General features: G+C 42.0%; 5 protein-coding genes and 2 pseudogenes across 7 annotated transcripts; 4 read left to right on the forward strand and 3 right to left on the reverse strand.

Annotated features, from left to right (window-relative positions):
- Window positions 1-68525: 68525 nt before the first annotated feature.
- On the forward strand, window positions 68526-69644 carry GPR45 (G protein-coupled receptor 45). Its single transcript, XM_037807540.1, has one exon. The coding sequence runs from the start codon at window positions 68526-68528 to the stop codon at window positions 69642-69644; it is 1119 nt and encodes a 372-aa protein (XP_037663468.1).
- A 13005-nt stretch (window positions 69645-82649) lies between these two features.
- TGFBRAP1 (transforming growth factor beta receptor associated protein 1) lies at window positions 82650-146901 on the reverse strand. 2 transcript variants are annotated; one of them, XM_037806823.1, is made up of 12 exons: window positions 146876-146901; window positions 127903-128604; window positions 117761-117955; window positions 115004-115158; window positions 100249-100331; window positions 96549-96890; window positions 94855-94912; window positions 92848-92991; window positions 91001-91147; window positions 90281-90440; window positions 86867-87297; window positions 82650-85389 (listed from the first exon to the last, which is right to left on the reverse strand). In XM_037806823.1, exons 2-12 carry the CDS (start codon window positions 128588-128590, stop codon window positions 85213-85215), a joined length of 2580 nt encoding a protein of 859 aa, XP_037662751.1. In that variant the 5' UTR covers window positions 128591-128604; window positions 146876-146901; the 3' UTR covers window positions 82650-85212. The 2 variants fall into 2 exon arrangements, with proteins under 2 accessions (XP_037662751.1, XP_037662752.1); XM_037806824.1 differs by lacking the exon at window positions 146876-146901 and adding an exon at window positions 145265-145607.
- LOC119512248 (ATP-dependent RNA helicase DDX18-like) lies at window positions 108845-111575 on the forward strand. The gene has a single exon (XM_037806825.1). The coding sequence runs from the start codon at window positions 108928-108930 to the stop codon at window positions 110941-110943; it is 2016 nt and encodes a 671-aa protein (XP_037662753.1). The 5' UTR covers window positions 108845-108927; the 3' UTR covers window positions 110944-111575.
- LOC119512140 lies at window positions 136258-136979 on the forward strand (annotated as a pseudogene).
- A 4440-nt stretch (window positions 146902-151341) lies between the features above and the next one.
- On the forward strand, window positions 151342-166640 carry C17H2orf49 (chromosome 17 C2orf49 homolog). 2 transcript variants are annotated; one of them, XM_037806779.1, is made up of 6 exons: window positions 151342-151449; window positions 155892-156167; window positions 158138-158301; window positions 161438-161564; window positions 161691-161813; window positions 163533-166640. In XM_037806779.1, exons 2-6 carry the CDS (start codon window positions 156069-156071, stop codon window positions 163587-163589), a joined length of 570 nt encoding a protein of 189 aa, XP_037662707.1. In that variant the 5' UTR covers window positions 151342-151449; window positions 155892-156068; the 3' UTR covers window positions 163590-166640. The 2 variants fall into 2 exon arrangements, with proteins under 2 accessions (XP_037662707.1, XP_037662706.1); XM_037806778.1 differs by lacking the exon at window positions 151342-151449 and adding an exon at window positions 156593-156729 and having other exon boundaries at window positions 156069-156167; window positions 161438-161813.
- A 7873-nt stretch (window positions 166641-174513) lies between these two features.
- FHL2 (four and a half LIM domains 2) lies at window positions 174514-212952 on the reverse strand. Its single transcript, XM_037806777.1, has 6 exons — window positions 212691-212952; window positions 203564-203743; window positions 190968-191142; window positions 186275-186444; window positions 184048-184234; window positions 174514-175138 (listed from the first exon to the last, which is right to left on the reverse strand). Exons 2-6 carry the CDS (start codon window positions 203717-203719, stop codon window positions 174987-174989), a joined length of 840 nt encoding a protein of 279 aa, XP_037662705.1. The 5' UTR covers window positions 203720-203743; window positions 212691-212952; the 3' UTR covers window positions 174514-174986.
- LOC119512222 lies at window positions 195767-197228 on the reverse strand (annotated as a pseudogene).
- Window positions 212953-288358: the final 75406 nt, after the last annotated feature.

Here is a 288358-nt window from a genome sequence, read left to right on the forward strand (position 1 = left end):
AATTGCTGTGTTTCAAGGCTGGCATTGTACCCCACGTGCAACCAACTTCTGACCATCAGAACAGATACATATCCTTAGAGAGGACAGGACTGGTGGGAACCCCAAAGTAAGAGGGGACGGGGGACCTTCTTAGGAAAAGTAAAAGCTACAGAAAGCAAGCTTCTAAGCCCTCTCTGCCTTTTTGCCTACTGGTTAGAAAATGAATCTTAAATTTCCATGTTTAACATTCTACTCTAAAGAAAATAACTAGACAATCCTAAATTTCTTGACATGCTTAGAAAACTTTCCTAATAGTAGGGCAACTTTTAAGTAGGGGCTGTGAAGAAAGAGTACCCCCCTTCCACACACACATGCATACATCCTATCTCTACAGTGAGAAAGTGAAAAGTGAGAATATTAAAAAGAATATGGACTCAGCTATGTAGCAGTTGTCATTACTATAGATATGTTGAAAGATGGGTATCCTTCCTTAACACGAACCTTTCTAATTTGTGAAATGGGTTTGAAGATAGTGTATGTGATTCTGTGGAGAATGACTTTGAAATGATTTCTTTCCCTAAAAATATTTCAGAGCCTCAAATTTAAGTAAGCCATAGTCGACCTAAAACAATCACAGTTTCAGAACAAAGACTTAAAGGATTACTTCACCATGTTTTTAATATTGGATCTTTGGGGAAAATTAGCATCTTAAGGAACTTTTATGCCCTTGGTGGTTATTGAGTTCTATTGTTATATGCCACTCAAATTGTTTTAGCCCACATGAATTTTTGTAACCCCATGTGAATTATACTATAATTTAAAAATAATTCATTTCTTTTTATTAGGTCTATTCTGCATATGTAACATGCACACATCTTAAAGATACAGCTTGATGACTTTACCTATGTGTACCCCCATCTAACCTCCACCCATTTCAAGATCCAGAACAAGTTCATTATTCCAGAAAGTTCCCTCGTGCCCCTTCCCAGCACCACTCCCTTGGATGTAACCACTATGACTTCCAGCAACATAGAAAAATCACTTCTTTTAAGATCACTTCTTTAAAATTTCCCCCCATTAAATCAGGTTGGCATATTCCTTCAGCAGACGGGGCGGGTGCCGGCCCTGGGTCTGTGCTGCATAGATATGAGCCCGGCCTCTGGAGAGGCAACGGTGCCGTGGAGGAGACGAAGACCCCACAGCAGGGGCAGTGCAGCGTGTGTATCGGATGGAAGGTTAGAGGAACCCAATGGAAGGGGTCCCTCACCCAGCTTTTTCTGAAAGAGGGACAGTCAAGGCTTCTTGGAGGATGTGAATTTTTAGGTTGTGAACTGAAAAATGAGTAGAAGTTAGCCAGATGAAACACGAGGTGGGAGAAAAAGGGGAAAGTATTCCAGGTGGAAGAAACATCAAAAAATAAGTGGTGGATGACTGGAGGTTAGGGCTGGGGGTGACGAGTGTGAAATGCAGCTGGAGAAGCAGTACGGGCACAATCAAAAGGACTCTGCACCGTGGTGAGGGGTGGGAGCTCGACCCAAGAGCTGGAGATCCCACAGACATGGGTGTGGTGAGATCACAGCTGAGGACTTGGCTCCTAAGGTGTGAAGAGATGACAGGAAGGCCAGGGTGAGCGAAGGGGGCAGTTGGGAAGCTGTCATCGTCATGTGTGTGAGATGGGGACCATCCAGAGCAGGCAGTGGCCATGGGAATGAGGAGGAATGGACGGACCTGAAGGAGGTTTGGAAGGTGAAATCGACACAACTTGGAATTGGGCAGGCAAGGATTCAAGGAAGACCTTTAGATTTCTGCCTCATGAAATGGGTGGATGATGGTTCTATTCAAAATACGGAAGACTCTGGTTTGTGCAGTATCCTTCTTTGATGTGTTTCTTTCTGAATAGGACTCGTTTTCCATGTCCTGGAACATTTAGGAAGGAAATACCTACTAGGAACTAATAGCAGCTATTTCTTGAGAATATTCTGTATGCCAAGCATTCTGTGGTCGCTTGCTATGCATCAGTGAACCAGACAACGAACCCTGACTTGTGGAGCTCGCATTTTTTCAGGCAGCCGCTGCAGCCTGGAGAGCCAGCCAAGTATTAATGGTGCCGGAAGGCTTAAGAGTAAATATATTCTAGAGGATGTCAGTGGAAGGGCAGAAGCCTAGGATCAAATCCTGGAGAACACGAGGGGACTAAGGGGAACAGAGGAGAGATGGCAGAGAAAGCAAGGGAAATGTGAGTTTCAAGGACTAGGGTGTGTTCCTGATGTCACACCCAGCTGAGAAGTGATTAAGAGGAGGCCTAGAGATTGTCCGTTGCAGGTGCTTTTCCGAATGTGGCCCCTTGATCACCAGCTATAACACCGCCTGTGAATTTATTAGAAATGCAAATTCAGACCCACTAAATCAGAAACCCTGAGAGTGGAGCCCAAAAATCTGTTTTAGCAAGTCTTCCAGGTGATTCTGATGCACTCTGAAGTTTGAGAACCATTGCTCTATTGCCTGCATTGATAAGAAATTTGTTGGTGATTGGGAAACTTGGTGAAAGTAATTTCATTGGAGTGGTGGCCTAAAATTTTAACTGGACTGTTAAAGTTTTGGTTTATCTTGAATTTAGAAATCTCAAATGCTTTATTTTCTTTTGTATGTTTGGGATTTTTCCACTCTTTTATTTACTGATTGATAATTGATTCGTATTTGCTTTTCACTTTGTTCTGCATGGTCCTTAAAGTTTTGTTTTTATCTACTTTAAAACACTGCTTTTTATCAGGTCTCAATATATTAGGACATCTGCGTCGTTGATATTTGTTCACTGTCCTTGACTCTGAAATTGAGGGATTAAAATACGAAAACAGAGGGCAATCATAAAGGTAAGGGAATCTGAATGGCCTCCAGAGAAAACACCTAGATGGATAAATTAGTTCTTCTTAAAATGTTCCGAGACTTTTTTAGGGATATATTTCGAGTTATTTGAACTTGTTACTCGTGAAGTAATTGGAAAATTGCCCTTTTTGTCTAAAGTGATCAAATCACAAAACCATAATTATTGTACTTGTAGTGCACTTAGGAAGGAGAGGACTCTTATTAACTAGGTCATTTTCCGATTCTTTTGTTGTCGGCCTCCCATGTATTTTGTTTCATTTGGCAGGAAGAATTAGAGTATATTACTATGTTTTCTGTCATGTTTTGCTGTCACCGGGGAAAATCGAAAGCAAATAAGAAGAAACTGATGCAGATATTATTCTTAATGTTATTCCTGTTGAAAAGGAAGTCTTCGCCATTTATAGGAATGAAAACTGGTCAGTAGTTACCATGCTCTGTTGAGTGATGAGCACAAAGAATGTTTTCAGATGTTGAGTAGATGGATGGGTGAGGGGTGGATGGGTGAGTTGATGAGTGGATAGACAGATCAACAGATGATGGGTAGATGCATGAATGGATGGATAGGTAAGTAAATGGATAGATAAATGGATGAATGTGGATAAATATGGATGGGTGGATAAAAGAGTGAATGGATAGGTGAGTAAATGGATAGATCAAAGGATAGATTGGTGGATTGGTGGATGAATGAATGGATGATGGGTGAGTGGATAATGGATGGTTGGAGAGTTGGATGAATAGATAATGGATTAGTACATAAATGAATAGATGGATGGATGGATTGATGAGTGGATAGATAAATGGAGGAGTAGATGGACAGATAAATAGATTGTTGAGTGGATGAGCGAATAGATGGAAAGATGGCATGAGAAAGTTGTTCTGCCTAAGGAGGGAAAAGCAGTCTTTTAAAAATGCTTTTCCCCTATGAGACTGCAGCAAAGTGAGAAAACTGAGCTAAAGAATTAGAGGTTTTAATGATACTGCCCCTTATTTCTGTGAGATTTAGCTATCTATGCCAATAATCTTGAATATGGCAAGCAGATGAATGGCTAAAGTTTGGGTAACTCTAGCTTAAAGTTTCCAAGAGTGGGGTGCATAAAAGCAATCTGAAGTTACTCACTATTAAAAATATATACGAGCTGTTCTTGTTTCAAAGCCAAGGGCAAGTCAGTGAGCACAAAATGAGCTCTTTCTCCTGCCCCTCTGCTGGTGCTAATGATGCTTTGTTTATGGACTGCATTTACATTTTCTGTGCACGTGGATTCTGTTAAATAGGTGTTGCCACTGCCAGTTATATATGTGTAGGCAGGAGAAAAGTTCCCCAATGAGACCACAGAGCCAAGACTCCAACCCAGGAATTCTGACAAGTCCGGTTCTCTTTCATCTGAGAACTTCTCAGTAAGGAGTCTCCAAGCAAGGCGAGTGTCACATCTCAGTAGTATCTGTTGGTCTTGTTTACATGTCATTTCTTCTGAAGAACCTTCAAATGGCGGGAAATAAGATCAGAACTGGCAAGTCTCCAGCAAATGGCACATAGTGAATGCAACACCCAAAGGAAAATGAGTCTCCCTGCATATACTGTTGATCCTAGCAAAGGGGTGGGGGCCTCCTACTCAAGCTGAAGATGAATGCTTGCAAAGCAGGTGTGCACTCTGTCTGTGCCCCTACAGCCCGTGAGTCTGTGGACCTCGCTCTTGAGAGTCAGCCTTGCATCAGGGTTATTGAAAATGTACAGACAGGGTTTTGTTTTCTGTTTTTTTGTTTTTGTTTTTAGCAAGCACTACTAGATATTTGTGACTTCCCAGGGATGCAGTTTATAGTTAGTCCCTATAAAACTGGCTCTTTAAACAAATTTACATGAGGAAAATGGATGCATTCATTCATAATCAACTATTAATATATCCTACAAGTACTTATGGAAGGCCTACTATCTACAAGGAGTCATAGAAGTAGAGAAGGCTTTCTCCAATTATCTATTTTGTTTGTGTCCACTTAACCTTTTACAAAAAAAGAACAGAGATGGAAATTATGTCATAAAGAAAAGGGATTTTTGAAACTGTAGGAACGCTGATGAGAACATCCTCTTGACTTTCATGTGAATTATCTACCCCAAACAACTTAGCTTCAGAATTGCTTAACAGCTCTGGGGACTTTATGGGAGGGTCTTTGTTAATGTCTTAGAAGCTTCGTGAGATGTGGCGTTTGGATTGTTGTTTACAAGATGACAAATAGTGTGCATTTTCTGAGACAGAAGGCTTTGCAATTGCTCTTCAGTCAGGTCACATCAGTGTTTGTAGGAGGCTGTCTCCAGTCAGAATGAGTGGGTCAAGGAAAGTGCACAGAACTTGGGAACAGGCAACCTGAGTTCTAGAAAAATGATGCTCTTGAGTAGAAGGTTTTGGAGTTAAACAGATCTGTGTTTGAGGCCTGACTAAGCCGTTTACCATCTTGGGTGACTCTGGATGAGACATTATCCCTCTCTGTGCCTCAGTCTCCTTATCTGTAGAATGGAGATAATAAGAAGCAGTGGCAGGGATATTTAAACTGAGAATTTCCCGTGCATCTTTCACCATGCGAAACACTTCTGCATTATTTCATTTCATCTCAATAACACCCTACGAGGAGGTGCCATTAGCCCCATTTTACAGATGAAGAAACTAAGTAGGTAGAGTGCCTTCAAGTGTCTGGAACAGAGTAGACCCTCAATAAATTCAGCATCTATTAGACTAGTCTCCTCTTTTTAATTAGCCAACTGTGTGCTTAGCCTGCCTGGGCTTCGGAGTCCTCCTAAGTCAAATGAAGATAATGGTACTTGCCCGGCCTACCTCATGTTTGTCATCACGTCATGGGGCAGCCGGTTGCACCCTCCTCCCACTTGGGGCTTGGCTGGGGGCCACTGCCACTGATGTCCCCAACGAAAGGCAGCGGTGCCCACGAGGAGAGTGCATTCCTGTGTTTACATCACTCGCCATGGCTGCAGTCTCTACATCATCCTAATTCTGTCTTTAAATCTGACTTTTACTGACTCTGTTAGCAAGACGTTTGAGCCAAGGCTGCATTTCAGGGGTGGGAGAGGGTTGGAATTGAGGCAACAGATAATTTTATCATTCATGAGAAATGTGCTTATTAGGGGTCTCTTTATCTCTCTTTGAGTGCTATGGTGTGGGCCTTACTTCTTTAGAAAATATTTCCAATTGCACTGTTGCTTCCTGCCAAGTAATCACCTGGTTTGGCTCTTTTCCATTGGCTTTCCAGAATGGCACACGTGCTCATCATTGGCAAAGTGAGATTTCCACGTCCACCTCATTTCCGTTTGGGTTTTGTTCCCAGTGGTTGCAGATGTGTGTTACTGAACAAGTTAAGAAGGAAAAAGAAACCTTACTTTAGCCCCTAAGTCTGGCTTTCTGGGATGGAGGCGCAGATGACAGAGTCAGAGAGGATGTGGAGAGTAGAATAGCTCACTCTGTAGCCCCCAGTATCATCAGCAGCTCCAGTTCGACAGACTGGAGAAGACTAGAGGGAGGGAGTCTGTGACCCGGGACGTGATTGTGTTTATGTTAGACACATTGAAAAAAATGCGGGTTTAATCTCAATCTGAACCCGGGTTACATGTCCAGGGTGTGGTTTCCAGTTGTACTGAGAGGATTCTTAGCTTCTTTCCTTAGCAAAGCCCCCGGGCACTGATTACAAAAGGCACTGCTGCTGACTGGGCTGCTTCCATGTGGTGCAGGACTAAGACATGCAAACCTTCTTGTGAGAAATTTTAATTATTTACCTGATGCTCTCAATAAAATCTAACTGAAAATAATTAGATTCACCAAAAGAAAGTTAAACAAATGCTTAATTTGTTTGCCTGCTCCTTTTTCCTCTCTGCTACATCGAAGGAACAAAATGGGCATAACCCTAAGCATTTCAAGTGTTTGCTGCTCATTGCTGTTGACATTAAAATGGCCATGGCTTTTGGAGTCCACAGGCAATGAAAAGGACATTAAGAGAAAAAGCTCAAACTCACAGAAACTTTGCTTTCTACCTAAGTGGGTTTTGTCTGACAAAGAATACTTGCTAAGTGGAGAAGTTTCTAGAATATTGCCATGTGCAGTTTCTCTTGACAAGTCATGGTGGGTTGAAAAGAACATTGGACGGGAGAGAGAACACCTGGGCTTCGGTTCTGACTCCGCCTCTACCTAAATGCCCGAGATCTGCAGGTCACTTCCCCCGAGTCTTGACTCCCGCTTTTCTGAAGTGAGACTGTGGATTGTCAAGACTCCTTCAGGGCTGCGATGCCAATAATTTTGTGGTTCTCATCCTTGGTGTACCATTTCCCATCCCTTTTCTCTTAAATTCTGAACTCACCATCCATTAGCTGTATGCTGTTACCATAATTACCCAATCACTGAACACCACATGGTGGAGAAAAAAGTCACTGCTATTTATGTTAAATTACTTCATTATTTTGGAGGGAAGGCAGGAGAGCACTGCACGCATGAAGCGCTAATTACAGTAATATAGAGCATTAGATTACAGCTCTCTTTTGCCCTATTTTATTGATGATCATAGCCCAGAAAATCCAAGTCAAATTTTTATTTCCTTGCATATATTGCCATATTCCACACTCCAACAAGAAGTCAGTTCCCCCAAGTGAGAAAAAATGGACTCCATGGGCTGGTTGTGTACCTCAGATTATGGTGGTCGGCTAATGGGAGGGTGGGGGTGGCGCCAGCACCACATGGCACTCGTCAGGGAGGAACGTGCTTTCTGGTGCTGGCTTGGGCCCAGGGCCTCTGCTTCTTTGGCTCCAGACCCTCTGGGGCCCCTCAAACTGTAGCATGCCCCTGGGAGGCTCCACCCTGTGCTAACATGGAGGCAGCTTCCTGGCGTACATATTTTTCTTAAAGATTTTTGCAGAGACACATTATCTGGATATTAAAACAAAGTCAAATTTATTATGGAGTAGGATGCAAAACTTGCATAAGTTTTTAACATGAAACAGAATGCTTAAAAGAAATTTCAAGTAATTGCAGTGATTTGGGGTACTCCCCCCAGGTCTTCTACGGTGCAGGGTGCCTTGTTGAAGAATATGGGAAAATAGTAATTGCTAAGATTTGTTGAATTCTAGAAGCTGCTGCAAGCATTCTTGTGTGATTCTCTATAAGTTCTATTATTAGCTTCATTTTACAGACAAGGAAGCGGAGGTACAAAGAGGTTAAATAACTTACAAAGAGTTTATATGGCTATTAATGGCAGAGCTAAAATTTGAACCCAGGTAGCTTCTCCCCGCCCTGACTTCACCCACCCTGACTGTCATCCACCCCCCTTACAGAGGAAGCACCTGCACCCACCAAGGGTGAACTGTCCATATTACAGAATAACAGGTACATCTAATGAAGGACAGGGGAGCTTTGCTCAGGAGGGGCTTTAACATTGATCCCAAGACAAGTATAGTGGACTTATCGCCAAAGGTTCCTTTGTTGGACCTACAAAGAAGCCCAGGGCAGAACAGAATCTTCCGGAACTGGTGCACCTTCTAGAAACTTGCAAATGCTTCACTGCCATACCTCCTGCTTCCTGATGAAGCCATATTTAGCCTTGCCTGTCATTGCCTCTCCTTCTTGGACTGCTGAATGGAGAAGGCCTGATTCTGTGCAAGGAGAGAGACCCTCTGGGAACTCTACAATCTGTTTTGTAAAAACAAAATGGACTGGAAATAGGAAAGGACTAGGGTTGTGACAAGGTGAAAGCATCAGATCTGACCTGGGTAATCAAGGAAGGTTTCCTCAAGATATTGGGCACTGATCCAAGCAGGTGAAGAGGGAAAAGCATAAATGAAGACCCAGGATAAAAATGCACAGCATGTGTCTGGAGATCTGGAAGTGGTTCATTTTGGCTGCAGCATCAGATTGTTTGCAAGAGCAGGGGAAGATATGGCTGTAAATGAGAAGGCGAACCATTATATTGATGGCCTTGAACTCCAAGCTAAGTAGTTTGAGTTTTACGAAATGGCCAATGATGAGCTGTCAAAAGTTATAAGGAAGGAAAGGCTAAGAATTCTGCTTTAGGAAATAAACCCGGCCACAATCTGCGGGATACTGATTACGTGCTTCAACCTGGCGGGCCTGGGCCGGGGGACCAGATCCACCCCTGGGGAGGGTAGTGGGTACGGGTGACAGCGCCCTCCACAGCCCCCCGGGCCTGAGAAGGTGAGGCCGAAGGCAGGCCCCAATTCCTCACCCAAAACCAACCGTTGGAGGAAGCTTGCCGGGTAAGACCGCCTCCCTCGTCTAACCACTCAACCCCTCCGTTACAATGCAACGTCCCCTACTGCCAGTGCGCATGCACCAATCATTGTGCAACACCCAACAACCAAAGACAACCTCCGCGCCCTCTCAGAACCAATCCAAGCCTTTAACCTCTACAGCTACCCCGCCCTCTAGACCGCCCGATATAAGCTTATACTCTCCCCTAATAAACTCTCTTGGCTTCTTCACCCTAAAAGAACCGTGTCCCGCTTGTTCCTTTCTCGCCGCCCTCCATACTTTGCACGCCTACGCCGGGGACCGGGCCCAGTCCCCCGCCTCGCCCTCGCCTCCGGGAAAGAGCCCCCGCCGCCGGTACCCTCCGAGCAATCCTGAGAGCCTAGGATTTAGCGACCGGCCGCCACCCCCCCCCCCCAGACGAATCAATTGAGACCGCAACAATCTGTAGGACAGAGGAGAAAATGAAGGAAAGGGAGAAGGCAGTGGTTTAGAGAGTGATTAGGAAGCCATTTCCATAATTCAAGCAAGAGAATAGTGCTTTTCTGAACTCAGACATTGGACACGGAAAGGAGCATACTTCTGACTTGAGAAGTATTGAGGAGGTGAAATTATCAAATATTGTCTCAACATTGGAGATGAGGGGAGATGAAAGAGCCAGGTATGACTCTTAAAGCAAGGAGAAATGTGGTTGAATTAAAAGAAACAGGAATTTCGGTTTCCAGAAAGATGGAGAAGTACTATTCCTTTTCTCTCCTCTTAAGTACAGCTAAAAGCCCGGACGTTATCTATAAAACAAGCATAAGAAGATTCTGAAAGGTGGAGAGAAGGTGGCAGATTGGCTAGGGACCTCAGAACCCTGAATTTTCCTTTGCCTCACTTATTAGTCAGGGTTCTCCAGGGAAACAGACAAATAGGAGGATATTTTAAGGAATTGGATCATGAGATTGTGGAGGTCGGCAAGTCTGGAACTTCTGGTCTTGAGGCAGAATGTCTTCTTCTCTAGGAAACTTCAATTTTTGCTCTGAAGGCCTTCAAATGACTGGAGGCCACTGGCTTGGTATATGAAAAGTAGTCAGTTTTTAATCCACCATATTAACAGGCTAAAGGAGAGAAATTACATGATCCTGTCAATTGACGCAGAAAAAGCATTTGACAAAATCCAATACCCATTCATCGTCAGACCTCTCAGAAACAAAGAATCGAGGGGAACTTCCTAAACTTGATAAAGAACATCCATAAAAAACCTGTAGCTGACATCATACTGCAGGTGGAACACCGATTTTTTTATCCCTATGATCAGTAACCCTACAAGGCTGTCTGCTCTCACCACTCCTATTCAACAGGTTTTCCTTTCTTTCTTTTCAACGGAAAGGAAGAAATAGAATTGTCCCTATTTGCAGATGACCATGATTGTTTATGTAGAAAATCTCAAAGAATCTACAAAAAGTTTCTTAGGACTAATAAAGTAAGTCACAGGATACGAGTTTATAAGCAAAAATCAGTTGTATTTCTATATACTAGCAACAAACACTTGAACATGGAAATTAAAATACAATATCATTTACAGTCACTCAAAAAATTAAATGAAACATGTAAAATACTTATATGCCAAAAGCTGCAAAACACTGATGAAAGAAATCAAAGAAAATCCAAATAAATGGAGAGACACACTGTGTTCATGGATTGGAAGATTCAAACCACTTAGCAAACGTGCCAGTTCTCCCAAATTGATATGCATGTTTAATGCAATTCCCAGAAAGATTTTTTGTAGATATAAACCAGATGATTTTAAAAGTCATACTGAATGACAAAGGAACTAGAATAGCTAAAACAATTTTGAAAAAGAAGAACAAAATGGGAGGAATTAGTCTATCTGATTTCAAGGCTTACATGGCTGCAGTATTCAAGCCTGTGTGATATTGGTGGAGAGATAGACACATCACATCAATGGAACAGAGAGCAGCCCGCACAAGTATGGCCAGTTAATTTTTTATGCAGTTTTATTGAGATATAATCACATAACATAGAATCATCCAAAATGTACAATCAGTTGTTCACAGTATCATCATATAGTTGTGCTTTCATCACCACAATCAAACTTGAACATTTTCATTACTCCAAAAAATAAAATAAAAATTAGCATAAAAAAGAACATCCAAAACATCTCATTCCCCCCTCCTCCATTGTTCATTTACTTTTTAAATACAGTTTGAGATATGTTCACACAGCCTACAGACATCCACAGTGTACAGTTATTCACAGCGCCATCATACAGTTGTGCGTTCATCACCAGAATCAATTTTTGAACCTTTTCCTTACTCCAAAATAAAAATAAAAACAAACAAAAGAACACCTAAATATTTCCATCCCCTCCATCCCACCCTATTCTTCATCTAATTTTTGTCCCCATTTTTCCACTCATCCATCCGTACACTGGATAAAGGGAGTGTGAGCCACAAGGTTTTCACAGTCACACAGTCACATTTTGCAATCTATATAGCTACACAATCGTCTTCAACAATCAAGGCCACTGGGTTGCAGTTTGACAGCTTCAGGTATTTCCTTCCAGCCATTCCAACACACTAAAGACTAAAAGGTGATATCTATGTAGCACATAAGATTGCTCTCCAGAGTGACCGCTCAACTTCTTTTGAAATCTCTCAGCCACTGGAAACTTTTGTTTCATCTCTCTTCCTCCTTTTGGTCAAGAAGATCCTCTCAATTCCACAGTGCTGGGTCCAGGCTCATCTTCAGGAGTTATTTCCCGCAGTGCCAGGGGGATCCTGGGTGTCATGTCCCACATGGGGGGAGGGTAGTGGGTTCACCTGCTGAGTGAGAGAGAGAGGGCAGAAGGGCACCAACTAATTTTTGACAAAAAAGCAAAAGCAATTCAATAGAAGGATAGACTTTTCAACAAATTATGCTGGAGCAATTGTAAATCCACAGACCAAAAAAAAAGAAAAAACAAAAAAACTTAAAACTTAAACCTCACACCTTATACAACAATTAAATCAAAGTGGATCATATATTTAAATGTAAAACATAAACTTATAAAAGTTTTAGAAGAATACATAGGAGGTCTTGGTGAAGATTTCTTAGATATGACAATAAAAGCACAATCCATTTAAAAAAATCATAAATTGGGCTTCAACTATATTAAAAATGTTTGCTCAGAGCAGGACATTGTTAAAAGGATGAAAAGAAAAGCTATGGACTGGGAGAAAACCTTGGCAATTCATACGTCCGACAAGGGACTCTAACCTAGAATATATAAGAAAACGTTCAAAAGTCAATAGTAAAAAACCAAATAATCCAATTAGAAAATGGTCTAAGTACATGAAGAGACATTTCACGGAAGAGGCTGAATAAGCAAATAAGCATATGAAAAGATGTTCAACATCACTAACCATCAGGGAAGTGCAAATTAAGACCATGGTGAGATATTGCTACATGCCTATCAGAACAGATAAATAAAATATAGTGACAATACCAAATCCTGGTCAGCATGTAGAGAAACTGGATCTCTCACACATTGCTGGTGGGAATGTCAAATGATACAGTCACTCTGGAAAATGGTTTGGCAGTTTCTTAAATAAAAACTAAGCATATACTCACCATACTATCCAGAAACCTCATTCCTGAACATTTATCCCAGAGTAATGAAAATGTACATCCACACAAAAATTTGTACACTATTGTTCATAGTAGCTTCATTGGTAGCAGCCAAAACCTGGAAACAGCCCAAATGTCTTATGATTGGTGAATGGTTGAAGAGACTGTGGTTCAACCATTGAACAACCATGTACATGTCATGGAATACTACTCGGCAATAACAAGGATGCAGACATGACCTGGATGGATCTCAGGGGCATTGTGTTAAGTGACATATGCTGGAAACATAAGGTCATATATTCTGTGATTCCATTCGAACTATATTCTTGACAAAATTATAGAGCAGCAGAACGCATTAGTGGTGGCCAGTTTAGGGATGATGCAAGGGAGAAGGTGGGAGGGTGTGATTATAAAAGGGTAGCACGAGGGAGAGCTTTGTGGCATTGGAATAGTTCTGTATCTCGATTGTGGCAGCAGTTACACAAATCTACAAGTGATCAAATAACGCAGAGCTCTACCCATATGTTATACCAATGTTGCTATCCTGGTTTTGCTACTGTTCCAGTTATGTAAGAGGTAAACATTAGGGGGAAACTAAGTGAAGGGTATGAGGGACACTTCTGTACTGTCTTTGTCATTTCTTGTGAATCTGTGATTATTTCAAAATTAATAGTGTAAAAAATATTCTTTAAGAAACTTGGAGATCCGGAGAACTGTTTTGGGGAAGAAGATAGATAATCTGACCGGGGACCCTCTGAATTGGAGGACCTGACCTGATGTCTGATGGAAATGTGAACAGACATTTTACAATGTCAATTTGAATTTTGAGAGCATCTGAACTTGAGAGGAGCTCATTGAAGCTGCAGGCCCTGAGTGGCTGTTAAGGGAGAGCATGTAGAAAAAGGAGAAAATAAGGATATTTATGAGGCAGGGAGAGGAGGAAGACATAAACAAAATTCCCAGGAGCTCCAGGCAGGAGCTGGGAAGAGTGGACTGTGGGCCTGTGCTAGGGCAGAATTGGTATTAACACAGGCTGAGCTATCCTGGAATCCTTTTTATCTCACCACAGAAAGCAACAGTTTTAAAAAATACTGGATTGTGCGTCAGAGAAACTCAGTCCTGGGACCAGATCTGCAATTAATTAGATGTGTCACCTTGAGTACTTTACAGGATTTCTGAGTCTCATTTCCTTAGCAGAACAGCATGAAATCAATTCTGTGAACCTTCCTTCCAACTCTAAATTTCTATATGGGAGAGAACCAATAACTAAGATAACAAGTCCAGGGTGGGGTTCCAGGGTGTTTCAAAAGGGAGGGAGTAACAGAATCAGAGTTTTCAGGGAAGGGGAGTGAAGTGTGTTCCTAGGAGCTTTTATTTCTGTAAACCTTGCTCTAAGTGTGCGTTGATTTTTGTCTGTAGTATTTTAGGTGTGTGCTGATGAGTATTATACCCCACTCTTTTAATTTAGAGATCATTTTTACAGAAAATCACCATCAAATGGAAAAACATTGCTTCCTCTTTGACTAAATTTGTCTATTTAAGGAAAATCAAACTAATTGGTTAATAAAATATTAGCTCATGCATTAACAATCACCTGGTGGCAACTTACACAAACTCCAGGCATAATTAGTCAGAGGCAAGGCAGCTGCTGCTATGAGCTTGCCTTGAGACTGCAGCCTGGAATAAGAAGTGATGTTTATTGAGCAATTGTTATGCCAGGCGCTGAGGGCGTTGCACATACTGTTCTTACAATTATCCCAGGAGGGATGTACAATTATTTACATTTTACAGATGAGGAAACAAAGGCACAGAGAGGTTTAGAAACCAGAGTTATAAACACTGGGGATCCGGCTGCAGAATCTGGGCTCTTAACCACAAGCTTGTATTATTTGCAAAGTGCAGAGCTTGGGAGGACGAGAGGATAGCTCCTTCCTCTTCCTTTCTGCCTCCATCCTCTTCCTCCACCTCCTCCTCCTCCTCCACGCTTCTGTTTCTCTCTCTCCCTCCCTCTCTCTCAGGCCTGGGAATTTGATTCTTGCTAATAGCTATGGAGAGAGGAGAACTAAAGCTTGGTCCTGTTTCTATTTTTTACTACCTCAGGAGGGCAGTTGAAGTGAAGTCTAAATCTACTGGCAGTACAGTGTCCTTTTTATTCTCTGTGCAACCAAGGGGGCTTTGGAGTGAAATATTCAGCAGGTGGTTTTTGAGGACCAACTTTAAGCCAGCTCCCGTTCCAGTCACACTGAGTCTCAACATACCTCTTTCTGGGACTGGGGTAAAGATGAAAGCGATATAAAGTACCCCAACCCTGTGAGGTACACCCAGTTAAATCTGAACTTCAGATAAACATTGAGTAATTTTTTACTATAAATGTATCCCAAATACTGCATGAGACATACTTACACTAGAAAATTATTTTTTCATCTTAAATACAGATTTAGCTGGGTGTTCCTCTTCTTTAGTTGTTAGATCCAGCTATTCCCGTGTTTGCTCATCTGGGCTAACTTAGGCCCCCCTTTCTCATCCCTGGGCATCCAGGTACGCTGAGGCAGCCCAGGTGGAGAGGCCCAGAGGTAGGTGCTACAGCAGCACGGAGCTAAAGCAACTGGTCACAGGTCCTGCCGGCTCTTCAGCTGTGTGATTGAGGAAAATCACCCAAGACCTCTAGGCCTCAGTTTCCTCATCTGTGAAATGGGGAGAAGATGTGAGGTTAAATGAGCCCTTATACATGAAAGCACACTGTAACCGTAGAGCGCAGTACACACACAAGTCACTCTGTAAGATTAGCCGCCGATGTGGGCACAATAGAAAGGGGCTCTTGGATTTTGCCACAGCCTGAGGTAGGCCTGGAATGTCTGAATTGGCTTCCAGCTCTTCTCAGTCGAGAGAACTCCCAAGAGTCTGTTACTGTATTATTAGTATCCGTCAGCTCTGGCCACAATAATGCTGTGTAACAAACCATCCCAGAGCGTGTTTGCTTACAATGGCAGCATTTATTCTCATGCTCCAGATCTGCAGGTCCCCTCAGATGGGATCTCCTTCTTTAGGCTGTGGTTCAGGTCACTCCTCCACCCAAGCAGACGTTCTCACAAGTTTCTCCTCTTGAGTCCTGGTTTCACTCCTTTCCTCGTCCACTTAGGCCTGCCGGTGGGAACAGCTCTGCCATTATAGCCCACATTCCTGAACTATCCCTTGTGGTTTCTCTACAACCTGTCCACGTCTTTGTACAAAGTCCCTTTTTTAAACCCTCCTCTGATGACCCTAATTTGAGAGTGCCATCTCTTTTGTGACTGATACAACCTTAGATTTTAAATTGGCTGACAGAAAATAAAGGGACCCCTGATATACAGGCATTTTATGACCAACAATATTCCAACTATATATAATTGTTGTTGTGGCCAGTTTCCCCTTGCAAGAGAACTCCACAAAGCAGGAGTGGGGGGTTTTTGTTTGTTTTTGTTCCTGTTCATTGCTCTAAGCTCAGGGCCTAGAACAGACCCAGCACATAGGAGATAAATATTTCTTGGATGGATGAAGAATAAATGAGCACTTAGTTGCTTCCCACAGAGAATTTATTTGTTTGTCTTTGAATTAGATAAGAATATTCATCTCTTATTGTGAGAAAGGGGAAAACAACTAAAAGGGGCACTCTGTCTGACTTGAAGATTTTGGGGGGTATCATTACACTTTGGAAATACATCCTATCTTTCCGGATGTCCTCCCTCCTCTTTGCCCCCGCACCCCACACCCTTGGCTGCCTAGCAGGGCCTGTTTTGTGTACAGTATTGTATAAATTTTATTTACCACTCCGTCTCTCTCACCAGGCCGTGAAATTCCTGATGACAATGAGCTTACTCCTCTTTCCATCCTCGGGGCCTAGCAGGGTGGGTGGTGACTAAATGTTGGATAAGTAAATGAGTGGATAAAATGGCTCAAGGAAGGAAGAAATTGGCCCCTCAGCAGGATGGCAGAGCTACACACATGATGGTTTTCTAAGATCTTTCTTTCTCTTTTTTGTGTCCTGGGGATTGCTTCCCGGTGAGACCTGGCTTTTATATAATTGTTCGTAGCATAACAAAACTGTGCTTTCGCTCTAAGGCAGGGGCCTCAATTCCCTCCTCCCTTAATGAAAGGGACATGTCTTCTGTGGGAAATCAGTCATTTAGTGAGAGACCGAGAACGGTTTCTGTCCCTAATAGAAACCAGTTTAGACAAGCTGCTTGCTGAAGGAGAAAAAGGATCATAACCAGCTACTTCCGAATAGAAAATTAATTTCACTGCCTCTGGTGTGTCCTTGCTAATTTGGAGCTGGGTTTATCACCCTGGTCTCCCTCGGAAGGACGGCCCTCCTCAGCACATCCAGTCCAAAAACCTTGTCAATGAACTTTGTGTATTTTACTCCCCTGCTAGCTCTCGGGGCTCCTGGAAAGCAAATTCAATATAAATTCAAAATTGGGAGTATTCATTCCACAGTTAAAGGAAATTTATTGGAAGGAGAATGAATAGTTGTTAATTATCCTTTCCTAATTTTTCATTCCTTTTAGGACCAGTGGTGTTCACAATTAGATAAGGAGTGGCCGGCACCAAGGCTTAGAGAAAAATAGTAGAAGAATCTGAAATTTAAAAAATTCTCTCACTTAACTTTTGTGCAAATTGGAAAAAAAAAAAAAAGGTCATCATTATTTCATTTCAGCAGTGGAACATCCTTGTCAAGTTTGTAAGTCATCCACTCCCTGCTGGAGCAAATTTGAAAAGCCATGAATTCTAGAAAGAGCAGAGGCTTTGAACTCAGACAATGCTGGATTTAAATCCTGGCTGTGCCCCTCCCCTTCTCTCTGGATGATCTTGTGCAAGTTACTTTACCAGTGTTAACCTCCACTTGCTCATCTGTGAAATAGGGATAGTGAAAAATACCTCACAGAGGCTACTGTCTCAGCTGCTTGCAGCTGCTGTAACAAAGTTCCACAAACTGGATGGCTGAAAACAGCAGAAATTTGTTGAATCACAGTTTTTTGAAGCTAAAAGTCTAAAAATGTTTTGAAGCTGAAAGTCTAGCTTCTGGTGGTTTGCCGGCAATCCTTCGGCTTCAGTCTTGTGCTTCAGTTGTCACACAGTGTCCTCCCCTTCTTCTCCGTATCCATTCCTCCCCTTTATGTTAGGACACTGGTCTACTTAGGGCCCACCCTAATCCAGCTTGACCTCATCTTAGCTACTAACATCTTCAAAGACCCTGTTTCCAAATAAGGACACACTTACTGGACTGGGGGTTAGGATTCGAACATGCCTTTTTAGGGCACACAATTCAACCCATAACTATAAGAGTAAATGAAACATTGCAAGCATACAGTATATCCTCAATAAATATTAGCATCTTACTTCCCCCTCTTACTGTATGTGGCATTTGTCTTGGATACAGTAGTTTAGGGTTAGAATTACTTGTTAGGAGATTACCAATTTAAATAACAGACTGGGGTAGACCAGATGGCCAGGATGCTGTGGGCATAAATGTGGCCTTCTTACAAGATGTCATTTCTTTCATCTATTTATTCACTTATCAAACATTCATTGTGTGCATTTAAGAAGGGAGCTGGTGGTAGTGAAGGATTAAAAATCAGATTCATCACTGATTTTTTTTTTCAATAATATATTTCCAGAGAGTCCCCTGTTGGCACACTGCTCACTATGACAAGCTGTTTGTCCAAAAGACACCAGTTACCAACCCCAAGGAAAGAGTCTCAACATGGAGAATGGCAAGAGCATCCCATCGCCTGCCACCGGAACAGCTCTCATCCTAACATCCCAACCCAGTCCGTGGTTTTCAGGTGTCAGGGTCACCAGCAGAGCCCGAGTCACACAGGCTCTGGATGGAACAACTTTTACTACCATAGAGAAAAGACAGAGCAAGGTCAGCTTTACGAGTGGGTGTCCGTCCCCCATGGCCAGTAGGTCTCAACCTGCGGCCAACATAGGGAGATGATCTACACACGTCCCTCTTGTGCTGTGCCATGAGGGACAGATAAACCAGCAGGGGTGAGCTGGGTGTCATCAAGCTTTACACACTTTAGCCAGGCAGTCTCCAATATGTTCACACATGCTGGGGCACAAGGAGAGGGAATGTGCCACCAGCCACCATCTGCTAGGGGATGAGTTTTACCTCAAGGCAGGAGAAGGGAGTTGGCCCACACTCCTCATCCAGTCCAAGAAGCCAGGCTAATCCATCCAGAATGAGCCCAGGGTTTATTTGTGGGTCACAGGTAAAGGTGGCAGGCTGTGCTCAGACCTTCCCCTACTGCACCCCCCAGTTCAGGTTGCTTTGGGTGAGCCGTGGGGACTTGATGTCTGGCTTCCCCACATCACTGTAAGCTCCAGTGGGCGCCTCCCAGCACCCCACACACCACCAGAGGGCGCCACAGTCACCACCGACCTGTGTCCGGTCAGTAGCATTTTGGCATCATTTAATCGGATATAATTTCTTCTTTCTTATGGCCCAGGTCAGAGAAGAGACTGAGGCAGGAGCATTGGGGCATTTGGTAGGTTGGAGGCTTTTTCTTTTATTTCACTGAGGCAGGAAATGAATGCAGAGGCTTCTGCCAGGTGCTATTTCTACCCTCATGAAAGAGCAAATAGCAACACATTTGGTGAGAACTTTGCAGACTTAAAGGATTTATAACAAATCAAAAACAGACTGCACGGTAGAGCGCAGAGGCGACCGAGGATAATTGGAATCCTGTTCACTGAAGAGCTAAGAGGCATGCTCTTATTTTTTATCACAAATTTCTCTGTTTTTGTTCTGCATGGAGAGATATGTGTCTACAGATATTTATAGTTCTGACTCCCAGAGGGCAGGCGCCTCGTGTCCTGGTTGCTCAGCTTTTCTGCTGACGGAGCTCAGTGGGGGCGCCGAGCGCATGGGGACAGCGGGAAGGCCGCGTGCTTGTCGCCGGGTTAGCACGTGGCGCCAGGGCTGCCTCGCATGGAGGGAGAAGCGGGGGGCTTCTAATCCTCCTTTGGGAGAAACAAATTCTCAGCAGAAATGTTTTCATTGCTGTTCTGGTCACATTGACAGACGTGCAGCACCCGGGATTATTGATAGTGTGGTTTTGTGGGTTTTTTGTTGTTTTTTTTCTCTTATATGTTGTCCCCGGATTGGAGCCCCATCCCCATTTGGGATCACCACAGGCAATTTTCTCACCATCAGGAAGCCCTCCTCCGACTGTGTTGCTTATGTTGCTTCACAGAATGAGCGGCTGTGTCCCATCTGTGGTAGAGGTGACTGCTCTTTCAGCCTCGCCGTCTCCTTAGCATTCAGTGCACGTGTGCCATTGGGAGGGGCTGTCTCTGGTAGGGTGACATGAAAGGTGGAGGGGCTCAGGTGGAGAGAAGGAAGATGACCTTGCTTTTCAATATATTAAACATGAAGTGTCAAGAGGCATCCAGGTGGCAGCGGTAGGGGGTGGTGGTGCAGGGCCGGTGCTCCACTGCCCGGCTCTGTGAACTTGAGCACGTCTTTCACCCTCATGTCCTTGTTTCCTCACGTAAAAAAGAAGAACAGGACTGCTAAGAAGGATTGAGTAAATATGTGTAAAACACGTAACATAAAGCCTGGCACAGTTCATGCTTGATATAAGTGTGCTGTTTTTATTACCAGTAAGAATATTAAGCTGTGTAATTGGCAGTTGGAAATGTGAGCCCGATGCCCTGGGAGGGTTAGAGGTGAAACTCTGGGAGTTGCTACCACAAAGTGGGGTGTGTGCGATCACCAGTGGAGAAGCTGGAAAGTGTGAACACGCACATGTGGGGAGCCTTCCCTCATCCCACCGGCCCCTCCTGAGGTTGTGCTCTCTGCACCAGGTCTTTGGCTCTCACAGCTCTGCCAGCCTGCTAATATCCCATTATTACAGTGATCCTTCCATTAGGAGTCTGTTTCCCACTAGAGTGCATGAGGACAGCTTACAGGAATGCAGGGGACCCCAGCTCAGAGTAGGTGTTCCGAACCGTTTGTTGTTGGAGGGAATTGGGTGGGGGAGGAAAATCTGCACGGAGAGGAATCTGCAAATATTTTCTTCCCACCGAGAAGAGCATTTGATGGAGAAGAAAATGGTTAACCCAATTAAGTGCTACAAAGAGGCCGAAGGGCAGAGGGAGGGTCGGCCTTGACCTGCCCCCTCCTGATTTACTGCAGCCGCGCTCTGCCCTTCGGCTCACTAAATGGCAAATGGTTTTACTGAGAAGGGAGCCTGGAAATGCAGTCAGCCAAGCAGATCTGATCACCTAAGAAAGTGAAAAGTAAACAGCCAATGCCCGGAATGGCTAATCAGAAGCCGAAAAGATAAATATATGTGGCTTTCCTAGATCTCAGCCACTCACCTTCCAGATGCATATTCATGAAGCCTCGTGGGGACGTTCAATAACTCCAGGTGCTTATTTATCTGCAAGAGACTTCCCAGGGTTTTATGAACCTAATAAATGACTTTTAGGGCAGAGAAATGGCCCTACTTTTCTTCCAAGAAAGGAGAGCTGGACACTCCGTGTCCTCTTTCAATGAAACCATCATTTTCCAAGCGAATGCAGAAGCTCCAGTGCCAGGTTGTATAACTGAGATTGTCTAAAATTCTTTAAGTCTGTTGCACAATGAAAGAAGGAAGGGATGTTAGAGATCATTCATTCCAACCTAACACTCTCATTTAATGATGAGGAAACAGATTTTGAAGGGCACCAGTGGGTCAGAGAATGAACTTTGACTGAATACCAGGTAGCCATGCTAGCTGCTCCCCATGTGTCCTTCATTTAAGCCTCATATTTTCTGTAGCTTGTTGGAAGCATTCATTCATATGAACATCATATTGAGGAGGAATATGAGTCTCAGTGAGGCACTGACTCACCCAAACATCCACAGCCAGTCATTGGTAGAGCCCTGACCCAAACCCAAAGTCCACGCATGCTGTATCAGCCAGGACGAGCTGAGTTATGCTGTAGATCAACAGAGGTTTACTTACTGCTCAGGCTTCACGTTCACCATGGATCAGCTGGGGGACTCTTCTTTTTAGCATCTTCATGCAGCAAAGAGTGAGGGCCCCAGAAGAGGGAGGCTCCATCTACAAGCGCCAAGAGTGGAAAAAGGGATGTAGTGACTCACAGTGGCTCTTAAACACCAGCCCAAAGTGCACACATCACATTCCATTGGCCAAAGCAAGTCACTTGCCACATCCAACCTGAAGGGATTAGGGGAGGTAAGCCTTACCGTGAGACCTGCAGGAAGTATGTGGGGGGCATTGCTCCTGAGCACCACACGTCCTCTGCCCCTCCCGGAGCCCAGAGGGGTGCTGAGGCTTCCCTGGCTGCCCGGGCCTGTTCACGCAGAGCCTCCTGCTTCCCACTCTCCCTCCACATCACTCTTTCTGCTTTCCCAGGACACCTCCCTCCGCCTGGCTAAAAGAGAGCAAAGTTTTTTCCAAAATCTATTCTTTCTTGTATGACAAGCGCATATATATGTCAGCAAACATTCACAGACCCCAGCCCTGAAATTTGGTATGCAAAGAGGACTAAAATTACAGGCCATAAGGCCTAATAAATGAATATTCGGATTTCCCTAGATTCCTCATATTAATGTTAATCTTCTGCATGTTATGATGCTGGATGGATGTTTTTTCCTCTAGTCTATTTTTTCTTTTCTTTCTTTCTTTCTTTTGCCTCCAAACTGCATGCAACATTTTTACATTACTTTAATTTGAAAATAATTTAGGAAAGTAGAGGACTTCCCAAATAGCATTTTATAAATATGTGTGTGTATTATTATGGAAAAATGTTTAAACATATACAAAATAGAATAGGACTGTGGTTGTTTAAAAACATGCCTGCAAGTGCTTTGACATACCTGCTACCAGCTATCAAAAGGTAGAGACTATGTCTTCTCCGTTGTACCTGAGCGGGCCTTTGTGACTGCCTCAACCAAAAAATAGGGCAGAAATGACTCTGTGATTTCTGCGGCTAGGTCAGAGAGCGTGGTACAGAATTTCCTGGCTCGCTCTCTTGGGTCATGCACCTTGGGAGTCATATAACGAAGCTGGTTACCCTGAAGGGTTTCCACACTGAAGAGACGAGAGGGAAGGAGAAAGGGGGAGAGAGAGAGAGAGAGAGAGAGAGAGAGTGAAAGAGAGTGAAAGAGAGAAGAGACAAGGAGCCCCAGCTGTTTGAGTCTTCCCAGCTCAGGGCCCAGACATGTGGATGAGTTGATTCCAGCCCATCATCTGACAACTGTAACTGCATAAGAGACCCAAAGCAAGAGCATCCAGCTGAGCTCAGTCAACCCCTAGAAACTTAAGAAATAATATAATGATTAATAATAAAATGATTATTAATAATAAAATGATGATTGTTGTTTTAAGCCTTTATGGTGTGGGGTGATTTGTTACCGAGCAGTAGCTAACCAGAACAATGTATGATGAACACCATGAACCCATGTACCCATCACCCAGCTCCAACAATTACCAACTCTGGCCAATCTTGTTACATCTAAATCCCTACCTAATCACCCCACTTCAAATTATTTTGAAGCAAATTCCATATATCATATCATTTCATCTGTAAATATTCCAGCATTTACCTAAAAGGATAAAGACATATATATATATATATATGTATATATATGTGTATATATATATGTATATATATGTGTATATATATGTATACCACAGCACCATCCAAGAATCATTCTTTTTTAAGTTGAAAATCATGTATATTCTCTTCCTCTCATGTTTTACTTCTACCCTTCCCAAGACTTTTAAATCTTCCAGTCATACCTGGAATTATTAGTTTATACTTAATAAATATAGAGAACCATGGATAGTACCAGGTCTGTCACTCTAGGTTCCCTTTTACCTTAAGGTCTTACAGCCCTATATAAGCAATTATTGCCGGGCCCAGATGAGAACTCAGGTGCCAATGGATGTCACAGAGCAGGATGTTTTAGTAGAGAAAGAGCACATGAGCTTTGGCCTCAGACAGACAAGGATTTGATCCCAAGATCCACCATTTTAGCCAGTATGTGACATTAAGATTCCTTCTCCTCCCTGAGCCTGGTTTCTTGGTTGCAAAAGTAGGTTAACCCTGTATATTCCAAGGGATCATTGTGGGAGTAAATTAGATAGTTTATGAAGACAACTGGCCCCACCCATGGCACATAGAAGCATTGATTTCCCTTCGAGTAACCAAAGTGGGAAGGCTGCATGGCTTGCTGGCCTCTCACAGTCTCCTCAATAAGTGTTGAAACAGCTGCTGAGTCTGTGCTTTGAAAGCGTAAGGTGGTCATGTCTTATCCAAGCCCAAGGGGAAAATGACCTGGCTTAGGAAGTTTCCTCTTGATGGGTCTAGGGCAGGGGCCCATATCATGGTATTTAAGGAGTATTAGGAAGGGATAATAAAGAACGGGCCTGATATTCTGTCATAGGAAAGTCATTCCTTTCATCCTGAGCTTTGCCTTTACATTTCCCAAACGTAAGTGGTCACCCTGTAAGTCCCCACCACTCTAGTGAGAATTAGTTTATTAGACTATTGGAGTGCTCTCCTCCAGTTGGAGGGCCCAGGATGGTGTAAGGGCACTAAAGGGGCCTGGAAGGAGGGGCCAGTGCAGGCAGGCATGTCCTCAGAGACTTCCTTACCCTTGGAAGCCAACTGGATGGACTCAATGGCTGGATTTGGTTTGTCCCTGTACTCCAAATATTCAAAGTTTAGTTCTTACACCTGTCTCTTCTATTAATCAGATAGATGATCTTGGGCAAGGCCTTCTTCCTCCGTGAACCTCAGTTTCCTCACAAGTATAGGAGAGGTGTTTGGGTAGACAAACTAAAGATCATTTCAAGCTCTAACATCCGGAGACACCATAACCAGAGCAGCAGAACCCAACGCCGATGATGGCTCTGTCTTTGCATCTATGACTGGGTGTTGTTTTTTGCTTCAAGGAATAGAAAGCTGAGCCAAAGGTGGATGTAGCTATAAAAACATTTTGTGGACTTGGGTCACAGTCCAAGGCCACTGTGGCAGCTCATGGATGTCTGCCAGGACAGTACCTCCTTCTGCCCCACGGGACTCATGGGTCTGGATTTTCAACTGGTGTTGTCTCCTGAGCACAAAATGGCCATGCTTTTCCCCAGTCCACTCATGTCCCCTATAAATGGGAACAAAAATCTTTCCCACAAGCACCTTAGCTAACTACCCATTACATTGCCCTGGTCGGATGGTCCCCCAACTAAGGCCTGCCCGCTTTCCCAGATGTCGAGGTATATCTGGACCAAATCTGGGTTCTCTTGGCAGGAGGGAGGAGAGATGCCTGCTGACAAGCTCCCAGCATGCTCGCCCGAGTTGGTCATATCTACGGCTTATCTGACATAAGAACCCCAAGTTGTCTCAGTCTGCTAGTGCTACCCTAACTAAGCACCCAAATTAGGTGGCTTAAAGCAACAGCTCTGGAGGCCGACAGTCTGAAATCAAGGTGTCATCAGGACCTTATCCCTCTGAGCGATCCTTGGGGCTCCTTGGCTTGCAGCTGCAGCACGTCAACCTCTGCCACCGTCATCACATGGGGTTCTCTGAGGCTTTGGTCAGAATCACAGCATTAGTGCATTTTTTCTGTGGAAAACAAAATTGGTTTTTGGATAACCTGCTTTACAAAGCCACTTCCATGAAAACGACATTGGCAAGATGTGGGAGTTGCCTGTTTCACTCCCTCCCCGAACAAGGAGCACCTGACTACATGGCCCGAGCCCAGGGTTTGCTCGCAACAGTAGTTTTCTACTGTGACCTGAGGGAGAAGAGAGCCACCAGCTCCCCTCCCTTTTATTTGGAGACTTTGCCAGATTTAGAGCTGGTGTCCTGAAAGAGAGATGAGAGAGCCAGAGAAAGCAGCAGAGGGGACTTCCGAGAAACCCCGAGGGACTCCGAGCTCTGGCCGCCCCCACGGGGAAGCGTCCACTCTGCCCTCTCCAGCCAGGGTCTGGATGCTGACAGAGAGCTACTTCCCGTTTCCACCTGCGTTTCCTCAAGGGTTGGAGGTCCTTTTTTATTTCCTTATCAAAACAAGTTCCCCATCGCAAGCCCAAAGGTGACTGCAGAACATTGGCAAATGGGGGGAACGGTAAAGGTGAGAAAGAGGAGGGACATGTCTATTAGAGAGAAGAAATATGAATACTGAAATATGAAGCAAGACAGAGAGATTAAAATATTTATTAAAAATAAATTATCGAGTTAGAAATCTGCCCAAAGGCCTCCTGCTGTGTGGGCAAAACATGGGATTCAGAGACCAAGAACCTTGGCTCTGACACTTAATAGCTGTGTGCTTTTGGGCAAGTCTCCCAATTTCTCTGAGCCTCAGTTTCCTCATCAGTAAAATGGAAATAATAATATCTTTCATGTGGGGCTACTGTGAGGATTACAGATAATGTTGGTAAAGCATTGGGCACATAATATACTGAAAAAAATGAAAACATTTTATATCTTGAGCATCAGTATAATGTAACAGAAGGAGCACAAGCTTTAGGGTAAGAGAGATCTGAGTTGAATCCTGTTTTACTACTTCCTCTCTGTGTAGCCTGTGGCAGGTCACCTAAACCTTTCTGAGAATCTGTAGAATGGGAGACTGTGAACTATCCAGTAAAGATTAGATAAAAGTTTTTAAAGTATCTAGCCTGGACCCTGGTACATAATAAATTCTTGATAAGTGGATGTTGTTCTATTATCATTATCATTATTGTAACTGGCTTAAAACAACACACATTTATAATCCTATAATTCTGGAGGTCAGAGGTCCCAAATGGTCTCACTAGGCTGAAATCAAGGTGTCAGCAGGTCTTTGTTTCTTTCTGGAGTCTTTAGGAGCGAATCTGATTTCTTGCCTTTTCCAGCTTCTGGAAGCCACTGCATTTCTTGGCTCATGGCCCCTTCCTCCATCTTCAAAGCCATCACGGGCGGTTGTGTCTCTCTCATTCTCTATCACTCTGGCATTGACTCTTCTGCCCCCCTCTTCCACATTGGGCCCACCTGGATAATCCAGGGTAATCTCCCTATTTTAAGGTCAACTGATTCACAACCTTAATTCCCCTTTGCCATGTAAGATAACATGGTGACAGGTTCTGGGGATTGGGTTGGGGGTGTTACTCTGCCAACCACAGACCAGGTATCTGCCTTTCATATCCACTGACGGTGCCTTCTAGAAGGTTTCCATGAAGACTAGCAACTTCATACATTCTGGTACTTGGAATTTTCTTAGCTATATTTCTTTTGTTCTTTGATGTGAGTCATAAAATTCATCCTGCTGGCCTACAGGTTCTGGAAACGTTCAAGAGAAAGTTCTATTATTAGCATTCAGCAATTGGTTCAGAGAAAGTTTTATTATTAACATTCAGCAATTGGTTCATTCACTCACTAATTTATGCAATCATTTATTTATTCCACAAATATTTAGTAGTCGCCCACAAAGAGCCAGGCTCTGTTTAAGCCGTGGAGATATAGCGGTGAACCAGACAGATGATGCCCCGTTTCCATGGAGCCTATGTTCTAGTGGAGATAAAGAAAACGATAGACAAACAAAAAATTAGCACACTACAATAATTTAGGAGAGACTAGTGTTACAAGGAAAGGAAACACAGGGATGGAACAGTGAGTGACAAGTGGGGTCATCAGGTACATCCTTTCTAATGAAATGGCATTTCAACAGATCTAAATGTTGGGAGCCATTGGGGAAGTTTTGGGAGCAAGAACTTTCCAGAGGAGAGAACGGCAAGTACAAAGGTTTTGACGCAGAAGCAAGCTTGGCTTGCTGAAGAAACAGAAAGAGGACTGGTGTAGCTGAAAACAGTGAATAAGGAGGAGAGTGGAGTAAGACAAGATCAGATAGCTAGAGAGGGGTTGGACTGGGTACAGTTTCAAGGGCCAAGCTAAAGAGTGTCTCCATTTGTTGTTCATTTATTTTTTTTTGACAAACACTCTCCCTTTTCCCCTTCATCCTCTCCCCCTCCCCTCAATCTCCAATCTACTTTCTATCTCTGCAAATTTGCGATTTCTAATCATCTCTTATAAGTGATATATACAACTTTTGTCCTTATGTATTTTGCTTATTTCACTGAGCATAATGTTTTCAAGGTTCTTCCATGTTGCCTCAGCTCTCATGACTTCATTTTTTCTTATGGCTGAATAATATTCCATTGGAAGTACACACCACAATTTTTTATCCATTCCTTTTTTGATGGACACTTGAGTTGTTTCCAGCTTTTGGCAATTGTGAAAAATGCTGCTATGAGAACTGGTGCACAAGGATCTGTTTGTGACCCTGTTTTCACTCTCTTTGGGTATGTACCAAAAAGTGGGATTGCTGGGTCAAATGGTAGGAAGTTGTTTCATTCATTTTGTTTTATTTTGTTTTAACAGAAAGGTTTTAAACAGAATTACATGAACAGACTAATGTTTAGAACGATCACTTTGGCTGAAGGGTGGAGGGTTGGAAAGGACTGGGAATGGAAGCCTGAGTTCAGTTAGGAGACTGTTCAGCATCGAGGTGTGGACCTGAGGGGTAGCAGGGAAGGAGGAGGGAAGGGTTTCTGGTGTGTTTTGGAGGCAGAGCTGACAAGATTGCTGATGGATTGGACATGAGGTGGGGGGCAGAAGAAAGAGTGACCCAGAGATTGAGCAGCCAACATGGTGGGAAGTGGTTCCATTTGTCCCGAGATGGGGAAGGCTGGGGGGAAGCAAGATTTGGTGTGATTGTTGCTTTGCTCTTTGAACAACTCTGTGATGCTATCTGGTGCCCCCTTGGAGCTACCCAGCAGGAAGTTGGATCCATGAGGTTGGAGCTTGAAGGTCTTGATGTGGCCTGGAGGTGCCATTGCACTAAGATGGTGTTCAGAGCTGTGGGTGTGGGAATCTACAGGGAGCCTCTTGTGATGGAATCAGATGCCTTCCAGCTCCTTTCAGTCCTTCATTTCCTGCCCACAAACACCCAGAGATAGGAAAGATTTACCTCTCCTCTCCTTCCTCATCCCATACCGTCACAGACACATCCCCATCCTGAAAACAGTGGAAGGTTCTCAGGGCCACGGTGTCCCTCCCATGGCTGTACCCAGGGCGGGGAGAGAGAGGCACTTGCTTCAGGTGCAAAATTCAACGTGGTGCCAAAAAATACAACCATCAAAATAAATATTTTTAATGCACTATTTAAAAAAAAATCAAAATGCAAACGATCCATGATGAACAAAAGAGCAAATCAAGAATACTGACCGTGTCGTGGAAAGCGAGTCCTGGCCCTCCATGCTCTTCCACCTCTTCCTGGGTTCTCGTGCATTTCAGTCCTGCACATCAGAATCCATTGTTGAGCTTTTTAAAAATGCAGTTGCCTGGGCCCCACCCCAGGCCAATGTAAACAGAGCGTCAGGAGGTGGGGCCTAAGCATCTGTATTTTTTCAAGTTCCACAGATGATTCCATTGCACAACCAGGGTTAAAGATCGCTGAGTCAAATGCCACCTTAATTGGCTTAATCACAGCAGTGGCCAGAGGCTGGTGGGTCCCCCGGAAAGCAGGTGGCCCCTCCTCCTGGGGTTTCTCCTCGTGGAGAAAGGAGGAAGCAAGTAATTCTAGTTTTAATGTTTCTGAGCAGAAACTGGAGAATAGCCAAAATGCCAAGAATTTTCCTGCCAATCCCAGATTTCTCAGTTCCTGAAGAGTCTCCCTGCAGGTTGAGGCCGCCTGGGGCCACACTCCCAGCTCACTCTCCACCTGCCTGTTCAGCTGAGTCACCACCTCCTAAGGGCAGGGTCCCCAAGCACCTGCCTTGTAAGGGGTTCGTGAGAAACAAATTCAATGAACATGCCATTCGCAGTGCCCGGGACATTCCAAGGGATCAACAAGTGTTGGCTATTGTTACGGCTGTTATTCTCTAACTAGCAGTAGCTTTTAAACAGCGGCATTGAGGATGAAATATGTGTGTTCCCCTAGCTCAAACAACAAATTTTGAGGCATTTGTTAAATGCCTTTGGGTAGATGAGCTGACTCTGTCCTCTGGGAAGATAGCTTCCTTCAGTCAGGCGCCCAAAATCCAGGCCAGGGGCTACTTTAGGCACTGGGGATGCAATGGAGGAGAGAAAACAAAGTCCCTGCCCTTGTGTTGCATCTGGAGAGACAGAGTAAGTCAGAGAACAAACAAATATGCAACATGATATTAAGTAGAGGTATGTGCTTTGGAGAAGAGTGAAGCCGGGGGGAAGGAGAGAGAGAGCAGGAAGGGTGGCTTGGAACAATCTCACAGGAGCCGGGCCATGCAGTCAACAGATATGCACTGAGCCCCTATTTTGTGCCAAAGACTATTCTAGGTGCTTGGGGTACAGAGTGAACAAATCAGGCAGAAATCCCCACCTTCGGGGTGCTTATGTGCCAGGGGTAGGCTGCTCCCCAAGCTGAGCCCCTGCGACTTCCCGTCCAAGGTTCTGTCGTGTTCAGAGATCAGGGGTCAGAGATTCTCTGCCCAAGGCCTCAGTTGCAGCCCTGCCCCACGTCTCTTCTCTCCACGCTGTTTTCATTGCGGTCCGGCCTTGACAAAGCCAGTTCAAAGGCAACACGGTGCTTAGGAAATCCCTCCTCGGCAGTCATTCCACAAACGTGCATCGTGTGCCTGGGTGTACTGGGAAATGTGAGGGGCAGAAAGTTCTTGGAGGTCAATTTGATTTTAAAAAATGTTATAATTTAGCCTATATATAATTTGTATTTTTGCTTAGTTCTTTGGCTAAGAGCTTCAAGCACGAATAGTATACACTAACATCCATAGTTGTATAGATTTAAATAAGGTTATAGTTAAAGTAACTTAGGTCGAGGGGGCTCTGTACATAACTTGAGTTGAGCACTGTTTTGATCGGAAGGAAGAGCTAGACTGAAATGGTGGCCCGAGGGCCGAAGTCTTCCACTGGGTACCCCTTTGATTTATGACCCTTTGATCACATCTTGCTGTGAACTCCTGACTCAGCAAAAGCAGAGGCACCCCTGAATCCCAAGGGATACAAAGACAACTTTGAGACTTGGCTCTTTGTCGGACTTCCCATGTATCATTGATAAGGCTCTTCCCCTAAAGGTCTTAAGTTTTCCAGTGAACGGACCATGTTCTTACAGCTTCAACACGTTCCTCTCCCAAAGAGCCCCTAACATTGGGCTTTGTGCACAGTAAGTACTTAATAGAGGCATGTAAAATGGATTTTACACATTTTTGTTCATTTGTCCTTACAATCTTAAGAGGACTCAGAGCACTTGGGGAGCACTCTCTAAGATGCACAATTTGCTCTTCATAAATGCGGTCATCCTCACTGCCCTGTATCTGTAGCATCTTGGTCCCCTTTTCTTCCAGCCCCACTTTCTCTTCTTAGTGGGGAAATCAGTTGGAGGTTGCTTTTTATAACCTTTCTCTTCCTGGCTGATTTAGCTATTATTGGACCATTTTTATTTCTTCCTAAACCATTCAGATTTTAATTACATGTTTTTCTTCTGCCGTTGGTTCAAGTGTGCTGATTATGTGGTATTTAGTCTGTCTCACGTTTATTATTAGGCTTTTCATTGTCCTTCCATTTGCTCAATTGCAGAGAATTTGTATTTTTAGGGCTCTTTCCATTCATGGTATCATTACTTGAGGAAACCCAGAAGGAAAAAAAAGTAGGCTTAACTCAGGATTTCCAACTCCAGGTGTAGAATTCTACCCACCGAACTGCAGCTGGTTGATTCTGCTGTCAGCCAGGATGTGAACATGGCTTTAATAAACTTGGGTCAGCACTAGAGCTTTTCCTTACAATGAATGGTTGAAAAACCGGAAAAACTGAGACACTGAAAAATTGTTTCATCGGTGGCTTTTGACACTTTAGTTCTTGCTCCTGCTTTAGAATCTTGCCTTGAAGATAAATATGAAAGTCTCCAAATGGATAAAAAATGACTTAATTCAGAGCCTGTGACTCCACTCTCTCTCTTCGTGGGTTTCTGGTGTGAGAAGGTCATTAGCTGCCAGCTACAGATGTGACCCTTCCTTTCAGTATCAAGGGAGCCCCCTGGCTGCCCTCTCTTCTGTTTGGCCATTTTGGTTAGGGATGTGACTACTCTCACTGCTACTCATACTTCACTCATTTATTCTTTCATACACTCAATCAGCAGATACTTGCTAAGGGACTACACTGGTTTAGGAGCTGAGGATTGAACCGTGTACAACCAATGTCCCCACGCTCATGGGGCTTACATTACAGTGACAAGAAATGTACCCTAAATAAGAACAAATGGAAATATAGTATGTCAAGGGGTATGGTAGATTGGAGCATCGTTCCCCACTTCTTCATGCCCTGCTTGAATTAGAATTAAGTGTCTGCTTGCCAGCTCTTCCCCAAGGAGGTAGAGTTCATTTCCCAGTCCTCCCCAGTGGGCTGGCTCATGGGACTCGCTTTGGACAACGGGGTAGTGGTGGACATGATGCAAGCAGAGGCCTGACATGTGCTTGTGAGGCTGCTTCTTACACTTCTGCCATTGCGTGAGAACATGCCCTGCGTAGACTCTGGTCCCAGAATAATGAGACACCTGTGGAACAGACTTGACCCCAACCCATGGCCTGGAGACAAGCCCAGCACAACTGGAGGCCCTCAGCTGAGCCCAGTCTGGATCAGCAAATCCAGTAACCTACAGACCTGTGAACTTGAGGGTAAATACCTGCCTCTGTAAACCACCGAGTTCGAGGGGATGATTCGTTTCAAAGCATTATTGTAGGAAGAGCTGATAAATAGAGGCGGTGGTAAGGGTTAAAGAAAAGTAAAGCAGTGTAAGGTTCAGAAAGTTCCATGGCAAGGAAAGAGTAATTATATTTATTTAGGGGAGCAGTGTAGGCTCTTTGGTTATGGTAACATTTGAGCAGAGGCTTATAGGGCTCAGATTTATTGAGCAGTTACTTTGTGTCAGGCACTGAGAGAGCACATTTATTTTCCCTACATTGTATACGGTAGGTAATGCTAATAATATCATTTTTAGGATGAGGAAACTGAGGCACAAGAGCTTTCATGACTTGCCTGGAGTGTCACATACAGTAAGTGGAAAGGTTAGAGTTCAAACCAGCTCTTTCTGACTCTGGAAGCTATACTCATAGCCACTACCCTGCGAGAATTCAACCCCAGGTTGCTCCATTTGACTCCTAGGCAGTTTGAATAAGTCATTAGGACTTTTTGTATTGCAAGGAACAGAAAACCTAACTCAGACGGGCTTAATCTAATTGAAGCAGTATTGGCTTATATAACTGACAGTTTCAAGAGTCATTCTAGCTTCAGGCATGGTTAAATTTAGGCCTTATACAATTTCCCACCGTGCTTATGAGTTTCTCTTTCTCTTTGTGGTTCTGATCACTTTTGTTTTATGTATTTTGAGGTCATTTAAAAAAAATTATTGTGGTAACATATATACAACATAAAATTTCCCATTCCAAACACTTTCAAGTATACAATTCATTAGTTAATTACATGCATAATGCTGTGCTACCAACACTACCATCCATTGCCAAATTTTTTCCATCACCCCAAGCAGAAATTCTGTAGCCATTAAGCATTAACTTCCCATTCCCCACCCCTTCCCCAGGTACTCTGTAATCTACTGTCTCTCTGAATTTGCATATTCTAGTTGTTTCATATAAATGAGATCACACAATATTTGTCCTTTTGTGTCTAGCTTATTTCACTCAACCTGACATCTTCAAGGATCATCCATGTTACAGCATATATCAGATCTTCATTTCTTTTTAAATGGCAGAATAATATTCCAGCATATATATATACACACACACACACACACAACCATTTTGTTTATCCAGTCAACTGTTGATGGACACTTGGGTTGCTGCCACCTTTTGATTATGGTGAATAATGTTGCCATGAACATCAGTGTACAAATATCTGTTTGAATCCCTGTGTGCCAGTTTGAATGTATTATGTCCCCCCAAATGCCATTATCTTTGATGTAATCTTGTGTGGGCAGACCTATCAGTGTTGGTTAGATTGTAATTCTTTGCACCCCACCCAACTGTGGGTGATGACTCTGATTGGATAATTTCCATGGAGGTGTTGGCCCCGCCCATTCAGGGTGGGTCTGAATTAAATTACTGGCACACTGTATAAGATCAGACAGAAGGAGCAAGCTGCTACAGCCAAGAGGGACACTGAAGAAAGCACAGGAGCTGCAGATGAGAGACAGTTTGAAGACAGCTGTTGAAAGCAGACTCTTGCTCCGGAGAAGCTAAGAGAGGACAAATACCCCAAGTGCAACTAAGAGTGACGTTTTTGAGGAACTGAAGCCTAGAAAGGAACGTCCTGGGAGAAAGCCATTTTGAAACCAGAACTTTGGAGCAGATGCCAGCCACGTGCCTTCCCAGCTAACAGAGGTTTTCTGGACACCATTGGCCATTCTCCAGTGAAGTTACCCGATTTCTGATGTGTTACATTGGATACTTTATGGCCTTAAGACTGTAACTGTGTAACCAAATAAACCTCTTTTTATAAAAGCCAATCTGTCTCTGGTGTTTTGCATTCCAGCAGCATTAGCAAACTAGAACACCCTGCTTTCAATTTTGGGGGGTATATACCAAGAATTGGGATTGCTGGGTCATATGGTAATTCTATACTTAAGTTTCTGAGGAACATCATTGTTAGTCACAGTGGCTGTGGATTTTACATTCCCATCAAAAATGTACACACGTACCTATTTCTCCACATCCTCACCACACTTGTTATTTTCTGTTTTTAAAATAATAACCATTCTACTGGATATTAGACAGTATCTCATGGTGGCTTCAATTTGAATTTCCCTAATGGCTAATGATGTGGAGCACTTTTTCACATGCTTATTGGCCATTTGTGTATCTTCTTTGGAGAAATGTCTTTTCAAGTCCTTGGCCCATTTTTTAAAAATTGGGTTGTATATCTTTTTGTTGTTGAGTTGTAGGAGTTCTTTATATACTCTGGATATTAAATCCTTATCAGATCAGATATTTGGATTCCAAATATTTTTTCCTATTCTGTAGGTTGTTTTTTCACTTTCTTGATAATGTCCTTTGATGCACAGAAGTTTTTAATTTTGATAAAGTTCAGTTTATTGTAATGTCTAAGAATCCATTGCCTAATAAAAGATCCTGAAGATATTTCCTTATGTTTTGATCTAGGAATTTTATAGTTTTAGTTCTTATATTTAGTTCTTTGATCGATTTTGAATTAGTTTTTGTATATGGAGTGAGTTAGGGGTCTACATTCATTCTTTTGCATAGGATATTCAGTTTTCCCAGCATCATTTGTTGAAGACACTATTCTTTCCCCATTGAGAGGACTTTGCACCCTTGTAAAAAATCAAATAACCACCATTGTAAGGATTTATTGCTAAACTCTTAATTCTATTCCATTAGTCTATATGTCTGTCTTGTGCCAGTACTATACTGTTTTGATTTCTGTAGCTTTGTAATAAATTGGGAAGTGTTAGTTCTCCAATTCTGTTCTTTTTCAAGACATTTTTGGCTATTCAAGGCCTTTGCCCTTCTGTGTGTATTGTATGATCGGCTCTTCAATTTCTGCAAAGAAGTTTGTTGGCGTTTTTATTGGGATTGCATTGAATCTGTAAATCACTTTGGATGAGGCCATATTATTAAATGCACACCAGTGTTAAATTATTATACCTTTCTGAAGAATTGAACACTTAAAATCAGTATTTTGAGGCCTTCTTTATATCTAGTAATGCTCTTTGCCTTAAAGTTTATTTTGTCTGATATTAGTATAGATAGCAGCTTTTTGTTAGTTTTTACATTCTAGATCTCTTCATATACTTATACTTTCAATCTTTCTGCAACCTCATTTTCAGAAACATCTACTGGAAATTGCATGTGGGTAGATTTTTAAAAATCCAATCTGATGACATGTAACTTTTAACTGGGCCTGTAGTACTGATATATATAGGTTTAAATCTCTCCCCTTCTTATTTTGTGCTTTCTATTTGTCTCATCTAATACTCTTCTCTTTGCCTATTGAAGATAAGTTATATTTATCTTAGAAAATTTATTTCCATTTACTGTCTCTAACTTATATTCCATTGCTATTGTGTATTTTAATTATATAAAATACTAAGTCCCACAATACATTGTTATTCTTTTAGGTAACCTATGTTTAAGATCTGTCTACATATTTATCACTTTCTTGGCTCTTCTTTTTCTACATTTCAGACTTTCTATATTGGATCACTGATGTCTAATGTCTACATTCATTAATTAATTAGGGGGTGCAAAATGGAGGTTTTCTAATTCTATCATTCTTTCATCATTTATTAGCTGGAATATTTCTATAAAGAGAACTCCCATCCCCCCATCAACTATTTGGTTACCCAGTGGTACAGTTGATAAATAAAACACCAGATACATGTTTCACTCACTCTCTCTCTCTGTTTTTTTTTAATTCCTTCACCTGCAGGCAATAGTTGTTTTTTAGACTGTGTATGAGAATTCCAATATTTGAAGTTTGTATGGGTCTTCTGCTGTATTGTTTTTGCTGGTTTTTTCTCATGAAGTCTGGTTTCCTTGTGTGCTGGTATGACACTGATGTGTGCTGGTCATTGTATTTGAAAAACTATTTGTAAGAATGTTTTGAGAACTTGGATTCCTCAGTGATTAGTGTTTTCTTCTGTCAGACACCTCAACTGTCTTGCAGATACCACCAGCAAGGCTTGCAGTTTCCTGGATGACCCAGGCAATTTTAGCCTGAGCACTAATTCTGTGCAAGTGCTGATCCACTTTCTGGTCATCTCTACCAACAGTTCTCTTGTTGGACTCCCCACATTTGTGGGTCCTGGACTTTGATCTTTGTCCCTCTTGTCTTATGATGTTGTCAAAAATGATGGTTCCGAGTTTTCCCAGGCAGATGCCCTCAGGACAAAAGTGACTCCCAAATTCATTCGCTTCTCTGGGTTCCAATTTTCTTTCCAAGTTTGGCCTGGCAATTTCATACTTTCTTATTAGCTCTTCTATGCTTTAACAATATTTTAAGACTATTTGATCCATCTTGTTAAATTATTTATAGCAAGAGGGTTGATTCAAATAACCTGCCCACCATTTTAGGACACAGACAGTCCTGGACTCCAGCAGTGTCAACAGGACTTGGTTTCTCTCCTTTCCTTCTCTCTTCTTCAGCCTTCCTGTCTTCAGCTCCAGGTTATGTGGTAGGCCCAGTCCTAACCTTGTAGTGGAAGATTTTAATAAGGATGCAGTGGAACGTCTAGAAATGAAAACTGTGATAATTGAAACTCCATAAATAGATTGCATAGCACAATAGACTCAGCCAAAGAAAGACTTTGTAAACTGGAAGAAAAACTTGAAGAACTCACCCGTAATTCATACATAACAGATGACGAAATGGAAAATAAGATTAGGAGACGCAGAGAATAAAGTGGGACCACTTTAAAGGAAGAAAAAGAAAGAGTAAAAGAGAAGCAACATTTGATGACATAATCATTATGAAGTCCAGGAATGACAAAAATGCTTTAGCTTTCTCAGTTTCAGGAAGCCAAACCAATGCCAAAGAGGATAATTAAAAAGGCATCTGTATCTGGACATAACAGAGAAATTGTAGAATAACAAAGATGAACAATCTTAAAATTAGACAGAGAGAAAAGCCCAAAACAAAACAAAACAAAAAACAGATAACCCACAAAGGAATTATAAGTAGACTTATTGTTGATTTCTCAACTGCTCTAATAAAGCAGAGAGACAGTGGAATGATATTTCCAAAGTGTTGAGAAATAAAATGAAATTGTTAACCTAGAAAAGATTAGAGTGGTGGAAAGAATGGAGATTGAGACGATTAAAATTAAGTGGCAATGGTGATAAGAACTGGGATTGCTTCAAGAAACATATGTGGACTGTTGGTTGGATTTGTGATTTAAAGAGTAGGGAACCTTCAATCACAGCTCTAAGCTTTTCATGTCAATTACATGGGATTATGATGTTGCCCTTGTCAGAAACTGGAAGTCAGGAAGGACTGGTTTGGAGGGGAAGATGATAAATTTAGAGTTTTGTTGTTGTCATTACTATTGTTGTTTCTGATTATAAAAGTAAAACAAGATCTGAATAATGTTCATGAATGTTCATTTTAATAAGCTCTGTACTTTTTTGGAGGTTGAAATATTTCATAACATCAAATAAATAAATAAATAAATAAATAAAGTTACAAATGCCCATGGAAGAAAATTAAGAAATTGGTGAAATGCACCAAAGTAAAATTTAGCCAATCATGACTTAAGGGGTGACTAGTGTTGAAATTTTGTGATTTGGGATTTTAAGTGCCTCAGTGTTTTGATAATAAGTAGAACACCCAGGTAGGGATTTAGAAGTATAGAACAAGTGTAGATGCTGATTAATTTTTGATGATTGGCTGAGCATTTGTTTAATCTTTGATGAGGCTTTTGCACTTCATCTAAGAAGAAAAACATGCATGAAACGACATTCTCAGTACCTTTCCCCCATGCTATATGCCCACTGCAGTGAACTGGGATTCACAAGGCAAATGTTAGTCATGAATGTATTAACTAGGTTTTCCTGGGAACCACTGAGGGGAGGGGAGAATGCCGCTCACATCCAGCAGCCTGCTACACATAAGGCAATTAGTTCCAGGATCCGTCAGATGACAGTTCTATTTTTGAGCATTTTCTTATCAATTAAGAGAAAACTATCTGACATGCAGAGAATTCTCAGCAGTTTGGGTTGCAAGTCAGTTTATAAGCAACAGGAAGGCCAGTTCAGACTGCCTGGTACAAAGATCACTGTAACTTGTTCCTCTCAGTAGAGGGTCTTGATGGAACGACTCAGGGCCAGAGTCCAAGCAAGGAGTGAAGAAGCTGATGTTTAACTTGTACTTCTCAGAAGAAAAACAGATTGTTGCAGACGCATGCATAACCTTCAACAGCAGTACTCGCCGTTCTTCAGCATTTCACTGTGAAAATTAATAGTGGGGTTGATTATGTTAATCATATGGGTTTTTTATGTTAATCATACGGGCTCGGGAAAGTTTTGAGGAAGAATAATAAGAATAATCATGACAACTGGATGTAGAGTCAGAGGATGGCAATCATTTGACTTCCAGTGTGAGTACAATCAAAGGGAGCTATGATAGTTGTAAAGGCACAAAACCTAAGTTTTCATTTGTTGAGCATTGATCATAAACCAGGAAATGAATATTTCAAATGCACCACAAATTTACAATGTAATTATGACCATTTTGGGTTAGGCAAGCCTGGTGGCAATGCAGAATCTCATTCTCCACCCCAGACCTATTGGATCCCCAGCGATCCTGAGGGAAGGGAAGGTGGAGAAGCACTGCCCTAGCCATGCAGCCAAGGGCACCGAAGATGGAAACACAGACCAAGGGATTCTTTGGAGTGGTATAAACAGAGTGCCAAAGAGTGGTTAGACAGGGAGGTCTTGGGATTTTAGAGAAGGAAGCTGCAAAGCAACATTGTCTTCTTGGAGTTTACCGTTTTGCCCATGATCTGACAACTGCCTTTATTGGAAAGCAGCTCCAGATTTGGGGGCAGCTCAGGTGCAGTGAGACAGAACGTTTCCCACCATAACCGAGCAGGACGTCTGCACTGCAGCCTCAAATCCTGTTTGGAAGTAGGTGTGGTGAGAATATTCGTTCACGTATTCATTTCTGTGTCTCTCACCAGGCAGTCTTGTAGACAGGATTGGAAAGAGTCCGTCTCCAAGGAGCGCTTTCAATATTTAAATTTAAACATGAAATATACATTTAAAGAAAACAAACACTTGTTTAGGCACAGACCATAATTTAAGTTTACTAAGACAGGGAATTTTTTTAAAGCGTGTGATGCTTTCTCTATATACATAGAAGAATCTGCATTTGCTCATATGCCTATTTATGGAAGAGACAGAAGATGCCATTACTCATGCCAACTGAGCACCGAAAGGTCAACTCTAAGACCCTGGCCCCATCCGGCCCACAGTGGCCCCCCCATTCCTCATCTCATGGCTGTCTTGCCCCCCCACCACCACCACTGCCACCCCCACCACGGCACCCACAGCCTTTCCAGGTTTGTTAAAAAGAGCCAGGCCCCCTGCATCACCCCCAAGCTCTTGCTTTATTTTTATTCATAGCACATGCACCACCTGACTGCAGTTTTCATATTGATTTATTTTTTATTTCTCCATATATCATCTATTTCCCTCCTGGTTTTGTAAAGGCAGGGATTTTGACTATTTTCTTCACCACCATATGCCCAGAATCTAAAAGAGTGTCTAGCACAGTAATAGATGTTTATATAAATAAATAGAACCCTAAATGAACATTAGAAATAAATAGACTATTAAATAAATGAATATTAAAACAAATAAATGAATATAAAAGGAAATAAATGAATATAATTTATATGTGATATAAATAAGTAAATGAATATTAAAAATAAACAGAAACATAAATGAATATTAAAATAATGAATATAATTTATAGTATATAATAAATATAGTGTAGTAAATAATAAACATATAGTGTAAAATAAATACATGAATATAAAAATAAATGAATATTAAAAATAAATAGAAATCTAAATGAATATTAGAAATAGACTATTAAGTAAATGAATAGAAAAAAGAAATAAATGAATATAATTTATAATATGTAATATAAAATAAATAAGTAAATATTTTAAAAAATAGAAGCATCAATGATATTAAAATATTATATTTTAATTTAATATAATTTAATATTAAATTAAATTTAATTTAATATAATTTAATATTAAAATAAACTAATATTTTATAGTGAAATATATAGTGAATAATACACACAAATAAGAAATAAATGAATTCTTAAAATAAATGGAAACCTAAATGAACATGCTAAATGGAATTCCCGAAGGAGCATAGTTTAGAGACTGGAACAGCGAGGCTCACACAGTTTGGGAAAGAGTGTGGACACTTGGAGATTTGCGTGTCTTAATCAATGTTCTCCTCAGAGGAAAAAAATATATATGTTGGTCAGAGCCACCAGCGTGAACAGCTACACAGACGTGTGATGAAGCCTGGAATAGTTGTGTGCGTCCCCTTTTGGGCTGCACGTTACCATATGTTCTGTCCCAGAAAAAGAAACAGAGCTGCCCTGCTTTTCTCCGGGGCTGGAGAGAACTTCCGGTGTCACTGCCAAAAAAAAAAAAAAAAAAAATTAATTAAAAACAACAAAAAGCTCCTAAACACTTGATTTTTGCTCACAATCATTATGGAAAGTAGCCCAGGAATGTGCCCCGTCAGATCTAACTGATGACATAGGTTGAATGAGTTCCTTTCCCTTCTACGAGAGAGGGGAAGTGGAGGAGAAAAGATGACCCTGCTTGGCATCGTCCATGGTTGCGGCCCCGCTGTATCTCCCCTGAGTTGTTTTGATAAAGAAAGCCTCTGTCAACCCATCTCCTCTCCTCACCCCAGGAGCTGAGACCCCAACATGCATTTCTCCATGTCACAGGTGGGTCCCGCCTCTGAACCCCAGGGTACGGCACTGCAAGTTGAAGGAACCCACACCCACTTTGCCAACCCGTGAAGCAACTCTGATCAGCACAGGCTGAAATGTCACAGACACCTCCAAAAGAGACGTCGCTTCTGTGGCACAGTAGTCTTCAGAGATGTATCGGGGGAGGAGTTCCTGGTCAAATATAATTTGGAAACCCTGAGATGACACAGTTAAAAGGGTTTGTTTGGGGTGTGTGTGTATTTACTGCGGGACTTCTCAGAGCCTTTAATATGTTATTTCAGACTGTAAACTGCTCTATCGTTGTGACCTGGAGAGAAATGGACAGCAGAAGAGAGAGAGGGTGGGAGGACCAACAGGTAATGGCAATGAATTAGAATTGAGTACGGTGTTGACCTGTATCCTGGTTTCAGGTCAGGCGGTGGACAGATTGTGTGCCATCTGCTGAGATGAATTCTTAGGGAGAGGAGATCCCTGTTTAGAGGGGAAGAGAATGAGCTTGGTTTGGGCATCGTTTTAGCTTCCTGGCTTCTAAATCAAATACCATGCCCTGTGTTGGCTTAAACAACGGGAATTTATTTGCTCACGGTTTTGAGACTAGAAGTCCAAAATCAAGATGCCTTCAGGGCCACGCTCTCTCCCTGAAGACTGCGGCGTTCTGGGGCTGGCTGTTGGCAATCCTCGGTCCTTGGCTTTTCCTTCACATGGTCCTGGCTTCTCTGGGTTCCACTGACTTCCAGCTTCTTCCTGTGCGTTCTCTCTCTCTCTCTCTCTCTCTCTCTCTCTCTCTCTCTCTCTCTCTCTCTCTTTCTCTCTTTCTGTTTGAATTTCATTCTGCTTATAAAGGATTCCAATAACAGGATTAAGACCCATCCTGACTGAGGTAGGCCACACCCCATCAAAAGGTCCTACTTATATGGTGGGTTCACACCCACAGGAAAGGAAGACGCTTAAGAACGTGCTTTTCTGGGGTGCACAGCTCCAAACCTCTGCGGGCAGGGTGAGTAAGGGAAGCCTTTGAGAGATGAAAGAGGCAATGACAATTAGAGCAGGGGAGATTTTGAACTCAGGGAGGGTATTATTCTGCAGAACACCTGATAGAAAGTGCTGAGCCAGGGAGAAGAGAAGTGGGATATTTTCTGGCCTCTGAATTTTCAGAGCATTAGGGATGACCAGGGCACACTCCCCTTCTCAGAGGCTTCAGGCTGCTCTGTGGCCCCTGGGGGATCCCAGTGCTGTAAGTCATCTCTGCAGCAGGCAGTTCAGGGCTCTGTTACCCCAGCCCCTCTTAGCCTCGTAATAACCTGAGAAAAGGGCTGGATCCATCCATCCCCACCACAACACCCTCCTTCAAGCTGCTGAATTCAGCATGCGAGCAAAACCTACACCATGAATCATTCCTAAACTAAGGAGGGCAAATAAATGCCCATCTCCATGCTAACTGCTCTCAATCGATAATAGCTGCCTGCTAAACCGGGAAGACTTTGAGACCACACTCAGGTCCACGACTGATTAGTAATATCTCCTGAAATCTCAGAAGGGGAGAGTGGAAACACGCAGCCTCAAATTTGCCATCCTTTGCCTAAGCCTTGCCAGAGGTCTTCTGTCAAGCAATCAGGCACATTTGTGGGCAGCTTTACATGTTGAAAGTGAGCAAAATCTAGTGCCTGTGTTTGGGAGCTTCTTGTTGCTTTTAATTAGCATTTTTTCTCAGCAGTGGCACCAGGGACGTCCTCCCTGAGCTGAGGGAGTGGCAGGGCAGATCTGTGCACTTTTCCAGGGCAGCATAAATAAGGAACAAAACGGAGTCCCTCTTCTCATGGAGCTTACATTCTAATTGGTGAAGATAAACATTTGAATAAACCATGGATATCTAAAATGTCACATTGCAGTGGGTATGAAGAAGAAAAATAAAAGTGGGTAAGGGGATAGAGAATGACAGAGCAGATGCTGGTCCAGAAAGGCTTTTTTTCTTTGATATTTAAGGAGAATGAAAGAAGTGGGGGGACAAGCCTTGCAGATAGCTGGGGGGAGAGTATTGCAAGCAGCAGGAGCAGCTGGTGCAAAGGCCCTGAGGTACGACTGTAATTGGGGTGTTTTGAGGCAGTGTGGCTGCAGATAAGTGCATGAGTTGTCAAATAGTAGATGAGATTAAATCGTTTGGGGGTTGGTGGGTGGGTAAATTGTGCTGGACCCTATTGGACCTTGGTAAAGATTTTGTGATTTGTCCCGAGTGAAATGGAAAGCCACTCAAGAGGGTTTGGAGCAAAGGAATGAATAATCCCCTTTTCATTTTAAAAATACCACTTGGGCTACTGCAATAGTCCCAGCAAGGCAGGGCAGCAGCTTGAAAGAGAGTGGTGTGGTGGGGATGGTGAGATGTGGCTATATTTGGTGAGATTCTGGATCTATTTCAAAGGTATAGGGGACAGGATTTGCAAATGGGTGGGTTAGGGGGAGTGAGAAGAAGAGGAGAAAAGGTTGGCTGCAAAGACTTTGTTCTAAGCCACTGGGAAGCGACAGTTGCCATCTGCTGAGAGAAGAGTGGGATCGAGGCAGGGCAGCATTTAGCTGGGGCGAGGAGTAGGTTTGAGATGTCAATGAAACATCCAAGGGAAGGTGTCGACGTATTTGTTAAATAAAATACCTGGAGTGCAGGGAAGGCGTCTCATCTGGAGATATTGATTTGGGAGCTGTTAGCACAAAGATGGTCCATAAAATCATGAGATGTAAGGAGATCCACCAGGGCCTGAGGGCTGAGCCTTGTTCCTTCGATTGTTAGAGCTTTTTCATGCCTTTTTTTGTCTGCTTGGATCTCCATCGCCTCCCGCCCCCTCTCTGGGCTGGGCATCCTTCTTTCTGTCAAGGGAATCACTAGAAGCAATGGGACTAGACCTTCCCTGGGCTGCCCCCAAACCAAACAAGCAAACCTCATGTGCGTGGACGCTGCCTCTCCATTACCTTCCCTCAAACCCTCAGATTTGACTTAGAAATTTGTACTCCCAGTGTTCCAAAATAACTAGCCTTATAGAGGGACCAGGCCTGCCCCTCTAGCCTGGCACCCTTCTGGGCTGTGTGGCCAGGGAGAAAAGGGGTGTTAGCACCCCTCCCCACACTTGAACCAGAAAATGTAACCCCAGCCCGGCTCCTTGTGGCAGTTAGGAGCATGGGCTCTGGAATGAGCTCTGAGCCCAGCTTCGTCTTTTATCAGCTGTATAATTCAGAGCACATTACTCAGCCTCTCTGAGTTTCAGTTACTCACCAGCTGGCTGACCCAGGGTACATGACTCATCCTCTAGCTTTTGTTACTTCCTCTGCAAGATGGAGTTAAATAATAACCCCTCTCTCAGTGGGATGAAATAACATACATAAAGAGCTTAGTCCAGTCCTGGCACATAGTGATCAGCAGATGGTAGTAATCATTACTAATATTATTATTACTCCTTATTATTACCCAAAGGTTCCTGCCCTCAATGTGGAAAATGAAGAGCTCACCACAGTGCATTTTATTCTAATAAATGCTGATTGAGTTCACTTACATATAAATCTCTCTACTAACCTCGGTGGCAGGAATATAAAAGGAGAAAGACACAGCCCCTTCTCTGGATCCATGGGAAAATATATTAGGCTTCCGTGTTCAAAATTCTTTACTCACTCACAGGCTCTGCTCTTGCCGGAGTGTTGCCGTTAATTCCATCTGCGGTTGTTACTTTGCCTGCTTTCAGCTGGGCCACTGTCACCATCATTTTGTGCGAAATGCAGAGGTGCCTTATTACCTCCGTAGCTCTAGCAATTAAGAGGACATTTCCATCAGGCACTTGAGCAAAAAGAAAGCACTCTGAAGACACACAAATGGCAAACTTTACTAATGGCAGAGTCAGGCCTCACCTTTCGGGAACCAGTTAATAATGACACAGAGGAGTCAGGAGCCCTCGCAGGGCATGTGCCATCTTCATCTCCATCGAGTCACTAGTGAGGGAAAGCACTGAGTTTTCAGCTCCAAACACCCCCTACCACAAAGCCAGGCCCCGGAACTTCCTCCTGGAGCTGCAGAGCCTCCGAGAGAACACAACAGGTTGACAAGTTGGTCTCTGCAGGTGGAAAGATGTCCTGTTTTTAACTCCTGGCCTTACCCACAGTTCTGGATTCTTCCTCATCTCCACTCCCTTAATCGACATGGGCTTTTTGATCTGGGGTCAAGAGGCTCATTATGTCCTGGACTTGAAACAATGCAGACACTTGTGAATCAAAATCAAGGAAGGAGACCTCCTGCTGTGTGCTCACGGCAACAGGAAAAGGATGAAGGTGGAATCCACAAGTGAAGACAGCTGCCTGCCGAGCTCTCCCGGGAAGGCTTTACAGTGGCACAATTCGGCTCCTTTGCTTTCCTAAAGGGAAGGCCTGAGGAGGGTGACAGCTGCTGGGAACCTGGAGGACCCTTTCTTCAGGACCAATTCCTAAGACCCTAAGAGCTCTGGTGGTCCCTTAGGATGCTGTGCATCCCCTGTACAGAGCTTAGGTTTTCACTGCCCGTCAACTAGTTGACCTTCCCTAGCAAACTGTAACGTCCCTGAAGACAGACGCTGTGTTTTTGTTCTAGCACAGTATCTGGGACATAGATGACCCTCGAGATAAGCAGTCCCTCCTGCTCCCTCCTCTTCCTCTGCTTTACTTGCCTCGGATACTTACTTGTTAGCCTGCTTCCTGGCCCTGGAACGGAAGCTCTAGGAAAGCAGGGCCTGCTTTGCCCACTTTTGAATCCAGTGCCTTGTCCTCGTGATGGTTGATTGGTTAGATGATGAGTGGGTCAATGGAAAGAGCCTGAACTGTTCAGAACCAACTTACTGTCTCCTAACTTGATGGGGACGAGAGACCCTTTCTGACCGTCACTATCTGGCTGTCAGCCTGCCTCCACCACCCCATCAACCAAGGGCTCCCTCGCTGTCATCCAGAGCTGCTCAGACCACCCCTGGCCTGGCTCCTGAGGGCTGCAGGCGCCGGGCCATCAGTAACCATCAGACTCGCCCCTCCCTGGCCTCTTCCTCCCCTTGGCCATCGTCTTGGTGGTGGGGGTGGTGTGGGGGATGTTCACCCACCCTAGTGACCATGGTGGGGAGACACTTCCACCCGTTCTACTTCCTCCAAGGAAGGAGACACGTGGGCCTTCCAGCTATCTCCACTTCCCTCACGGTTGCAAATACCTCATGGAAAGTCCCTGAAAATCTGACCTCTAGCCTTTCTCGGGGGAAAACAAACCACCTTTCTTTCAAAGCCCGGTGACTGTTTTGGGTATGGTTTATATTACATCTTTGGAGAGATGCAAAGGCTCCCTTGCCTGGTTTGTATTAGCTCGTTCAAAGGTATCGGTTCAAGTTATTCTGAACAAAGCCAGTGGGAATCCGATCTGCTGTGTCCAGCTGGCCTGGCCTTCCGGTCTCAGATCCGCCAGCACGTCGGGTAATGCAGAACACGCTGTCCTGAGACATTCCCGAGGCTTCCTTACATCAGATAAGCAGGAGGATTTGAAAGCGGACAGGAATTATAAAGCAGGAGTTATGCACTCCCTTAATTATTTCCTCAAACTGACGTGTTTGGGGAGGAAAGCTTTCCCTTGCTGAGGGAGGGGTATTGGCCAGACACGGGGGGCTCACAATGTGTAGAAACAGAAAATAAAATTAAACGGATGCAAAAAGTGCATCTTATGGTTTTTTGGTTTTAAAAAGTCCCTCTTTGTCTCCTTACTTACGGGAAGTCTAATTTTTCATCATCTGACCCATACTATGACTGGCTAAGGACTCTGCCTCGGGAACTGGAAGGACGGCGGTGCCGGGTGTTGTGAGCACTGGGGAGGCCCCGTTTGGGGGTGGAGGCTCCATTCTGGGCCTGGTGGGTGTGAGATACCCAAGAGATGACGTTCCATGGGTGATGGCACTTAAGAAACAGGGCTGGATTGTGTTTGTGGGACTGGGAATGAACAGAATTTCAAGGGTTTTAAAACTATGGAATAGAAGAGATATCCTAGAGAAAATATGTAAGAAAAAGCAGCAACTGATCCTGGGACATCTGTAACTCCTTCTCTAGAATGTTCTTTGTCTCCAAGTAAAAATCAAGTCATCATCTTCTGCTCCAGACCCCCAGATAATATTACCCAGAGGAGGTTAACACAGGACAGGTTTGTGTGTTTGACCTGGTTGTTAAGCATTATCCCAAGAAACCTGAACTGAGCCTCTATTATAGCAAATGAGCCCTTTCTCCTGGTTGAATATGGGGGCAGCCACATGGAAACGGCTGACCTGGGGCTGCTGCACCGCCGTGGCTCTGCCGTGTATTTCAAATGTTTTCCTTCTTGACTGTTTTTGAACTAAATGTGTTCCTCATGCTGGAGAAGACATGTGATTGATGTTAGCTGAACCCTGAACAATAGAAATATGTTGGAAATTATTAGAAATTGGAGCAGCTGGCATTCGAATCTTATGGCCCTAGGTTTAAATTAGTGATTTTGGTTTCTTGATAAGGAGGATTACATTCCAGCCCCTTGATTTAGCTGTGGACTTGGCTGATGTCCAGGACATGGTCTGAAACTGAAGATTCTCCCTGTCCCTTCATCTCATTGTCCCCGTGTTTCCATCCCTGCCCGCCACATCCAAGTATCCTGATTTCAAACCAGAAATGGTATAAAATTGAGACATACAGATAAAATCCTACTGATTTTAAAAATTCACCTGTTTCTTATTAGAAAAGTAAGGTCTATTAACTGAGAAAGCTTAGAACAAATAGATAAGCAATGGAAGAAATGTAAATTAATTCATCCATTCGATGGAAGTTTAATGAGCAGCTACTAAGTTCCAGAAACTGTAACAGGTGCTGGAGATACAATAGTGAATAAAACCAATAGGATTCCCTGCTTCCTGTATGTTGATGATAAGTGATGAGAAGAGGGGAAGGGAGGGCTATGAACTCTTTAGTGGGATGGTTATTAACATTTTGGACAGGAAAGGACCCACTGAGAAGGTGGCTTCTCGGACTCAAAGGTAGTGAGGTTATAAGGCTTGTGTATAGCCAGGGAAAAGCATTCCAGGCAGAGGGAATGGCAAGTGCAAAGGTCCTGAGGCAGAAGCACACCCGATTTCTTTGAGGCCCAGCAAAGACATTGTTGTGACAAGAGCAGAGTGAGTGAGAAGGGGACTAGGGTCTGGGGTCTGGAAAGGAAGATGGGAGTGGCGGCAAATCATGTAGGGCTTTCTAGATTGAGTAAGAGTTTTGGCTTTCTCTCCCATTTCCAATGGAGAGGTGTTAAGCACTATTCTTCTATGATCTGACTTCTGCCCTCTGGCTGCTGTGCTGAAGAGGATGGCAGGAGATGGAGGTTGTAGACAGGGACATGAGCAGGGTGACCTCCAAAAGGGATTATTGCAAACATGTGTTCACTTCCAATCTTTGTTTTTAATGCATAAATTTACAAATAAATGGTCAAACTGTTCTTTGACTTTGATTTGATAGTTCATGAACATGCTTCCATGCCACTGAATATTTGTCTACAGCATTATTTTTGATGCCTAATATAATTCTGGTTTAGCACATTATATGACAGAGGAGAAGTAATAAAAGCCAGCCTATATATATAATCCTTACCGTATACTAGGATGGTGTACCATGAGAGGGGGAATCTCATGCCCATTTTCAGATGAGGAAATCAAAGTTAAGTAACTTGTCCAGGTTCACAACGGCTCATAAACAGCAGAATCAGTATTACACCCAAGCACAATGTCTCCAGGTCCTCCTCCTTTAACTCTTCAACGTCATTGGACTTGCAATTGGTTGGCAATTTCTCCCTTTAACTAACATTTCCATCAACATTCTTGTAGCTGAAACTTTGCATGTATCAATGTTCGTTTCCCTGGAAACAAATCCTGGAGGTGGAATTTCTAAGTCAATTCTTTTAATGTGATGATAAAACTTTGTTTTGTAAATTAAACAAGTATGAACAAATTGTCCCCAAAGCTTAGAAGAACTATATGTGTGTGTGTGTGTTGAACACAATGTATAATAGTCAATTTAAAAACAATAATTTCCATTGGTCCCATGAGGTTTCTTTGAAGCATCACTTCCTATTTGCAGAGTTTCTCCTGGACAAGAACTTGACCATGCACTGGCCATTTGCTCCATGGGCCCCAGAAGAGGTTGGAGGCAGTGAAGACGTTGCCCACACTAGATTGGCTTCCGTGGAGAGTCAGCGATGCCACCTGATACCACTATGCAGAGGAAAAAGGAGGGTTTCCACATGCTCGTGATGGGAGGATGGATAGCATTAGAGACAGACAGAGGGGCCTTCAGAGCCCAGCTCAGCCACTCAGCAGCCCTGCCCCTTGGGCCGACAAGCTATGCAATTGCTCTAAGTTTCAATGTCCACTCTGCAAAGTAGAAATAACACCTAACTCTGGGTTCATGATAAATGTTCTATGACGCTAATATCTGGCCCAAACTGGGCTCTTGGTAAATGGCCGTTAATATTGTCATTATTAAATTCTTAAGTAGTGAGTGAAGAGAATCTGCTTCTTCCAGATTTACCAGCCTGAGCCCCTCTCTCCTCTTCTGGGGTCTCCATTCCTCCCCCCCCCCCCATCCCACCTACTCCTACCAGAATATGAATGTGTGTTAAAAGGACACAGTGTGCTTACACTGCAATACTCCCATGACAATGTCATTTGGGGTGATCAAGGTCCATGTAGACTTTATGCTTTCTGGTTATGGGGAGGCTGCTGTGCAATTTCCAAAAGCTGTTCATGGTCATTATCTCACTCGTGCCCTCAGCAACCGCACAAGGAGGTTCCCTCCCTGTCATTTTGTAGCTGGGGAAAGGACAGCCTGGGGAGGTGTGCCCAGGGTCACCCCAAACCCGCTTTTCTGTCCACTCCATCTTCCAGACCTCACACTGTTCATGGACCTGTGACTAAGTGGCAAGAGAAGTACAGTCTTGGCAGAGCAAAAGCTCTTTTAATGAAGTTTTATGTAAATACAATCCCATGTTCTATAAACCTATGAGATAGATACTAGTATGATTTTTAAAAACCCCCCAACCAGCCTGTGGCATTTTCCCTCCCACACCTACCATCTTTAAAAAAAGAGAGAATTAGGGGTTGAGACGGGTGGTACAAGAGACCACAGCTTTTTGTTATAAGCCCTGTAGAACTATTTGGCTTTATAAATTGTATAAATTTGTTAAAATTTTTAAATAGTCAAATAAAAACTCGTTGGGGAGATAATATGCATTAAAGCCCTAAGACATATCCTGGGCTCAAATCAAATTCCACCATCCATGCAGATAGCCTCTTCTCTTTAAAAGTGGCATCTGAAACATCCCTACATTCTAGAAAATTTACAAATGTATAATGGAGACACCTCATAAATTTATAACCCTCTCAGTTTTCCCTTTCTACATATTATAGACGGTCTCCCCTTTACCTGGTAATCTGAGATTGAATACACCTCGGTCTACACTTTTTTGGGGAAAAAAAAAACAATAAACAAAAAACAAAACCCCAGAACAACTTTTCTGATTTCCTCTCCTTTTTCCAGCAGTTTGCCTTTCACCACCCCACCCCCCACCCCCGCCACTACCTGAATCTCCCTTTTCACAGGGCTTTGTTGTTTCCTAATTGACAAATCCAATGCTTTCTTCTACGTTTTCACCTATTTGATACCCCTCCAACTCAGAGTTTTCGGTGCTAGCTGCTCCTTGGACGCACCTGAGGGGATTTAAAAACTCCTGCTGTCCTGCCTCAGACCAGTGAAATCACTGTGGGGGCCGGTCCCAGACATGAGGCGATTCCAAAGTGCAGACAAGGCTGAATTAATATGTCGCATTTGATTCCGTCTTGATTCCAAAAACCTCTTCACCCTTGGGAGGAAAAAAATCTCATTCCCAAAACCTCACTCCTCCCCATTTGCTTCTTGTCATCGCTCTCTGCTGCTGCTCCCCAGAAGTGGAGTGTCTCGTCTCGGGCAGCTCAAACTACAGATCTGCTAAATGAAAGGAACCCAACAAGGGGTCGTCCATCACTCGCGCACTTCAGAATCACTTGGGTTAATGAGATGGACAGATGGATGGAAGGATTCGTGGGTGGATTTCTGCTTACTTCCTGACTGAATCAAGTTACTAGAAGAGATCAAACATTATACCAAAAACTGTAAAACAAAAAATTAAATGCTTTTCAGTAGTTGTGTAGAACACAGAAACTTGGGACCCAAAGAGGACAAGTACACATTTTAAGATATATCCTTGAGACTGATACATTTCTAAAAGTTTATTAGTTTTTCTTTTCTTTCTTTTTTAATTCAAATGTGTCTCAATATTTCTTTCAGCTACACTCACATCGTCAAGTCTTAACATAGACTTTAAAAGTTTGGCAGTTGGATCTATGTCAAATTATAGCCTTACCCCCAAAAAACCCATATTTAACTAAAATAAATTTACAGGAGAAAGTCATAGAAAAACTAAAAGTGTTTTCTATTAATTTTCTAATTTTTCATCTTCTAGACAAATCATTGGACCACCATTAACTTCTTGGCTCGTAGGAAAATGGAAAGTGAGGACACTTGAGGAGAGAAGAGGAAGAAGGAAAGGAAAGAATTATTTGTGGGGAATGAAAACTAAAACATTGCTTTAAAATAATAGTAATTTCTCCAGAGAGTAATATTCTAGATCAGGAAGATTTCAGGTGCATCCTCCATATTATTTCAAATGATCTGTTGTTAGAATTAGGAATTTTGGTTTTGTTTTGTTTTTAGTTGGGCTCTTTTCATTTCCTAGAAGGCCAGGGCACCATTTCATACTGTTTATTTCAAGGACAACCCAGAAACTTTCCTTTAGTAAAAAGAAACAAACAACACATAATAAGTCCAAAGAGTTCTTGACCCAATTAGTTTGCACATTTAGCAGTTTGGCGATTTTCACCGTGGTCTTGTAGTTCTGGTTTGCAATGGAGATGGCAGCAGTGTTTCGGCCGGTCCTTTCGTGTTGATCCATCGGGGATGTGGACTTTGGAGGGGAAACCAGCAGAGAACAGACCGACTTGTTCTCACCGGCGTTGGGAACCTGCTGGGCTGGACCAGGTCAGTGTCAGTGGATGCTACGAGATGACACTCCCGAGCCTCAAGTCCCTGACCACGACAATGGGGACGAGGAAGTGCAAATGGTAACATTGTAATAATATCAGTCACAGCGACAGGCACTCGACAAAGCACTTCACACTTTGCATTATTTAATATGCTGCTCACAACAGCCCTGGGTAATAAATATCATAGTCCATGTTTCTCATGTCAGGAACAGGGCTTGGGGAGGCTGAGGGCTTTCCTCCAGGCCCACCACGTGCAAGGACCAACTCCAAAGCCCACCATGCGCTACCCATCCTGCAGCACTTCCTCTAGGAGCTCTGGAACCTTCCAAGATGTTAACCCTCCAAGTAGTAGTAAGTATTAACGAAAGGTCACTTGTAGATGAATTTAGGTTGGCATTTAAGGAGCTAGGTCACTGTTGTTGGGGGGAGGCGGCGTTTCTGGATAATCAGGAAGGACAGGGGAAGAGGCTGTCTTCTCTTCATTACACCACCCATCAAACGTCATCTCCTCTCTCAGTCTAGCATGAGCATTTTCTATTTAAAATGATGGCTGTGGTGGGGGGAAGCAGTAGAGACAAGCACGTGACCCTCGTGCCAGCCGCCGCACCTGAGGCCTCCAGGGCAATCACATAAGTGACGATCTTTTACAGCTTCTCATTGTATCAGGAGTCTGGCCCAAATACAGGGTTTTATTATAGATGATAAATTCTACTTTCATCATGAGGCTGACTGTGTAACGTTCAGTGAAGCCCAGCGGGTCTTTTGCGTGCCGGCTGCAAAGGCTGGGAGCCAGAGGCGTCCCCTGGGAGCAGATTCCTGGCCCCCAGCAGCAGGTCGAAGTGGGGCCCCAGAATCCGCCCTTTTCACCCTGTCATCTTGAGGCAGCTGGTCCACAGGCTGCATTTGGAGAAAAGCAGACAAGATCATAAATTCATAAAAGGCAGAACTCACCATGGAATCCCTTACGCCTGCCTCATGGCAGCTGCTCAGTAAATATTTGTTAAACAAATGAATCAATTAGTTTTTGCCCAGGGTCTTAGAAATTTGGCCCAAGTCAGGATTTTACATCCAAGTTCCTTAAAAAAAAATTTTTTTTTATATGACAGGAAAAGAAAATGACATCGTGAAATGGCTGGGTTTTCTCTTTCTGACATCTACTGGGCACTCACTAACATTTTCCGTCTACACTAAGACACACACCTTTTCACACTCTAGCGTCTCTGAAACTGGGATGCACCTCACCCCCAGCGCTGCCTGTGTGCGGACTGGGTCAGAGCTGCACGTGTTGTCCTCACTCCATAAGTACTAAGCACTGCAGTACTAACCCGGTATATTGTTCTCAAAGCATTACACCCTGATTCCACACCAAAATGCAGGGTCATCGACACACAGGCAAAGGCACAAACAAACACGGTGTAGGGGGCGGGGTGTAAATTTTACATTAGTAAAGCAAATATTTGTCGTTAGAGGAATTACTTCAATTCTATATTTTCTTGTAACACAAAAACCACATGCTACAAAGGACTTACGAAAGAAGAAATCCACACACAGATGAAGCCGGGTTGTGTTTTGCTTTCAAGATAAATGCAACCAAATTGCCCGTCATATACCAAGTGAATGCACTTGCACTTGCCAAATCCTTCAGAATAGATGAAAGACATTTCAGAACAAGGAGAGGCTGCCATGGCCCATACCCGTAAGGCCCAGGACTATCGTGAAGGCTGTGTCAGGACTTACTTGGCAGCATTTTTCTCTTTTTAATAGTATGTAAAATAATGGAACATCTTACAATCAATGCCATCTTAGAGTTGATGAAAGACAACACGTGCATGCTTTACATACTTTTTTCTCGTTTAGTTCTCACAACCTGAAGGGTTAGCTATTATTATACCCATTTTACAGATGCTGCTGCTCCAGCTCATAAAGTTTAAATACTTTGAGCAAACTGATTAAATGCTGAGTCTGACCAACTTTCCGGTCCCTGCCCCTTATCCCACCCCCCAACTTGTAACTCCCCAACATCTTGGACCCAAGCGGCTTTGCCTCACAGAAGACAATGCATTGTAATCCAACATGTCACTCAAGCACGAAACTTTCATTTTGGTGTTTATCTGTTATAGGACAGTCAGTCTAGGAGGCAATTAAAGGTCACCTTTGTGTTCACAGCCACTGTGTAGGTCTGCTTTGTAGAACACACCTTCAGGGAGAAGCCACAGGCAGTCCGGTCCATTTGCAGACTGGCCAATGGGAAATTGATGTAGTGCTTAATTCATAACTCACAAGTTGACATGCTTCTTTTTAAATGTTTTAGTAATTTTCTTTTAAAACTAGGAGTTCAAGTGACATTTCTCTTATTTAAAGATCTAAGACAATTTCTTTGTTTTTTGGATTTTTTTTTCACTGAGATATATTCATATACTACACAAATCATCCACATACAATCAGTTGTTCACAGTACCATCATAGAGTTGTACATTCATCACCACAATCAATTTCTGAACATTTTCATGCTCCAAAACAAGATAAAAATAAGAATAAAAATAAAAGTATAAAAGAACACCCAAAACATTCCATCCCCCCATCTCACCCTATTTTCCATTTAATTTTTGTCCCCATTTTTCTACTCATCTGTCCATATATTAGATAAAGGGAGTATGAGTCACAAGGTTCTCACAATCACAAAGCCACACTGTGTGATGATTAGATTTGTGTGTCAATTTGGCCAGGTGATGGTGTCCGGGTGTCTGGTCAAGCAAGCACTGTCCTAACCATTACTGCAAGGACATTCGTGGCTGATTAATGAACCAGAAGGCTGGTTTATTAAATCATCCACCAATTGACTGCACCCATGACTGATTATATCAACAAAGGACATATCTTCTGCAATGAGAGAATTCAATCCTCTCGATTTAATCCAATCATTTGAAGACTTTTAAGGGAGAAAGAGAGAGGACCTTCACTTCTTCTTGGGCTAGCCAGCATCTCTTGGAGAGTTCGTTGAACACCTTCATCATTGTTGCCAGTTTGCTGCCTACCCTATGGAATTTAGACTCATGCATCCTGCCCTACAGAATTTGGACTCGTGCATCCCCACAGTTGCACGGGACACTTTTATAAAATCTCATATTTATAGATATCTCTTGTTGGTTCTGTTTCCCTAAACAACCCTAACTAATACACACCATGTAAGCGACATAATTAAACAATTGTCTTCAGGAGTCAAGGTTATTGGGTTGCAGATCAACAGTTTCAGGTATTTCCTTCTAGCTATTCCAATGCTTTAAAACCTAAAGAGGATTATCTATATAGTGCATAAGAATGTCCACCAGAGTGACCTCTCGACTCCATTTGGAATCCCTCAGCCACTGAAACTTTATTTTGTTTCATTTCTCTTCACCCTTTTGGTCAGGAAGGCTTTCTCAGTCCCACGATGTCGGGTCCAGATTCATCCCCAGGAGTCATATCCTGAGTTGCCAGGGAGATTTACACCCCTGGGAGTCAGGTCCCACATAGCGGGGAGGGCAGTGAGTTCACCCGCCGAGTGGGCTTGGTGGGGGGGAGGGCACATCTGAGCAACAAATAGGTACTCAGGGGGAGACTCGTAGGCACAATTACAATTAGGCGTAGCCCCTCCTTTGCAGTAACAAGCTTCATGAGGGCAAGTCCCAAGATTGAGGGCTCGGCCTACCAAATTGGTAATCCTCAATATTTGCGACAATGTCAATAATAACCCAGGTGGGGAAGTTTAATATTTCCGCATTTTTCCCCAGTTCCTCAGGGGAAAAAATATTAAAAAAATATAAAAAAATATATTTTTATTCTCTGCCCAAATTACTTTGGGATGTATCGAGATTTCATACTAACCTGTACAAACTTACTGGAGCTCACTTCCTAGTCAAATTTCCATATAATTATGGTGTTTGAATAAACTGATCATACAAGTTAAATTATTTAGTGTGCCACAGAAAATATAGATCCTGCACCAAATAAACATCTCTTCCCTTGTTTTCACACAGAAGTAGAAGTTTTAAAACACAGTCAATATCATCCTTTACCCTTTGGCCTGATGACAATTTCATTTTTAATAACCAACTCGAAAAAGTTAACTTGTGAACTTGTTCCCTTAGATTTCATGTTTTCCATATAATGAACCAAATCAAATTCTTCTACAATTGCTTTTCTTTCAAATAGGCCCTCTTAGCTCATTAACAATGGACAAAGCCATTTACAAATTTGTTCATTCACAGTCTGTGCTTTGTAATACCAGAGGACTTGTGCCAGAGAGCAGCAGGCTCAAGATGCTGCTAAGAAAAGAGTTTCATATTCTTTGAAATTCTGGAGAAATGCTTCCTGCCAGCTGGAGGGTTCTGATCCTCTGTTAAAGAAGAGTTCCAGAAGTCCAACTCGGTGGAACTGGAGGAGGCTGGCCCAGTTGCAAGTTCTAGCTTCAAGTTCTATGCTCATACTCTATGTCCTCATGAGAGTTACATGGCACAGATAACGAGGACAAAAAATGCCTTGCAAAGCATCACATCGTACATTTAAAGTTGAGTTTATTCAGAAGCAAAGCCCTCAGGCAGACCTCAGAGCATCAGAGCAGCACCTCCAGGGGGCCATACACCAAAAGTTGGCTCCGATTATCTCAAAGACCTAGCATTTTGTGTGCTTGGGACTGAACTTGCTGTCTGCCGAGTTGATTCAGTCTGCCTTCTTTCCTTTGCCATGCGCCTTTGTCCAGTGCTTTGTGATTTGCAAGGTGCTTTCATAAATGTTTAATTATCACAGCAAATATGAGGTAGATGCCACATTCCCCACTCTACAAAAGAAGAAACTGAGGCTGAACAGTTGGGATTTTTTCCCCAGGTTACAAGGCTAAGAAGGAGCGGAGTCAGGAACATAGTGAGATGTTCTGAGTTCAAGCCCTGGCACTTACCCTCTCCGCCAGGTCACTCTTGACTCATCACAACTTTGTGGTGTTGGTTCATACTTGGTTAGTACTTGGGTGGGGGGATGGACAAATAAAGCTTGCCTTGCTCCCTGCTCAGCTTACACTTTTTATTTCAGGATCATGAGCATCAACTTGAGCCAAAGCAGAAGAGCTAAAATGATTGAAGTGATTTTTCACCTTTATTATGAATTAGCCTCTTCAAATACCACTCTCCTTTGGATGTCAAGAGCATGTAGGAATTTAAGGGTGAGCAAGGATCCTGCAGAAGTTACCAGGCACTCTGTCAGAACTGTAAAATTCTGGGCTAGTGTTAGGAACCCTATTTTGGAAAATAAATTGAAACCACTGTTTAAAAATACAACCAACTGACTGCAAGTGGACACTAGAGATCTTTTGGGGGCAATGAATCTTTGGGGATCATGATGGAGACGTTCTAAAGCTGGACTGTGGTGATAGTGGCACAATGTTATAAATTGACGAAAAATCATTGAATTGTAAATGCAGCATGGGCAAAGCTTATGGTATGTAAATTATATCTCATAAAGCTGCTGACAACATTAAAAGATAATAAAAAATAATTTTAATAGAATAAATAAGCTGTCTTCTTTAGATCACAAATGAAAACAGCATCTTTTTACCAGACTTAGATTTTTGTTGCTGTTCTGTTTTGTTTTTCAGAACAGGTGCATCAAATGTCTAAAAAGAAAATTGCAAAAATTACCAAAAAAAAGTTTAAAATTAGTCTTTGAGAAAGCCAAGTGTGTGTGTTTGGTGGTGGGGGGGGGGGAGGCTGCACCTGTGATTTAGAGGAAGGAAAGTGTTTCCACAGAGCAGCCCCTGCTGAAACCCTGAGAAGTCAGAGATTCGAGAATCAGGTTTTCCTCCAAATAAGTAGCAGGTGCCCTGGGAGCCCCTGGTGCCGGCTACCTGCGATGTCACACGCTCTACCTGGCGGAAGGAGACATTGGCAGGGCCTGTTTTTCAGCATCTTGAGAAAGTGCTAATTGTCTCTGACTTGGTTAAAATATCAAGCTAAATCCATTTTAACAAGCACCATATGCTTTGTGCCTGTAGTAAAATCTTCATATGGGGTTCAGGGACTTTAAAAATCCCACCTTAGAAGTGACACCTCTAAACTAGTTAAGAAAATTGGGGGGGGGGTGGCTTTTGCCAGTGAAATGCACAAACGAAATTCTCAGGGATTCACTTGGAAACTCATGACCCCAAAGGAGTAATATACTTTGGCCTCCCCTAAAAAATAAGGTGGTGACACAAAGATATATCGAAACAGATATTTTATAAATGTCCTGTGGATTATTCTGGGCTTTTCAGAAGTCCTTAAATAAGCAGTTGTCATCTTACCTAACTAGAGCAAGTGTAGCCAGTAAGTTGATCTGAGTCATGATCTGAATAGGTAGAAACTTGCTTGTCCACACACTGAAACCCGCTTGTCACCAGGTGTGTATCATTAACTGGTGCTCACCCAGTACAGAGGAGAGGAGACAAGGGCCAAGGAGAAGAACCTAGCTTGGTCCCTGGTTCTTCCACATGTATCCTCTTAAGCAACTTGCTTAATATCGTTGATTAACTTTCCTCATCTGTAAAATGGAAATAATAATATATCATCAGGTGACCGTAAGAAGGAAATAAAAGCTCATACTTGAGATGAAAAGTAGAGTATGGGTTACGAGAAGCGGGGGAAGGGGCAATGGGGAGTTAAGAAATGAGTGCAGGGTTTCTGTTTGGGGTGAAGGGAAACTTCTAGAAAGGGATGGTGGAAGGTGATAGCATTGCAACATTCTAAATGTGATTAATCCCACTAATGGAAGGGTAGGGAGGGGGTGGAATGGGAAGATTTAGGCTGTATATATGTTTCCACAATTGAAAAAAAAAAAAAACAGTCTAAATAGATAATGGCAATTAAATGCCAAGGATGATCCTGGATGGGATCTGAGGGTGGAGGAGAGGAGGCTCAAAGGGACACAGTTGGGACATAAGAAAAAAAAAAAAAGGAAATGTAGAATCTAAGCTTTGTATCAATGTTGAATTTCTTGAACTTCTTAGCTGCGCTTAATGAGATTGCATAAAAGAATGTTCTTGTTCATGGGAAATGTATATGTGAATTATACTGTTTGTTCAAGGATATGTGCAGCTTGCTCTCATATGTTCAGAAGACAGAGCAATAGATGATGGATGATAGGGAGGGAGGGAGGGAGGGAGGGAGGGAATAAAAGAAATGGTGGTATGACAGGATGTTAACGTTGGTGGATCGGGGTATCAGGGGAAGGGGGTCAGGGTATGCTGGAGTTCTGTGTATGGGTTTTGTATTGTGTTTGCAACTGTTCCCGTAAGTTTGAATTTATTTCAAAATAAAATTAAAAAAAAAACAACTCATACTTGGAACAGTTTGTATATTTTAAAACTCTTATCCAAATAACGAGTATTATTGCTATTTCTTTCGATCAGAGAAAAATTTGTTCCGCATTGAAACCCCTGCATTATAGAGCCGTGGCATAGTGATGATGGCTATTAGGTTAGAGTTCCCAACCAGGCGCCTGGCCCCAAATGAGTTGCTAGTGTGTCTGGGGTCTCAACTCCTTCAGCTCTGGGGGAGCAGGGCAGGGCCCCAAAAGGGTTAGGAAGCACCGAGGACTGAACCAAAGCGCTGGATAGCGACGGACTCTCCATGCCACCCCATGTCTCGGTTGCATCTTGCCTTAAACCCTACATTCTCTGCAGCCAGCAGAGTTTTCATTAGAGGAGACAATTAGGTCTCACCCACATTTGCTCCTGAAATGTCCTTGGAAGCCCCCTGCTGGGCTGCACAGAGTGTAACTGCAGGCAAGGGGGTGCCTGGAGCCCTGGGGTCTGCAGTGACCCTCCCAAGTTCCCTGCTAAGCTCTAGTCCTTGCTGTCCTATCCCGCATCACTGACTTCATTTCCCTTGCTTCTTATCTGTTCCTGCTGGAAGAAGTCATTGGTGTTCCTCCAAAATACTCATTTCTGACAGCATCGTCTGTCATGAGCTCCTTTATCATCGTTACGTAAGTGGCCTCACTTTGCAGAGTGCATGGGTCAAGGCCATGGTCCTGAGGTCAGGCTCCAGGGTTCAAATGCAGGTGCCACTGCACTTACTAGGTGAATAACTGTCCCTTAGTTTCCTCATCCGCAAAACTGAGTCAATGCCAAGGTTAAATGAGATACGCTGTGTCAGCAATTCTCACGCGGGAGGACTCCAGGTGACACTGAGGCAGCTGGCACAGGGACAAGCATTCAGAACCATGGAACTTTGTCAAAGGGCTCATCCTGGCACCTAAGAAGCACACAATACATTTCACTCATTCTTAAGAATAGTCTTATAAAGATTTACTTCACTAAAAGTCATCCCAGTTCTGTTCTATTTGAACCTCTCTCACTCCCTGCCCCAAGAGTCTTGCCTGAGTTGAGGAATAAAAAAATCAGGTCCCTTTCAGCTCGCTTTTCTTGAGACACATGGAATAACACCTGTTTCTAAGCACAGCTACTTGATGTATTGCTTTTGGCAGTTCTTTCACATTTTTTTCATTGCCAATAAAGTTATTGAAATTGAAATATACCATCTGTTTGACAGTTTGTATCAGAAAGGCAGGTGCCAAGGTTGCAGGTAATGGCAGAGCCAAAACAGGCTGCAGCTCTTCAAGCTGGGACTTTTGATCCAAGGTGTTCCTCTGGAGAAGGGATTAAAAATCCAGCACCCTAATCCCATTGGTTACCTGGTGCAATATTAGAGACTTTGGGGAAAGAGCCCATCAAATTTCCCACCATTCGGCTGAAACAGAACCAGAAGAGAGAATATAAATTCTATTGGATATGATACATACTCACATACACACACACAGAGTTTTAAATCTGTGAATTAAAATGTAAATGTCAGGACTTTTTTTTTTAATGTTTGTGAAGAACACTCTATAGAAAATGGAGAACACTTGACCAGTGTCATTCTTCTGTCAGCGAGAAACCAGTGGTCACTGTTCCACCTCGAAGAACACACTCTGGGTAAGTCTTGATCCAGGCTCCTTCATCGGGCATGGACAATAGCTTTTCATGCACCCACAGCTAATTGCCCTGGAGCTGGGAAGGTGGAGCAGTGCAAAAAGGGGGAAATTAACACGCCTCATACAGCCATCCTCACAGCAGGCTGGGAACGGACCTACACGGCCCAGCGGCCCAGGGCTTCCCTTGAGGGATGGCGTGTACTTGTGACACAGCACAACCTTCCCTCAGCAGAGGCCCTAGAAGGACACGGCTTGGAAGAGGGACCCACTTGGAAATCCCAGGGACCGTACACCAATACCAAGGACTTGTGGTCCAGTGGCAGAGACAATCTGTGGCAAGAATGAAATGAAGATTTAGACCCTTGAAACAGCCTTAAATCTCCAGGAACATCTGGGAGGTTTGATTATTAAAGCTGCCCTCCCCTCCAACCACTCAGACACATGCCCCACATTCAGGGTGTACAGCACCAACAACACACCCAAACTTGGTGCACCAATTGGACTCCACAAGAATCAGACCCCCACACACCACAAAGACAAAGTTGGGGAGAACTGACTTGAGGGGAATAGGTGACTCACAGACGCCATCTGCTGTTTAGGTAGAGAAAGTGTATGCCACCAAGCTGTAGATCTGACAAATCAGAGATTAGTCTTTGAATAATCCTAAATATCCTAAAAGAACCCTATCAAGTAAAGCAAATGCCAAGAGGCCAAAAACAACAGAAAATTTTAAAGCATATGAAAAAACCAGACAATATGGATAACCCAAACCCAAACACCCAAATCAAAAATTCAGAGGAGACACAGTACTTGGAGCAATTAATCAAAGAACTAACGATAAACAACAAGAGCATGGCACAGGATATAAACAACATGAAGAAGAGCATGGCACAGGATATAAAGGACATGAAGAAGACCCTAGAAGAGCATAAAGAAGAAATTGCAAGAGTAAATAAAAAAAAAAAGATGATCTTATGGAAATAAAAGAAACTGTTGACCAAATTAAAAAGATTCTGGGTACTCACAGTACAAGTCTAGAGGAAGGTGAACAATGAATCAGTGAACTTGAGGACCACAGAATGGAAAATGAAAGAACAAAAGAAAGAATGGGGAAAAAAATCGAAAAAATAGAAACGGACCTCAGGGATATGACAGATAAAATAAAACATCCAAATATAAGACTCATTGGTGTCCCAGAAGGGGAAGAGAAGGGTAAAGGTCTAGAAAGAGTATTCAAAGAAATTTTGAGGGAAAACTTCCCAAACCTTCTACACAATATAAATACACAAAACATAAATGCCCAGCAAACTCCAAATAGAATAAATCCAAATAAACCAACTCCAAGACATATTCTGATCAGACTGTCAAATACTGAAGAGAAAGAGCAAGTTCTGAAAGCAGCAAGAGAAAAGCAATTCACCACATACAGAGGAAACAACATAAGACTAAGTTGTGACTACTCAGCAGCCACCATGGAGGCAAGATGGCAGTGGCATGACATATTTAAAATTCTAAGAGAGAAAAATTTCCAACCAAGAATACTTTATCCAGCAAAGCTCTCCTTCAAATTTGAGGGAGAGCTTAAATTTTTCACAGACAAACAGATGCTGAGAGATTTTGCTAATAAAAGACCTGCCCTACTTCAGATACTAAAAGGAGCCCTACCGACAGAGAAACAGAGAAAGGAGAGAGAGATATAGAGAAATGTTCAGTACTAAAGAGATTCAATATTGGTTCATTAAAGGACAATAAAAGAGAGAGGTAAAAAATATACCTGACAAACATAAACCAAAGGATAGGATGGCTGATTCAAGAAATGCCTTCACAGTAATAACGTTGAATGTAAATGGATTAAACTCTCCAATTAAAAGATATAGATTGGCAGAATGGATCAAAAAATATGAAACATCAATATGTTGCATGCAAGAGACTCATCTTAGACACAGGAACACAAAGAAATTGAAAGTGAAAGGACAGAAAAAAATATTTCATGCAAGCTACAGCCAAAAGAAAGCAGGAGTAGAAATATTAATCTCAGACAAAATAGACTTTAAATGCAAGGATGTTATGAGAGACAAAGAAGGTCGCTACATACTAATAAAAGGGGCAACCCAACAAGAAGAAATAACAATCATAAATGTTTATGCACCCAATCATGGTGCCACAAAGTACATGAGACAAACACTGGCAAAACTAAAGGAAGCAATGGATGTTTCCACAATAATTATGGGAGACTTCAACACATCACTCTCTCCTATAGATAGATCAACCAGACATAAGACCAGTAAGGAAATTGATAAATGAATTTGATTTAACTGACATATATAGAATATTACATCCCAAATCACCAGGATACACATTCTTCTCTAGTGATCACAGAACTTTCTCCAGAATAGACCATATGCTGGGACATAAAACAAGCCTCAATAAATTAAAAAAAAAAATTTGAAATTATTCAAAGCACATTCTCTGACCACAGTGGAGTACAATTAGAAGTCAATAACCATCAGAGACTTAGAAAGTTCACAAACACTTGGATGTTAAACAACACATTCATAAAATAAATGGTTTATAATGTAGAATGCAGGGGAACTAGCGATAGAGAGCAATTACTGAAGAGGGAATGATAACCCAGTAAGAACAGATAAGCTATCATGGGTAAATTTAACATTCTGGGAATGCCCAGGAATGACTATGGTTTGTTAATTTCTGACGGGTATAGTAGGAACAAGTTCACAGAAATGTTGCTATATTAGGTTACTTTCTTGGGTTCGAGTGGGAACATGTTGGAATTAAAGTAGTTATTTTAGGTTAGTTGTCTTTTCCTTACTCCCTTGTTATGGTTTGTTTGAAATGTTTGTTTATTGTTTATCTTTTTTTAAAATTTTTTTTAATATAGTTAATCAAAGAAAAGAGTTAAATAAAAAAAAAAAAAAAACAATGAAAAAAATATGCAGAGCCCCCTTGAGGAGCTGGTGGAGAATTCAGGGGTATTGGCCTGCCCCACCTCGATAGTTGCTGATGTGCTCACAGACATAGGGGACCGGTGGTTTGATGGGCTGAGCCCTCTACCATGGGACTTGCTCTTGGCAAGACTGTTGCTGCAAAGGAGAGGCTAGGTCTGCTTATAATTGTGCCTAAGAACCTCCTCCCGAATGCCTTGTTGTTGCTCAGATGTGGCCCTCTCTCTCTAGCTAAGCCAACTTGGCAGGTGAAATCACTGCCCTCCCTGCTACGTGGGATCTGACACCCAGGGGAGTGAATCTCCCTAGCAACGTGGAATATGACCTGGCATCGTGGGATGGAGAACATCTTCTTGACCAAAAGAGGGAAGTGAAAGAAAATGAAATAAGCTTCAGTGGCAGAAAGATTCCAAAAGGAGCCAAGAGGTCACTCTGGTGGGCACTCTTACACACAATATACACAACCCTTTTTAGGTTCTAATGAATTAGAATAGCTAGCAGTAAATACCTGAAACTATCAAACTACAACCCAGAACTCATGAATCTTGTAAACGATTGTATAAAAATGTAGTATATGAGGGGTGACAATGTGATTGGGAAAGCCAGATGGACCACACTCCCCTTTGTCCAGTTTATGGATGGAGGAGTAGAAAAATGGGGGGGTGGGGAGGAAGGCACCCAGTGTTCTTTTTTATTTTGGCTGTTCTTTTTCACTTTGGTTTTTATTCTTACTGTTTTTGTGTGTGTGGTAATGAAAATGTCAAATTAATTTTGTGATGAATGCACAACTATATAATGGTACGGTAAACAACTGAATGTACGCTTTGTTTCATGTGACTGCATGGTATGTGAATATATCCAATAAAAATGAATAAAAAAAAAAAGAAAGAAGATTGTTCCAGTCTGAATGTATTATGTCCCCCCCAAACGCCATTATCTTTGATGTAATCTTGTGTGGGCAGAGGTATCAGTGTGTTGATTAGATTGTAATTCTTTGAGTGTTTCTGTGGAGATGCGCCCCATCCAACTGTAGGTGATAACTCTGATTAGATATTTCCATGGAGGTGTGGCCTCACCCATTCAGGGTTGGTCTTGATCAGTGGAGCCATATAAATGAGCTGACAAACAGAAGGAACTCAGTGCAGCTGAGAGTGGCCTTTTGAAGAGGAGCTACAGCCAAGAGGGACACTTTGAAGAAAGCACAGGAACTGTAGATGAGAGACAGTCTGAAGATGGCTGTTGAAAGCAGACTCTTGCTCCGGAGAAGCCGAGAGAGGACAGATACCCCAAGTGCAACTAAGAGTGACATTTTTGAGGAACTGCAGCCTAGAGAGGAGCGTTCTAGGAGAAAGCCATTTTGAAACCAGAACTTTGGAGCAGACGCCAGCCACGTGCCTTCCCAGCTAACAGAGGTTTTCCGGAACCCATTGGCCATCCTCCAGTGAAGGTATCCGATTGCTGATGTGTTACCTTGGACACTTTATGGCCTTAAGACTATAACTGTGTAACCAAATAAACCCCCTTTTATAAAAGCCAATCCATCTCTGGTGTTTTGCATTGCAGCAGCATTAGCAAACTAGAACAAAGATCTAAACTAATCCCCTAGAGTTCTGGGAGCAACCATTAGCATAACTGAAAACAGAAAATGTTTAAAAAGTCTGTCTCTGAGAGGGGGTAGGCAAAAGCTGGGGTAAGAGATTAGATAAAAAGAAAAATTTTAATTTAATAGAAAACAAAGAAAGGAGTAAATATTATAAAGATACATAGATATATATGCAATTGCAACTGTAATTGGGAAACTATAATTGAAGTAGATGTCCCAGCATCTCTGTATAGATATATATCTACACACACATAACCTCTTTTTACCTCATAACATCTGATGACTCCTGAGTTCTGCTCCTTGTACTTCAGTTTGCCATGATCCCTTGCATCAGTCAGGGTGCAGACAGGAAAAGGATTAGACGCTGGTCAACAAAGAAATTTAAAGAAGGTATTCCTGCCACAGGTGAGGCAGTATTGCTGACAAGGTGGCACAGGAATGAGACATGGACACAAAGCTAAGAGTTAAGGGAGCAGGGGGCCCACTTGCATCTTGTGCTATGTGGACGACAATGCAGCCTTGCTCCAGCTATTTATTTCAGAAGATCAGGTGTAGATGCTAAAGGTGCTCAGGTGGGGGAGAGCCCACCAGATACTTACGTTTACATCAGGTGCATACAATCTCGGTTTAAGACAATGGGAGTCACAAGACACACATCTTTACAGGGCGGGCCTGCACGGCATTCTATGCAGGCCTGCGGCTCAGCGTTCTAAGCCACCACCCTAGATATGCCTCAGGCAACATGGAAGACTCAGTTTCCCACAAGGCAGGATTAAGGGAAACCACGGAGGGACAGGGAAGTGGACAAGGAGCAGTTAGGGGACCAGGAGAGAGGGCTGTGATATAGAGGAGAGCTGCCCTATGGGGCTAAGGCCTTCGGAGATGGGGGAAACCACTGCCAACTGACTCCGGTGGGAGGGGACCAGAGTAATGAGGACCTCACCTCTTTCTCCTTCCAGCAGAGGGCAGGGAAGCCTGCTGGGTCCAGCTCCCAGGACAGGGGGTAAGGCAAGGTGCACTGTGGGTGTTGAGGGCAAATGGAGACTATCCAGCCATGTCCTTGTGGCCTTGGCTATACCTTGAGGTGTCTCCCTATATACCCCTAAGATTTTTCTCACAGCAATTGCTTTAGTCGTTCAGTGTTCCCTGGTTTTAATTTCCACCAGCGTGAATTAGACTGTTTGGGCCCTGCAGTCATGGACCTGGCTATGGATTAGCTTCTCTGGGGTCAGCTGCTTGGTCCAACCAGCTACGTTGGAAACGGAGTGAGACATGTACTGCAAAGCCTCCTCACTCTGGGGACAGTGTTTCACCTGTTGGCATGTCCAGCACAGATGCAAAAGCACACATGCATGCGTGAGTGTGTGTATATCATAACTGAAGCAACAGCCGTTATAACATTGTCATCAGTTTGCCTCCAGGCCCAAGTAATATTGGGCAACTTCTCTGATGCAGGCCTGGGGAAATCACCCTGTGGGGAGTCTCTCATCTCATCTTCCAGCTCCCCTGTAGGTAGCTTGATTACCGTCCCTATGTTACAGATAAGGGAGTCATACAGCAGAGGTGAGTTACCTGCCAGAGATGCCCAAGGATGAGTGGTGAGGCTGATTTCACCCAGCCCGGGCCCTCAGGCTCCAGACCCGAGTGAAACACCATTCTTGCCATATCGATGGAAAGCAAAGCAAAAATTAACATCATCTTTTTAAAAGGTTTAGTTTTGCAAAGAGTTCCCCTCCTCTCCATCAACATTTCCAAAAAGTATATTATAGTAACACTAATAGTTATTCAAGATGTTGGGTGAAATCTGGGAAAAAGGTATATGAGCTCTTGCCTTATTATTTCTTATAACTGCACGTGAATCTATGTTTATTTCAAAATAAAATGTTAAAAAAAATTATAAAAGCAGCATCAACTACCATTTATTTATTTACTCTACAAATGCCTGTTGGGCACTGCCCTTGGTGCTGGAGATACTGAAGAGAATAAAATGGACAGAAATTCTCTTCCCGATGGCACTTGCACCCTAATGGAATGTGGCTTATCCATGGCTTCCTTCAGTCATGTCGATTAAAATGCAAGTTACTGCATAAATGTTTACTACGTAAATGCTGCTTACAAATTATTCACGTCCTCAGCTCTCCCAGAGTAGGACTGATTGGGTTTTCCTGTGCTACTTGACAAGGTTCAAATAATATTTGTGAACACCAAGCTTTGGCACAAATGGTAAATAAACAAGTCGTTCTCCCTCTCGGCTCTAGTGCTTAGAATACCTGCAAAGGTGAGATGTGTGCTCTAGTCAACATGTGCTTGGAAAGTATAACTCCTTGTTTGTATTCCTCTTTTCCCTGGGCCACAGATGGCGTCTAAGTATGAAGCTGTGCCCACGATCGGTGGTCACAGAGTTGATCGGGATTTGATCGACGAATGCCCAGCTCCAGCTCACGCCCCCAAAGAACACTTCTCCTAACCATTCTAGTGCTGCACAGGTCAGCAGACACCGGAGAAGATGCATCCGGCAAACAGAAAATGGCAGCCACCAAAGCACTGAGGGGGGTCCTTCCAGGCCCCTCTGCCCACCTCCGAGTCCTTCTGCACGATGGCCTGCAACGGCACCTCCACCGAGACCCACGGGTTCCTTCTGCTGAACGTGAGCACTATGTCAGCCCTGGGAGCCACCACCCTGTCGGCGCCCTTCAGGATATCACTGGCGGTGGTTATGATGCTGATGATCATGGTCGGGTTCCTGGGCAACACCGTGGTCTGCGTCATCGTGTACCAGCGGCCCGCCATGCGCTCTGCCATCAACCTGCTGCTGGCCACGCTGGCCTTCTCGGACATCATGCTGTCCTTGTGCTGCATGCCCTTCACCGCAGTCACCCTGATCACCGTCAACTGGCGCTTTGGGGACTCCTTTTGCCGGCTCTCGGCCATGCTCTACTGGTTCTTTGTCCTGGAGGGGGTTGCCATCCTGCTCATCATCAGCGTGGACCGCTTTCTCATCATCGTACAGCGCCAGGACAAGCTGAACCCACGGAGGGCCAAGGCGATTATCGCCGTCTCCTGGGCACTGTCCTTCTGCATCTCCGTCCCGTCGCTCGCGGGCTGGACGCTGGTGGAAGTGCCCACGCGGGCCCCTCAGTGCGTGCTGGGCTACACGGAGTTTCCAGCGGGCCGCGCCTACGTGGTGACGCTGGTGGTGGCCGTGTTCTTCGTGCCCTTCGGCGTCATGCTCTGCTCCTACATGTGCATCCTCAACGCCTTCCGGAAGAACGCCGTCCGCGTGCACAACCAGTCCAACAGCCTGGACCTGAGGCAGCTCACCAGGGCCGGCCTGAGGCGGCTCCAGCGGCAGCACCAGGTCAGTGTGGACTTGAGCTTCAAAACCAAGGCCTTCACCACCATCCTCATCCTCTTCGTTGGCTTCTCCCTCTGCTGGCTGCCCCACTCGGTCTACAGCCTCCTATCCGTGTTCAGCCGGCGCTTTTACTGCAGCTCCTCCTTCCACACAGCCAGCACCTGCATTCTGTGGCTCAGTTACCTCAAGTCTGTCTTCAATCCCATTGTCTACTGCTGGAGAATCAAAAAATTCCGCGAGGCCTGCATAGAGTTGCTACCCCAAACCTTCCAGATCCTTCCCAAAGTGCCTGAGCGGATCCGAAGGAGAATCCAGCCCAGCACAGTGTATGTGTGCAATGAAAACCAATCTGCCGTTTAGAGAGAGGCAGGGGCAGCGGAGGAGATCCTGAAACCCCCTGCTCACGGGAAGCAGCATGTCCTTCTGCTCTGCTTCCTGGCACTTTAATCCCCATCAACATTTGGCAGTGGCCATTTAAGCACAAAGGTACTCATTGGTTACTTTTTGTTACCCGGTGAGCTGCGGCTCCCCAATGTTGGCAAGGCGATTATTTTTGTTTCTCATTGCAGAAGAACAATGTGTGGGTCTGATGGAAACTAGAAGGTATTTAAGGCAAAATAGGAGTAGGGCTGGGGGGAGTGCAGAAGTTAGGTAGAAAGTTAGGGATGGGGGAGCGGGACATCAACTTGGTTGAGCATGGGCAGAAGGAAGATTCTGTTAAAAGAGCTTGACTCTGCAGTCCGAGCTCCTTCTACGCCCTTCCAGAGAAACCCACGGTGCCATAGGCTGATGTGAGAAACCCAAATAGTTCTCGTCTCTTTGATTGTCCTTCATTTTACTCGAAGCCAGCATTCTTCAGTGTTATTTATGTTTTGCGGTGTACGGGGAACACAGGCAAGACTGTTTCCACTGGTCAAGGTGTGCCCTTCTGACAATGCCAAATCAACCTTTCTATATACCAAACCACGTGGAGAAGTGGCGAGAGATTCTGTGCTTTTCAGTCCCCCAACCCAGTGTGACACCTGGGAGGCCTCAGTGACTCGAAACCCAGGGAATTTCAAGGAGATACTCTCCAGGCCCATTTCTTTTTGTACCCCTTGAGCACGTACCCAGCCCTCCTACCTTGTGCATGAACCCAGCCCTCCTACCTGGCCCAGCATCCTCATGGCCCCGTCCCCTTCGTGTCCCTGCCCCCTGAAGCCTTTAGCCCCTCCCTGTCTGCTGTGACAGTTGGTCTGCCCCCTTCTCTCCCCCCTTCACAGTTTCCCATGCCCCACTGTTTTCATTCCACCCATTTCCAGTGTGCTGAAAAACCACACACTCCTTCTCCTATAATTATCTGTTCAGCAAATATTGATAAGGACTTGCTTTAAGTTTCAGAAGTGGTGAGTCACTGTGCTTTGTTTACATGCTTCCTCCAGCCACCCTGGGGCTCCAAAGTGGGGGCACCCAATTGACTTCAGATTAGAACTGCTGCAGGGGTGGGGCGTGATCAATAAACCCGACCCACGGGGCAGCTCCCCATGCACCCTGTGTTCCTCCTACCTCATTCAGATCCACGAGAATCTGGCTGCTGCCCTGGGCCCCTCTACCTGGGACTGGGCTCCTCATGAACCCAGACATGACTGGCATCCCGTGGAGGAGCTCACCTGGGGGGTCTTTTCTGCTTGTACCTCACGCTCGGCCACCAGGTCCATGGCCAGTCTTCACCACTGGGAGCTTCTGACGCTGGGGGATGACTTTCCTGAGTTCAGGATATAGGATTGAGTCCATTAAACTCCCTTAAGAGTTTCAATTCTAAAAAGAAAGAGAAATTCAAGGAGAAATTCAGAAAATCTCATTTGGGATCTAAACCTACCAGTAACTAGTCATGTGTCCTTGTTCATTGCACCTCACTTCCCTGGGCCTCCATTTCCACGTTGGCTGAGTGAGGGAGAGCGTCCAGGTGATCTCCAAAGTCCTTTCCGTATCTCAAACACGCCAGTTCTAAGATCCCTATGCTTTCTCCTACAATGCATCATATCCCCGGCATTCATGAATTCACCCATGCAACGAGCATTTATTAAGTTCCTACTAGATTCAAGGCACTGGGCAGGGAGGGGGTGGTGGATGAGGATGGGGTAGTGATGAAGAAGGCATGGGCCGTGCCAAAAGCAATTGTCCCATTTACCTTGGGATAATCATAACTCAAGTTCAACCTAAAATCATAGACACTACATTTTGGTTCTACTTAGTTGATTTCTAAGGTTGCATTCAGAGACCAGCTCCCCACTCTCATGCTTTTTTTTTTCATGGTAGTGGTGATGGAGGCAGGGAAGAAAGGGGGTAAAGAGGAGAACATAACCTGGTTAAACTACGCCCAGGGGAGGAGTTATCAAGCAAATAACTGACAACTTTTGTCACCAACTTTTATACTCAGATGACACCCAGCGAGCAGACTACCAATTGGCTTGTAAGTGACTCAAGCAGATTTGGTCCATTTGCATCCTGAGAGTCTGCCAGGCACAGGCCAGGGTTTGCCTTCAGCTCCCCATGGGGAACGTGTGCTGGAGCCCCTGGGTGGGGGGCAGGATCTGCTCAGGTCTCCAGCAGGGCCCAGAGCAGAGCAGACCACCGATGGCACCAAGCTGGTGGGAACCTCCCCTAGGTGGGCATTTAAGAGAATGTCCTTCGTGAGCCTTGAGTAAAACAGGAATCAAAAAACTGAATGAATGAAGGTACCAAAATTGACATCAATCAGTGTTATAGGATGTATGTTTGACAGTAATATATATATATTTCAAAGTAACAATTTTGTATATATTTTAAATAAAATATTATTGCTCTTTCTGTGTACAAGATTATGTTCTTGTCAAAATTAGCACCGAAACCAAGAATAGTAAGCCAAGGATCTGATGTCCGACACCTCCTAAGTAAAAGAACTTCAGGAAAGCTGGAACCTGTATATTACGAAGGTAGAATGGCTAAAGAAGGAGGGAGGAAGATGATAATCGGGAGACTGTATTTCAGCAAAGGTGGATCACAGCTTGGGTGCCTGCTTTTATTCTTTAATCATGGCCTCGATAAGTAACTCGGGCTGGTTCGTTCCTTCTCCTCTGACATTCAGGCCACCCACCTCCATAGTTACCTCTGACCTCACTGCAACTTTAAGGAGCTTCAATTTTGAAAGGCACTGAGTTCTGGTCTTGATAATTGCTTTGGGTTTTTTGTTTGTTTTTTACTTTTCCCATCTCCTCTTTAAGCCCTGGAGTTCACTCAAACCCTGGGCTCTGTTTGAAGTGCACGGAGGGAACGTGAATGGTTTCTGTGGATCCTGGGGTGCGACGTGAGAGACCAGCTGTCTGACTTTCCCGGACGGCTGTCACAAATACCACATGATGGGTTGGCTTAAACAACGGGAATTTATTGATGCACGGTTTTGAGGCTAGAAATCCAAAATCAAGGTATCAGCAAGGCTTGCTTTCTCCCGGGGTCTATATGTTCTGGGGCTGGCTGTCGGGAATCCTTGGGGTTCTTTGGCTCATACCTCTGCCTCCTGTCACATGGCGACATCCTCCCCTTTCTCACGTCTGTGACTTCTGGGCTCTCTTTATAGGGCCCCCAGCCATCCAGACGAAGGCCCACCCTCATTCAGGTGGGCCACACCTTGACCAAAAATAACGTCTTCAATAAGTCCTAGTCACAGCGTGTTCACACCCACAGGGACATGGGTCAAGACTAAGGACATGTGTGTTGGAGTCCATAATACAACCTCCCACAGTAGCCAATTAGGGTAATGTGACGCAGGAAGCAGAGCACCAAGGCTCGCCAGGGGAATCTAGCACAGGACGAAACTCAGGACAGCCATCCTACTTAGGACTAGTGAAAATCTGCCACCGTTTAATATTTAATCTTGGTGCCCACCACCAGGGTGAGATAAATGCAGGGTCTCTAGGACATTTGAAAACCAAGCTGAGCCACAACAATCTAGATCGATTCTTCCTTTGCTATTTTGAAACCTGCATGCATTTTCCCCTGACACAATTTACATTTCTTGCTTTTTTTGGACGAAAAAGCCTCTACTTTAAATATTTTCAAAGTTTTTCTGCTCCTCTTCCTCATGCAGTAGCCCCGCCCCCCAAAGCCCTTGAAGTTGGGGAAGTACCCGTCACTCAGGTTTCTGCTCTTGCGGAAATGCAGCCTGAATCCCAATGCTGCCTTGTTCCTGTGTGATTCTGGGCAAGTTGTGTAATGTTCCTATGCCCTGGTTTGCTCATCTCCGATATGGCGGAAATACTCCCAACCAGAGGCCACGGGGAAGAATAAGTGAAATTATGAATATAAAAGACCTGGTCTAGTGCTTGGTCCAAGGTAGATGCTGAGTACACCTTGGCAATAATTATTACAGTTGTGCTGTCAACAGGCTGGATGGCAAAGGTTTGTCCTTTTTGGGGTGAGGGTGGAAATTTGTTCCAGAAACGGGCTATTCAAACTCTCCCCTCATCCTCGTGTGCCCTAAGATGTCTGGCTTCCGTTGACAAGAGCACAACATCCAATAAGCCAGGAGCACAGATCTGACAATAAAGAGCAAAATTCTGCTGGCCAGAATTGTACCACTTAACTCCATTTAAAAAGTCTCATTGGCTGTAAGTTGGCCTCACAGGATTGGTTAGGAGTGTGAAATGGGGGTGAGGGGTTGAGTGCAACCCCATTCTCACGTCAGGAAAAACAACCCAAGGTGCAATTTCTGCTGATGGCAGTTCTGAGATCCACAAATGCCCAAAAGGATATGTGGGAATGCAGGGAGGTGGGAGAGAGAGAGAGGTGTGTATTGGGGTAAAAGGCTAAGGGTGCTTTAACAAAGAGACCCAACCATAAAGTGCCTTTAAAAGAATAACTTTGCTTCCCTCTCATTAAAAGTCCAGGGCAGCTAGGCAGTTCTCTAAGCCATTGGTTGTTCAGGACTCAGGTTCCTTCCATCTAACATTCCACTATACCCTGGACCATTGTCCTCAGCTTTTTGGTCAATCTGGGCTGCAGCCATCTGTGTGTTCCAGTTCACGAGGAGGGGAAGGAGTGTGGAGGAGTCACGTGTAAATAAGAAACAGCCAACATTCCCCTACTCTTCCATGGCCAAGAGCTCAGGCACGTGGCCATGCCTAGTTGCAAAGGAGGCTGGGAAATGGAGTCCCTAGATGGGCAGCCATGTGCCCAGCTACAACTTTCTAACCACGGAATAAGAAAAGAAGGGATCTGGTGGACTTCCAGCAGTCTCTGCCAAAAGCATCGCATCATTTTGAAAAACAATAGGTCATAGCACATGTGTGAATTCTGAAGTCCTGACTACAAATTTCATCAATGAGCCCTGATTAATTATAAAATAATTATATCTTTATCTCTAAACTCCAACATACACCACCTACATCCAGATACAGAAAATGTGTGTCTTTATGCCTATGTAAGAAGATAAAGTTGCCACATTTAACCGTTTAGACCAAAACTATAGGAGCCATAAAAGCTAAACTGTTTTGACAGATTTGCTGCCACAAAGGGAGGAATTTGGCCAAGATGAGAAAAAAAATGACTCTTACTCTTTAAAACGACAAACAATAAATAGTGTAAGGATAGCAATGGGATTATGGATGATAAAAGGATGTTTGAAAGCAAAAGCCTGTGTGTGTGTGTGTGTGTGCGCGTGTGTGTGCACACATTATTTTGGGGGCAGCTGTCCAGAATTACCTAAGCAGAGAGTCCCGATGTATCTTCTGCCCTCCCACCTCCTCCGCCTGGAGGACAGCAGAGAACACGGTGCTCCAGGACAAGGAGAGGTGCCGGGCTCAGAGAGGGAGCCAGTAGGGGCTGCAGGTAGATGTTTCCTATAGTCAGGTAGGAACAGAAAGAACTTACCTGGGTGGGAAACAGTTAGAGGTGACCAGAACTTTACTTTTCACATCCACAGATCTGGTGGCACCGATTATGCAGGCTCAGCCTTCTGAGGGGTTCCTGTAAAAGCCTAGTTAATAGGAACAAACACTTGCCTTGGAGCTACGTGTCCCATCTCCTCCGTGCTGTCTCCTGCTGCCTCTGGCATTTGTTGTGCTTTGCTGACCCTTCCAGTCTGGGAAGAAAATAACCAAATTCATGTTTGGAAGTGTTTTTTAAAAGAAGAGTTTCGCTGCTCCTCGTGTAATATATTTCTTGTCTCCTCCCTCATTGACAAGCTGCCGCCATATTCCCTCGTTAGAGTATTTTGCGGTAGTATTGTGAAGACTTTGAATGGTTTATTAAGACGTGGAGAGCAACACTTACCTTGCTAAAAAAGACAAACAAGACTGATCAATTTTAAAAAACACATAGGGAAAACTAGGAAGCTTAATTTGCTTTAAAAGTGGGGAACAGAGGGAAGAGAGAAACACTATCAGAAACAGAACGCTCTTTTCCTGCAAGGCCTCAGGATTCTTTCTGGGCTTTGATGGGCCTTTCAGGAAACAGTCCAGGAAGCTCAGAAAGTGCTTCCCCTTTGCGGGGAGCCCCGGGGGCCATGGAAATGCGACTGAAGGCCAGAATGGGGCGTCGCCACAGCCAAGGCCTGACCCCTTGGGCGCTTCCAGTTTCTCTCCAGTCAGATCCCAACAAACACTCCTCACAGCTTCCCGAACAGTCCAGAGCGATCATGGTCCCCAGGATGCTTGACAAATACAGTCTCTAAATCTTTGTTTTACCTTTGTGGGAGGCTCCTTCCACCTAGGCCTTCTCTTCATTTCCCAGCCCCTTTCTCTGTTTTTCTTGGAACCTTCCTCTCCTTCTCGAACAATAAAATAAGAGGATATGGTTAAGCCCTTAAGTTGACATGAGGTGACACTGATATAGTAAAGTTCAGATTTAGAAGCTGTAAAAGAGCTGCATATTTTACATCCTTATGAATAAATGTTTCCTAGTTTTTAAACCTATCAAAGAAGTTTCAAAAATGTTATCTACTGTTATTTTATTTCAATGATAGAGGAATTTGTCTCTTGTAGAAATGGAAACAAAACGAAACTAATGTGTTTATTGGAGATATTTTGGGGAAAAAAGCATAAAGAAATTTAAAGATCTTCTGCCTTTTAAATACATACAAAAAACCCTAATTTTCTTTATACTATATAATAACTTAATATATTTTTTTCATGCTTTGAAGTGATTCCTGTTGGCCAGGTCTTCCATTGTGTGCATGTGCCACAAGCTACGTAGGTTCTCCCTGTTTGGGATATTCAGGATTTTCTCTATTTTTCACTTTTCTTTTTTTTTTTTTTTTAAATGCTATGAGCATCCTTGACAGAACTCTCTCTGCCTAGCAGCTGTTTCCCTAAAATAAAATTTCTAAAAATGGAATTGGTGACTTTTGATGCCATAATAAAATTGCTTTTCAGAAAGCTGTGTCAATTTATTCTCCTACCAGCCGTGCTTGAGATTTACCAAAAACTCGGTAAACTCTTCAAGTAGGCTGTGGAGCACTTCCCACTAGCCACCGATAGGCTCTCTGCCAATAGGCTGTGCCAAGGTTCCTTTGGGTCACAAACTGGATTATGAATTGGGTCACGAAGATGCCAGGCAGCGTACAGTATACACCCAGACATTCTGATTCAGGAGGCATTATGCAAAAGCTTTGCAGTTTTACAAAGGTTAAGGCCAGCCAATATATACTCATTAATCATATACAGAGACATGTAAGAGAAACAACCAGGAAAGGTACTTTACACCCTCCAGAAACCAATTTGGGCTGAAAGGATTATTCGTTGCGACTGAAGGCCAACTTGTGCCACCCTGACACAGAAGCCCCTGTGAACACAGAGGGATGTCAGCCTGGCTGATGGGCTGGGCCCACGGAAAGGGTTTCCAGGCCACCCTATTTCCAGTTTCTCATCCTATGCTACTCCGAGACAACCTTTCTCACATTGCTGTTAGAAATACGTTAAATCGTCTGTGTTCAAGTCTCTGCCCTGGGAAACAGAGTATTACATAATTCTAAGCCTCATCGGCCTAATCAAAAGGATTCTCCAAATAAACTGATTGGCTAGAACATTTTGTAATCTACCCTCCTGCCTTTTATTTTTTGTCTTTTCCCATGTCATTAAAAATTCAACTATGTAAAGACAAAGATGAATAGGCAGGGAACTAAATAGAAATGTTGGCAGGGCCATCTCTGGGTGCTGGGATTGTCGGTCTCTCTACAGCACAAATACTTGCATTATTCTGCTTAGAATCAGGAAAGAGTCACACCCCAGCCTCATCTGTCACCAGTACCTGGTGACTCTCTGGGTTCCTGTCAAACTGACCCCCTTTCTTTCGGTTGTGCTTACCTGACTCCTTCTCTTTCCTATCTCAGCCTAGATGTTGCTGCCTTGAGGAATTCTTTGCTGACCCCACCACTCTCCTCCCCTACCCACTGAGTTAGGGCTTCTCCTCCAAGCTTCTGGTCTACCTACCCTTCCCAGGCTTAGGATTTATCCCATTTTGTTATAATTGTCTCCATAACGAGCTCCAGAAGGGCCAAGAGCAGATGAGCCTTATTCACCATTACATCTACAGAACTTAGCACAATGCCCGGCACAACTTCTATTTGTGGAATGGATGAATAATTCTAGCTCTATGGATAAATGAATGCATGGATTGAAAGGGAGAAAACCATCCCATTAGCATTAAACACAGTTCTTGGTACCATGGACCTTTTCGTCCCTCTGCTGTCTCCATCTGTGAGAAAGTGGTTCCACTTCTACTGTCACATGAACGTGGTAGTTGGAATAAATCCCTGTTCTGAGGCCCTGCACCGGGAGGGAACAGAGCCTTTCACCACGCAGGAGTCTCGGAGTGGCCTCCACTGTGCAAATAGCTCCTATGCAGAGAGAATCTTCCATTTTCCTGGTGCACTAGATGTGTGCTCTGGGCACAGCCATGGCGGCTGGGAAGGCAAACATCTTCTGCTAGCTGCTTAGCAAGCAGCTCATTTTCCAGTATTTGTATAAATACAAGATATCTGAAAATTATACCAATAGTACAAATCAAGCACAAATAGAAAATTGGCATTGCCCCTGTGCACCTCCAATTGTTAAGTTGTGTGAAATTACAGTTTGGGGAACAGACATGATGATGGGTTTACAAGGTGCTCACGCAGCCATTGTGTCGGTACATCCAAACTTCCCCTTCTAATTAGGTAACATTTGCTGCTGTCTATTCCACACCAGATTACCAGGAGACAGGCTGCAATGCAGGTGTGGGAACGTGCCAGGAAATCTACAGCACCCAGCCCCTTCACAGCTATGGAAGGGGCCTGACAGAGGAAAACACAGGCAGCTTCTAATGTGGGGAGCCATTGTTTCCATGATTTCCAATGTTTGGAAGACATCCTGGACCCAGATACCCACCATATTGCCTGCAGTCACTTTCTTGCTCTCCAAGGAGAGAGAGGAAGAGGAACGTCCCTTTCTGTCCTGAGTTCTGCCTCATCGGGTTTTCAGCACCCCCTGGATGCATTTTGTGGTGACTGACTTGAAGGCAAGACCTGTGGCTGTGGCTGGAGCAGGGTCTAAGAAGGACACATAACCAGGGATTCAGGGATGAGGCCTGTCTCTGCCCCTTGGCCCCAAAAGATGTTGTGGTGAATATCTGTATAAAAGAAGGTTGGAAAAAATGATAGAAAATATGGCAAACCTTCATAAGACGCCCGATACTCAAATACACACCCCTGATGGGCTTTGGCACCCGCTCCGGCCTACCCTGCAGCTGCCCAACTCTGGACACTTTTTTTTGGATAATTTAGTCCTGTCCTTGTTTCTGAATTGCCCTTACACAGATCTTTGCAGGTGAGCAATGTCAGATCACAAACGGGGAAATCTTTATGCCTTGCTTTGTTGACAGAGACCGTGTGCTGATTTTGAGCCATTGGAACCATTCTGGTGACAGAGCTTTGTTAGTTTATTGTGTTTTTGAGGGGAGATTAGAATAATACAGGGATGACTTTTAGCTGGGCGGATACAGGGCTATATTTTTACATGTTGGTATGAGTATATACAATAGCAATTCTAATTTTATATAAGATATATATGTGCTTATATTCTATGTGTGCTCACACTTTTGGTAACTAAATATACTATTTGAAAACCATGCACATGGTGAGAACACTAACATCCACAGAAAACATGTTTAATATCAAGTCATATTAGCAATATGGCCATTTTTTGGGACAGAACTTTGAATTTCTATGTTTACTCATATAGGGAGAGTAAATGTATTATTGAAAATTAACTGAAACCAGAGGAATCAAATATCTTTAGAAATGTGCATTTTAACTTGTAAAGTTAGAAACTAGGACAATGTTCTCTTGTATCCTAATTCTCAAGAGAGCAAAAGTTTAGCATTTTGTCTATATTTACGTACTTATGAAGTTAAGTCAACAGTTGTCTGTAAGTCACCAATGCATTGAAAAACAATCTAGAAATAGATTTGGGGGTTTTACTGTAATGTGCTGACTGTGGAGGTAAAAGTGGGTGAGGGCACCGAGCCCTCTATCATGGGACTTGCCCTTATGAAGCTCATCACTGCAAAGGAGAGGCTAAGCCTGCTTATAATTGGGCCTAAGAGTGTCTCCCTGAGTGCCTCTTTGTTGCTCAGATGTGGCCTCTCTCTCTCTAGCTAAGGCACCTCGGCAGGTGAACTCACTGCCCTCCCCCCTACGTGGGATCTGACTCCCAGGGGTGTAAATCTCCCTAACATGAGATATGACTCCTGGGGATGAATCTGGACCCGACATCATGGGATTGAGAACACCTTCTTGACCAAAAGGGTGATATGAAATGAAACAAAATAAAGTTTCAGTGGCTGAGGGATTCCAAATGGAGTCGCGAGGTCACTCTGGTGGACATTCTTACACACTACATAGATAACCCTCTTTAGGTTTTAATGCATTGGAATAGCTAGAAGTAAATACCTGCAACTATCAAACTGCAACCCAGTAGCCTTGACTCTTGAAGACGATTGTTATAACAATGTAGCTTACAGTGTGATTGTGAAAGCCTTGTGGATTGCACTCTATCCAGTGTATGGATGGATGAGTAGAAAAATGGGGACAAAAAACTAAATGAAAAATAGGGTGGGGGGGTGTTTTGGGTGTTCTTCTTTACTTTTATTTTTATTCTTATTTGTATTTTTTTGGAGTAATGAAAATGTTCAAAAATTGATTATGGTGATGAACACACAACTATATGATGATACTGTGAATAACTGTACCCTTTGGATGACTGTATGGTATGTGACTATATCTCAGTAAAACTGAATAAAAAAAAAAGTGGGTGGGGGTGGGCAGACTGGCCACCCTGAGTGTACTGTGCTCATCGGTGGCTCTAAGTGAATTGCAAATGTGTGTGGGCAACTGAGATGGAGCAGGGGCCCGGATGAGTCAGTTGGAGGACAGCAGGAGTGAGAACACACTGCACTTTCTTAGCTCACAATCCTATTGAGATTTGGTTGGAAATTTGCTTCCTTAGCTTAGTCTGACACGAAAGGAATCTGAAAAAGAAAACTGCTATTTCAAATGGGGCAAATATGAAAATGTTTTCTGGAGAAAGATGACCATATTGATGAAAGCCTTGGGGATAAGTCAGAGCCACATGAGAAAAGGCAAAGGGTTTCTTAGCCAAGAGCGGACAACTCTGGAAGAAAGAAGCATCTAAAACCAGCTGCTGGAGAGTGGTAGAGACTGACTCCTTTCACAGCTGCAGACAGCGGAGCTGGAATCAGTAGGGAGTAGATTCTGGAGAAGCACCGTATTAATAATTGGAAGAATGGAAAAGCGGACCAAATTGTGATTCTGGCAGTTCTGACACATCCACAGGGATGCTACAGAGGAGTTCCTGTGTTGGGTGATGCCATGTGCTACCCTGAAATGCCAAAGGATGGCATGTGGTATCACAGGCTGAGGCTGTACCTGCTAACCTGCTGCTTCCTGCCGGCCTCATTCCCCTTGCTTAGAACAGGGGATTAGCACCTGCAGGGACCCCAGCTGCCGCCCAGCTCCACCTCCCGTCTGTGGACGTGACCACCAAGGTCCAGGGGGATGTCACTTGCCCAGGTCCGCAGCCGAGTGTCAGAGTCCAGTGAGACCCAATCAGGTGACAACTTTTTGCTTCTCAGTCTTAATTGGCCATCTGAATTGTGTGTGAATTTCTAATCCTTTCTTGCCATGTGATCTCCTTTAACTAATTTACTACTCTGTGGATGTTGGACTGAATTATAGCTATTTGTTTCTCTACCCCGTTTGCAAGCTAAAGAAAATCAGGCTTCATTAATTCAAGTGCTTATCTCTGAACAACACGTTAACAAGCCTTTAGAGGGTACCCGAGCCATGTGGGTTTTTTTTTTTTTTTTTTTTTTTTGAGAAGGTGAAAGGGCCTCTAGTCCAGATGGTCTCGATTCTTGTACATTTTCATTTCAGACGCTAAGGTTGACAGATCTGTTAAGAGTAAATGGGGTGTTAGTTAATATCTAATTACTCCTAACACAAGTCACAGTCCATTTAACTGAGTCAGAGCATCTTCACCTCCACCGACAGACACATTTAGGACATGGATTTACATTCTTTCTCTTTTTCAGCCATTTGGCTTTGCCTACTGCCTTTGTGATATTCTCAGTCAGTGAATCCACAACCTCCTCTTCTCTGGTCAGTTTTATAAGTCTAAAGCCTCCCTCCCTTGTTTAAATCTCCAACATGCTAAGGGATCTTAGTTTACCAGTGATACAGAAATTAAAAAAGTATATTAAAGTTGCAGTTCTATGACACATATTTGGAATTTACTCAGCCTGAGTGGCACAGAGAAGAGGGCATCATCTGTGTGAATATACCTTTTCCTCAGAACTCATATAGAACCTGGAAAGAAAGAAGATGGGAAAGTACTGTGAAATCTACTCAACAAGGATTTCTCCAAGGCCTGCTATGAATGAGGTCCCAAAGGATAAGGTAAAATTTAAAAGGTGAGGTGAAAAAAGCGCTATACTCCTTGAAGATGTTCAAGGTTAGAAATCCAAGGGCAGCATGCTTACTTAATAGCGTTTGGCTAAAAGGTGAAGTATTTAAGAAGCAACCAGAACCCTCCTTTGTTCATTCTTCAGTGCACGATTAATTTGAAGGCAACCGATGTCAAGGAGCACCTAAAGAACACGCAGTAGATACATTCAGAAGTGTACAATTCAGTAAGGCAGTAACAAAGAATTTTAAAAAACACCAAACGCAAGTCCTCTGGGGGTAGATGCTGGGGGGAACTACGAGATACAATGACTAGGCACCAGGCAAGTGGAAATCATTACTCCACCGAGATAATTTTTATTAAAAAAAAAACAAAAAACAAAACACAGAGAAACAAAGAATTAAAAGAATTTTAATAAAATCAACAAGTTTACATTTGTACATTTTATGTGTCTGGGACCCAATCAGGAATGGAGAATAAAGCACGAGGACTAAGGTTTCCAGAGGAGAGCAAGCAAAAAGCAACCACTTCAGTCTCCCTGCACTCTGGAAGTAAGCAAGCACATTTTATCCAGCTCATCGGCAGGAGCTTTCTTAGATCTGAGTTCAGACCAATGCTCTACAGCCTACGTGACACTTTTACATTAATACTTGATTGGCAACAGCAGATAAACAGTTCATAAAACTGAGTATTACTGCCCACAGAATATTAATGTAAACTGAGTTGAGTTCATGCTGTTTTAACCAGAACGGTTACACTGAAACTAACGAGGGGAAAAAGGCTAAGAGAAGGTTCCCATTGCTTTCTTCAATGGCACAGTCACAAAACAGTAGGCCCCTGGGAAAGAATGATGGGTTTCTTTTAAAAAATATTGTTTGAAGAAAGGGAGTCCTTGTGGGAGTCAGACACAGGTTAGAGCAAAGCATGGCTTTTAGCATGGAGATAGTTCTGTACATTGCTGCAGAACTCTGCTTGTATTAAAGGATTCAACAGAGATGGAAAACGGTTCAACTTTAGTGCCCATTATTTTAAAGGATAACAAACATTTCAAATTATTGATCAGTGCTCAGAGAAAAGAGAGATCAGCATCCTCGAGTTAGGAATGAGCAACCATGGGCTTTTCCAAGCTTTTGTATGTTTACAGAGAAACAGTGCTTTCAAAAGTGCAATGCTCGCACAGATTAGTAACGTGTTCTTTGAGGAGATCAACTCAAATTCACAAGCTGTAATGCTAATGCACGCAATACCATGACCATTTTGTAAGTCATCCACGATGGAAAACTCATGACCGGGCTTCACATTCACACTGAGTTACACAGCATAATCGTTGAGCTACAAGGGGAATTTCATAATCATTTATTCTTTATATAATCGAGACATAGTTGGGAGAGAATGCAATGCATTGATGCTTTACTTCTTCGACCAGTTACAATCACATTAGGGAAAAAATACTGACCATTATTAGTTTAGGAATCATTTTTTAAAAAACAGGGGATGAGCTCTTCAACTCACCTCAGGAAGGCTTGGGCTGACGACGACAGGGTGTTTCCCAGTGTCACCTGTCACACGCGCAAGCTAAAGCTTGTTTTTCATGTGTTCTAGCAGTATAGTTTCTTACATCGCCACTTCCTGACAGAATCAGTAATCACAGTAAGTTGAAAAAATGGGCAGTGAAATAGCGAGAGCTTCAGTTCATCAGCAGTGTTACAGAGAAACACAAAATGAACTCCCAATCTGCTACCAACAAGAGGCATTTTTCTGTTAGCAGTAAACTTGCGAGCAGGCATTTAAAGCACTGTGAGGTAAGGCAGCCTGACTGCATTTCCTTAAAGGAGTCTGTGGAAACACCCCTCAGGAAAGACAGCTCCTCCGTCACTGTGTAAGGGCAGCTTTCACCAAATGCCTGCCCTAAGGGCGTGAGTTTAAAAGTGGCCTCTCATGAAAATAAAGTTCAGTTTGTGCTTATCAATATTTCCCTTTTAATTTCCCAAGCTTTCAACAGGAGGTACATTTTATCAAGAAAAAACACCCCTAACAAACATGAGATGAATTTCTAAACAAGAGAAAAAATACAAATATAAGTTCAAACAAAACTCTGAGTCAAATGTGTTGATTATGGAGTTTCAAACCAGCAGAAAAGGAACATACAACTGAGCCCGTGGCCACATTTCCCCTGCTGACTGCTAGTCTTCAAAACGGTGAAAGCAGCTTCTTTCCTGGTGGCATCATCAGTTTCCAACAGGTCCTCACTCGCTGTGCAGCCAGAAGCACACATACATACTCACCCCAAAGTAAGTGTTCACGTAAACAAGGCAGAATGTTCTCCGGGTGGAGAGATGGATGGGAAGAAACAAGGAACAAGAAGACCTTCCTAAGGTCGGCCAGTTCTGAGGGCAAAGAAGGAGCACGCTATGTACCCCTGAGAAATGGACTGGGCCTCCCCAGCGGCTGTGCCAGAACAGGGAGTACCTGTCCCCCGGAAGAAAGGTGTGTAGGATGAAGCCTGCCCCACTGGGGCTCGGAGCCCTGGCGGGTCACCTGGACAAGCAAGGGCTGCATCTCCGAGCCATGTGGAAGCAAAATGTTTTCAGTGCAAACGAGTCTAAAGCTATGGGGGGTTGGGAGTGGGGCAGGGGGTGGAGTGATCTGACTTGTCTGGATAGCACAGGAAAGGCTTATTTTTCAAAGTAGACATTTCTTTTTGATTAGTATGTACCTGGACAAGTTAATCTCCAATGTCTCTCTTTTCGATATTTTCAGTTATTTTTCCATTCACATTCCTATAAAGTGGGCAGTAGAGTGACTCCCTGTTTCACACCGACTGGAGTCCCCCCAGCACCCGGGGTGCAATCCCTTCGTCTTGGCCGCTGCAGAGAGCAGCTGCTGTCTGCTCTCGGCACCGGCGGGCTTGGGAAGGAAGAGGAATTCACGCCCCATCCTCAGGTAGATTGTTTTCAAGTCCGGCTGCCAGGCCCGGGGGAGTCTGGGCTCCCGGGTCTGCTGGCAGCGCAGTGGGTGTGGACGAGACCGCCGTTGGGGTATCTAACAAACGCCGACTCACAAAAGGGATTCTGGCACATCTGGCAAACCTTTTTGTCTGAGAGCCGGACTGAGCTTCCCTTTAACTTCATCTGCAAAAGACCGAGAGGTCTGTCACACAGGGTTATACGTTAAACATCTATCTTCCAGGTTTGCAGAGGTGAACTTGTTACCGCACGGATTATCATCACTCCTGAGGACAGTGAATATCAGCTTCTTGAAACAATATAATAGGCATTTGGAGGTGAGGGTAAATAAACCATCTTTAGTTACCAGAGGAGTAAAAAAGCTACAAACTGCCACCTTCAAAGTCATATATATGGTTAATTAGTGGCACATTCCTTTTCTATGAGGAGATAATAATGACAGACACCTCATCATCCTAGGAAACAATTTCATTCCTTTAAAGGTAACAAATGAAGCTATGACATAACCCCATCAGTCCTTGTCCAAAGAACAGGACTTGAGTTTTGCAAGTTAAAAAGCCCCAGTGTACAATGTACTGGTGTAAACCCAGGAAAGTCTGTGTATCAGGAGAACTGAGCAGCAACTTACTGAATTCATCTTGCCCTCAGTGGTTGCATCAGTCATTCAACAAAACATTCATTAAATGCCTTTGATATGTCAGGCGTGGCTGTGGGGATCCTGTGATGAATGAACGAAGTGCCCTGCCCTCAAGGAACCCAAGGTCTAGTAGCAGGGGAGACAGTGATGAACGCATGCACAAAGGGTAACGGTGGGCAGAAGAGAAGGCGATTAACTCAGCTTATGTGGAATGAGATTTCGCAAAGGAAGACACGTTCAGGCTGGGTTTCCAGCAGGCGTTCACCAGGCACAAAAGGAAAAGGGGAGACTAATTCAGGCTTAGAGAACAGTTGGCAAAAAGCAGGCCACATCTGGGAGGTTCCATGAGGCTAAAGCAAGGATCCGTGCTGGGAAGCAGCGGGAGATGGAGAAGGATGAGCATGTAAGGGTGGGGAGTAGGGGTTCAGGGAAGGCTTTTAACGGGAGAGCAATAAGATCGTATTCCGGCTGTGGAAAGAGCACTCTGCTAACCTGGTGGAGTGGGAGGGGGTCTCAGAGAAAGAAGTCTCTGAGGAGGAAGGAGTACAGCTGGGAGACCAAGAATTTGGAGTTCTGAGTTGGCCTGGGTTTTGTATCTGGGCTTCTCCGTTTGCTAACTGCTTGGCAACTTTGTGTCTCGGGCTCCTCATCTGTGAAATGGAGCCCATGGGCAGTCGACATGACATGAAACAGTGACGTGGAAATGTAATGTGCCTAGTTATCGCCTGGCATGTAGGCTGTACTCAGGACGTGTCGGCTGTGAGGGTGACATTAGCTTTCCCTCAGCTGCCCCCACCCCTGCCTTGATCACCAATGTATAAAAGGAGAGAAGAGCCACATCCACCTGTCAGCCCAGCTCTGACTCTGCCCACACAGACCTCAGCTTCTACCCGAGTAGAATCATATTTCTGAATTGTTAATGCCACAGAGAAAGACACCCAACAAATTTAAGATCAAACGTCAACTCGTCAGAAAGCTGGCTCGTCCCCAAGGGCTGGCACTCACCTTATCATATTTGTAGATTAAGTTCTCAGCCTTGGCCAGACCCAGGGCCACTTGCGTCATCCTCCGGGTGTGCAGACTGCTCCTTACGGCCCCCGTCAGGAAGGGGCAGAGGAGCTGGACTGACCAGGTGTCGGGCAGCAGCTGCAAAACTTGGGCCGCGTCGAACTCGGCGGTGTGGCGGTTCAGGAGGTCCACGGCGGCCACCACCAGCTCGCAGTCGGGGCCAGCGTTGAGGTAAAGGGCCAGCAGCGTGTGGAAGAGCCGCTGTCGGTATGGGGCATCCCGGCCCTCGGAGCTCCACAGACAGTAGTCCTCCGCCGCCGGGAAGTCCTTCAGCTCCTGGACCAGGACGTGCAGGGCTTTCCCGTGCTCCTCCAGCTTCCCGTGCAGGATGGCGCGCTCCATGTGAAGGCTGGTGCCCTGGATTTTATCTGTGAAACGGAACCTGCTGTTCAGCAACCGGCAGGGCCGAACCAAGGAAGAGCCCCTGGGCCTAACAAACCAGTGCAAGGTGCCTTAATAACCCTTTTTATTTTCTCAGTACAACTGTTTTATTAGAGAAGTTGTGGGATTACAAAGCAATCGTGCATAAAATACAGGATTCTCGTTTACTACTCTATTATTAACACCTTGCATTGGTGTGATAAATTTGTTACAACTGATGAAAGCACATTTTTATAATTGCACTGTTAACTATAGTGCATGGTTTAACTTCAGGTTCACTGTTTGTGTTGTGCAGTTCCATGGAATTTTTAAAAATTTAGTTTAGTACCATATAAACAACCTAACATTTCCTCCACTAACCACATTCAAATATGTAATTCAGTGCTGTTACTACATTCACCATGCTGCGCTACCATCACCACCACCCATTACCAAATACTTTCCATGGTCCCAGATGGCAACCATGTACATGTTAAGCCTTAACTCCTTATTCCGTACCCACACCCTATCCCCTGGTAACCTATATTCTAGATTCTGACTCTATGAGTTTGCTTATTCTAGTAATTTCGTATTGGTGAGCTCATACACTATCTGTTCTTTTGTGCCTGGATTATTTCACTCAACAATAACTTGCTCTTATCTTAAGAAAAGGCAAAGTAAATTTGGCTACCTGGACACTGCTAAGTACTGCCACGGACATCAGGTTCTCTCACATTTTCATGCTTTGAGTCTGGGCATTAGCAAGTAGAACAGAATACAGACTCTGCTTTTAAGTCAGCCAGATCTCAGAATGTCTTTTCCCCACTGTTCAGAGAACGAATAAAACCAACCCATGATCTCCGAAGGCTCCAGTGAAACCCTGATGTCCCAGCTGCAGGCCTCCAATTAAAGCATCGTTGCTCGTACTTTCCCAGTGTGCTTATCTTTTACGTAAAGCAGACGGACACTATATTCACTTCATTCCAGACAAGTTCCACCACTTGCCCCCCCCCCCCAACAGAAGTATACTGAGCTCCTTTACTCCAATTTAAAATAGATTTCACGGAAAGGAATATGGGTTCCTATTGTTAAAACAATATCTACATTATTCTAAAGGTTTTCTTTTGTTTCTCCTGCAATGAGAGCATCTCAGTTACAAGCAAGGAGCCCTGCAAGCCCCGTCCCTCGCTGGTAAAGCCGCCTTGCTTCCCACCTCATCTGCAAAATAGGAATATAATCTAAGGTCTCAAACTACTGAGAAATAAGAGGACAGCTCTTATTTCAAAAGCCAAGGTTCCTACTCAAATTATAAGCATTTTGCATCTAAAACTGGCCACGGCAGGGCCTCCCAGCTGCCCCTGGGCCCCGATGCACGTGTGGACAACACTCGGCCTGTAGCAACGGGTTCCACAGGGTGCGCTGCTGAGACCACAAGCCTCAGCAGCCACATTAGCCAGCACTGTCATCCTCACAATCAAATGGCAACAATTACTGAGCGGCTGCCATATTTAAGGCACCAGAAGAGATGCCAAGAGGTTTAAGAAAAGACAATCACATAACGTGCACTTACGTAGTGATTTACAGGCTGCGCAAGAAGTGCTACCACAGCTTCCCGGGCCAGCACACCCTCAAGCCCCCTGACTGAGGAGGCGGGGAAGTCAGCCTGAGTTTTTAGTGCTCTTCCCACAGTGCCTTGGGGCACCCCATTTCCTACAAGCTCCTGGGTCTTATCTGCAAACCCAGACTTATCCCTTATGACTGTGCAAACAGTCGCTCTCCTGGGAGGCTCTCCCTGACCCTCCGCCCCAAGGTATGCCTCGTTGCTCTCTCAGTACAGTGGGGAACGTCCACCAGCCCTTACTTGCATTCCCATTATGCTAGGAGCCTCCTGAGGCCAAAACCCAGGTCTTCTTCGTCTCTATAACCTCGATGCACAGTGCCTGGCAGCTCTACGTGCTTTAAAAAGTTGGCTGAATGAAAACAGTGACCAACAGATTTGTGACTTGCATGAGCTTTTTATACAGGGATTTGCAAATCATGGAGTGCGATATAAACCAGGGGTGATACTAAAAAATATTTGCCTACCAGCAGAGCATGGGCACTGACCCAGCAGCATGGACGCTGGCCATGGGTGGCCGCCATGAGGGCACGAGCACGGCCACTGAGTGTTGGCCCTGGTGTGAGTGCAAGCCAGAACAAGTATTTGCTGTTTGTGTGAAACACTTAACCCAACCCAGCTGTTCTGACTCTACTGCTGTGTGACCTGGGGCAAAGCGAGCGACGTCTCTAAGCTCGAATGTACTCTCCTGTAAAACGGGGGATAAAAGGACTCAGTTCAGAGGGTCTTTGAGGAATTTAAGTATCAAAATGCATGCTAAGCATTTTTACCTAAGCTTAGCATACAGTTAGTAGTTAAAAATGGCGTTAAATGGCATCAAAGAAAAGCACGTTACTAATCCTGGGAAGTAGAAATCTGGAAATTCTGTGATGTCAAATATAACAAGAAACCAGTTAATTCCACCAGATGCAAGAAATGTGCTGCTCTGTGGCAGCTTACACAACACAGACCTGTGGTCTGTGCACCAGAGGAAATGAAAACCAGAATCCCCTCCGAGATATCTCCGCCACCTTCCTCTGATTTCTGGCTCTGGAGGCTCCAAGCCTTGAGCAGCCCCAGAGCTTGAAGCTGGGGGGGCTTATCAATAGGAACTATGATATTGTGTTTCAAAACTGAATGAATATGTTTAAATGAAGATATGATCAATAAATACTCAGACTTCCAAAATCCATCAAGACAGCTTTTATGTCACCGGTTTCAGGGGTCACGATTCATTTCTAGAGGGGGATGCATGAGGTCCCCACACCACCATGAATGGTGATTCTATGTCAAACGAGGCTCAAGGATCCAAACTGAGCCATGCCAGCATGTTTATCTCCGAAACCCGCCCTGACAGAATTTATGAATGGAGAGAATTCTGAAATCTTTCTCACCTATCAGAAAGTGGACTCTGTATAAGTCGGATTTCTGGAGCAGACTGCGTAGCTTTGCCTGCGTCTCGGTGACTTCGGTGCCCTTGCCACTGGCACTGGTTCTCTCCCGCAGCACCTCTTCCAGGTATAGGAGAGCTAAGTGAGTGTGATACTCTTCCTTCTGCAGAAAATAGGAATTCGAGCAATCGGCATTTGCAAGTGTGACACCAGCACTCAGAGCCTGGTTGTCTGAGCTACCTGGGGCCAGACTCTCAAGGACAAGCAGCAGAGCATACCTGGTCCATCAAGCACCTTCCAGAAATCCCCACACAAAGAAGAATTTAAAAACCATGGGGAAAATAACAAAGGGATGATTTTTATAAGGATTCTCATGTTAAGAAGTACAGGCCACAGGATTTGGGTGTTCTACAAAAAAAATGCAGCTTCTCTCATTAAGGATCATAACAAAGAAAAAAGGAAAAGAGAAGAAAAATATAAGCTGAGTGGAGATGCAATGGAGGGTAAAAAGAAATTAAAAAGCTACTCATTTCTCCAGGTCTCTCTCATCAAGCCTCAAGGTCCACCCCCCAGACCACCGGCAAGTACAGACTGAGCACCCGTGGAACATAAAACATTAAATCAGAACCATGTGCCGAAAAGTTTTATAGTCTTATTCCATCTCTTAAATTACGCCTGGGACATTACTGCCTACACTTTGGTCTAAGTTTCTGAAGTGCTCACCTGCAGTCTTCTGTCTATAACTAGATGTTCCAGATATTTTACAAGGGCTTTAGGGTATTTTTTAAGGCATTTGATAATATCATTGGGACTAAAACTATTCTTCTGCCGTTCGTCCAAAGGTCTCTTGGTGAAAACTTGAACTCCAACCTGAAATAAGAGTAGCAATTTGGTTATTATTCTCTTCAAAGTCACCATCTTCATCTTTATTTCATTCAATGCATATTCACACACTGGATAAAATCATCATTAAAAATACAGTGGTAAAGAAAAACAGTGAAGTGTGAGGCCTTGACAAAGACCAAAGAGCACAAAGCAAAGACAAGAATGGTGGTCAAGTTCTGAAACCCTCTTCGTAAATCACGCTGGGATTTGTATTAAAAGAGCTGGAAACTAAAGCATGAAGCACTTACTGAGATGAGCTTTTGACAAACCAAGGAACAACAACTTCTGAATGCAAAGATTATCCAGAAATGAGGATGGTTACTTGCTGAACAGTAAGTGAAAGAATATAAAAAGTACTGAGAATTCAATGCAGTAAACTTTCAGTTTTTGGAACGTTTATTATCTCCTCTGGATTATCTGAGACGGTTACTCTGAGATTTGTGTCTTCAGTCATTGAACAAGTTTCCAGGCTGCCTTCTCTGCTCTTCAACTGGAACATACTAGTGAGATTCCAGCCTTCCAAGGACATTCCAGGAGCGGGGAGTAAGGAAGTAAACCCATGCTGCACTTCTCTTGCTACTTGAATGTGCTTGCTCTATCCTACACATGCACACACACACACGTGCACACACACCACACACACCACAAACACCAAGCAAGAGAAACACAGCAAAGCTGTTTTCGAGTATGAATTTTGGGTTCTATAAGCCCAGATTTATGTCTTGGCTCTACCAACTACATGACCTTGGCAAAGTTTCTTAACCTCTCTGAGCCTCGGTTTCCTTATCTGTAAGTATCGCCCTCCTTGCAGGGTTGTAGTGACATTTTAGAGTGCCTGGTACGTTATTTGGCTCACGGAATTCAGTAAATGTTTGCTGTTATCACGTGTGAGCACCGGCAGGAGCCTCCACCTTCCGCCTCCCTCTCGTCAGATGGCAGGTGCAGGTGTGTGTGAGCACACGGCCTCTGACCTTCCCCGTCCCTGTTAAGACAGCACATTGGAGAACATATTCCAACCCTATGGAGGCAGATACAATACTCAGAAATTCTACATTTAAGACAAAGGTCCAGCACCAGAAAGCTAATTTTGTCTAACCTCTGAGCCACAGAATGGTACTTTTGTAACAGAGAGAACTGAAATCTTCTCCTTGTGTTGGTCACCTCTGGGGCTTTACAAAGTACTGTCCTCTGTCCTGCTGCCTCCCCTGCCTCTAGCTAACAGCTTCTCACTGCTGTTGTTTCTCGGCTCTCCGAGCTGAGCTGAGCCCCGTCCACAGCCTCCCTTCCTCTCGGGCTACGACATCCAGCGAAGGGGAGCTGGAAGCAGAAACAAGGGCCCAGGTCTTGGGCTCCCTATTTCCAAGGAATGAACCCTCCTGGGCAGCAATCTTAGCCTGTTTCAGCCCACAGAAAACAAAGGGCCAGACGTCACTTAGGGGTGATTTAAAAAGCACATGTTTTTAGGAAGACGCTAACAAAGTGACTTGGCTATGCTATTCTATACACGCGACCTGCCCCAGAAAGAGGAGCACTGAAATGTAGAACTTTCCTAAGAGCTAGAATTCAGATGGTTCAAGGGGAAGAAAGTGGAGGGGGATGTTGAAAGGCAGATTTTCCCCAACCTAAAATTAAGTTTTTTATTTGTTTTACCAGCCCAAAAAAGAATGCATTTAGGAAGCACAAACCTCCTCACTTTTCTGTAACACCCAATCCACGTACTTCCACACTAATTCTTGGTCTGAGCAGAAGGTAAGAAAATCAACGACATATTCATAGAGGTCTGAGCGCGTGGAGTCATGAATATCTCCATTCACAATATTCACCCATAACTGGAAAGGAATAAAAAATAAAAAGAGACGGAAAGTTACATAACTCGTAGAATTAGCTTAGAAAAGAGCATTATGTTCACTTACTTGGTATTTCAATATTTAAAAGTAGTAGGAAAATTTTAAATGCTTAAATCAATTTTAATTTTTTAAGAGAAATAAAGAAAACATGGTCCAGGAAATTAAAAAAGTAAAAAAACAAGTTCTTTACCTTTTGTTTGTGTTTTTTTTAGGATATCACAGCAATACTAATAGTAAATGAAATTTAGGGGTAGAGGTAAGTGTTTAAAAAGTGTTTGCTCATGAATTAAACCAATCCCTGACAAAATCTTGACACAGAAGAAATTCACCTACAACCATCAGGTAGGCCCTGTTTCCACTTTCTCTGTCATAGAATTCTTGGGTTTGAAGTCCTTTCTGACTTTGTGATAATCAGATGTTGCATTTATTAAAAAAGGTTGTCAGGTAGGGGTCAGAGTGTCTTTTACACAGGGACTTACACAGCCAATCTTACTTTAGACCCCAATGATAAAAGCCTTCTGCTATTTCATCCAGAAACACCTCTGCCATGTTAATGGATGCTTAATTTCATAACCCTGGAAGGATGCAACATCATACGGGGAAAGAGCTGGAGTTGGTGCCAGACCTCACGTGGCACCCTGTGTAGGGAACCCATCCACCACTCCACCTCAGGCACCTCCAAGCCACACACCAGCAAGAAGCCCGAGAAATGGTGCAGGCAGCTGAATTCTGTAATTCTGACATCAGCATATGCATGTTTTATAGGATGCTTCTTCTCAATAACTTAATCACACATACATTGAGCTGTGTAGATTTTTTAATGGTAGAACTTTGCCATATACGGAAATTTACTCCATATTATTTCAGGTTTGCAAATCTCTCTCTATATAGCTCTGCTAGTATCACCACACTTAAATCCAGGTGTAATTCTTAGAACACCGTGTTTTAAAAAATAAAACTTCATCTGTGACATCCAGATCTACTCTTAGCCATTGGGTACATGTTGATGGGAACCTTTTTTTTTTTAACTCTACTCCACAATCGTGTTACCATGATAGTTTCTTAAAGCTACTGAAGAATAAAGCTACATGTGGCTTTGCCAAAGTCACACAGTTGACTTCAGCTTGGTGAGTATGCCTGATTCTTGGCCCCTCACAAAACACAGCAAGAAAGGCACTTCAGGGAACTACTACACAATGCAATACAAATGGGAAACAAATAACAGAAAGGGAAAAAGTCTCCTGAGAGTGTGAGATGAGATTTTTCCATGATTATTAATAAGTTATAAGATGCAAGATGAGAAACAATGCCCACAGATCTACGTTATTTTTAATTCAGGTGCAGTATCCCTTCCAAGGCCGCCTGGAGCCCTGGTTCAAATCCTGGTTCTACCACTGACCAGCAGCATGGCCTTGGGAATGACTGGCCTTGCTTAGCTTCAGGTCTGTCACAGGTAATATGGGGATAATTACAGTACCCAGCTCACTGACTGGTTATTTTCATTAACAGCAGAAATTCCAGAGTAAACTACTATTCATAGCCTAACTTTTCTGAAAAGGTAGTAATGTTTTCTAGCCTTGTGATTTAATAAAGAAATCATGTTATCTTTTAAATTTTGATTAACTCAATCTTAATTGTCTCTATAGAGAAATAGAAACAAGAAAAAGAAAACTCTTGGCCATCAATTTTCTAGTACTGGCTTTCTAAAACAGTATTACTGCATTTTAAAAAAGGTTGCAGATTAGGCAAAAATGAAAAATGGAGTATCAATATGTGATTGTTTTAAAGGAATGCTAAGTTAATTATTTCAATTTATAAATAATGCTAAAATGCTTTTGAACTAACCTGAAGTGCAGCAGCGTCTTGGTTATTATAATGATAGAGCAGCCCAAGTGCAAAATACCTGAAAGAAAACAACTTTGTAGTACACACTCTCATATATAAAGAACTCTTAAAACTCAACAACAAAAAGACAAATGACCTAATTAAAAATCAGGCAAAGGACTTGAAAAGACATTTCTCTAAAGAAGACATATAAATGGCCAATTAAGCACATGAAAAGATGCTCAACATCATTAGCCATTAGGGAAATGCAAATCAATACCACAGTGAGATACCACTTCACACCCAATAAAATGGCTATTAGAAAAATAAAAGGAAAATAGCAAGTGTTGGTGAGGATGCAGAGAAATAGAAATCTCATACATTACTTGTTGGTGGGAATGTAAAATGGTGCAGCTGTTGTGGAAAACAGTTTGGTAGTTCCTCAGAAGTTAAGTATAGAATTACCATATGGCCCGGCAATCCCACTTCCATGTGTATACATACCCAAAAGAACAGAAAGCAGGGACTTAGATACTCACACACTGATGTTCATAGCAGCATTATTCACAATAACAAAAAGTTGGAAGCAACCCAAGTGGCTAACAACAGATGGACACACAAAATGTTATATGTACACACACACACACACACACACACACACACACACACAATGGAACATTATTCAGGCATAAAAGTGAATGAAGTTTTGATACATACTATAACACGGATGAACCTGGAAGACATCATGTGTACAAAAGGACAAATACTGTATGATTCCACTTTTAAAAATATTTGGAATAAGGAAATTCATAGAAAGTAGATTGCAGGTAACCAGGGAAGGTGAGGTGGGGAATGAGAGTTAATGATTAACCGGTATAGAGTGTCCATTTGGGGTGATGGATTGGTTTTGGTAATGGATGGATGGTGGTGACTGTGACAACAAGGTGAATGTAATTAATTGTAATTAACACCACTGAATTGTATACTTGAAAGTGGTTAAAATGGGAAATTTTATGCTGTATATATGTTGCCACAATTAGAAAAAATAAACTTATACACTCTTCCCCGCCACGGACAGTGGGCAGCACTGCACAGTGACACCCACAGGTCCAGGTTCCCGGGTATTCAGATTCAACTCAGTTCAACAACAAATGAGGGATCCTACACTACCTGACTACTTGCTCGAGATAAGCAAGCTGCTGGGCCCTAACCAGGTCAGTCAGTATATTATTAACTGAACGTTATATATACAGCAAGCAGTTGGGGGACAGGGTGCCTACTAACTCACACATATAATGAAAGAATAATTTTAACCCAAAACCTTTATCCAACAAGATGTAGAAGTCTCCCTTTTCATCAGTTTCTCTAGATAGCTAGCTATTCAATTTGGTTATCAATGACTAAAGTGCAGTATTAATTTTACCAACATGTGTGGTTTCTTCCATAAGCAAATCCTAGATTGAATAAGGAGGAAACTTACGAATCGCTTCATTTACTAACAAAGCCTATTCCTAGTTCCAAACAGTATTATATATCTTGAAAGAACTGGTGTTAGAGCTAATGCTCTCCGAGACCCGTTCGACTGCTCTGCAGATGGATGAAACTTCTGGGAGCTCATGTCTCTCACTGGCTGGGTAAGCTTCAGGACACTCTCCCTAGCAAAGGAGGTAAGTGATGGGTGGAGCCGTGGCCACGTCTGGGAAGAGAATACTCACTTGTGGTGCTTCTCCAGCCAGGCGGCGCTGTCCGTGAGCAGACAGAAGTTCTCGGTGACCAGGAGGTCCAGCAGACTGTCGTGGTCAGCCTCCGCGTACAGCTTGAGCAAGGCCGTGTCGATGTCTTCCTTGTAGCCGTTGGCCACCTCAGTGCTGCGGACTTCATTCAGGTAGCTCATGAGGAAGCACTTGCACTTGGTTGCCTTCTCCGGGTCCCCCTGGGTCAGCTGGTTCAGGTCTGCGTACTCGTGAAGAGGAGGGTGAGACCGTGTGAAGGCGGAGGAGGAGGGCAACAGGAAGGGGTACAGAGAGATCAGCTCCCGGACGTCAAGCTGGCCGCTTCTGCAATTACAGTGTCAAACTAGATGAAGCAAAAAGAGAGAAAGAGTACACATAGGCGCACAAAACAACACTGGAGGGGTGTGCGGATACGCACACCTTAATAGCGAGCTGGCTATCAGGGTAAGTGTATGGAAGCGACCATCCCAATTTGCAAGTGCAGCAAAGCACTATTTAAATGTGTGTACCACCCGAGCCCAAAAAGAAGACAGGACTGTTGAAGTGGAATAGCAAAACATCTAATGTGATACGAACATCAAATTGAGCACTGGCCTCCCTGGAAACCAAGGCCAAAAAAAACAGGAACACAAAAGATAAGATGATCAAGCAGCACTATAGTTCTGACCAATGTTCTCCTTGGCACTAAATGACAAACGGTTTCATTGAATGGCCCACAAATAAGGGACTTAAGGATCATACCTTAAAACTTCCTCATCAGTGATCTTACAACAGAAGATGTAGAAGCACTTGTGTGGCCATTTTCGTAGTGACTCTCGATAGAATTTCTGAGAACGTTAGAATGCAACTCAGTGGCCAACGCAAAAGTGTCCTAACTTGAGAAGGTCTGGGAACTTATATTTAGTGATGGCCCATCTCTAATACATTGCTTGCCCCTTTCCCCTCCAGCTGGCTCTTTCGATCCACAGTGGTAACAGTTACTGGATCTCCACCCTGGCCAAATACCAGACTCAACTGGGGTAGCCTCTTGAGGAAACAGATGCAAGGGCCCCACCCCAGGCACACTGAGTGGGAATCTTGGGGAAGGTAAGTCTGGGATCTGCACATCCACAGTGTCCACTGCAGCTGCCTTAGTTTAAGCTCCAATCATCTCTTCCATTTTACTGTAGAAGCCTCCTGGCTGGCTTCCTGCCTCCGGCCTCCTTTCTTTCTACTCCCCTCTTTACACCTTCACCCTTTCCTGGGTGCAATAATTGTCAATCCTCTTAGCATGGCATTCGAAGTGCTTCCTACTATGATCCTGAACTACCTTACAACCTCAGCTCCAACCATCGCCTTCTACATTTCCAGTGCTTCAACTATACCCAATTATCTTGCCAATTTATAAATGTTAGGTCTCCTGTGCCCACTGCCTGAAGCAGTGGTTCTCAAGGGGGAGCAATTCTGCTCCCTGGGGGACATGTGGCAATGTCTGGAGACATTTTTGACTGTTATGACTGGGGTGCTACTGGCATCTGGTGGGTAGAGGCCAGAGGTGCTCTAAACATCCTACAATGCACCCGCAATAGAGGACTGTCTGCCCCCAAATGCCCGTAGTGCTGCAGGTGAGAAACCCCGGCCTAAAGTAGGATTCCCAGCTTGGGAAACTTCTGATCAACATTTAAGATCCAGGACAAATCCTCTGAAGACAGATTCTTCCACCAGCAGAGCTAACCCCCACTCTACGTGCTCCCAAAGCACTCCATGTACGCTGTAGAGGAGCACGTACAATGTGGGATGGTTACATGTCTGTTTTCCAAACTCGTATCTGCACATGACAGCAACAGGGGTGCTCTCTTAGTCTTATATCTCTGGCACTGATGTTTAGGCAGAGTCTGCTCAGTAAAAGAAGTACTGAGCCTAAGGGGATACAAAGAGAAGACGGACTGTATAGTATTTAGAGGGACAGACACATAGTATGCGTCCCCATCATATGGATGGCAAATGGGTTTTATCTGAGGTACCAAACATGGCTTGGTTGGAAGTTTGGGCCTGTAACCCCGCATTGAGGAGTCTGAGGATGTGGCCCAGCTCAGTGAGAACACTATGACTTATTAGCAACATCTGCCACAGTCATAGGAAAGGAACGTGGAATCATCCTTGCCTGAGGAGTGACTTCTTCAAATATCAATTTCCTCAGTCACACTTTTGACAAAAGCTGAACAGCAGTCCATTTAAAGTTAAGCTACTAAGAGGTTTACGTAGAAAAGCATCAGAACTTTGTATTAATGACTAGCAAGCCCTTCTTTTACTCTACTGTCAAGCAGTGAACTCTTCTCGGAATGTATCCATGGCCATTCACTTATTGTTTCAAATTTAATCCACCAGAAAATGAAAATGTATTGGGGTACACTCATTACCCAAGGGAGGAAGTCTTCAACATTGCAGGGATAAAACAAGATCTTCCAGAAAAAGAGCCGAGGTCCAAAGAGGCAAAGAACATATTTAAACCACAAAGCTACTGATCTTTCAAGGAACAGCTGATAACAGCCCATGGAATTTGGGTAAGTAAAACTTGCATAGGACACGATTTCTCAACAAATGATCCCTTCTGTATTCAGAGGCCTGTGTTCTCTACAAACAAATTTTTAAGAGAGCAAGACATCAGAGCCACAATGGATATAAGTGCATGCCTGGACCAAAATACAAACAGCTTGTAGAAGGGGAAGTGGACAGCATGCTACATTCTGCTCCTGTGGCTACTTCTATGTAAATAATCTATTCCAAGGCTTTTTTGGATGGCTGTAAATTGTGCAGAATCCATTCTACTGAGTCATTTTTAAAATGCTTTCTATAGGCAATGCTTTAGTAGGATGTTTAAAGACTATTAGAGCAGCTTTAACTTAATCTCCTGCAAGGAGTAATGCACAAGCATTTAACAGCTACTGCCTCACTGAGCACACAAGCCTGAGAGGAAAGGGTTATGGGGAGAAGCAGGATGTGACAGCAAAGGGATGCATGTGAAACAAGCCTGGGCTTCGTGTTCCTACAGGTCCCCTTCCCGAGAGAGAGAGAGAGAGAGAGAGAGAGAAAGAGAGAGAGAGAGAGAGAGAGAGGGAGGGAGAGAGGGAGAGAGGGATGGAGAAAGGAGACAGGAGAGAACTCATATGAGAGCTATCTACAGATCCAGGATTAATTATACTGCCATAAGGGACCTCCATAAAAGAACATCAATTTTAATAGGAGAGCTAATCAGGAATAACCCTTTTAAAAAGTCTTTCAAAGAAGAAGAATAGCTTTCAGAGGTCCTTCCGGAAGCCCCTGTTCTTTTTTTTTTTTAATCTCTGGGGAAAAGGAAGAGTAGACAGCATGTGTTTTCAGTCTCTTCTCCTGACTCTAAATAGTCTTGATGCCCTAAACCTTTCTTCACCGAACTATGATACGTGGCCCCCAATCCCTTTACAATATAGGAGGTTAAACTAAGACAAAGGGTGAGGGGTAAAAGTAGGGGAGCCAGCATTGATGGCATCTGCTATTTATAAACAACACTCCCCATTTCTGTCTGAAGTGGAATCTAACCACGGCCACGTTTTCCCATCATGTCACCGGGTTTGTAACAGAGGTTTGACCACAGGGGGTGCAGCAAATGTAGGTACAGAAGAGACACTGCAGTGAAAGTCTTGCTACCGGCACCTCGAATTACCTGAAGAGCTCTTTAGCTTCCAGAAACTGAAGTTGTGCAAACTGTATAAACCCCGCCTGCTGCAGAATCCGCCTGTACATAACCTGCAAGGAAAGACAGGCTTAATCTCCTAGAGTTGAGAGAAACTCAACTTTAATTCATAACGCAATTTCAATTCATAATTAACAACGTTAATTATTGTATAGAAATTTGAAGTTACAAGTTACTGTAAGAAAAAACAAGGTAACAAAATTATTTTCAGTCCATGTATTGGTAATTACCCCTTCATTTAAAAAGTAAAATTGGTCTCTGTTTATTCTCTTTTCATCTTCTTTACGGGTTTATTTGCATCAATCCCCAATTCTTCTGAAATGTGCTCCTTTGTCTTCTCTGCTCCTCCTTGTTAATGAGCAGTGTGCTCTAACAGCTTCTAGCTCTGATAGCTCAGATGCATATTTGCAACTCTAGTGTTCCTGGCAGTCTAGAAGCTGCTCGTCCTTTCTCCACTCTTCTGGACTTCACAGAAGCATTTACTAAAGGTAAATGTACCTCTCAGAGCACTAGGCCTATCCCATTGAATGAATGAATGAACAACTAAATGAGTGAATGGATGGCTTTCCTGGTCAAAGCCGGGGAAATGCTGTGCGTTACATCTCCTTCTTGGGATGATGAACACCCCATATGAACACATTAAAGCCTCAGAATTCTTGCAAGAAAGGTCCCAGTTTACTCTTGTTTAATCCAGTAATAACCAAATTTCCTTGACCACAGAACCCCTTTGTTCTCGTAACACCTAGCAATAGCAAACACGGTTTAGAAAGTTGTCTTGTAGTGTCTTTAATTCTATCTGCTCCCTGTTGCTGTTCAATTCAGTTGGTTTTCGGGTTTTGTCCTTTCTTTGAAATACTGTGGGGGCATGTCTTTTTGTTCCATTCTTACTGTTTCCATCACCAGAGCCCAAGTCCTCATCACCTCACAGGTAAAGACTCTGTGTTTTAACCACCATCCCTGACTTCCATTTCACCCCCTTCAAATCTCTCATGCTGGTTTATAAGCCAAAAACTCCCAAAGGCAAGACATACATACTCTTCATCTCAGTGTCCCTACACCCCAAGGGTAGTGTCTGCCATTTAAAAAGAGCTTATGGATTTGAAGAACTATCTGATCGATTTCCCACTTTTCTTTGTCACACACTAACCACCTCCATTTCCCAGAGAGGAAAATTCTGCTTAGAGATGTTATATTTTAGAACAAAGTAACCAAAACAATAAGTGGTTGACTCAGGACTTCAAACCAGATCTTTCTGATTCTAGAGCCCAATTGCTTCCGCTCACTGCTCCACCCAGGTACAAGTGGGCAGTAAATACGTTACCACTGAACTAAGGAGGGACGTGAAGACGATTGGCACCTAAAGGCTAGCAATTCCATTCTCCCAAATCAGCTTTAAAAGGGGTATCACTGAATTTTTAAGGATCTCTTAAAAGTGTAGCTAAACACAGATACACCCCCCCATTCCCCCCAAGCTGACGTCCCTTTAGAGACATCTGTAGAAGCAGGCTGCTTAAGCCTGTCCTTTTTCTTCTCACCACACGCCTTTACTTTCCCTCCCTGACACCAGCTCGTCTGACCTAAAGACTGGCCTCGTCATGCCATGTGACAGTCAGCAGGCAGAAGAGGGCCACAGGGCTGCCACCAAGGATGCCAGTGCCTTTCCCAAAAGAAGAAGAAATAAAGGCCATCCACTTGGCCAGGAGGATAAAAAGACTCCTGGGCTAGGATAGAAGAGCTCCATCATACCCAGGTTTGCTGAAGAGAAATCAGATGGGTGACAATTTATTCCTCGTGGCTGCAGGATTCAAACTGTCAACTACTCTCTCTACATGAAGGGCAATACACTCCCAATCTCCAAAATTACAGGGGTTGTTCTCTGTATCCTAGTCTGGAAATGCTATGTAGACTCGGAAGGAGCATACACATAGATTCTTTCACCCTAGAAGTAAGCGCCAGGGATGCGGTACCCACGGATGACATGGAGAACGCCACAGACTTTGACTTAAAAATGGCTGATCAGAAACTTCAGCAAACACACAGCCAATCTTTGTTTTCTGAAGGTGATGGTCTACTTTCCAAATTGTCTACTTTGAACGGACACCTTCTCCTATTCTGCTGAGCTTATCCTGAACCACCTGGAGCCATGTGGATCCATATCAACGCTGACAGGAAAAGGACAGGAAGGAAGATGACATGCGTGGATGGCCAGAGAACAAGGAAGCCTGCTTATTTCCCGGACTCCAGAGCAAACTCAACAGTGGAATTTTTAACTTTCTTTTTTTCATTGCCAGTTGGTACTTCAACGAAGGCAGCAGTTACAATTGGCCTCTAGTGGTTAAGCTCAATGGTGAACGCTGATGGGCTGTACCAGCTGAGGCCCAACACCTAAGCCAGGCTGAGGAGATCGCATGTGTTCTGGGAGAAATTTGAAACCAAAGGCAAAACCTGTATCATTACTATTATATTTCTGAATTGAGATTTCTAATTGTGATTTGGGGAACTGAAATTTTTGTAAAACATAAGACACCATTTTAAAGACTTCTAAACCTGTTTTTGAGGCTAAGTAAAATAATACCCAAGAGCTGCTGGAGAGAACAGTTCTTCCTAGCCGTAAATTCAAAGTATTACGGCTCCTCCTTCATATGCACTGCCTAATGAAATGTAAAATTCTCCAAGTGGATGTTTTTCCTTCATTGAACTTTGATAATCACCAAAGGAGCTGCGGTTAAAAATTCTGGAATCAGAATGCTTAGGCTTGAGTTCTGGCTCTGCCCATCCTTAGCTTGTGACCCTGGACAATTCTTTAGTCCTGCTAGCCCTGCACATCCATTTTTTAAGGTGGATCATGGAAGTATCTACCTCAGAGAGTTGTTGCAAAGATTAAGGGCATCGAGTCCCATCTGGCCTTTATTACAGTGCCTGGTGTATCGTAAGCATTTGATAAATGCTGCTTCTCTCTGATCTGAGCTTGTAGTTTGCCCTTCTAACTAATGCCAGAATTTAACTGTTTCCACTATCAAGATTTTTTTGGTGAGTCTTCCACATCTACGCAACTAGGGGGTGGGGGAGGAGTGGGGAATGGAACCCTTTTCAACAAAAGAGAAAGGGTTAAAGTAAATCAGTAGCTATATTTTTAAAAGGAAGTTTTCTACAAGTAGAAAAAACCTTTCTGGGGTAGCTGAAATAACCACACAATGGCAGCACAGAGGAGAAAATAAGGGGCAGGAACCTTCGCTGCAGACAACAGCTGCGTCCAGGTGGGTCAGTCCCGGGGCTCACACGCTTGGCAACCCCAAGAAGATGGGGGACATGTATGCGGAGCATTCTTATAAAACTAAGAACAGCCAACCTTCTAAACAACTTAATACAACAGGGAGTCAAGAGGTAAGGCCGGATCAGAACCATGCATTGGGTTATTTACTGCAACCAAGCAAAATGATGTTTTCTTCAAAGTCTGTAGGAACCTGGTAGGTCAAATTTGGACTCAGGCTATGATATTTTTCTTAGCTATAAGAAGAGTATTCTGAGAAAGACGACAATCACACCAAATGAGTCTGAAAATACTACTGATAGAAAGTTCATCACCTAGACATCAGAGGGGATAAACACATACACTGGAATGATCTGGACTTAGTGACCAGAGCAAAGGACAGTGCTGGCGGTGCTGTTTTCTCTTTTTCCTGGGCCTCCCTGCTCTCAGGGCTCTCCTATAGGGGTTCTTTAATCCAGGGGGACAGACTGGGGGGAGAGGGGTTGGGAGATTACAGGTCACCCTTACTAGGATATTAGGACACAACTGAGATATTAGATTATAAAGACAGTGTGAGACCTATTTTAGAAGTTTTTCAATACAAAAAAAAGATTCTCTTAAAAGAAGCAAATTCTACTTCTAGGATGAGACTTGGACCCCAAAGGGTAGGTACAGAGTAAGGAACAAACACCCCTGGCGCCCACCTCCAAGGCTCGACCCCACGCCTCTGCCAGTCGGTGTATCTCAAGGCCAGCGGGGCCACTGGGCACATCCCCCACCCCCCCCCCAGGAAGGAGCGCCAACCTGCAGAAGGCACACCGCCAAATACAGGCACAGAAACCAGATACAGACGCAAGAGGACAACCTATTATATTCACAGGGGACGAACATCTGGGACTCCTGTTATAATGCCTGGTAACCCCGAGAAGATGGGGACATGTGTGTGGAGCATTCTTGTAAAACTAAGCACAGCCAACCTTCTAAACAAAAACTGGTACATATTTTACACTTTTAACCAGATCCATACCTTCCTCTCTAATATACACTTGAGGGATGGATTGTTTTACTTATTCAAAAACTCCCTTAGTTATTGCCTAAATAGAGAAAACTTTCTCAAAGCCTATTGGGCAGAACCCTAGCCTCATGAGATTTTCCTCCTTAAAAAGCAATACACTGTGATTGGATACGTTTGTAAATTGGTGTGTGTAGTCGTATTTAAATGTTAATATATAAAATGATCTACAAAGGATATAAATAAAATGTATTTACATGGTGTATATATACTATACAAATATATATAAAATAATGTATTTATATATCTCCTTTCTTGGGGATTCACAGAAAACTAATAATAAATATAATAATATATGCCTTTTTAGGGAATCACAGTAAATATTAGCATATTCAAGGCTCTGAGAAATCCTTCCGTTAAGAAACTCACTTAATTTTAATTTTTCAAGACGGAACCTTTTTCCCACCCTGCAGCAACTGACATCTAGGAATGAGTGTCCTGCAAAATACAACTAGGAGCCCTGCCCCGGAAGGAAGCCTGCAAAAGATAAATGCTAAACAGAAAATGTAGTCAATGCCAGAAGTGCGAATAGTGGGGGCCAGCAGGGGGAGGGCGAGAAAAGAGGCAGCACGCACAACAAAATTCTTTTGGAAACTTCTGGGAAGAACATACAAGGAAACAGTGACACTGGCCACTTTTAGAGAGAGAAAAATGATGCTGTGAGAGTAAAAAAGAAACTTGCTATTCAATTTTTTTAAATCACATGCCTGTATTTTTTTTCTTCCAGATTTTTAAAAATTTTAAAAGAGGTAATATATTCAGTTCACAATGTTCAATATTCAAAACATCCAAAAGGAACATGTGAAAAGTCTCTCTCCTGCTCCCGTAGCCCAGCCAGCACTTCCCCTCCAGAAGTAATCAGTGTTTTTAATTTCCCGTGTAGACGTCCACTGATATTTTATGTACGTATAAGCAAACACTTTCTCCCCATTTTAACAGTAGTAGCATATCATACACACTCCTCTGCACTTTTTTTTTTTTTTTAACTTATTCTCTACTAGAAATCCTTCCATCCTAGGACATACGTCCTTGACTCCGTTTCCTGGTTGCACAGCCCTCCCACACATCGCTCAGCCATCATGTATTCAACAACTCCCTCCCGCTGGCATCTAGGTTTTGTTTGTTTGTTTGTTTGTTTGTTTTTAATGCAAACAATATTTCCATGAAGTCTTCTACATTATTTTGCATTTTTGTGATTAGACCTGCAGAATAAATTTCTAGAAATGGAACTGCAATGTTGTGACTTTGACAGATATTCCTAAACTGCCTGCCCCAGAGGCTGGAACAACTTACATTCTTCCAAGTCACGGATGAGAGGGCCTGCTGCCCCCACCCTCACGACACAGTATTATCAAACTTTTTGATCTTCCACAGTCGGATGGATAAGAAAGTATTAGCACATTTTTCATTTGTATGTTTCTTATGTGTGAGACAAAGCAGCTCTTTAGATATTCGCAAGACACTTGCATTTCATTTCCTATGAAATGTCTCTTCATGCTCATTTCTCTACTGGGTTATTCATCTTTTTTCCTAATTGATTTGAAGGTTTTCTTCACATATCGGAGAAATTACTTCTTTCTGTGTTATAAGCTGCAAATACTTTTCCTGGTTTGCTATTTATTTTCTGAATTTGTTTATAGTTGGTTTTACCATGCAGAATGTACATATGAGTGAGTGTATTGTGTATACATGCATGGATTTATTAATTTTTTTCTTTTATGGCTTCATGATTTTCAAAAAATTTATTTTAAAATGTTCCAAAGCAAAGGAATCTGGAAAGGGGGTGGCAGTGTAGTTTTTTAAATCTTTTGATTTCCCTATAAAAACAGAACAATTAGAATAGCAAAACTAAAATCTCACTGACATCATTTATAATACAGCTACGCAGAAAGGTATCAAACCACCAACAATTACGAGACCTGGGTGGTTTCAGAAACCATGGAAAGAAGTAGAGAGAAGGCAAGGGGGCTTGTGAAGTCACTGAAAGCTGAAGAGTCCCAAATTGCTAATAGGTAGTAGTAGAAAGCTTTGCAGGCTGTTATGAGGACAGCGGTAGAAAATGTGAGGGGACCTCATGGGCTCCAATTTGCCAGTGACCACTGAGAAATTAGACTATAAAGAGAAAGGAAAAAAATATCCTGTGGGCCTCCAAGCAAAAAGACCATGTCACTGGAAGGGAAAAGAATTCAGATCATCATCAGACTTTTTTGACTATGATGTTTTATAGTCAAAACATAAAGATAATGCTGGAACATATTTAAGTTTCTCACTCCTTAACATGACTCCAGGATTTTATATCCAGCCAAACTGGCCTTCAAGCCTAAGGCTGTCGATGAACAGTTATCAACATGTAAGAACTTGGGCATATCATTTCCATACGCCCATCTGGGTAATGCACCAGTGGATTGATTCAGAAAACCAAAACAACTAGAGGGACAGCAACATAAGGATGGGTGATGAAGCATTCAATATATATTTACCTATGGGACTATGACTAATTGATAATTGTAAAGGAGACAGTAAAGTACACAATGGCAATATGCTCTGCCAAAGCAGAGACAATAAAACCATCAAAAAACGGGAGAATATTGGGAGATTATCCAAAAAATACAAAACGCTTATTGACTGCCTTATACACATTAATTGGAAATAAAAGGATATTACATCAAAACAGATGCTGGGGGAAAAGAATGGGAAGGTGAAGAGGTCACACTAGTTAATTTCAAATATTACTCAAAGCAAGAAATCAACAGACAGTAGTCACCCCGACCACATAAACAAGAGAAAACCAAAGGAATTTTATAAAATTAGTATTATTAAACAAAATGCAAACCCTCAGACTAGAAGTATATAGAAAGATAGATAGACAGACAGGAAGGAAGGAAGTGGGGTGGTGAGAACATGCAAATAACAAACCACACAGTAAAAAATGGGGGGGGAAGTGAACAGGGTGAAGAGAGAGAAGTTGAGTTCATGCTTTTTGAATACACTTTGTTTTGTTGATTTCACTTTTGAACTAAGTAACTATTTTACATAATTATAAAACAAAATTGAATTTAAAAAACAATCCATACAAAAACAAAAGCCAAATGGAACAAACCATCCTAACCATGTACCCAGTTGGTGGCATCACCACACAGAGAACTATCCCAAGTGACTTTAAACCAGCCTGTACAGCCCTAGTGGGAATTTCCCTAAGAGAAAACAAAGAGACAAAAACATTCAAATATCAAATCGGGAAATGTAAACCCTGGCTGGATAGTCAATTATATGAAGAAATTATTGTTGCTTTGGGGGAGGTATGATAATATTACCATGGGTACATCTGAAAGGGGCACCCTTGGCTTTTAAAGAAATACACTGAAACATTTTTAGGTGAAATGGAAAAAAAATTTTGAGAGTTCAAACAAATAAATATAAATATTATCCATATAATGTGATACAAATCAAGATTTTTTTACATGGCTCAAACTGTTTTCTGTAAAGCACGATGTCTCTGTCTACTGCCTCTTCTTTTTAGCAGCCTAAACCTTAACTGTAACTTAAGCCCTGTTTTCTTAAAGTTCTAAACAACTCTGACCCTTTGGGATCTCTAGAAAAAACATTCCTATCATCCCAGTCCCATAGTTACTCTTGATAAACCCATCCCTAGTTAGAACTCAGTGAAGCAAAATGAGCACCAGCTTCAAATGAAGAGAAGGGGATGGAAGAGAAGGGGATGGAGGGTGAAGGACCTGTCTCCTGAGCTTCTGGCCTCTTCCCTCTCCTTTCCGGTTTCTCTAAGCCCAGGAGCTGGCATGTGGTCACAGGCATCCCAAAGTTAAAATAAGTAATATACTTAGCTATTGTGAGAATCATACCTAATCCTTAAAAACATATACCCATTCAGGAAGTCATTTCTAAACTGCTTTTGTCTAATATTTCTTTTACAGTTTCTTTTTAAAACAAAAACCTGCTACACAATTTATTGTATTGTGACTCTCTGTCTGAACACCAGCTCAAAGCGTTGCATTATCCATTAATTCATTCCTTCTTATTTTAGTACCAAGGTGAGCAAGGTGCAAGGAATATAAAGAGAAAAGAGCCTATTCAGGAATGAGAGGAGAGGAAAAACATGTTGTTGTGGAGTAAAGTGACAACTAATCAGGGGTAGTGTGTTAAATGCTAATATATACAACTATTTTATGTTACTAGAATAAACTTTTTTTTTTAAAATCTGTAGGACTGACTTCCGGTCGGCCACATGCGGCCCGGAAGGAAGTAACATCAGCCCCGAATGTGCCGGAATCCTGCTGCACCGCTGCGGTGAAGGCGCCCCGGCGACATCATGTCTCACTTACCGATGAAACTGCTGCGCAGAAAGATCGACAAGCGGAACCTAAAGTTGCGGCAGCGAAACCTAAAGCTACAGGGGGCCTCAGATGTGAGCCTATCAGAGACCCAAAATGGAGATGTGTCTGAAGAAATTGTGGAAGCTGGAAAAGTTAAAAAGTCCCTAAAACAGTCTATGAATGTGGGCTTGTCAGAAGCCCAAAATGGAGACATGGCTAATGAAACAGTAAAAAACATTAAAGTTAAAAAATCCCCAAAGAAGTCTACTGTATTAACCAATGGTGAAGCAGCAACACAGTCACCCAATTCAGAATCAAAAAAGAAAAAGAAGAAGAAGAAGAGAAAAATTGTAGAAAATGCTGGGCCTGATGCAAAAAAAGCAAAAACCGAAGGTAAAGTGGAATCTGAAGAAGAAGGTGCTGGAGCTTCTAAAGAAACAGAAAATAACGTGAAGCAGCCAGATGATGATGACAATGACAATGAAGTGCCCACGTTGCCCCTGGGACTGACAGGAGCTTTTGAGGATACTTCATTTGCATCCCTAACTAACCTCGTCAATGAAAACACTCTAAGGGCGATAAAAGAAATGGGCTTTACGAACATGACTGAAATTCAACATAAAAGTGTCAGACCACTTCTGGAAGGCAGAGATCTTCTAGCAGCTGCGAAGACAGGCAGTGGCAAAACCCTGGCATTTCTCATCCCTGCTATTGAACTCATTGTTAAGTTAAAATTCATGCCCAGGAATGGAACAGGAGTCCTTATTCTCTCACCTACTAGGGAGCTGGCCATGCAGACGTTTGGTGTGCTTAAGGAGCTAATGACCCACCACGTCCACACATATGGGTTGATAATGGGGGGCAGTAACAGATCTGCTGAAGCACAGAAACTTGTTAATGGGATCAACATCATCGTGGCCACGCCAGGTCGACTCCTGGACCATATGCAGAATACCCCAGGGTTTATGTATAAAAACCTACAGTGTCTTGTTATTGATGAGGCTGATCGTATCTTGGATGTTGGGTTTGAAGAGGAATTAAAGCAAATTATTAAACTTCTGCCAGTACGCAGACAGACCATGCTCTTTTCTGCCACACAAACTCGAAAAGTTGAAGACCTGGCAAGAATTTCTTTGAAAAAGGAGCCATTGTATGTTGGTGTTGATGATGATAAAACTAATGCAACAGTGGATGGGCTTGAGCAGGGATATGTTGTTTGTCCCTCTGAAAAGAGATTCCTTCTGCTCTTTACATTCCTTAAGAAGAACCGAAAGAAGAAAATGATGGTATTCTTTTCATCCTGTAAATCTGTGAAATACCACTACGAGTTGCTGAACTACATCGATTTGCCTGTCTTGGCCATTCATGGAAAACAGAAGCAAAATAAGCGGACGACCACCTTCTTCCAGTTTTGCAATGCAGATTCAGGGACACTGTTGTGTACAGATGTGGCAGCTCGAGGGCTGGATATTCCTGAAGTTGACTGGATTGTTCAGTATGACCCTCCAGATGACCCTAAGGAATATATTCATCGTGTGGGTAGAACAGCCAGAGGCCTAAATGGAAGAGGACATGCCTTGCTCATTTTGCGCCCAGAGGAATTGGGTTTCCTTCGTTATTTGAAGCAGTCCAAGGTTCCATTAAGTGAGTTTGAGTTTTCTTGGTCCAAAATTTCTGACATCCAGTCTCAGCTTGAGAAATTGATTGAAAAGAACTACTTCCTTCATAAGTCAGCCCAGGAAGCATATAAGTCATACATTCGAGCATATGATTCCCATTCTCTGAAACAAATCTATAACGTCAATAACTTAAATTTGCCTCAGGTTGCTCTGTCTTTCGGTTTCAAGGTGCCTCCTTTTGTTGATCTGAATGTGAACAGCAACGACGACAAATGGAAAAAGAGAGGAGGAGGTGGCGGATTCGGCTACCAGAAAGCCAAGAAAATTGAGAAGTCCAAAATCTTCAAAAACATTAGCAAGAAATCATCTGACAGAAGGCAGTTCTCTCACTGAAGACACACCTTCCTTTCATCCTGAATAACTTTGTCCTTAAATGGAGTATTTTCCCTTGCTCTAGCAAATGAACTTACTTCCATGATGTGTACTGATCTAATATGAGTATTAATTAACTTCAGTTGCAAGTACTGAGCACTCTTTATTTCCAGCATATCTCTTTTTTTGGGGGCAGAAAACAGTTCCGTTTTTCTTGATTTCCCAAGGGCAAAGCAAGGGAAATTTTAGTCTTTGTTGTAATGATACAGTATTTTAATTTAAAATCTTTTTTTCCCCAAATTTCACGTCATTGTTGTTAATAGAATTTTTTCTGTACCTTTCTTTCCTGGTGCCTAAAAATTTTTATGCAAAGATGTCTATACTAACTCACTGGAAAAGGCAGGTGAGAGAGGGTGTACTGGGGAGGTGGTAGTAATGCAGAAGATAGTCTTGGTTTATTTTTTGGTTTTGGTTGTTTCTTTGGACTTTCACAGCAGTTCTTGATCCTTTCTGGAAATGCTGCAGTATAAAAAGGCAGAGAGCTTTGGGAAATAACTTGGAAACACTTCAGGTTAAAGGTGGTATCCATTTTTATATACTGTCTGCTATTTGAATAAAGCACTCCTTGCAGTCTTTACAACGGGGGAGAAAATATGGCCTTTTGATCCTCTTTTATACCAATATAGGTGTATTGTATTGTTCTATATTTGGTAACTTTGCCAAGACCCTTTTTTAAAAAACAATAATTTGAAATTAACATTCAAATTTGTTAATTTCAAGCTAGTTTGGATTATGGTACTTTTGACTTTGTGGAGTATTTAAACAGCAAGATTGCGTATCAGTAGACTCGTAGCAAAGCCATGAAATAGTCATTGCTCTGCAAACATTCATGGTAGTGTCTTTGTGAGAAAAATTACCTCTTTCCAGAATCCATGAAACAAAAATAGATTGGCAATGAATGTTAAAAATGAAGGAAGGTCAGCAAAAACCAGCAAAGTCAGTGGTTTAGTCAGGTGGATTTTCTGTTGTAAGAGTACTTGATTTCTGGTGAGTTTTATGTCCTGTGGTAGTTCTATTTTGTAGCAGTTCAAAACCAAAAGTTGCTAGCGTCATTTTGCTATTATGCCAGGTTACGTTCATAGAGTCCTATGAAACAAGTACACTGAGAGCGACAGGTGTAGGGCACACAGTCTTACACATAGCATTCCAACAGGAAGAGAAGAGAGCAGTGTGCCGCATCTGGGCTTGACCACGGGTGCCGGGCCTGGCCCTGTCTTCCTGGGGATCAGACACAGGCTGCTGGGCTCCCAGGTCCTGGCTTTTAATAACTTTCCCTCCAGTGGCTTGTTTTGTTTGTTTATTTCAGAAATAATCATGTTTCAAAGAAGATACAAAAGCAAAAGGGCAAATATTTAATCATTGAACAGAACTGAATACTGTTGATATTTGGGTATTTAACTGTACAGTTTTTTCTAGGCATACTGATACTTTCAACTTTTTTTTTAACCTGAAGTTACCCTCTACCCATTACTTTGTAATAACCAACATATTTCTTAATGTGTATTTTCCCATGTCATTAAATAATTACATCAATTTGAAAAAAAAAAAAAAAAAAAATCTGTAGGACTATACACCACGAACAGTGAACTCTAAAATAAACCATGGACTATAGTTAATAGCACAATTACAAAGATGTTCTTTTATCAATTGCAATAAATGTATCACATCATGCAAGGTGTTAATAATAAGGTGGTATGTGGGAACTCTGTCGTTGTGCATGGTTTTCCTGTAAATCTAGAGCTTCTTAAATTAAAAAAAAAAAAAAGAAGAAGCAGAAGAAGGAATTATCAGCTCTGCTTGGAGGAATGAGAGGCTTTGGAGAGGGCATATTTAAGCAAGGCATTGAAATTGTATTTTATCAAGCACGCAAGTACAGTGCAATAACAGTGAAAGTACCTGGTCTGTTCCGGAAATGGGAGGCAAGGACATGCAGGAAGAAGAGCACCAGTTTCACAAGGCCTGGCTCTGCTTAACCAGCTGGCTGTCCAGTGGCAAACTCTTCTGAGCTGCCATCTTTGTCCGTAAAATGAGGACAGCTGTACCAGTTTCTACTGAGTTGTTCTGAGAATTAAAAAATAAATGTTTTTAACTGCCTCACAAAGTACCTGACATATTGTGGGGCTCCGTAATTGTCAGTTCCCTTTGTCCTCTACCTTTTCAGGCTGGAACGTGGAATTTATGCATGTGTGTGACAGGCAGGGGAGCGGGAGTGGTGAAGATGAGGCCAGAGTATGAAGTGCTCAAAGGCTGCCGGCTTTATCCTTGGGCACCGAGGCGGCCATTAAAGTATTTTAAGCAAAAGATTTTGTCCATATTTTAAAATAAAGATCATTCCAGTGGGTGGCATGGAGAATGCATTGCAGACACACATGAGAGAGACTATTAAAATAATTCAGGCAAAACATGAGAAGGGTTTGAACTCCTGAAATTGAGAATAAAGGCTAAATTTGAGAAATTCCAAGGGTATCTTTCTAGGGTGGGACATACGAGTTTGGAGGAACAGGGAGGAGGCAGAGTAAGAAAGGGAAAAACTCTAACATATAAAAAAAACCTGACATCAGGTTGGAGAAGAAGATGGCTCTTAATATTATTTACTAACTGCACATCTCTATCTGGGCAAAAAAAAAAAAAAAAAAAAAAAAAAAAAAAAAAAAAAAAGACGGGGGGGATGGGAAGCAAAGAAAACTGAGAGCTTCCTTAAGCAAATGTTACATATTTAAAGTTTGCAAAGAGGGGGGCACCCCGACACTAACCAAGAAAAGCACTGTCAGCCCTACTAACACCCAACACTCGCCCACAGTTGTCTTCCTGGGTCTTCCCGGCGTTACCACCACCTCTGATTTAAAGGAAGAAAAGGGGAGCCAAGAGCCAGCACAGAAGAGGCAGGACTTGAACCCCAGAGTTTTGATTCCAAATCCTAACCCTTCTCACCATATCACAGTGAGACTTGATGTAAATAGTGCACATGTAAGTGCTCAGCAGGGACAGGTCTTGAACAAACAGCTTTCTTTTTGCTTCTGCTGCCCCCTGCTGAATGTCAATGTATCAGTCCACTTGAACAAAACCTTTTCATCTTCTTTCCTCATATATCAATATTTTACTGTATAAAAGATGTCCTTTTCATATCCCAGAACCATAAACTACACATCCTACCTTCTTTCACTTTCAGAATCAACCCTCTGCTGCACAAAACATCTGAGGCCAAAATGCATTATTTTGTTCCGCAACAATCAAAAGTCATGTGTAAAATCTCACCGATTCATAACAAAGGCGTTGCTACTTATATGAGAAGTTCTAATAATCAATTTAAATTTTCATATGAAGTACACACACACATATCAAATATTATGTTTTAATTATTCTCAAATATATAGAGGAAGCTGAACTAACCTAAGAGCTGATCAAGTAACAATCTGTAGGGAAGCTGATTTCATCAGACAGAATAGTTTGCAATTATTTTATCAACTATATTTATCACACGAATTATATTTAAAATTAGTGTTGCTTAAGTGCACTAAAAGTTTTTCTACTAGGTAACTTCCTGTAGTTAATATAAAGCAAAACTTCCTGTAGTTAATATAAAGCTAAAGTTCAATTCAACCCCATCCCAATAAATACAAATTCTAAATTAGGAGAAAAATTAACCCGGTCTCATTCTTTTGGTTTACTAAGAACCATGTCTTTCATTCTTGTCTGAAGGATCAACGAACAAGAAAACTGATGAGAAATATAACTCAAAATATTAAGCCTGGAATTAAGTCAAAAGGTTCACAACCTGACTTCTCCACTTGTTAGTTATATAACATTAGTTGAGACTGTTCTGAGACCAGTTTCCATAACTGCAAAATGTAGATATACTATCACTTCCTTGGAGTCGCTGAGAAAATTAAGTGACAGATACAAAACCAATCAGCCTGACCTGGCGCACAGGGAGGACCAGATACAGGTTAGTAAAACAGAAATGTTTTCTACCTGATGGCTTGTAGGCAATGCTTTCTTCTGTGAGCAGTTAATTACAAACCTGAAATTTTTCTTTTGGAATGTTCCTCCGGGCTCCTTTTGCTAATACCAATGCCTCTTCCACCCTTCGACTTGCCAGAAGATCCTGTATTTGTTTTTCCAGAGGTAATGGAACCAAGATGTAAACTCCTTTACTTGTAGCAACAATCACTCTTCCTGTCAAGAAATTCAACATTGTTGGAAAGGAAAAACACACACTGCCTACAAGAAAACACACTGCCCAAACTGAATAATTATCTGATTTGTTGATCAATGTCATCACAGTTTTTCCAACACAGACTTCCTAGAGAAACTCTACATCATAATGCTTCCCTTTTCTTCTTTCCATACCTGGTTTAATACTACTTTCATATTATATAGTCGAATGAGACTGTAGAGATCAATCATGGAAAATTATCAATAAGAATTATGATATATCTCATTTAAGATATAAAAAATACTTTTCTCTCCATGTTAGTTTTCCTAAAACTGGGCTTATAATTCAATATTCAGAACCATATTCAGATCATATTTCATACCATCCAAACATGTCCAAGTCCTGGTGCTGACTTATTCATTCCCAAGAATCTTGTAAGTTAACCGGATCCGTGGCTGATGCTCATTCTTATTTTACTCATGACTCATGACACCTTCCACAGACAGGCTGCAGAAGAGCCAGAACTGCAATCCAAGGTAGCTCCTACCACCAAGCCTTTAAATTCAGCTTTGTTCCCTTCTGGAGAAACTCCTGAAGCTAAGCATTACTTTTCTTACAAGAAGGAGGGGTCAATCCTTTCTTTCAGAGGCTCTCCCACTCACTGGTGCTCTTCTCTCTTTTAAATCCACTGCTTCCCCTCCAGTCGCAATGCCTGGTTTAACTGAAGTTTCCTTGCCTGGACTGTCGCCACATCTTCCTTCCTTCTTTCTGTCCTGGTCTCTTGTCTGGACAACATGTCTTCTATATCACAACCAAGGTAATTTTTCTAACACTCAAACCAGATGCTGCCCCTCCTCTGAGCTGGTACCCCCTTTTCCAGGGAGCCTCCCTGTGCCAGATTGGATATGTTATGTTCCCCAAAACACCGAGTTCTTTCGTGCAATCTTGTGGGGGCAGAAGTATCAGTGTTGATTAGGTTGTAATCTTGGGATTAGGTTGTTTCCCTGGAGATGTGACCCACCCAACTGTGGGTAATACCTTTGATTAGATTATTTCCATGGAGGTGTGGCCCCGCCCATTCAGCCTGGGTCTTGATTAGTTTACCTGAGCTCCATAAGAGCTCAGACAGAAGGAGCTCAGAGCTGCAGCTCAGAGAGACATTCTGGAGATGGCTGTTGAGAGCAGACTTTTGCTCACGCTTTGGAGATACTAGCCCAAAGTTTGCCCCGAGAAGATAAGCCTAGAGACATTTTGGAGAACACCATTTTGAAATGCAAACTGGGAGCAAGCAGATGCCAGCCACGTGCCTTCTGAGGTAACAGGTTTTCCGGACACCAATGGCCTTTCTCCAGTGAAGGTATACTTATGTTTATGCCTTGATTTGGACTCTTTATGGCTGAAGAACTGTAAGTTTGTAACCAAATAAAACCCCTTTATAAAAGCCAATCCATTTCTGGTATTTTGCATAATGGCAGCATGAGCAAACTGGAACACTCCCCTTGCTCCCAGTTAGAGAGGACAATGCTGTCATTGTTCATGCTCCATGAGCCCTCTGCCCTTCGTTACCACTCAGTATACACAGCCCCTCAATATTATATGTTATTATAATAAATGTGTCGGCATCCCCAACTAGAATCTCACCCACGTAACGAGGGAGATGGTGTGCCTTGAGTTTTATCTTCAGTATCTGAAACAGCACTTGACCCAGGGGAGACAATGTTTGGTGCACTAAAACCTTTAACCAGCCAATGGAATTCATAAATCTAGATTACATCCTGGTTTGAAGAGTGATAGAAGTCACTCTTAGGACACCCGGGGAAACCTGCATATGGGTAGGATATTGGATAACACTATAGAATTAATGTTAATTTTTCGTAGGTGTGAGAATGGCATTGTGGTTATGTGGGAAATGCCCTTATTCTTAGGAGATACATGCTGAAGTATTTCAGGATAAATGCCATGATGTCTTCAATTTATTTTCAAAAGGTTCAGCAAAATGTTAATAATGGTTGAATGGAGGCAGATGGCATATGGGGGCTCACTTGATTTCTCTGTCAACTTTTCTGTCCATTTGAAAATGTTCATAGTAAACTTCAGGAAAAGTAAAAGGAAGTCTTCACCTGGCCAGCCCATCACACACAGGACTGCTCTGCTCTGCCTTCCGGCCTCATTACTCACCTCTGCTCCACAAACGCCTTGCACTACAGCCATGCTGAGCTGCCCGGGCCCCCTCCTCTGCAGATCCGCAGACCTTTCTCTCTGTCTGCAGGTTCTTTCACAACACACCTGCCTGGCTAACTCCCACTCATCTTCAAAGGTTTGGGTCAAATACCGTTCCTTCAGAAAGCCTTTCCTGGTAGCTCTAGGAAGTACTTCCTCCTCTGCTATCCCAATGAGTTTTATTCATCTCTCTTAACCTGCCATGGCTGTTTGCTTAAATGTCTACCCCACCTATTAATCTTGAGGTCCCTGTCTCAGAAACCGTATTACACTCTCCAGTGCATCTCTATGCTTAGCACGGTGCCCAATTCCTAATGGGCCCTTAATAACACTCATTGAAGAAATATTACCACAAAAGGCTAGACAACTAAATTTCATTAAGATTTCTAAATAAACTAGTACCTTCAAAGTCCTGTAGAATGTGGCCTTCCCTGAAGGGCAGGGTCTGCTTCTGCTGTTGATCTAACATGCTATGAACCGTAATGAATTCATCATCTAGAGCTATGACATATGGAAAGCAAACAGCTGCCCCAATCACGTTCTCTGACCAGTGGACAGGGGCACGTTGGGATATCCCAGCTACTGTTGCAAACATGCCTATAAAAATAAGAAGAAAGAGTTAGTTAGGACTTCAGATGACCATGGTACTTTTTTTTTTTTTCTGTAGATGTATCTGGATGCAGAAGACTCCCACATCAATTTTTCTGTACAGTCTTATATTTCAGGAAAGAAAAGATAATATAATGTGCTACATGTATGAAGAACCCTATATGGTAGATAGAGAACTCTCTTACTCAGAATTTGTTCCTTATATTTACTTCCAATTAAAAATGAGGTTAAAAATATTTCTACATATACCCACATGAAGGTTTATAAAGCACATATCCTTACATACAAGGAAAAAGTTACTTTCAAACAAGAAGCATCACACACAAAAATTTAAGAAGCTTCACATGGTTTCTTTCATATTCAGTCCTCCAACTGGTTTGCATCTCTAAGTGATCATTTTTCCTTATATATTCATTCAACAAATATTGACTAAGCACTACCGTGGGCAAGGCACTCTCTCAGGTGCACTATCAGGAGTTCTCCATGTTCAGAGTTTGTCTAATTTTGGATACACATACTCTATAATACAAGGACAGAACCAATTTTGCAACTCAAGATGGATTGCTATTGTTTGTCAATAATAATTTGTCAGTAATAATTAAATGACAGTTTACCATGTTCATAAAGCTCGGAGCTAGCCATTTCCAAATAGTTGTAGATGGTCCACAAGGATATTACTAATTATGGGGGAGAGGGGCAGGTAGGAAAATTAATGTATTCGCCTAGCAAAGTCAATCCATTTTAACTTCATTTGCAAATTAGTTGACATAAAATGTGTTTAAAAGCAGCATGCTGTTGCCTCCTAATGATTAGATGCTGCTGCAGGAGACAGTGGTGTTTACTGCACATAACAGAGAAGGGAGGCATGGTGGAGAGAGACAGATATGGAGAACATTTTAAGATTAAAACAATGGAAAGTACTTAAAATAAACCATATGAGCAAAATTCCGGAACTTGAAACCAATGACCCTTCTAAGTTTTCTGTGGTTACTAAAACCGAAATACACTGAACTTACTGAAGCATGTACATAACTCTTTGCCTCTACGTTGGGCTGTTCTTGAAAATGGGTATCAAGTGGCATCTCACACATATGCGCACGTACCTTGCTTCTACGTAACATACTCTGAGGATCTCACTGCAGAGCGCACTGTATTTTGAATTTTCGTTTGGCCCCACTTAATGTTTTAAATATTGGCTCTCTGCATTTTAAGTAGCAGCAATGAGAAACCGTCAAGATGATGGAATAAAAAGCTGCGTGCGCACACGTGTGTGTGTGCGTGTTTGTGACTACCAGTCAGGAGTCACAGTTGCTAAATGTGAATCATTCTTCCACATTAAGCATTTCCCTTTGATACTTTAAACTCTTCAAAATTAATAAGAAATGGACTAACAATTCTAAAGAAAAATAGACAAATTATGTGAATTGACAACTCATGGATGACAAAATGCAAATATATGAGGAGATTCCCATATTCAGGAAAACACAAATTTTTTAAAAATGAAAAAATTACCCATCAGATTGGCTAAGTCTCAAAACTGATAATACCCAGTATTGGTACAGTTATGAATGTATGCTTATACTTTAATTCAGTGATTCTATTTTTAAATCTATCCAACGGAAACACACTCTATAAATCAATATATACAAGGGTGTTCATTGCAGCATTTTTAAGAATAGAATAAAACTCAAAAGAGTATTATATATGGCTTTACGTTAAGTCATCAGGAGCAAAAAAAAACTCATTTAATAAATAAATACATACAAAAAAATCATAAATTAGCATATTGAGCATCAATTTGAACTCAATAAATAAAAGAAATAAGCCAGGTGCTTACTATATAGAGAGCACTGACTTAAGTACAGAGAAATAAACAAACTGAAACATTCAAGGAACTCACCCTTGGTGAAGAGGTTAAGGCAAATACAAAAATAATTATTATCACAGAATAAATACAAACCAAATATAAACTGTATACCATAAGAAAGGTATAAAAGATCAACATACAAAAATCAGTGGCATTTCTATAACACCAGCAATAAACAATCCAAAAAGGAAATCAAGAAAACAATTCCATTTATCATAGCAACTAAAATAATAAAATAAAGAATTAAAAGAATAAGTTTAACCAAGGATGTAAAGGACTTGTACATGGAAAACTACACAGCACTGCTGAAAAAAATTAAAGAATACTTCAACAAATGGAAAGACATTCCATGTTCATACATTGGAAGGCTTAATATTGTTACGATGTCAATACTACCTTAAGCAATTTACAGATTCATTCACTGGAATCCCAATCAAAATTCCAACAGCCTTCTTTGTGAAAACGGAAAAGCCAATCATCAAATTCATATGGTAGGACAAGGGGCCCTGATTTGCCAAAACCATCTTTAAAGAGAAGAACGAAGTTGGAGGTTTGACATTTCCAGATTTCAAAACTTATTACTTCTGATACTAGCAAAAGGACAGAAATATGGACCAAGGGAATAGAATTGAGGGTTCAGAAATAAACATTCACATCTATGGTCAACTGATTTTTGACACGTGTGCTAAGTCCACTGAATGGGGAAAGAATAGTCTTCTCAACAAAGAGTGCTGGGAAAACTGGATATCCACATGCAAAAGATGAAAGTGAACCCCTACTTCACTCCATATATTCACTCAAAATGGACCAAAGACCTAAACATAAGAACTAAAACTAAAAAACTAAAAAACATGGGGGGGATATCTGCAGGACCTTTTATTAGGCAGCGGAGTCTTAGATTTTATACCAGAACATGAGCAACAAAAGAAAAAATAGATAATTGGACTTCATCAAAATTAAAAACTTTTGTACATCAAAGGCCATTTTAAAAAAGTGAAAAGACAACCTAAAGAATGGGAGAAAATCTGTGGAAACCATGTATCTGATAAGGGCTTAATATCCAGAATATATAAAAATTCCTACAAGTCACCAACACCAACACCAACAACAACAAAAAAAAACAATTAAAAATTGGGCAAAGGAATGGAATAGACATTTTCCCAAAGATATACACTAAATAAGCACATGAAAAGATACTCAACATCATTAGCCATTAGGGAAATGCAAATCAAAACCACACCCAGAAAATAACAAGTGTTAGCAAGTATGTGGAGAAATTGGAACACTCGTACATTGTTTGTGGGAAAGGAAAATAGTGCAGCCACTGTGGAAGACAGTTTGGCAGTTCCCCTGAAAATTTAATTTAGAATTACCATGTGACCTGGCAATCTCACTTCTAGGTAAGTATTCCAAAGAATTGAAAGCAGGGACTCGAACAGATATCTGCACACTGATGTTCTCAGAGGCGTTATTCACAATTGCCAAAAGGTGGAAGTAACCCAAATGCCCATCAACAGAAGAATGAATAAGCAGAAGGTGTATACACATAAAATGGAGTATTATTTGGCTATAAAAAGGAATGACATTCTGATGCACACTACAACATGGATGAACCTGGAAGATGATCTGTTGAGTGAAATCGGCCAGGCACAAAATGACACATACTATATGATCTCACTTACATGAAATAAGCAAAATATGCAAATTCATACAGTCAGAACTAGAATATATGTTACCCGGGGCCCAGATGGGGATGGAGAACAGGGAGTTAATGCTTAGTGGATACAGAGTTTCTGTTTGGGGTGACGAACAAGTTTTGGTGATGCGCGGTGGTGGTAGCAGCACAACATTGTGAATGTAATTAACGCCACTGAACGTGATTAAAATGGGAAGTTTTTCAGTGTATATGTGTTACCATAATAAAAGCATTTTTTAAAGTATTAAAATCTTTCTCAGTGTTGATAGGAGGTGAAATCCAGATTGTGCTGAAGATCAGAGAAATCAGCATGCACAGAGAAGACGGCACTTGAAGGTACGTAGGGCTTCATCAACAGGAAGCAGGAAAGGGTGGGATGTGACTAGGAGTGCGGAATCGGAGAGTTAAGGTAGGGTCAGAGGAGGAAATGCTGACCTTGAAAATCAGGATAAGGAATCTGGCCTTAATGTGACAAGCAACCAGTTTAGATGGGGGAGTACCAGGATCACCGAGGCTTGAGAAAGAGCAGCCTGGCGGGAGTGTGGAGGGAGATGCTGCCGGGAAGGAGGCCTCCGTCGGGGCAGGGGCAGGGGCAGGGACACGCAGGAGGGGGCTGCAATAGCACCCCCAAGGTCAGCCGAGGGACCCTGCCACCTGACCTACTTGCAAGCCAGAGACAGTGACTTAAAGACGGCCGTGCAGCTCTTAACTGGTGGGTCAGGAGAACGGGGCCAGCTCTAAAACACAGCAGGGAATTAGGATGTGCTGCTGGTTCGGAGACAAAATTTGGGGTTCGGTGAGCTGGAAGTCATAGATTTCTAGAAGAGGGGAGACCACTGCCTTCTCAGAGGAGGGCAAGGGGATGAACTGCTCAATGTAGGACACAAAAAGAGAATACAAGATGAGGCAAGAGGAAACACTTCTGCAGACCAGCACAGAAGGACTCCTGAGATTGGTGAGGGCCTTTGGTCTTCATTTTGTTCTAGCGCAGAGAGTTACACCGGGTGGGTAACACGTCCACAAGTTCAACCAAACTATGGGAAAAATACACCAAGTGACTAAGAGCTAAAAAGGAGGACTGAATAATATGGGTAGCCTGGTTCTGGCCCAGAGGTGGAAAATACACGTGAGCAACAACACAGAGTTCAGCCTTTCCATTCATCGCGTTACAGTAACAGAGAGGACGTAATTCAAGTTTGGAATAACCTCTAATAGTAATGCTAAAGTATTCAAACAGCATTAAAAAAGGCTGAAGGAGAATGTCCTAGGTGCAACTCTGAGATGCATTAAGAATCTGAAATTAAGACAGATTTGATGGAGGAAATTGGGTTAGACGGTCTTCAATTCCTGTGCATTTGGGACCCACCAGCTAAAGAGCCCACAGGGGAAAGAGAAACCATCCAAGGGCCACGGAGCTGTGCACGCCATCTTCACCCAGGCACTTGGCCAGCTGGGAGCTGGGGAAAGGACGAGCATGGGGTCACCCCGAGGACTCTGCTGAATTTCAGGTTAAATAACCACACTCTACATCGCACAGATGCCACAGCAGCGGGGACACACAGAGTGTGGCTCCAGCTTTCAACCAAGGTCCCTACAGCTGCCTGCTGTAGGCTGTTCACTGCACAACCCCAGAACTGTGCAGTGTCGAGAGGGACAGACAGAGATGTTCTGGAAATAAAAGGGGGAAGAATCGGAGATCGAGAACAAAGGCTTCCACTAAAAAGAAAGCCAAAGATTTCACTAGAATGAAAGAGGAGTGCAGTAACTGGGAATTTGGGAGTCCAGGTCAAGCGGTTTAAAAAGTGTCATCAGAACCACCCAGGAACGAGGGGAGCTGCTACCCACACCCACCTGGGAGCCCCATTTGCTGCACGATTTTAACTAATTATACTCTTGCTAAGTGGGTGGTAAATTCTATTGTTTCTGTTCCGCTGAAGGCGTGCAAGTGCTGTCAACATGCAAAGGAACAAATGTAAACAGCACACCTTTTAAAACCATTATTTTCAATTGTGCACCTTCTAAACTTCAGTCAATTCCCTTATTCTGAGCTGGGAAGTGGGAGAGGGGAATGTGCAGGTGGGAAGTAGCTAAATTATTTGCCTTTCCCAAGAACCATTATCAACGGAATGAGTTTAAAGGAGTCATAATAATCATCACATTATGAAAATTTCAACAAAGTATTGCTTAAAAATAATAAAATTTAAACTGGAATGAAAAGGTAAGTGGTTTTTCCATGACACTTAGTCTCAAGTGATATTTAGGCCGAAAGGCAGAGAGCAAAATGAAAACGTATAGCTTTTATATTTCAAGGTGCTTTTCCGTTCATTATAGTAATTTATTAGAACTATAATTTCTGAAGCTATATAATGAAGGTGTTGATTACTATCCTGTATGTAGAACTTGTATATAGGTAATACTAAGAGGGTTTTACAAGTGACTTTCCAGTTTCTAAGCAGTCCAACAATAAAGAAGACTGGTTTATTTAACATGATGTAGTTGAGACAGAGTCAGCTTGGAGACAAACGCATCCTAAATATTACAGATTATCATTTCCCTTTAATTCTAACACTAAAAACAACAAAGGGATATTGGCGTCAAGTGTTTTTTTTACTATTAAGCCTTTATAACTGAAAGGTGTTGGTACTGGTACATGAACAGGAAAACAGAGCAAGGGAATAAAATAGAAAATCCAGAGACAGTCTCAACAGCATAGGAAAACTTAGTGTAGAATAATAAAGGCAGCAACTTAAATCAGGGAAGAGAAGATAGACTCTTCAGTAAGTTTGTTGGGATAAGTGGAAAGCCACCCAGAAACAGATAAAACTGAATGCATTTCTTAGACTCTTCACTGTAGGAAATAAAGCCATATAAGCACTAGCAGAAGCCATGGGCGAATTTCCCTAAACCAGAATAGAGGGAAACTTTTCTAATTATGATTCAATCAAGAAGCAGTAAAGAAAAGGTTGAGACACGTGATTATATAAAAACTAAAACAAAAATAAAAGGTTTGCATAGTAAAAAACTAGTTACAAACATTTGCAACTTAAATAACAGACAAATTGCAATCTCAAGCTTTATATAAAGAACCCTAAAAAAGGGGCTAGAGATCAGAATAGATATTTCCCATCAAAAGCAATGCAAATGGCTCTAAAATACATGAAAACAATGCCCAACCTTGCTCATCACAGGAGAAATGCAAACTAAAATTACACTGAGATACCATTTCTCCCTACCAGACTGGAAAAACCACAAATTTTGACGACATACTCTGTTGGAAAGCTGTGGGAAAGCAGGTGCTGTCATACATTGTTAAAGGGAATATAAAATGGTACAACTTTTGTGGAGGGAAATTTAGCAATTCTTAGCAAAATTCACACACATTTAACCTTAGACTCAGCAATCCTGTGTCTAGAAAATTTTCCCAAAGATACACTGAAAAAAACCAAAAAGATAAGTCCCTATTTTTAATTATATAAAACTGGGGGAAAAAACCCAAATGTCCATCAATAGGGAACAAATTAAAAAAACTATAGAACATCCACTCAATAGGGTACCATGCAGTTATACAAACAGACGAGGATTATCCCTGTATTATACTCAGCAGTAAACTCCATGCTGTATTGTTAAGGAAAAAATGCAAGATGAAGGTTAGTAGGCTACCGTTTACCTGAGAAAGAGGGAGATACAAATATTTACATATCTGCTCATATTTTTAATATAAAAATGAAAGGATAAACCATAAAAATAAAGATTACCTATGGGGGAAAGAGAGAACAGATGAAACAGACAAGATATAAGCTAGAAAGCTTGAAAAAACCTTGCTTTGTTTACCTAACTTTGGAACTTTGTAAATATTTTTATAATATAAAAATTAAAGTAATTTTTTCAAAATCCAAAGTAACATGAAACAAATCAATCTAATTGTATATCCAATCGGTAGCGTAATCACATAGATGGGGACTATTCCAAGTGACATGAAAACACAATAATGTGAGTGTCCATTCCTCATAGTTACACCTTAAGGACAAAATGAACTGCAGAGAACCAAGCTATTTTCAGTAAGTATCTAGGGAGACAGTAGTGTTCGGATTGCTACTCGGCCCCGTGGCTGTGGTAAAAACCAGGGGGATAATTAGGTTGGGGTGGCAGAGCACACAGCTCTCTGCTGTGGATGAAAGGAGATACAGGAGTCCAGAGGGATGAGGTTCTGGCCCTGTAGCCCCAAGCTGAACGGTTCTATCCATATTATCTCACGATAGGGTTCATCTTTAAAAAATACATGTTTCCTAGCTCGGTCTACAGAAAGGGCCTGGGAACGATGGACAATAAGCACCCCTGGCACCCAGATCGTGGGCTGTAGACTTTAGAGCTCCTTGGAGAAATGGGTGAAACGAGATCCCGGGCAGGCAATGAAGGCGGTGAATATGGAATATCCTGGCAAACCAGAAGGCAAGGAAGCTTTCCAAGTGGTAGGGGTCATGTCAAAAAGACTCAGGAATCACCCTGAGTAAACAAACTCCCAACAGGCAAAGATGGATTGAAACACCTCAAATACGTTTAAATCCAAAGTTCACTGATACTTTCAAACAAGTAACTTGTCAAAGACCAAAGGAATCACTTTATTGAAAGCGGCCTCATCCTGCCTTTCTTTACAATGCACCAGGGGATAACCAAACAGTTAATGAGGAAGTTTCTCTTTATAGAAGCATTTCAGTTACTATGTAAAGGAGAAATGGGCAGAAATATCAGCCCCACACTTTAATGGACCCAGGCAATTATCACCAATAGCTATTAATAGCATAAAAAGAGAGCCAAGAAGACATTCCGTAACTCCTGGTAGAAGTGCCCTACCACCTGATAACTAGTCTTGCCCTCCCCTAAAACCACAGGCAACAAACAAACTAACACTGGATCGGATAAAACCTAATCCTAATCAATTTGTAAGAAACCAAGGTCAGAGGGATATATTCCACAATACCACGGGGAGGAAATCATCAAAGTCCCAATTATGAGAACCTATAGGTGAAAAAATCCAATTTCTTCAACAAAAAAATTAAAGAAAAATAAAAAGAGTAGGAGGAAGAATCTGAAGGTAAAAGAAACTTCAATAGAACTATCAACCAATTGCATGTACAGGCCTAATTTAGAACCTGATTCAAATGAAATGAAAAATGAACACATACCTAAACATAATTGTATGTATATATGTATTTTGTTTGTGTCTGTATACATATAATAATGGGAGAGATAGATATTTGATGATACAAAGGATTACTGTTAAATTGTTTTAGGTGTATCATGGTATTGTGGGTTTTTCTTTTTTTTTTTTTTTAAGTGTCTGTAACTAGGTATTGATAATGGCTGAAGCTGGGTGATAACGTACCATGGGTCACTCTATTATTTTCTTTATATATACGCTTATGTATTTTTCCATAACAAAAAGTTTTCATTAAAAATTGGAATTTCTTTTAAAGAAAAAGACAGTTGGGATAAAAAAAAATTTTTTTTTTTTTACAAACAGTAAAAATAAAAAATTGTGCATTAGTTCAAGACTTGAATTTTTGTTATTATAAGAAAATATATGGGAAAATGCCTAATTTAAAAAAAACACTCTTTAAGGTTAACAAATACCAGTGTTTAAAGGAAGTCACTATTCACAATTACCAGAACCCACGACATATACATACACACTAATTCCAACGTGAGCCATCCATGACCAGAAGCAAATACCAAGAAGACACCACCAGACTTAGTCCCAATTCTCAATCGTGATGAAGCCGTCCACAGAATTAGCTAAAGCCATACACAAACAGTCAAAATTCCTTTCACAGAACCAGCTACCAAAAAATTTTTGTTGGGACGAAGTTGCAGAAAATAAAAGAGAACAATTACAGACCTAACACTGAAGTCTCCACATTTGAAAATACCTGTAAGACAGCCACCTCAAGGCCTTTCTGGAATGAAAAGTAAAAGCAATCAACTGACAAGTCCACCCACATGGCAGAATCTTATTTGGAAGTCTTACAGATTTTTATTTTTGTAGTAATTTATTTAAAGGAAATGCTCTCCACCCCACCCCCAGCCACCTTAAAGCTCCATTTTAGCACAAAACAAAACTGGTTTTATGACTATCAGCCTGTTTTTCATCCCACTAACCCCACGCTCACGAGACAGTCTAATGAAGTTTCAGCAAACACGAGTTATGCGGTTCTGTTTATACCCTCCTATATATCCTGCTTGCTGATGACTGCTTTCGACAACCTAAACACCACCTTCAGATTTCAGCGTGAATTAGTGGAGACAACCCCAACAGAGAACGGGGTGGAGGGGTGCAGGCGGGGGTTAGCAGGCGCGCCAGGGCATCCTCCTCACCCAGCCCTCCGGGGCCCGCCAGCAGGAACTCCTGCCGCCCGATCCGCTTCACGATGGGGCGCTTCTCCTCGCTGCAGTAGGGAAACAGGTCCTGCGAGACGCCCGTGCTGTAGTTGAGGATGATGTACTGCGTGGTCAGCGCCAGGCACAGGAAGTGGCCGTCCACAGCCACGGCGAAGGGCTGCTCCGGGGTCGACACCTCCTTGACGATCTGGACCCGGTCCTCGTACACCAGGAACATCTGGATGGTCCGGCGCTTGACGGAAATGATGCAGACTTCCACGCAGAAGGGGTCCCCGCTCACCGGGTTCTCGTTCAGAGCAAACGTCACCGCCCCTTTGATGCGGGCGCCCGTGGGAATGGGCTGCAGGTTCCTCGTGTCCACCAGGGTTATGAAGTTGTCACAGAGCACCAGGAGCCTGCTGAGGGCCGACGCTGCCCTCAGCTCGTTCACCGGCTTCTTGAAGCCCAGGTGTCTGTGCAGCTGCTTGGTGGCAGTGAACGCGGCCGCCCCGGTGGGCAGCGTCTTCTCCTCCAACAGGAAGTGGTAAATGAAGCAGTCGTTGGTGCCAACGTAGAGGCTCTTCCCGCAGCACTCAACGCATTCTATATTGATGCGGTCTTTGTCGCCCATCAGCAGCTCCCGCTCCACGGCAGAGACCAGTCTAAAGGCCTTGATATTCATCATGTCTACTGGTTGATCTGTGGAAAGAGAAAAAAAATTCTTGTTAGAGGAACAAGGGAAAAACAGAAACATTTTAGGTCACATAACGAGGCATGCATTCCTCAGCTGTAATCTGAATTAAAGAAAATCTTTGAACACTAGTTAAAAACAGTAAAGGGAAAGAAAATATGTCCCCACTTGATGTCCACCCACCCTTTAAATGAGAGACCCCAACCAGAGAGCATGGACACATCTGCTTACATGGCATTTTCTTACGTTGTTCTAGGGAGACATAATTCTATGGAGAAGATAAGCACACTTATTCACCCATAGGCAACAAAAAAGATTTTGGAAAAAGACAAAAGTGATCCTCATTGACTGTGCCAGTTTGGATGTATTATGTCCCCCAAAAGGTCATCATTTTTGATGCAGTATTGTGGGAGCAGACATATTAGTGTTGATTAGATTGGAATCTTTTGACTGAGTGTTTCCCTGGAGATGTGACTCAATCAAATGTGAACGAAACGTTTGATTGGATAATTTCCATGGAGGTGTTACCCTGCCCATTCCGGGTGAGTGTTAATTGGATCACTGGAGTCACATAAAGGAATTCACAGACAGAGGGACTCAGAGAAACTGAGAGTGACATTTTGGAGCTGTAGCTAAGAGAGGACAAAATGCCCCAAAAGCAACATTTTAGACAATGCCATTTTGAAATGCAACCTGGGAGCAAGCAGATGCCAGCCATGTGCCTTCCCAGCTAACAGAGGTTTTCCAGACGCCATTGGCCATCCTCCAGTGAAGGTACCTGATTGCTGATGTGTTACCTTGGACACTTTACGGCCTTAAGACTGTAACTGTGTAAACAAATAAACCCCCTTTATAAAAGCCAATCCATTTCTGATATTTTGCTTAACAGCAGCATTTGCAAACCAGAACATTAACCTTCCTCCTGAGCTTCTAAGGCTGAGAGATTTTGCATTAAATGAAAGGTGGGACATAGGAAATACTTGTGCTGTTAAATGTTGAGAGCAGGGTCCACTCCTTAAATTCTTTTGGATTCTTCCAAGTAAGGCATGTTGGTTGACCCCAGCATCATATTTGGCTCCCAGAGTAGAGTATTAAAAATGTGTCTCAAATCTCCAGAGTGTTTCAGGTGGTGAGTTAAGATACTTAGTAAATTTGCAAGGTCACCACCATGTCAGTTAATGGGTTACTCCTACTGAGTAACTCCTATGGCCCCAACACTCCGACCCTTGGCTTCCCACTTCAGACTCTACAAAGTTAGAGGCAACAAAACCAGTCAGCGTGGCCTCGCCCTGATTCCCAAGCCAGCCGGAAGGCACACTCATGTGCAGCCACCCCTGATACTGTCACACGGGAAAGGGAGGGCACATGGCTTTCAAGAAAACAAAAGAGTGATGGAAGTTAGAGGGAGGCTGATTGACTTTTCTACCACTCAGTGCTGCCCCAGATGGAACAGGGCTGCACCTCCAGAGAGATTAAATTCATTCTTTAATCCTCTGAGGCATTTCAGCAAAAGCTGGAAGAGCTCTTGCAACCGTTCCAGAAAGATTCATGCATCAGAGAAAAGAAGGAATTAGGAAATCCTCTGGTATTTTTAACTCAGAAAGTTTATAACTCTGTAACTTCTTGTCCCTGTCCACTGGGGCAAGAACAGCTACGGATGAGTGAGATTCCAGTTCCCTGAGTTAACAGAATCCCAAAAAAGGAGCATATGAGCATATCCCAGATCAGATTATGAGATTTTTCTAATGGACATACCAGAGTTTCTTCCTTTCCCTTCGTGTCACTTACCAGCTGTGTTACCCTGGACATATCACTGCCTTGTCTGTGCCTCAACTGCCTCATCTGTAAAATGAACATAACAATGGCACCTACTTCCTATGCTTGTTTGAGGAATAAGGAAACTAATTCATGTAAAATGCTTGGAGTCTGGCACATAGAAAGCACTGGATGTAAGTTGGTTTTTGACATTATTATCCTCTCTCAGTCTGGACCAGCTCCCGTCCCTCTCAACTTCCCAGCCTACTTCAGGTTTTCATTTCCCAAGCTTGGACTAAGTGATGAAACAATGCTATCTTCAGTCTTTAAATATGCGTAATCTGTTTGTCTCCTTTAAAAGATAAGCCAGGACCCCTCTCCAAGCAAGAAGGCAGAGAGAGAAGCTTCAGGGCCCCATCCCTCCACAGAAGCTTTGGACAACCCCCATGGTAACCGCAAAGAAAATATGAGAGCCTCTGCAACCTCACAGGACAGGAAATAGAGGACAGGTTACCAGGAATGGGGGGCAGGGAAATGGGGATTAATGCAAAATGAGTTTAGCCTAGAAGGAAAGAACTGAAAAGGTGGAGCTGTAACCCATAACATTCTTTGAAATTTGCTATATTGCTTCCTGTTAAATTGTAATTTTAAACTTATCACCTTTTTGTATATATTTCACAATAAGGAAATAACTGAAACTATGGTACTGTAACCCAAAACATTCTTGGAAATGTCCTAAATAACAATTTGTTAAATCGTACTTTGAAAGGTATCACCTTTTTTGCATATATGTTATATTTCACAATAAAGAAATAACTGAAACTGTGGAACTGCAACCCATAACATTCTTTGAAATTTCCTTTCTAACTACTTGTTAAATTGCACTTGGAAAGTTATCACTTCTATGTAAATATGTTATATTCCACAATTAAAAAAAAAAATGAGTGCAGGGTTTCTGTTTGAGGTGAAGGGAAAGTTCTAGTAATGGATGGTGGTGAGGGCACTGCCACAGTGTCAGTGTGATTAATCCCACTGAACGGTAGATATGCTTGGAGGGGCTGAGATGCAAAGATTTGTGCTGTATATAAGTTTCCACAGTTTAAAAAAATGGAAAGAAACTAAAGAGATAATGACAATTAAATGTGATACACAATACAGGATGGAATCTAAGAATGGGAGGAGAAAGGGCTCCAAAGGACATTATTGGGACATAAGAAAAAATTGGAATCGAGAATGCAGCTTTAAATCAATGTTAAATTTCTTGAATTTTGACAAGTGCACTTAAGGTGATTATATAAGTGAATATCCTGTTCTTAGGAAATATACATGGAAGTATTATGAGTTCAAGGAATGTGATGTATGCATCCTGCTCTCACATGTTCAGAAGACAGATAGATGATAGATGATAGATAGAAGGATGAAAGAAAGGAAAAGGGAAAGAGAGAGAGGAAGAGAAAGGAAGAGGAAGGAAGGAAGGAAGGAAGAAACGAAGAGGGGAGGGAGGGCAAGCGAAGGTGGAATTTAAAATTCATGGCTCTGGGTACCACAGGGGTTGGGCGATGTGGAGTTCTCTTTATGGGATTTATATTATTTTTGCAACTGCATCCTGAAACTTTGAAATTTATTTAAAAAAATTTTTTTTAAAGAAGAACACACATTCACACACAACTCCCACACACATGCATTTTTGTATTCCCTTACATGAATTCATCTTCACAGAGAATATGGAAAAGAGATGGGAAAAGGTGAGGAATGAGGCTCAAGAGGCACCACAGAGGATGAATCGTGTTAATCTATGTCAAGTCTGTAGGAACTTTCTCAGGATTGCAGGGAAAGCCTCTGTTTTTGCAAATGATCTCTGGCACAAAACAATTCTTAAACACCACCATCCATTGGTTACAACCAAAATACAATCACTCAAACCCAACCTAGATGATATTTTATTTCTATTTAAATGCTACTGAATAAAACCCTGAAATTGAAATATAGGCTTTCAAACATCAAAGCAAGTGAAAGCAAAGCAATACAAAATACTTCTTCCTTCACTGATCCATTAAGATCATGGCTGACTTTTAAATTGCAGGTAAAAGGAGTCTTCTTTTTAAAATATGAATTGAATCTCTTGCTTTCTAGAAGGAATAGAGAAATAAGCGTTGGGTAGTCATAATCAAACATCTGTTATGTCACTTTTTAAAAGTGTACTCTCTCTAATTGTAGCCTCTGTCTACACTTAGTATAAGGGAACATGTTTGCAGTGAAACATATTATGGAAAGAATCAAGCACCTTATATTTAGTCTAACTACTAGGCTTGGTAGGGAAGAGAAAAGCTCTTAGTTTATTAAAAATCATAATTCTATAATATTAGAAAGAAATGCAATAATTGTTTCATTTTCTGGTAACTACAGTTACTCAAGTCTTGCTAAAGATAAGTTTCATATTAAAGGCCTTTAAAGGACCTGCTTTCATAATTAAATAATTTATAAAAAGCAGAATTAAATGGAAGTAAATGAAAGCTGACAAAGAAACACTATAGTATTTAAAAATGGCTTATATTTTCAGGCAATGGGAAAATTCTCTCCACGATAGTTCACACAATAAATTTATTTAGATAACATATGAATCATAAAATGATAAATTTTAGGTCATACCTCTCTGAATTACTACTGTCCAACCTACTAAGGTATGAATTAGGCCTAAAAAGTTTCTGTCATGTGTACAATTCACACTGATCTAAAATGTAAACTTCAACCTTAAAAGAATGGTTATAATTTAAAAGATTCATATTTTAATGTTTTCTCAAAATTGCAGATCATATACCCAGTTAGGGAAAGAGATTGAAAAACAGTAGTATATTCATGGACCATAATTTAAATAAAGATAACATTATATGTACAATAAGTACCTCAAAGTGCACAATAAAAAATGATACAAGACATTGTCCATTTTTCAAGAGTCTGCCAATGTCATTAAAGAAAGATACTAGAGAAAGAGACAGGTGGGTAAAATATAAAGCAATATATGCTAAGGGTCAAAATAAAAATTTTAATACTTATTTTCAACCAAATTAAATTGAGAATTGTCATTTGAAAGATACTGCCACTAGTGATAATTAGAATCTACGTGTCTTTGAAAATGCTAATGTAAAAATACTAATTCTTTCTACAGATGCACACAGAAACATTAACTCTTAGTACCTGTGGCCACTGTTAAAAGAACTTGTCACCTTCGGCCTCTTTCCTTGGGCTCCTTAACCTTCCGAAACCTCAGCTCACAAATGGCAATTCCATCCTTTCTGGCCACCCATGGGGCTAGGCACCAGAGATTTTGATATCACCCATAAGCTTCAAAATATTTTTTTCTGTATTCTGTACCTGGAGACTTTTCACAACAACCATAAAAGGCATCTGAGAGGCCCCAGTTCTTTTCACAGCACATCCCGGAGCTCAGCAGAGATGATCCAGGCAAGTTTGTGAACAAGCTAGAGCAGCAGCTAAATTCTGGTTTCATGGACAGTGTCTGTCCCATAAAGTAAGCATCAGGTGCAGATGGTTTTCCTCACAAGTCCTACCTGACATTTATGATTCGCATAATTCCACTTTTGCATGTTTTCCTGAGAATTTAAAAAAAAGGAGGGAACATATGCCAACTTATTTTATGAAATCTGTATAAAGTATAACTTTGATATCCAAACCAGACAAGGATATAGGAAAAAGGAAAATCACTGATCACTCTTATTTAGGAATAAATGTGTAAAACTATTAAGTATTAGTAAACTGAACCAAGTGAAATATTAAAAAGATAACATGCGATATGAGTAAGTTGGGATGCAATATTGGTTAAAGGAAATAAAACTTATTGGTTTAATTCACACTTTACAGATGAAAAGAGAAAATAACATACAATTATTTCTGTAGATGCAGAAAATGTATTAAGTAAAATTCAACATCCATTCATGACAAAAACTGGTGTCATATTATCCTGATAAAGTCAATCTAAAGCAAAACAAACAAAAAACCTACTAGAATAACTTTAAAATAATTCCCTTTAAAATAAGGAACAAGGCAAAAAATGTCTGCTATTACCATCTCTACTCAGCATTGTACTGAGAGTCCTCATCAGTACAGTAAAACAAGAAAAAGAAAGAAAAGTTTAAAAGATTTGAAAACAAAGACAAAACTGTCATCATTCACAGGTGATATTACTGTTTATGTGGAAACACACAAAGAACTATTAGATTTAATAAGAGTTCAGAAATGTTGCTTTATTTTCAAAAATCAATATGCCTAATTAATTTGCATTCCCACACAGAAACAATTAGAAACTTCAATCTTAAAAATAAAAGACATTTACAACAGTATATTTTTTTAAAAATAAAAGGTACCAAGAAATCTAACAGATGTACAAGACTTTTATGGAAAAAATAATAAAATATTGTTGGACAGTAAGGAAGACCTAAATGAGGTATATCATGTTCACAGCATAATTGTATCAATTTTCTCAAAAGTAGGAATAAATTTAACAAAGACATATAAAATCTTTACCCAGAAAAGTGAAAAACAATGTGGAGAGAAACTAAAGAAGACATACATCAATGCAGATACACAAGTTCATTGATTCTAAGACTCACATTAAGATGTCAATTGTTTCTCCCCAAATTGATCTACAAGTTTGACGCAATCCCAATTATAATCCCAGTAGGCTTTTCTGCAGAAGTTGACAAACTGGTTTTAAAATTTTAATGGAAATGCAAAGGATCCAGAATAGCCAAAACAATCTTGGAAAAGAACAAGTTGCAAAACCTAAACTAACTGATTTCAGAAATTATTATAAAGCTACAGTAATTAAGACACAGGGATAGACAAAAAGGTCAACAGAATGGAAGAAATTCCAAAAATAGTCCCACACATATGTGTTCTGTTGGGTCTCAACAAAGGCAGCAAGGCAATTCAATGGGAAAGGAAAGTCATTTTAATAAATGATACTGGAACAATCGGATAAACTTATGGGGGAAAAGATGATCTCCAACCCCTACTTCATACCATAAACAAAAATTAATTTGAGATACATCATGATCTACAAGTAAAAGATAAAACTATAAAGCTTCTAGAAGAAAACATAGGAGACTATCTTTTGGACTCTGGGGTAGACAGAGATTTCATAGGAAAGCACTAACCATCAAAGAGCTATAAAAGAAAAAAATACATAAACTTGACTTTATTAAGATTAAAAACTGCATTCTTCAAAAGACACCATTAGGAAAATGAATGGGCAAGCCCTGGACTGGGAGAAAAATTTGTAATCCATATATCCTACAAAGCACTGATATCCAGAATATATAAAATCAACAACAACCCAGCAACAAAAAGGCAAAAGAACTTCTTTTTTAAATGGGAAAAAGACCTGAATAAGTGATTCACAAAAGAAAGTCCATGAATGACCAGTAAGAACATGAAGAGACGCTCACCACCATTAGTCCTCAGAGAAATGTATTTTAAACCACAAGATCCCACTTTATACCTACCAGAATGGCTACAATGAAAAACCCTGACACCACCAAATGTTGAGGAGGATATGGAGCAATCGGAAATATGTACTTTGTTGCAAGGAGTATAAAATGGCACAATCACTTTGGGAAACTGGTAGTTTCTTAAGAAGTTAAACGTGCACTCATCCTGTGACTCTGCAATTCTACTGTTTCCGTTTCTCTTGAGTACATACCTCTGTCCATAAAAAGATCCCTAGAAGAATGTGCATGACAGTCTTACAAAGAATAGCCCCAAACAGGAAACAACCCAGTTTTATTAACTGGGTTCATTTAATTGTAGTACCCTCATACAGTGGAATAGCACTCAGAAATAAGAGAGAGACCGAAGAAAGTGGTCCTCTTTCCGTGCCTAGCGCAGCCATGGCTTGTGGTCCAAAGAAACATTTGAAGCATTAGCAGCTCCAAAGCACTGTATGCTGGACAAACTGACTGGTGTGTTTGCTCCTTGTCCATCCACTGGTCCCCATAAGCTGAGAGAATGTCTCCCTCTCATCATCTTCTTAAGGAACAGACTTAAGTATGCCATGATAGGAGATGAAGTAAAGAAAATCGGTATGCAGTGGTTCATAAAGATTTATGGCAAGGCCCGAACTGATATTTTAACTTATCCTGCTGGTTTTATGGATGTCATCAGCACTGACAAGACTGGAGAGAGTTTCCACCTGGTTTATGATACTAAGGGTCGCTTTGCTGTTCATCGCATTACACCTGAGGAGGCCAAGTACAAGTTGTGCAGAGTGAGGGAGATTGTTGTAGGCACAAAAGGAATCCCTCATCTGGTGACCCATGATGCCCGTACCATCCACTACCCTGATCCCCTCATCAAGGTGAATGACACCATTCAAATTGATTTGGAGATGGGCAAGATTACCGATTTCATAAAGTTCGATACTGATAATCTGTGTATGGTGACTGGAGGGGCTAATCTGGGAAGAATTGGTGTGATCACCAACAGAGAGAGACATCCTGGCTTTTTTGATGTGGTTCACCTGAAAGATGCCAACGGCAACAGCTTTGCCACCCGGCTTTCCAACATTTTTGTTATTGGCAAAGGCAACAAGCCATGGATTTCTCTTCCCTGAGGAAAAGGTACAGCAGGAGAGAAAGCCAGAGGGAGGAGCCTGTAAACCCAGAAAGACAAAGGAGGACATTATCATGTGATGGGAAAGCCAAGGAACTCAAGGATTGATGGCCAGCCAAAATGTTATTGACCGTGGAGAAAGCAAGCCGTCAAGCCTCTGAGCTGTGAGCCACATAATTCCCCTCTAGCTGTGGATCTGTGAACTTAGAACAAGTTATGTGCTTCCAATATACAAAGGAGGAACATTCATAGTGCATGTAGAGGGAAATATTTGCGATAGGAATTTTGCCTTCAGTGGTGCCTAACAGTTGAGCACACTGCTTGTGGGAGGGGCTGCTCATCACCCATTCAGCCCCGGGGAGCCCGTGGCCAGCGGGAAGGTTCCCTGCCTCACAATTACTGAAGAAAGAGACAAGAGACTGGCTGCCAAACAGAGCAGTGGGTGAAATGATCTTTAGGTGATATGGATGGGGAACTCTGTCGCTAATTAACAATAAAGCATGATTAATTGCCAATAAATAAATAAATAAATAAATAAAAGAGAAAACACTACTGATACAGGCAACAACGTTTGAATCTCAAAAAAACTAGGCTAAATGAAAGAAACGATACACACACTGTATATTTTCATTTATATGAAGTTTAAAATAGGCAAAACCAGTCTATAGTGACAGAAGTCAGAATAGCGTTTACTTCAGAAAGGTGTGACAAAATGGAAAGGTGCGCAGGGGAGCTCTTTGGAGTGGTGGAAATATTCTAAATCTTGTTTGAAGTACTGGTCAAAATTTGTCAAAATTCATCAAACTAACTGATACTAACATACTTATGTTCTATATATTTTACTGTATGCAAATTACGCCTCGATAAAAAAAATTTTTCCCTAACTGATCCAGGGATAAAAACAATTCCAGTCAAAAATTCCAATAGTTTTTTGTTTTTGTTTTTGTTTTATTTTGATATAGAACTTAACAAGCAGATTCTAAAATTCATATGGCAAAGAAGGGCCAAGAAAAAAAGGTAAGACACTTCTGTAAAAGATAAGGTGAAGGAACTTGGGTAAGATGTACTATAAAACTATGGCAAATTAGATAATGTGGTACCAACACAGATAAGACCAAAAGAACACTTCTGTGTATATACGAAACTGTGTGTATACAGACTGTATATATACAGACTGTGTATATACGGAAACTTGAAATATATGACAAGGATGGCACTGTATATCACAGGAAGAGAGGATATAATATTCAATAAACAGTGCTGGGACAACTGGATATCCATAGAAAGGAAGAAACAGGAAATTGGATTCCTATCTTATGTCATGCATCAAAGTTAAACACAAATAAATTAAGATTTTTAAGTATGGATAGTTTTATTTTACAATATTGAGAAAAAAATGGAAGTATGTTTATGATCTTAGGGTAGGGAAGACTTTCTAAAATAAGATATGAAAAAGCACAAACCCTAGAGAAAAAGAAAGATAAATGCATCCATGTTAAATTTGAAACTTGTGCTCTTCAAGAGACACCATAAAGAAAGTGAAAGGATAAGTCAGTAACAAAAGGGGAAGAAGAAAGAAGACATTGATGTCTCATGTCTGACAAAAGATATCTGGAGCATATAAAGAACTCCTACAGTAAGAAAATGGCAAATAATTGAATAGAAAATGGGCAAAATGCACAAGCAGACTTCTTACAGAACAGGAAAGGTGAATGGCCAATAAACATGAAAAGATGCTCAACCTGATTAATCACAAGGAATTGCAAATTTTAACTATGAGACTTCATTTTATAATTATAACACTGACAAAATATTTGAAGTCTGATAATATCAGGTGTTTGCAAAATGCTGGTAGAAGCTTCTATTCTGGTAAAACCATTTTGGCATTATCTAGTAAGCCCATGACATTTTTACTAAGCCATATACCTTAAAAATATATATTTCATGCACACTATATTTCATGTACAACAAGAAAGTTCACAGTAATCTTGTTTGCATTGGGAAAAACTTGAAACAACTCATATTTCCATCAACAGGATGAGAATGAGAATGAACTACAACTACCCATCTACATAGATGAATCTTAAACATGATGTTGATGGGGGGAAAACTGCAGAACACTACATACTGGGTCATATTTAGGGCTTTGTAAGATTCAGAAACATGAAAATCCAAATAATATAATATTTAGGGTTTCAGCCATACAGAGTAAAACCATAGAGAAAAGTGAGGGAATGAAAAACAAAAATTCAGGGGATAGGATTAGAGAGGGACATACACTAGATTTCAAAGATGTTGGTAATATTCAATTTCTTAAGCTGGATGTTGCTTTAATTATTATTTTCTATATCTTATATTGATTACAAGTATCCTTCATTAAATATTAATTTTTAAAAATATGTTGTATTTGTGCTTATATATTAAGCTCTTCTCATTCCCCCAAATCAGCTCATCCTGAAAATAGAGACAGAATCTCAGTTTAATGAACTTGGAATTCATAAACTTCATGTCCCTTATTTAAAATTTCATTTAATGGAAGCATAGTTATCATACTCAGGAGAAGTGATTTGCCTATCATCTCTTAGTTCATCTAAATTCAGGCTCAGTTTACATTTATGTATATTTATGGATGCTGCTCAGAATAACAAAGTCCAAAATGGGCATTCTGTAAGTTATTTCCCATAAATGCCCCTGAATTTATTAGGAGAGGAAGGAGATGACTAACGCATGGCAGGTTGCCCAGGAGGACAAATGTCAGCATCTGCCCCTTCAGGGTCACAGCCTCCAGGGACTGGGCTCTTACCCTCCTGGCACTTCTACCCACTTCCAGTTAGATCCCAGGGCCACACAGACATCCATTCTTCTTCTCTAACCAGTTCAAGACCAGTTGTACTAACTGTCTTCCTTCCCTTTTCATTTTCTCTGTAATTAATCCCACCAAGGTCAGGCCTCCCAAAGTCGCAGCAGAATGAATAAATACGGAATAAAAACAATCGTACAGGTCAATAGATTATTACACAGAGGTATACAGAGCCAACATTATATATAAAATAATAAACAAAGCAACAAACTGTTGCTCAAGGACAGAAATTTTTTCTGCTAAAATAATGCTAGGATAAAGAGATTTTTTTTTTAATGGGATATTTATCAGTAATTATTCTTGAACCAAAGAACGACACTGTTGTTGGCTGTGTCATGGAATGTGCACATAATATGACGGCAATTTAACAATGGTCTGGTGTCCTATGTGTCTTCAAAAAGAAAAATTCCACATTTTAGAATTACATCAACACTTGCACATGAAGCAAAGTCTTCGAAGCCCATGCAGCTAAATGTGCACCGGAGCTTCATCACTTCGGAGAGGGGAAGGAACCCAAAAACTCATCAATGGATTATAATAGGAGTCTTATAAATGTTACAATCTTCAAACGATCACTTCTTCACCCAGATTTTAAGGACATACCTAAAAATAGATTTGTTATTGTTTCATTTTACATTAAGTTTTTTTTTTTTTTTTGAGTTTATGATAGTCCACTATAAGTGAATGGAAATCAAGCAATCATCCTAACATTTGCATCCAAGCCTAGCCAGACTTTAAGTCAACACATAGAAGATGGGCAAGGAATGTGGGCATCAGATATTCAGGGTCAGGTTCCACCACTCCTGCCAAGACTTTCACAGCCCAAACTCTCGACCCCAGCGGTCTCCAGTTCACCAATCCATTCTTTCACTGCTCTTTTTTCAAACATCATGCCATTAACACATCTGAATTGTTTTCTTAATTCCATCTTCAGACTGTTCATTGAAACTGCATGGGAACATGATTGATTTTTGTAAATTGGTCTTGTATCCCACAACTTTGCTGAACTCCATTATTAGTTCTAACAGTTTTTCAGTAGACTCCTCAGGTTTTCCATGTACAAGAGCACGTCATCTGCAAATATAGCTTTACTTATTCCTTTCCAATTTGGATGCCTTTTATTTCTTTTTCTAGCCTGAATGCCATAGCTAGACCTTCCAGTACAATGTTAAATAGAAATGGTAAGAGGGTACATCCTTGTCTTGTTCCTGATCTTGGGGGAAAGCATCCAGTGTTCACCATGAAGTATGACATTAACTGTGGGCTTTTCATGATGCCCTTTATCAGGTTGATGACGTTCCCTTTTATTCTTAGCTTGTTGAATGTTTTTGTCATTAAAAGGTGTTGGATTCTTGCCAAATGCTTTTCTATATTTATTGAGATCACCATATGATTTTGTTTTTATTCTACTGATATGGTATAATACATTAATCTTTTTTTTATGTTAAACCAACCTTGCATTCCTGGGATAAGTCCTCTTTGGTCATGGCGTATAATTTTTATACGTAACTGATTCATTTTATTCACTTTATTGAGGAGTTTTTTTGGTCCATATTCATGTAGTTTTCTTATATTTCAATAATAAAGACAAAAAAAACAATTAAAAATGGACAAAGGATCTGAACAGTTCTCCAAAGAATGGCCAATAAGCACATTAAAAGATGCTCGACATCATTAGTTACCAGAGAAATATGAATCAAAACCACAATGAGAGACCAAAAAGGCATAATCCATCAAATGTCTTATCATCTGATGAATGGATAAACAAAATGTGATACATGCATATAAAGGATATTATGTGGCCATAAAAAAAGAAACGAAGTACTGATACATGCTATAGTACACATATGAACCTTAAAAACATAATTATAAGTGAAAGAAGTCAGTCACAAAAGGCTACATACTCTATGATTCCATTTATACGACATATCCAGAATAGGCAAATATACAGAGACAGAAAATATTAGTGGCTGCTTAGGGCCGGGGGCAATGGAGGGGAATGGATGGGTAATAGCTAAAGGGTATGGGGTTTCTTTCTGAGGTGATGAAAAGGCTCTAAAATGGACTGCTGATAGTTGCAAACGTCTGCGAATATAGTAAAAACCACTGAGTTGTACACTTTAAATAGGTTGAATTGTATGGTACGTGAATTATAATCTCAACAAAGACGTTTAAAAAAACTACTTTGGAAACTATGCCACTTTCTAAAAGATAAACTCCCAACTTAGCAAAAGATGCAAAGCCCGTAAAAATCTAACCTCAGCCAACCTTGCCTCCCTTATTCACAAAGAAAAGTTATAGCTATTAACCATTCATACTATCCTATATTAGTCACCTGTTTTATAAGCCACCCCTGCACACATTCAATTCTGAATTATGTTGAATTAGCTAGCCACATGAGCTTGAGAGCCAGTTATCTACATTTGGAAGAGTTCAAAGTGCTCAATGACTCAACCAGTTGTCAAAAGGGATTCTGAGCAAAAACTACTACTTGGGCATCTTTTCAAGGGATTAAAACAATCAGTCAGTAAATAATAATCATTATCTACAGTGGCTTGGCTGAATTTAGCAACATAACAAACATTAAAGCAAATAGACATTGCCTCCTTTTCATCTGGTTGCCGTGCCATTTGTCAATATGGAAAGCAGCGACATTTGGGGGGGGGGGGGTCAAAGTCTCAGAAACAGGCATTTGGGAGGACTGTGCAGACTCCCCAGATACACCTTCCACTGACCAGCTGGTAACAGGCATTGGGTCATTAGGCTTCCATATTTCTTCTTTCTTTAAATCTTGCCGTGATTTGCAGTCTCTACAAATATACTGACTTCTTAAAACCTTGTCTTTTTTCATTTTTAGTTAACAGACTTCATAGAAAAAAAATGTTTCTTAAGAAAAGGAAGTTTCTCAATTAACCTGGGTAAATATTTATTAAGATCATAAAGTTACAGACAGATACCATGATCCATTATTGGGGGAATCTCTGAGGAAACTGAATAGCGTGTTATATATTAGCTCTAAAAACCAAGCCTGGAAGAGAATTAAAACACGTGGTCAGATTCTAGCACCTTGGAAAGGGCTGGGGGGAAGAGAGAGGATTTCACAAGCAACGTCAGTCGTTTTCAGTGGCTTCAGTGTCAGCTGGTCCTTACGTTGGTACAGTACCAATGAGAAGGGAAAACGTAAGCAAAGAGAACACAGAGGGAAGGCAAACACCATGGCGAAGGGGAAGGGGCCAGACACAACAGAATAGCCCATCCTCCTTCCCATGTGGTTTGGGCCGGTCCTGAGAGGAAAACTCAGGCAAGTGCAGGGGCTCTTTCCTCTTGGCCCCACCAATGGTGGCTGATCTGTTTCTAATGCAACCCTGAAATGTGGATTGGGATAAACCCTAAAAAGTCAAGGCGATGGGCTCAGTTGGGTGGAGGACACCGAGATACTAAGTTTGGAGTGTTTGCTGACGCCAGCCTGGCCTCAGACAGCTTGCTAAAGCAGAAACGGGGGGATGGGGGGTGGGAGGTGGATTTACCGAAGAGGCCTGATGCCCAGTGTCCAGCTCCTATATTTGTAAGCTGAGGGGATTAACCCCCCACTTGTCTTTCCTCTCCTGGACACTGTGTCAGGGTATTGGACAGGGCAGGTATGTGTGATTGGACACAAATATATTTGCCTTTTTTGGCCTGGAAGTCTATCTCCCATGCAATGTTCCTGATGGAAAGAAAAGCCAAATTAGAGGCTCTCAAGCCTTTATTGGGTGAGAAGAGGTAAACCTTACTAGGAAAATTTCTCCCACTGCAAGCTACTTTTGATTGTTTACTTTGTGCTAAACTAGCAAATTTAAAAACTAATTGAAGTTCTCTTTCTCTTTTCTTATAAAACAAACCACGAAATGCCTCCAATTCATAAGGAGCTGGCTTGGTGACATCCCTACTGATCACCTTATTCTACTGAAAGAACACAGTTAATAAAGACACACTGAAATTATTTCATAATGAAGAGTTAAAAAAATTTTTTTAAAAACACACATCAGTGTCTCAAAACTTTAAGTTGCACATTATGCATTTTGATAATTTTATGGGCCAATTAGCTCTCTCCTTAGGATATAAAATGACTAATGAATTAAAACTACAATCTACACTATCTCAAGATTAAGAACAATATGAATTATCCTAGTGACTCCACTCTTAATATCAAATGAAGTTTAATATTACTTACAAGATCAGTGGTCACAGACATACTTGTTTTGTTTTTTAATGATAAGGAGGCTTGAAATTTTTGTTTTGCTAATTGCAATTGGCTTCTCAGAAAAAGATCTCCCTTAAATCCTGGAGGTCCTATAACAGGGTAGTCAGGGGCTGAAGCACGTGGAAAGAAAACAGAAATACGATGGGAAATGAGGCTGTTTGTTTCCTGGCTCACCGGGAACAGAGAGAGGGGGCATCCTGGGGCCAAGGACCCTGTGATTGTCCTGAGGACAGCAGAACCAACAGGAACCCAGGAGCGTCATCAGAGATGCTCTCGCTGCTTTTTTTGGGAGTGGGGAGGGCACATGCCCCCGAAATTAAATTAAAATGTAATCAAAATGGGAAATGCTATGTTATACATGCTACCACAATAATTTGTTTTTTTAAAAAGAGGAAAAAAAAAACAGTAACCATGACATGTGACTTGTCACCTCTATGGTGTTCTTGCCAAAAAATGCACAACCTCAACCTAATCGTGAGAAAACATCAGACGACACAAACTCAGGGACATGCTAGAAAATACCTGACACTCTTCGAGTGATGCACTTCGAGAACGTTACAGCCACGATAAACAAGGAAAGATCGCTGCACTGTCACACATTAGAGACAAAGGAGAGGGGACAACTAAATGCAATGTGGGGAAACTGCATCAGAGCAAGGGCGTTAGTGGAAAAACTGGTAAAATGTGAATGAATCTGTAGTTTAGTTAGTAATATTGTACTAACGTTAATTTCTTCATGAGGGTAATAATAATATGGTTATACAAGATGATAATCAAAGGGGAAGCTGGGTAAATGGTATATGGGAACTCTATTTTTCAACTCTTCAGTAAGTCTAAAATTATTTCAAAATAAAAAGTTCAAGTTAAAACAACTGTAACCATGGCTTATCAGTTTATTATCTTGCCTTACGGTAATGTAAAAAGAGAAAAGCCAGCTAAGAATATCCTGTTCTAGCAGAAGAAGAAACCTTCAGAATGATCTGAGTGTCGATAACCCAAAAGGATGACATGAGGCACAGGCTGTCCAGCAGACCAGAATGCTCTTGGCATGCCCTTGGGGCTGCAGAGTGGTTTTATGATCTTTTTTATTCACATACTTTTGGAGGTGATTTTTCTCAAGTATAGTGTCCTAGCTTAAAATTACAGGGATGAATAATACCTATAAATCAAGAGTTTTTCCTACCGAAAACGAATTTCAAATAGGAGAGTTTAGGCTTTTGTTCGTCTGAAGACCAGGGGCTCAGAATGAATTGGGGTACACGTGAGTCATCTTCACGGGTCTGGGAGAAGCAGGTAGCGAGCTCCCTGATGGGGACAGCTCAGGCCTCGGTCACAGCAGAGCTGGGAAAGAATGGAGAGAAAAGGTCTCCTAAATGCCCTCTTTAAAGATCGCAGGCCCCATAACTAACTTGGGCAACACCAGTGGATGCAGTGCTAAGCAGACACCCTAAATATTAATTTGGGAATTCTGAGTTCTAGTCATGACTTGGCCACTTGCATATGATCTTGGGCAAGTCACCTGGAACCTGTGGGCCCATCCCCTCCTCTATAAAACAGGAATTTGGACTGGGCTCTATCCCTCCCCTATACTATTCTCTGGTTCCTTCTGGCCTATGCGGTAATAAGAACTATTAATAATAATAACTAATGTATGAGGAGCCAGCATTTCCGGAAGGCTTAGCACTCTGTACTAAGTGTTCTCTTAATGCTCAAGATGAGCCCATGAGGTAACATTATTCCATTCTGCAGGGGAGGGGAGGAAACGGGGGTTTAAAAATATTGACTAACCAGTGCTAGGAAGTGGAGGACCTGGGGTTCCAAGCCAGGCAGCTTGACTTGACAGCACACGCCTGTAACCAGTGTGACACCTGCCTCTCCAGGGCAGCCTTCTCTCTGCCTGGCTGCAACCTCTGGACAAAGGATGGAACCAACTGACTGTGCCCCTGGCTGATAATCAGATTACAGCCTTGGGAGAGACCCCGAGCACTGAATTTGGTCAGATATTATATATTTGGTATTTTTCCTGTACTCTCCTTTCATTCTCACAATTACATGGAGAGACTCCTATTATTTGGAGATACAGATATTATGGGTGGCTTGCTCAATGTTACACCGCTACTTACTGCTGATGAAACAGGGACTTCAATCCCACTTTTTGTTTCTTACTACAGGGACATATTCTTCCCACTCTGTTGACTGAGGGGTTCAAGTGTGATTTCAGATCTTCTCTTAGAACGTCAGTCCTCCTGAAGAAAGCAACAACTGCAAAGAATAGTCCACTGTCCTGCCACCGCTCCTAAGGGGATCCCTGCTATCGGCAGGGTGCCCACATCCCCATCGTGAGTCTGTTATCCTACCTCCGTGGGTTTCTCTGCAGCCAAAATGACTCACCCTGCCCTATGCCCCCTAACCAACTTTTGTCATCATACATTGTTAACAGCTTCTCACCAAATGGGGTTCATCGTCAGCACTGCCTTGCCCTAATTCAGATACAGAATAACATGTTTATACATTTCTTTGCAAGCCTGGTAATCCTATCAAAACCGGATATATATTCATGTGACATAAACGGTTCTTACAGTCCTCTAGGCCCAGAGTTGGAGGGAGAGCTTAGACCAGGGCAGGCTCCCCTGTTCTTCTCTCTAAGTTCTCACAGTCATCTGTCTTATGTCTTCATCTTGAAATTTGGCAGGAACCAACAACAAATTTATTGGCTAGTACCAAAGACAACTTTCCCCCTTTTGAAAATTAGGACACTTCTTGACAACCATTTCATGTTATCTTTTGTACTCACCTGACACAGCGTAAGACAATAAACCTGTTTCAGTGACCTGTAAGGGCATCTAAAAACAGGAGGAAAAAAAAGGTAGCTAAGGTCTAACATCTAACTTGTCATCTCAATAATACAATGGTGTATACCCATATGTAAGTATTGGCACTTGGTATCTTTTTACCTGGGTAATACTCATCAAAATTATATACATATATAATATTTCATAGATGTAATTATACACACACACACACACACACACATAAATATTCTATATGGTATCAACAGTTATAACTGAAGAAGCTGATTTGGGATGGGAATGGGGAGTGGAAGGGGAGCAGAGGGACAGCGGGGTACTGTACACTGTTCACTTTATAGCATCTTTCTAAACCCTGAACCTTCAAACAAAAGTCCTAAGAATTACTGGGTGCTCACTAGGTGCTAGGCAGGAGTTCTCTTTTATTTACACTGCATCTCTTGAAACTTTTATTTACTCAATAGCAGCTTCTTTGCTATTTAGAAAAGATCTTCATTTCAAAACATCTGCAAGATTTTACAACCCAGTGGCTTCTCCTGCTCTTTTGCATGAAGCACTCCATTTCACTTAGGGTAGCCCCAAATTAAGCTGTTCCTTCTACATTAGTTTAGTAGTTACGTATTTTTTAATAAAGAAGAACGGGGCAGGCTTGCCACAGAGGATATAAGTTGTAAAGTATGCGCCAAATTATTCAACAGCGTTCAAGCACCTGGCTGCCACAAATTAGTATTTCTAATGAGTACTGGATTCTGACCAAGAAGAAGATGTTTAACCCATTAGGTAAAATTTTTAATACCAGCATGAAGGAATAAACCACACTACTTCATTTTTTATTTTCTTAACAGAAATGCCAGCCGCAAATCAAGCCTAGAAACTAGAGCATTTTACAACAGTGGGCTCTGTGCTTAAAACTTGCCCACTGGAGCTGCCTAATGAAGACATGCAAAGGGCTCCTTTTTTAGGCAGAGCCTGAACCCAGCAGGGGAGCCTACCGTGGTCAACCAAGCTCCCCCTCCAACTCTGGGCCTAGAGAACCGTTCACAGTCATGAGTGGACAAGAAAAAGCCAAGCAAATGAAAGCTAAGAGTATTGACACACCTCTCCTCCGATTTCTGTGTAAAACACATACATTGATGAGCACAGCAAATTGAATTGAGAACCTAGGAATCTAACTCCAGAATAAAGCATTCATTGGGTTATACTCAGATCCTATAACCACACATTTTCAGAGCTGAGAGAGCTATTGACTATCTCCTCATTTATATTAATAATTTATTGAGCACCTACTAAGTGCCAGCTCCTGTGCCAAATGCTGAACCTAGATATTTTCTAATGTGCACAAAGATTTTCTAATATTATCCCTACTTTGATTGAGAAAACTGAAACTCAGTATGGCAAGTAAATTGCCCACGGTTTCAGTTAGTAAGTGGCAGGGCCGGGATCTGAACCTAAAGCCCATGATCATAAATCACCATGGAGCACTGCCTCCTGTTGATGGATGGCTGGGGCTGGGGAAGGGCTAGTTGTAGACAGACTCCCAGGCCTTTCACTCCACACCCAGTAGGCCACTTCCAGGACTGCTGAGGCTGCCTGACTGGCAGAAAGGGAAGGGAAAAATAAAAGGAAGCAGCTGGCTAAATGTTCTTTCTCGCTGACCACAGAATTGGGACGCCCTTGATTTTCCTCCAGCTTCCCGCAAACCAAGCGAGCAGGAGGGGGCACCACACTGGCCCACTCCACGTCATGAATCCTGACTTCAAATCATCACAGCAGTGTGCCTCTCAAGGCTTGTCTTGCCACACAATCACGCCAGCTGCTGCCTTCCCTTGCGATGGAGGAGGTGCCACCCGCCAACACTTATCAGTGACCAAACCCTGCTTGGAGGCGTGTTGACCCCAGCACCCAGGCAGCCCATTTGCATTAAGAAGCCCTGCAGGAACTCCCATTTCCAACAAGCCCCGCAGGCCCCCCGGAGTTGCCTGGGGGGGAATTCGTGAAGGTCACCCAATAGCACATGGAAAGGAAGCAACTACAGGAACAGACAACTGGAGGCCACAGCTTGTTGTTAAAGTTGTCCCCGGTAACGGAGGAAGGCAAGCCGAGAGAGGAAAATCCAACTTCTGCCTGCACCTTCAGAAGGCAAAGGAAAGGAAAAATCCCATGCCCTTGCCCTGATGCTCAAAGCAAGTAGCCTGGAACCCCAGCACGGGTGGGTCTCTTCCCTCTTCTACCACACTGCCCAGTTCAGGGCAATGATTCAGGCCCAAGTATGGTCCCCAGTTTGAGCTCCCAAATCCAAAGAGCTCCAGGAAACAACAATCACAGCCCCCAAACCATCCTAGGAAGGACACAGGGGCAGAATGGGATCTTCTTGGCCCCTCTCTCCCAGAAAACCAGAAGTCTACCTCAAATCAAGCAAGCACTAAGTCTCTCAGATCTTCCCCTGCCCTAAATACACACCTTCCACACTCAGCCCCCCCTCACAAACATACACACTTGCTGACCCCCACACTCACGCCCGCCTGCCCCGTTCCCCCCACACGTGCACGCTTGCCCACCCCAAGTACGTGGGCCCCCAAGATTGTATACCTGCCTCCAAGGCGCATACTTGCATATCCGCCCCCATATACACTTGCATTCCTGCCCCCCGGTTACACCTGTCCGCACGCACAACTCCCTCTCCACTGCTGCACACCTGCCCCGACACACACATCTGCCCCACTGCTGCACACCTGCCCCGACACACACATCTGCCCCCCATTCAGACACATTTGCTCGCCCCTCCCCTCCCCCCCACGCCTTCCCAGCCCCCTCTTTCCGTCAACACTCCGCCCCGGCCCCCCACGCTCCCCCGGGACAGGCCGCCGCCCTCCCGCGCCCGCACTCACCGGCCCCCGCCGCCGCCGCCGCCTCCGCCCCACCGCGCTCGGCCCGCGCCGCCGCCCCTGCGGCCTGAGCTCCCGCGCCGCCGCCGCCGCGCTGCCCCGCTCGCCCGGCCCGCGCCTCCCCGGGCTGCTCCGGCCCCGCCGCCGCTTCCCGTCACGTGGGGCCGCCGCCCGGCGCCGGCGGGAGGGCGGGAGCGCGGCCGGGTCCCCGCGCCGGCCTCGGCCTCGGCCTTCGCCTTCGCCGCGCCACGCAGCCGGTCCCCGCCGGCCGAGCCCTTCCCGCCGGGACGTTTCCTGTGCTTGCCACACTCCCCCGCGCAGTGCTCGTGGCCGGGAGGGTAACCGCTCCTGGCCTCAGCTTCTCCCTCTGTCATTCGGGATCATGGTGGTGCCTGCCTCGTGGGGCGCTTCGGAGGGTGAAATGAGTGGAAGTGCTCACGGTGCTCGCCGTCGGGGTGGTTATTGTGAATGTATTTTCTGCCTCCCCCGCTGGAATGGAGAGCTTCAGGAAAACACGGGCCTTGCTGATTCGTGCGCCTATTTCTAACGCCGGTACAGTGCAGAGCAAGCGTGAGCGCAAGGGGATACCGAATGAATGAATGAACGCACGAACGAATGAATGAATGAAGACTCCTGGGAAATACTCTGCCACGCTGCCACCTCTGCGTCGTGGGCCTGAGAAGCTGTCTTGCTGGTGGTGCCTCCTAAAGAACCGAAATGTATTGTTGTGCAAGAGCAAGAGCACCCCCAGCTCACACCAGTTACAGCAGTCCGGGGGGCCCGGGATTGAATGGAATGCCCTAGCGGGGAGCAGGTACATTTGCTTCATCTACTTATTTAAGAAGGCAGTCCTGGGGATATTTACCCACTCCTCTTCCGAGAGTCCATCAATAGCTTATCAGCAGCTATTCATTTGGGTCAAGCCACAATGAAGAATCCTAGGTTACTAAAATCCATGAGCCCTTCCAATTCCAATTCCAATTATGAAAATCCAGTTTCATTATGAAAGAAATAGAAAGCTCCCCCCAGAATTCTCAGTGCTCAATCATTACTGTATAAAAAGTGCAATTTTCTCAATGATCTTCTCTGGCTTTAGTGCCCACCAGTCACCTGCAGCCTCAGCTTTCTTCCAACTAAAACAGCTTGGGATTGTAAAGCAAAGATGTCATTCCAAGCCACGAGGCAGATACCAGATTCCACTCTGTTTCAAAAGCGGGAGAAAGGAATGTGTCCCAATAAAGTTAATGAAGAAAATAAAGAATCATTAGAAATAATCTCCCTGTGCTCTGTCTTTTACTCCTCCCCTCTTGTGACTTCAGGGCCACACCTATGCAGTATCCACACATAATACAGCAGATGGGACCCAGTGGAACCAGTGCCACTGGCTCAGCCTGCAGGTGGGGGACAGGTTTCCCAAGGAGCGTAGAGTTCTACCAGCAGCGGAGCTTCAAGGGCAAGCCATAGTAAATGCACCCTCAAGTCTAATGTGTATTTTCAAAAAGAGAATTCTGAAATAATTATTTCCTTTATGAAAGGATTTACCATAGGATTCTTCAAATGGCAAACTCCACATGTGCACTTTATTCCATCTAGAAACATTTGTTCTTCCTGGAACTTTGGGAATTCTGTTTCATAAAAGACAAGCACCGGTATGTAAACACCTAGACCATCAACAGGTATGAATATCTGCCTCGGCTAATTCTAAATTCCTCGTGTTCCTATTGGTAATGCTTAAAAAGAAATATCAAAGTCATATGCTTTTCAAAAAAACTTTTATGAATATTTATTATTAAATAAATATGTATTAAATATCCTTTGGGCTCATGCTAAACACATTAAGAGTATTTTATAGAATGTAAAAATGCTTTGTTATAATGGAAGATATTAATGAAGATTGAGTTGCAATAGATACAACTGAATGCTTTAATAGTAGCAATCTACTGCTAAAACTTAATATCATCACACTTGGTGAGATTATGTTCCTCACTTCTGGGTATAAGTGCATGAGGGCAAGAAGTGTGCCCAGCATGTTCTGTGCTATATTTCTCTGCATGTAGAAAGTACTCAACACATTTTTTAATTCTTGAGTTAAAATGCTCAAGATTGATGAACTAGGTGATCTTTAAAAGAGGCTTTTATTTTTATTCTGTCTTTTTCAATGTTATTCTAATCTACAAACTCTCCCTTTAAGAGTATATGTGTTTTCTTAGGGGTTGTTAATTTTCTTGGGGTATGGTAGGAACATGTTGGAAGCAATGTAGTTATTTTAGATTATTTGTTTTTCTTACTCCTCTGTTTGGACATGGTTTATTGATTTTCTTGGGGTATGGTAGGAACATATTGGAAGCAAAGTAGTTATTTTAGGTTATTTGTTTTCCTTAATCCATTGCTTTGTTTGAAATGTTGTGGGGTTTTTTTGGTTGTTGTTTGCCTGTTTGTTTTTAATTTTTTGATAAACAAAGTTAAAAAATTGAAAAAAAAATCAGTAGAAAAATGGGAGTAAAAACTAAATGACAAATAGGGTGGGATGGGGGGATGGTTTGGGTATTCTCTTTTCACTTTTATTTTTTATTCTTATTCTGATTCTTTCTGATGTAAGGAAAATGTTCAGAAATAGATTGTGGTGATGAACGCATAACTATATGATCATACTGTGAACAGTTGATTGTATACCATGGATGACTGTATGGTTTGTGAATGTATTTCAATAAAACTGAATTAAAAAAAAAAAAAAAAAGAGTATATGTACATCTAGGTGTTTGGGTGTCATTTTAGAAGATCAGGTTAAGCAAAGAAATGTTACATTTATGGGTTTTCTTTGTTGTTTTTTTAGCAAACATAGCTTACTATGTGCCATGTTTTACATGCTTTTACATGTATTAGCTCATTTAATCATACATCTCCGTCTACTTGTAGTCTAGCTTTGGTAAAAGAAAGTTTTTGATTTATTCTGGTAGTTTGAGCCATGTGCCCGGCAAAGACATGCTCAAGTTCTAACACCACCCTCTGCCCCATCCTGTAGGCGAGTCTTGTGAACAAGATCTTCAAGGATCTTATTTAGACGAGGCCACATTCCATTGGGGGGAACTGGAGTCCTCATAAGGAGAGGAAATCCAGATAAAGTCATGTACAATTGAGCAGGAGCAGAAAGCCCCAGGAGACCAAGGAGACAGTTCGCCATGTGTTGGAGGCAGACATTGAGTGATGGAGAGCCAACGAGCCACCACCAGAACGCTGCAGGCTCAGGGGAGAAGGCATGGAATGCCAACACCTTGATTTTGTACTTCTAGCTTCCAAAACTGTGAGCCAACAAATTCCTATTGTTTAAGCCAACCAGTTTGTGGTGGTTATAGCAGTCTCAGCAAACTAAGACAATTGTTATTTCAACCAGCAACTTCTTGAGTACCTCCTATGCACTGGGTACTAGGCTAGAGGCTGGGGGATACTGATATGAGGAAGACACAGTCGCTGCCCTGAAGTAGCCTGATTCAGTGCAGGGGTTTGTAAGGGATGGTGCCTAATCAGCAATATCGGAGTCACCTCAGAACGTCTTACAAATGCAAATTCCTATGCCCCATCCCAAGCTTCCTGAATCAGAAATTCTGGGGATGGGGGCAGCAAAATGTTTTAACAAGCTCACCAGGTGATACTAACGTGATTCTAACACCCACTCAAATTTGTTAACCATTAATACCAAATGTGAGATATGTGGAAGAAACATCCACCTAAATGGATCATAATGCAAAAACTAATGTGCTCTTGGGATCTGATGGAAGTGCCTGAGGACGAGAAAAAGTTTCATTCATTCATGTTCATTTAGCACACATTTAATGTTCTCATGCTATGTGCCAGGGCCCATGCTGGATGCAGAAGACCCAAAGATAAGAGAGATACTGTTTTCAAGGAGCTCATTAAAGAGGTGACATATGAGATGGGTTTTTACAAAAAAGCCAGTAGTTTAAATACATAATGCATCTATATTATGGTCTGTTTGTAAAATAAATGAAAAATGATAATAAAAAATAGAACAAGTAATTATTATGATGGCATTGAAGGCAGTTATTTGAAACTCAAAGCAGAATTATGGCCCTAAATTGTTAAATGTGAAGTATTTTTTAACTGTTACATTCACTTTGAAGGTCATTTTTTTCATATTTGGATATATAAATTTTTAATTTTAATTTGGTAACATTTCCTATTTTATGGCATAACATTTCCTATTTTAACCACTTTCGAGTATACAACTCAGTGTTAATTACATTCATAATGTTGTACTGTCATCACCACCATCCATTATTAAAATCTCAGATATTTTGGCAGCTAATGATAAAGCATTTGTAATATAAATATCTTAAATATTTTACTACCAACAAAAGGAACCAGAACCCAAAGTCCTCAGTATATATTTTGTTCATGATTCATTTGTTCAACGAACATTTATTGAGTGTCTGCTAAGGGGAAGCACTGTGCATGCTAGTGATCAGGTGGGAGATTAAAAGGTAATATATGTAGTACAAATATAAAAATGTGCTATCATCAATTGTAACAAATGTTCCACACCAATGCAAGGTGTTGGTGGTGGGGTGATATATAAGAATCCTGTATTTTATGCATGATTATTCTGTAAAACCACAATTTCTCTAAAAATAATAAAGTAATGTCTGAACCCTGTCCTGAAGGAATTTACAATCTAGTGAGGTTATAACACAACGGAGGGCAGTATCTGCTAGGTTCCCTTAGCTTTGTTCTTATCAAGTATAAGTACCAAATAAAAATGTTAATGAATAAAATCTCTTGAACTTTGAGTAATGTAAAAATTTTCATAATACTTAAAATTTTGAGTGTCTTATGGTTTCTAAATGGTACTGCAGTACTCCCTTTCCATGGGTCTCAGGAGAGGGATAACCGGGAGATGGGTTCAGATTTTGCATATTGAACACCATGATGAGAACACTTAAAGTTAGGACATCCGAATACCTGCCGCAGCCTAGTTCTAAGACATTCTGTTCAATTTTGGGCAAGTCATTTAATCTCTTTCAGATCAGCTTCCTCAGCACTAAAATGAAATGAAAGAACTGTACAGAATAACTTCCTCCCAGCTCTGAAATTCAGTTTCTAGAAAGGAAGTATCACATACATAAGGGATAAAGAAAAAATCAGAAACACCTTTCAGCTTTATCTTGCCTTCTGATTTAGCATATCACTTATTTTCCAATACTCTTTCCAAGATTTATCTTTTGGCAGTAAGTTCAACAAAGTGATACATCACAAAGGATGCAGACAATGACCATTTAGAACATGTCTGCAAGTTTAAATTTTAAATAAAGATGGGATGTATTCTCTCCCATGAAAGATGATACAAGCAGAAAAGATCTCTTGGTAAATTAATCTCTAGGGATTAGATTTTGTCACCCATGACAATTTGTTTAAACTAAAAACGATTACTTCATTGTAGTTATTAGTAACTGCAGGAACAAGGTACTTGAAATTTGGAGTCTTGCTACTAACTCATTCTACGATCTTGAACAAATTATCCTCTTTGTGCCACAGTTTCCTCTCCTGATAAAATAGGCATTCTAATAATACATACCCTCATAGGACTGCCATGAGGAGTAAATGAGATAATCTAGGTAAAATGCAGTATCTGGAAGACAGCAAATGTCTAATCAACAAACGACTGTTATGACTAGCGTTTCTCAGCTGGTTATTACTTTTACCTGTGAGCAGGTTAATTCAGGGTATTAAGAAACAAATAACTTGAGTGCTTCTATGTCAGAGGTGCTATTAATTAGAAGAAATAAAATAATGTCTCTGGCCTTACTAAGCAAAACATTTTATTGAAGGAGGATTAGGAGACAAACAGTTAAAAAAGAAAAGAAAAAAAAATACACGATGATTTCAGACGCAATAAGTGTCATGTTTAGGCAACGTATATCACCCCTCCCCTCCCGACACTTTCCCGCCCGGCTGCCCTGGGAACCCTTTCGGCACATGCTGTTAGAGGTTACATAAGGTACGACCAATCGTGGCCAATTCCGTGAACTTCGCTCTTTCCGCTCTTCCAATGGCAGAGATTCCTGCCATTCTCTTCCCGCTTTTATCTCTTCTTCCTCCGCAGCATCCGCCCACTCGCGTAGCACAGGACCGCACCACAGCGCGAGAGACTGGACGAGCGGGGCGCGCGGCGCATCCGGCATGACGACACGCGCGAGTCCCCGCCCGGCAAACGTCACTTCCGGGACGCTTCTTTCGCGGAGCCTTGTGGGTGGCCGGTCGGGGTCTTCTGGCGAGGACGATGGCGGGGGATGTGGGCGGTCGCGGCTGCCCTGATTCGGAGCTGTTGTTGCACCCAGAGCTGCTGTCCCAAGAGTTCCTTCTTCTCACTCTGGAGCAGGTTGGGAGCGCCGGGGGGCGGAGAACGGGTGGGTGGGCCTGCTTGAGAGAGGTGCTGGGATCTGAGTTCCCCCGAAGTAACCCTCGGTAGCCGCGGACGCTCTCGCCGCTCTTCCCCCCCCCCCGTTTCTGCAACTCTGCATGCAGACAAAACAGGTCTCGCTCCACCCCCTCTATCCGGAAAAAGAGACTTCTTTAAAATATCAGGAATTTCTGGGAAATAGGACTTACCTTTCTGGGTCCTTGATGCGGGGAAAGCGGAGTCCTGGGCGAACTCCGCGGCCTGTAAGTAAGCAAAAGCTGAGAAAGAGAGAGAACGGGGAGGAAGGGTAGAAAAAGAGAAATTGAGAGTAGAAATCATGGACTGTTTGGGATGGAAGGCATCTTAGAAATCACCTATTCCACGCACCCTCATTTCGTTTGAAGATGAAGAATCTGAGGCCCAGAGAGGTGAAGTGACTTACTTAAGGTCACACCGTCTGAAAATGGCACAGCCAGGAGGAGAATTCAGGACTCCTGGTTTTGTAGGTCCTGTCCTTTTTCAGCGGGTGTTGCCTCTGATGGTAGGTGAAAAATAAGAAAAAAGTGATGTTTTGTTTAAGGTGGTAGAGAATTATTGAAAGTTCCCTTGTGATTTTTTGTAGCATGTTTTGCCCTCTCTTTGATAGTTATATTTGATATTGTTTTTCGCCTTTCTCTGAAATCCTCAAGCCCCCCTGCTAGGTAGATTATTTTAGTGATGACAGTTACCATACATACACCAGTGGTTCTCAAAGATTTTAGGTATACATCAAAGTCACCTAATGGCATATTAAAACTCGATTGCTGGCTCCATCCCCAGCAATCGATTCAGTAGGTGTGGGTGTAGCCTGGGAATCTGCATTTTTGACAATTTTTTGCTGCTTGTCCAGGGACTACACTTTGAGAACTACCGCCTTAGAGCAGTGCTTCTGAAACTAGTGTGCCTATGAGCCTTCTGAGGATCTTGTCCAAGAGAATTCCTAGGATTTTCCCATACCTAGTGCGCATAGGGTAGAAATTCATAATAAATGATGGTCCAGTATATGAGAGAGAAAAGTATGTGTTCTTGATTTTTAAAGAAAAAGAGAAATTGGGATAAATTTACAGAGGACATAGATTTTTTTTTTTTTTTTTGCCAATTGTATTAAACACAAATGTTGTCAAGCCTTGATTAAAAGAAGAGTCTATGATTTCATTTTCAGCCTCATTTTTCCTTCCGAAGTCTATACTCCATCTCCATAACTATTCCTGTACCTTATGCTGCTTGTGTTCCATGAGGTTGAGAACAAATTGGGAAATGAAGGAGAGTGAGTTTATTTAGATAGGGATGCTCAGCCAGTGACTGGAAGCTACTTGAAAGGGCCTGTGATAACATGGGGAGCAAGTTCCAATGATGGACTGTTGTTGTCCTCAGTGAGAAGACTGAAATCTTGTAATTACCTTCAGTATAAGAGGCACTACATTAGAGGAACATGGGAAATAATATACGGGGTGAGACTTCCAGCTCACTAATCTGCTCATGATAGTAACACTCAGGATAGGTTTGTAGGAGAATGTTGTGGTAGTTACCACTGCTGGCTTTTTCTTTTGTCTATTTTCCCCAAGCTGTTGTTCCCTTATTCGGTAGCCTTTATAGATTCAGAATGATTCTCCTGGAAATGGTCTTCATTCCTGGTGTGTTGGCCGAAGGTTTGTGGGCCGAGTCAGTCCTTGCCATGCTGAGGACATGTGACCATTGTCTTCAAGATGAAATAGATCTACTAATTGCAGAGCTTAACCTATTTATAATAACACTTCTTGCAATAGCTTATAGGACTGTTAAGCATGTATGTGATTGTGAAAATAGTTTCATAATTTGTTAAGCATTAATGTTTTACCATGTTAGGCAGTTGGTTAGTTATTAAAATAAAGGATGTTGTTTTGAAATTACTTGTGTTTCCTTTTACACAGAAGAACATAGCTGTTGAGAATGATGTTAAAATAAACAAAGATGATCTTACTGAACTTTATGTTCAACATGCGATACCATTGCCTCAGAGGGATTTGCCAAAGAATAGATGGGGAAAAATGATGGAGAAGAAAAGACAACATGAGATAAAAAATGAGATGAAAAGGTAATTTTTAGTTGTTCTAGTTTCCATTTTATCTTCTATTACTAAACAATGTTTCTTCTGTTTTCCCTGGGTAAACCTAAGTAAAATAATCATGTATTCAACAACTATTGATCAACAGGCACTGTGCTATTACAGTGAATAAAACTGACAAAAATCCCTGCTCATGTTTTAATAGGGAGAAACGGTAAGAAAGATAAGTAAAATATGTGATAAGTGCTATGGAGAAAAGTAAAACAGGAAGAAGGATTGCAATTTTAGGTAAAGTGGCCAGAAAAGGCCTTACTGAGAAATGACATTTCAATAGAGAGACTTGTGGAAAGTGGAGAGTAAGCTAACATTTCAGGGAGTATGAACAAGGCCTAGGGTCAGGAGTGTGCCCATTGTATACCACAAACAACAAAGAGGCCTAATGACTAGAATGGAGAGAATCAAAGGGAGAGTAGTAGGAGAAAGGTTTGGTGGGGGGTGGGAAGATTGTCAGACCACGTTGTTTTATGAATCGTTGTAAGAACTTTGGTTCTGCTCTAAGACGAGAAGCCATTAGAGGGTTTTTTTGTTGTTGTTTCTAAATACAATTTTTTTTGAGGGACCAGACTCAACAAAAATGTTGATTGGCTCTTTTTTTAAAATTTCTTTATTGTAGTAACAAATATATAGCTTACAATTTTCCATTTTAACCACATTCAAGTTTGCAATTCAGTAGTAATGATTACATACACAGTATTGTGCTACTGTCACCAGTGTCCATTACCTCTACTTTTCATTGCCTCAAACAAAATCTTCACACATTAAACTAACTTTCCCTTCCTGCCGCACGCCTCTACCCCTGGTAACTGTAAACTACTCTCTGTCTCTATAAAGGTTGCTTCTTCTAGCTGTTTATACAAGCAAGATCCTGGAGGGTATTGAACAGTGATGACACATCTGCTATAGGTTTTAGCTGGATCACTCTGGTTGCTGTATTGTGAAGTCCTTTAAGGTGGGGAGGTGAGGTACAAGGATGGAAGCAAGGAGACCAATTAGGAGGCTGTGCAGTAGTCCTGGTAGTAGATATTGGTGACTTTGACTGAGGTGGTAGTAGTGGATGTGATAAGTGGTTGGAGTCTGGGTGTACTTTGTAGGTAGAACCAGTAGGTTTTGCTGAAGTATGAGAAAAAGAGAAGAGTCAGGTAAGACTTGAAGGACTTTGAGAATAAGAAATGGGTAGACTGTCACATAGCTTTGGATACACTATTAAAAGTATTCAGAAAAGTTAACATAAAACCACAAGTAAAATAAATTCCTTAGTTAATGAGGAAAAGATTTTCCAAAATTCCTAAGTGAGCTAGTGTCTTTTCTTCTCTTATGTCTATGTTATTACAAATGGGTGCTATAGGTCAATTGTTTTGTTTCTTTTTTATGTCCTTCTATAAAACACTGTCAGACAATGCACAAGGGACAGTAGAAGACAGAGTGGGAGGGTGGAGATAAAGGGCACAGCCATGGTCAATACTAGTGACACATGTAGTTCTGAGTTGATTAGTAGTTGTAATCTGTGGTTACAAAGAAAAATTCAAGATTAAATAGGGAGATTATTCCCCAAGAATGAGAATAGTTGAATACATTGCTTATAATCTTTTGAAAAATAAATGCATGTACAGTCTGGCCTTTGATCAAGAAGGCATTTCAGTTCAGATGAAGCATCATTAGCTTGATGGTTGCGTATTGGTGCAGGCTCTGTGTTAGTGTTAACTGTTCAGGAATCTGGATTATGCTTGATATAGTTTTCATTGTACTTTTGTTGATTCTTATTAAGAGTATTTTTTTTCTTGATTGACACATTCAGGCACGTTGTACTAAGCAAAGCTTTCAGTGCTGGCAATATTTTCCTTCAAAGCAAGACTCAGGAGAGTTTGTAGTAGTCCTTTCATATCATTTTGGAATGCATCTTTGGCTTCATTTCTAAAATCCAGGTTAATTTTTGAATGACAGTATTAAAGCTGCCAGGATCTAAAAGATCAAGTGTCTGTGAGAGACAGAGGAACTGAGATCCAGAGAAGTGTTGTGACTTGCCCAGGGTCACAAAGAACTAGGACCAGATCTGTAGTGCATTGCTTCTCAAACTGTAGTGTGCCTGTGAATCGTAGATTGAACCCTCTCATGAGCTGATGAGCTCTACTCTTACTTCACTCTATTTCCCTCCTGCAATGGTAGTGGATGCAGTGAGCTTATTCTTTCATCTTCTACCAAATGATGTTCAGTGGTGACACAAGAATTGATGAGTTTGGCTAGTCACCTGGGGATCAGTTAGAAAGCAGATTTCTGGTTTAGTAGTTTGGGATAGGGCCCCATATTCTGCATTTCTAACACATTCCCAAGGTGTGATGGTGATGCCGTTGGTTCCTGGACTACATTTTTAATTGCAAGGCTGAAATGTTCTTCCTTATTATTTTAACATATTTAATTAAAAGTTTTTTTCCCCATAAATAAACCCGTTGTATAACTTGAAGTATAAATGAATAGTGAACAAATTTAATTTTTGCATAGAATATAACTTTAGGTGAACTTTACGGTTAAAAGTAGAGATTAAATTTTCACAAACTGAGTGAGAAGATTTGTCATATTTTACAGTTACAAATTGTACAAATGTTACAGTTAGTTTAGAAAATGCCTTGGCTTTAGAGACCTTTAATGAATGCAGTAGAATGTTCTGTCTTCTTGTTCAGAGACTGCCACTGAGATAGTCTTGGTGTAGTTTTACAGTTTATTTGTTCTAAATAATAACTGGTGAATGGTCAAGATAACACTTATCACTAAGCTGGGTTTTTTTTTGTTTGTTTTTGTTTTGTTTCTTTTTAGGTACTAGGAAATCGTGTTTTAAATGTTATGGTTAGTTTGATATTTTAAAAATAACTATGTGCATACATTAAAGCTAACCTTAAATTTCTCATAAACAAATATTTTTAACTTTAAAATAAGTCACTAGAAAATTAAAATTTCATTTAGAGTAGACCTAGGAAATTTCATTTCCAGTATACTCAAAATAGATTAGTCTTACCACATCTTTTTTTGGTTAGTTGTTTTAACTTTGAATTTCACTGAACTGGTTTGCCATTCCAGATTGTATTTTTCAAGAATGCATCTCTTTTGATTTCAGGAGTAACACTGTAGATGGGTTAAGGAAAAGACCTCTCATTGTATTTGATGGCAGTTCAACAAGCACAAGCATAAAAGTGAAAAAGACAGAAAATGGAGATAATGATCGACTAAAGCCCCCCCCTCAGGCAAGCTTTACCAGTAATGCCTTTCGAAAATTATCAAATTCCTCTTCAAATGTTTCACCCCTAATTTTGTCTTCCAATTTGCTTGCGAATAATAAAATGGAACACAATAATAATGACACTAAACAGAACCATGACTTAACGCATAGGAAAAGTCCTTCCGGCCCTGTAAAGTCACCACCACTGTCCCCTGTTGGAACTACTCCCGTGAAGTTAAAGCGAGCTGCTCCTAAAGAAGAAGCAGAAACCATGGTAAGCGTGGGGGTGCTTCCCATACTAATATGAGGTGTGAACGAAACCCAGGTGGTCTGCCTACTAGCCCCAGAAGTGTCAGGTGTGCTTTATGCTGTTCTTGAACTCTTTAATGGTTTTAATGTTATATCTCATTACCTTTTTGTGTTTTGAATCACAGGATTTTAAGAACCATGATCATAAACTCATATTTTGAGAGTGCACTCAATTTATTTCTGCTTAAAATGTGTAAAGAGAATCTCTTAGGCATTTTTCGTAGATTTTTCTCATTTAGCCCTTTAACTTGCAACTAAAAGAGGGAAGTATTCCTTTATTACTGTGACTCAGAAAGTTAAGTAATTTGTCCAGGGTCAAACATTTATTAAGTAGCATTTTGGAACTTGACCTTAAGTTTGCCTGTTTGCGCTTACCTTAAAACCTCACTGGAATCTTTTTAAGATTTACACCTGCCTCCCCTCCCCTTCAAATGTACATACCATTGGAAAGATAGGGGAAATTTAGGGGAGTCTGTTATGTTCTGCTCTCTGCTTTGTTTAAACATCTCTAGCTTGGATTTCCATATGCTGGCAAATTTGCTACAGTTAAACAATTTATTTAGAGATTAATTTGTGAGATTTAATATATATATGTATATATATGTGTGTATGTGTGTATGTGTGTGTGTGTGTGTGTGTGTGTGTATAGTTGATCCTTCCCTAAGCTCCTCAGAAAAGTGATTTCATTTTTAAATACTGAGCAATTTTATAGTCTTGATTCTTGTAGTATGTTTTGGCTTTATTGCCATCTTCTATTTGTGTGTCAAACAGATCCAGACTTAAAGTAGTTCAAACGTTTTTTTCAAGTAATAGACTGTATTAGAGGAAAAAGAAAGCTACTGTGTTCCCAACAGGCCCCAAGTTCTTTCAGCTACCTTATGAAATGGGCACCATAGTTATTCCCATTTCATAGGTGATGAAACAGATGCTTAGAGAATTTAATTGAACTTGTCCAAGGTTCCACCTTTAATAAGAGTTTGAATTCAGGTCTGTTTCATCCCAAAGCATGTACTTATTATAGCATTTTGCTGTCTGCATACTTATTTTAGCTACTTCTGTAAGGGAAAGAAAAGAGGGTGATGGAGGAGAGTCAGAAAAAAATCCAGATTTCAAATACTGCAGTAAGAAGTGAGCCTTGAGGATTTTTATTTTCAGTGTCTTAAAAAGCATTTCTCTACCAAATGAAATTTTATTCTTTCAGAGGTGTGATTTAAAAAAAAAAAAAGAAAGTCTTTCTTTTTTCTATTGTCAACATTTCCCTCTAATTTTGGATTGGGAAGAAGAGGGAGGAGATGGGCTAAGCAGGGAGGAAGCAGTGATTTTCAACTCTTAACTGCACGTTAGGATCAACTGAGAAGTTTTTAACAAAAATAAAAAATCAGAGCCCATCTCCTTTACTCACCATAGATTCTGATCTAATTGATTCTGGGGTCAGGCCTAGGCATGTTTTTAAATGCTCTGGGAGATTATAATGTACAAACAGTTGAGAACCAGAAGACTAGAAAAATGAGAGCCAGGAGAGGCTTTATTTATTTATATTTAAAAATTTCCTCCTGTTCATTAAATATATTCCCACCAGATGGCAGCAGTGATCAACCATTACTGTACTAATAGTAAACCTTGGTGATAGTTACTTTCTGACATTTTTGCAAGTATAAAATTATTTTTGCCAATGTCTTTTCAGAATAATCTGAAGCCCCCAGAAGCAAAGAGGAAGATACAACATGTTACGTGGCCATGAAGGAAAGTTTCCAAAAATGTAAATATAATTGTAACTGTAGTTTTTCAGACAGGTTCACATTTATTGACAGTATTTAATGAGATCCTGATTATTGTGGAATTTTCTTAAGAGGTTTAAAATTAGGTTCATAAAATATATTGTTTCCTTTTCTTTCTTTCATTTTTCCTTTCTTCCTTGAAAATTCTTTCTTCTCCTTCCCTGAATAGGAAAGAATTTCTTTGTGAACTAATGACTTAGTATAAGTCATTTTATATTGTTCCTAGTCAAATCACTAGCTGCAAGTCTGGTATAGAACATCCAGTTAATTTTAGAAATTATTCTCATTAGTCTCTTTCAGAGTCTAGGGAAATTTGAGATTAAAAAAAAACGACAAACTGTATCAATTCACTATTTTAATTAATTTCTTTTCCCAAGCAAACATATGTAACAGTGCATCACAATATTTTAATAAGTATTGCCAAACTCATCCTCAAGGATTCACCAAGAAAAGCATTTTTTAAGTGCCACTGGAAAACTAATCAGAATATACAAATCAATTGCTAGTCTTTAAGTGCTTGCATTGCTTCTTCCCAAGAAAATCAAAAGGGAATTCATTGCTTGCTGTTGCTCCTCCTCTTGCATTGGTAGCAGAATAAATTCATTGTGAATCGCTTGGTCAGTTTCACACTTGATCCATCTTTTTGAATTTTCTTGTCATGCAGTTGTCCTACCTACTCCTTCCGTGAGCAGTCTGTGATCTCACTGTGCGTTCAGGTATCGCTCCCTCTTAGGAGCTCATCTTTTTAAAATTAAGGTTATTTAAGTATCTTCAGGCTAGGTAATCATGTTAGAGGTGGTACCTGATGGCAGAAAGTTTAGAGAATAGGAAGAAAGGAGTAGAATTCCAGGACTTAGGAGAATCCAGGAAGTTACAGAGGGTGTTGATGGCTGTGATCTGTAGTAGGCAGTAGAGGAGATGCTAAAGTCAGGACATCACTTCGGAGTACAGCATAGGAAAAACATACCCATTGCCAGATGGGGTTCCCTCTGGGTTTAATATAGACGGCTTCCCACAGGGCTGTCACACACAGGATTATCTGTGAAAGCCTTTTGGTTTTTTTGTTGTTGTTGTTGTTGTTAAAGTGGTTTAATGTATAATGGAGGTCTGTGAGAAGATAGGCTTTATCTCATATTCATGAGTTCTAGTGTGAACTTTTCTGCTATATATTTCTATCCAAGAACAAAGGATACTTTATACTTTTTCCTTTGCATGATTGATCTTCAAATTGGGGTTTGCCTTTTTCAATAGTTTTTAGAGGAGTCTTATTCCTCTTCTGATGTTAAAACAGGCATTTGAGTTCAGCTATTGAACAGCCTTAAAAAAATTAATTCAGCCTTGCAGGTAAGTACTAAAACTTTAATCTACAGTTTTTAACCATTCTGCCTTTATTCCAGACTATAAATCTGTACACATAAGACAGAATTGTCACATCCTAAGTATTGCATAAATTGTTGATCTTAAATACATAGTTATCTGCAGGGCTGATACATGTAATATCGTTAATGGGCAACTGTTTTTCTATACGTAAATAGATACTAAGGGAGTTTGTAAAAGTGCAGATTTTAGGGTAGAATGACAAATATACATTTTATACTCAGTTGTCCCCTCTGCTTCCACCTGCATTTCTCTCTTAGTTAAGAGAGAGTTAGCCATTTGACAATTTTAAGTCAGTGGAAACTTATTTTTAGTTACTCAATAAGATTAATTTTTAATTTGTGTATTTAACTTACAGAGTAGGTTGGTAATAACAGCTGAACTGTGTAACATTGTTGCTTCAAATTGAAGTTTATATTATGAATATTCAGGATCAGTGCTCATATAGCAGCATATTTTTGGGCTATTTTGAGTTTGAAATGTGGAGAAGTGCTAAACCATGTACCATGTATTATATCATCTTATAGAAGCTGTGCCTTCTGAAGGTATATAGATGCATCTTGTCTTGAAATGTCTTTCTCCACATAAGGAAGCATGCTGAATGATGGGATTCTGGGGCAGAAATGTTGGAAATCTTATGTTTTGAAATGTTGCCTTACTGTGTTAAAAGATTAGAAGGACTTGATTTGAATGGCATATAACTTTGGAATACCCTTTACCCCCTAACACAGGTGGTTACTATTGTTGCTCTCATTCTGTGTTCCAGTAAGGCTAGATAATTCTTATTGGAATAGGCAAATTAATAGCATTAGAACCAGTGGGGTGACTTCTGGGGACAGGCACTTTACTACTTCCTGCCATTGGCAGGTTGTCTTCGTTCTTTTTCTCCCTCTTTGTTCCTTGTTTTCCTTTTTCTTATCCTCCTTTCCCATATTTTTGATTTCTTTACTTCCAGTCTCCTTCCTCCTTTCTGTAGACACTAAGCTTTAGTCTTAGGTTTGCGAGTCGTATTGCTTGGTCCTACTCACTGAGGAATGAAGACAGACTGACCCCTAATTTTTTAGGTTTGGGGGATCATAGACTGCTGCGTGAATTCTGGAAGTCTCAGGACTCTGCAGCACCAGAGCACTAAATTGCTTCCCAATGGCTATAAAGGCAGTACAGTTTTCCAAAATAGCTTTATTAATCTAGAGAGCTACCAGGCACTTAAGAAAGGTGGTGCAGCTAATACCACGATACCATAATGAGACCATAATGTATTTGCTAGTTTTAAAATTCTTCAGAATTGTAATTATTTGAAATAATATTTGGTTGACTTAAGTTTGGGGAACGATTCTAAAAATGATCTAGAGACTCATTCAGTAGCAGTGATCTTTTTAAAACTTACATTAAGTAAAACTGCCAATAGATTAAATCATATGTATGTAAGAGCTTCCTCTATTTACTACTGTGGAACTTCAGTAATTTTTAGAGGCTAAAAAATGGTCAAAATGTTTTTAAGTGTGCTCTTTTATTCAATGCCTGTGCAGGTTTTGTACTTACGTACAGAAAAGTTTAACCTTGTAATGTACATTTTTTGTATGTAAAAAGTCTTTTAAGTAGCCTTATCCTTATTTAAATAAACTAAATAAAAATGATCTCTTGAGTAGGTCTTTTATTCATAAAAATGTAGACTGAAAAAATACTCTAATGACTCAGTCATTTCTTAAATTTTAGTAAACTATATAAAAAAGTATTAATTCTTCACAGCAACTCTGTGCCAGGGTTGATTGAGATCGAGTATGACCCAAACAGCCCAGCCATGTCTTGGGGGTCCCTGCTGGGAATGGGAAGGATCTAGAGTGGTCTGGTGTCTACGATATCCTGGTGCTATGGAGGCTGATATATTCAAATCACTTTATCTTGCTTTTACTGCCACTGTGTGATGGATGGAAACAGAAGTCCCCTGAACCTCACCCCGTGTAAGCTTACTTTTACAAATGGGACAAGCTAGAGACTCATTTGAGGGGCTCGTTGTGTTTGGGAAGATCATAGTTAATTTCTAAACTGGTATCTTAATGTTATTACATTTGGAGACTATGACACTGTAACCTGGAAAAGACTCAGGTAGCTGTCTACCTTGAACTTAAAATGTAGATCTTTCTTCTTTCTGTTGTAAGGAAAATGTTCAAAAATAGATTGAGATGATGAATGCATAACTATAAGATGGTACTGTGAACAGTTGATTGTACACCATGGATGACTGTATGGTATGTGAATATATCTCAATAAAACTGAATTAAAAAAAAAAAAATAGGCAATAGGCCAGATTTGGACCCCAGCCATAGTTTGCCAATACTTGATTTACACCTACCTACCTTCTTTTCTTTCTTCCCTTCTTCCTTCCTACTTTTTAAAAGAAATTTTTATTATTTTGAGAATAATTTTAGAAGCAATGGAAGTTGCAAGGATAGTAGAGAGAAGTACTTTTTCACTCAGCACAAAAACCCTTGAGATCCATCCAAGTCATTGCATTTATGAATAGTTTGTTTTTATTTCTGAGTAGTATTTCATGGTATGGATATACCACAGTTTGTTTAATAATTTGCCTTTTGTAAGACATTTTGATTGTTCCCAGTTTTGTTTATTACAAATAATGCTGCTCTGGAAAAAAAATGTAGATCTTTAATACTTTGTCTGGACAGAGAGACAAAATCTTATTTCCGTTTAGAATGCTTTTACTAACTTAAGTACTTTTTACTAATGGAAATACTTTACTGTTAATCCTTATCAAGCTTAGCTCTCTTTCCTGTTGTGGCATAAAAAAAATAAAGTTGTGAATTGACAATGTATATTCACTTCTCTTACATTCCACTCCTTTGAATTAACTAATTCACTAATTCATCAGTTAATTCAACAAATTATTTTTGAGTACCTTCTCTTCTAGCTCTTGGGTGAACAAGACAGATTAAGTTCTTACTTTCATAGAAAAGACAAGTTAAAAATGAGAAAACAGATGATGGTAAGGATATAAAGAAAGTAGAGTCATGAAATCATGAGGAACAGAGGAGGAAGGATAACACGCTCCTTTAAATATGGAAAGGAAAGATATTATTTTAAGGGAATGCTGACTAAGATACAGCTATGGAAAGATTTCAGAAATCATTCTTCATGTGGTAGACTTTAAATGGCTACGTATTCTTTGTTTCTCTTCCCTTCAGGAGGTGGAGACGATTTCCTTGAATGTGGACTGGTCCTTTGACTCAGGTTTGATCAAGGAAATACTTTTACTGTCTTGGACCTTTGTACAGCCATGTAAAGAAGCCCAGGCTTGCCTGCTAGAAATACATGGCCCAGCCAATAGCCAGTCCTCCTTCCAGACATGCGAGGCGGTTGTAGACCATGCATCCTCACTCTAGCTGCAGGGTGTGAGGCCTTCCAAATTGCTGACTCAGACTCATGAGTGAATAAATTGGGGTGTGTTCAGCCACTAAATTTGGGATGCGGTTTATTAGCCAGCAGTAAATAACTCGGTTACCAGACGAGAGGAAAGTGTGAAAGCCCTGAGGCTCAATGTATTTGGAAGAGAAAGACTGGTGTGGCTCAAATCAGTGAAAACAGGGAGGAGAGCAGTATAAAATGAAGTCAAAGAGTTGAAGTAGGGACCAGTTACGTAGGCCCTTCTGTAGGCCATGGTAAGAGCATTTGGAAGTCGTTAACTGCGTTATCAAAAGACTAGTTAAATATATAATAGCGCTAAATAATTTTTTCCTCTAGTAAAATTATCCAAATTTTAAAAATCTTTTGGATAGTTTGCACTTAAATATGTATATTTTTTCACCAGTAGTTAATCTCAGGAGACTCACTTCCTGGTGAAAGACAAATATTTTTCATAAATATAAAAATACCGTATTATCTAAGTCTTTTATGTTTATTCTGCTGATCTATATAATGTTATAAAATAAACTTTCAAAAAGTAAACCTTTTCTAAGTTTTAGATTTACAGAAAAATTACAAAGACAGTATAGAGAATTTCCATGTATCCCACACCCAGTTTCTCCTATTAAGACAGACATTAGTACATTTGTCACAATGAACCAATATTGATATATTATTGTTTATTAAAGTCCATATTTTATTCAGATTTCATCAGGACATTAGGTAATAATGTCCTTTTTCTGTTCCAGGATCCCATCCAAGAAACCATTTTACATTTAGTCATCAGGTCTCCTTATAAGCTTACCTTGGCTGTGACAGTTTTTCATACTTTACTTGTCTTTGGTCCTCTTGACAGTTTTGAGAAGTACTGGGGTTATAGATTTTGGGGAGGAAGATGACAGAGTTTAAAGGGCCATTCTGATCACATCATATCAAGGGTACATACCCTCAACATGACAAATATACATATCTGAAAATATTTCTGTGTTAAACCATCTGTGTATTAAACTAAACATGAGTTCACATTGATGTCTCCAACTGTAATCCCTTATCATATGGATCGTTCTAATCTTTTCCCCTTGTTTGTCTGTAACCTCCCACTTTAGAAGTGAGAAACCTGACTCCTACCATCCGTCATCCATTTATTAATTGTTCAGTTTCAGTATACATGTGTAGCAGTTTCAAAATTGTAACCCACACTCCTGTGGGAGACAACTAGAATACAGTACTTTTATACAATGCTTTTTGCCATTAGTCTTACAGACTATGGTCATTTCTGGCCTTTACTTAGGTTATATCATTTTTAAAATATTTTTACAGTTTAATAACTAGTTTTAAAAAGACTATCAAATTAACTTTTCTCTATTTCCTTAATCCAAAAATTTGGCTGATTTGGTGAGGGATTGGGAAGGGGCCAGCTGGGTTACCAGGATTTCCTGCTTTAAGTGGCCTTTTTCTTGATTCAGCACTTGCACTGTTACTGTTATCTGGAGCTTTGAAAAAGATGCTCCTGCCAGTTCTTGCTGGTTGTTCAAAGGTTCTGTGGGGGCCAGAGCCCTGAAGCTTCTCACTCTGCCCTCTTGACTGGGGTGGGGCTCTAATGATGTTTTAAGATTTCTTATACCCTGGGAAACCAACCAAAAGCAAACTAAGAGAATGAATTTTTCTTTTTGAAGATCCAACCTCAGAATATGGATTTTTTTTATTCATTCGCTAATTGTATAACTGCTAAAAGGTGTCTGGGGATGAAGTTACCCACTCTTCTCTCATTTTTGTAACCGAGTTCTATGTGTTATTTTTTCTGAATTCTTTTTCTCACTCTTAAAAGGATCAATTTCCTAGTTTATGTACATTTTGGCATATGCTTTGCCTTAACATTTCCTTCTCAGTGTTTAAAAAAAACTCATGCTTCCAGAATGGTATTTTCCTGATAATCACTTATACAGGTAAGAAGGTAATTTGTGTTTTTATGTCCTACCTTAAATTATGGTAAGTTAAATTATGGATTTTTAAAATTATTTTCCAGTGGAGATTATTTAGATTTTAAACATAATCTAATCTAGCACTCCTATTTCACAAAAGAGGAAACTGATACCCAGAGAGAGAAAGCAACTTCTCTTACCATTTTGATAATTTTGGTTGAAGGTAAACTAGCTCTTTTAAGAAATTTTCAATATCATAAATATTAAATATTACCACAAGTTTTAAGTATATAAATTTTATACTTACATTATAAATTTTAAGTAGTGATTTACTTTATAAGGTAGTTGTGCATTTAAAATGAAGCTTAAGATGCTAAAATAAAATTGATGTAAGTTTTAACTATAGAATGTGTCAAAAAGAGGGAGTGACTAATGGTATGTTTATAGCTAGGTTTTTTTCATATACAATTAGAGAAAAGGGCTTGCTATAACTTCTTAAATTTAAGGAACAATTCTGAAAATAACTAACAATGCTGGGAAAATGTGGGAAACGATTTTATTAACTAGAGTCTAGTTCTTAAGTCTTAAAGGTACTGATGAACTGACAAGCAAAAATCTAAGAGAGAAGCGAAAACCCGGAGAAATAGGCTGTTTTTCTTTGGTGCTCTGTTGAAACTGAGCTGTGGTTCAGGTGACACTGGAATGTCAGTGAGATAGGAGTCAAAGCCTGCCCCCCACAAGGTAGGAAACCCAATAGCTAGCTGTGACCCCAGAAAGCAATATCCACATGGTTAAGGGTGAATTAGAAGGAAGCCATTCCTGCTGAAGGGGGAGGGAAGAAAAGGAAGGAAAGAACGGGAAAATAGGAAGGAAGGAAGGGACAGGTTGGAGGGGGAGGGTAAGCAAGCATAGTCTCTCCCATGCAGATTTGTAGCCAAAATTTGCACCACCAGGATGGTGAAAGAAATTCAAGAAGTGACTTGGAATGTTTCCAGTCTGGTAGTACTCTAAGCATGTGGCAGAGGCAAGGCAAATCATCTCTGCAGGAGAGCACCCTAATTCTAAGCCTCTGGAAACACCCACAAATAATGTTTTAAAGGAAGTGACTAGCACAAGTCAAAATTATCCAAGCCAATAAGAAAACAGTGCACTGAGAGAGACACAGTGGAAACATCAAAGAGTAGACACTGACCTCCAATGTTTTCATGTATTGGAATAACCAGGAAAAGATCAAACAAGTTTGCCTGCTATGTGTAAGAAAAAAGGCAAACCTGAAAATAACTGTCCAGGAAACTAAAAAGTGACACGGCAGATTTCAAAATTGCAGCTTTTAGAAACAAAAAATACAAAATAAAAACTCAACGGAAAGATTGAAAAGGTTAAGTAAAATGAATGACAACAAAAGCCCTTGTTTTAGTTTCCTAGACTGCTCAAGCGGTTGACTTAAATAATGGGAATTTATTAGCTTATGGTTCTGAGGCTAAAAGAAAGTCCAAATCAAGGCAGCATCCAGGTGGTGCTTTTTCCCCAAAGACTGTGGTGTTCTGGGACTGGCTGCTGGCCATCCCTGGTCCTTAGTTTGTCACATGGTAAGGCACAGAACTGCATCTCCTGGTCTCTCCCTTCTCTTCTGAATTGCCTTGACTTCAGCTTCTGGCTGCTTCCTCTCTGACTTTCTATGTCTGAAGTTCACTCCGCTTATAATGGATTCCAATAGTGAGATTAAGAACCATCCTCATTGAGGTGGGCCACATCTTCGTAACTGAAGTCACCTCATCAAAAGGTCCTACTTTCAATGGATTCACACCCACCATAATGGATTAAATTTAAGAACATGTTTTTCTGGGGTACATACAACTTCAAACCACCACAGCCTATAATCCTGAATTTAAATAGGAAGTGTCAGTATAATTTCATGTTGTGTTTTAACTTAAAACACACACATGCACATAACATATACACAAAAAGTTCTCAGCTGTGTCCACCAAAAAGCCTAGAAACATTTCCAAACTGGTAGTATGTGTACCCTTAACACCCAGATTATGGAATACTCACTACATTTCTGTACCTGTCTCCCCAAATTGATCTAGAGAGATCATAAACATAAACAACTTTAGTTTTTTTTTTTGGAATGTGTGTGTGTGTGTGTGGGTGCGCGTGCACAGGGTAGGGGACTCAATCAGCTGATTCTAAAAGATATACAGAAGAGGAAAAGGCCAGGAACTGCCAAGACATTTCTTTAAAAAGCTAGGTGAAATTATAAAACCTTTTCAAGAAAACGTAGGGAAATATCTTCAGGACCTTGTATTAGGCAATGGGTTCTTAGATTTTATACCAAATGCACAAGCAACAAAAGAAAAAAGTAGATAAATTGGACTTCATCAAAATTGCAAACTTTAGTTCATCAAAGGACATTATCAAGAAAGTCAAAAGACAACTTACAGAATGGGAGAAAATAAGGTCACTTTCTGAGGTTCCAGGTGGATGTGAATTTTGGGATTGATGCTATTCAACCCAGTACACAAGCTATATAATGCTTCTGGAAGGTAGTTTAGGGTGATAGCTTTATCTCGTTGGCTGCATCTGTCCAGAGTAGAGCTGCTATCACATGAAACTGGGAGATGAGGGAGTGTTATGGAAGCAGGTTGTGGCTCAAATGCCACAGGTACTCACTATTCTAGGATTTAGTAGACTCTCTTGAATATACAATATATCTGCCCATTTCATTTCTTTTAGTGTTGGCTGGCCTGGTTCTGATGTCAACCAGAGATTTCTAGAGAGTTTATACAAAGAATTTGGGGCTCTCTTTTATAGAATTTTACCCTTCACTTTGCAGAGGCTGTGTTTGCCCCAAACTGTCCTCTGGTTCTTCAGACCACTTAGACTGCAGATTTTTTATCAAAGTTTTAGCTGCCTTGATGGGGCCTGTCCTTGGATAAAAGCCATAAAATTGGGAAACACACCGGTATTCTCTTCTTCCAAGTGTCAGTTCCCCTCCAGTCTACTTTGGATCATGCCCCAGTGTTTTCAATTTAAAAATATATATATTTTGTCCAGAATATATGGTTGTTATATGAAGGAGGACTGTTAAATGAGAAAGTGGAGTGCCCCCTGATCGTTAATTTAAGGCTGGATACCAGGTGCATCTGTAGTAATGAGGAACAGGTACGATGTTCCACACTGAAAAGTTGGAGTGCTTTTACTTTTATGTTTTGAAGTGGGAAATGGCAAAACAACTAACAAAGGATGGAATTATTCTTTTTAAGCAAAACCTCAAGGCAATAAGTCCAGAAGGTCCATGTCAGACATTGTAAGCATTTCTAACAGTGACTATTATCCACATTAAGAAACTGATTTCTCATATGCTCAGCACACATATGAGATGTTGATTTCCATTGGATTTTTGTTTTCTGCATTTCTGTGCTATTTCTTTATATCACATTGTCCTAGAAAATTAAGGAGAAAAGGCCACTTTGCTACCATTCTAAAAAGAAAAATGTGCAATGCCCTATCCCGTAAATTGGCTCAGTGCTTTCCAGTTGTATGTTATGTTTTCCAAGATTATTTTACAGACTACTGTCAAATTAAGAGCTTTCAAAATATTTTTACAGCAATGTTTCTCTCCCTCTCTCTTTTACTCTCTTACTCTTTTCAAAAATACTGAGCGCTTCCAGTACGTCCTAAATTGCTAAGGTGTTGAAAATGTAAAGATGAACAAGATGTTGTGTCTGGCCTCAAGTTATTTGTGTCCTTTTGCAATCCTTCACTTTATTGAAGAAAATACAGGTGAGTGTAAGGATTCATGAAAATGGGAAAGAGCTGAGCTCTGCCAAGAAAAGTAGTCCCAAAACTGGCTTCACTGTCATTAGCCTCATGTTCTACTCACATTCTGGAGCTTATGTTACTGCATCAAATACGCAGAGTATGAAATTCCATAAAAAGGAGAGTTTGGGGAGGGAGAAGCAAAGAGAAAGGTAGCCAAGAAGAAATTTGCAGTGCTGACTGAAGGTTGTCTTTTTAAAATAAAAGGCATGATGCAATTTTAGTTAACACTGACAGTTGATCAGAACTTGCACTTCATTCAGTGATCACTGGACCATGTAATAAAGTAGTATTTTATTCTTAGAACCTCAGTGGTTAATCATTATTTCACACACTGCAGGACAAAACATTTTGTACTGAATAACTTTATTGTAAAAGTCACATAATCTTGCTTTTAGGCTTTACATGACAGGAAGTTACACAGTTGTAAATACCAACTCTTCATTACCTTCTATAGTTTGAAAAATTTCAAGTTCGTGACACATGTTAATTGCACTTAAAAATTAAATATGCAGTGAGATAAAGATACATTTATAATGCCATCATTCAAAAGGATTTTTGTGCTTGAGTCTGCCTTATTTGATTACAAAAATTCAAAACCACCTTCCCATAAAGGATTTACATCAGAATTTTCTCCTTCCCTGGGACCAAGCTAGTATGAAAAATTGATTAAAGGATTTAAACAAACGTGAAAATCACTGAGAAGCACAAGAGGAAAGTCTTGATGTGGCTGATGAAAACCAGAACACAATATTGTCTGGTTGAAAAAGAAAATATATAAAATCTGTGTATAGTGCAAGCAGTAATTTCTTTGTCTTGGCTTCAGATGTCTTTTCCACAATCAGGGCACAGGATGTCATCCCTCTCTGTGAGAAAGCCTCTCCCCACCAATGAAAGGGAGCACTTCTTACAGTTAAAGCAATCATTATGCCACTGCCGTTCCTCAAAAGAGATATACTTGGTGCCTCCAAGACCTATGAAGGGAGAAAATCAGTGTAAGATGGAGAAAGAGAACATTAACCACTTAGAATCAGGCTACTGGGAGGGAGAAAGTAATCCTGGTTTGATCTGTGTGAAAGTTTCAATTGTATAATATGGATAGTAGAAGTTTCTAGTGTCTGGGTGCTGTGGATACATATAGAAATCACGCTCTGCATGGCTTTAAAGAGCTCCCAAGTATCAAAAGAAATACAGATATAAATTGGTTTTAAAACTATGTGATAGGAAGATGGCAGCATAGAGAGGTGTGGAAATTAGTCCTCTAGAGCAACTAATAAATAGCTGGGAACAACTAGGAAACAGTCTGGAACAACTGTTGGGTAACATCCGTGACTGGACACATGTACACTATCCTGGAATGGATGGAATGGCTGAGAAGGCAGCATAGAACTGTAAGTAAAGCTCCCCATACTGAGGAGCTGGCGCCCCTCCCCCACCAGCACAGCAGACTGAGTTGGAAAACTTTGCTGTGGAAAAAAGAAGCAAGCTACTAGGAGTGAGGGAAAGTAACTCAACCAAGCTCCAACTGCAGTTTTAATTAAGAAATTTGGACTACTGAATACAAGCTACAAGCCCAGTTAAACCTGGAGCAAGCAGGAAAGGAACCCTGAAGTCTCTCCCAGCAGAGAGGAGGCAGGGCTGATGAAAAAAATAATAAATAAATAAAAACAGGGTTTTGGAGATGGCCGAGCTCAGAATACTGGAAAATGGCTGTGTCCCAAGAAAAGGGGCACAGAGAACCAGGTACCAACTCTGGTTGACTGGCAAAACTGGGGGGCTGGGAACTGGCTCTGAAAAGGGTCTTTCTTTCTTTTTTCCTTTATTTTCTTCCATTCTAAGTAGCTCATTAGAGAAAGCCTCAGGCATTTTCAATTGTCAGTACTGACCCAGGCAAGGGTGGAATTAAGAGAGAAAGACAAAGGAGGAATTCAAGTTTAGGAGATAACTCTCTAAAGGGTGTATCTTCCCTAAGAAAAGGGGGGCAGGGCCCAGCTCAAGTGGCAGCCCTCCCTCAGAGAATTCAGACCCCACCTGGGGAAAGAAAAAAACAAACAACTTAAGCTTGGCTTCTGACATCCTCGGCCCCAGGCTGGGACAGGGTCTATTCTGAGAATTAAAGGCACTGCACTTTATACCAGCAGGGAGCTGCGGGCTGACAAGCGCCACCTGCTGGGCAGGACAGGAAAAGCACAGAGTCTAGAGGCCTCAGAGGAAAGTATAACAACCTGCTGGGTCTCATCCTCAAGGAAATTTGATACTGTTTACACTTTCCTCCTGACATCTGGGCCCATCCAGCCTGGGAAAATCTGATTGAGGCAATCAAGGAAACCAGATGCCTAGACAATAAAAAATTATGAGTCACATTAGGAAAAATGAAGATATGGCCCAGTCAAAGGAACAAACTTACACTTCAAATGAGATACAGAGTTGAAACAACTAATAAAGATGTTCAAGCAAATATTCTAAATAAAATCAACAAGGTGAATGAAAATGTGGCAAAAGAGATGACGGATATAAAGAAGACACTGGGTGACCATAAAGAAGAATTCATAAGCTTGAAAAACAAATGGAAAAAAAAAAAAAAAAAGGCAGAACTTAGGGGAATGAAAGACACAATAGAAGAAATGAAAGACACAATGGAGACATACAACAGCAGAATGTAAGAGGCAGAAGAAAAGATTCGGGAACTGGAGGACAGAGCACCTGAAATCCTACACACAAAAGAACAGATAGGGAAAAGAATGGGAAAATATGAGCACTGTCTCAGGGAAATGAATGACAACATGAAGAACATGAATATATGTGTCATGGTTTTCCAGAAGGAGAAGGGGAAAGGGGGCAGAAACAATAATGAAGGAAATAATCACTGAAAATTTCCCATCTCTTATGAAAAACATAAAATTACAGATCCAAGAAGCATGGTGTACCCCAAACAGAAAGATCTGAATAGGCCGATGCCAAGACACTTTATCAGTTATCAAATGTCAAAGACAAAGAATCCTGCAGGCAGCAAGAGAAAAGTGATCCATCACATACAAAGGAAGCGTGATAAGACTATGTGCAGATTTCTCAATAGAAACCATGGAAGCGAAAAGGCAGTGGTATGATATATTTAAGATACTGCAAGAGAAAAACTGCCAACCAAGAATTCTATATCCAACAAAACTGTCCTTCAAAAATGAGGGTGTGCCAGTTTGTATATATTATGTCCCCCAGAAAAAGCCATACTCTTTGATGAAATCTTGTGGGGGCAGATGCATTAGTGTTGATTAGACTGGAACCTACTGGTTGGGTTTCCACGGGGATGTGACTCAATCAACTGTGGGTGAGAGCTTTCATTGGATTATTTCCATGGAAGTGTTGCCCCACCCATTCAGGGTGGGTCTTAACTGGATCACTGGAGTACTTTAAAAAGAGCCACACAGGCCCAGATGCCTCCTGCAGATGAGAGACAGTTTGAAGACGGCCGTTGAAAGCAGACTTTTGCTCTGGAGACACTAAGGGAGGATAAACACCCCAAAAGCAACCGAGAGTGACATTTTGAAGAGAGAGAAGCTGCAGCTAAGAGAGGACAAAACGCCCCAAGAGCAACACTTTGGAGAACGCCATTTTGAAATGCAACCTGGGAGCAAGGAGACGCCAGCCACGTGCCGTCCCAGCTAACAGAGGTTTCGCAGATGCTTTCCTCAGTAAAGCTACCCTTTGTTGATGCTTTACCTTGAACACTTTATGGCCTTAAAACTGTAACTTTGTAACCAAATAAACCTCCTTTATAAAAGCCAATCCATTTTTGGTATTTTACAAAAGAGCAGCATTAGCAAACCGGAACAGAGGGTTATAAATATTCTCAGACAGACACTGAGAGAGTTTGTGAACAAGATACCTGCTCTACAGGAAATACTAAAGGAAGCACTACAGGCAGACAGGAAAAGACAGGAGAGAGAGGTTTGCAAAAGAGTGTAGAAATGAAGACTATCAGTAAGGGTTAAAAAGAGAGCAAGAGAAAAAATAAAAATAAAATTAAGATATGACATACAAAATCCAAAAGACAAAATGATAGACATAGACAATACATTGAATGAAATCAGCCAGAGACAAAAGGACAAATACTTTTTGGTTTCACTAATATGAACCAACATTAACTGAGCGAACCTTGAAAGCTTAAGTTGAGAACACAGGTTATCAGGAGTTAGAAAGAGGGTAGAGATCAGGCATCTGATACTGAAGGAGTACAGAATGTTCAACAGGATTGATTGTATAGATCCAGAAATAGATAGCACAATTCTGTGTGACGGTAGCACAATATTGTAAGTACTTAAACAAAGATGAGTGTGAGTATGGGTGAAAGAGGAAGGTTAGGGGCATGTATGACACCAGACGGAAAGACAGAAGATAAACACTGGGACTGTATAATTTAGTGGAACCTTAAAGTGATCAGTGCTGGTGATTAAATGTACTAATCTAAGAATGTTTTAACATGAGGGGGAACAAATGAATGTCACCATTGCAAGGTGTTGAAAACTGAATGGTATGGGGAAAAATACAATCAGTGCAAACTAGAGTCTATAGTTAACAATAACATTGTAATATGCTTCCATTAACTGTAACAAAGGCAATTTGCCAGAGCATAAGGTCTACAAGGGGGGGAGGGGGTATGGGATTTTTGGTGGTGGTGGTGGTGTCTGACCTTTTCATTGTATTTTATTCTTTTTTTCTTCTTCATTTTTTTTTTCTTCTCTTCCTCTTTCATTGAGGAAGAAATGAAAATGTTCTCATATAGATTGTGGTGGTAAATGCATTACTATGTGATTATACCAGGAATCATTGATTGTTTACTTAAAAAGGATTGTATGGGGTGTGAATAAAACTGTTTAAGTATGTGGTTGCCATATGGTTCTGCAGCCCTGTTACTCAGTATATACTTGGAAGAACTGAGAGCAGGGACATGAATGGACATTTGCACACTGGTGTTAATGGCAGCAGTATTCAAGATTTTCAATGGATGGAGGTAGCCTAAGGGTACACTGACTGATGAACAGAGTGGTGAACTGTGATGTACACACACAATGGAATACTGAGTGGTAGCAAGAAGGAATGGAGTTGTGAGGTATGCAACTAGGTGAATGGACCTTGAGGACAGTATGTTCAGTGAAATAAGCCAGAAATGGAAAGACAAATATTATAATGCCTCACTAGTATGGACTACAATAATGTGCAAACTCTGAGAATTGACTCATGGGTTATCAGGGGAAGGCTTATTGTAAGGTTCCTAGATTGTAAATTCTTACAGGAGTCACATCCATTCATGAGTTGTACCAGTTACTTTTATATTCTGAGATGCTTAGCTGTTTGTGTGTGATCTGGTAGGTCCCTGGAGCTCTGGGTGCCTATGTGACACCTGGGCCTCGAAGCCAGAGTTCCGTAACTGTGAGTGCCGGCACTGCCCCATGCAGCAACTGTTAAAGAGGCTGAAAAGGAGATCAGACTTCAGTTGGAGAGATGAACAACAAAGACCTGGTTGAGATTGGGGTAGATCAGACTAAACGGTAGAGGATGATATTAACTGTGTTTTAAAACTTCAGCTTCTGTGTGGGACCAAAGGAAGGGATGTTCATTTGGTGCAAAATCTGTATAATTAAACTTATAATTAAACTTGTATGGTCAGTTTACTCAAACACCATAATTATATGGAACACTGAATGGGGAATGAGATAGGCTGGTTTGTACAGGTTAGCGTGGAGCCCCGATACATCCAAGGGTAATTTGGGCAGAGAAAAAAAAAGTATTTGCAATGCCCCCTTGAAGGACTGGGGGAAAATGTGGAAATACTAACTTCCCCACCTGGGGAATTTCTGATATTCTCACAAGCATTGGGGACTACCAATTTAGAAGGCCGAACTTTTGATCTTGGACCTTGCCCTTATGAAGTGTGTTACCACAAAGTAGAGGCTAAGACTACTTATAATTGTGCCTGAGAGTCACCACCCGAGAATCTCTTTTGTTGCTCAGCCTCTCTTTCGAAGCCCACTCAGCAGGTAAACTCGCTGCCGCCCCCACTATGTGGGACATGACTCCCAGGGTGTAAATCTCCCTGGCAACATGGGACATGATTCCTGGGGATGAGCCTGGACTTGGCATTGTGGGATCGAGAAAGTCCCCTTGACCAAAAGGGGGAAGAGAAATGAAACAAAATAAAGTTTCAGTGGCTGAGAGATTTCAAATTGAGTTGAGAGGTCATTCTGGAGGTAACTCTTATGCACTATATAGATATCCCTTTTTAGTTTTTAGATTATTAGAATAGCTAGAAGGAAATATCTGAAACTGCTGAACTGCAATCCAGTATCCTTGATTCTTGAAGATGATCATATAACTATATAGCTTATATGGTAATAAATGTATGATTGTGAAAACTTTGTAGCTCACACTCCCGTAAAGGGAGTGTATGGACAAATGAGTGGAAAAATGGGGACAAAAAGTGAATGAATAATGAGGGACAGAGGAGTGGTATGGGATGTTTTGGGTGTTCTTTTTCACTTTCATTTTTATTTTTACTTTTTGGAGTAATGAAAATGTTCAAAAATTGATTGTGGTGATGAATGCACAACTGTATGATGATGCTGTGAACAACTGTTGCACACTTTGGATGACTGTATAGTATATGAATATATTTCAATAAAATTGCATTAGAAAAAAAATAAGAAAACTGTGACAAATGCTATAACATAATGTGCTCACTGTGTGTATTTGTTTATTATGTGCTTTTCCCTCTAGAATGAAACTCCATGAAAACAAGGAGCTGGTTTCTCTTATTCCTTTACTGTGTGCTGCATGTCTGGTGCTCAAATATTTTGTGATTTAATGAATGAAGTGCTAAAGTGAGCACAGAAGAGGAAAAGATTAATGCTCCCTGTGAGCATCAGGAAAGGCCTCACAAAAAAAGTGGTATTTAAGTGCGTGGACACTCTTGCAGAGGGAATCTTGTGAGACAAGCTACAGAAGCATCAACTTGGGTGACAGAATTCGATAATGTAAGAGGCGCAGAGAGGCTGGAGCAGTCACCTCCAGTGAGGTGGAAGCCGGGGCTGCTAAGATAGGTGGTTGCCGATTATGAAGCTCTGTGGGCGATGGAGAAAACCACCTCATATTTTTTAATAAGAAAAGTAGTAACTCATTTCAGTTCGATTGCTTAACTCTTGTGTTTGATGACTAATCTCCATCAAATGTTTACGGGACATCCATTGCCTATAATGACATAGTTGGTTTGTATTGCCATTGTCAGCCTGAAATAAAACAGAATCAAAAAACATGAGCTTATCTCAGAGTTGTAATTGATTTTGGTGAAATTTAGGTCATGAAGTTCAATTACAAAGAGAGTTCTTCAGAGAAAGAATGGGACAGTCTACCCTCTTAAAAGCAAAGTGACCACATTGACTATTCCATTTCTACCAGTCGGAAATCTCAGAACAGCTGAGAAGTCTATGATTCACTCAACAGTTAGTTCCTTTTATAACTTAATTGGTTAGGCTGCCAGTTGGGCATTAACTCCTTTGCCTTGGAGCTAATCCCCGTCAGATAGTTAATGACAGCACTGGGAATTGAACCAGGTCTTGTACAGCAGGTTCTTGTGCCCTTTCTAATAATAGCATATTGCCTCTGCCACTGATGGAGCTTTTCAATTCTCTTTTCCTAAACATCTTCCAGTTTTAAAAGAATAGAGTTATTCTGAATATGCAATGTTACCAAAATACTAATTGCTTTTAGGAATCTAGACCTTAGGGCTAAGGAAGCCCTGCAGATCATACAGCCCTGTGCCCTGGCCTGTGGGTTCTCAAACTTTTCTGCTAGTTTTCAAAAACTTGAATGCCAAGGTCACAGCCCATATCAATTAAATCATGACCCAGGCATTGGCAATTTTTAAAGCTTCCTTGGTGTTTCCAGTGTGCAGTCAAGTTTGGAAAACCAGTGGTTTGGGCGACACTTGACTCAAAATAGGGGCAGGGGCTGGAGAAGGGTTGGAGGTCGCTGTTTTTGTTCTCAGCAGATCTATCAGTCTGAGTTAACTGGAAGACCAAGAAGCAGCAGCTCGGATGCCCCAGCATTTCTACCAGGCCGTGTTTCTTCTTTATCTCATCTCTAGTTAATAGTTCTGCTACACAGTAGAGCTGGGGGCAAGGAGGGCACTGGCAAGGGGGGAAGGATGTTATGGTAGGAGCTCTGCAGGGCAGCTGTCCCAGGTCAAACACCTCCTTCTAGAAGCTCCACTATTGCCTGGACACACAAGCAAATAGGGCAGGTGATTTAGAAATGAGAGCCAAAGACAGCCCAGAGGGATGTGACCTTCAAAAGAGACGTGTAACTGGGAATTAAGCATTATACCTCATAAAAATTTGGGTGTTATAAACTTAGAATTTGGTTTGAAAAATCATTTAAGTTTTGCTAGGGAAAAAGTAATAAGCAAGGGTCTGTTAGAAACAATCTGAACTCTCAGGCTTGCACAATTGTTTGGAAACCTAGCCAAAAGTACATTTTAGCTGCAATTTCAAAATTTCTCTATAGGTTCCTGAACATTAGTCTCTGCTTTTCTGAGTATTAACACCTCTTTTGGAGGAATGCTTTTAATTCTATTTTTCTAGTACTTTTTTTCCCGTGCCACAGTAACTACATATCTGATAATAACTACGATTAACATATATGTCTGATACTTTACAGTGGCTTTTATGTAGGTTGTATTACTTCAAAAAGCTTAATTTTATAAACATTCACCTCAACAAATTACTTTTTTGTAAAAACAGCATTTAAAACAGGGCAAAATTACTGCATTTTTCTCCCTAACTTATTCGAAGGAAAATCTGGTATATAAATGGCTGGAATCAGATATCTTAAGATAGAAAAATTTAGATGCTATGTTTTCTTTTCTTTATGTTTTAATTGCATATGGAACTATAACTCACTCTGAATTATACATGGGAGGATTATTTTAGTGGCCTGGGGTTTTCTATACCTATCGGTGAGTTAGATGAGTTAGGTGAGCTTGGTTCTAGGCCTCAGGAAAGCAAAAATCACAGAGTAGGTATATAAATGTGTTTGTATATTTACAATTAAATAAAATTAAAAAGATGTTTGGCCAGCCCATTGTGTTGACAGTACATGTGTCTGCTGTCCTCCTTGATATGGATCAACCAACCAACTGAATGCACCACAGTTGGAAATACCACATAATGGAACTTCTTCTGTGCCTTTATAAAATACGCACAGTTTTCTCTCCCCACCCACATCACTGATTTGTGTGGCCGTCTAACTAAAGACTAAAGGACTTTAGTTTGACCAGCCATCTGTTCTCCACACTAAATTTCTCAGCATATTTACAAGTTGTGTCTGGGGCCTGGTCCAGTGGCAACCAGACTTTGGGCTTCTCACTTTGCAGAGAACAGGCCCTCTGCCTTCACACAGCCAAGGCCCTGTCATCAAAAAGTTTCACTAAGATGCAAAGAAGCCCCTGCAAGAACACAGTACAGCTGCCTAACCTGAAAATGCCAGTTTTCATTTTGCTTATATGGGTGTCATACACTCATGGATGGCAATTCTGGAGACAATCCAACCCAGAGCAGAAATAATAAACCTACTGAGAAGAGGCCATATGGTTTTAAGCAATCAGGAGAACTCAAGGTGAAATGGTTTCCCGCTGAAGTGTACATAATATAACAAGGAGAGAAAAGCTGTTACCTGTTCAGAAACTTAGCAAGACCTAGAGATTCTAGGTATATAGACAAATTGACATGCTAAAGTGTTATACCTTGTTCCCTTCAAACCGCTATGTGAAAGAAGAGCATATGGTCTGCATTTTCAGTCAGAATTCTGTGTGAAGCTCAAGCTAAATACTCACCGCTGATTGGATTGGTGCAGCCAGCACACTTCTTGGCATACAAGTCACAGAAGCAGTTCAGGCAATAGGCAAACTCATCTCGAGACGTGAAACGCTGCCCGGACAGCTGCTTCTTGCAGGCAGTGCACACGAAGCACTCCTTGTGCCAGGGTTGCTCGCGGTAAGTCACGCCCCCAGTGGTGATGGGCTGGCGTGGAGGAAAAGGGGTGGGGGGAGAGAAGGTCACTTTCTCTTCTTGGAGTCCCCTCTGTTCCAAGCAAACTTCTTCAATCTCAGTTACTGCCACTGATTCAAGAGTCTCCTCCAGAAAATATCCAGTGTGTTTTAAAAGTCACTGAGAAACAGCTTCACATCCTTCACAGATATCCCTTCACTACGTGGCTCTAGACCCCGGCTTCTCCATATGGGAAAGTGGTGCACCCTCGGGGATGCTGAGGAAACGTAAGGTGCACAGATTGTGTGTCGCTGCTTCCTCCCTGGGCAGGGGGGCAGTGCAGCAGAGGGGTTACGATCGCAGACCCCGCATCAAGGAGACTCAGGTTTGAATCCTAACCATGCTCCCTTCCAGCTCTGTGACCGCAGGAAAGTCATTTTTTTTAAATATATAGATTACTGTACCCTCTTTTGGCATCTACCATGGGAATGACAACACTTGTCACGGGGGCCATGGGGATTAAAGGAGACGACCGATGGGGAGTCCTTATTCTGAAGCATGACAAGTGGCAAACTCAACACACTTCAAAGCTCAGTCCCATCAGCCACTGTGGTGAAAGAAAGGAGAGGAAAGGAAGACCCAGTGGGACCAGCACCCACTGCCGCCAGAGTGAAGGGGGGCACCCTGGAAGCCGTGGGGAAAATAAGCCCAAAGCCTCCATTCTCAGCCTGTCCTGCCATCTTACAACACTGGTGAGAAGAAGCTGCAAAACCAGAGGTCATCGATACCTCAATTTTATCTACTATTTTTCTTCAAATGCTGCTTTTCACTTTTATTTTTAAAAATGGGTTAACGATGGAGCTGAGTAAGACATTAAAAAAGTCAGGGTGACAGAACTGCGGAATGGAAGATGGAGTAGAAATATCACATTTTTATGCTTTTGATTTTTTCCCATTGCAGTATCATCCAATACCCCCTTTCATCCTTACCTAAACCTCGCGACGTAAGCACTCATTTCCGTTTTACAGATGAGTTACCCGCAACTCAGAGAAATAAGCGGCTTGCCTGAGAATTCACAGCCCGTTAAGACAAAGCTGGAACTAGGGGAGGCCCTTCTCCCAGACCTGTATTCTTTCCTTAAAGCATCAATAATGGATAATCTTCCTATAGAATTTCCCAAGGAAAAGAATTTATGCAAACCCTGCTGGGCTGAGAAGTGTCTGTGCAGATAGAAAAGGCCTGGCTGTGTCCCCACTTGGCATCTGCTCCCCTTCATCCGTCCCCCGTCCTCCGTCCTGATTCCAGACCCCTCCCCACCCTACATCACCAAGTCTGTCTTCAGATCCTGGCATGAGGATTGTTGTTCCTTTAGAGGAAACTTCCTAAACACCAGCCTGGCAGCCTTGCGCCTCAGATCAGCAGGGGTTCTGCTGTCACACTCTCTTCATACTGCATTCTCCTCCAAAGCACGACAGAAACACACACTTGAATGATGTGACATTTGGGGTGCAGTTCCACCCAGCGTGGTCTGGGGGGTCTGCCTGGCCCACCACTGCACCCCTAGAACCTCGGAGCACCCAGATCAGGGCAGGTTCTTAAATACGTGTGAAGAAATGTCTCTGGCACAAACGCATTAACCCAAGGTATTAGTGAACACACCTGCGGAGGTGTGCGTCTCTCTCGCGCGCTTTCTCTCTCTTTCAAGTTTAGTAGTTGGTTTCCTGTTTATTCAAGGAGAGCAGCCTAACGAAGACAGATTTGGTATCCTGAGTTCTCCTTCCTTCTAACAGCAAGTCGTGAACTTGAGAAAATATATGGAAATGTTCCAGAAGATGGGAGGGATAAAGGGTTTTCATCTCCAAGCACACAGTGCTCAGGTCCTTAAAAGGACTGGACAGATAAAATGTAGAGAAGTGCATCAGAGTTATGGAATGTAAAGTAAGACAGGCATAATTTTCACACCATTCAGGTCTTACAGGTGTAATTTCTTCAGGAAAGGGAGAACTACCAGACAGGGGTCATGGAGACAAAACTCGCTAGAATGGGCAGGGTCCAAGGGAGAGTAAGAGATACCTTCTTGCACTGAACACACTGCATGGCATATTGTTTCTCGTAGCAGGGCACGCAGAAATTCTGATTGTCTTTAGGGATGAAACTCTTGGTTCCAATCGGCTGCTGGCAGCGATGGCAGATGAAGCAGGTCTCGTGCCAACTGCTGGACTTATACTCCATCTTGCGGGTCCCTGTCATCACAGTCAAGAACAAAAGAGCAGTTACTGTTAAGACGGCTGACGTGAAGTCTGAGCAACCTGCTCTCAGAGCTGCCACCGTCCAGTTCTGTGACTGCAGCAAGTCAAAGCTCTCGAAGGCTCTTCTCTATATTGGGATAATTTCTATTTTGTAGGTTTTGTCTTTTGGGTCATTGCTATATACCCACTTCCTAGAACAGTATACGTACATAGTAGCTACTCAATATTTATTTGTTGACTAGGGTAGTTACAAAGATCAAATGAAGAAAAAGGTAGCTCTTCCATCTTTCTCAGCATTGCAAAATATAAAGATAGCTCAGACTAATCCTTTAAGGAGTGTGAATTCTGGAGCACAGGGACTACATTTTCCTGTTGCACACAGCGGCTTGTTAATAAACATCCCCTCTGGTTCTCCACGGGATGGGAATGGTTGCTGTGTGAACGAACCAAGTGCCTGAAGCCCATTTCCGTGAAGACTCTCTATATCACTGCATAAACCCAGTCAATGTGTCTTGGCGGTTTTATGCAATGTGTTAAGTGCTATAATTAAAATCATGTGTATTATCCGTACATCCCGTTTAGTAATTTTCTAACCTTGTGACATCTATTTCCTTTTGAATAGCTATTTATCATTTAATAAGTTTACATCATTTCTCCCAGTAGATTAAGAAGTCCTAGAGGCCTGAAACTCTTTTTGGCTACCCTTCCCCTGCCAAGTTTGGTTTATAGCAAAGGCTCAATATGTGTTGACTGATGTTTTTCTCATACTTTACCAAAAAAAAAAAAAAAAAGTGTGTTTGCTTATAGAAAGAGAGACCATATGGAGGCATCCTTTGTAGAAAGAGGGATTTGAGGAAAAGGAGTATTAACAGATGAAGAAATAGAAAAGTTTCCAAGTTCATGGGCTAGCTAAAGAGCCAGTAAGTACATGCAGCCCAAAGGCCAAACCCGGCCTGCTGCTTGTTTTTCAAAATGGAGTTTTATTGGAACACAGCCAAGCCAATTCATTTATTCCCACTGCCTGTGACTGCTTTAGCATGCAATTACAACTTGAGTAGTTGTAGCAGAGACTACATGGCCAGAGGAGTCCAAAATATTTATCTGGCTCTTAAAAGAAAAAGTTTGCCAAAATCTTGGCTCGCTTAATGCACGGAGAATGTGGAATGAAGGACACGTAAGTCAGAAAACAAGGGAGAATTAGGCAAAAAGCAGAGATGCTTGATCTAGAACCAGATGTAAGCATGATGAGATGATACTGGTGGCATAATTCAGGAATCTTTAGCCCTAAGTTCAAAAACAATGTAGTCTGAATGACAACACTAAGGGACTGGAAGGTTGGTGTGGAGATGTCAATGTCTCAAGTAATTAGGATATGTGCCGAGAATTATGATGATTATTTTATTAGATGTTATTTTTGGATCCCTTTTTCAGCTTCCTGATACTTCCCAGACGAGACATACAGACACCACCTTCCATAGGTTATATAAAATACACAGGGTACGTGTGTCGGTGGTGTTAGCGAGGCAGGGTGTGAGAGGGAATTTGGGATGGTGGCACATAGCGATCTTCAAAGCTGGGTGTAAAATCCATGGGATTCAATTAGGTGGTGGTAAATCTGAAATGAGGAAAATTTTATTACGCAGCTGAGTTTCAGGTAAAAATGGTGGAAGGATTTTGATGTAAATTTTAGAATAATTCTCCTTGGTCTCCGAGGGTTTATTTTCTCATGTATACCCTTACCACTTGCTCTTTTAATCGCTGACCTTCACCCAAGCAGTCCATAAACCAAGGGATTTTGTCAACTAACACAGCAATTATGGCTCTCACTTAAAACCCCAAGCAAGATTAAAGAAGTGTATTCTTGGTAGGTTCTGAAATAGTCCTCTATCAATCCCAGTGCCCGGAGAACTGCACCTATGTAGACAAATCTACTCGGCCCCCCTGGCAGGCTCAGGAGAGGTGGCAGAGGCACTGCCCAAGGCCCACAACTAAGCGGGCGCCATTTACACTGAGCCGCCAGAGATGCGTCCATTTATTCTACAAATGTCCAGCAGGGGGCAGTCATGTTCCATCTTCCACCAGAATCCGTAGCTTATGGTTTTCCAGCAGATGGAACGACAAGGAATGGGCGTCTTCTTCTAATTTCAATAACTCAGATTAGCAAGTGAGGAACCAGAAACTTCCATGAAGGCTTTAGTGACGGCAGCCCTCCTGGAGCTTGCCCGGAGGCCCACGGAGCATCTGCAAGCAATCTTTGCACACAGGAAGCCTCAGGATTTGGTAAATGAAAACTGGTGAATCCAAACACTGTGATTTATGAGATAACTCTAATTTCCTGACTATGTCACCAAGAAATTGACTTGTGTGGGGCTTGGGGTCAGTGAGCGAGTTTTTCACTTGGTATATATACCTAAATTCACTGCCAAAACGCCCTTGACGTTCCATGCCTCTAGTCATCTTGAATTGCTTACAGCACTTGACAAAACAAACCAAGGCAAGCAAACAAGCCAGCACCGTGATCTGGCATCTGCTATTCTTTGCACACTCCAGGCCTTTTCTAGCCGCCCTGCTCTGCATTTGGTGTCCAATCCATTTCCCTGCCTCTCGAGTTCTGGATGGGTTTGGTTCCATAACCAACACTCAGGAACTAAACTCCTTCTATATCTAAACATTTTATATATTGACATTCCTTTTAGGTACTTCAACTAACAAACCAAACCTCAAGTTCTTAAGTAATTGTTGTGAAGCTAATGAATTAAACTTATAAGTATGGTGACTCATAAGATATTTTAAACATACAAATGGCTTATAAATTCAGAAAATTTCCATTCAAAATCACAAGCCTAAATCGCTTATTCAATTACACATTTCGAATCGGAATTACGTTAATGTACTCTAACAGACCAAATTTTCTTTCACACACGTTGCCAGTTACGCTCAGATTATTTCACACAATGTTATGACTATTGGTTTGAGTCTCTTAATACGTCTCTGCTTAATTCTAAACCTTCCTGAGATTAACAAGTGCTTACCTACTAAAGAAGCTGTTTTGAGGCTATCTTTCCAAGTAATTTAAAAGGTGACTGCTCAGATGTATTTAGTTGTGTAAGTGCTATAGAAGGCCTCTGACCTGGCCACTGCTTGGCATCTTGTCCGTACCCCTCCTTCTGTCAAGCTGGGCCTGGTTTTATAGTAGCTCTGCTAGTGCCCAGCAAATGGGAGCCCCCACGTGCCCCAGCTTTAAGTTACAGTTCCCTACAGCCTATACCTATGCACAGGAGTCTATCTCCCCAAGCAGTTCGCTACCCCTACTTAAATGGATTCAAGTGATCCGTTTACTGCTTCACTGTATTCTGCTTTCTGTATTCTTCCTTTCTGTGAGGGAACACAACTCCTAAAGATACTCAAATGAAGAGTGATTCTCTCTTGGTTTAGTGTGACTCTCTAGTAGGGTAGTCACATAAAATAAGTCCCAAATGGGGCATATTTTTATGAAAAAAAGTTATTTACTGTTTACCTGAAATTGAAATTTAGTTGGATATCCTGTATTTTTATCTGCTAAATCTGGCAACTCTATTCTCAGGTCACCCTGATATTGGTTATACAAAGGACATTGCTGATCTTACGTGCCTCGAAACTAGCCACAATCCGTGCCTCTATCTTTCTCTCAGTCATCCGGGGCAAAATCTTCGCATCTCTGAGTGGTTACTCTCCCTTTCCCTCATTTCTTCATGTATCTACTAAGGTTTTAAAAAATGTGTATCTAAGAAATTCAGTATATTTTTGGTCACTCTATTTTTTTAAATAAAAGATTCCTCTTTCCCACAAAATAAAAAGAATTCCAAACCAAACAAGGGACAAACGGTTACATCCTTTGCCATGAACAAGTCACATATTTACCATCCTTAGCACTGGACTCAGGTACAGTTTTGCCCTTTTAGATTTATGTCTGTCTAGACCGTCAACTCTACAGAGGCAGAAGACCATGTGTACGTCTCTCTTTGCTCACCCCCCTTTTAATGCCAGCTTCCAGCACGGAGGCTAGCACACAGGAGGGTCCAATACATATGTGTTGAAATAATTTTATGAACATATGTCCGGCAATTAGAAGCAAAGAAAGGAGAAAGCTTATATTTTGTAGGAAAGAGGGAGCTGGCAAGGGGGAAATTCCCAACATTTACTTGCTGATTCAGCTGCATATCCCCCTACCATTCCCCACCACCACCACCTACACACACACACACACACACACACACACACACACACACACAGCCAATGCACAAAGATTCAGTTCTTCCCAACGATCTAACCTACACACCCAGCACACATTTAGTGCTCTAAATACTTCTCTGAATTCAGGAAACAAAAGTGGAGAATCAACATGTGCATCTGGAACCAAGTCAATGTCATCAGTGACTCAAGGAAACGTCCACATCAAGGCAGTGAGCAAGGACTGGCTCGTATGCACGGATGCCCTCCTCGGATGTCACCCTGAGAGACGGGGAGGGTGTGCTGACCTGGCATGATGGTCTTCTTGCACTCGTGGCACCTGGAGGAGCACTCGTTGGAGTAGCACTCCGTGCAGAGCAGCTGCTCCTCCTTGGCCGCAAAGGGTTTGTCCACCAGCGACTTCTTGCACCGGGAGCAGTGGAAGCAGGTCTCGTGCCAGTGCCGGTCCTTATAGGACAAGTCCTGCGGAGTGTCAACCACAAGAGAGAGAGACCACTGGGGTTAGGACGCCAGGACTCTTGAGGTCTAATCCACGGTGGAGGGTTTACGGTACAAATTCACGGGGCAAAGACGATGGATAGAGATGGGGCTGAGGCTTGGGCGTGTTCATGAACCATGACCCAACTGCTAAAATAAATGAGGTTAAGCTGCTTTTTCTCTTGGGTAATTTAGAGCAACGGTTTAGATGGATGTGTGCATGTAGTGATGCTTTTGAGAAACAAATGGATTCGCCTCTAAGATAGAGAAACAGAAAATGTGAAAATCCGTTAGACTTTCTCATTACACAAACAATCAGAGAAAAACAGGCTGCCAGAGTTCTTTGCTGGTGAGGGAGCAAAGCAGAAGCAACAATGACAGTCTGTGCCCACTGGAGTGACAAGAGCCGCCCTGGCTGTGAGGGAGACTCCGAGAACAAGCCCCGACAACCTGGTCTGATTTAATCCGGTGGGAAGGGGGGCCGGGAAAGACTCCTCACTTAGGTGCACTGGCTGAGTGGCTGGGGAACCACGGATGGGAGTGAGCTGGAGGGACTTCCAGGCAGAGGAGAAACAAAAGCAAGGAGCTGTGAGAAAGAAGGATGCTGGGAGGAAATGTGCATCCAGCTGGGGTGATGCAGACGTCCAGACGTGCCAGTAGAGGAGGGGGAGAATTTACACCCGGGCCAGAGCAGGGAGGACCTTTTAGGTGTGCACAGAATCTGAAATGGATCCCAAAGGTAGTGGAGAGCTGCGGAATTATTTTAACCAGGAGAGTGAAATGTGGAGATTGTTGTGTGAAAAATGGATAAGGAAGTGGGAGTATGGGGGAGGTGAGAGTGGAGGACGGGAGAACTGTTAGAAGGCTGCTGCAAAGAAGTGACGGGACCAGAATGAGGCATGTCTGTGGGGGCTGAAAATCAGGAACAGATGTGACAGGTGTGCAGAGGACAGAACTCGCACTTCTTAGTAAAGGGTGAACAAATGAAGTGAGCCCAGGAAAAGAAAGTGTGTTTGACTCGATGCCTCCCTTGATCTTGCCTGAGGAATAATAGGATTTTTTTTTTCATATTTGCCTTTCTAAAAATGGCATAATGGCATTTTGAAAGTGCTAATGCATAACTGAAAAAATAACTAATTTATATCCAGCTTTATCTTAGAAAGGATTTTCTCTGCTCTGACCTGAAAGTAGTCATGCATTTCTTAATGAGGAAGAAAGAGAATTTTAGGTCACTGCACAGTTTCCTGGGCCAGTTTGCAGATCTATAGTGGCCTGAGCACCTGCCTAGCAGGGCCACTCACACCAACTATCATCAGGAATATCCTTCCCAGGATATCTGATACCAAAACTCAAATAGAAGCTGGAATTAGCTTGAGTGTAAGATGTCAAAACACAGATCTTGGACTTGATTAGAAAGTACTAAAACAACTAATCTCTGAGCCCAAACTAGAACAAATAGTTCTCTTTTGCAGAAATACTATATTGTGTTAGGTTTTTAATTTTTCCCCAGAAACTTGAACCAAACTAACATTATTTGGTTTGGTGATCTCTTTGCACATTTTGTTTTGATTCAAGGAATTTTAAAATATACCAATGTCGAAATACTTTGAAATAATCAAGTGACCATGAGGCACTGTGATGTACATGATTTTATCGCAAAGGCGCGTGTTTTGGGCTGGGTCCCTGATGGCATGCCGTCAGATGCTTTCTTAGTACAACAGTGGGGAGCAGAGTTACGGCTGGTGCAATGTAATAAGTAACAAAAGAGAGACGAGCAAAGAATTTTATTAAGGCATGACAAAAGGGACTTGCTTCCACAAGGTTGATTCTCACCTGAATATCCCAAGGCCCCTTCGTGACAGGTCTCCGAGCGAGGCACTTTCACAGCGACAAGAGAGGCAGGTACCCAAAATGCCGCCCCCCCACCCCCCACATCCTTCATAAACCAAAAGCTTCCAGGGTGTATCTACTGGGGATGGGAGACTAACTTGTCCTTTTGTATTTCTATCTTAAAGTATTTTCAGAAACTTGAGAAAATCACCTTGTGCTTTACGGATTGTTTCCACAAATAAAATAAAGTACACACTGCTTTAATTTAAGTTATTGTCTACACAGGCAAACCGAATGTAACCTGCAAAGCCCACAGTCTGCAAATGTCCATCGTTATCATTCAGGATTAGCTGTAGCCCAAAGTATTTTTACGCACACAATCCATTCTCAAGAAGAAACTGTCATTATATTCCTCTTAGTGATAATAAGTGATGATAATTACTGCAATGTTGTGAGTTCCAGGAACTGTGCAACCCTGCAAAATAAATATTACTACTGAAGCTCAAGGAAGTTCAATCATTTTTCCACTGTCATATAGCTGGTGTGTAGCCGGAGCCAAGTACAAGCTGAAGTCCTTCTGGTCCGAAAGCTATTTCCACTGAACTATACCAGGCAAAATTCTTTGCTTTCAAAAGTATGTATCCTTGTTCTAATTTGGGAGTATCCATTGAACAAATTCAGAAACAACTAAACTCACAACTCTTAAGACTGAATTTTGAACCCAAATGAATGCAGTTCAACATTGCCTTTGTTTAAATTTTGAATAAGGTAGTCTAATTTAAGAAAAGTTGGAGATTTTGATCATGGTATCATTTATGATGCTGGTTGTAGAATAAATACATTTAAAAAATCAATTTGGATTAATACACAGCATGTGAAAAACACTTTTTCAGGAAGTTAGCTGGGTTCCCTCCGGACAGACCAAGTCACCTCGTAAACGACTGCTCTCGTGCAAAAGCTGCAAAAGGTTTTCCGTGTTCAGTGAATCAGGGCCTGGCGAAGACGAGACAACCAGAAGGAGAGGTGGAGGAGGGTGAGACATGTCAGAAACCTGGCTCCGTGATGAGGTCTATTTTTACACATTTGGCTACTCTGCCCAAGGAGAAAGCATCACAGAGAGAATGGTACAAGTGAAAAGCGAAGGAAAGGAAATACGTGTTCAAGGGACTTTGCCTTTCAGGACTGACGGTCAAAAGAACTGAGGGAGGAACCAGTGATGAAAACCTCATGGGAGCTCAGTCTCCAGGATTTCACCGCAGTCTCCTGTGCTTGTTAGTGCCAAGTACCAAAATTCCCAAGAGCTGTCTCACCGTAGCTTCTGTCAGATCAGCTGACGTGCCCAGCAGGCTGCTGCAGAGCAGATGCCTGGAAATGCTTCTCAACCAAACCCTCCTCTCAGGGAGGGCTGGGTCAAGGTACGGGCCTAAGAAACTAACCAGAGTCCTTTCTCCAAGACAGCTTTTCAGTTGACTGGGGTTGGCTTATCTCAGCATTCATTTACTGGGGCCACCTTAACTCACTTGTACAATTTCTCTCTCTCAACCTTTCTTCACCTCTCCCTTTCTTTCTTGCACACACACACACACACACAGAGATATTTCTCTGCATTATTATTCAAGTTTCTCAAAATTATGTATTCAAGTTTCTCAAAACCTTTTGATAGAAAACATTTTCCCTAAAGATAAACACTCAACCAAGACCACATTCTTAACTTCTGTTGTATAAAAGAAATAAAAATAATTATTAAACAAGCTTGCATCACTATTGGTGGTGGGCTCCAGCACCCTGTTACAGCTGTAGACAACAGTGAACTTCCTTGGGCCAACAATATCTGATGATTGCTGGGGTGTGGGCAGCGTGGGGATCTTGGCATCACACACACCACACTTCTGGACCACGTTCAGCCTAGTGCCTCTCTGGGATCCCACATACTTTGTCAAAATTAGTGGTTAAACTCAAGGGCATTGGAGCCATTTCTAGCTATGTGACCTCGGGCAAGTTAATTAACCTCCCTGGGCCTCAGACTTTTCATCTATAAAATAGGGATAATTGTACCTAGTGGTGGTTTTGAAGACTGAATGAGTTAATAAGTTAACTCATGTAAAGAACTGACACTAGTCCACGGTATACTGTAACTGCTCAAGTAATGTTATTTATTCTGATCATGAAAAGTTACCTCAAAGAGTCATTTGCCGAAATTACATTTACTCATGAAGATAGTAATGTTGATAAGAATTTCTGGCACTTTAAAGCTCCCCTGTTAATAACTCTAATCTATAACATGCGTATAGTATTTTAATTTCCTCAAAGACCTTTTTCCCCCCACAAATAACTTATTTTTAATAAAATACATCATTCTGTTAACACAAGCTAAACAATCTAAACCTTTTAGATATTAGATAGTACATAGGTAGAAGGGAATGTTTGATTCAATAAAATGAGTGTTAATTAAAAACAGATTCTAATCTAAACTTTCAGAGTGAAAAATTATGAATCTGGATTCACTGTACTTCATAAGACTATCATTTAAATAAGATCAACCCAGAGGAAACAAAAAACTTCCAAACTCAGGAAAAAATTTCATTTTAAAATTTGCAATTTTTTTACAATATAGGAAAAACACTTAGTTCCATATAAGTTAGTTCACTTAACTAAACTTTTAAATTTGTTTCTTGATTCTCTTACATATAAAATTATTATGTAAGGAAACAAAATGTGAAAAGGGGTGCATAAGGGGTGTTTATAGTAAAAATTATTATTTTATATAACTTCTTAGATTCTTTTTACCTTGCACCTTATTAAAGTATTACACTCAATGTCAGTTTTTCTATGTCTCTTACATTTCTTTGTTATGCATTGCATTTCTCTTTTAAATATTAATTATACAAGTAATACAGGCTGATGGTAAAAACTTTTTACAATCTCTAAGTAAAACAGACAGGTAGTCTGTTTTAACCCTTAATTACACTCTCCCCTCCAAAGGTGGTCACTTTAACATATCAGAATATGCTTTTCACTAAAAAGTTACATGCATTTTTGAACAAAGATCTGTGAAGTGATTGGTAAATGATTTTTTTAGTCATTCGTTATATTTTCTTGCCTGAGCATAATTTTCAATTGCTCAAAAACATGATGTGCTAGATTTTATTTGTCTGTAAATAGATATAACTTTTCAAATATGTAGTCAATTCCCCAACTTTAATGTTGTTCTTCAAAAGCATCAACCTTCTCAAGGCAATTAATGTTCCATTTTGTGCAAACAACCTATTCATTTCAGTGTATGGAATATAAAATGGTGGGCCTGCATGTTTAGTTGGATCATAAGAAACCACAGATGCGAAGTAGGGAACCCTTTTCTTATTAGCGAAAACATTCTATCAATATAGAGTTCCTGATCACCTGGATTAACAGCTACTAAGGCGCCTCTATCCCAAATCCTGTCCAATTTGCCAGTATTTACTCTGGAAAGATTAAAAATGCTGCAACAGTACAATGCAATATTCCCTGGTTCTTCTCAGTAAGAAAGATTCTGCTCTGTAAAAAATTCCCAAATCCCAAGTTCACTGATCTCCACACCAGCTATGCAGTGTCCCAGGTCTGTAAACCATCTCATCTCACCTGCTTTTCCACAAAGAGGAAAAAATATCCTGAGTCCACTCTTACCTTTAAGAAAAGTATCCAAATGCTTCTTTAATAGCTGATGTCCCTGTTCTTGATACAATGTAATGTTGCAGCTCACCCACTTTTCTTAGCTAGTCTTCCAGAGTTAGTACTCGGTTTTTCTGTACCTCATTATCAGGGTACTCTTTAATCTTGAGTAAAGTTCTTGCGTCATTCATAGTTTTGTAGACACCTTTGCCTCACAAGCAGATATCTCTTCCTGCCAGTTGCTCCCTCAAAGACCTTTTAAATCTAAAATTATTTTTCTTAGTCCCTTCTCACCCATTTTGAACCATACAGTAACCCTATGAAATGAAGTTTTATTGTTATTTTATTGGTGAGCAAATTTAATGTAAAGAGGCTAAAAACCTGTGAAATCCATTTCACACAACATTCCCACTGCCCTTAGCCTTCAGTGACTCAACACAACTGAACCGTGTTGTCTTCTTTACCTGCCACATCAGCATCTTTACAAGCTGGTCCCAACATGCTTTCCCAGCCTTGTTTTTGGCCATTCCTCCCACCTCCTGTTCTCAGCCCCTCTTTCACAACCCCCTGCCTTCGCCCACCTGGTCCTCGGGCTGGGACTGCCCCTCCCCCTCGGCTCCTTCCCCACCCATCTAGCACCTGCTCCAGGAGGCTCCGGCCATGAGAGATGTTCGCTAAGGGGAGTCACATGCCACCCTGCAGCTAACACAGCACTATCAGGAGCCTAGGTCATAAATCTGTTTCAAAATCATACATGAAAAAAGTATTTGTCCAATCCACATCACAATAATGATGCTATCGGGTTTCCCCATCACTCTCTTTCTCTGACTCTGAGTTTGTGCTGTCTTTAGAAGTCTGAGCGCAGTTAATTAAGTGCATGTAAGCAACTTCCTCCTGGAATCACTTCTTAAGCAAGTCCTCAAAAAGCGGGAAGTGAGAAAAGACTTGATGGCAAGAGAAAGGTAACTGAATAGTGCCAAGCCTCCCTGGCTCCCAGGGAGCACTCCGGGCTTTTGGCAAACACGACGTCCTTCTCTGGGTCCCAGCGACTCCCTGAGACACATGACTGCCTGGAGCTCATGCATTTAAGCACATCGCAGAACACCACAAAAAGGCCACGAGGCTCGACTGTACTTGATTAAACCCATGTGCCTGAATGAGCATGATGTCATGTTCTGAACGGTTATCCATAAAACGTCTAGTGCCATTTGGCTTTTTCCATCTCTATAGGTCGTAGCTCTAAATTGATTTTTAGCTTTGGTTACGAGCACTCTGCTATCTCGCCCAGCTTATTTTAATTTTGTTGTTTATTGAGTACACCAGGCTAGCAGCAAGTAAATGTAACGGAGATAGCATTTAGGTGCTGAGAAGTTGAGGACACAGAAATAAAGATTCAGTGGCAGACTTTCAAGAACTGCAAATCGTCCCCAAAATATCCTGGTTTTAAAGTCCTACTCAAAAGAAAGAAAAGGAAGGAAGGAAGGAAAGAGGGAGGGAGGGAGGGAGGCAGAGAGAGAGACAGAGACAGAGAAAGTCTTTTATACACTCTGGAAAAAAATATCAAGACTAATCTTGTGCTCACAGAAATGTCATAAATTGCAGTAAAATGTTGATAAACATGTAAGATTAGGCCTAAGCACTTCCTTTCAGATTTTTCCTTTTCAGAAATATTCCTAAAATGGGAAGTATTTATTGCCTGGCTCCAAATGTGTTGCTTATTGAGATGTTATTTGAGAAAACAGCTGAGCCACGAGGCCAACTCTGCGGCCTGGAGCAACCCGTCCACCTCTCCGTGACCCAAGAGGTCACTAGTCTTCACCTCTCTCCCCTCTGAGCCACCTGGATTTGGAGTTCAGATGCCAATTTCCCAAACCAAGAACTCCTCCACCCCACAAGATTTCACTCCACGAGTGGCTTCTCAATGTCATTCATGCTCAGCATTTTGAAAAGATGTTCTCTGCTTTGGGATTACGGCCATATTATGTTTCCAACTGTATATTCTCTCAAATCCTTGAAAGCGAACATCCAGAAGAATGGATGATGGCAGCCACACAGCACAGGGTCTGTGCCAGGCACTGTTCCAGGGCTCCGCACAGCATCAACTACGGAACCCTACCAACAGCCTGTGTGTAGGTGACCCCATTTTACAGCCGTGGAATCCAAGGCTCCTAGTGGTTTAAGCTGTCCACGGTCACACAGCTCATCGAAAGCGGAGCCAGACTTAAACCCAGCAGTCTGGCTCCAGAGTCCCCATTCACATGAGACATCTCTGCCGAATGTTTTGCATCTCTGTGTGTGTGCCTGCAGGTGACCATTTGATTTTCACGGTTCTTATACACCCATTCAGACATCTTTGTTCCCAATTCTGAGGGACTTGCTTTATTAAATTCCCTCCAGGAACAGATTTTTCTTTTATAGAAGAGTATCTAAATAAATATATATGTTTTCAGTGCTCGTTACAAACTCTGTGGACAAATTCTACAGGGAAAATCTAAAAAGGTGACTCACTCATTAAGAATTGAAAAATCAGCTCAACAAATACAAGAGTGCGGGGTTGGCAAATTGCACCGTGAGAGCCAGAATGGACACTGAGCTCTTCCCGGAGGAACGGATCCTAGTCCAGAGAGGCCAGCAGGAGAGAGGCAGGCATCCCGCTTAAGGGCAGAAAAATGGGCCCTTCCCACCTGACCGTATACTCCCTAAATCAGCCTTGTTCTAGATTTTTCATCATTGGTCAGGAACAATCTAAAAAGAAAAACAAGGCTATCAAAATTTAACCTGGATGGGTGAAAACCTTAGCCTCATATTTCAGAGTTCCCTTGTTGCTTTTCGCCAAAAAAGACCCCTAAACTTTTTGACCTCTCCGTTAAGAACTTTCTACTCATTCAGTGAGAAACGTTTACAGTTTATTGGATGAATTTGTGGCAATTTGATCATCAATATTTCCCATTTAATTAACTAGGAAGCTAGAAGTGTTATTGAAACAAATTGAGACTCATTTCTGCAAGACAGTCATTGCTATATAAAGGGGCCCAGGAGAAAGGCAGGGGCCTTTTATTGGAGGTTACTTATTTAGGGGAAGACACCTCCTATTCACAGGACTACCACCCAAAGTAATCCACAGGTGACCCAAGAGTCCCTGAGACCACGTCCCCACCAGAGGCTGCAAGTTAGCAGGCAGCAAAGTGTGTCAGTTAGAAGTACATGCTTTGGAAACACCACATCTGGGTTCACACTCTATCTCTACTACTTTCTAACCCTGTAAGCCCAGACAAGGACCTCAACCTCTCTAAGCCTCAAATAAAACAGCCTCCATAAAACAGAACAGTGAAAGTTCCTACCTATAGGGTGTCATGAAGAATTGAGAACATGCAATTAGGTAGCTACACACAAAAAATCACCCAACATGTGGCAATCTCTATGACTAGTAAGGGAAGCTATGTGTAGGTCTGCAAATGGGTTTTGCTCTGTGACTATTTCCTCCTCTTCGCACACCCTCTGGTGCCCATGGTGGGGGGAGACAGGGGGAGGTTGGCAGCCTGTTGGATTTGATGGCATTGCTCAGAGTCACAGAAAATTAGTTTGAGCAAGGCATGTGGCCCAAGGCTTGCTGAAGTCACTGCTCTGTGCACAGACTTAGCAGCATCTCCGGAGTTATTGGCCAGTCTGTCTTTTCTTGAGTTTCCTGAATTTTTGAAACTCAGAATTTAGGCAGACCCATCCAATAAACATCCGTAATTAGGCTAAAAAAAATACATTTTGCCAATATCAACAGGTGTCCAAGAAAAATTTCGGGAACAGTGTAACATCAGAGGATCATAAAATTTATGTATTACGTTTTCTCAACTGTTGCATGGGCCATAAAAATGAATGATTTTTGCCCTTTGCAATTACAGCATTTTCTCAAAGTAAGTTAATAGAAATAAAGAATATAATCGAGTGACTTTATAGAAACGATATTCAAACATACGCAAGCTAATGAAGAAAAGGGTCCAAAGTTTTGTCTGTCTCATTTTAAGGTCAGTCAATGTCAATGAATGTAACTAATGGCATTGAATTGTATACTTAAAAATGGCAAATTGTATGTTTATATATATACATAACCAAAATAAAAAAATTTTTAAAAGGTATTTACATAAAATTCCTCCCCCAATCACCCCCAAAAAGCCAGTCAGTACTCTCAAATTGGCCTAATTCTCATAGGCTTGTCAATATTTTAAAATTCTACCCTTATACCCAGATTATGAAATGTGCCCAGGTATCTTGTGCTGAGAATGTTGTAGAAAATAGCGTGTGTGTGTGTGTCCATTTATGATGTGCATGAGTATAGTGCCACTTCTCAGAGGTGCAGGAATGGTGATATAGAGGAAATAAACTGTTATAGAAAATGCAGAAAAGTATACCCTTATCCATATCCTTTAGGGAGAAAGTTAAGTGAGGTCCACAATGGCTGTGCTATTTTAAGAAAAGAGAATGGCAACCAGATTTGCTGGCTCAGTTGCTCTACCAAGCTCCCTGTCTGCCAGGACTTTTTGCTTCACTTCCTGAAATAACAGGAACATTTTTTTTTTTCTGTTACTGCTTTCTTCACCAAGTCAACTAAGTATTTATTTTTGAAAGGCAAGAAAACCATCCCAAGTATTCCAGGGCCCCAAATGGCAAAGTCTAACTTCAATTCAACATCCCTTTTTGTTCTAAAATGTAGGAAATCACAGAGCGTAACCCCATATATCGTAAACTGTTAATCTGGGTTGAAAAGTTCAGCATGATTAACTCCTGACTTTGCAGCAGCTTTGTTGATTTTGGCCCAGTTTGGGGGATTCTTGTTTATTTGCTCATAAACCATCTGCCAAAGGATGACTAGTTTAAAGGGTCTTTTCCACTAAATCATATTGGAGTAACGGCAAGTGATTTTTGCTTGTTTCTACTTCAGGCACCGGTGAAGAATGACCAGCCCCAAACATCCAAAATCTCCCCTTTAAACTAGAGCTGTCGTTTGTCAGGATCATAACTGAACTTCTCATCTGCGTAAGTATTTTTTCGCCAGGTGAAACTTCTATAAAATAATTACGTTTTTCTCTGCCCACGAGTTCTTCTCCAAACCAGACATTTTTATTGATGTTTCCATAATTTAAACTGACAGAGAGGAAGGATTCCAGGAGGTAGGTAGAGGAAATGGGTTGCAGAAAGAATGGGAAAGTATTCAGAAGACAAGTGGAAGTTTGGAGTTTATAATAATATCAGCTGCTATTTAGAGGGCTAAGGGCTTTGAAGCTAATATTGTAATAATCTTATGAAGTAGACACCCTTATTATCTCCATTTTATAGATGTGGAGATGGGCATAGAGAGGTTGAGTTACTGTTCTAAGCTCACAGAGATAGTAAGGCTTTGAACCAGGCAGTTTGGCGTCTGAGCTCGTATGTTTAGCCTATTGAATAAATGAAAAAGGGATGAAGAATATTCATTAGGTATGATGAGACATATATCAGGCAAAACTGGAGATAGGAAGATGTTCAACCATTAGACTAGCAAAAGCAAGAGGAGCTTATTTTGCTCACTGTAGCCAAATCTGTGAACCGTTTTAAAGCTCACACAATTCTGCAGCTGAGTTGAATTTCTTATCCACTTGGCATGCCACTTCTGTTCTGAAGCCGAGAGATACATGGCTGTAGCTTGGTTTCAAGTAGCCCATGATGCACATCCCTCATCTCTGCTCAGGGAAGAGGACTCTTTCTGCACAAGATGGAAACCATCCCTTGATTGTCACTAAACACCTGGCAATAGAAATTGATGGGGCAGCCTTTTGCGTATTGCCATTCCTACAAACTACGTGATAAAAGAAAGAAATATAAGCAACTGGCATTGATATGTTACAGTTACCCAACTGCAAACATAGCCTAACTTGGTCAACAATTGTGTACTGGTTTTCACAATCAGAAGAGAGTGATAGAAATCCCTAAAGAGTGCAATACAATGAAAGTAGACAGGGCGTACTCAAATGCCATGAATTGGCAATGCCCTTAGAGATCCCAAAGTGGCCCCATTTTGTAGCCAATTCTTTGACTCTCAGGATGATAGTTACTTGAAGTGCTTATCCAAAGTGTTTTAGTTGCTATCTGGCAGGTGAAGATATAGGAGATCTTAGAATATGAATGGACCTCTAGGGGTGTCCTTCAGTGGTTCAGGTTTGACAAAGAATGAGCTGAGAAGTAGGGGCCAGGGTTCCCAAAACCCCACACAGTTCAGTCAGCGCAACTGACCAGTGGCCTCTTTTGAACTGGGCTTTGCCATCCAAGAAAAACTGTTAATTCCTTATGCACGAGCCTTTCCCATTAAAAAGAAACAATAAAAATCCTGGTTTTCCTCCACTAAAAATAAAAGAGCCCACGATACAAGGAATTTAGTGTTTTTATGTGCCCATTTATCTAGGAATCTACTGCTGTTCACTTACACATTCATTCATCAAATATTTACTGAGCAGTGCCTGCTGAGCGTTAGTCACCGCTGGGCAAGCAGACACGGGTAAGAGAGAGGAGTCTTGTCCTTGAGAACCTCAGATGACCAACGGATGGGGTGGGATAGTTAGACAAGGACACTGATAACTACAATGGAGGTGAATTTAGGACACTCAACACCGACGTCCTAGAAAGACACTAATCAAACGCTATCGAATTAGGAGGTGAGAGATCAAATCAGCTTGAGGGGAAAGGCAGGGAAAAGGTCTTTTAAAGGGTTCGGGCCCATCTGAGGGTAGGGGGGCTTCAAAGACAGAATTTCCACAGGTGGTAAGAATGAGGATATCTGAAGAAACCATGCAAAGAAGCCGACAGTACTTGAGGACGTGGAGGGGTCCGGCAGAGTCACCCCAAGGAGCAGCCCCGTTCAGTTCCCCAGATGGGGTCCCCAAAGGAGACCCAAGGCAGGTACCTTACAGTCGCAGCCGATGGGCTTCGCACACTCCTCGCATGTGTTGGCATAGAGGGTCTCAAAGCACTCTACACAGTGGGGGCTCTCCTCCCTCAAAATGTACTTCTTGCCAAAGAGAGATTCGTTACAATGGTGGCAGTCGAAGCGCTCAGTCATCTTGACACCGGGCTTTTCAACAACCTATCAAGGAAAAGGAAAAATACATCTTCCGTGAGCACCTTTGGAATAACACGCATCCAAGACATTAGCTGTCCTGCTCTCTGTTAGTGTTATTGTCAGCCAAGAGGCAGCTATTTCCTCTGGGTGAACAATTTAAAGTCACTCTTTAAACAGTCATCCTTTTCAGCGATCGTTTTTTTTTTTTTTATGATTTGGGGGAAGTTTTTTGTTTAAATGCATTCCACTTCTTTTAAAGGCCCAACTAGTGTTAACCGTGTCAAATAAAGCTGTCTCGATTTTGGAGGCATAAGACTTCACATCCGAGTCCTTATCCTGTGGGGCTCTGTGTGTGCTTCAAAGGGTGACAGAACCTTAAATCTTCCCTCTCTCCCTGCCTCCAAAATAAAGAGGCAGGACTAGAAACAATACGTCCATTTCTATAAAAAGATTTTCCATGAGCTTCCCTTTGATTCATCACTTTGAACAGTAAGAAACTACAGCAGCAGAGGGAAGGGATACTGGAGCTGGTAAATCTAAGATTAGATGCCAAGGGCATTATCTGTGACCTTGAGATGGCATTGGGAAGCACGATCTGCCCTGCACAAGAAAAGGTGCCAAGTGTCCCTCAGGATGGGTCATTTCTCCCAGATTAAAAGATCATCCTTCAGCTTTCCAGGGATCAAAAGAGGAGGATAAAGGAGCAGCTCACTCTCCAAGATCAAGGATCAGCCCCCCGTGGGAAATGGAAGTGACTGCAGTCAATGGCACCTCCAGGCAATACCCGGTGGCTTTCGGAGAGGAACAAGGATGCGTTTCCATGCCAGGGCAGGAGGAGGATGCAGGGTACACGAGCAGAAAGGGACAGGGTGGGCGGTGGGGGGAAGGAAGGGGATGTTTCTCACCACTCCTCACCCTCGCATGCCCCTGCATATACAGAACTGTTAGGATTATATCAGAAAGAAAAAGGTCTACTACGGGAACACTGGTGGTGGGGACTGCTATGAGGGCATTAAAAACATATTTTCTTAAGTGGCAATATTTAATTTACTGACAGTGCAAAGTTGTATAATTTGTTAAATATATAGACTTGTTTGCTGTGTAACTCCGAGCAAAGTTTCACAAATACTAATTAAACGTTCTATGTTCAGTCATTTAAACCATTTGAGAATGAAATATCAGAATTATGCCATCTGGTGTACATAAAATATTGCTGCCTGGTTTATAATAGCATATTTAATAGTGTTTATTAATTTTATACTCTTGAGTATACAAGGTCTTGACAACTATAAGCAGAGAAAGGACCATCTTTCAAGGATTTATACTTGGCTATTTCTGTGTTTAGAGAACAGTTTTCTTCCAAGAATATGAAACTTGCAGCTGGACACATGTGGCAGAATCTATCCTTCTCAGTCACTCTTCCTGGAGTTAAAGAAAACATTGTCTGGACATTCTTGTGATAACATCACAAGATGAGCCTCTTGGGCATTTGAATTACTATTCTGAATTCCAACATAAATATCCTCTGTCCTGATGCCACCTCGGGTTGCAGCAGATAAACTGGTAGAAGATTTCATACTTCCCTATAATTCCTCAATTACTGCCCTTCAAAATGCCTATTATTTATTTTATCCCAACTGAGAGCTGTCCTTCCAACATATATGTTTTTCCAATAAAGGCTGCCACTTGGCTGGGGATGCCAGAGGTATACCACCTATTCTGTTGACACTATATAAGAGTAATGATTTGAGAATCTGAAAAGAGAACAATGAAAGGCAATAGACTACAAATCGTCACATTTTAAAAGTGAGAAATAGCCCCCAAGATTATCCATAAAACAGAGTATAGACTGCACCCCAAATAATCTCTATATAGCACCACTTCTACGTTCTCAACCCAGTTAGATCCTTAAGGGGGTGAACATTTTCCCCCACCAAAGTAATGCTCTGGATGCTCATATACCTGGCATGTGTTTTCTACATCCTCCAATTCCACAAGGCCAGGACAGAGAAAAAACCCGAGGGATAAACTCTGAGAACAAGTAGGGCTCCACGTGTGCTGCAAGTGTGGCTGAGGATTTATCCCATTATGGTTGACAGCAACTCCAAGCAGTCACAGTGTAGGAGGTCAAAGTGTGATGAGACATTTGGCCCCGTGGTACGACTCCCACTTCTATAAAATTGTTTCTGATGATGGTGAGTCTCTCTCCCATCTTGTTCCTTATCTTCTCTCACTACAGCTTTAACATGTAGCAGAGCATTTCTACTCCAACCAACTGGAAAGGGTGTAAAATGAGCACCTGTCACCAATAATGGGGAACATGGCAGGATACAGTTTCTTCTGTGGAGGCCCTCTTAAAGATTTCCAAAGAATTGTATTAAACACAATCCTTGACAGTTAAAATAAGTAGTCCCTAAGCTAACGAGAAAAACTAAGAGCTTCCCTTCTATCAATTGAATTTAAAACTAATTCTTCCCTTAATTAAATGCTACCAAACAGAATAGTCTTTTTTTTTTAACAAAGAAATAATTTGTGTATTTAAAATTACGCTATCAATCTGAAGCTGCTTTAGAATGGGAAAAATGTATCTACAGTCCTACATTATAACCCCAGTATCATTGCACGTTTTAATCCTATAAAATGGCTGCTCACTCCTTCAAGAAACATGGGTTGAGCTGGAACTGTGAGCCAGATGCTATGCAAAGTGCTGGAGCCATAAAGATGAACAAGATGCACCCCACCCCACCCCCAAAGAGCTTGTAGTCCAGTGGGGCTAAACATACACCAACGGAATTATAAAGACTGTGCCAGGGGAGGGAGGCAGAGATGCAGAGGGTGTCATGGGAACCCATGTACCCCATGAGCCACATTCCTTGGGGAGGGCAGGGCAGACTTCCCGGAAGGGCCGTTCCCTGTGCTGAGAAAGAGTTAGCAGGTGACAGCGCAGGCCAAGGGGGCAGAGTGCACAGAGGCACAGAAACGAGAAGCAGCGTGTGGCAAGGAGACGCCAGAAGACGAAAGCAACCGAAGAGCAGAGTTGGCAGGAATTGCTCAAGGAGAGCCTTGCATGTCCGTGTTCATGAACTTGGATTTATCCTGGAGGCAATGGGAAGCTAAAGCAGGTAAGCGTGTTCTCTCCTGCTGCCTGCACAGGGCTGGGGGGACACAGGAAGCTCCACGAAATATGCACGGCACAAGAACCGAGGGGCTACGACTCAAATTATTTTAAGACTGCACTTCTGAACTGTTTCTTCAAATAAAAATAGGACGTCATGGTTTGGTAAGGATTCTTTTTTAACCTAACTGTGTACAATCTGCTTCCTCTCTGGAACCTCCGAATCCTCAGGATACATATAATTCCTGCCCATTACCTGGTGCACAGGAATGCTGAGAGGATTAAGCAATGCCAGTGCAAGAGACACCTAAACATCAGGTGCGACCGCTGACTTGTTATTTCATTGACTCGAATCCAAATTACAGTGTCCTGGAGTTTGATCTCTCTCCAGGGTTAAATCATTCGCTGATGTCATTCCCCCTTCGGCTCTGAACAACCAGGGGACTTGAAAAAGCGGGTCTTTTCTTCTCTCAGCCTGGATCTTCCAGTACAAGCATGGCTCCAGGCCAAGCTAACTGCACGGGGTGAGGCAAGAACCAGCTGCAGCTCCCCGGATGAGGATGGGCTGGAGAGTTCTTGATCTCTGAGTCTTCCATCAGCCCAGCTTTTAGTCACATGTAAGAATAAAAGTTTAGAGAACAATGGAGCAATGGTGTGTAAGTCCACAGGCTTATGAACGTGATTTATTCTTATCTTTTCAGGTTTAAAACCTTAAAAACAAAGTTTGAGGGGGAAAGTGTTGGGGCAGGGAAGAGAGAAGAGAAACATGGGGAAAAAAAGGGAGAAGGAAAATGAAAACAGAGTAAAGGGAAAAGAAGAAGAGAGTGGTGGTGTCAGAGAGAACGGAAGGAGAGTAAACAAGTTATTAAAGAGGTAAGCCAGACCATTTGGACCCAGAAAGCACATGCAATTTTCTAGCAGCAAGATTTCTTGAGCTTCGAGGGAGGGGGCTGCTGTGGCAGACAGCTGCTGCCTGGCAATCTGGCTCCATCTTTGAGTTTCAGGAGCTTGGCCCATCTTTCCCAAATGAGAGACTCAATGGGACATGCAAGCCATATCAAGACCAGATTTACAGTTTCCTTTTCACTGCTCACTTTATTTGACTACTCACTTTGATCTGACCCCTTAAAGAATCATTTTATCATCCACCTCCAAACCCCAAAGTGTTCCTGTACATCAGCTCTTGCTTTATGAGACTACTCGATCATAGTCATTTCCTAAAGAAAATCTATGAATGTTTCCAGGCCCTTCTAGCAACAAATGCAGAAGCACCTTCAGCAGATCAGCCCCTCGATAAAGCCATGCCCATCATCAAACGCCACCAAGGGCCCTGCTGGGAAAACCCTGCAAGGCTTACCAACAAAATCAACCAAGGTTTTAAAAAAAATTAGGGAAACTGGTCTGTTGCATGGGGGGCCTTTTTTAGAATAGATTTAAATGCAATGCTTTCATGACACCATGTCACACTGAGGTTTGAGATTGTCTATGTCTCCCACCAAAATGTAAGCTCTGCAAAAGTGGGGGCCGTGTATCACTGCTGCTTTGTCAACAGGTAACAGTTCAGAGACTTCATAAATACTTGTCGAAAGATTGCACAAATGGATGGATGGATGAATACAAATATCTCAGAATACAAATATGTGGACAAAAAAAATTAATGAAAACGAGGAATGTTTTATGTGCATAGCAAACCCAAAATGTAATTTGGTTTGGCATCTGGTGTCGTTAAAATTGCTAATGTAACAGATCCTGAGTCTACTGCTTCCTCCTCCATGGCCGCCCTCTTTCCCCCTTCCAGTGAAGCTGCTGCTTCCCCAGTGGGTAGAACTTTTCTTATTGTATTTGGACTCTAAACCCATATAAATACACAGCTGCACAGTCCCGGATAGGGCTTGGCCAGGTCAGGGAGCAAAAAAGCCAGCCAGGAGTCGCTCCCAACCATCTTTGAGAAGAATGTGCAGTTTCTGACATATGCTCCAGGAAAAGGCCCCAGATGTTCTACAGACACTGAGCACATTTTTGGGTGGAAGATCCTGTATCTTCTACCCAAAGGCACAGAACTCTCATACTCAGGAATGTGGTCAGAGAATACTCTGCACCAGTTTGTTTTCCTGTGGATGGAAAGATTGACAAACATGGCTGACCCGCCACTCATGTCATTAGTCTAGCTGAAGTGTTTCTTTTAGAAACAGAAATTCCAGTAAAAGGAAGAGGGTTGTAGGTTCAAGGGATATTGCTTTTTTTTAAAAAGAAAATTCACGTATTTAGAACTAATTTGAATTTGATTTTTTAAATTGTTGGTATAAGATGTAAAACTGACTATACCCCCACTGTGTGATATATTTAATGATTAATTTAATGAGCATTTATTGAATATATCTATACGCAGACATGAGGGATGTATTGTATGCTACATAAACTGGGAAATTTCAAAAATATATTAAAAATCTCAGTTTCTGATTGTTTTAAGAGATGTTCTGCATGAGACAATGCTTGAATCAGCCAAACGCTGTCTTTCTAATTATCTCTGAATATTAAATAGGTAATAAAAAGGAATGGGAAAATAAATGCTAAATTTCTGACCTGAAGTCCATAAATAAAAAGTAACGATACTTGTTTTGATGTCCCTTGGACTTTTTAATTCCATTCCATAAGATTCATTGAGTAGCCACTACTTTCCACGTACTATATTAGGCACTGAGATACCGAGATAAAATACACAATTTCTGAAAGAACTGCAGTTTAGTTCTACCTCCAAAGAATTTACATCACCTTTAAGATACTATTTTGTACTTTAATCTCAAAACATGTCAGTTCAATCGATGCAAGACAACCTTAATAATGCAGGTTACAGTGGTGGGATGCTGTAGGTTCATAAATCATTCCAATGAGGGAACAGGGAAAGATTCCACTTGGTGGCTCTCCCACTGCCTCCCCAGGAACCTAAAACCACGGCAGCAAGTTCCTTATGCTTTCTCCTTCTGCACCAACAAAACTATAACCGCTCTCTCTCTTTCAACCATCTCCTCTGATCTTCAAAAGGCAGTTTCTGTTGTTCACTCTCTGTTTGCCTGGGCGTCATCTCCCATGGCCCCAGACCAGCCTCTTCCTTTGGGGACCCCAATTTCCATGAAAGACTGGCCTCTTCGTTCTCCTTCCAGCCCTGCTTCTTCATGGTGAATTTTTCTCGGTGTTTCTTTAGCACACTGAACCAGGATTCTGATTTCCTTCTACTTCGTTCATTGATGGGCTCATTCTTCTTTGCTCCAGAAACCATATCATCAAATACAAACATCTATTTTCTTTTGAACTGACAAACTAAGTATCTACAGATTTCAAGGGTACACCTTGAGATTCATTCTATTTGCCCATAGAAACAACCTTCTCTATCACCCCAAGCATCACTTTCCTCACTTGATATGCTATGCTTAGAGGAGACCTTGAAATCAGACTTACTCAGCATGGTATGAAGGCCAAGGGCAAGAGGATGACACAGGATGTCAGAGTTCAGCCCAGGTGTGAGGAGCCCTTCAAGAACAGCACAGGTGATGGTGAGACCTGATGCTGCTCCAGATGGCCCATTAGATCTATACATTGGGAACCGCAGTTTACAGCCAAAGTAAACCCAAGCCCACCAGAAGCCAAACAGCGATGGAATCCTAAAGAAGGGAGCATGAGAGCTGGTGAAGACAGTTTTTAAGCAAATGTTCCTGGGGAGCTAAAGCTGAAATCTATAATACAAGACTGACAGAGGAAATCCATCTGAGTCACCCCAAAGTCACAATGCCAGCTGGGTTTCCGGGATGACTCTGAACTCAGTCATTAGAGAAATGTATAAAGAAAGCACATGCATTTTGTTCAAGATAGTGATCTTGAGGAAGTGGTCTCTCTGCAAAATGCCACGGGAAATAGGGCAGTTGATAAATGTGGCTTTGATACAATTCTTATAATAAAACAACTCCGGAAATACCCAGTATCTAATGTTTTGTTTTTGTTCACCCAAGTACAAGGAAGTTTTTGGCATCTGAGTTAGAGAGAAGTTGACCGACTCCAACCCCCTCACTGACAAATGAGGCAGCTGAGCCACAGAGGCTGGTAACTGGCCATCAGGCCAGGGCAGAGGTGGAACCCAGAGTTCCTGATGCCTAATATTTTTCAGTATCCTACTGGGTGTCTTTGTCTGCAATTTTTCTTGATTTCTTTCATTCCTGGAGGGGATTTAACAAGCAATCTTAGGTCAAAGTATGAAGCGCAAAGCATCGTTGAAATATGAAGGTGTACCCCTAGTGGAATTTAGTGGTTCAGAACACAAGCTCTGGAGTTACACTGTCTGGGGTCAGGGCTCAGAGGCAACATTCACAAGCTGGGAAATCTTGAGCAAGTAACTTTAATTTCTGTGGGCTTCAGCTTCTTTATCTGTTAATATGAGGATAATATCAAATACATATTCAGTGCATTTGATGTGCAGCTTCATAACTACCCTGCAGTGAAAGTGCTGTTACTATCCCCATTTTCCAGATGAGGAAACTGAGTCACCAAGAGATTAGGTGATTTGACCAAATTACACAGAATGCAACTCAGGCAGCCTAGCTCCCAGACCATGTGTGGCCTCAGCCTCTCACACCTGCCTTATGGAGTGTCTGCAAGGATTACCTGAACTTGTGAACCCAAGTGTCTCCAACAGTGCCCCGTCCTTCCTAAATTCAACATCAGCCCTTAATATCATGCTGCCACAGAGGCGCATTTTGAAGTGCAATAGAATAACAAACACTGAGGAAACCATATTCTATACGTTAAAACCGGTAATCTTTCAAAATTCAGATTGAGTTAAATCTGGAAAACACGTGAAAAATGTTTATATAAATGCACAATGAAATTTTCTTCACTGAATTTGGTTTGGTGGAAGTTCAATTGTCAGACTAGGAATTCTTGCACTTCGCAGAGTTGCCCCCAGTGGTTTTTGATCTAAATCGCTTCCATGCGCCCCAAAGCCTTCTTTAACATTTTACTATAAAACACATAACCATAGTTAGCAACCAAAGACATGAGGCCTGTCTGGCATTGTGTTTGGCACACAGTTCTCCTGATTTTGGTCCCAGATTATGATTTATTCCTTCCCGAAAAGAAGGGCAAGGGAGTGTCCTTGCCATGGAAAGCAGCTGCATAGATTTCATCTAACCTGGATTAGACTAGTTAGAACTGAAAACCAAATGGAGATTTGAAAGTAAATAGTCCATGATTGACTCATCATTAAAAAGCAGAAACAATCTTAAACATTTTCTTCCAGCGTTTTCAGGTATGCTAAGATATCTATCACACGAGTGCAATGAAAAAAAAATTATTTTTTTTCCGTTTAAAATAAACCAAGTTTTTTTTTCTTTTTTTTTTTTAACTTGCTGTTTGGTTTCTAAATGGTCAAGGCGCGAGGCCACACTGCAAGCCCTACTCTCTATTGCAGGAAAATGCCTCTGACATCCGCGCGCAAATTGCCCGCGGGAAACATGCCAGGACAAACCCAGCTGGCGAGGGGCCGGGGAGCCCCCGGGAGGGCGAAGGGACGGCAGCCACCACCAGCTTGCTGCAGGGGCCCGGCGCTCGGACCCGCGGCCAGCCTCTGCCCAGGGCTCGTTTGGGGAGTGGCACGGCCCCTCCTGGCCACCCGGTACGTGACCCACTTTTCGGGGACCCAGACTGAGGTCCTCCTTCGGGTGCGTCCCTCCAGCCTCACAGCGGCCCCTGCTCCACCCTGGGGTACCCCTACCCCACCGGTTCCGCTCCCCTCTTCCCAAGCCTTTGTTATTAAAGCCCCTTTGTGCTCCCTCTCGGGCTGGCCAGGGGCGAGGCGCGGGTACTCACCGCGCCGCGGAGGGCCGGGGTCTCCCCTGGCTGGGGCTGGCCGGGCCGTTCCGGGGCGGCGAGGGCGGCGCGGTGGCGGCGCGACACCCGGGGGCTGCCGTCTGCGGCGGCGGCTCCTGGGACTCGGCTCCGCAGTCGGGCAGGAGTGTAGACCAGCGCCGCTTCCCAGCCCTAGAGAAACCCCCACCGTATCATTTTACCATATAAGGAGACAGACGCCTCGGAGACGCGCGCCGCTCGGGGCTCGCCGCAGCTGGCACCCAGCGCCGTGCGCGGGGCGAGCGTGGGCGCCGGGCGCCCCCCTTCCACCAGCCCCAGAGCCGTCGGGGAGGGAGCGGGGCCGCGCACCGCCTCGCGCCCGCCTGCTCAGCGCGCCGCCTCGGCGATCAGGACCCTTTGTTAGCTTTGCGTCTTTTCCTCCTCGGCCTCCGGAGTCTCCGCGCGCCTGGGCGCTTCTGGGGAGTCTTGCCCCTGGTGTCAGTTTACAAGGGGGCCAGTTTTAGGCGAGTTCTGCGGAGCCGCGCGCCGCTCGCCAGCCCTGCAGGGGACCCCGGCCAGGTCGGAGCTGCAGGAATCTGCCCATCCCGGGACTCCCAGCTCCGGTTCCCTGGGAAGCCCGAGAAGGTGCAAAGCGGGTGGGGGTGGGGGCGGAGGCGAGAGACGGAGCGAGGCCACCCTTCTGCGTCTGGCGAAGGAGGAAGCATGTGTGTATCCGGGATGTAGTTGCACGGTGGGCTTTTTCTGCCTTACCTTCCAGCCCCCTCTCTGTCACTAAATGAAACCAACGGGTGACCAAAAAGAAGTACGAATGTCGAGCTCTTTGTTTCATTAGGTTGAGGACCAGGTGGAGCGCCCGTCTCCACCGCTCCAGGGGAGGGGAGGCTGGGGGAAGTCTGTATTCCCTCCAGGGCGGAGAACAAATGGAAGGCAGTGGGCGGCGGGCAAAGACCGGGGCAAGGGCGGGAAGCTGTGCGCTTGGTGGGGAGGGACATATTGCACCGAGAGAGGAGAGTCTGCGCCCCATGCCTGGGAAACGGGGCATCGTGATAGAAATGTTTGGTCTGGAGTAGGTGGCCCGCGTCTCAACCTTGGGCGTGCACGCGTGAGTGGAAGACAAGCTCGGGGCCAAAAGCCGGTGGCTCTGCCGCTGCAAACGGGGAATTTTATGGGCCTGCATGTTATCTTCACCGTCCAGTGGACCTCAGGGCAGTGCGCTCTCCAGAGGAGGAAGGAAAAACTTTGCTTTTGCTGGGTTGGCACTGCTTGGTGATAGTTTCCAGAGGATCAAAGGAGGCTATTTCCTACAGCTCTCCGTGACCTCTCATTTGGTCTTCACCACTTTAAGGGAGGGATGATTCCCTCAGTTTTATGGTGAAGAAATTACAACTCAGAGAGATTCGCTCAAGACTACTTGAATAATAACCGTGAAAGCTGAGATTTGAACTGGGGTCTGCCAGATGACAAAGCCCTGCAAGCATTTTACATGATCAGAAATGCCCCCCTCAACCCATCAATTCGTAGCTCCCAGAGGGGCTACAGCTTGCCCACAGACTTGCAGCCGAGTTGGAAGTGAGCGTCAGGAGCTCAGTCTTCTACGCCGTGGTTTCCTCCCTAGAAACACACAACTTCTCACCAAGAGCCAGAGAATCTGGCTCTACCTTAATTCCCACCGATGATCAAGGCAGGCCAGTATCTTAAAATTCAGAGTAAAGCCCTGTGCATGCCCTCTGACAGTTATCTAGCTTTGTTGCCCCTGTAGTTGTAAAGTAAAGATGATGCCCTAGTTCTCAAATGATTAGACTAAAGCTTCATTTTGTAAAAAGAAGTTTGAAAAATAAGGAAATCCATTAATTTCTGATTTATCTTCTTTCTTTTGGCTGACTTTATTCTTTTAGCTTTCTGGGTCAAGTGTTTAATACATTTATTTTAATTTTTCTTTTTCATTGATATAGTTATTTTGTTCTATATATTTTCTTCTAATTACAGCTTTAGCAGCATTACAGAGATTCTGACATGTGTTGTGTTTTTTTATTGTTATTTTAAGAAAATCTATGATTTAATTTTGCATTTCCCCTTTGATCCAAGAGGAAAGATGTATTAGAAGATTAAAAGAAGAACATATTAAATGATATGGGGATGCAATCAGCAAAATCCAACTCTGGAAGTAAACTTATTCAGTTCCTACAACAATCCCCCCACCTCCCACCATACACATATGGAGGGGTGGAGAAAAAAATAAAGGAAGAGAGAGAGACATGGAGAGGGAAACAATAGATTAAAAAGGGCTTACCAACCAACTGCACTGTATGGTCCTTATTTGGATTCTGAATCAAAGAACAATTAAAAAATTAATTTCTTGAGAAATATGAAAAAATGTGACAGTATTTTTGATGATATAAATAATTATTTTATGTATGAGAATATCACATATTTTATGTATGTATATATATATGTATATATATATATCCCTTACTTTTTCAGTAATAGTACCAAATATTTACCAATGAAATAACAGGATGGCAAGATTTGTTTCAAAATAATTTGTGGTGGGACTGAGTTTTGAAATAATATCAGCCATGGTTTATTGGTAACCATTGAAGCTGGGTGATGGATATGTGGGGGTTCATTATACTAGTCCCTCTTCTCCTTTAATGTTTGGAGGATTCCATAATTTAAAAAAGGATTTAATTCCAAATGCACATACTGTTTGCCCTTAACCCAGCATTTCCCCTTATAGGAAATTGTCTTACAGATATACTTGCTCATGTATAAAATGATATACATACAAGAGTAGTCATTGTAAAATTGTTTGTAACAGCAAAATATTGGACTGTGTTATAAGTTCAAGAACAGGGGTCTAGCTGGATATGTTATAGTAATTTTAGAAGTGTTTATGTATGCAGCTGTGAAAAAATAATGAGGCAAATGTATTTATTTACTTGGAATGATTTCCAAGATATATCAACTGAGAGAAAGAAAAGTAGAGAACGCTAAGTACATAGCAACCAACCATTGTGTTACTGAACAAAGGAAGGGAAGAAGACAAGTATATGTATAAATGGTTGCCTCTGGGGAATTGGGTGGCTGGTGGCTCAGAGAGCGAAGAATATTAATTTTTACTGTATGTTCTTTTGTTTCTTTGGATTTTGAGCTATACAAATGTATTATCCATTCAAAAAATGAATAAAATATTTTAAAAATAAAAGTAATAATGCTTCTTTAAGAAAACAGTGAAACAACTTTCTTAAACAGATTTATAGAAAGTCAAAGGAGATTTGGAGAATTTTTCTTAAAAAATAATTCTTTTTTGATCTTGGACACAAAGAGGAAGGGGGAATGCAATTTCTAGACTTGACATAGGTACTCACTTGAACAATTCTATATTTTGAAAAGCTCTATATTGAATAACATTGTATTTCCAGGACCTTAACTACAGTGCATGGCATATAGTATGCGCTTAATAAATACACACACACACACACACACACACACACACACACACACACACACACATGCAGAATGGATGGCTCATAGAATTGCTTAATTTGAGACAAGTCTTTCATTTTGTAATTGACTATTTTAAATATAGGAGCTAGAACACTACAGAAAATGTAACACTATGGCGGTAAACTTGGCCTCTGGAGCTCAGCCTGGATTTGAATCCCAGTCCTACCACAGACTAGTTCCGCAAACTTGGACCATCACAAAACCTCTCCAACCCTCACTTTCCTCACATGAAACATGGGCTAACAGTGTATGCTTTGTGAAACTGTTGTGAAGGGCTTATGAGATGATGCCTAATAACCACTTAGCAATGGTATGACATAAATACCAGCTTTTATTCAAAGTAAGAAGAGACAGAAGGGAGAGAGGAGATGAATCCAGAATAAGAAGGAAAGAATTACAAGGAAGAATTAAGCTTAGTTCCAGTTCTAAAGGTGAAGGATTGTCTTCCAGAGCAAATAACTTTCTGCCATAGGTAAAAGAAAAAAAAATCAAGAAATAACTAATAACAGTGGTTGAGCTGGGGAAGGGACCAAGTGACAACTGTGATAGGTCTTTCCAGTTTTTCTGCCTATTTCAATTCTCCTGCCATCCCCCTACCAGCCAACACCACCCATAACTTCTCCCTTCCTCTCCAGTGGCTGGGTTTTTGGGGAGAAGCATAGCTAAGAAGAGAGGAAAGGAAGGAAAAGATATTACAGTCTAAGTCAGCCGTTCTCAAAACGTAGTCTGGACCAGCAGCAGAATCACCTGGAAACTTGCTAGAAATGAAATTCTCAGGCCCCACTCTGCCTTTTAGCAAGCCGTCCCAGAGATTTTGATAACTGACAACACATTAGGTAAAACACTCCATGGTGATGCCAACACTGGGCTCAGTGATTTACCAGAAACCTGCAATGAAGGGCTGGTTGAGAGGTCAGTTTCTGGAGAGGGTTGTGGGCACAGAGATAGACTAAGAATAGACACAGGCTCGAACCCTAAAACCCGATTGCAATTATTCTGTCAGTTACTTCATTGGAGGGAAACACAAGGGAGAAAAACTCTCAAGGAAAAAGGAAACTGTATGTCTCAGGGTACAGATGCTGAAACTTAACTCCCTCCAGGACGCCATGAGAAGGCGGAGCTTCTGCAAGTGTCCTCACGCCTGTCTGCGGGCACACACCGGGCACACGCCTGTCTGCGGGCACACACCGGGCACACGCCTGTCTGCGGGCACACACCGGGCACATGCCTTGGGGTGGGGCTCTGGTCACAGGGAGGAAGTGGGCAAGGGGGCCAGGTGACCCTCGGGGCTGTGGCCACCCCAGGGGGGCTGGGACCTCAGTGCTGTCACCAGGAATAAAAGCGAGCCAGTGAGAAAATGAGCCTGGGATACCTTCGTACACTAAATTACCCCAAATGACCATTTCAACGCAGATTTTTAGAAAACTTTTATCCCCTTTAAGAAACAGGATTTCTCAGGCAGGCTCTCCCACTCAAGCCTTGGGTGGGAAACTGGCAGATCATTCACCTTTGACCCAGAGGTAATCACGTTTAATTGCCTGGGATAGTTGGAGGTGAGTAAGTGCCTAAAACCATAAAAGCTGGAGGGGAGGGGACAGGGGTGTTGGTAAATTGTGGGGCAGGTTCTCACCGGGCTCCCGGGAGAGGGGCCAGGAGGCAGATCCCTGCACGCCCCACCATGACTGAGGCCAGACCCCAGCAGGATGGTTCAGAAAGTTGGACTCAGGCTTCTTCTAAAAGCACTATTTCCCTGGATGGAGCATGGTGACGGCTCTGGAAGACAACCTGCAGGCAGGAGGCTCACCTGCCAAGGCCTGTGTGCCTCATGCAAAATCTGAGACCCAAGGAAGGGCCGTCCCCTCCATGCAGATGGGAGAAACTCCTTCCAATTAGTTCTGTTCTTTGCAGGCCCAGACTTCCTTCCTTTGCCTGTTTGACTTGCAGGGAAAACTCAGCCCTCCACAAAAGGCAAACCCTTTTCCTTCCACCCCTGCTTCTGGTTAGGAGGAAAATGGCTTGGCTCTTTTTTAAGATGCAAACTTTCCAGATCCCATTTCTTCTCTCTCTTTTCAAAAACTGATGCAAATAGTCAATGTGGAAAGCCTCAAAACACGTCTGACCTTGAGCCAAATCCACGAACAATTCCCTGACTCTGAGTTTGCCATCTTTCGGTTAAAGCTTTGATACAAGTTCCCCTTGTGGCTTTGATAACTCATTAAAAAAGTTCTATTTGGCTATTTAATGACCAATAAAATGAAGCAAACAAACAAAAAAAAAACATTCACACGCCTTGTTTCCTTTCCATCAAGCACACAGGCTGCTGGACTGTTTTGAGATGAATGCAATTTCTAATGTGGACCCTGAGAAAGTTTGCTTCTTGTTTCTTATTTGAGATCTTTTTGTCTCTGATTTCAGTCCTTTTTTGCACTACTCTATTCACTCCTCTGACCTCACAATAGTTTTACTTTCTTTTTTCCTCAGTCAGCAGTTCCAAATCCACTTAAAAGAAGTGTGAATGGCTAGAGTCTGTGCAAACCTGACAAAACCCCATTTTGAATGAACTGTGCTTGCATCTCTAAAATACCTGAAACACGTTTCGTGTGGCCTCTGACGGTTTCTCCCAGCTTCCCTGAAACTGGAGAGTCTCATGCTTCACTTGTTTCTCAGAATGCTTATTTTAAACCACACTGAAGTCTCAAGTTATTCTTTGCAACTTAACTTTATGAGTCAACCCAGCAACTTTAAAATCCCAAGCTCTCTCTCCACTGCCACCAACATTCTTTTGTACTGTGGTCTCTGCTCAGGGTTTTTAACAGAAAATCCAAATGGTCTAGTTAGAAAGAGCCAAGGTTAGGGAGGCCATGCCTTTGAAAGCCAGGCTGTGGGATGGGCTCTGGTTCCAGTTCAGCTCTCTCCTGGGGAGCTGTAGGTGTGGACACAGGTAATATCTTTAACCTTTCTGTGTCTTCTTTTCCTTTCCTGTGAAACAAAGGAAATAGGATCTCTCTTACCTTACAGAGCTATTTCAAATTATCTAGTTTCTCTTCAAGTCATTTTTATGGTTACTCAACAACTGAAAAATGAAATATTTCATGTGGATGATTCTGTACCATGATAATGGATTTTTGTATGATGAAAACATTTTTTATGTGGCCTTGTGTTGTTCTAGATTTAGGAATATCTTTCACCTGTTTCAGAGGGTGCTTTAAAATTGGACTCAAGGCTGATGATAGAATTTTCTGGAATAGACAGCTTCTTTCTATATCATTGCCATGGTAGCCAACTGTCAAAGTACCAGGAAAAGATTTTCTAAAATGTCAGACCTTCAGCATATTCTTTTAGTACCATCTGCCAAAAAACAAAAAACAAAGCTTCAAAGATTCTGGGCTATTCTAACAGCACAAAATCTTTTGGAAACTTCTGCACATTTAGAAATGTTGAGCAAGCACTCTACAAAAGTACCAGATCAGTCATCTACCACCCCAAAGGGATGGAATGCGTTCCCGGGACAAATTACTGTCAGATCTGAAACATTCAGCTAGCTGTCCTTAAATTCAAGGGGTCTCTCTCTCTCTCTCTCTCTCTCTCCCTCTCCCTTCAACAACTTGTAATTATATTTGCATTTTGCAGATGGCCTTCAACATAACCTACCTCCCTGTTTTGTTAAAATATTATGCATACAATTCTCTCTCTCCACCCTGTTTGCATGGACTGTCTATTTCCCTATAATCGCTATTGGTCACTGGAGTTTCCAGGTCATGGTAAAAGCAGATGAAGAAAATTCTTGAGAGGTTTTCTTTTTCTAAAAATATTGTTTAGGAAAATGTAGTCAGGAGAGCAAGAACTGTGCTCCCAGGCCCTGGAGAAGGTCCGTGTCCTCCAGCTCTGTGATTTGTGCCAGTGAGACCCCGTCTTGCTCCCTCTCTTTGTTCTACCTGCAGCCAGGGAGACAAGAGGCCTTTCCTCGTGTAACTTGTGGCACTCCTGCCCTCACTCTCTGTTGCCTGGCAAACTCCTGTCCCAGCTTGCACCTTCCTTGATGGTCTCCCTCCTGCACCCATGGGAACAACTATGCTGATTTCTAAGTCATGCAACTCTAGTTTTGACTTAAACATCAGCAGGCTGTCTTAGAACACTTCCCAACAAGATTTGAACCAGCAGCCCTGCACTTGCACAGTTACTGTCTTCGCTTACAAGCAATTATGCCTTTACACAGCCACTTGGGTGTGCTTGGGAATTCGTTGATTTGGGGCAGGTCTCTTTTGCTTACCTGCAAGTGGCATGCATAGTTAGAGAGAAAACAACTTCTTGCTGGAGCAGAACAAATCAGGCTGATAGTCAATGAACGTAAACCTGACGTCCCTGAATCTGAAATACTGAGTTCTAAGGAACAATCCATCCCTCACCACTCTCACCACCATTACTTGCATCTTTTAAATTTTAATTTAATTTCTTTTTCTTTTTTTTTTACTACTGCTATGGCAGCAGTTTCAGTATAGGAAGGTAAGACAGAGTCCTGGAAGGTGACTTTTTTCCGCTTTTCCATGTGAAACTCCAGGAGTAGAGCAGTTTTAGAGAGACCCTGTGTCCAACATGGTGCTGGGGTGGGGGGGGAGAGTGAGCAGAGCAGTGGTGGAGAGGGGAACAAGTCAGAGGCTCCTGGGGCAGCCCTCCCCCAGGAGTGTGGAGCACCTGCCCGTGGAGCTAAGCAAGCAGCTGTGGGTTCTGCATCACTAAGGGGGCAGGGAAGGAGGAAGAGCTGAGAGGGGCTTGTGACCCAAAGGAGGAGAACGTCTCCATATGAAAAGGTTCAGGAAGTGAGGAAAGGGCCTCAGAGGCCTGTGTGAATACGGGTTCCAATGAGGACAAAAGGAGACTATTCTGGGGGAAAAAATGGAAAAGTGAGGGAAAGAAGAGGGAGAACAAGATGAGAGCAAGTGAACAGCAATTTCATTTGGGAAATACATAAGGTGTCTGCGTGTGGTTAATGCACCAGTGCAACCAGTTGGCTGGATCCACTTCACCTGTCGGTTACTGGAAGTTTCCGAGGAAGAAAGCTGCAAGTCACCCCAGAGCTCTCACATGAACCCACGTTGAGCTGCAGCCATCCCAAGTGAGGCCACGACATTTATAATCCCAGCAAAATAGCAAAATAGAGAAGGTTAGAGGGAATACACCAGCTTCTTATGTCAGCCCCCAATTTGATGTTAAATTTAAGTTTTGTTCAATAGAGTTGTTGGTATAATTTGGCACCGGTTTAAATATATGTGTGTGCTTAGGATCAATAAAAGCTACCATTTTGCTTATTCCTGTAGAGGGTCCCATTTATGATATGTCAGAAATAGAGCAATTTTGTTTGCATGCCTCTCTAGGATCTTTGTACCAGAAAGAGAGGCTATATAAAATCCACACCAGAGCCATCTAAGGTCCATTCTTGACCGCTATCCCCTGGAGTCCCAGAACTGCCTGCAGTGAACCAGAGAGGAAAGCACGTGGCTGGACTTTTCCATGAGAGCTGGTGACAAAGCTGCAGTTCGTGCCTGGGAACCTTCCCCGGCGCATCTGCCCAGAAGAACAAGCCGCCTCATGCTGGGCTCCTACCATGAGGGCCTGTGGCCAAGTTCATCAGCATGAAGGGACATCCTAGAGGATCAGGGATACAGGAGTCTCAGCCAAGTACCAGGCTGGGGTGGGAGCCCAGAGGTCACCATCTGCGCCACGGCAGAGCTGGAAGCTGACCCTGAGCCTTGGAAGACAGGACCTCAGAGTTCCGCGGTCACCCCCAGGTCAGGAACGCAGGAGAGCAGTTTGCTAGAACCTCTGTCAAAACCAGAGGCAGGCTGGAATTTAACAAAGGATCATGAATACTGAATCTTTATGTAATTTTCTTTTTCTTTGTTGCTAGTGTATTAGAATAGCCAGAAGGAAATGGTGGAACTGTAACACGTAGCATCCTTTGAAATTTGTTCTATAGCTACTTGTTAAATTGTAATTTGGAAGCTATACCTTTTTGTATATGTGTTATATTTCACAATAAGGAAATAACTGAAACTATGGTACCATTACTCACAATAACTTTGAAAATTTCCTATATATCTACTTGTTAAAACACACTTTGAAAGATATTACCTTTGTATATATATATATTATATTTCATAATAAGGGAATAAATGAAATTGTGGAATTGTAACCTATAATATTCTTTGAAATTTGCTCACTATTTGTTAAATTGCACCTGGAAAGTTATCACTTTTATGTATATATGTTATATTCTACAAGAAAAAAATATGATTAAAAAAAAAAACACCAGAAGCTGATTCAGAGCAGGAGGAGAGTTTGTCTCCTAAACAGAATCAGAGTGAGGCCACAGAGGCAGCTGGCCTGGGGACTCGTAAGACCTCACGACCTTGGACGTCTTAAAGCCCAGATAGTTTTACTGACACCTCCTTCACCTGCTAGAAGCCTGATCTGTCTGCCTCCTTTCATGGCCCTGGCAATAACACATCGTGTGTCACAATGATGCAAAATAACCACAAATAGCTACAGAGTGAATTGTTTTTTCTTCTCTGCTTTTGGGGAGTCCACCGTTGGGCTTCTGGCAGATGGAGAGGAGAGGGTTAAACCGATCATTTGTCTGCATGTGTCACGTCAGGAGCCACAACCCATTTTAATTGACCCCTGGCAGCTATTACTCTGCAGGGCAGTAAGTTACAGACTGGCAGATGTATTCAGGCAAAGCCTTCTGAAGTTTATATTTACTGCTAATCTCTGGGAGACGTGTAGTATACTACATTCCTAGCTGATGGTGTCCAAAACTGACATTGCCGACTGTCTTGCTCAGAAAGAAGGATGTCTTGGCTCGGGCAACCAGAGGGAAGTGCGTGGAATGCCCGGCTTCCTGTACCGGCTTGTGCTTCTATTGTGCTGCCACCCGGACGGGGTCCACACAGGCGGGAAAAATGAAAGACTGAAGAGTGGAGGGGCGAAGTGAGTCAGCCTTTGGGATGGCTGTGAGCAGCGCTACAAAGCCAACCACAGGAGGCGGCAGTTACGGCTGCGAGCACGCATGAAGGCGACGTGGGAAAATATGCCTCATTGTTTTCAGAAGCTACACGCTGCAAAGCCAACGAGCCTCAGGTGCTCCTGGTACCTGTGTCCTCCACCAGCATTATGTTTTGTTTTGCCCTTGGTCTTTGAGGGCATTTTAAGGCATCTCCATAAAAATTTTTAGGCTTGTTTATAGAATCCTCATGAAATTCAAAGGGGGAAGGGGCAGTAATATGAAACAACAAAAAAGAATTAGAGATGAGGCTCCGTGGGCGCCTGTGTGCACACACCCGTCATCACCTTTAATATTTAGACTCATTCATTCTCATTTTAGTCAAAAAACTGAACCCCAAATTAAGGCAGCCTGATACCCACTGTTCCCTAAACTGTAGATGAAATTGAAGGACATGAGCATATTTTCCTATTCATTATCTTCTAGATAAATTTTTAAAATGCAATTTTGAAAAAGAAAAACAAATTATAACTTTACAGAGAGCAATATCAAAGAGCAATGATATCACATTTAGAACAAAGCTTTTAAAGAAAACAAAGTACAAACAACATTTCTACCTGGATATATCCCAGAGTATTTTGGGCAGAAAATGTAAAAAGTATCCACAAAGTCTACTTGAGGGACTGGGGTAAAATGTGGAAACAGTAAACTTCCCCACCTGGGGAATTCTTGATATTCTCTCAAGCACTAGGGACTCACAATTGATTAAGCTAAGCCCTCAATCTTGAGCCTTGCCTTTACGAAACTTATTTCTGCAATGGCGAAGCAAAGCTTGCATGTCATTTTGCCTGAGTTATCCCCAGAGAGCCTCTTTTGTTGTGCAGATGTGGCCTCTCTCTCTAAGCCAACTCTGCAAATAAACTCACTACCCTCTTCGCTACATGGGACATGGCTCCCAGGGGTGTAAGTCTCCCTGGCAATGTGGGACATGACTCTCAGGGTGAGCCTGGCTCTGGCATTGTGGGATTGAAAATGTTTTTTGGACCAAAAGGGGGAAAAGAAACGGAACAAATTAAAGTTTCAGTGGCTCAGAGATTTCAAATACTGTTGAGAGGTCATTCTGGAGGTTACTCTTATGCAAGCTTTAGCCAGATATTGCAAACTACCACAGTATGCCAAGCCCCAACCAACAGTATTCCTGAAATCCCTAGGGAGTGCACTGGGCTCTAGCTAAGTATCTATTAAATTTTTTCTTAGTAAGATTCTTTTTTCAGGAACTTGAGGCCTCCAGATTGATCCTATGCCAGATAAGCCCTGAAATCCAGAGATACCAGTCTCTCCAAGAACATAAATCAATTTCATTCCTCTACCCCATAAGGTCAACACCCCTTTCCAGCACAAAGAAGTTAACAGGGTCATTGCCCAGATATCTCTGGAGATTGACAGGATGATCAAATGAGAGATAGGATGTGTAACTGGGAAATTAGGATTTAACAAATAACTGTGACTACTGATTCATTATATAGATATTTCTTTATAGTGTCTAGTGTTTTAGAATAGCCAGACAGAAGTAACTGAAGTTGTTGAACTGTAATCCAGGAGACTTGATCTTTGATAATGATTGTATAACTATATAGCCAAAAAAAAAAAAAAAAAAAGTCAGTTGCCCATGTTTGTATGGATCTACTTCTAGATGTTTTGTTCTGTTCCACTGATCTATATTTCTATTAGTTAACCTACCTCCATTGTAAGTCTTAAAACTGGGTAGAGTGCAATACTAGTGATCAATAAGAGGGAGGGTGTAAGGGATATGGGATGTTTGGGGTCTTCTTTCTTTTTATTTCTTTTTCTGGAGTAAGGCAGATATTCTAAAAATGATCATGGTGATGAATACATAAATATGTGATGATACTGCAAACCATTGACTGTATACTTTGGATGGATTGTATGATGTGTGAATATATCTCAATAAAATTATGTTTTAAAAAACACACTTCTTTTCATTCAGTCTCTTCAAGCACAGCCAAATAAATCTTTCCTCTTATTCCTTGTTTTATAGAATCTTTTTTCCACCTCATCCAGAATCCTAATCTTTCGGTCCAGACTTTGTGAATGATCAGGACCGTATGCTCTTTTGACATTAAAAGCTCATTTGACACCCTTCTCCTGGTGATTGGATTGGGTGGGGTGGGCAGGAGCAAATGAATATCTATTGAGCAGGAACTTGGTATTTGCTAAGTGATTCATATTTCACCAACTCAGCAAAATGCCACCAAGATGAATAAAGCTTGGCCCATCCCTTACAAAGCTTAAAGTCCAGTGCGACTGCAAGTTTGGGAGCTAGCTGGGTAAAGACGAGATTCCAGTAAGATCTGGTGGGGGTTAAGATATAGAAAGTGCATGTGTAGAAAGTGATGGGAGCCTCAAGAAAAGCATGTAGCACAGCCTGAGGGCCCTAAGAAGGGAATATCATCTGACCCGAGCCTTGGCAGATGCTAAGGTCTATGTACAGGCTGGTTGCTCAGTTGAAGAGATGAGGCTGGAGTGGGAGGTGGGGACCAAGTCATGGAGATCATTACATACCATACTAAGGAGTTTGACTTGTACCCTCTAGGCCAGCGTTTTCCAATTGGGTCTGGAGACATCAGTAAGTAAGAGGTGCCTCCCACAAGACGCATACACCAACCCTCTAGGTTAAGTTCAGATAGGTCTGGCAAATCTTGGTTAAACAAAGATAACAGGTCTCTTTACTGCACGACTTTGCAGCACATTAATATGCCAATATATACCATGAATCTTTAGAAGAAGAAATCCTATTTGAAACCAGACTCTCTCTCCCTATATAATTCTAACACCTGTTAAGGTTGGGAATGAAGCCAGTTTCTACAGAGCGCTTTTAGGAGATGGGAAATCATAGAAAATGTTGAAGTAGGAGCCTGGCATAGCCCCTTCTCAATTTTGGTAGACGAAGCTGGCTGAAGTATAGAAATCAAAATAAGGGGTGAGGAGAGAAAGACTGGAGGCTTGGTTAGGCAGTGCTGGAGATGCTGCTGGTGAGCTGCCCAGAATCATGTGAATCCTTCTGGGATCCCTTTGACTGTTTCTGTGTGGACCAGCCTTGGAAAATTGGAGCTGCTTTTGCTCCTTCTCCCGGGATGTCCATAGCCAAGGACTAGCGGGTGTGGGAGTATGAAAGCCCAGCTCCTTTCCTCAAGAGCTCCCCTGTGGAATCAGGCTGAGGCTTGGGCTTCACCTGACCCTGCAGCCTTGCATAGCTTCTTCCACTTCCCAGTCCCGGTCCCCGACTTCCCTGCTGGGGACACTTCCTTAAGAAGCTCAGACTCTGCTTCTGGGGACTCCAGCCTTAGACAGGAGAGCATGGCTCTGGTTCGGTTAAAGAAGTGGAGTGACGGCTGAGGGCAGCTGGGGGAGGACTGGAGAGAGGTTGGCCAATTCAAGACTCTTTAAAAAAGTAAAATCTGTAGGAATTATGGATAGATGATTTGGATATTGAGGATGAGTCTAAGATGGTTCCAGCCTTCTGATTTTAATAACCAGGAGGTAGCATGTCGAGGTCAGGAAAATAGAAAAAAAGTTGTTCGTGGTGGAGGATGAACTCAGTTTTGACATATTGAAACTGCAGTGTTTGGGGAGAGCCACCCAAAGAGAAAATTCCCCTAGAATATGAGATCCAGGGGGAAGAGGGGGAGGGTTAGCTGGTGATAGACTCAGGGGGTCATTGGCAAAATGGTAGTTAAAAACCACAAGAGCAAGCTGGTTTACCCAAAGAGAACATGTGAATTTTTAAGAGTTGATCAAAATCAAATTCCAAGAGACTAACATTTAAACAACAGGTAGGAAAGTAAGTGCCACAAAAACCGAGAGAGCACTGTAAAGAGTTACGAGGAGATCCAGGACAGAGGGTGGTGAAGCCAATGACTGAAATTTCTAGGAACAGTGGCCAACAGGGCTGCCTCCCCAGCAAGTCTTTTGACTGTCATCAGTTTCTGAACATCCTCTATCGATCCTTACAGTTTCTCCTCAACCAGCACCACAAATAAACTGTCCAAAGAGAAAGACAAAGCCTCTCCATGTCCATCTCCTCTCTGGGTTCTCTCCTGCTTACATGCTTCCTACAAAAAGGGGCAGGAAATTTTCCAAGACCAAGAAGCATCAAATCTGATTTTCTCTAATCAGAAGGAAACTTTGCACTGTCTTTTAAAGAAAAGAGGAACTCCACCTCTCCCTAGAGCTCTAGCAGTTAGCCTCTAGGCTAAGTGCTGCTTCCTCTATGGCTTCCTGACAATTGCTCAGTGACCCATGACTTATACTTTTCTCTCATACGACTATAATCCAAGGGATGTTGTATTCGCATACCCTCAGATATAGACATTTATACTTGTTTATATTTACTGCACAGAAAGACAAATCTGCAAAGATGTTAAAGTATTGTTTAAGGCAGCAAAAGATGGAAACAATCTAAATGTTCACAAGTAGGGAAATGGTTAAATAACTCATTCGCTCATAAAATGGAATGCTATGCAGCTATAAACAAGGAGGCAGGCTCTCTCTGTGGAGAACAATCTCCAAGATAGAGTGTTAAGTGAAAGAGCAGGGTGCAAATCATCCTGTAGAGTACGCTGTCACTGATGTCTAAGAAAAGGATTTGTGCCTCTTATGATGTCTGGAATGTTCTGGAAGTATACACAGGGTACTGGCAATAACATTCACCTCTAAGGAGGAGACTGGAAAATGAAGGTTGGGGGAAGTACTACTTTTCACTATTTCCTCTTTTGTACCTTTTGAATGTTGTACTATGTGCATGGATCATCTGGTTAGTAAATAAAATTAAATAAATAAAAATTTCTTAACCCTTAATCACAGCAAAGAGTTTAATTAATGTCTTTAAATGATAAAACTTAATAATGCTTTAAAACAGAGATTGGAAGTGGTTCCACCAAAGACCGTGGGATAATTTGAGACACAATTCGCAAGAACACAAACTGTGTCTATAAAAACCATATTCGAATGTGTTGAAAAAAATTGACCCAATTAAAAGCTATTCCTGAAATAAGATCGCAAACAAACAAGACACCAAACCAAATTTCCTAAAAGCAGAAGAGACTGATTTCTTTCTAAATAGTTCTCTGTTGCCTTAACCCCAAGTTAAACAGGCATCATTAGAATCAGATGATCATTCTTGCCGGGAGCACTGCACATTCAGTACAATTATCGAGATAATTTAGGCCAAAAAGTCCGTCTTTGAATCAGTAGTTTAGACAAAGAAGATAGAAGGGAAACATTAGGAAGAAATGAAATTCTGTATGTAGAACAATATTCGTTCAATATTGAGTTTAATTGAGCCAGCTCATCTCAAACTTTCTGTAATCAGGAACTCTTTTGCAAAAGGGTTGTATCTGCTGATATTTACTATATTAGAAATTAAAACTGACAAGTGAAAACATGTTAATTCATCTAAAAAAAAATAAAAAACCTATTACACATTAACAAACTATTTTCATGAAAAAATCATTATATTTTCCGAAACAAAACCAAAAGTGAAAAGAGTGGCACCGCTTTACATTTTTACAAATCTATTTAGTGTCTGGCATAATTGAAGGCAGCTGGATTCTCATATCTGCTTCTGCATTAATCTGTTGAGGTACGTAGTTTTGGTTGGAGCATATGAAGGAAATGCAGCCTTACACAGATATGTAGTTGGAAAAGATAATTATGGACTTTTTTTATACTATACCCAAACTTGACAAGTGGTAGTTTCTTAAAGATTAGTTGCAATGTGGAATTTGAAACCACATCGACACATTTTTTTTTGTATTCAGTTACATTAAAACACATTTGGTCTCCCTTGAACTTTAAATTGATCTCTTCTCTGGGCATTATTTTGTAATATTTAGAAAATATTCATTGTATAGATCTTCCAAATGGGGACACATTTAATTACACAATGTCAAAAAATCACACAAGTCAACAACACAAAGACAAATAACCCAATTAAAAAATGGAAAAAGATTTTGAATGGACATTTCTCTGAAGAAAGTAAACGAATGGCCCAAAAGCGCATGAAAAGATGCTCCACATCATTAGCTATTTGGGAAATGCAAATCAAAACCAAAATGATATACCATTTAATGCCCACGAGAATGGCTACTATTAAAAAAAGGAAAAGTAAGTGTTGGATAGGATGTGGAAAAACAGGCACACTTGCTCATTATTGGTGGGAATATAAAATGGTACAACCACTGTGGCAAACAGTTTGGTGTTTCCTCAGAAAGTTAAGTATAGAACTATCATATGACCTGGATATATATATACACCCAAAAGAATTAAAGCAGGGACTCAAACAGATATTTGTATACCAATGTTCATAGCGGCATTATTCACAATCACCAAGAGATGGAAGCAGCCCAAGTGTAAATCAACAGATGAATGCGGTATATACATATAACGGAATATTATTCAGCCATGAAAAGGAACAAATTTCCGATACATGTGACAACGTGGATGAACGTGAAGACATCAAGTTGAGTGAATAAGCCAGACACAAAAAGACAAATATTATATGGTCTCACTGATATGAAATAATTGGAATAAACAAATTCTTAGGGTCAGAAACTAGAATATGGGTCAGCATGGGCTGTGGTGGAAGTAAGTAACAGGAAGTTAATGCTTAATTTGTACGGAATTTCTGTTTGAGGTGATGGAAAAGTTTTGGTAATGGCTGGTGGTGATGGTAGGACAACATTGTGAATATAATTAACACCACAGGATTATATATTTAAATGTGGTGAAAAGGGGAAATTATAGGCTGTATATAACTTACTAGAATAAAATTTAAAAAAGAAAAACATAGGACCATTCAACTCAAGCAGTGAACCCCAATGTAAACTGTGGACTATAGTTACTAGTACAATTATAAGAATATTCTTTCATCAATTGTAACAAAGGGTTCCTTATGGGAAGTTCAAATGGGAACTCTGTGTTTTCTGCATGACTTTTCTGTAAACCTATAACTTCTCTAACAAAAAAAAAAAATCACATTCATTATTATCTCCACCCATCTTATCAGAAAAGCCTTTAAGTATTTGGAAGCTCACTGTGGCAGATCTGTTTCCAAAACGCTAATTTTTGCCTGAAATATCAAATTTTGTCTTTGGCAACAAATACTGTCAGATGTTTTCCTTGAAATGACTGGCTCACTCTGTTCATTTTTGAGAAAATATCTGCTACCAAAAGCTGAATAATCATAGTTTGTCAATTGTTCTTTCCAGTAAAAATGGAAAAAGCGTCTAGTTTAACTCACAGCTCACACTCATACTTTTCCTCAAGATGACCTTGCTACTTTGACATGAGCAGAAGCACTTTATGCATCTTCTCCTTGGTCACTCAAAATACTAAAAAGTTGTGTGCTCAACTTTGTTTGTTTGCTTTTCTTTCTAGTGCTTGGGGGTGAAGGATATAAAGACTACAAGTACAACTTGGTGCCACTGCTTTGATTCAGGCTAAGGTATGAGCAGTTTTTCCCATCACTGCTTTTATGCCTAGAATAAATGTGAATATGGTGAAATAGACAAATAACATCTTACTATTATTAAGAAAATAGTTCTGACCTCACAAACCCTAGAATGGGATTCAGGGATTCCCAGGGACACATGGGCCACACTTTGAGAACCACTGAATTAAACCATATATATGTTGGGGGACATTATATTTTGTTGTAGTAAAGGTGTGATAGATGGATTGAATTATGTACTCCAACATAGACAGGTACTTAATCTTAATCCATAGTCTCATGGGTGTGAACCCAGTGTAGAGAAGACCTCTGGAAGATGTTCTTTGTGGTTAAGGTATGTCTTACTGTATGAGGGAGGGCCTGAGTTCTGAATACTGGCCTTATAAAGAGAAGAACCAGAAGCTGAGAGTTGGAGAAAGCCACAGAGAGAAGAGTCAGAAGCCCGAGGAGCTGGATGGCCAGAAGACAGTGGACACCAGAAGAGCTGACACGAGGAGACGGCAACCACCCCATGATGGGAGGCAGAGGTGAGAGCCGAGGAACCCCAAATATTCCAGCAAGACAGCACCAGAACACTCCCGACTTTGATGAGAAAGCGTTGCTCTGCCAATGCTTTGATTTGGAACTTCCGGCTTCAAAACCACTAAATTACTGTTGTTAAGCCGATGCATTGTGTGGTATTTGTCATAGCTGCCTAGCAAACTAACACAAGAGGTGAGGGTCAAATATTATCAATCATGAGGGTAAATGGGGAGGATCTACACATGGTATGTGTAACTAGCATCCCATATGTGTTCTCACTTGTGACTCAGCGTCTCTATGAATGGCTATGGAAGGCTGCTAAAGGCTCAGCAGGAAATGTTGCTGGGCTGGTGGAGCTGAATCTTTGGCCTGGAGGTGAAAGAAGTAGTTGCCAGACCAGTGAGCACCAGAACAAACCAGGAATCCACTCCTCCCAATAGAAACCACTTATGTTCTTCTTGTAAATAAGTCACAGAGGCCCATGGGGTTAAACAACAACAACAGTAAACCAAAAGAGCAATTCAATCTCATGAGTAGGTCATACTTGCAGACATCAAGAGAATGGAGTCTTGTAGAGGGTGATTAAGGTAGCATGCATGAAGTCCACCTTCAGCTATGCTGGAGATGTGCAACATGGCCGCCAGGGCTGATACAACAATAGCTTAAGTTACCCTCAGCCTTCTTTACGGAAGTAGTTTGCGCCAAAAGTGCTAGTTCGCGCCAAAAATGCTAACCCTACATCTGCCATCCGCCCTAGCAATAGCAGCCACCAATCCTAGACCGCCACGAGCCCTTGCTAGCCACTTCCCCTTCTCCTAGAGTATATATGCTCTGCCTCTTCAATAAAGTTTTGCAGCTTGATCAGAAACCTGTCTTGCTGTCGTTCTTCGTGTCTCTTGTCCCATACCATTCCTCCCTCACAGGATTTGGAGCCTCCGTTGATCGTCCCGCGGGCCGGGACAGAGTCTATAAAACCAGGTACCATTATCTAAGTACTTCAGTCAAGACTCTCCAATGTGCCACTTCAGTTCTGCACTTGACATTTTTATGAATATAATTACAGATAAGGTTTGTGTAGAGTGAGAGTATTCTATTCCTTCTTTCAGGACTTGACTCTATAAAGAATACGTTTGTATATAGTTACTTGGTGTAGATGTATATGGGTGTTTCATTTCTTGTATATAATATATACCTGCCTATAAAGTATGTTTTCCTATGTTGAGAAAGGCAGACAGACACACAGATCGGTAGAAGACGATGTAGTTCAGCCTTACTCAACAACAGAAGGTGGAGTGGTGGTGGGGTGTTTGCTAGAGTGAGGTAGGGGGTTCTCTGGCCAAGGCTTTAAGAGGAGAGTTGACCGAATGGACTCTGTTCTTGGAGACACAAGCCACTGGATGTCCATGCTATAATTATGAGGTGGAAATTATTCAGAACAATCTGAATACTCAGGGCAGAGAGAGAGAGATGGCTGAGGAGGAAATGGAAGGGTGAGGGTAAGGAGGAAAGAGGAAACAGCCCAGCCCCTGGGGCTCCAACCACTCAATGCGAAAGGGACCCGTGGTGGCCTGGTGGCCCAGGGCCCGGTGTTATACCTAGGTCAGGCTCTCGAGAGAGAGGTAGAGTCAGCATCAGACACCACCTGGTCTGGGCCTCTGTTGTAAAAAAAGACTCTCAAGAGGTTATAAGACGAACACGGTCCTCGCCCCACTGTCTACAACTTGTCAATGGCCAGTCCCATGTGGAGCACCTGGGACAGAGTCCTTGGGAATTTGATTTGTGCTAGTGACTCGGGGCTCTGTAGTGGGTGCTGCTCTGCTTGAGATTATGGGCCAGGGTTCAAGGAGGAGGAGGCCGGAGACGTGCACACTGGGTCTCTGCATGCTGGCTGTGGGGTAAAGCAGGCACAACTACAGTACAGAAAGCCCAGTGCCTGAGGTGAAGAAGACAAACTCAGTTTTTGTGAGTGGCAAGACCCCTCTCTCCCATCCCCATCATAGTATTATCAGTTTTACAGTGATACACCTACCATGTTCGAGGCACAGCTCGGTGTGGGGCTCATAAAGGATGAACTCAACATTCTACAATTTAGTTCTCCAGATTTGTTTCTTTGATTTAGTAGAACAGATGTTTCTCTTTTCTCACTGTGCTATTTTTCTATTTATACCAGCGTTCAATAGTGTCTTTTTGTTACATGTTCCCCCCTTCAGCATTTTGCCTTTCTTGGGTTCCTGTCATTGTGTGTAGCAGCTATTTAGGGCAGTGTCGGCCCAGAAAAACCGCCTTGGTAAAGAATTATCGTGGAGGGCCGCGCCCCCCGGCACGTTTTACATGTCCCCAACAGAACACTTTGCCTGGCAACGAGCTGGACAGTGTTGAGGATCAGAAAGGAAAAGTAATAGGAAGAAACGGCTGTTTGAGCTTCAAGTTATGTGGGTTTGTTCATATTCATACTCGTTTGCTTTGGGTTTTTAAGATGCCAGTGTCACTGGTGAGAATGACGAGGAGCCCTAACCCCTGTGAACTGTAACCAATGCCTGACAGCCTCCAGTGGGCCACAAGTCTGGTGTGGAGATACCTGCCAGGCCCAGGCCCGGTGACAGGGCCCAGTTTACACGGGCAATTCAGTGCTTTCCAGCTAACTTTGATAGAAAAACTACGAAGGAGGAAAAATTGTGATGGGCACAATGGGGTCACATTTTCTTTTTTGACCTATATTGTCCTTACAGTTCAAATTACTTTTTCATTACAGGATTATAGCACTCGATGAGACATCATCTACAAACCAAACCACGAGCCGCTTAGAAATATCAGGATTGTTGTCTTAGTTTGCCAGGCCTGCTGCAGCAAATGCCACAGGAAACAACAGGAATTATTGCCGTGCAGTTTTCAAAATGCAGGTATCGACAGGCCATGCTCTTTCTGAAGTCGTAGAGCTCTGGCAGTGCCAATGTCACGTGCCGTCTCTCTCCTTTGGTCCTCTCCTGGGGCTTCTACTTCTGGGCACAAATTTCCTCTACTGATAAGGACTTGAGTCATATAGGATTAAGGCCCACCCCATTCAATTTGGCCTCCTCTGAATAGGATCCTCAAAGATGCTATTTACAGATGAGTTCACACTCACGGCACCAGGGGTTGGACTCGAACATGTCTTTGTCAGTGACATAATTCAATCTACAACTATGAAAATAAATTTTCCGCCAATTTCTTGGCCTGACAGATGTGACCCATCTTTGAAAGCAAAATGCCCGGATGAAAGAAATCTCAATGAAATTAAAGCCTAACTGCCACCAAATTATGTCTTTAGGTTAAGCTTTGGGTCTTCCTTATTTTATTGACTTGCTGACTGAGAAAGTTCTGATCAGTTACTTTGCCAAAGATACCCAAATCCTTGCAGAATGACTATTTTCCATTCAGACTCCTTTCATTCAATAGACACTGGGTCCCTTGGATAAAGAGGAAACCTGAGTACAAGCAGCAGTCAATGTCAACATGAATTTTCTCTCCTGCTTCTTGCTTCTTCCTGTAGCCCAGAGGCCGTGGGAAACTGCAGGGTCCGGTTTTCAGATGATGCAAGTTGAACATGTCGAGGGAGTTTTATGGGGTCTGACTCAGAAGGTTTCAAGCCCCACGCCCTGGCTCAGCTCCTCCCCTCCCCTCTCCGAGCTTTGCCCCAGAGAAATGAAGAATCTTCTATATTTTACCACTGAACAGAGGCAGTGGGTGATACCCGGACATTATGAAAATCCACAGAGCAAAAATGTCTCCAACGAAGGCAAAGTGCAGCCTGGGGAAGGACTGGAAACCAGTTCAACTTGCACAGTTATTTGGAAGCAACTTGATTTCAAAAGCGTGTTTCATAAACTCTAACACGCCCTTTACAAGTATAATTATCTACATTTTAGAGAAGAGACTGAGGTACAAAGGGAGGAAGCACTTGCTTGGGACTTCAGTGAAACTTCTGACAATACCAGCAACGCATTTTTACTCCTGAGAGCATTTTTAGCCTGTTGAAGAGACAGCACTGGCTGTTTGTGTAGGCCATCATCGTGGACGAATCCCCCACATTTCCGTGGTAGAAAGAATGTTTATCTTTGGGTCTTGCCCTTTTGGTTATGAGGTATTTGCTTCCAAAGTACTCTGGGCCCTTGGAAAAATAGGTTCTCTTCTCACATAAGAACGAGGAAAGCTTTCTGACGGGCAATGTGCTTTTTGTCTTGGTCACTTCCTATCACCATTCCCCAGATCTACCTGAGGAAAGTCAACGTTCATTTTTGCTGTATGAAATTAATTGCGTCAAGTTTCCTTAATCAAGAGAAAGAGCTCCATAATTTAAGTCAAAAGTAACCAAAAATAGAAAGAAAAACATGTGGTGAAGAATGGAAAGAGTGTGTCTATTAGTGAAAATCCCTTTGCAGTTTGCTTTCTCTCTCTTTCCAGACATCCTGCCTGGGGTCACCCCCTCCTGCTCCCCACCAAGCCCCCCTCTTCGTCCTTCCCCCTGCCAGTGCTGATGGCCTTTGTTGTGGGGGTGGCCAGCTACCCTCCTCCTTCCAGTGATATCTTCTGACAAGGACCAGGAAGAGACTGCCAGCCCTGAAACAGTGGAGAAGTGGCCAGGCCTCAGGCTGCAATGTTTTTCACTTTTTTGGCAGCCCAGAAGGTAGGTGAATTGGAAAACATGCATACCATCTGCCCTTCCACCCTTAGGCACCAAAAGCAGCGGTGTGGAAAAGGCTTGGCATGCCTAATAATTAGCAGAGTTGCTTTTAAGCTTCTCAGAAATCTCTACTCGGTGATCCTTTCACTCTTAGGTGGATGGTAGTGTTTTTTGTTTTGTTTTGTTTTGTTTCCTTTTCCTTTTTCAATGAAGATTAGCGTTTATAGAACCGATGGAGCAGGTACTCATTTTCATCAGCTATAGTGCAAGCCACCAAACGGGCAGAAAAGGATGTCAGAGAAGGGGCTGCAGGAGTAAGTAAGCTCCCCTTCACAAGGATCCAGGCAAAAGGAAAAAGGAAACCTGAAAACACGGTTCACAGCAGTAAATGTCAAACTTCTTTGACTGCAACCCACATTAGGAAACACATTTTTACATCACAGCTGTTTCACACACATCCACTCCTAAAGCTGGAAAACTATTTTCATGAAATAATTCTTATCCTTACTATGTGTGATGCATTTGGTTACTTTTTTTCTATTCTAGCCCATTTTGCTTTTTCTATATTAGAGACATTGTGGGTTTACAGAACATTGTGCATCAAATACAGAGATCCCACATGTCACTCTGTTATTAACCCCTTGCATTGGTGTGAGACACTTGTTACAACTGATGAAAGCGCATTTTTATAATTGCACTGTTAACTACAGGGTTCACTGTGTTGTGCATTTCCATGGATTTTTTAAAAAATTTTTATTCTAGGAACAGATATACAACCTAAAAATTCTCCTTTTAACCACATTCACATATATATTTCAGTACTGTTAATTACATTCACAGTGTTGTGGCCTGTTTCATTTTATTGTTAAAAATATGCTGGTCTCAATCCACTAAACTGACTTCCTAATTCACTAATAGGTCTTGGCCCACAGTTTGAAAAACTGTGGTTTGGGGGAAACTCAGGCAGGAGAGAATATCTTATGAACCAGGAGAGAGTGGACAGCAGAGAAGAGAAGCATCCAATTTAGGAAAATGTCACAAAAGAAACATGAGCTCCCAGGTTAAGCTGCAACTCTCAAATGTTGACAGTCTTTGGCAAAACCCACTTCTGACTTTAAAATGGACACCCCTGTGGTATTGATAGCAAGATGTGAGAATAACTAACAGCGCCGAATGGTGTGTGAACGAGGTGGAAAGGGGAAGCTCAGAGTCATATATGTCACCAGAAGGAAAGTTGGAGGTCAAAAGATGGGAATGTATAAAACTGAATCCTATGGTGGGCAATGTGCACGATCAACTGTACAAATACTAGAAATCACTTCATGAACCAGAACAAATGGATGACAATACAATTAGAAGTTAATAATAGAGGGGCATATAGGGAAGAACTATATACCTATTGCAAACTATATACTACATTAGTAGTATTTCAACATTTTTCCATAAACAGTAACAAACGTACTATATCAATACTACGAGTCAACAATTGAGGGGGGTTGGTTAGGGATAGGGGATGTTTAGAGTTTCCTTTTCTTTTTTTCTTTTTTCATCTTTCACTTAATTTCTTGTCTGGAGTAATGAAAAGTTTCTAAAAATTGAACAAAAATGAAGTGTGATGGATGCACAGCCGTATGGGGGTACCCAGGGGCAAGTGATTGTACACTTTGGATCTTTGGATAATTGTATGGTATCTGAACAATCTCAATAAAAATGAAAAAAAAAAATTAAAAAATAAAATAAAATGGACACCCCTGTAAGGGAATCGCCTTACAGATCTGCCTTATAAGAAACGTGCCTTCAGTGTTTCGTCCCTTCCATGAAAAGGAATGAAAAGATTATAGGCAAGCTTATGGGGTTTGACGAATTCCTTCTGAACCCTGAAACCGGGGCATCACAGTTTGTCCCTCCTGACCCAGCGTACTTAAATAGCACTTTCCTTCACTCTCAGAAGTGCCCCAGTTTGGAACGTAAATTCTGTGATCACTCTAAGTCTGGGCAATTGAGGAAAGTATGTCTCCAGCGCACAACTACTTTATTCTTACTGCTTTTTCCCACACCCAGAAATAGAGCTCGTGTGTTCACTCACCTCTGATTTCTAACACTGTGAGGCACATATTTAGGAGAGGACAAACCATGCAATGGGGTTCCAGGTAAGTACTCATGTCACTAAAATTCCTGATCATGACTCGTTCTTACCTTGGAGCTTGCTTAGTCCTCTCCCCCAATTCCGCCCATCTGGACAAGAATGAGTTCCTTGCAGAGAATTTCAGCCCTTGAAGCTCCTAGGCATCCCAAAGCAGGTAGAAGAGGTGTGTGCATGTGCGTGTGTGTGCATGTGTGTGCACAGGTATGTATGTGCATGTGTGTGTGTGTATAGGTAAAAGCCACGTGCCCCTCACACATGAGCTCTGGAATAGTCCAAGTGCTACAGATTTGGGAGCCAGGGACCTTTCTGAGCTGTGGGCCTCCCATCTTCCAGAGTGCCAGCACATCCCCAACTTCTGCTCTCCCCTCAAACCAGCTTCATCTGTATCCCAAATAAGTCTTCTGTTTTGTTTCCTTGCCCTCACAGATTAGAACTCTGTGCACTGTTGCATTTGTTGGACGTTTCTTGGAACTGCCGCCAGCTCTTTCCAGCCCATGCGAAAGTGGAATCCTCACAGGCCGCCGGCCTAACTTGGGGGCCACCCATCTCCTGCCATCGGGGACCCCTATGGTTGGCCCAAGACCATTTTGCCCATCCCTTTGCTCCTGGTGCATCAGGCTCCACGGCCGCATGGCTGGGCTGGCTCTGGAGCTTGGTCACTTCCCCAGCCTCTGTCTGTCCTGGCCTTAGCCTCTGCCCCTTCCCCAGTCACCCAGGATGCTGCACCCAGTGCCCATCGGGGCTCCCGAGCCAGGCGGCCCTGGCTTACCCTGGCGCCTCTCGGCTGTTAACTGCTTTTTTCCTGCTGACTCATTTTGCACGTCTGCCCTCAGCTGCTGCCCTGCACACCCTGCTGTGAGCCTCTTCTAGAGGCATGGCATGGCCTGTCTCTAACAGAGCTTTCATTTCCATTTTGCAACCTACTTTAATGACTGTCATGGTTTCTTGAAAGTCAGTAACATGCTTTGGGTGGGAGTGAGACTCATTAACTTAAAACAACCTTGATAAGTCACTACTTTTAAAGTTATGTGTGAATTCTTACATCCTATAATGCAAGGGAACAGGGGAAAAGGGAATGAACTGTCCTGTTCAAGGTCATATGTAGCAACTAAATCTGAGATCCGGGTCTTTTCATCCTTTCTTCCTTACGACAAAGACGGAACAAAGGATTTACTGAGCACCACATGCTTTCCTGTGCAGTACAGTGGTATAATAACCAAGAAATCAGCTGGGGTTCAAAGCCCAGTTCTGCCTCTTAGAAACCATGGGGGGCAGAATAATAGCCCCCAAAGACATCCTTGCCCTAACCCCAGGACCCTGTGAATATGTGGCTTCACCAGGAAAAGGGGACTCCGTGTGCGGACGTGATCAGGTGAAGGCCATTGAGATGTGGAGATTGTCCTGGAGGATCCGGGAGGGCCCGATGGAATCACAATGGCCTTTATGGCAGGTCAGGGTCAGAGAGAGATTGGAGGATGCTGCACTGCTAGCTTTGAAGACAGAGAAGAGGCCACAAGCCAAGGAATGCAGGTGGCCTCCAGGAGCTGGAAAAGGCCCGGAGACAGATTCTCCCCTAGAGCGTCCAGAAGGAATGTGGCCCTGACACACCTTCATATCAGTCCAGTGAGACAGCTTTGGACATCTGATCTCCAGAATTGTAAGATGATACATTTGTGTGGTTTCAAGCACTAAGTTTCAGCAACACCAGTGAAAACAACTTCCGTGGGTGCCTTGAATGTGGCAGAGCTGGGATCTGAGCCGGGCAGGCTGTCTCCCCCAGCCTCCACTTTCCTTGTTTGACAAGGTGCAATCGTTGTGGAAGTTTTTGAAATGAGATTTAAGCTGTGTGCAGGGGAGCACAGACTTGGATCTTAGCAAGGACACTTTGTGATGGTGTATGGACCACAGGGAAAAAGTTCCTGCAAATTCAAACTGAATATATGGAAATGGATTTTTCATGCCTTCGTCATTCAACTGATATTTATTAAGCAATGACTACGTGTCACTCACTGTTGTAATTACTGGGAATATCTCAGCGAACAACAAAGAGAGAGTCTATGTTTTAATTGTGGGGGAGAGACAAATACAGAGATAATAGGTAAAATTGCATGTGTGTAGGCACGTGTGTGCAAGAAATGATGAGTGCTTTGAAGAGTAAGTCGTGGGAAGGAGCTAGAGAGAGATGGGGAGAGATGGGGAATTTGGGATGAGGTAGTCAGGGGTGGTTCTCAGATGTGATGTGAATGCAGGAGAGAGTAACATAAGTGATGATCTTGGGGGACAGTTTTAATCATAAAGACACCAGCAAGTGCAAAGTCCCTGGGCAGTTTGATGCTTGGCACAGCTGGGAAACGGCAGCGTGACTGGAGCCCAGAGAAGCAGGGGGCGGGGGGGAGGCATCGTGGTCAGATCCTGGGGCTCAGATCACATGGGGCTCTGTAGGTTATGGTCAGACTTAATTTTATTTTGATTTGGGACTCCATTGGAGAGTTTTGATTAGGGGAAAGACATGGTCTAATTTATACTATGAATTTGATAGCAACTTTTAAAAAGAGACTTGTGGTTAAACTGAGCACACGTTGGCCTCTGGAGCTCCCTGGCTGCTCCTAACCAAGGCTGGCCAAGGTGTGCTGGAACTTTCCCGGAAGCCGGAAGTGCTGCATGCAAACGTAGCAACAGCCAGGGCTACGTGCCAGGATCCTGCCAGAGCTAATCAACAACAGCCAGACTGGAGAATTTGCTGCTGCTGCTTAATAATAATAGCTGATGAGCATATCAATTCTTCTGTCCAAATCCCATTATTTAAATGATGTTTAACTTGCCACTGTGAGTTTCCAAACATCCTGACTTGCTGAGAACTAAGTTTTAATGAGGGTCTCCATTGCTACTTGCAGAGCTTTTTCATCTGAATTATTTGTAGACATGGAACGGAGGTTGTGAATATTTCTTCCCTCACTTGGATGATTGCCCATCCTGGTTAATTTGAGTGCCAGCATATTTGCACCTACTCAAAAGATTTTTGCATTTTTCTATTTGAAGGAGTAGAGAGAGAAGTGCCGAGAGAGAGAGAGAGAGAGAGAGAGAGAGAGAGAGAGAGAGAGAGAGAGATATTGAGAGAGAGAGAGAGAGTGTTTGTCTCATGCACTTTCAAAATTCCTTAGCTTTGTTTATGGAGTATACATGTATATATATATTTTCACTAAACCTAAATGATTTGAAAGTTTTGTTGAAAGTTTTGATTTAGGGATTGGAAAAGCAGAACATTTGGCCATTGGTCTGCGATGCAATGTAATTATAGTTGGTATTTGAAACAAGAAAGCTATTTTCTCTCACCTGCTTTTTTGTTTCCTAAATTATATCTTTCAAAAGGAAAATGTTTTCCCTAATAAACTAGTTAAAAGAATTGGACACAAATGAAGAGGTTTTCAAAAAAGGGTTTAGAGGGTGCTTTTACTCTGGACCTGACTTGGCGTCAGCTTCCTCCTCCCCACCCCCATGTGCACACACGCGTGCGCACACACACGCACACACTCGCTGAGGTGTGCAAAGCTTCCAAGTCAGAGAATCTATTTTTAGAGATACCTTATCATGAAATATCAGTATTTATTGCCCCCCCCAAAAAAATCTGTTTAAAAAAACATGGTTATGATTAGTCATTATTCACTATTCCTTGTGCCCTACCTAGCAAACAGTAGGGCAAGAAAATCAATAGTGCAGAAAAGAAAAGTATTAGCCGGCAAGGAAAACTTCTGCCGCCTTCCTTTGGACCTTAATGCTCCTAGACCTCTTATGCCTGTAATTAAACGCCTTTATCCAACAGTTGAGTTCGGCAAATATTTATCAGGCAGCTGCTGTATGCAAGGCACTGTGCTTGCTATCAGGGGTATGACTAAGAAGATCAGCATCCTGCCCTTGCCCTTGAGAAGATACTGGAACTACAGGGAGAATTTAATAGAAAGAGGATAACTTGAAAGTTCACGGACATTTTTAAGGTGTGGCACTTTCTCCATTTTGCAGACCTTTCCAACAGTTTCTGGCGTTTCCTTTCAGTGCTGGCTGTGACCTGCCAGCACTGTAACTCGGAGCTGCGTGGAGGACCAGGTGAGAGTGCTCAGCGCTCACAGGAGTGCCGGACCTGGGCAAGCCCCCCACCGCCAGCTACTGCTGCCCTAACCAGAGGAGCTTCCTTGTAGTTTATATTTGAAATGCAAATTAGTGCCTATTCAAATTCTTTACAGAGAAGTGGTTTTGTTTTGTGGTTTCCTTTTTCCGTTTTACTCTGCATCAGAGGATAAAAAATCTGATAGGGAGCCCAGAGACCAAAGGCTGGTTTTTAGAACTGTCCCAAAGAGAACAAAGAGCAGTAAAGTAGCCCTGTCCCTAGGTCATTACCAGCCCCTCACCTCCAGCATGTCTTGTCCTCCCAGGAAACACCCTTGGCCCTGCAGGTTGGAGCACGTGTGTCCCATTTCCATATTGTTCACATTTTCCAGCAAGTGCCGTGTTCTCTCCTCTCCACATTTCATAATTTCATATTTCCTTCAGGTTCCGCAGCTCTTTTATATAAATTTTCTCTCAAATATTTCCTTTTTTCCTTAATTCCTGCAAGGCAAACCACACTGTCCACTGCATATTACCTCAGGATTGCTCTTTTAGTAATTCAATTCTAATGCCAGTTAGATGATGAAGTCCTTGAAGGACGAGAAACCGTATCTTTAACCATGGATGTGCCTTCTGCAGTGGATAACACTGTTCTAAGCCTCAGTTTCCTTATCTGACAATAGGAACAACAACAATAATAGTAACCCCTGCCTTCAGGGCTGTTGTGAGTGTTAAATGAGCTAATGCATAGTTCCCGGACATAGGACTCATTCAGCAAACTTTAGCTATTACTTTTATTAAAAGACCTCCCATTCCAGTTGGTTGCTTCCAGTTTTTATAATCGGTGGTTATAATTAGTATGCTTGATATTTGCATGGAATTTCACAATAAAAAACTTTCATGATTAGTCTCAGTGTAGGAAATTTAGTAAACTACAAAGTTGAAAAAGGTAGAAAAATTACCACTAATCTTATCCCTCAGGAATGATCATTTTATATATTTTGGTTTATGTTTTCCAGCAGTTTTCTGTATCCATATATATGCTGTACACGGTTAAGGTCATATTATGAGCATAGTTGTTTTCTCTTATTTTTAAAAATTAAAAGTTCGACACAGACTTTTTGTTGGCTGCATAATATTCCATACTAGTGCTATGTTGCAATTTATTTAGCCATTCTTTACTTTTGAACAATTGCATCATTTCTCAGTTTTAGTTATTACGTATAATATTATTATTTAACCCTTTTTGCCTTTACGTATCATTTTTACCCTTTTGCAAAGGAGATGATTTGGAGAGGAGTAGAATAATCAGCATCAAGTATTTTTCTATTTTGTGTTCATCCTAAATCTTGGACCGACACTTTGAAATTATTCTAGATCTATCAGCACAAAACTGAGCCTGGGAGAAAGCACTAAAGTGACAGTTACTTAATGTGAAAATGGTTGGTTCTCCACAGCTGCTTTAGAGACCATGAACCTCATTCATTGAGTAAAAAGATCCCATTCAGCTGAAGGCTCACTTCTTACGACCAAAAAGAAATTCCTGTATTTTTCTTAATATCTAATAATACACTCCTCTTTAATAAAACATACATGAGCATATTTTATGTGTTGTTGGCTAATATTGTTTCAGTTTAGTTTTTTTAGTATTGATTTTTAACTGTAGCAAAAGTCTTTCGTTAAAATGAATTTTTGTTCTTCTCCCCATCTAAAACTTATCTTTTAAATTGAAATGAAGCCCAGATTGTAAAAATTCCCTCACAGTTAAAATTTATTTTATCTTTACAAGTTTATACTCTAAAATTTTATGATGATACTTATCAAAACATCTGGTAAATATCAAGTTACTCAGAACTCACGTAAGGGTCTTTCTAGTTTTCATATTTTAGTATACTGGAGACTAAGTAATGAAATGCTGACAAATCAATGGTGATGAAGAAAACAATCAGTAAAACAAGTTTTTTGGAGGGGCCTACAGATCAAGACCCAAATAGCAGAGTTTTTCACTGTTCAGTAAAAACCACTACTAGTATAGAAATCATCAGATCATACTTTGAAACAAATTATATTCTGATAAAAACGACTTGTCTAAATTTTCAGTCTATGCTTTTTAAATTTCCATTGATCAAACTATTATGGATATTTTAATATTCTGGATAATTGAAGAAGTCATAATGTCATATAGAGATAACCTATTTTTAAATAATTACATTTTCAATATACAGTAAAAATACATTGACCATAAATTGAACAAAAGGTAGATTACCAAATTCCAAAATATAAATATACACATATGCACATATGCACGTATATATATATCCACATACGTATATGTATATATATACAATATATATAATATTTCCTTAATTATAATTTTTACATTTCCCCCACTGTTTAATGTTCTTGGATTTGTCTTTAAAAATGCACCTATATGTACAATGTAGTGGTGTTTTTTTCTCTTTAGAAACTGTTATTAAATGAATGAATGGTTGGCTTTTTGATTAAGGGCACATTAGAATCGAATAGTTAAGATACAACAACATGCTAAGAGTAGTTATCTTGTGTGGTAAGACTGCTTGTAATTTTCCATTTTCTTCCCTCTGCTGAGCTGTATTTTCTACTGTGAACATAAATTATTTGTATAGTAAGAAAAGCTGAAAGAAAATATAAACACTATGAATACAATTTAACCTCTTTTTTTTCGGTGGGAAGGGGATGATTTAAAGTCAGTGCCTCTGAGCCATGTATTATAAATATTAAATATTTTAGGGACAGTAAAAGTCTGTAGGTGCCCAGGCTAAGTGCAAAGAGGATGCAGAGAAAGGTCCAGGGTGGCCTGGCCACAGAGATCCGAAATCCATGGAATATTCTGGGGCCATTAAACAAGGTGATGAACCCTGTGAGGGCAAACTGTAGTCAAAGACAGGCAATGTGCAGTGGGTCAGCAGTCAGGGGGCGCTTTATGGGAAAATCTGCAACTTTTCACAGTTACACATTAAAGCATTTTCTTCCTATTAGAAAAAGCTTCCAAAACGTAATCATTTGAGTTGATTACTTGGCTATTCAATTAAAAGCAAAAACTTCTGTAAGATAGGATGGATCTCTAAAATACAGCAGAATTTATTACAGCACATCTTGTTATAAAGCCTAGCCATAAAAGAAAATCCAAATAGCATTCCTCAAGAAACAAGTAAAACAAAACTACACACAGCGAACACCTGGTAAAATGGCATTAGCCTGTAATGCAGATGATAACACTATGTTTGGGCTTCAGGATTATCCAATTAAAAAAACCAGAAAACTGGGTTGACAATATTTTTCCTCTTTAGAGTGGGCTTGATAAAGTGTCTTGCGTGGAGTCTGGCTGGAGGATGTTTATATATGTGATACCTATTATCATATTTTGTTATTCTATCACTATTGACATTATCATGCAATTGGTTGGAGCTTTACTCAGTGCTGTGATGATTAGTGTACATCCTGCAGTAGAACTTAGTAAAATATTAATGCATTTCCTTTGTAAAAGCAAACAACAGCTATGTGTCCTTTGGAACCATAAGCCATGACAAGCTGTTTTGTGTAAACATACTTTCCCAGCGTGCAATCAGACTCATCAGTAACTTGCCTTTGCACCCCAGGCCATCCGGAAATTCTGTCACGGAGAAAAAGTTCAAGTGCAGTGGCAGTGTTTTTGTGTTTTTTTTTGTTTTTTCCTTCCCTTTCAAATGTTTATTTTATTCCTTTTTCCTTCTCCCTTATAAAAAGTTTTCCAGTGTTCAAAACTCAGGGCAAGGTCCTGATTCCCCCTGAGAGAGGCTGAGACAGGCAAGGGCTCTGCCGAGGACTTTGCACTCAAGCAGGACCCGGTGCGCCTTCGAGAGGAAGGTTCTGTTCTTTCCCTGCTGCTTGCACAAGAAGGAGAGGCATGGCCCGTGGGCCCAGCTGCCAGTGACACCTGCGTCTCTGCTCTGGCCCTGAGAGCCCAGGGTCAGAGAGCCACTCCCAGAGGGGGGCCCGCCCTGCTTGCAGAGAAGGGAGCCCTGCAGGCCACATGGCTGGGGTCCAAGCATGGGTGGCTTAGGGAGCACAAGCAGGAGGATGCAGTTGGCAGCCCTTACCTGTTGCGGTGTGGCCCTGTCTTCTGCCCTCTGTCCGAACAGCGGGGACGGTGACAGCACAGCGCTGACCACCTTATTGGGTTCCCCCAGCGGTGTAGGTCACTGCTCGCCGTCTGGGGCTGCTCCTGCCAGCGGGGCTATAAATAAGGCATCTCCAGAGGACTGGCCATCCCAGCAGATGAGAATCCAGCCCTTTTAAGGTATCCAAATTAGAGGACCCTTGGCCCCCAGGTGACAAGGGGTTGCCTGTTCCCCATCTGGTCTGCATCCTCAAGGGCATCCCAGCCCTGTCACAGATCCCAGCAATCAAGAGAGCAGCGTGGGGAGGGGAAAGTGGTGTTTGCCAGGACAGGATCTTGTTTTATCAAACGAGCAGCAGAGCCTGCGGCAGGCTGGCAGGCGGTTTCGATGGCTGCGCGTGGCCATCAGATTTACTGGGTTGGAAGGGAAAAGGCCACATCTAAAACTAAACAGCTGGAGCTGCCTGGCATTTTACAGCCCAGGAGTGGGAGTAGATTTCCCTTGGGCTGTACAGCGTCTCTGCAGTGTGAGAAAGACCCTCTCTGAGGTTTTTCATGAAAAGAGCAAATTGACCCTCTTCCCCTGGCTTCCAGGGACATTTGCTTGGGTGAGAAAGATTGTAGTGAGGACCAAGGGATTGGGATAAAATCCACGCTGGCCTATGTAAAGCTACTGAGTGGGATAGTTTAAAGAAAATTCTCTCACTTCCCCCTGCTCCCCACCCAAGTGTGATTTTAGGGGTTTCTAGAACCATAGATCATTTTCTCTATAAAATAAAAACAGAGAAATCTTACTAGAGCCCTTTTTAACCAGGTGCTGGAAGAGGAGAGAGAAGACTAATTAGGGGAGACAACAGTTCCTGATTCATCCTTAACTTTCTTGTTTATGAGCATGCTGAAAGGCATTTCATCTGCCAGTGGGGGTGGGTAGGGGACTATAAATGAGTCCAGTGTCTCTGGAGGATGATTTGGCAACAGTTACACGCATTGGCACAGGAATTCCATGTCTGGGAATTTATCCTAAGGAAAGACTCATGGATGTGGGCAAAGACATAATAACAAGGATACTTTTAAACAGTCAGATTAGATTTATGTAAAAATGAGCTTTGGTTCCTGGGCGGCAAATGACATGTCTTTTTCAGTGTTTTTTGCTGTGTAAGACCAGAGGTCTAATGCTGAATTTGTGTGCACTCAGAAACCAGCTGATGAAATAAGCGTTGTGTGGAAGTTTCCCAGCTGCTAAAACAAACCCCATACAATGAAGTGGCTTAGCAGCAGGAATTGATTGGCTCGTGGATTCAGAGGCTAGTAGGCTCGCTGCCTCCCTGGGCTGGTATCGTATTGCTGGCCGGAAATCTTTGGGGTTCCTTGGCTTTTCCGTCAAGTGGGAATGCACATGGTGGCATCTTCTCCTTTCTTCTCTGGGTTCCGTGGGCTTCCAGCATTTGGCTGCTCCCTGTGGTTTGACTCTCTATGGCCTTCTCTAAAAGGCCTCCAGTAAAAGGATCAAAACCCATCCTGATTCAGCTGGACCACAACTTAACTGAAGTCACCTCCTCAAAAAGTCCTATTTAAAATGGGTTTGCACCCCCAGGGATGGATTAAGATTAAGAACATGTTTTCTTGGGGTACCCAACTCCAAGCCACCACCCATAGCAATGTTAAATAAATAAATAAATATAAATATAAATATATATATATATGTAATTACAAGGATATTATTGTGACTTTTTTATTATTGGGAAAAGATGGAAACAACCTAATGGCTAACAACAAGGGATTGGTTAAGTGATTAATCGTAAAACACTATGCAATCTTGAAGAATGGCAAAGAAGAATATTTAATGGCATAGAAATAACATGTATGATATATTAGTAATAAAAAAGCAGGGTCACTTTAAGGGAAAGGTGTCTGCATATCAATGTGCTACACACAGATACTCCCCCACACATACACTGAAAAGGATATGCACCAAATGTGAAAATACGGTGATAGCTGGGAGATAGCATTTTAGCTGATTTTATTTTCTTTTTTGGCTTTTATGAAATCCCTGAATTGTTTGCAATGATCTTGTATTACTTTTATAATGAGAAAAATAGTTTCATTTAAAACCTAAGTTTCTGAGAATCGGAGAGCCTCTGTGTTTTTACATTAATGAGCTCTTTTAGTTTCCTAGGCTGCTAAAAGCGGAGACCATGAAAAGGGTTGACTTATCAACAGGAATTTATTAGCTTACGGTTTTGAGGCTGTGAAAATGTTCAAATCAAGGCAGCATCAAGGCGATGCTTTTTTCCTGAAGATCTGCTGCCGGCGATCCTTGGCTCCTCTGCCACGTGGCGAAGGCACACGGCATCGTCTGCTGGGCTCTCCCTTCTCTTCTGGGTTTTGTGGCTTTCAGCTTCTTGCTTCCATCACTTTCTCTCTTTGTCTGAATTTCTTTCTCTTATAAAGGGCTCCAGTAAAGGGATTAAAACCCATCCTGATAGAGGTGGGTCACACCCTAACTAAAGTAGCCTCATCAAAATGTCCCTACCCTGGGTCCACACCCACAGGAATGGACCAAGTTTAAGAACATGTCTTTCTGGGGTACACACAGCTTCAAATCACCACATGAGCCCAAAGTTACTTTAGCATTACAGAATTCCTTGGGGTCCCCCAGTTCTTTGAAAAGACCTTTCCAGGGGTCAGCATCTTTTTTCTTAATGGCAGTGCCACTGATATGATGTAGCCATGCCTCTGGAATCCCCTGATGTCAGTAAGGGTGTCCTTGACTCAAGGAAAAGGTGAGTCGGGGGTGGGGGGGGCACTGAAAGAAAGAGAAGGAGGGAAAAAATAAATTTTATATAATTGGGGTAACAGAAAAAAAAATTCATAGTTATTTTTATCACCTCCCCAGGTGACTTTCATTTGATCTAACTAGGATGTCCCAGTTCCTGCTTTGTCCAGGAGATAACAAAGGCAGTTACGTGCCTTTTATTTAAAGGATAAGAATGCTTTGATAATGATTTCTTTTTTGATTGTTTTCTACTTAAATCCTGCCCTCCAAATCTGTGCAATATATAGAAGTTCAACTTTTACTTAGAGCATCTTTTTTTTCTTTTTTTTAAATACAGTTTTTATTGAGATATATTCACATACCCTACAATCATCCAGAGTACAATCAGTTATTCACAGTACCATCATATAGTTGTGCATTCATCACCAGAATCAATTTTTGAACATTTTCCTTACTCCAAAAAAAAAAAAAAAACACAAAAAAACAAAAGTAAAAATGAATACCTAAAACATTCCATCCCCCCCATCCCACCCTATTTTTCATTCAATTTTTGTCCCCATTTTTCTACTTATCTGTCCATACACTAGATAAAGGGACTGTGAGCCATAAGGTTTTCACAGTCACACAGTAACACCATGTAAGTTATGTAGTTATGCAATTGTCTTCAAGAATCAAGGCCACTGGATTGCAGTTTGACAGCTTCAAGTATTTCCCTCTAGCCATTCCAACACACTAAGAACTAAAAAGGGATATCTATATAGCACATAAGAATCCCCCCAGAGTGACCTCTCTCTCCATCTGAAATCTGTCAGTCACTGAAACCTTATTTTGTTTCATCTCTCTTCTCCATTTTGGTCAAGAAGATTTTCTCAATTCCACGATGCCAGGTCCAGGCTCATCCCCAGGAGTCCTGTCCTGCATTGCCAGGGAGATTTACACCCCAAGGAGTCAGGTCCTATGTAGGGGAGAGGGCAGTGAGTTTACCTGCAGAGTGGGCTTAGAGAGAGAGGCCACATCTGAGCAACAAAAGAGGTTCCCTGGGGGAGACTCAGGCACAGTTATAGTAGGCTTAGCATCTCTCTTGCAGTAAGAAGCCTCATGAGGGAAAGCCCCCAGATTGAGGGCTTGGCCTACTAAATATTTAGAGCACCTTTTAATTGTGATATCATGTATAATTGAATGAGGGGAACCCTCCCCCCATCCCCGCCACCTGGCTCCTGGGGGTTGGATGGACAGAAGGCCATAAATCCTCTTGTTGCCCATCTTCTGTGGGCAACTAGAATGGGGTTTGGGAGGGAGGAGCACAGAACAGGATAGTTCCAAAGCTTCTGCCTTGAGTAGCTGATAAGCCATTAGAGGAGGGAGCTCGTTAACAGATGTGTGCCTGGAGCAGTCCCATGAGTCTGAGGCTGAGCAACCCCCAGACTGTGCTCTTGAACCTGCAGGGCCAAAGCCCTTCATGGGCTTCGAAAGCCCCTATGGTGTTTGTTCTGACTGCCTCCCTTGGATATTAGCCAGAGTGCTGGTCTGGTGAGGAGGGCTGACTTCCAGCCTCAGGCCAGCTCCTGTGGGTGGGAGCGGAGTTTGCCTAAAGAAGGGAAGAGATTTGAGCTCTAAAGGTTTGAGGAAGGAAGGACTACTCTTGGAGGAAGCTGGGTCTGAGGACAAAGAACTGGGGTGCACCCATAATGAGGGACCTTCTGGTCGGGCTCATCGGTTTGGGGGTTCTCCCCTGGAACTCCAGGAAACAGTCCTCTGCAGCATCACCATTTTGCTTTCCCTCTCCATGCTGGTTTTCTCCCACCCCTTCAGTGATTGCTCCAATTCAGCAGCTATGTGCTGTCCTGAGCCCCAGTAGGAACCAGAAACTCTGGTAGGCACAAGGACAGAGAGATGACAGAGACTCGTGGATGGTCACCAGCCTGGGAGGCAGTACCAGCTATCTCTTGTCCAAATCTCAGATCCCGCAGGCCCATCACTCAGGTGTTTTCCAGTGGAAATCTCCTGGTTTATCCATCAGTCCCACTCATTCATTTGTTTCAATAAATATTCACGTGCGTCCTCTGGACCCAGGACACAGACCCTGCAGCCTCAGGCTCACTCACCTCCCGGAGCTCCTGGTCTCTTGCCGGCTGCAGTCGTCACCTGAGACTCTCAGCTTGAACCTCAGCAGCCTCCTCTCCTGGTCCCAGTAGGTGACATTTAGGATGCACCCCCCCCCCATCAGCTCTGGTGGGAGTCACCATAGCTCTGGTTCTGGGGACCCTTCATCTTTCTGTGAACCTGGTTCTGCTCAGGCCACTCTGCTGCCCCGGGAGCCCACCAGAGCTGAGCTGCATGAGTGGGGTGGGGTCCTCCCCAGCTGCCTGCGTGTGGCCCGGGCCCGGCATTGAGGACCAGCTCAGGCAGTGCCAGCTTCTCATCCTTCAGTGGGGCCAGTGGGGGCCACACCTCCCTCCCATCTCTTCCACCTGCAACTGACTGACGCTGCCACTGCCTTCTCCTCTCTCTCCCTGAGTTGGGAAAACCCAGGGAGCTGAGGCTGGAGGGAGCTGGGTCTCTTCTACCCTACACAGGTTTTCCATTGCAGGATTAGTAGGTTCTATGTCAGAGAACCGGAGAACCAGAGAAGGACAAGCCAAGAACTAGGAGAAGCAGCTACGTGCTCTCAGGAAGGAGAGACATTTAACAACATCAAATATTGTACGCTGAGGAGATGGAGAACCAAGAAAAGCCCTGTTCTCTGCTGAGACATCCTCAGATGCAGAACCAGTGTGTGCGTGGCAGGGGAGCCGAGCGCGGGCGGGCTGGGAACCGCGTCGCCCGCTGAACGTCAGCTGCTCTCCCCAGAGCCTGGGAGCACCAGCCTGGCGTTGGCTGCCGTGTCCTTGTTTTCAGACGAATACCTTTCATGGCCTAACCTCTCCATCTGCTTTTACTGCAGTTGCTAAATAAACATTCCGCCCACACTTCCCGGAACAATAAACAGGCAAGAGCGGCAGCGTAAATGTCCGATAGTTTAAATATATCTATGAACAACTCTGGAAAGTTTCAACCTGAAAAACCGCACCACAAATCGCCAGTGTGACAGAATCCAGGCGCCTCTTCTTTTTGGACTTGGTTCCTGTTGAACTAATTTGGGTGTTGAAAGGAACCAAGTTACCAAGTTAGGGAACTAACCCAATAAAGACTCGAGTCTCACTCCCTGATGCGTCCTGCTTTTTGCTGCAATTAATGTACTGTAATCAGGTCAACAAGACTGACACTCTAGAATCATGTAAAATGATCGTGTAGTGGAATCGTTAGCAGGGCAGAAAGTAGAAGCAGCTTGAAGAAGAAACATGTTTTTCTTCTTTTGAGGGGCTTAACCTGCTAAAGAGGTTATGCTAGGATTCCTGGAGTGGAGAAGCCATCTGGACATCTTTGGTCGGCCCCTCACCCCTTCCCCCAGTCCGCTCCCACCCCAGAGGCTGACCTGAATGAAGGCGTCACAGAGCTCCTTTGCTCCCTGGCTTTTGGTTGGGTTTAGCCAATGGGAAGAGCCAGCTGGAGATCAGAACCTGGAGGAGAATGAGGTCAGGGCGTTTATTTCCCAGATCCTCCCTGCAGGATTGTTGGCCATATCCCTCTAGAGAAGGCCACAGCTCCTATCAGGGTCCCCTCTCCAACCGGCCTTTCCCCGTGTCCCTAAGGCCTTAGGGAGCAGATAATGATTCCCTGCAGCTGCTAGCCCCTGGGTTCTGCATTCTCCCTTGTTGGTTTCCCTAAATCCTGATCACACTTTTATAAATAGTTTCTTCGTTAAACTTCCCCTCCAATGAGCCAGTTTGAGTGTGGCCTCTCTTTTATGCCTGGACCCAGGTTGATGCACAGTGGGAAGACCAAGGACCTTCAGAAGCTGCTGGAGAGAGAGAATCTGTCCTGCTGCCCACCGTTCCCCCTCACCTCCTGCTGCTGTGAATGAAAGGGAGGTATTGGATACATGAGCAGTGAGCTCCCTTGTTCCCACGTGGCTAGGAGATGGCCTTAGACCATGGGATACTTTGGCACCCATGATCGTGGGCATCATGCCAGCCTCCCAGATGCTGGTGCCATGGGGGTCAGCAGAGCAGCCCAATAGTGCCAGGGAGGGAATTTCCCACCATCCTAGTGGAGTGGGTGCTCAGAGTCCTAATTAAGTTGTTTTAAGGGAAATAAAAATGTGGTATTTCCCACATACCCAAGTTTCTAGATACATAACTGTTATCATAATAACAATATGTGCCATTTATAGTTCTTATTATGTGCTAGGCATGGTCCAAGGGTATACAGTTAGCAGGCATTGAAACCCACATCTTTCAATTTCAAAGTCATGTTCTTACATGTTATGCTATCCTGTTCCCTTCTAATAATAGATATATAGACCACATCACTATTTTTATGATAAAATAATTTTGGGCAAGCATAGAGTAAATGTTTGATGTTATTATTACATTGCTTCTCTACCCTTCATTTGTTTCTTCTTCTTCCTCCAGAGGTGGGGGTGAGGAGAACAGATTGGAGACCCTCAAGCTGCAAGAGTTAGAGTGAAAGCAAAGCCAGCTTGTCCCTGAAAGAGAGTGAGGGTTTCCAAGAGCAGAAGGTTAGCCCAGTCTTCAGGTACTACCCAAGTTGCTGGAAACTTCCTGATTTCTTGAGTGCCAATTACTGTCTCAGGAGGCTGACATCCTACAGCCCAAAGACAGATAAGATGGATGGGAGACAGCAGCAGCTCATCGGCCAACGTGCTTTTCAGTTGTCAGACGTTCTCTTTTCCCCTCCACTCAGCAAGTCTAGACATCAGGTCTCCTCACTTCCACATATATAAAAGTTAAACTAAAGAGTATAGAGCAATAAAATGATCACTTGTCTTCTATTTCCTGGATTATCTAGACAAATAAGATGGATTCCTTATTCCTTTCCCAGACGACTGAAGTGTTTACTGATTCTGCTCTGATTGCCATCAGTGGGAGAGGCAGAATCTCCCCCTATCTGAACTGAAATCCTTCCAGCTGCCCCCATCTAGACTAACCTAAACAGGTCTTCCTTAAGATTAAGAATAACGTCACCTTATTTCAAAAGACCAAAGTACCTAACTGATTGTATAGCAAGATTGTTTTATGAGTCACTAAAGCACATATGACTCATAATGCATTTGCCAAATTCGTTTAAAAATGTTCTAAATGCCTGCACTTAGGGATACAAGTTCAAGAGGAAAACCACAAGGTAATTATTTGCTTTCTTCATTAAGTCATCTCAGACTCTTTAGACTCCATGTACATATACATAATTTAAGAATCAGAAAAATTCGGCCCTTGTGGCTCAGATAGGAGAAATAATCAGAACTGTGGATGTCTCATGAAGATTTCCCTACCGTTAGATCTCCAGCACTGTTTGAGGGACACAAAACAGTTGATTTAAAGATACAGAGGAAGAGGCATTCTTTCTAACCCTATGCCTCAATAGGTCACTTGTGAGGGAAAGGTGAGACAATTATTCAGTCAGTGTTAGAAATGGAGAGAAGCATGATTCCAACAGTCTGTGTGACCCAGGAGCAGCCTCAGCTCCCTACGTCTTATTGTCTCTGTTAGTCCGAGGGAAAGAACAAAGACTGGTCCACTGGGCCGGGCCACTTGGACATTGGATCCGTGCCTCACCTGCCCCTGACGCCTGGGCTCTGCCTGTCCCGGAGCACACAGGCTCAGTGCCCTCTGTCATTGAGGTTGATCAATACACAGATGTGGTTAATGTTGATGAGAAGTGGAGCACCAGATGATATGGCTGGTTCTACCTCTTTGGAGAAATTTGGGAGGGATTTGCATAATGGACAAAGGACAAGCTCTCGTGGGGATACCTTGGGTTATAGGTGGGTTATAAAGAGATTTCTCCAAGGAGTAGAAATTCCAAGTGAGCTGGAGAACATGGAGGAGCCCACCAGACTTATAAGATCTAGACCAGACAGGTTAAATTATGTACTGTGCTACAGAAAAGATTTTTGCACCAAATAAACACTTCTTCCTTTGGTCCCACATAGAAGCTGAAGTTTTAAAACACAGTTAACATCATCCTTTTAATGCTTTTTAAATCGTTCTGTCTTATGTTTTGAAAAATAAATAATTGTGGTAACATATATAACAAAAAAATTTCCATTTTAACCATTTTAAGTGTATAATTCAGTGGCATTAATTACATTCACAATGTTGTACTACCATCACTGCTATGTATTTTCAAAATTTCTCATGACCCCAAAAGAAAATCTATACCCATTAAACAATACTCCCCTCCCCCACCCCACCCCTTTCCCGATCCCTGGTAGCCTCTAATCTACTGTCTGTCTCTAGGAATTTGATTATTTTAGATATTCTATATAAGTGTAATCACACAAAATTTGTCCTTTTGTGTCTGGCTTATTTCACTTAGCATAGTGTTGTCAAGGTTCATCCATGTTGTAGCATATATCAGTCGTCATGCTTTTTATGGCTAAATAAAAATATTCTGATATACACATATACAAAATATTTTGTTTATCCATATTTCCACTTTTTGGCTATTGCAAATATTGCTGTTTTGAACATTGGTGTACAAGTATCAGTCTGAGTTCCCATTTTTCAATTCTTTGGGATATATACCTGGGAGTGGAATTGCTAGGTGATATGGTAATTCTGTACTTAACTCTTGAAACCACAAAACTATTCTTCACGGTGGCTGCACCATATTACATTCCCACCAGCAATGAACAAGGATTCCATTTTTCCACATTCTCCCCAACACTTATTTTCCTCTTTTTTTTTTTTTTAAATAATAACCACTCTAGTGGGTGTGAAGTGGTATCTCCTATTGTGGTTTTGATTGGCATTTCCCTAGAGGCTAATGATGTTGCCTCAGACTGGATAATTTCAATTGTCTTATTTTCAAGTTCACTGATTCTTTCTTCTGCCAGCTCCAATCTACTGTTGAATCCCTCTAGGGAATTTTTAATTTCTGATATGTTGTTTTCAGTTGTTTGTTTCCTTTTAGTAATTTCCATCTCTTTATTGATATTCTCTTTTTGTTCATCTGTCAGTTTCCTGATTTCCTTTAGTTCTTTGTCCATGTTTTCCTTTAGCTCTTTGAGTATAATTAGGACTCTTTTTAAAAAGTCTTTGTCTGGAATGTCCCAGGCCTGATCCTCCTCATTGATTGTTCCTAATTTTTAATCTTCTCCTTTGTCAGGACCATCACTTCCTGTTTCTTTTTATGTTTTGTATTCTTTTGTTGAAACCTGGATATTTTGATATTTTAATCTGTTATTGCTGGAATTTATTCTCTGAGGTTTTGTCTTTGCCGGTTGACTTGTTCAAGAGCTCTCCTTGAGAGCTCATCCATGCAATGAATTTAGAAAATAGCCCAGGCCAAAGTGTAGGGGCTTGCCTTGTCCTTTCCATGCATGCATCTTGTCTTGGGCATGCATGTGTGGCCCTAGTAATTCCCCTGTTTATGTGATTCTAAATGTACCCTCTTTCCTAAGAAACAGTTTCCTTTTGGTCCTGGGCACTACACTGTGTGTCTTATAGCCCACAATCCCTGGCTCCAGGCAGTCACTTGACTGCTCTCTCACAGTCTGTAAGAGATCTTGGTAAGCTGCCTGCTACATGTAGGGCAAGTTTTGGACAGTGGACCCCCTAGGCCACCATCAGACAGATCGGGCCACACGCTTCCATTATATGCACAAGGTTCCTCCGCTCCCTCTGGACGCTGACCAGGGATCTGCACTGGGAGCACAGCTGGCTCGGCGCTGTGCCTGTGGGGTGGAGGAGGGGCCAGCCAGGCAACCATGAAATCCTATCATTTTTAAGTAACCTTTTTCTTGATTCAGTGCTCATGCTGCTACTGCAGTCCTTCAGCTGTTTTCTGGAGCTTTGAGAAAGATGTTTCTGTCGGTTCTCGCGGGTTGTTCAAATATCCTGGTTGGGGGTGTCTTACTCCACCATCTTGATTGGGTGAGGACTAATATAGTTGTTTTAAAGACTTTGTCAAGTAAGTCCAATGTCTGCCCTTTTTTAGGGATGGTTTCTGTCATTTTAATTTGTTTTTTTGAATGGGCGATCCTTTTGAATGGGCAATTCTTTCCTGTTTCTTTGTACGACTTGTGATTTTATTGTTGAAATGTTGGAAACCTGACATTTGAATATTACAACGTGGTAACTCTGGAAGTCAGGGTGTGCTTGTTTGTTGGGGTTCTTTTTATGTAGAAGCCTGTAGGGTCAGTTTGTTTTGTGGTTTTCCCAAACCATTTTTGTAAAGACTGTATTCTTTTTCATGTGTGGTTCCTGGGGTCTCATTTCCTTTAGCTTGTGTTTGGCTAGTGTTCTAACAGAGATATCCTTGAATGCCAAGAGGAAGAAACAAAAAACAAAACTCAAAAGCCATGCAATAAACCCACAAACAAACAAACAACAGAAACACCTCCCCCAGTCTTTGCAGATTAGATCTGTGCTGGGATGCTCCTTCAACACCTAGCCAGGCTTGCATGGTGCCTAGAGATCAGCCTAAGATGAAAGTTGAGGGTGTCTTCAGGTCTTTTCTGAGCACATATCTTGCAATGGGTATGTATTTGGCTTTCTAAATTCCCCCATATTTGTGGGTGCTTCTGCATATTCTAATTCTCCAAAGAAACTCTCTCCAGCTTTTCCAACCAGGCTTTAGATGATCTATTATGTGTCTCAATCATTGTATTTCTGGTGGCTGCATGTTCATTGCTAGTGTAATAGTATTTTCTAGCAATGACTACTGTTTTTCCACTCTGATTGAGTTCCAAGATGGTTAGAACAGAGGCGAATGCCTTGCATTGATCCTTCAGGTAGCCATCAGTCAGTTAAGGAAGGACTTAGGCAACAATGTGTCAATAAGATCTGCTCTGTTCCCTCCAAAAGCAGGGACCGTGGTCCCACATTGGGAAGGTGGGCTGCTGTCTTTTCAAGACTGATGCCAGTCTGGGGAGAGAGCAAGTTAAAGGCAAGTAAAATGGTTCAATGTTTTCCTACTGTTTTAAAGTTATCTTTCGCTTGATTCAATGTCTGCTTGTTTGCTGTAATCCTTTGACTGTATTCCAAAGTTCTGACAAGGTGGTTCTGACAGTTTCTGCTTGTTTTTCAGTGTTTCTGTGGGCGGACACAACCTTGTCGCTGCCGACTCCACCATCTTGTGCTTTCTCTTTAGTCTGCTCTTGAGGTCAACACCTGGCTGGTCTTTCTGACATGGCCAGTTCCCCACTCTGAGTCATCTCCTTGGTCTAAACTACCAGGTGTGGTCAGGAGGGCCTACCATGAATTATAAATACACTTCTATCACCGGGAAATTCCAAGGATGTAGAAGTTACACTTCAGGAGCCCAGACAAAAGCCAGACCTCTTTACAGAGGCCAAATTTGTTATTATACAGGAGGACATGAAAAATGGAAACTATAAAGGAAAACATTGAATTGGACCACATAAATATTAAGGGCAGAAAATACTATAAACAGGGTTAAAAGGCAAACGCAAAGTGGAAAAAATATTTATAACATGCATGACAAAGCATTAGTATTCCTAATATAGAAAGAATCTTTATAAATTAATGTGACAAAGGTAAACACTGATAGAAAATTACGCCAAGTACAAAAAGCAGGTGATTTACCAAGAAACAGCAACAAAAGATGTTGATAACCTTATTAGATGTGTGTAACCTCTTTAGTAATAAAAGAAGTGTGAATAAAAACAATATCAAGATATCATTTTCTCTTTTCAGATTGGTAAAGATTAAAAAGTTGGCAATATGCAATGTTGGTGTCATTGTTGGCAAGCAGAAACCCCCATGTACTGTTTGTGGGAGTATAAATTAGTTCAAGATTCTGGAGGGCAGTTTGACAATATTTGTTAAAATTTAAAATGAGCATACCATTTGACCCAGAAATACTAATTCTAGTACTCTGTTCTAAGGAGATGTTTGTTAAGTGTGAAAAGATATGGATGCAAGGATTTTCATCACAGACTTCTTTATAGTAGCAAAATGGAAACAATTTAAGTGTTCATCTACAGAGTTTTACTTAAATATGTCACGGAATCTTAAAAGAATTGAACACCTTTAAATCATTGAGATGCAATAGGACATTAAATTAAATTAAAATTAATTAAATTTATTAATTAGTAAAATGTCTGCAACATATATTGAGTGAAAAAAATATTATAAAACAGCACATATAGTAGGATTCCATTCATGTGAAATTGCATGTATTTATAGAGAGAATTGGGCACAAATGTGTTCAACGGAATGTTAACATTTTACCCAGTGGGTTGTCTTTGTGGGTGGTGGACTTTGGGGTAGTTTTTATTTTGTGCTTTACACTTTTCCAGATTATTATTTTCATAATAAATATCTGTAATTTTTCATGAGAAAAAAGAAAAGTTATTTACAATAAAATAATACATTTTCACAGAGGTTTAATATCCAATCTAGAACTAGAACTCTGCTTCCTGGATTTTCTGCCCAATCTTGTTCCCACCTCATTGTGCTGCTGCTGTAGCTTCCAGCAGCAATCAGAGATCTTAGTTTCTGTCTGTGGGAGGTGGGGGGTACTCCATAAGAAACTTCTGGGACTTTCATGGTGAAAAATAAGAAGGTATCCAAACTCTTTTCCATCAGTTCATGGAGAATTTCTCCATTCTCTCTCTCTCTCTCTCTCTCTCTCTGTCTCTCTCTCTCTCTCTCTCTCTCGTTCTCTGTCTCTCTCTCCCTGCTATGAATTTTTAAAGTATTTGTTTTGTTTTTCCGTTCTGGAAGTTCTGTTTGCTTAAAACCTCAGAGTGTAATACAAACAGACATATTAAGTTCATTTGGCCTCTGCACGAACATTTTCAGAGTTTATTCATTATATTCTCCAAGTTATCCCACCCAAAACTAACTGCTTACAAAGAATGCTTTCAACCATGTTGCTGATTTACAAGCAACAAGTACAAACACAACACAAAACAAAGAATACTTTTCCTCTCGTGAACAGAATTGTTGCTGGGAAGTCGTCCTCTTTAAACATCTGAGGCATCGAATTGGGTTGGCCGGGACAGTCTCTTCCTGTCTCATTCCTCGGGCCTCGAGCCCTGACCTTGTTCAGCTGGTGACTCTCCCCTGTACAGCAAGCAGTCTCCCCTGTAGGAGCCTTAAAAGAGTCCCCTCTTGTTTCCCTGACTGTCTTCTGATTTCTGCCGTGACCTTGCACACCTTCTCATAGCAATGGCCATGTTTCTGTCTCAAGTGACCACATTCAGGACACATCTGCATTATTCTTTACTTTAATAAGTTTCCGAGAGTATCTTCTAAACCAGTTAGCGTCAATGGTGCATCTATTTTGGGGAACTGCTATCCAAGAGATTCTATCCAAAGGGTGGGAAATTCCTAACTTCCACCAGTATCATTTGCAGGTGCTGCAAATATGTCTGGGCCCTGGACCACAGAGGGCTGGGAAAGCCTGTCCAACACTGAACAAGTTTCAGCTTTAGCCGTTTGGAAGAGTTTCAGAGCACTCCCCAGGCTGCTGGACACAGGGGGAGCACCAGCCCCCACAGGCCTCTGCTCCCTTCCAGACCCAAAGACAGGCCCACAGGGCTCTGTTGTCTTCTGAACACCACCGCGCCAACAATGACAATAACAGCAAGCATGTCTACCATCTAAGTGGACTATAATTAGTCAATTGCATCTACAATCATTTGATTGCATCTACAATCAACAAAGGAGACTGCCCTCAGCGATGTGGCTAGTCTCCTCATCCAATTAGTTGGAAGGCTTAAAAGCAAAAACAGGGTTTCAGAGGTCAAAAGAAGAATTTTTGCTTCAACTTCAGCATTGGCTCTTCTAGGAATTTCCAGCCAGCCAGCTTCCTGTGGGAAATTTGGACTAAGTGTGGGGAAGTGAGTCTTCCATGTTGCCTGAGGCATATCTAGGGTGGTGGCTTAGAACGCTGAGCCGCAGGCCTGCATAGAATGCCATGCAGGCCCTCCCTGTAAAGATGTGTGTCTTGTGACTACCATTGTCTTAAACCTAGATTATATTCACCTGATGTAAACCTAGATTGTATACACCTGATGTAAACATAGGTATCTGGTGGGCTCTCCCCCACCTGAGCACCTTTAACATATACACCTGATCTTCTGAAATAAATAGCTGGAGCAAGAGTGCATTGTTGTCCACGTAGCATGAGATGCAAGTGGGCTCTCTGCTCCCTTAATTCTTAGCTTTGTGTCCGTGTCTCATTCCTGCGTCACCCTGTCAGCAATAAGTGGCGCCCAAACAGGGACTTAAGAACCGGACCTGGTTCCTGACAGAAGAGTCGCTTGAACGAAGGAGGTACAGCAGCACTGGAACTCGGGTGGAGGTGACGGCCGTGTTTGTATGCGTTCCATTGTAGAACGACTCCCGAGCATTATAAGCAGGGTAATGGGTAATGTTGAAGGACACAATAAATATGTTTCCTATATTTCCCTCTTACGGCAGCTGCTGCGGGCCAGCGGTGTCAAGGTGGGGGAGTCACAAATCTTAGAATTGCTACAGGTTATTGAAAAATACTGCTCTTGGTTTCCTACCCTTGGCTCCCTTCAACTGCATTACTAGGAGTGGGTAGGCAAGGAATTGAAACAAAAACATGCAAGGAGTTGATTTACCTGTTACTATTTGGTCTACGTGGTCTTTAATTAAGTCTGTTCTTGAAACTTTAAAAACTGATGATGAGGAGGAAGAATATGAGTCTGATGACAATACTGGTCCCAGTCCTCTTTCTGATGATGATAAGGGTAAAAAAGATCCAGTAAAATCTCAAGTTTTTTATTCTTGTCAATGCCCCAAACCTCCTCCTGCGCCTTGCTGGGAGGAATGGCCCCCGCCTCCTCCGCTGCCCCTTCCTGCACATAGCTGTACCCCGGCAGTTAAACCTGCCCGCCTCTCTGGCATGCAGCAGGGTCTGGCAGAAGCCAGGCAGCAAGGAGATTTAGAGGCCGTATGTTGTCCTGTTGCCTTCCCTGTTATGGTTCGTGAGGAAGTGCCTCCTGGACGAGACGCTAATTATCCTGATGGAGTTTATACTTACTTCCATGAGCATGTCCCATTTGCAGTTCTTAAAGAATTGAAAAAAAGCTGTACAAACGTATGGGGTTCATTCCCCTTTTTCAGTTGGCATATTGCAAAGTTTAGCTGAAGGTTCTCGTCTAATTCCCATAGTTTGGACCACATTAGCCCGTTCAGTCCTTAGCCCAGGAGAATATCTACAATTTAGGACTTGGTGGACTAAGCATGCAGAACGACAGGCTGCACATAATCGGCAACAGAAAGTAAATATAAATTTAGATCAATTACTGGGCCAAGGAGCTTATTCCACTGTTGAAAATCAGTCTGTTTATAATGATCAGGCAATCCAGCAGATTCACCGTTGTTGTTTGCAAGCTTGGAACAAAACTGAAGCTAAGGGTAAAGCTGCACAATCCTTTCAAAAGGTTTTACAAGGGCCAAAAGAATCATATCCAGATTTCATTGCCCGGCTCCAAGAAGCAATACACCGGCAGGTTACTAGTTCAGAGGCTGCCGATACTATTTTGCAGCTGCTAGCATATGAAAATGCTAATAAAGGCTGTCAATGAGCCATTGCCCCATTTAAAGGTAAAGCTGATCTTACTGGCTATATTCGTTTATGCCAAGATATTGGGACTGAAGGTTATAAAGCAGAAATGATGGCTCAAGCCATGGCTAATTTGAGAGTTGGCTCTCATTTCCCAGGAAAATGCTTTTCCTGTGGAAAAGTGGGTCATACCAGAAAAGAATGCGGTCACTTTAAAAATAAATCTCCACAAAAGCAGTCTGGTATGTGCCCAAAATGCCAAAATGGTTGACACTGGGCTAACCAGTGCCGATCTGCTTTTCATAAGGACAGCACCTCCCTTTCGGGAAACGGCAATCGGGGCGGGCTCCCAGCCCCTCACAGAAAGGGAGCGCAGCAGTAGACCTCGCTGCCAATGCTGAGGTATGTCTTCTCCCCAATAATCCTGTTAAGGTCCCCACCAGCTATTATGGCCCCTTACCTAAAGGAACGATGGGTCTTTTGCTTGGATGCAGTTCTCTCAATCTTAAGGGTGTTCGTGTACACACTGGAGTCATTGACTCTAACTATACTGGGGAAATTCAGGTGGTCATGTCTTCTTCTATTCCATGGACTGCCCATAAAGGTGAAGAAATTGCTCAACTCTTATTATTACCTTATGTACCTGTTGGTTCCTCCTCTAAAAATTGGGAAAATGGAAGTTTTGGTAGCACAGGAAAGGCAGGAATTTTTCTCACAGAGGCTCTGCAGGAGCCACACCCTATGTGTACTCTTACAATTCATGGGCGTAGCTTTACTGGGCTTATAGATACAGGTGCAGATGTCTCTATTATTAGTCAACAACATTGGCCCCGACATTGGCCTTTGCAAGAGGCACAAATTACTATTGTGGGCCTAGGCTCCCCTCAGGGACTTATGCAAAGTGTTCGTATTTTGCCTTGCCTTGGCCCTGAGGGACAGAAGGCCGCTCTACAGCCTTATGTGGCTGCTCTGCCTCTTAATCTTTGGGGCAGAGACCTACTTGAACAATGGGGTGCTACTGTACATATCCCTCCTCCTAGTGGAGTGTACAGTATTCAAAGCCACAAAATGATGGCAAATATGGGGTATGCCCCTAGCTGTGGGCTTGGCGTACATTTGCAAGGTACCCCTTCACCCACCCAAGTCTCACCAAAATGTGACCAATTTGGTTCAGGATATAAACCTTTTTAGTGGTGGCCGCTGATCATTTGCCTCCCCAACCTGTCCCATTAGTATGCACTACAACAAAACCAGTATGGGTAGAGCAGTGGCCGCTTACAAAAGATAAATTAGAGGCTTTACATGAATTGGTTCAAGAACAATTGTCCTTGCAGCATATCGAAGAGTCTTTTAGTCCTTGGAATTCTCCTGTGTTCCCAATAAAGAAAAAATCAGGAAAATGGAGAATGTTAACCGACCTAAGAGGTGTTAATGCTGTCATTCAGCCCATGGGACCTTTACAACCTGGGCTCCCCAATCCTAGCATAATTCCTGAAAACTGGGCTTTAGTGGTCATTGATATTAAAGACTGTTTCTTTTCCATCCCTTTAGCTGATCAAGATAAGGAAAAATTTGCTTTTACTATTTTGTCCCTTAACAATAAAACCCCTTCTAAATGATATCAGTGGAAGGTTTTACCACAAGATATGCTAAATAGTCCTACAATATGTCAATATTATGTCAACCGTGCTTTACAGCCTGTCTATTTAAATTTTCCTAAAGCTTATATAATCCATTATATGGATGATATTTTGTGCTCTGCACCTCAGGAGACTGAAGTAGAAGCTTTGTTCTATGCTGTTCGAAAAGCTTTACAGAATGTAGGATTGCATATTGCTACTGACAAAGTGCAACGTACTTTACCTGTACAGTATTTGGGTTCTAGTATCAATAGACTTACAATTCAACCTCAAAAGGTACAACTCCGCAGAGATGCTGTTACCACCTTAAATGATTTACAAAAACTACTAGGGGATATTAATTGGCTTCGCCCCAAAGTAGGTAAAGCTAACTATGAGCTTTCCAACCTATTTTTTATTTCTACTTATCTTTTCCACTCCCAATCCCCCACAGGCTTGCTTTTGCAAAATGATAAGCTTGTAGAATGGATCTTCTTGCCCAATTCTTCTGTAAAATCCATTTCCCCTTATCTAGATCTCTTAGCTACTTTAGTTGCTCAAGCCAGAAAAAAGGCAAAACAACTCAATGGTTTTGACCTTCGTTTAATTGTGCTCCCTATAACTGCTAAAGAACTCTCAGTTATTTTGCAACATCTAGCCTGGCAAATTGCTCTAGCTGACTATGTTGGCCAGGTGGATAATCATTATCCAAAAAATGATCTTTTCCAGTTCATTCGACATACACAGTGGGTACTTTATTAACATGGGGAAGAGGTTATGCTTGTGTTTCCCCAGGTGATGGATGAGCACCACTTTGGATACTGGCCCGACGACTGAAGCCGTACCATGAACCCAGCAAAGAAAAAAAAATTCCTATAGGACGTCGAGCCACCAGTGATGCAGTTCCAGGGTCTGACACTGAAGACAACAGTGATCGGGCCAACACCCCGAACTAGGGAAGCCCGACATCCAACTTGGGGGCAGATAAAGAAATTATATCTCCGACATGTGCTCATTCTGAAAATTATACCTATTGGGCTTATATTCCTAACCCCCCATTGCTGCAACAAGGCAACAGTTCGTTCAGTTTTCCCTCCTCCTTATTTTGGCTGCCTAGGTCCGAGCCATTGTTGGGCATGGAGGCCATGGGGCATAGGCTGTCAAGGAGACAAAACTAACCCTCTTGGGGGGCATTGCCCCTCCCTTACATCGCCCTGTATGGCCCTGGAGGATGGCTGGTTAGCCAGAGATGGGTAAGATTCCTCAGGGAAGGAACAACCTAAGACAGGCGCAGTCGCAGAGGGGCCATTAGGAGAAGACTTGGCGGCCAACAGAGGTGGGGCACAGAACCTCACCCCCCCAGCTTTGTGAGGGTCTGAACCCTCACCCCCTTTTAGGGGAGGTCTCCTGCCCCCGTCGCTACTTTGTTTCCCACGCCCGGTTCAGATCGGAGCCCCAGTGGCAGACAGAGATCTGACCAGCGGCTAAAATAAAAAGGGGGATATGTGGGGAAGTGAGTCTTCAATGTTGCCTGAGGCATATCTAGGGTGGTGGCTTAGAACGCTGAGCCGCAGGCCTGCATAGATGCCATGCAGGCCCGCCCTGTAAAGATGTGTGTCTTGTGACTACTATTGTCTTAAACCTAGATTGTATTCACCGGATGTAAACCTAGATTGTATACACCTGATGTAAACATAGGTATCTGGTGGGCTCTCCCCCACCTGAGCACCTTTAGCATATACACCTGATCTTCTGAAATAAATAGCTGGAGCAAGGCTGCATTGTTGTCCACTTAGCACGAGATGCAAGTGGGCCCCCTGCTCCCTTAATTCTTAGCTTTGTGTCCGTGTCTCATTCCTGCATCGCCCTGTCAGCAGTAACTAAGGACTTCAATATCACCTTTATCAGAGTTTCCAGCAGGCAACCTACCCTGTGGAGTTTGGACTTGCCAGACCCCACGGTCATGTGAGCCAATTCCTTACAATAAATGTCCTTTTATATATACATATAGTTTCGGTTCCATTTCTCCAGAGAATGCTGATCAATACGCTAGGCAAGTAGAAACAGTGTTTGGGCCACCTTCTGAGTGTGGGCCAAATGGCTCCTGGCAACTTGAATCATTAATTCTACCCTCTAAACCATTTCTTCTAGTTTTAGTCACTGATCTAAACCCAAAACATAAAAGCTTCAAGCATCAGCCCAATAATGTATAAACTGAATGTGATTAGGCTCGGACTGAAAGAAGTCAGGCAGTGGGCAAGCAAGTCTTTTAAAGAAAATTGAATCCATGATCCACATCCCTGGAACGAAGTGTCATCTGATCTCCAACAACCCCCAGCATCATGGATTGCATTTAAGCAATTTCTATTAAAAAATGTCTGTCTTTATTTGCTAACCCTATATTCCAGGCCAGAGTTTCCTACTTCACTCACTTCCCTTTTAAATTGTGAATCCCCACTTCACTTTCATTCTCTTATCCTCAAAACCACACTGGGTTTAGTCCTGGGCCCCAAGTCACAGTGTGAATTTCCTCTTTCTTAAGATTAGAATAATCGTGTTGAAAGCCACACTTGCAAGTCGGCTCCTCCTTGGGATGGAGTGAACAACGTGTGGGGTTCAGGGATACGTGGGAATGATCAGAAGAAGTTCTGCATGTGCCCCTGAGTGTGTGTGCACACGCACTTGCTGACTGCCAAAGCATGCTCAGGAATTAACCATGAACCCTTTCCGAAGTGTGTTTTTGACACATGTGAAAAGGGAACATTTTGACCAGAATCACTTTCCATATACCTGGCAGCTAAAAGCTCCTGGGAGAGCCTAGTAGGAAAGAATATTGCTGGAGTATTGTCTGACTCTTCAGACTGTGCTTAATTCAAGACGCCCTACCCTGTCCCAGTTCAGAGACAGCTTGTGGATTACTAAAAAAGAACACTCGGTAGCACGAATCTCTACTGGGAGTCAATGCGCAGAGAAGTTCCAATTAAAAGATATATTTAAAGGAACAAAGAAACTTCAAGAGACAGCTTCAGACGCTGGAATGCTTCAGGGATTTTCTCAAGGTCCCTGTATTTGATAATTCCACTTCCTCTTTCTAATTATGCTTTCATATTTTTCTGAGACACCATGAAATGGGAAAAGGGGGAGGGTCAAAAATTTTTTTGACAAAAAACCGTGTATCTGCACTTGATAAATAATTTGCATTTGTTAAGTTCCCGGGTGTTGCTTTTAACATGACACACAAAATTTTAGAGTCATCGGAGCTTGCAAGGCCTGCGGGAGTGGTCCCCGTGCAGCAAACACACATCCATGGCTTACCTTCTGCCAGGAGCACAGCCCACTTGGAGGGAAAGTTATAGCTGTATTTATCAATTTCAAGACAGTGGCTGGCATATTGCAAAGGAGCTTTTGCAAAGCCTTCAGAGGATCAAACCACTTTAGTTAATATAATGAAGCAATTAGCTATATTTTTAAAAAAAATCCATGGAGGGCATTTGGATGGAGTTGTGTAGGAGAACAGAGAACCCTAGAAGTTGGGGTCTACAGGCAGGACGTGCAGAGGCTTTGGGACAATCGAGTCAGGCATGTCCTGATTGAAATGTAGAACTCTGCCAAGAACTAAACACCAAAACCCTGAATGCTTTCACTAAAAAATTTTGAATTAGATTTTTTTTCTCCTTATTGATCATGATTGCATGCTGACTGGATGACCACTCACAGATCAGAACATGAATGAAAGCATTAAGTTGGAGACAGATGTGGATATATAGTGCATTTATATAATATTTTATTTGTATGTTTATTATATAGTTATATATTTTTGTATATATGTTTACATAGCTAGGTGGGTATACATTTCTTTGGGAATTTCACGTGCACATTTTTTGAGCCAGAGGGAAAAGAATGCATTTTGCTAAAAGGAGCCTCTTCAGCCAGGCTGGGTGCTTGGCGTGAAGCCACACTTCAACCTTGGAAATGTTAAAATTTGTTTATCCTTGGTAAAACACAATTTCCTGTCTGGGGGCCAGAGAGGAAGAAAGCCTTTTAAAGGAGGCTTATTGAAATCTCCTTAAGTGTTCTTGGACCTTAAGAAAACAATAGTTGGCTGAATTAAGTGCAAGTATAATAGATACATAGGGATTATATTTCACCTAACATACACATAAAGTTCGGCATTCACAGTGAAGTTAGAAAAAGTCCAGGAAGGGAGAGATTTGTTTTCTTCCGAACTCAGAATAGTTGAAAAATAATTGGTGACATTTGACAAAACCAAGATGTTACCATATTTGTCAGCTTCCCCTTGGAATGAACTCTTACCTGCATGAAACAAGGGGTCTTGTCTTCTAATTCACTTCGTGTTACTGGATCGTTGTAATTTATGAAGACATGGGAGGTTTTTAAGACAACCCAGACTCACCAGTAAAACTCTCCAGACACTTAGGAAGTGACCTTGGCATTGACTCTTAGACGTTCCACTGGTACCACAGTGAAAAACCATTTGAACATAGACACAAAGAATAGCACTTAACCCTTCGAGGTAAAAGGGCAGTGAGGAGGCGTCAATCATTTTCAGCCTCAACTTGCACAGCAGCTTTGCTTGTCCTGAAGGAGGGGATGAGAGTGCAAAGAAAGGAAGGAGGGGAAGGAAGGAAGTGGGAGTGAGGAAGGAGGAAAGAGAGGGGGGGCTGGAGGTGATAAGAGGAGACATGGAGAGGAAGCAAGGCCAGAGCTCTCTCTTCCTGGTTTAGAAGATATCCAGGAGATAAAATCTCTCTTGGAAATGCTCCTGAACCCAGCAATTAACTCGGCAAGGAGGAGAGGGCTGCTCTTCAAAGAATAAGTCAAAAGGATAACATTAACCTTTGTAAGTACATGATAAGGATCCAACTAAAGGCCCTTTTCTCTGGGTATTTATTTCCTTACACACAGGTTTTGTACTGTCTCAAAAAAATGGCAGCTATTCAACAGACAATAGTTATCTACCTTGACATATACATTATTAAAACACACATTTGCCCTGTTTTTCCATAAATATCTATTTTTGTCATGAAAAAACATGAAGAGAAAGGCACTGCAAATTATTATTCCATTTTATTTGGGGAGGGCTTAGAGTAAGGCATCAACATTCATTTCTTATTGTGAAGTTATTCACCAATTTTGAAACCCTTAAGGTAGGAAGGAAGTAGAAAAAAGAGGTCAGATGATAAAAGCAAAACAGCAAGGAAACAAAAAATCTTCTTTCTTTCTTTCAAAAACCAACCTTTTCCCAAAAAAGGGTGAGTGGGAGTTTGAGCACTGAAGATTCAAGGATTACTTCCAAGTGCTCTGAAATCCAGTATGGAAAAACCAGCTAATTCAGAAGCAACATGATGCTTTAGGTATTTGGTATCCAATTACCTTTCTTACACTGATGAGCATGGTTTTCAATTAGTTCTTTATTCTAGAAGTATTAAGTGACTCTCTGTGCACAGCCTGTGCTAGCACGTCATGGGTGGGTGGTAAGCGTATCAAGATAAATAATTTTTCCTGCTTTGATCTAATGTTTCAAGAGGAATTTTAATCCTGAATGTCACTAACTCCATTTCTTTATGTGGATAATAATTGTTGCTCCTACTTCGGTCCGTGGGCTCTTGAAGGATCATCGATGACAAACTCCTTTGGCTAAAGAATTCTGGTCCAGACACCAGATCTAATGTGCAGATCTGAAAAGAATGCATGCACTGGCCAACTGTACCTGAGAAAGTCAAATAAACAAACCGGTTGGGAATGGCTTCAGCTTCCCAGTTATCATGTTTTCTCATTTATAAATCAGTATAGTTATGGAAAGTAAGCTTTTCTGAATAAGCTGTTTTCAGTAACATTCCAGAAGCAAGAAACTCAAGGTCTGTTTAGCTGAAATTGAGAAGAAAAATGTAGGAGGGAGGAGGAAAGGGGGAAAATGTGGAGAAAACAGTTCAGCAAAAAAGCCTGAAGAATGTAACAAGATTTGGTGGAGCTAGTGTTCCCCTGAAGGTTTTGTCTGGGAACTGAGGCCAGCACTGCCGAGGTGGAGCCTCCTATCTTGGAATAATTTTCCAGGGTCGTTATGACTTGAAATGATCACACTGGTCCTGGCTTCTTCTGCAGGGCTATCCACGGGGCAGCCAGAGGGCCAACTTCAGCTGCACGTGGGTTTTATTTGGGTTTTGTTTGTCAAGCTCAGCATTCACTGTCCCCCCACCCCATACTCTATTGCCTCCAGCAGTGTGCTTCGCACACTCATGCCACCTGGCTGGCTGCTGTAGACATGTTGCAACCCTTGTATCCTCTTAAAGATGTGACTCAGTAGTGGACACATCTTGAGCAGGTTCCAAAGGAACACAAAACTAGGGAAGGGAAGGTACCTACCTCCAAACACACCCCATCACTCCCTTAGCCCCTACCAGACAGGCTTTCTTGTGCACACAGCCTTGATTCTGTAATCTGTGGCATTTCAAGGTGGTCAACCCACCCCCAGCCCACTCCTAGCAGACCCCAGTCTCATTGTTCAAGAGAACACATCTGGTTTCTGAGAGGCTCCTTGAACAAAAGGCAGCCCAGCGCTGAACTAGAACTTTCCCTTGTGGCTCAGGCTGGAACCGATACCTCCAGCCCCACCTGCCACAGCTACACACACACACACTGTCCATCGTTGTACAAATCTCACTTTGATTCCTCGCATATGGCCGATGGAGGCCTTCCATGACGGTTGTATTTGAACGTGAGAAGAAGAAATCCATCCTTCCAGGCTTGGGGCTATTCTGGACTATTACAGAGATTTGAAGCCTAGAGTTAGAATTTGGTAGAAATGGAGTTTATAGAAAAGCACTGAATTTAAAGTTTGGCCTGCCTTGGCAACAGGGATTGGCCGTCAGCCATAGGCTGGCTTTGTTATTTGAACAGGGCATCTGGAGCACTTTCTTCTCTCTGATGCCTGGGTGTCAGCCAAAACCCAAGTCATGGCTATCACTTATCCCTCAAGCACCAAGAAGGTATTTTCCAAAACCTCATCAATGGAAAATTTAGTTCTTTCCCTAAGAAAAATGCTGGTACCAGCTCTTAAGAGAAATTTTTTTTTTCCAATTATAAAAGTATTGCCTAACTAATATCAGAAATTTTAAAAAGGCCCATTTCTCACCATCCAGAATTAGCCATTGTTAACAATTTGGTTTATTTCCTTCCAACCTTTTTTTTTTTTTTTTTTAATTAAATTCAGTTTTATTGAAATACATTCACACACCATACAATCATCCATGGTATACAATCCACTGTCCACAGTATGATAACATAGTTATGCGTTCATCACCACAATCTATCTCTGAACATTTTCCTTACATCAGAAAGAACCAGAACAAGAATAAAAAATAAAAGTGAAAAAAGAACACCCAAATCATCCCCCCATCCCACCCCATTTGTCCTTTAGTTTTTATCCCCATTTTTCTACTCATCCATGCACTAGATAAAGGGGGTGTGATCCACAAGGTCTTCACAATCACACTGTCACCCCTTGTAATCTACATTATTATATAATTGTCTTTACTTCCAACCTTTTTTTGCTAACATATATTAGCACTGGATATATGAACTAAATTGGAATCATACTGTGTATTTTGCTTTGGATAACATTCTTTTCATTTAATATTTGGTGAACATTTTCTTCTTAGAAAACAAAACTTCTATTCTGAAAGCAATAAAGTTGATTAATAGAAAATAATTTAAATAAGACAAAATACTATCAATGAATAGGAGAGATATTTTGCTTCAACACAAACCCCCTCAACCACACCCAGCAGCACTTCTCAGAAAGAGCCACTTTAAACTTTCTATTTGTTGTTGTTCTAAAACAATTTTAATTTCAGGTTTATATCTCTATTTGGTAATCTATCCAATTTAGACTATATATCTATTAACGTCCCATTGTGTAGGTGAGGAATTTGTCTCACTAACACCGTCTGCATCCCCTCTGTTCCTCCCCAATTTTAAATATTTATTTTAATTATTCTATTCTACTTTTATAACTTTCAGTAATGTACTTAAGCTTCTATTCCTTTTTTTTAAATTTTAAATTCTGGTAACATATGTACAACATAAAATTTCCCATTTTAGCCACGGTCAAGTGTACACTTCAGTGATATTAATTACATTTCCAGCATTGTGCTGTCATCACCACCATCTATCACCAAAGCTTTTCCACCACCCTAAACAGAAACTCTGCACCCATGAAGACATTAATTCCCCATTCCCCCTTTCCCCAACCCCTGGTAACCTGTGGTCTACTTTCTGTCTCGATGAATTTTCATGATTCTTGGTAGGTCATACAGGTGGAATCCTCTTGTGTTGGGCTTATTTCACTCAACGTGATGTCTTCAGGGTTCATCTGGGTTGTCACATGGACCAGAGCCTTGTTCCTTTTTATGACTGGATGATAGTCCCTTCTATGTATATGCTACATATGATTCACCTTTCAGCTGTCAATGGACACTACTATTTTTTTGACAGCTATTCTCTTACAGTCTTCTTATAGCCCTTTAGGGCAGGTTCTCTTTCTTCAGACTGGACCTGCAGACCCTAAACTTACATTTTTCTGCAGAAACTAACATTTCTACAATTCCTTTGGAAGCAGATGGATTCCAGATAACCCTATGCCAGAAAAAAATTGAGCTGGAAAAAAATTTTTGTGCTATCTGGTTCTACTTTGTTTTTGAGTCCTCGCCTCTCCATTCCTCCTCCAACACAAATTCTACCTAAATCTTTGCCAAGAGGCCATTCTTCATTAAATTGAATCAGAGAGACTGATGAGCATGGCTGGGGTGGGGGCTCTGCAGGGTTGAGGAAGGAGAAAAATTTAAATGGTTCAAAAGGTGTCCTGAGTGTAACTTGTGGTTTGGGGATTGGCCCTGTCCCAGCAGCCCTACTTTCAAAGGTGATGGTGGTGATTTAACACCCACGGGGCATGGGAATGTGGGGCTCGATGCATCCAAAACCTTCAGGGCCCAAACGACCCCCAGGAGTGCCATCTCGCCCTGGACCCTCTCCACGTCTGTTTGTACCTGCTCCTGCAGGGCAGGGGGAAACAGATGACAAACCAAGCCACCCTTCCCAGAGGGCCTCCAGGTGTCCTCTGCCTCTAGCAGGTGGTCTGTCCTTCTGTGAGATACCAGCCCCAGAGAACAGAGATTTGATGACTGTTTTGTGGGACACATATCTTAATCTGCATATGAAGACAGTGTGTCCATAACCCACAAGTATGTGGCAAATGTTTGCACTTGTTCATTGATTCACTTTTAAGATGGATTTCAAAACCAACTGCCTTTCTCTTCTTGAAAGAGCTTAGGCACCAAGTGCAAGAAATCAGATATCTTTTTTGAATTTGTACATATTCTCACTAGGATGTAATTACAACAGTAAAAAAAGAAAAAAAAAGTTGGAAATAGCTTGAATGTCCAATAAGAGGAGATGTCCAAATAAATTGGGAGACATCCATAAGATAGGGCCCCATGGAGCCAACAACACAAGAATACACTCACTAGTCATATGGAGTGAAAAAAAGCTGAATGTAAAAACAGATAAACAATGGGGAGTGGACTGCTTAATAGGTGCAGCGTTTCCTATTGGGGTGATGAAAATGTCTTGGAACTACACAGAGGTGACGGTTACACAGAATTGTGAATGCACTAAATGCCACCAGATTGTACAATTAAAAATGGTAAGTGGTTAATTTTATGCTATATGAATTTTACCTGAATAAAAAATAAATAACCTAAAAATAAAGAAAATAAGGCATATACAACACAATCCCACTTTCGTCATACACCTCCACATGTACATCAGAAAAAGATTAAATGGATGTATCCCCAAAATGTTAAAAATGTCATCTTTGGATTAAATTGCAGGTAATTTTCATTTCTTTCATAATACTTTTCTCTTGTTTCCTATTTTGACAACAAATATTTATTGTTTACGTAATAAAACTGTTTTAAAGTATGTAATATGTAGTTTCATTATATACATTTTCATGAAAGTCAATCAATGGCAATAATTAAAGAATTTTGAGTACATTTGTTCTTAACTATGACCGAAAGGTGGGCTCCTTATATACTGACTCTATTCCATAAAAAATGCTGCTTAAAGCAGTATTTTATTTCAATATGAGCCAAAAAATTAAAACCTGTCATGTTAATGGAATTGAAGAAACCGTTTGCCTTTCCGGTCCACCCTTCCCTATTCTCCAGCCTGCTTTGCGTCCTGGGAGAGAGGGAAGTTGGGGTGTGTTTTGTTCCCCAGCTCCCTGCCAGCCAGGCTGCTACTGTTCTGTCCGATCTCTTCCCCAGGTGGCCCTCTCTTTCCGGATCTGCCAATCACTTCCTCCCCTTGTCCCTCCAAGTCTTGGGGTGGTAAAGGTTTTCCCTGGCTGCTGACCCAGAGGGGCTTCACTGTCCCTTGTTGATATCCCTCTTTAAATAGTCCCTTTATTAAACTCACTGCAAATGACCCCTTTCAAGAGTCCCATCTGTTTCCTGTCTAGACCCTGACAGACCCAATCACTTTTGTACCCATCCCCCAAACCTCTCCATCTGTGGTTCTCTGAGTCCATTTGCAGCAAATCAACATACAGGCTCTGCAGAGGGGAAAAGCAACTTTACAAATGTATAATTGGATGTGGTAAATGAAAAAAAAAAAAAATCACACAGGAAGAGAGACAAAAGAACAAAGAAACGAGCCACACTTGTTGTGTGAAGATCGTGAATCAGACTGAATTCAGTTTGGTGCTGAGCAAGCGAGAAACAACAGAACAGAAGGAAATGAGAACACCTTTTCTGAGCATAATTTCTTTGACAACAAATTAAAGACTCGAAAACGGACCAACCACCAAACTAAATAAATCCCTTCCTATGTTCGCGTCCCTACGGCAGCCCCATTTCAAGCCAAGAAGTCCCTTTCCTTGGGCGCTCAACGGCTCTCACTTCCTAAGCTGGTGGTTTGCCCTAAACATGATCCCATTTGTCCTAATGTCCACGCTGCTCTGAGATGTTCAGATGAGGGCCGTGAATAGGAGCAGGCTCGGGAGGGCCAGCCTGGTTGAGAAAGCCCTCCCAGAAAAACTCCTCCAAACAGTATGCGCTCTTCAAGGCGCAGCTCAAATTCTATCATCGGCCTCTTCTCCAAACACTGATACAACTCATTGTGTCACATTTTTCAATGTCTATGTTCTTTCTTCCCTTGGTCTGTAGACCCCCAGCTAAAGTATCTTACATGTTTGTGTCTCTCAGCACCCCACACTGGGTGCATAACAGGTGTTTGTAACCCGCCAGCTGATTACCAAGTGGGGGATCTGTCCCTGGCCCACATATATGGGAAAGACTATGGAGACATAATAGCTAAAAACAACACTTTTCCACACACCAGCCATGTACTGCTTCATTTAATCCTTACAGATATTCCATGAGCCGGATAGTGTCCTTATTCCCATTTTATACACCATGGAGCTAGAGCTTAGAAAAATTAAGTGACCTGGTAATAGTCACACAGTCACAAATGGCAGAGATTGGAAGCAAGGTCTGCTGACTCTAAAGCCAGTGTTCTTTTTCTTTTTCTTTTTTTCCTGCTTTTACTCATTTAAAAAAAAAATATTTAACATAATTTTATTGAGATATATTCACACCATACAATCCATCCAAAGTATACATTCAGTGGTTCACAGTATCATCACATATTTGTGTATTCAGCACCATGATCATATTTAGAACATTTGCATTACAGCAGAAAAAGAAATAAAAAGAAACAAGAAGACCCCAAACATCCCTTACTCCTTACCTCTCCCTCTTATTGATCACTAATATTGCACTCTACCCAATTTTTTTTAATTCAGTTTTATTGAAATACATTCACACACCATACAATCATCCAAGATACACAATCCACTGTCCACAGTATGATAACATAGTTATGCATTCATCACCATAATCTATCTCTGAACATTTTCCTTACATCAGAAAGAACCAGAACAAGAATAAAAAATAAAAGTGAAAAAAGAACACCCAAATCATCCCCCCATCCCACTCCATTTGTCCTTTAGTTTTTATCCCCATTTTTCTACTCATCCATGCACTAGATAAAGGGGGTGTGATCCACAAGGTCTTCACAATCACGCTGTCACCCCCTGTAATCTACACTATTATATAATTGTCTTCAGGAGTCCAGACTGCTGGGTTGGAGTTCGGCAGTTTCAGGTATTTACTTCTAGCTATTCCAATACGTTAAAGCCTAAGAGGTGTTATCTATATAGTGCATAAGAATGTCCACCAGAGTGACCTCTCGACTCCATTTGGAATCTCTCAGCCACTGAAACTATTTTGTCTCATTTTGCATCCCCCTTTTGGTCAAGAAGATACTCTCAGTCCCACGATGCCGGGTCCACATTCATCCCCGGGAGTCATACTCTGCATTGCCAGGGAGATTTACAACCCTGGGAGTTGGGTCCCACATAGGGGGGAGGGCAGCGAGTTCACCTGTCGAGATGGCTCAGTTAGAGAGAGAGAGGACCACATCTGAGCAACAAAGAGGTACTCAGGGGGAGACTCCTAGGCACCATTACATACAAGTTTAGACTCTCCTTTGTGGTAATGAGCTTCATAAGGGCAAGTCCCATGCTCGAGGGCTCAGCACATCAAACCGCCAGTCCCAATGTTTGTGACAACATCAACACCAGTCCAGGTGAGGATGTCCAACACATCCGCACCTTCCCCCAGATCCTCAGGGCTGGGGAGGGGGAGGCTGTAAATATATTTTTTATTATCTGCCCAAATTACTCTAAGATGTGTCACTATTTCACTCCAGCCTATACTAACCTGCCGTATCTCACTTCCTATTCAAAGTTCCATGCAATTGTGGTGTTTGAACAAATTGACTGTAGAGTTGTACCGTTTAGAAAATTTAGATCCTGTACCAAATAGATATCTATTCCGTTGGTCTCATATGGAAGTTGAAGTTTTAAAACACAATCAGTTTCAATTCCTTTACCCTTTGGCCTGGCTTGTCCTGGTCTTAACCAGACCTGCTTCATTCATATCACTAATTGAAGTCTGGGCTCTTTTTCAGCTTTTTTTTTTTTTGACAGTGGCTGTATGCACTAATACTGACATTCGTATCTGCTGAGCTCTAGCTCTGAGTTTCAGGCGTCTCAGAGATACACATTGTTCCAGAGACCAATCAGGCCATACACTAGGGGATCAGCATCTCAAAGTTCAGAGACAGGCCTTACAATTCAGGGATAGAGTCAACCGCTGCAAGAGCCCACAATCTAGGGACTATTACAATTATTGTGTCCATGTTAGGCTATGTTCTAAGATTCAATTCTGAGTTTACACATTGTAGTTAGTCCATACTGGTGAGGCATCATCCCTCTCACCATGTTTTCTCCAACACTTTTACTCCTATATATATATTTTCCTACAATTTTATAGAGTTATGTTCACATACCATACATTTATCCACAGTGTACAATCAGTTGTTCATGGTATCATCATAAAGTTGTACATTTATCACCGCAATCAGCACTTGAACATACTGATTACTACAAGAAAAATTGTTTTTTTTTTTTTAGCAATAAGAAAAAATGATAAAAAGAAAAATAACATGTCATAGAATACAATATACTACTAAGGACAGCAAATAACACCACTACCAAGAATCCCATATTACTCCCCTATATCCCCCTCTCAATACAATTAGCATTGGCATATTGCCTTTTTTACATTTAATGGAGGTATATTCACAATGTTACTGTTGACCATAGACTCCAGTTTGCTTTGATTATGTTTTTTCCTGAATACCATCCCTTTTTCAAATTTCTACATGGTTGACATTCATTTGCTTTCCCACATGCAAAAACATTTTTATATTTGTCTATTTAGTAACAGTCATTGGCCACTCCAGTTTTTGCCACGTTATACAGTCCCAGTCTTTATCATCTATCTTTAACTCTGGTGTCATACATTCTCCTATCCCACCTCTTTCAGCTTTACTCACAGACATCTTTGTTCAGTGTACTTACAATACCATGCTACCATCACACAGTATTATGCTATCTATTTCTGGATCTATGCAATCAATCCTAAGCATTCTGTAGTCCTTCAGCATCAAATGGCTGATCTCTGCCCTCTTTCTATCTCCTGGTCGCCTGTGTTGTCAGCTTTTAACTCCCAAAGTTTGTTCATTAATGTCTGTTCATATTAGTGAGACCATACAGAATCTGTCCTTTTGTTTCTGGCTAACTTCACTCAACATAATGTCCTCAAGGTTCATCCACATTATTACATGATCCATGTCTTTGTTCTGTCTTACAGCTGCATAATATTCCATCATGTGTATATACCACAGTTTGTTTATCCACCTCGTCCTTTGATGGACATTTGGGCTGTTTCCATCTCTTGGCAATTGTGAATAATGCTGCAATAAACATTGGTTTACAAATGTCCTGTTTGTGTCTTAAGTTTCAGTTCCTCTGAGTATATACCCAGCAATGGAATAGCTGGGTCATATGGCAAATCTATATTTAGCTTCCTGAGGAACCTCCATACTGTCTTCCAGAGTGGTTGCACCATTCTACATTCCCACCAACAATGAATAAGTGTGCCTCTTTCTCCACATCCTCTCCAGCACTTGTCATTTTTCTGTTTTTTGGATAATGGCCATTCTGGTAGGTGTGAGATGATATCTCATTGTAGTTTTGATTTGCATTTCCTTAATAGCCAGTGAAGTTGAGCATTTTTTCATATGCTTTTGAGCCATTTGTATTTCCTCTTCAAAAAATTGTCTGTTCATGTCTTTTGCCCGGTTTTTAATTGGATTGTTTGTCTTTCTGTTACTGAGATGCAGGATTCCTTTATATATTCGGGATATTAAACCCTTATCTGATATGTGGTTTCCAAATATCATCTCCCATTGTGTAGGTTGCCTTTTTACTTTTCTGACAAAGTCCTTTGATGTACAAAAGTGTTTAATTTTGAGGAGATCCCATTTGTCTATTTGTTCTTTGGTTGCTCGTGCCTTGGGTGTGAGGTCTAAGAAACCACCTCCTTTCGCAAGATCTTTAAGATATTGCCCTACATTTTCTTCTAAGAGTTTTATGGTCTTGGTGCTAATGTTTAGGTCTTTGATCCACTTTGAGTTAATTTTGGTATAAGGTGTGAGATGGACATCCTCTTTCATTCTTTTGGAAATGGATATCCAGTTCTCCAAACACCATTTATTGAACAGGCTGCTCTTTCCCAGTTGCTTCGGCTTCACTGCCTTATCAAAGATCAGTTGTCCATAGATGTGAGGGTCTACTTCTGAACACTCAATTTGATTCCATTGATCAGTATATCTGTCCTTATGCCAGTACCATGCTGTTTTGAGCACCGTAGCTTTGTAATATGCTTCAAAGTCAGGTAGTGTGAGACCTCCCACTTCATTCCTCTTTCTCAAGACATTTTTGGCTATTCGGGGCACCTTACCCTTCCAAATAAATTTCGTTATTGGTTTTTCTATTTCTGTAAAGTAATTTGTTGGGATTTGAATTGGTATTGCATTGAATCTGTAAATCAGTTTAGGTAAAATTGCCATCTTAACTATATTTAGTCTTCCAATCCATGAACATGGTATGTTCTTCCATTTTTTCAGGTCTTGTTCAATTTCTTTTAGCAGTTTCTTATAGTTTTCTATGTAAAGGTCTTTTGTGTCCTTGGTTAAGTTTATTCCTAAATACTTGATTCTTTTGGTTGCTATTGTAAATGGGATTTTTTTCTTGATTTCCTCCTCTTGTTGCACATTACTTGTGTATAGGAACACTACAGATTTTTGCATGTTGATCTTGTAGCCTGCTATGTTGCTGTATTCATTGACTAGTTCTAGTAGCTTTGCTGTAGATTTTTCTGGATTTCCTACATATAGAATCATGTCATCTGCAAATAGTGAAAGTTTTACTTCTTCCTCTCCAATTTGGATGCCTTTTATTTCTTTTTCTTGCCTAATTGCTCTAGCTAGAACTTCCAGCACAATGTTGAATAACAATGGTGATAGTGGGCATCCCTGTCTTGTTCCTGATCTTAGAGGAAAAGCTTTCAGTCTTTCCCCATTGAGTGTGATGTTAGCTGTGGGTTTTTCATATATTGCCTTTATCATATTGAAAAGTTCCCTTCTATTCCTATCCTTTGAAGTGTTTTCATCAGGAAAGGATGTTGAATTTTGTCAAATGCCTTTTCTGCATCAATCAAGATGATCATGTGGTTCTTCTGCTTTGATTTATTGATGTGGTGTATTACATTAATTGATTTTCTTGTGTTGAACCAGCGTTGCATACCTGGAATAAATCCCACCTGGTTGTGGTGTATAATTCTTTTAATGTGCTGCTGGATTTGATTTGCGAGTATTTTGTTGAGGATTTTTGCGTCTATATTCATTAAAGAAATTGGTCTATAATTTTCTTTTTTTGTAGTATCTTTGCCTGGTTTTGGTATTAAGGTGATGATGGCTTCATAGAAAGAGTTAGGTAGCTTTCCCTCTTCTTCAATTTTTTTGAAGAGATTGAGCAGGATTGGTACTAATTTGTTCTTGAATGCTTGGTAGAATTCACATGTGAAACCATCTGGTCCTGGGCTTTTCCTTTTTGGGAGCTTTTTGATGACTGACTCAATCTCTTTACTTGTGATTGGTTTGATGAGGTCATCTATTTCTTCTTGAGTTAATGTTGGTTGTTTATGCTTTTCTAGGAAGTTGTCCATTTCATCTAAGTTGTCTAGTTTATTAGCATATAGTTGCTCATAGTATCTTCTCATTATCTCTTTAATTTCTGCAGGGTCAGTAGTTATATTTCCTTTCCCATTTCTGATTGCATTTATTTGCATCTGCTCTCTCTTTTTTTTTGTTAGCCTAGCCAGTGGTCCATCAATTTTATTGATTTTCTCAAAGAACCAACTTCTGGTTTTGTTAATTCTCTCTATTGTTTTCCTGTTCTCAATTGCATTTATTTCTGCTCTAATCTTTGTTATTTCTTCCCTTCTGCTTGCTTTGGGGTTAGTTTGCTGTTCTTTCTCTAATTCCTCCAGGTGAGCAGTTAACTCTTCAATTTTTGCTCTCTCTTCTCTTTTAATATAGGCATTCAGGGCAATAAATTTCCCTCTCAGCACTGCCTTTGCTGCATCCCATAAATTTTGATAAGTTGTGTTTTCATTGTCATTTGCCTCGAGGTATTTACTAATTTCTCTTGTAATTTCTTCCTTTACCCACTGGTTTTCTAAGAGGGCGTTGTTTAGCCTCCATATGTTTGTGAATTTTATGACCTTCTGCCTTTTATTTATTTCCAACTTCATTCCATTGTGGTCTGAGAAAGTGTTTTGTATAATATCAATATTTTTAAATTTGTTGAGACTTGCTTTGTGACCCAACATGTGGTCTATCCTAGAGAATGTTTCATGAGCACTTGAGAAAAAAGTGTATCCTGCTGTTGTTGGATGTAGTGTTCTATAAATGTCTGTCAAGTCTAGTTCATTTATCATACAATTAAACATCTCTGTTTCTTTAGTGATCCTCTGTCTAGATGTTCTATCCATTGATGAGAGTGGTGTATTGAAGTCTCCAACTGTTATTGAAGAGGTATCTATTTCTCCTTTCAGTGATCGCAGTGTTTGCTTCATGAATTTTGGGGCATTCTGGCTTGGTGCATAAATATTTATGACTGTTATGTTTTCTTGATGAATTGACCCTTTTATTAATATATAGTGTCCTTCTTTGTCTCTTTTAATTGTTTCGCTTTTGAAATCTAACTTGTCTGATATTAATATAGCTACTCCCGCTTTTTTCTGGTTGTTGTTTGCATGAAATATCTTTTTCCAACCTTTCACTGTCAGTCTATGTTTGTCCTTGTGTCTAAAGTGAGTTTCTTGTAGACAGCATATAGATGGGTCCTGTTTTTTAATCCATTCTGCCAGTCTGTGTCTTTTTATTGGGGAGTTTAATCCATTTACATTTAGTGTTATTACTGTAAGGGCAGTACTTTCTACTACCATTTTGTTTTTTGGAATTTATATGTCATATCTTATTTTTTCCTCTCCTTTTACCTTTCCTGATAATCTTCATTTCTGCACTCTTCTCCAACTCTCTCTCTCCTGTCTTTTCCTATCAGCCTGTAGCACTCCCTTTAGTATTTCTTGCAGTGCGGGTCTCTTATTCACAAACTCTCTCAATGTCTGTTTGTCTGAAAATGTTTTAATCTCTCCCTCATTTTCGAAGGAAAGTTTTGTTGGCTATAGAATTCTTGGTTGGCAGTTTTTCTCTTTCAGTATCTTAAATATATCATGCCACTGTCTTCTTGCCTCCATGGTTTCTGCAGAGAAATCTGTACATAGTCTTATTGACCTTCCCTTGTATGTGATGGATTGCTTTTCCCTTGCTGCTTTCAGAATCCTCTCTTTGTCTTTGACATTGGACAATCTGACCAGTAAGTGTCTTGGAGTAGGTCTATTGGGATCTATTCTATTTGGGGTACGTTGTACTTCTTGAATCTCTAATTTTCTGTCTTTTATAAGAGTTGGGAAATTTTCAGTGAATATGTCTTCTATTACTCTTTCTGCCCCTTTTCTCCTCTCTTCTCCTTCTCGGATACCCATAACACATATATTTGTGCGTTTCATGTTGTCACTCAGCTCCCTAAGACCCTGGCTCATATTTTTCCATTTTTTTCACCATCTGTTCTTTTGTGTGTATGAATTCTAATGACCTGTCTTCCAGTTCACTGATCCTTTCTTCTGCCTGTTCAAATCTACTGTTGTGTCCCTCCATTGTGTTTTTCATCTCCTCCATTGTGGCCTTCATTCCCATGAGTTCTGCCATTTGTTTTTTTAAGTTTATGAATTCTTCTTTATGGTCAGCCAGTGTCTTCTTTATATCCTTCAGCTCTTTTGCTATATCTTCCTTCATTTCATCAAATTTATTTAGCATTAGTTGCCTCCACTCCTGTGTCTCAGCTGGGCTATTAGTTTGTTCCTTTGGCTGGTCCATGTTTTCATGTTTCCTGGTATGGCCTGTTATCTTAAGCTGTCTAGGCATCTGATTTTCTTGATTAGTTTATTTTGGAGCTTGTTTTCTGTCTTTTACCTAGTGGTTTTCTTGTTGGTTGGCTTTGTTCTCTGGCCTCTGTTATTCAGTTCAACTTATTCTAGACCTCTAACTTAGGTTCTATTTAGTTGATCAGAATTTTTCCCCTCTTGTTTTTTCTGTTTCTTGCTCTGCCTCTATGTAACCTTTTTGTGAGTGGGTCTCCTCAGATATGGTTGACCCTAGTCAGATTTTCCCAGTCTAGTGAGGCCCAGGTCTCATTGGGAGGGTATGGAGTTTTCCTGAGAATGAGACCCTCCTATGAGGCCTTTAGAATTGGTGCTTTTCCTCTCCTGTCCAGCAGGTGGCACTGGCCAGCCCGCAACTCCCCCACCAGTGTAAGGAGGTGTGGAGACTTTAGTTCTCCTGGTGACTCTGATCCTGTCGGGGGCATGGCTGACTGAAGCCGGAATCTGAATTCCAGCCTCTGGGGTCTGAATTCCCAGAAGGAGGACTGCCAGTTGAGCTGGACCTCCCTCCACTCTCCCAATCCTCAGAACTCCAGTTGTCTCTCAGGGGCACTATTCCCTTCTCCCCTCTCCTCTTTGGGGCCTCTCCAGGTAGATTCCTTGGTCAGCCTGAGTTGCCAATTAAAGATGGGGGTGGAGGCCTTCAGTAGTGAATACGGAATTCAAAGACTGTGGGTACTCTGTCTCCTCCAAGCCCAGCCTAGTCCCTCAACCTGGGCTTTCCGATAGAAAATAACCACATATATTACTTTTACATTAAAAAAAAAAAAAAAAAAAATAGAACAGAAATCAAGAAACAGAAAAAAGGAAAAAAAAAAAGAGTCTCTTTTAAAAGTCTTTCCCCAGCCTGGAAGTTTTGTCAGTGTCAGAATAGAGCATTTAAAGATATGCCTTGGGCTATTGTCTGATAATCACTCTCCAACCGCCTCAGTTCCACCCCTGCCAGGGGCCACTGAAATGCAAAAAGACAAGGGATCAGTGAGAAGCCAGAAGGGACAAAATGCAGGGAAAAAAAAATGGCTTTTTTGGAATCTAGGAATGGGTGCCCACTTTTACGTGCCCCCACTTCTTGGAGCCCAGCTCTTCTTTAGCACCCCTGCTCCCAAAGTTAGTTAATTAATTTGTTAATTAATTCTGCAGTTGAGGCTGGGTTGAGCCTCCCTTCTTGCCCTCAGCAGATTGCTGTTTTTTGGTCCCCCCCCCACCCCTGCCTTTCAGGGAGCCAGCAGCGAGACAGTCTGTGAGGTCTGGGTAGGGAGGGGTGCCAGACGCCTGGTCCGGGGAACTTACAATGTTCACTGTGATCTCAGCTTTTCCTCCAATTCCAAACTTGTGTCCAATGTGTGACTGGTTACTGGAGACCCTGAAAACACTGTTTCATATAGTTCTTGGGTAATTGCCAGCTGCTCTAGGGGAGAGACGAAATTCTGCTCCTCACCACTCCGCCATCTTTCTCTACCCAATTTTAAGACTTACAATAGAGGTAGGTTAACTAAGACAGTGTAGCATTGTCAGAGATAGATATGTAGATCAGTGGGTAAAGCCAGTGTTCTTAACCTCTCAGCCTTTTTCCCTTGGTAAGCATCCCCCTCCTCATTAACAAGACAATGACAATCTCAGTGTGCTGTTCCAGGGCTCCGTGGTGGACGGCAACTCCGTGCATTAAGAGGCTATTTTAACGAAATCGAGAGAATCCGAATGCACAAATGCCTACACGTGTGAGGGGAATAAGAGGTCCCATTGACCCGTCCTGCACACGTGCCAGGTTCTCTTCAAAGGAGCTTGTGCCAGGTGCATCTCACCTCACACCACCAGGCTCAGAATAGCCAGCTTGAAACCAGAGAGCCCATTAACACCTTCTGCCCGAATATTCTCCTACAACTGGAGCCAATCAATCTTTTTCAGGCTTGGCCCAGTGCTTTAACTCAGATTAGGAGCTCTTTTTGAACTCCCAAATTTAGAACTGAGCAGAAAAGAGAGTGACTAAAAAATTCCACAGACTGCGGGCATTTCCCTGGCAAAACAAACTTCCTTTGGTGTCCACTTTGGGAAACCCTGAAGCAGTGTGCACTCGCGTGATTGCTTAGCTTTGGCTTTTCAATGTTCATGTCTAGATCGATAAAATGAGATGAAAATAGCTCTTAGGGTGTGTGGGCAAGGTTTGGACCACAAAACCACATAAAATATTTGGTTACTAAATACTTTTTCCAAAGCCCTAGGATGGAAAGTCTGACTTCAAGTTCATTGAGGGGGTCCCAAGGTTTTAATTTTTATGAAAAGAATGTGTTTAGATTGCCTCATTCTCATTATTCTCTGTTTTTGAAGAGTGGAAGGTTAGAAATTTTGACCTTGGGCTGAAGGTCACCACAGAGCACGCATGTGATGCCCTTGAAGATTTCTGGATAGATAGATAAATTTGGGAAACAGGGAGAGTCTGAGGAAAAGGAAAAACATACCTTTTCTAAGAACTTGTTGGCAATTTGAATTCTGGCTATTATCAACCACATTTCTCAAGCTCAGAAAACATGGAAATAACGTGAAAAATGTTCATTATTTTCCCCCAGAACAGGAAGGAATTCTTTGAGGTAGAAAGTAAACAGAGCTATCAGAACATGGGCCTGGATTCAAGTCACTATTTTTAATTAACTGGAAGAAGAGAAAATATGGCCCCATTTTCTTCACTTGATTGATGCCAAGAGCATTTTTGGGCAAATATTCATTTTCCATTAGATAAATTTGGAATTTCTTCACTTTTATGCAACCATGAATCACCTGTGGTGAGGTCTGTAAAAGTATCCCGTGTGATCCAATTGCACTAGATGTCTGATTCCAACAAACAATTGTTGCAAAGTGGGAAAATCCCCCTAGCCATTTCCAGTTCATGTCTTTTAAAGGAAGCACAACTCAGGATGCTCAAGGGGGGTGGATTTGAAGGATTTTCTACCTTAGGTCTCAGAACTTTATGAACATGTTTTATAAAAAATAAAAATGGAAACTAAATTTCAATGCACAGACAAAAAATAGAAAGGAGACATAAAAACAACTAGGGAGAGGAATCTTAAAAACATACACATTGCCCAGAATGACTTAAGTAGCAATTTTTGCACCTGGATCAATACTGGTTGCTGAGAGGTGTTACAGGTAGCCCAAACGTCAGGTGCTTTTGGGTGGAGTCTGGCTTATAGTTTGTCACCTTCCAGGAAGACTAAATGGGTGCCCCTTCTTCCAGGAATGGGCTTGGCAAGGGATCCACTCTGGAGAGAATCATTAACAGCACTGCACCTGGTCTGCCAATTAGAGGATCAACAACTCTTTTATTAAACAGTGGGAATTTCAGGATACCAAATTACAAAGGACAGGAAATTTACAGAACCTGGGCATGGTTTCAGAACCCACTGCCTTCCATTTAGAGCTGGTTCCACCCAACTTCCTAAAAATGAAGAGCATTTTGCACCAGTGAATGTCCACCATCATATACCCATCACTCTCAATCATGTGAAGTGGGGATAGTCATCTCAGTTTACAGATGGGGAAACTGAGGCTCAGAGAGGTAAAGAAGCTCACTCAAGGTGACCCGGAAGGGCACAATGGAACTGAGTTTTGTCCTGGGGGCTTGGTCTTAAATGATGGGTGCTGTAGGGGAGGTTTACAACCCCTCCCTGAGCAAACTCACCTCCTTCCCTGCACTAGATCTGGACCATCTGCACTTCTGTTTTGCTCCTGAAGTTGACAGTAGAATATTCCTAAATCAGAAAATAACACAGGGCACTTGTCCTACTAACCTCATGTGACTGTATCTAGAATATCCTATACGATCCCCCTGGAGTTTAAAGAACTGATACTGTATAGTAAGTTTCAAATAAATATAAAAAGCCAATTCTTCATCATATCCATGCCATGTATCTGTTGAGAAATCCAGCAACCCTTTAGTCTCTACCTATGAATCTCCTCTGGGAATCGGTGGTGATCATTCTTCCTTATTTCTTCTGCTTCTGCTTCTGCTTCTTCCTCTTCCTCTTCCCCACCCCCTCCTCCTCCTCCTTGTTCTTCCTTGCTTTTAAAATTATTTAATTAACTTATTTAACTTTCTGCTTCTTCAACTATTGTAAGCTTTCTGAGATAATGGAACATACTTTCTTCTTTTTAACATCACTGCTGGCAGGGACCTGCAAATGTGGATGGAATAGTCAGAGAAGCTCTGATGGTATCCGCTGCCTCCTTGATGCCTGTCCATAAAGGAGGGTGAGAAAGAAGGCCACCTTGTCTTCTGCTAGAGGTGAGAAATTTATGCCATCAAATCACACATGCACTCAGTGGATTCAGGAAGAATGCGCTTGATTCCAATCCTGTTTGCCTTATTTTCTGTGATTTGAACTGTTGTGGTTCTTGATTCTCTCCCTGTGGAGAAAGAAGGCTTGTGGGCTTTGAGTCTTGCCTCAAGATTTGGCATATTCCCAGCAATTGGCTCAATTAGACCTCCAGCAACTGAGATACTTTGGATGATGAGCATAACCCAGAGGAGGCACCCACGGGAGCAGGAAGCACATTGTATCACCTTACAAAGATGAGTTTGTGATTCTCGTGCAAGGGAAGGAAAGTGGACCCCTGCCTCGCACCATACACATGTATTAACTCTAAATGGATCAACAACCTAAACATAAGAGTTAAAACCATAAAACTCTTGGAAGAAAACATAGGAAAATATCTTTAGGATCTTGTATTAGGCAATGGATTCTTAGACTTTACACCAAAAGCATGAGGAAGAAAAGACAAAAATAGATAAATTGGACTTAATCAAAATTAAAAACTTTTGGGCATCAAAGGACATCATCAAGAAAGTGAAAAGGCAACCTACAGAATGGGAAAAAATAGCTGGAAATAATATATTTGGTAAGGGTTTATATCTAGAATATATAAA

This window comes from Choloepus didactylus, chromosome 17, assembly GCF_015220235.1.
Source record: "Choloepus didactylus isolate mChoDid1 chromosome 17, mChoDid1.pri, whole genome shotgun sequence".
Taxonomy (NCBI): Eukaryota; Metazoa; Chordata; class Mammalia; order Pilosa; family Megalonychidae; genus Choloepus; species Choloepus didactylus.

What these genes read in the sequence shown, in the direction of transcription:
- GPR45 (XM_037807540.1), top strand. Translation starts at nt 68,526, where the DNA reads ATGGCCTGCAACGGCACCTCCACCGAGACCCACGGGTTCCTTCTGCTG.
- LOC119512248 (XM_037806825.1), top strand. Translation starts at nt 108,928, where the DNA reads ATGTCTCACTTACCGATGAAACTGCTGCGCAGAAAGATCGACAAGCGG.
- TGFBRAP1 (XM_037806823.1), bottom strand. Translation starts at nt 128,590, where the DNA reads ATGATGAATATCAAGGCCTTTAGACTGGTCTCTGCCGTGGAGCGGGAG. An exon ending in CATTCTACAGGACTTTGAAG is followed by an intron (nt 115,159 to 117,760) that starts GTACTAGTTTAT and finishes ATTTCTTGACAG; the next exon opens with GAAGAGTGATTGTTGCTACA. An exon ending in TGGCTGGAGAAGCACCACAA is followed by an intron (nt 94,913 to 96,548) that starts GTGAGTATTCTC and finishes GTTTTCTTTCAG; the next exon opens with GTATTTTGCACTTGGGCTGC.
- C17H2orf49 (XM_037806778.1), top strand. Translation starts at nt 156,652, where the DNA reads ATGGCACAGCCAGGAGGAGAATTCAGGACTCCTGGTTTTGTAGGTCCT. An exon ending in AGCGGGTGTTGCCTCTGATG is followed by an intron (nt 156,730 to 158,137) that starts GTAGGTGAAAAA and finishes CCTTTTACACAG; the next exon opens with AAGAACATAGCTGTTGAGAA. An exon ending in ATAAAAAATGAGATGAAAAG is followed by an intron (nt 158,302 to 161,437) that starts GTAATTTTTAGT and finishes TTTTGATTTCAG; the next exon opens with GAGTAACACTGTAGATGGGT.
- FHL2 (XM_037806777.1), bottom strand. Translation starts at nt 203,719, where the DNA reads ATGACTGAGCGCTTCGACTGCCACCATTGTAACGAATCTCTCTTTGGC. An exon ending in CAAGAAGACCATCATGCCAG is followed by an intron (nt 186,445 to 190,967) that starts GTCAGCACACCC and finishes CTGTGATGACAG; the next exon opens with GGACCCGCAAGATGGAGTAT. An exon ending in CTGCACCAATCCAATCAGCG is followed by an intron (nt 175,139 to 184,047) that starts GTGAGTATTTAG and finishes CTCCCTTCATAG; the next exon opens with GTCTTGGAGGCACCAAGTAT.